This window comes from Oenanthe melanoleuca, chromosome 1A (genome assembly GCF_029582105.1).
Source record: "Oenanthe melanoleuca isolate GR-GAL-2019-014 chromosome 1A, OMel1.0, whole genome shotgun sequence".
In the NCBI taxonomy this organism is placed as follows: domain Eukaryota; kingdom Metazoa; phylum Chordata; class Aves; order Passeriformes; family Muscicapidae; genus Oenanthe; species Oenanthe melanoleuca.
The window spans coordinates 47,081,565-47,369,922 of NC_079334.1; the positions used below are offsets into that span (position 1 = coordinate 47,081,565).

At 38.4% G+C, this 288,358-nt stretch overlaps 3 protein-coding genes across 8 annotated transcripts in view; 2 read left to right on the forward strand and 1 right to left on the reverse strand.

Moving 5' to 3' along the window:
• The first annotated feature begins 6,686 nt into the window (after window positions 1–6,686).
• On the forward strand, window positions 6,687–91,482 carry CFTR (CF transmembrane conductance regulator). 3 transcript variants are annotated; one of them, XM_056481872.1, is made up of 27 exons: window positions 6,687–6,946; window positions 19,369–19,479; window positions 20,368–20,479; window positions 25,201–25,416; window positions 26,318–26,407; window positions 27,746–27,909; window positions 28,353–28,478; window positions 32,271–32,517; window positions 34,846–34,938; window positions 35,542–35,724; window positions 38,310–38,501; window positions 48,787–48,881; window positions 51,415–51,501; window positions 52,370–53,102; window positions 54,190–54,318; window positions 56,498–56,535; window positions 57,484–57,737; window positions 58,782–58,861; window positions 63,029–63,179; window positions 64,298–64,525; window positions 66,568–66,668; window positions 73,165–73,407; window positions 76,240–76,395; window positions 85,532–85,621; window positions 87,998–88,170; window positions 88,504–88,609; window positions 90,063–91,482. In XM_056481872.1, exons 1-27 carry the CDS (start codon window positions 6,894–6,896, stop codon window positions 90,267–90,269), a joined length of 4,458 nt encoding a protein of 1,485 aa, XP_056337847.1. In that variant the 5' UTR covers window positions 6,687–6,893; the 3' UTR covers window positions 90,270–91,482. The 3 variants fall into 3 exon arrangements, with proteins under 3 accessions (XP_056337847.1, XP_056337849.1, XP_056337848.1); XM_056481874.1 differs by lacking the exon at window positions 76,240–76,395; XM_056481873.1 differs by lacking the exon at window positions 34,846–34,938.
• A 4,727-nt stretch (window positions 91,483–96,209) lies between these two features.
• CTTNBP2 (cortactin binding protein 2) lies at window positions 96,210–168,019 on the reverse strand. Of its 3 annotated transcripts, XM_056481844.1 has the most exons (23): window positions 167,745–168,019; window positions 155,827–155,934; window positions 143,197–143,421; window positions 136,821–138,471; window positions 131,256–131,459; window positions 125,840–125,939; window positions 122,663–122,813; window positions 121,320–121,574; window positions 119,018–119,135; window positions 116,400–116,666; window positions 114,928–115,023; window positions 114,433–114,512; window positions 113,264–113,350; window positions 113,081–113,180; window positions 111,197–111,349; window positions 110,734–110,921; window positions 108,169–108,347; window positions 105,221–105,426; window positions 104,786–104,971; window positions 102,992–103,052; window positions 101,967–102,099; window positions 99,778–99,879; window positions 96,210–98,121 (listed from the first exon to the last, which is right to left on the reverse strand). In XM_056481844.1, the coding sequence occupies exons 1-23, from the start codon at window positions 167,811–167,813 to the stop codon at window positions 97,963–97,965; spliced, it is 4,878 nt and encodes a 1,625-aa protein (XP_056337819.1). In that variant the 5' UTR covers window positions 167,814–168,019; the 3' UTR covers window positions 96,210–97,962. The 3 variants fall into 3 exon arrangements, with proteins under 3 accessions (XP_056337819.1, XP_056337821.1, XP_056337820.1); XM_056481846.1 differs by lacking the exons at window positions 143,197–143,421; window positions 155,827–155,934; window positions 167,745–168,019 and having other exon boundaries at window positions 96,217–98,121; window positions 136,984–137,028; XM_056481845.1 differs by lacking the exons at window positions 96,210–98,121; window positions 99,778–99,879; window positions 101,967–102,099; window positions 102,992–103,052; window positions 104,786–104,971 and having other exon boundaries at window positions 105,303–105,426; window positions 108,169–108,247.
• Window positions 168,020–287,067: 119,048 nt separating this feature from the next.
• Window positions 287,068–288,358, forward strand: part of LSM8 (LSM8 homolog, U6 small nuclear RNA associated) — a 4,338-nt gene continuing 3,047 nt past the window's right edge. Inside the window, exons 1-2 of one of the 2 annotated variants that reach the window (XM_056481980.1) lie at window positions 287,068–287,183; window positions 288,038–288,078. In XM_056481980.1, the coding sequence (XP_056337955.1) occupies window positions 287,153–287,183; window positions 288,038–288,078 (72 nt within the window). In that variant the 5' untranslated portion in view covers window positions 287,068–287,152. Of the gene's footprint in view, window positions 287,184–287,210; window positions 288,079–288,358 lie in introns of those variants that run through there. The other variant, XM_056481979.1, reaches the window with a different exon arrangement.

Sequence of the window (288,358 nt, forward strand, 5' to 3'; positions counted from 1 at the left end):
AGTGGAGGAATGCATTTTATCAACCAGTTCTGTGAACAGCTTCCAGACTGATGCCTGCTTTAGCACTGATAGCACACACCACTGGGCTGTGATTGTCTAACATGATCATTTATCCTATCTAACATGATCCTTATCCTGTAATATGAATGTTTTTCTTGCAGAAAAGTCATGGGGTATTTTGTAAATAAAGGGGGGGAAAAAGTGAGTTTTATCCATAGCAGTATAATGGTGGATTTCTCCTGCTGTCATTTGTGTAAAGCACAGCTTCACATAAATCTGCACAACTTCAGTAAGTTTTGCTTTTAGCCTCAAAAATCTTAACTATTCAAAATACAGCTGTACCTGTTTGCTTAGCACAAGTAGCTTCAAGATCTTATGAAGAGAAACTTTAAACCTCATATAAATTTTCACTGTGTCCACTGTGAAAGGTTTCATATTAAACTCAGTAACTCATTATATTCTGCTGACATCTGCCATCAAAAAAAAAAAGACATCACTTCTAATTTTGGCTGGGAGAAAACCCATTGTGAAAATGTCAGTCAGTGACCCAATCCTTGTTCTTTTGTGCTTGAAAAGGCTATTGGTTTTCTGAAGCTTGACTAAATACAGGGCTTTAACCTACCAACCTGGAATTCAGTGAGGCCTCTGGAAATGGTCTGGGAGTGGGCTGAGAATGCTGAAAAAACTGCATGGAAAACAGGGGACTGTATGCTGCTCCAGGCTTCATCTGAATGTGGAGCCCTGTCTGGCCCTTTACCCACAGAGTGATCTCAAAATTCTTGGGTATCTTTAGGGGCAGAGATTACCCTGCCTTTAATTTTTTTTTTTTTTAATTTAGTTTTATTTTTTTTCTGAATATTAATTGAATTTTCTTACTGAAGAGGCAATTGCAGAGGCAATTTTAGACTATTTCAAGACTAGAAAAAAAGACCAATTCTTACAGTTCTTTTGTAACTGGAATAATAGGGTTTGCTTCCTACTTTTTCTATTAAGTTCAGAAAATATTTGGACCCACATGGAGTGTTTTAGGCAAGAGTAGCATACACCAAACTAAGCATACTTTCAAAAAGAAATGTGTTAAGGATCCATTGTGCTGCATGGATTCACATGGTGGAGTTTATACTGCATGATCCTTGCAATAACATTCCAGTAAAGACTATTCCAGTCTCAGGACTCTGACAGGAACTCAAGCTCTTTCTCTTTTAAGCAGTTGTAAATAATTAAGCAGTTTTTGTTATGCTCTAGGTAGTTCAATAATCTTTGTTGCTCAGCTGTTTAAGATTGCTGGTGTGTGCCTTTCATTGGGTCACAGAAGGTATCAATCTTGGAATTTTGCCCTTTTAACCTCAATAATACCATTGTTCTGGGATTATTACATGACAGTATGAAGAGGAAGAAGTTTAAGATATCTTTGGAAACATAAACCTTGCAAGCTTGTCTGACTTGGACTTTCTGGCTCTTAACTCCCCTCACTACTTCTAGACTGAAAGCAAACAAACCTTGAATGAGTTTTCAGAAATCTATTTTCTACAGCAGCTTCTGAGGAACTAAATATATTTTATCAAGTGTAAAGTGAAAAAATGTACTCTACAGTTGGTAGCTGTTATTTTTTTTCATTACCTTCAATATTTGTTAAAAGTTGTCTTTTTTTTTTTTTTTTTTTTTTTTTTTTCTAGTGCAGATACTCTATCTGCCCAGACAACTATTGTTTCTGATTAAGCTGTCAACAGTCTGTCACAAGTCTGGATATTATGAGGATTACTAACAGAGGGCTTTCACCATTTTAAGAAATCTGTTAGAAAAATGAGCAGTATCATTTTCTTATGTAATCGAGGCCAAAGTCTGAACTTCCTTTGTTCAGAGTCTAGATCCTTTAGGACTTTATGTGACATGAACTTAGTCAGCTAGATTTCAGTAGATTTCAGTCAGCACTTTGATAGATCATGTAGAAAGGCAGATCAAAATGACACTTCAGTAGGTCTAAATGTTTATACTTGTTTTGATGCATTGATATAAAAATACATCGTCACAGAATCACGTGCTTCTGAATGAAATAACAAATTTTTATTTCCCTTATTGTTTGTCAACAATTACAAAAGGCTTAAAAATACCTTCCAGTTTTAAAAGGTGTTATTGTACTAGCTATTAACTCCATAGACCAAATGACAACATATGAACATATGCTGTCATATGAACATATCTTAATTTTGTCTGATGGTTCCATGTACTGTGGTGTTAAAATTTTTGTTGAAAATTGTATGCAATTTGAAGAAGTTGGCCTGTAGTGCCTGAAAAACCTCCGCAAATTTAGTACGAACATCAACACACAGCTATTCTGCTATTCCTCCATCAAACCTGTGATGTTTTTTCACTGTTTCCCCTCTTGTGATTTCCATGTAAGATCTTACTAAAATGGGATCTGCCCATTTTACCTGTCCAGAATGAAAGGTCTGGTACTTTCATGGTACTTCCCCCAGCTGCATATGTTGTGCCACAGAAACACATGCCTCATGGAAGATCTCTTTAGTTTCTCTGGAAACTGTTTTACATGTTTTTTGAGACCATGCATTGAATTAACATAGTCAGATACTGGTGAAGCATACATAACTCTGCTTGCCAAAAGTATCCAGTGTGCACAGATTAAGAATGTTAATCTGAAAATACTTGAAGTATTGGCTGAATTAATTTTCGTATTAAGACAATGCACTGGAATACAGATTTTGCTTGTGGAAATGGATCCAACAGCTGTCAGTCTGGCATTTTCTGCATGTCCATCTGTATCCTAAAAGTATTATGAATCTGGACTCAAAAACTATTTGTCTGGTAAATATCTGGGAATAGTTTACTTTTTAAGTGAATGCTGCTATATCTTTTATCTTGGTTAAGATTCAGTTTTCAATAAATGTGCTGGGAGTAGAGAAGCTCTTTGGAATTCATAGTAGTATAAGCCAAAACTGTCAAACAGTATGAAAAGTAAGATGTTGCTAATTTGTCCACTGTGATGACTTCAGCAACTAGGAGTAGATATTTATAAGTCATCAGGTAGAATGCTTGTGCTGAATAATAAATTATACATATACTTCAAACTGTAGCAGACAGAGTTCTTTCGTTGTTGCTGCCTGTTTTGAGTACATTTTTGATGTGTGTAAGCAGTTCTGAGACAGAATATTCGATTTTTTGTAACTGAAAACTGTATGGTAGATTTTTCCTACCCTGTGGAAAAATGACCTGACTACTTTCCCTGCTTGTAAGAGACATAAGGAGCTATTCCTGACCCATATGAACAAATAATTTTTTCATTTTAAGCAACAACAGAAAAACAGTGACTTAAAGTGTTAGTTTTGACAGCTCTTTAGCTTATTTTCTGAGAAAATTGCATTTAATATGATCACGCTTTCTCTTTCTACTAAAATTGTCTACTCCTTTGTCCAGTGACATTAATAAAAAATCCAAATATAATTAATTTTTTAGAGTCATAGAATCATTGCAGTTGCAAAAGACCTCTAAGATCATAAAGTCCAATCTTTGAATAATCACCACCAATCAACTAAACCATCTTCTTCTCCTCTTCATGAAAACCAGCAATAACACTTTAGTTGGAGGTATTTCAGTCCCTAGAGAAGAACAGAAATATTACAATTTATTCCTACTCACAGTAATGCTAATGACAAGTTTTTCATTCAGCTTGAGTATGTTTAAGATCCCTGGGAAGATTAGTTCTCTGAAATAAGCAAGGCAATATACCAGTGGAAACTCTGTAGATACATGAGAGAAAAATGACAATAAATATGTAAAACAAAAGAAAGAGTTTAGGAGTTTTTGACTGAGGGATGTGTGTATGTGAAAGCATTGGATTTATTTGCACAACTACTGGATCACAGAGCAGGGTAGTCATCACTCCATGGATTTTGGTGAACACAGCCATAGCTGGTAGTTAAGAAAGTAGGAAAAGAAATATTCTAAGTTTAGAGAAGAAGTGCTCAAAATTAGGGAAAGTTCATGGAATTTTTCATGAAAGAAAAATTACATAACCAATGATGATTGATGGGATGTCTTTGTTAGTCCCAAATTTGCTACAAGTGCGTGCAAATCAGCTTTTATGATAATAGCCACAGGGAGATACTGTTATGAAAAATACTTCATTACCCATTGACGTTTTAACTGGTTTAGATCTGATCCACTAATGGTTTCAAATGACTGACATACCTCACTTTCTAATGTAAGGGTAAAAAAAAGAAAAAAAAAAAATCTAATCCCCTGATCAGTTTCTGCTTTATTCGCTTGTATACCAGAGATTCAAAGGCTAGGAAGGAGAAGAGCCTGGTAGCAGAAGTGTGTGTACAGTTTAGAAGAATGGGTTTCCAGTCTGACTCGTTGATCTCAAAGGTCTTTCTCAACCCAGTTGATTCTCTGAGTCTTTAAATTAACGTTTCACCATTTTTTAATGAAGTGGAAGAATTTGGTAGATCTAGGTGATCTGCATATCAAGGTCCTACCCAAACAGCTTTTCTCAGAGGCCAATGGAGCATGTGGGATCCCAGCCCGGCCCCGGCTCCCGCAGAGGGGGGATCTGAATCCTGATTCGCGTTCCTGCTTAAGCTCCCTGACCTCTGGAGGGGCTGGCGGGCTATCCCTGCCGCGGAGGCAGGGCGGGAGGTGCCTTCCAGGCTCCCGGCACCGAGCGCCCGGAGGGGATGGTCCCGCCTTCTCCTGGCTGCGGGGTGCGGTGCGGGGTGCGGTACGGGGTGCATTGGGGTTCCAGTGCAGTGCTCGGTGCGGGGTGAGGTACGGGGCGCGGTGCGGGGTGCATTGGAGTGCGCGGTGCAGTGCTCGGTGCGGGGCGCGGTGCGGGGTGCATTGGGGTGCGAGGTGCGGTGTAGTACAGGGTGCATGGAGGTGCGGTGCGCTGCAATTCGGGGCGCATTGGGGTGCGAGGTGCGGCGCAGTACAGGGTGCATGGCGGTGCGGTGCGCTGCAGTTCGGGGTGCATTGGGGTGCGCGGTGCTGTGAAGTGCAGTAGGGGGTGAATCGGGGTGTGCGATGCGGTGCGGTGCAGTACTGGGTGAATCGGGGTGCGCCGTGCGGTGCGCTGCAGTTCGGGGTGAATCGGGGTGCGCCGTGCGGTGCGGTGCGGGGTGAATTGGGGTGCGTGGTGCTGTGCAGTGCAGTAGGAGGTGAATTGGGGTGCGCGGTGCGGTGCGGTACAGTACGGGGTGCATTGGGGTGCGCGGTGCGGTGCGCTGCAGTTTGGGGTGAATCGGGGTGCGCCGTGCGGTGCGGTGCGGTGCGGTGCGGTGCGGGACGGGCTGGCGCCCCGGGCCCCGCTCCACTAGGTGGCAGGATGCCGAAGGGCTCCGCGCTGCTGTCCTGGAGCCCGGGAGGATTTAGCCCTGCCTCTACGTATTGTCTGAGGACATGATAAAATGCGGACAGTTTCCTGGAGTCCTGCCTGCCCCGCGTTTCTTACTGGTTTTGTCATTAATGAAGCAGAATCGGGAAGGATTCGAGGGAGGTCTGAGACACAAAGGAGCCCGGTGCGGTGACAGGGTAAGAGGGCACTTGTTGGCTCGGCAATCTACGAGGAAGAATTTCCAAGGCAAAGTAGAAGTTCTTTACGAAAGCACAGCGAAGTGTAGCGAGAAAAGTTGAAATAAAAACTGTCCTCAAAGTTTGCAAAGAGTAACAGCTGGTTAAATTGTAGCGCAAGCTATAAGTCCGTAGAAAAGTACGTTCGCTTCTTTACGGAGCCACTTTAGAGGGCAAACGGCTGCGTGAATAAGAAAGCATGGCCTTTGCCATCCGTATTTTTTTAAGTTACAGAAATGAAAGGACACTGGAGTGTGTAAATATCAAAACAAAGCAGCAAATAAAATTAAGTCCTGTACAGAATTAAATCACGTTATTTTTTTCTTGCTTCTTGTCATCTTTGTCTCTTTCAAGCATGCTTTCTGCTGTGCGCCATTACAGCAGTGATTTTGTTTGTATGTCACACGTATTAAGTTTCAGAAATAGCTTTAATGTTAGATCTGGGTGTTTGACGTAAACTTACTAAAGATGTAACTTCAGTTCCCATTCCTCTCGGTTCAGGTATGGGCCTGACAAAGAACTTGAAAAACTGAAGCACATGTATTTTAAAGTGGGTATGAGCGCGCTTGCCCCGCACCCTTTTCTGGGCTGACCGCCCGCTCTCCTTAAGCCCGTGTGCCGCTGTGCTCGCCCGCGGGTCCGCGCCCAGGCTGCGGGCGGGGGCTCCTGGCCCTGGGTACCACCGAGGGCAAACGCCGCTAAAGCCGGTCCCGGCTCCCGCGGCTCTCGGGGGCTGCGGGCAGGCGCCCTTGTACCGGCACGGGCTCTGCCGTGAGGAGCTGCCCCTCGGCAGGGCGAGGGGTGCCCGCCCTCCGGCGGGGCTGTCCTCGCTGCGCTGTCCCCGCTGCCCCGGACCGAGCATCTGGAGGGGTGGTTCCCCCACCTCGGCACTCGGTCAGAAGAGGGGTTTAGTGCTGCGGAGAGGCCGGGGGCCCGGGTGGGGAGTCTCGGGAAGCTGGGTCGGCAGGTGGAGGTAACGGGCTGGGCAGAGCCGTCGGGGAGCCGGGGAGGAGCGGGCGCGGGGGGAGCTCGGGGCGCGCCCGGTGCGCGGTGCCGGGCGCGGCGGGGCGGCGGGGGAGGAGCGGCGGCAGGGGCGGCAGCGCACGGGCTGGGGCCCCGGCCCGCCCGCCTTTGAACCGGGGCACAGCAGAGGCGGGGAGAGGGGCCGGGGCAGGAGGCGGACGGTGACATCAGAGCGGCCGGGCGGATAAGGTGGGAGAGCCGCAGGAGCGGAGTGGGCGAGCGAGGCGTCAGCGATTAGCGCCTGCCTCCGGTTCCCCGCTCAGCGCATCGCACCGCACCTCACCATGCAGAGGTCTCCCCTGGAGAAGGCCAACATCTTCTCCAAACTTTTCTTCAGGTGGGACCGCGGTGCGGCGGGACGCTGGGGCGGGGGCAGGGGCCGGGCTGGGCAGCGGCGGGCGGGAGCTCCGCGGGGCTCCGCGCCCCCGCCCAGCCCGCTCCGCGGAGAATGAACCCAGCACCGGAGCCTTGGCTCTGCAAAGGGCTGTGGGCACAGGGGAGAGCGGCGGGAGTCTTGCTTGTTGATGAGATCACTCTTTTCTTTTGTTGTTGCTGGGGTTTAACAACAGGAATGGGCTCTGTCAGGTGTCATAAACCTTTGCTGGACCCGGAGAGATGAATTTATGACATAATTTGAGCAACCTTTGGTAATTGCTCAACTAGTTAATCTGTTATTTCATGTAAACTTTGAGAACACAGTGGGGTGGTAGGGAGCAGAGGGGAAATGCTCTCAGAACAAGGATTCCTTCTGTTTGGCTCTTTTGAGTGTTTAGCATTTGCTCAATGTGTAAGTGTAATATATGAACTGGAAACAGTTCCTTGTAACCCTTGAAAATGTTCTCTTACAAGCAAACTTCTTAGTGCCTTTTCTTTCTAAAAACTTCAAATAAAAAGAGAAGGTGCCAATACCAGTGCCTGGGCACAGTGCACTTTGTAAGCCAATATGGAAACTGAATACGTCTTATGTGACATCGCTAGAAATGACACTGTGAACTGGAAAGAGCAAATAATCTTTTTGGCATTGGCCCACACAGCACTGGTTTTGCCAGAGTATTGGTTCCCCCTTTTGTTACTGGAGTGTCTTTTGCATGGCAAGGAAGGAAATCTTGATGGCTAAAATAAGAGCACATGGTGTAAAACTATAACATTGTCATGAGGTCTCTGCCTGAAAAACTGAGGGCTTTTAGCTCACTTTTAAATCCTTTTGGGATAGCTTTCAGTACGTTGGTCTGTGTGTTTTCTAAAAGTTTCTTAATGGAAGGGAGTCTTGTTTGTCCTGTTTGCCTGTCTTCCCCCACTTTGACTCATTTTAGCCAGATATGATAGAGGGAAATGATCCCAAATATAACTTGTTCCTAAAGTTTTACAAACATCCAGGTAAATGTCATGTTCCTATAGGTTTTCTCCAATGGTGCTGCAGTGGGAAAGAAGCCATGGTTGCTGCCAAATACTGTTAGAACCAGAGAGTATGCATGAAAGGAGTGTAAGCAATGACAAATTCTTGTCTTCAATGACAAATAAATGATGCTTCAATCAGTGCTCCTGTCAAGTTATAAGACAGAAATTCATAGAAAATAAGTATGTATATTAATTTAATTGTTTGAGGGGCCACTTGCTTTATTTAATTTTATTTACTTATGAACTTCTATAAATTTATCATCCTAGAACCTAGGGTTTTGATGGTGTGAAGAAAAAATGATTGTTTCTGATTCCTACCATAGTGAAAGTTTCCATGTCTGGAACTAGATGCAGTTCATGCTTTTTAAGTACATAATTAACCAGCCTGAGGCCTGAGCTCATCTTTTAAATCACAGTCTTTAAGTTAATTGAATGATATTTTAATCATGTTTATCATGCATGATGCATTATACTGTACCAGCTATCGATCAGGTGACTGTCACAGGGATAATAATGAAGTATATGAAGTTAAGGAGATGTTCACAAATATTAACTAGAGCACAGAAATGGAAAAAAATATGTATGGAGAGAAATTGCTATTTTTCAATGATGATGAAATAGCTGCTATCAAGTACAGCACAGTACCTGTTTCAGTGAAGTAATGTTCATTAGAGTCTGCAATGCATTTATGTGTGAAGTACCAATCTGAACATAATGTGATAAGTTGAAGATCATGTCAGCAGAAGTGATGTTAAAATATTAGCTAAGATTATTCAGGAAATCTTGCTGATAAATATATTACTATTTAATATTGTACAAGCTGTTATCAGCTGTAGGTGTGTAAACTTATTGGAAAGGTTTTATTGCTTAATAATCTATCCTGTTTTGGTGGGAGAGATAGGTTTAATATGTGTTGAAGTCAGAATGTAGCTCTCTGCTCATAACTGAATAGTTTATACGTGTTTCAATATAGTTTGGACCTTTTTTTTTAACTCTTTATGCAAAAAAAAAAAAAAGTGAGAAAATGTCTTGGTATGCAAAGAGTAGTATCTTATAGGAAGTGTTACCTTTCTGTTGTATTAGTCATAGTGATACTACTGGGAAAAAAAAAACAAAACAAAACAACATGATTGTTAGGAGTGGTCATGATAGAAAGTATTTAAAATTAGAAATTATCTTTCATCCTAAGTTTTAAACAAATTTGGTTTAAAAACTGAACTTTAGTGCTTAAGAAACAAGGTGTGAAAACAAGTGGTGTGAGATCTTCCATTAAGGAAGAAAACACTCAGAAAACACTAGATACTGAGAGTATAGGGTTTCAGAGATTATTTTGTGGTTTTTTGTATTTTCCTTATTACATTTTTCAGAGTTGACCTCTTCTCTTCCCAACCATATGCAAAACATTCTTTCTGTTCATTGTCAAATTATTACCTTGCTTAAAGAAAATAGAGTTTTATGCACAAGCAGTCAGATCTTCATATGCTTAGCTTCATATTCATTGTGAAGCTTCACTTTTGTTTTTATGACCATTGCTTATTTCTTTTGGAATTTTGTGGTTTTGTAGGGTCAAGGCCATACCTTTTGTCACAAACAATATCAGACTACTTTGCAACCACCTAGTTTTTATTGAAAATTAACTGAGATCAGGAAGTCTTGTTAATTAATCAATTTTTATCTAAGAACTGGCATGCAGAGTTATTGCTGGAGTTTCAGAAATAGCTGGAACTATGGGACAATTCTTTTACATGAAACTTTAGATATTAAAATACAAGTTTTCAAAAAGTAATCCTTGTGCTTGTGTCCAGCTCTTTAAACATATACCTTTGCTATCAAATGTGACAAATCTTGGCAAGACCCAGTACTTTAGTGCCTTATTCATTATTAAATCCATATGAGAAATACAAACTAACCCAGCTTTTGTGTCAAGTCTTCTCATGGATTCAATCAGGTCTGCTCTAGTTGCTTCTAGCTTTCCAAACCAGAGGAAAAGAAATCTATACATTTATGCAGTGGTTCCTAGAACAATTTAGCCAGCACAGGATAAAAATGTTGGATTCATTCTTCTGCCCTGTGTGTGTTGTGTGGGCTAGGAAAAGGAATCCAATTCTATACCTCACCTCTTCTAGGAAGTAGGACTGAGTGTTACCAGTGTTTGGCAGTGAAGGTATTTTAGTTCTCTATCTCTGGCTCAGCTACTTTTTAGAGCATAAATCAAGAATGACTCTGTACTCTTCTGAATATAAACTTCTTTGCAAGTCCTAGTTCCTGGTCTGAGACTGCTTATGAAGTCTGCTAGTAACCTTTAAGGTGGATAAGAGAATTCAGGACTCAAGTTTTGAAAGTACTTAGTCCATACAGAAATGGTATTCTATCACTCTTCCTAGCTTAATTCAGTCATGATTTCAAGTTTAAGAGTGCCTTGTGCAAGATAGTTTCTTGTTTGAAAGAGCATTTTTCATGAGAATTAAATTGATTCCCTTCGGAGAAAGGAACTAGTGTCAGACCTTCCCTGGGCAGTATCTGCTTTGTCCTTGAACTAGGTATTTTAAAATTCAATGCCAACAAGTTACTTAGGATTTTCATTCTTGAATTGAAAAATCTCGTGTTTTCCTTGCAAAGTCTGGGATTTAATGTGTTCATTTTTACTCAAAGTTTCTCTTGAAACTCTTGAGTTCCTAAAAGTCCCAGATTTTGTATAGGTAGCTTAAAGGCCTAATTCATGTCTACAAATTTCACTCTGGAGGACAGGTGTACATGGATTGTCATAACCAATATATATTTGGAGCCTCTCTTATCAATACCACTTTGGCCATCCTTCCTCTTTGAAGAAGGAGCCTCTGTGTACAGCAGCAGGTGAGTGGCACAGTGTTGTGCCTCAGTTTCTGGGGCAGTTGGCTTAGACACTCATATAAGGCAATTTTTCTATAATATATTCTTATGGCACTGTATGTATCTAGCACTGATGTGCTGCCTTTCACTGATCCCAGGCAGTCATAATCCTGGCTGGTAGTGACACCCAGCTCAGCTGCAGCACAGGTTATGGCACTTTGAGGCTGCCTGGTCTTTTGTCTGTTGCCACAAGTGGTCCTTGGAGACCTGCTGGTCCTTCAGACCTGTCTAAAACAAGGTGCCTGCTAACTTCTGAAAGTCAGATGATTCAAAGATGTGCATGCAAGTTTTGGATTCCTTCTGAAAATTTGATTTCTATTGCTGTTTCCAAGGTAAAATATGAAAACTTGAAGTGAACTGGAGAAAGGATGCAGAGTCTCCTACACTTCAAGTAATTTCAATCAGAGGAATACCTTCTCTAGCAACAAGGCTAAATTGTGTCCTTGGCTCAGTCTTTGGTCTAATGACCAAAAATGCAAACCTTGTGTAGCACAGGGACCTTCTCTGGCTGCTTTATAACTTTAAAGCACAGATGCCTAGATCAAGTTGCATCTGACTTCTAAAATATATTTAAAGTCTGTTTTCTTCCTGCAGGAGAAAGACTTACTATCTTGATGCTCAAGATAAATTATCAAGCATTTGAAATATTTGCAGATCTGTCTGTACCTTGTTATTTTCTATGCTTATTTGATTATAGTGAGATAGAAAGTCCATCCAAATCCTTGATTTTTTTTTTTTTTTTTAAATACTGAGAGCAATGACATGGTTAATAGATTTATTATCTGTATTATAGAGGCTTCTAAATGTACTGACAGAACTTTGAGTCCTCTGAACAAAGCAAAATACTTGATAAGGAAGTCTATTTTGAGGATTTTTAAGTCTAAGCAGATAGCACAAAGGATGGATTAGAAAGAAGTTTCCTTACTGGTTCTGTAGAGAAGAAAGTGGGGTATACAAGGACTGTGATTTTTCTTAGAGGCATGTGGTGGAATCAGTGCAATCTGCCTAAGATCTCCTGTCTAGAACTTTGATTTCAGAAGGGCATTTCTGGTGTGACAAAGTTATTTCAGAATAATCAGTGAGTAATTTCTACAGTGAACTTCTTTCACACTGAAGTCTCAGAATATCTACATTTTTGGATATGCTAAATTTCAAAGTGGTGAGAATAGTGTGACATACTGCAAGAGGTTTCTACAGGTTGCTGTTATCTTGGTTTATGTTTTTTCTCTTTACCCACCCCCCAGCTTTGCAGCATACATGTGTAGGTATAGTTGTGGAGGTAGGATGGTACCAACTTGACATCCAGGTAATAATGTGTTACATAATGTCCTCTGAAATAAGCAAGTTAAAGTGAAAATTAACTAGTATACAAGAAGACATACTGAAACACATTGCCAAATTTTACCATGTGAACTTGTAGATGCAGTTCAACTGCCCTCCATGACAGTGGAGTATGCCTGGGTGAGACAAGCTAGAACTCAGAGGCTGTTTATTTATCAGCCCCTCTCATAAGCACAAGGATCTGCATGAGCTTTTTCAGTCAGCAAGTAGCTAATCCAAGTTTCATTGTCATGAAACTCCCCAAATTAGGAGAGAATAAGTAGACATATTTTGAAACAGCATTTTATTTCAATTTAAACCAGAAGCCTCGTGGCTGTCAGATGTGGGTAGGCATCCTTCTTTCAGGGCAGGGTAGGTGGGAAGGGGGAATTGATCCTGAAGGGTAATGTTTGGGGAGGCTGTTGCAATACAAATGTCTGGATTCCATGGGCAAGGCTGTGCCTTAGGAAAGAATCCTAAGTGTCAGCTGGTAAAGGTACTTGGTTTTAGGTACATTTCCATATTTTAATGTTGGTATGTATCCTCTGTTTTTCCCCACAACTTTTAAAATAAAGGATGTGAACCTTTGTTGTATTGGAGTAATTCTGATATCTCACTTTAACTTTCACCTCAACTCATTTTAAAGTTAGTCTGTAAGTTTTGGAATGCTTTTATTTCTCTGTAGGTAATAAATACAAAAAACCCCACAAAGGTGCCTCCAATGTTACTTTGCTCAAAGCCCAAGACTGTTTTGGAAATCAAAAGATATGAGGCATTTTCTCATTAATTTGCAAGGATCATGTTGAGAAGTAGCATCATCAAATACCAGGATGTAGAGAAAATGGCAAAGAGCAGGTAGTCAGAGAAGCAGTGCCTAATTTAGGGTTGATTCCATATTACTGTAATGGTAATTTACATTTTGACACTTGGTATTAAAATTAAATAAAACATGACTGTGTTCACCTGTTTGTTTATGCCTGACCACTTAGCAGTCATTGGGGTTGGAACAAATAATGATTTTGGAAAGTGCCATTACACTGATGTGCAATGCTATCCTATTTTATTATGAAACATATATTTAAAAAATGCATGGCTAACATGGTGAAGTGCTAAATTGGGTGAAATGTGTTGCTGTCACTTAGTGACATATCTGGAAGATTTAAAAATTCTATTAAATCATGAATAGCACTGCTCTGCAAAAGTTTTGCTGATGCAAACCTTCTGTAATGTTCCTTGCTCTTTCAAAGAACTGGGAGAAAAGAAATCTTTCTCTTATTCTTGCTGAGGGGTGTATAATCTAGAAAAAGAGTGAAGATGAATGAACATCCTCTCTCAGTCAGTCTAACTGTAGATATATGCTGAAACAGCCTTGCAAAACATGTTCATAGCACATCAGCACCACTTTTATTTTGTTAGCTTTGTTAAAGAAATATTTGTATCATATCTTAGACTTTACTTTGGTACCTAAACAATTGACTGATTACAATGCAATTAATATATTCTGTCCTTCTGTCTTGAACAACCTATCCCCTGATGTGCTTTGTTTTCTCTCAAATATCTGTCAGTACTTCTGCAAACTGAAATATTTTGACTACCTTACTAATTGTAAGGAAAAAAGTATTGAATTTCTGCTAAAAAAGCATTTAGCAATTAGATAATAATTTCAGTAAGTGTCACGTTGCAAAAACTGGGCATAAAAGACAAGACTTCCCCAAGAATTGCTGTTGCATAATCCTAATTAAGATTTGCTATTGAAATCCTGGGGTTTCAGCAGAACATTGATTATTCTTAAAATGGTGCTGCTCACAGCTAGTGACAGAGTCAATAATATTGCAGCTAAATACTTTTCATGTCAAATAACACCTCATGGGGAAGAATTGTTTATTAGTGAAGAAATTGCAATCTTAATTTTTGTGATCTGGGGGAAAACAACAACAACAACAAACCAGAAATCAGTAGGGTCTGCATTTACCTTCACTATTGAAACCCTGTAATAATTATATTTGAATATTAAAATACATTGCATTTTTTTTGTTGTTTATAAAGGGGAAAGTGCTGAAGTTAACATAGTTTTCAGAATATATAACATGCTGTTTCAGTAGGTTACTATTCAAAACAATATAACTGCAAACCTACTCTGCTAAGGATAACCAAGGGGAAGGGGGCAGGAATAAGGCTGTGGTGTTCCATGTGCATGCTAGCTTGTCCCATCTATTAGCAAGGATTACAAAAAACTAGGGTCACCTTTTACAGCTGTATTATGGGATGCTTAAAGAAGACAGCTGGTAGTGCAGATACTCTTTTGGAGAAGTAGTTTTGGGTGTAGTAGAACCACTCTCAGTATAAAGTAAGCAACAATTTACAATTTGCTGCCTCTGGAGTGATGGGTATCTTTTGTGGGAGGATGGGAGTGCAGAACCTCTAGTGTAGGCTGGCCAGAGGGACTCTTTGGGAATGTCTGAGATCTACATGGTACCTCAGCCTTTTCTTGCAGTTGGTAAGGATTCATGGCTCTACAAACATCTTGTTAGGCTCCAGAGCATCATAATTATGGCTTGATTATGTTCCTTCCTCCCTGCCCTTCCCCCACCTCCCCCTTAATTGTTAGGAGGAAGGATATATTGATGCCAGAGGCACTATTCTTGCTCTCTCCATTGAGTTTTAGGTCCAGATCCTTAGGACCTGCAGTTGCTATGCTTAACTATATTTTGCCCAGGCATTAATGCTTTGTAGAGGGGAGTGAAACCCCAGTCACCTCTGTGCTGCTCAGTAGATGTTGCTGTGCTGTGCACAGAGCACCTGTGTTGAAATGGTACCAGTCTGACCAGTGAGCCTTGTGAGCCTGTTTTGCTGCTTTTGGGTAGCCCAGCACAACTGCTCTGTTACTGTCTCAGCAAACCGTGTTTCTTGATCTGAAGAGCCTGATGGAGATAGGGTGTTCCTGTGCTCAGGAAGAAGATGTGGACAGCTGGCTTAGCTACACAGATACTCCTTCTGTCTTCAGTGACATGCAAAGCAGCCTTAAGGGAGAGTCAAATCCTATTGACAAATTGTCTGGGTTAATACTCTCTGGAAAGCCAAATACATCTGCCCTATTGATACAATTTTCTTGAGTAGGATGAGTCTGAACATGCTGTAGAAAGCAATAGTTGTAATAAGAAATCTATTGCACACTGCTTAAGTAAATGACAAAGAAATGGTCATTAGAAATCTACAATGTTATGTACATGATATTTACATATCAAGTTCATAATGTATGTTTTACTACAGGCAGTAGATAATAGATGTGGAACTTGCCTTCTTTTCTTCTTTCCTGCTGTACATCCTTGAAACTTGTTCCCTGCTGGGTTTCACATGTGTGTACCCATAATAACATTCCTAGTTAGCAAAGTTTGCCTAGTTGGCAAAACTCTCACAGCACTACAGGTTTCTCTGTGAAAGGGTTCATTAAATGTCAGCCAGTAATCTGATGGCATTTGCTAACATAATGCTCTAAAGCCAATCTGTTTCCCTTCCTTCTTGCTCTCTTCCTTTCAGAATAAATTTCTCTTTCTCAACAACCTCAGGAAAAACCTCAGCATTAATGCTGACAAATTGTTTCCAATCAGCCAAAACAATAGAAGAGCCATATTCATTGACAAACTCTGACTGAGCTATGTCACCTAGTGTTATGGAAGCATGGGTAACTACTTATTGTATTGCCAGTTAAAATAAATTCATAGTCATTTTGCATTTCAAATCTTTGCAAAGAATCTAGAACATAATGGCTATAGAAATTCTATAGGAATCTGGCAAACAATTGATTTTATGAGAAATTTATGTGTTTTAGATCTAGTATATTCCTTTAAATAAAACACAAACGGTCTCCCTCAGTTCTTGACAGCACAACTCAAGCAGCTGCTGAAAATCTACCTTGAGACAAACACCACACATCAGGCCAAGTCCTCCCACAATTACCACTCCAACCTGAAGCACTTGGCACAGCACACAAATTGGCCAGATCTAGTGAGGGTGGGACTTCCAAGCAAGGTCAGGGCAGCTGGTGATGAGCATCTTTGTGCAAGCCCTGGCAGCAGCTTGCAGTAGGAGCCTGGCTGCAGACTAGGAGGTGCCCAGGGAAGGTGTCAGCTCTGCTCCTTTAGCTGGCTGGAGGAGTTTACCTAGCACAGCTGCAGTGACTGTGATGAGCAGGGAGATGAGCAGGAGAACTGCATAAGTCTGTATCAAATGCTTGGGAGAGGAGGGTAATTTAGGGACCACATAATTTTGATGGCAATGATAAATGTGCCTGGTTAACACAGAGTTAAGCACAGAGTAAAACAAGAGACATTTCTAGAAGTGCAGTAGATCTGCTAAGTGTGCTGCCTTCCCCAAATGATAATACACCACTCAGCTCTCTTTCTAAATGAAGTCACATTTTGTTAGCTCAGGCTGTGGCAAAATGCCAGGGTAGGTGGCATAATCAAAACTATAAATAAAATCAAATATGTGGAGGGAAGCAGTGTAATAAAAATGTTTTCTAAAAACATACAAAGTGAAACTGTAAAGCACTTATCTTTTGTCAGGTTGGGAATTGCTTATTGCAGTCTCAAAGTATTATTAAGGGGCTTAGGAAGGTTATTACTTAGCTACAGTGTTGTGAATTAAAGAAGTTGCCTAGGAAGCACTGTTACCTGCTTGCATTAGCTGCAGTAGTGGTTCTGTGTCCTGTAACTTGTATTCATTTTGTCATTACTGAAATGTCTATGTATATGGGACACCGGTGAGGCTGAGAACAGGAACTCATGAGAGTTTCTGTTCCTGAATGACAAGGATTAGCCAGTTCTCCACAAGATGTGCACAAGCCCAATAGCAACTGGTCCTCTCTGTCTTCAGGAGCTGGCAAAATACAAATCACTACCTGATATACCAGTTGCAGCAGCTGTGAAAGGCTTTCACATAAGTGTTATACTAAATTCAAAGGTTTTCTTCTAATCCATTTTATGCCTGAAAAATATTGGCCACTATTTCCAGTAGCTGTAAAGTTTATGGATGTTTTATCATCTGCAAATGATAAAATGAGACTCCTGTGACTCTCCAAAGTGGACTCTCTTAGCTCCCTTCCTATAATGTACCATGAATCTTTTGTTATTTTTCAGCTACAGTGGTGTGAAAGACTGAGCTAGAAGTCATATGATTCATCTGAAACCATGCTATAATAGCAGAAATGAAGGATACTCCTTTCATTTCTTAGACCGTATTTTCTTTGCAGTGGGTGTGATACAACCATACTCTTGGGAAATATCTTGGTGCTTTACTGAATAATGGGGATTACAGACTGCTGTCTCATGCAGTCCATAACTTCATTAAAGTAGAGGTTCAAGTGTGCATGTGTGTACACACGGTTGCACACAAGTAGTCTTCATCTGTTAAGGCCTTTTTGCACTTTTATAGTGTTCAATGATGCTCTTTTATCTTTGTATTAACTTCTTTGCACCTTCAGAGGCTGCAATTGAGAATGTGGATTACTCTGTGTGTATGACATATGTTCTTACAGACATACAGGTAAGCATATCCAATAAGCTGTTTGTATTTTCTCAGTGACTGTGGAAAAATTATTGCATATATTTTGTGGTTTTTTAGCTGTTGCCTACAAAAACAGTTTAAAACAAAACTTTTGAAATGTTTGAGGTTTTGCAGAATTTTATCATAATCATGAATCATGAAGGGTTTTTTAAAAAACTCTGGTTTACAAATGGAAGTATGATAGCATACAACCACAAGCTACTTCTTTTGCAGGCACTCAATTTTTTTAAGGAAATATTTTTTATTGATGACAGGAAAGCAGAAATTCAAGTAGTTTCAAAATACACCATTAGCACAAAACAGTTCTTATGTATTGATCTAGTCCTTTGCTTTCAAAAAGATTTCTGAACAGAATCTGGTGAAAAATTTTGTATAAGTTGATCCTTGGGGATTCATAGGCCTTTTTGCAGGTGTATTGTTTAATAAAATTAATAATGGTTGATAAAAGTTTTCTCCACAGGGTAGCCATTCAGAGTAGTCTTTACCTGCTTTTTTTTATTTCAACATGCCCTTTAAATTGGTATTAAAATTTTAAACACGACATTTGAAAAAACAAATGCAAAATATGTGTATATAAGGGACACAATGAAGATCTTATGAGGAGTCCTGTGCAAGATTTGTGTTTTTAAGTGGATATTGCAATGTAAGATGCCATAAAATCATAGAATGGCTTGTGTTGGAAGAGATCTTAAAGATTGCTGTGTTCCATGGGCAGGGACACTTTCCAATAGATCAGGTTTCTCCATGATGCATCCAACCTGACCCTGAACACTGCTAGGGATGGGGCATCCCGAGCTCCTCTAGGCAACCTGTTGCAGTATCTGGCTACCCTCACAGTAAGGAATTTCTTCCTAATAGCTGATCTAAACTTGCTCTCTTTCAGTTTAAAGCCATTCCCCCTCTTCCTGTCACTATATGTCCTTGTAAAAAGTTCCTCTGCAGCTCTCCCAAAGGGGCCCTTTAGGTACTGGAAGGCTGCTCTAAGATTTCCCAGAGCCATCTCTTGTCCAGGCTGAACAATTTCAATTCTCTAAGCTTTTCTTCATTGGAGAGGTGCTCCATCTTTCTAATCCTCTTGTGATCTCCTCTGGACTCCCTCCAACAGGTTCCTGTCCTTCCTGTGCTGAGAACCCCAGAGCTGGACACAGTACTCCAGGTGGGGTCTCCTCAGAGCAGAGCAGATAGAAATTAAACATACATATCCACTTTAATATAGTTCTGATTTATTATTCATGTATATGGACATAGCATATTTGGAAATACAGTACAAAGGTTTCAATCCCCTATTCATTAGTCTGCTGCTGACTCAGTAGGAAGTTTGGGGCACGATCCCACCCCAAAACTTATAAAATACAGGAGTTTTACAATTATTCTTTTAATAGTATATTTGTCAATATAATTTTGTAAATATAATGCAGGGCTGCACTTGTCATATATATCTTGTCATATATATGAGTGCACTTATAGCTGGATTCTGTGGGCAAAATATTCAGGGTGAGACAAAGTAACTCCAGAATTAATGCTAGAATTTTTTTATATTTCTAACTTTTTTTTTTTTTTTTTTTTTTTTTTTAAATATTTGCTTAGATGGACGAATCCAATTTTGAAAAAGGGTTACAGACGACGGTTGGAGCTGTCAGATATTTATCAAATTCCTTCTGCAGACTCTGCTGATAATCTTTCTGAAAAACTGGAAAGGTATGAAAGGTTAATTAAATAAATTTGTTTCAGGAATCACTCTGCAATTTTCATTGCAAAGCTTTTGGATGAAATGTTTAAATAGCATCAGGTGCAAGCTGATTGCACACAGTTGTACTTTGGACATGACTGGGATCCCTGTACATCTAGACTGTACAGCCTAGATGATCTAAATTACTATATACAGGTACCTGTGATATCTGCCATTGATCACAGAATCATAGAATATGCTGATTTTGAAGGGACAATATTGAGAACATTGGTATGCTTAATGTGTTTTGATAGTTTATAAATTAAATATTCTGGTTATCTTTTCTGTTGAAACAATGATAAAATAGTTAGTTGAGGATATTCTCTGGAGTGTTTTAATCTGTGAATTGAATTTTGCCAAAACACATGTTCTCTGTATGCAACATTGCTTCTGGTCTGCAATTGACTATTGAAAAGAAAGTCATTGCCCCAGAAAAAAAGTTTAAAATAGTGCTGTGCAGTAGAAAAGTCACATTTTTGATGCTTTGTTGGTGCTTTTTTTCTTGCAGACTGGAAGTGCTCCAAAACATTTATTTGCCTATTATTGTACTCTGGTTTTAAGTACAGCAGGTTTCTTTAAAACATACAATGTGACCTTTTCATGAAATTATTCCCTGCAGGGTGATGTATGACTGAGTATTTAAAACTACCAAATATGTGGCTGAACCAGGTTTGAACTCTTATTGATCTATCAAGTCCAGGAAAGCCAGATTCTTGGGGTCTCTGCAGAGATCTCTTTCATTAGCCACTTTAGTTAAATCTCCTTGGATATACTTGAGTGAATTGAAGTATGTCACAGCCATAGACCCATGTATTTGCTCATACAACCTAATGGTCCTGGATTTGGTTTCTTTTCAGAGAATGGGACAGAGAGCTGGCGACTTCAGAGAAGAAACCCAAACTCATTAATGCTCTTCGACGATGTTTTTTCTGGAAATTTATGTTCTATGGAATAATTTTATACTTAGGGGTAAGAATTGTTCTCCTCTTCAGTAAATTTTATTGTTCCTTAGATAGATCCAAGTTTTAGAGACTGCTAAATTAATTCAGAATACTGTGAATAGCTACAGATATTTCCTCTGTATATTGCTTACAAAGCTGATAAATACAGAGATATATTCAGGGGCTTTCATTAAAAAATAATAATCTTTTAATATCTTTAAAACATACATATTAATAGTTTTAAAATATTTCCAGTGCAGTTAGTACTCCCAAGTGTGTGATTAGGGACTTGATGTGAAAGCCTGAACTGATTATGTTTATCACCTTTCCAACATGTTAGGTAGAATTACCTTGACTTAAGCAAATGTCACCTGTTAGTTTGACAATCCTATCACTGGGGTTAAGAGCTGTGAAAATAATTGGTGAAAATGATGAGTCTCACTAGGTATGTGTAGCCAGACTGTAAATCTGAAAATTGCTGTTAACCAATATGCAGGTTAAATACCTGTGTTACTTGCAAATTTCTGTGATTTAGTAGTAAAAAAGAGAGTGAATCACCTCTGTAAGGAGGAGCAGCAGCCTGGGACTAAAAGGGTGTTGTGAGATTATGTAGGGAGAAAGGTAGAAGGGCTAAAGTCAAATTTTAATTAAATTTGACCACTGCAATTTAAGAGAGAAAAAAAAGAAGTTTCTATAAATACATTGGCAGCAAAGGAAGGCCAAGGAGAGTTTCCATTCTTTGCCAGATGCAGGGGGTGGCATAGAGTCAGGAGGATACCCTTTGGGTACTGGACCCTAAATTGTGTTTGTCCAGGTAGGGCAGCTACTGTCTAGGACAGGGCCCCTTGCAATGTAAGGAGCTGCATGACAACTGTTCTCTCTCTACTCCTTCATCACTTTTGTCAGCTCTTCTTTGGGATGACACCTTGTATTTGCAGACCCCTACACAATAGTGTCTTTTATGTGTTCCTGTGCTCTCATTACTGCCTTTAGATTTTAAACTTTTTTACTCACAAAGCCAGCAGCTCCATATTCATGATAGGTTTGTATTTAAAGAAACCCCATTGCCAACAAAAATGTAGCTTACCGTACACTGTAATATCTATTCCTGCAGAGGCTGCCAGCCCAACCTTTGCACTAATGCATTCTTATTAAAAGTTAAGCAGTGTCTGAGGGCTTTTGCAGGAATTTTGAGGATAGCACTCAAAGTCTAGGCAAGTGTGTGGGCATGCATGTTCAGGGTTGATTTTTCCTTGTGCACTTTTTTTACATGGAGTACAATTTTAGACAGGGTGAAGACAGAACAAGAATGCAGGATTTTTGAGTCATATTCTTTGGTTGTGTGTATGGGTTTTAAAAAAAATTCTTTAAGGAATCACAGATGTGTGCAATTAAACACATAGTAAACAAATCTGCATCTTCCACAATGAACATTAATGAAGATGAAATCTTAGTTTAAATTCTTGATTCTATTATCATTAGTGTTCATTTTATTTAAAGCTGCTTCATTTTATTGAAAGAGGAATTGTGAAAAAACCAAATTGCTCCTAAAGCTGCTGATGTCCTTTGCAGGAAATTAATGGGAGCTTTGCCATAAATTTGAAAGGGGACAGGATGTTGTGCCGTACTGGCATAGGTGTAACCAAGTTGTGTGTTCTTTTGAACTTCATTTTCCTTTCAGCTCTTTGCTTGTCTAATCTCTGAGCTGCTTTCATGGCATCTTTCTTGGACTGTGGTTTAAACTGTGCTGACATCCCTGCTGTTTGTGGAGTTGTCGTTTCAACTGGCATCACAGCTTTGCTCTCATTAAGTCTGGCCTTTTTTCCACCTCTCCCTTGTCCCTGGTGCGCCGTAGGTAATGATGTTATTGCAGGGTGGACACTTGTGCTCTGGCCCCCTAGAGTATTACAACTCCCCCTCATAAATTGTGTTATGTTAGGCACCTTGATTTACTGCACTTAATGTATTTGCACCCCTGCTGTTTGAGACTGTTTCCATTCTTCAGCCTGTCAGAAAATGAGCCTTGCAATTTAAAGAAAAGGTGTTATGGTGGTGAAACAGAAATCTTGCTTTTCCACTCGATACCTGCTAGCCAACTAAGTACTTTGCTGTGAGGATCAGTTTGATTCTATTTGTATTTTTGTCTTATATTTATTGCCATGAAATTTGTATTTCCACCCAGGCTAACAGCTGCTGGCGTTAGCTTAGAAGTGGTTTTAGTATCATATCCCAAAGGACCCTAATGAGGATTTCCTGAAGTTCTTGCATATGGGTCACGGGTGTGAGTGAGGAGGCAGGGAGGGAAGCACTTCTTGGCCATACTCCAAAGAAGAGGTGTGCATCATTGTCTTCAAATACAGAGTGTTTGAACATATGGGGGATACACGTAACAGAAAACTTGTTGTTGCATAAGGATAATCATGCCAGGTCAGATTAGCACAGTATGCTGTGTCATAATCTCACTTCTCTTCAGATCTTTACTCTTTTAATCAAGATTTCTGATAGGGGGACACTTATGGGTTTCTCAGTAACCTACGATGAATGCAGAGAGGACAGGCAAAGACAAAACATGATTCTTGAAAACTGAATTTTCTCTTAGGTGTGCAAATTCCATTCTTTTCTTTAGCCAGGCTTTTCTAATCAGTTTATTCATATTTGTATCAGTGGGTAATTTTGAGTTTACAAGAGGATAAATGAAAACCAGGCTGTTCTGCTTTGATTTGTATGTAGACTAGATAATATCTTTGGTAAGCAAGCTGATAAATCTCCATTGTAAACCAATGGACTTTTATGCCCCATGAGACAGTGTATGACTTGGCTTATTGCCAGCTACTATTCTAGTCTGTAGATCTTCTTTTTTTTCCAGCAAGCTCGGAATGTATGCAATGCATTTATAGTCACAACAAACACAGCAGCAGAACATGTAATTTTCACTGGAATAAAAGTAAACACACACAAAAAATTTGCTATTTTAAGCCTATATAGAAAGGCTTATCTTGGAATCTCCAAGAATACGAAAACACTATATTGTCCTTGAGAGGTGAATGTTTTGTTTTTTATGAGTTTTGGGGAGTCTTGGTTCAATGCTGTGGGATGCATATGGTCTAAGCACAGCTGTCTTGGGTCAAGTGTTTTATAATAAACACTCCTCCCTTTGCCCACTGATAACACTGAAGTCTTTGTCAAAACTGGCTCCAGATTCACAGCAGAGTGGTGTTTAGTTTGGGCAATGTAGCACATAGTACAGGTATGCTGTTTGAGGTGTAAAATTCTATCTCTTCTGTGGAAAAAGGGAATGATGGATATCAGCTCCACCAACAGTAACATTCAAAAGGGATTACAGTACAGGTTATAGAAGTACTTGCAATTGCTTTTGTACAAGAGAACCCAAAGGAGAAAAAAAATGAAAGGGGACTTTGCTAATCTATTTATCACAGTAGAACTTTAATTACAGCTGAACTTCACCAGTTCCCTTCTTTGAGACTCTAGGGTGGTCTGCATGATTTTCATCTGGAAGACAGTACTGGTAACTTTTGGGCAGAATTTAACACATCTCAGTACAAAAGAATTCAGTAATGTCTTGTTAGGTTGGAAGTATCAATGCTTTCTGCTGCAACACAACAGAAAGAAGAATAAGGAGATGCATGAAAGTTCTTAACATTATTTATTTTTAAACTGATCATAACAGTGAAGCAAAGCAGCACATACATACTTCATGTCCTCATGCAGAAGATGAAGCAAAATATTAGACCACAGCACACAGGTGATTTTTGCAGTTCTTTGGGATAGACTGGGTAAAGAAAGAGGAGGCAAGAGGCAGAGATGGAAAAAGATGAGGTTAGACGGGTGAAAGTATGAAAATGATGGGACAGGGAAGGAAATGGAAGGCAAATGAGAGGTAACACTGATGGAGTCTAATTACAATGAAAAAGGGGGCTGAGGACAAATGTAATAGACTAAAGTAATGTCAGGGCTTTGGCAAATCCTTTGGATACCTTGCAGTTTAGTGGTTTGACCTTACCTCTTTCTCCTCTCCTACCCTGGTTCTCTGTGATGTTGCTTATCTCTGGATGGGAAGTCCTGGGGCCTCGAACGTAGAAGAGACTGTTTTCTCTCTGGGACCTTTATTAACTTTGCCTCCCTTGCCATTTACTGCCTCTTCTCCTGTTTTTGTTACAAAATTGGATACAGTGTCTAGAACAGTTGCGTGGGATGATACAATTATTTATACTCTTATTCTGTTCTTATTTCCATTTATTTGTTGTTTTAGCTGTATTCTCACTGTCTTGTGAGAATGGTAGTGTTCATTTTAGGAGTTCTGAGGCTTCCCTTGTCCTGTAAGTCCAGTAAAGTGCAGTGAGAACTTTTCCCTAGGGACCAAAGCAGAGGTCCAGCCTGGTAAACTAGGATCAATCATATGATATGGCTAATCCATTACAACTCTGTAAAGTAAATGTGGAAGCTGATCTGAGCTGTGCCTTTTGTAGAAAAAGATCAAGCAAAATTTATGAGCCAGATTTGCTTTGGTGCATTTGCAGGAGCATCACAGACTTAGGCAGCAGTGTTGTCTGTTCTCCTGTGCAATTACTGCAATTTTCTGTGGTTTGCACAGCAAACAAGCCTGACTTCCTCATTTAAGATGTAAGACTTTAAATCTCATTTGGTAGGACTTTGAATTGAAATGTTAGCCATTTTGAAAAAAATGAACCAGCTACTGACCAAAATTACTTTTCTTGTTTCTCTGTACAGGAAGTCACCAAATCTGTGCAGCCCCTTCTGCTGGGGAGAATAATAGCTTCCTATGATCCAGACAACTCTGATGAAAGATCCATAGCCTACTACCTGGCCATTGGCTTGTGCCTTCTCTTTTTTGTGAGAACACTGCTTATACACCCTGCTGTATTCGGTCTTCATCACATTGGAATGCAAATGAGGATAGCTATGTTTAGCTTGATTTATAAGAAGGTAATTGTTTCATTTACCCTCTAAGCCAAACCTCTGTGTGTAGTCTGTGTAACTTCTAGGCTAGTTTGTTAAAAGATTGATAGTTTTGTTAAGGTACACATAGTACACGGAATAATAATGTGGCTAATAGTTTCTGACAGCTCTTAATTTCCCAGTTCAGAGAATTAAATACCTGTCTACAGCTGGTTTGCTGAAATCAACCTCTGTGAGTTCAGACTTGCTGCATATGTGGTGAGATGCCTTAATTGTTTCACTAGTGTGCTCCTGTTAAAAATGTGTACTGCAAAAGAAGAATAACAGGGTGGTGGCCAAATATCTTCAGGAGAGAATCAGAGGTGAAGATATAAACAATAAATGTGACATTGAGGGGATTGAGTTTGAATGCTGCTGTGTGACATCGCTATAGCATGAAGAGTCAACAGATATTGGCCAATCACCTGTTCAAAAATACAAAGATTTTAGAAGTTTCTTTGTTTTACCTATACCCAAAGACGATAATATAAACAAACATGTTAATTATTCTAGGATAAAGCTCATGGTGAAAGCATCTTTCAAAAATATTTGTCAATAGAGGCAACAGTAGGAGATTTTTGAAGGTGCACAGCAGCACACAGCATGCATGCTTAATTAAAACTCGTATTTGCATATATATCTATATCCATAAAATATTCAACAGGAAGCAAGGACTAAGTCAATACATCAATATTTTTTAAAGCAATTTAATGGCTATCTTGAATTTGAGGGACATAAACAACAAGCTTAATGAGATTTTCTTTGTAGCATAAACAGATAAGTGGATTATTACTAATACTGCTGCACCATTGTTTATAATTTTTTAAAAAATTTTATTATGTTTTATGGGGATAACTTAGTTTTTCTTTGGTTTTGTTTTCTCTTACAGATCCTAAAACTGTCAAGCAGAGTTCTGGATAAAATAAGTACTGGACAATTGGTTAGTCTCCTTTCCAACAATCTGAACAAATTTGATGAGGTGCGTCATCAGTTGTTTAATTCACTTGGTGATCCATCAAATACAAATGTCAAGCTGTTCATGACAGATATTAAGGAAGGAAGGAGCATAAATGAAGAACTGCACTGAGTGCTCTTTGTAGACTAAATAGTCATTCATTACCTCAGGAAAATGTGTTGGCACGTAATCATAGAAGTGCTCATTCTGATACTTATGAAATTCTTTATCTCCTATGCTGATTAGAAGAGGGTACCTGAAAAGCAGTTACATCATAAAAACATGTTTGTTCTTCAGTCCAGTGAGAACCTGCCAGGAAATCTCTGGGTTAAACAGTTGGTTTCATAGAAATCAGAACTTCCTGGTTCAAACCTTCCATCCTACTTCCTGATGACCATATCTTTTTACTGAGGTGACCCAGTCCATTTCTGTCATTGAACAAGTGGTGAGGTTTAGCCTCCTGTTCCTTTTATTACCCAGCCCACTTAAAAGGGATTGTTCATGTAAGACTACATTAGGAAGTTAGACAACCATTTTAGAAAATCTTAGAAAGTCTTCTGTAAAACTTCTCTTTTGTTAGGGACTACACTAAATCCCTCCTAATGCCTTTAGAAATTGGAAATTCTATTAACTTCTGTTCATGTGTGTTCAATTGGCCCTTTGGTAGTATAAGATTTCATTCTCATGAAGGGCACAAGATCAGGGAGACTGTAGAGGCTTGGGTGGGACTGCAGGGTGTGTTTACCTTAAGCACTGTATGACTGTATAGAGTAATGTCAGCTAGTGCTGCACAAGTTAAGACAAGTGGTCTGTCATTGCAGCAGTGTTGCTGCAGCAACACAGACCCCTGTGTTCCTGATCACAGGATTCACTCCAAAATCTCCTGAATGAGGACTGCATTGAACTAGTTGTGTTCATACAACAGTCATCTCTACACCAAAGTAATTTTTGCCTTCTATATAAGATTAGAACACTCTCAGAAGATTCTTACATGTATTTTTCTCATCTTACAGTGGTTAGAAAAGGCAGCATTGATGCTAAATTTGGTTTACTTTTACAATGCTGTGACTTTTCCTCATGCATATAGGTGACAAAGAGACAGTTGCAGATTGAACTTTGCCTTAGAAAAATCAAAGTTTAGGTGCAGAATGTATATGTAATGCTGCCCTGTCATCATAATTAACACCCAGAATGCTATGTGCTTAGGATCACAAGGCTTCCTTTATAAACCTGTTTTTCTACTGGAAATATTTGTACCATTCTTCACTATATTTTTCAAAGTGTCACTTGAATGACTACTTCATGTCGTTTTCAGAGCAAATCTCTAACTCTTTTTTTTTTTTCTTCTGTGGCTTTTCATAGGGTCTTGCTCTGGCTCATTTTGTATGGATTGCACCATTACAAGTGGTACTGCTGATGGGATTGCTCTGGGATATGTTAGAAGCTTCTGCATTTTCTGGACTTGCTCTTCTAATAGTCATGGTCTTAGTCCAAGCCTGGCTGGGACAAATGATGATGAAATACAGGTGACAAGAATGTTTTAAAATATTTCAACATATTTTCCTGAAACACATTGGTTAAGGGACTCTAGTTATGAGAGTGTTTCTGTGTATGGAAAGTTACAGACAAAATATCACTTATTTAGCAGCAGGTGTCTAAACTTGAAAAAAAATGAAAAGTCATGGAATAAATAGTGATAAAATTAGATTTAGCATTAAATCTATAATTTTTAGAATCAAAACCCTTATTAGTTACTTGATCCATTCTTTTTGGGGTTTTACTTTCTCCTTTAAAAACAATTATTTGATTTCCAACAATTTCTTCTACATTCTTCAGAATAATTCTGTTAAAGTAAACATTTTAAGCAGAGGCATATATGGAAGCTCTTCTCATAGGATCTAATGAGATACAAGCTAATGATACAGGATGAAAAAGGTGAAGATTGACCTACTGCCTTTTTTCTTTGTAGGAATAAGAGAGCAGGAAAGATCAATGAGAGACTTGTCATCACCTCAGAAGTAATTGAAAATATACAGTCAGTTAAAGCCTACTGTTGGGAGGATGCAATGGAAAAAATGATTGAAAACATCCGTGAGTAAGTGTACTCATTTGTTACATAAATTTTTGTATGTGCTCAGAAAAAAAAATTAGGTGGCTATGAACATCATGTCATGTTAGTTAAGAAGTAAAGCAACAATTATTAATCCTCAATAAACTAACCATGCATTCCCACACCGCTGCTTGGGGGTTTTTCCCAATTTTTTTTTTCAAGTTTACTATGGAGGTGAGATTTTTTTAATTTCTTTTATTTACTTCCTCATTTGTTATAAAGATGTTTCAATGGTTAGTTTGTGCAGGTAAAACAATTGTGGGATCTGTGTTTGCTTTCTGGCCAACCCTGTCTTCATCTTAAAACAAAAAGCCCTTTTGTGATGGTTACTTAAGGCTTAACAGACATCCCTATTCTGTGGTGAAGGAAACAATATGAATCCTGTGCAGCCATTTTCTGAGAAATGCAATAAAGCTGGTTATAAAATTTGCATGCAATCTGTAAAAGGAGTAAAGTAGCATAGATTGACATGTTTGTCCTGCACATCTACATTAACATTTATTGTCTGTAGATGGCCTTGTAGAATGCTTATCTCCTCAACTAATGCAAGGATTGAACTGTAACTCCTGTAAAGGAGAAAGGAGGTAAAAGTTAGCTGGGACCTGTGGGAAGGAAGTCCTTGTCACCAGCAAGGAGTTCAGGGGAAAGGGAGAAGTGACATTGATTGATGGGCAATGCTGCATTAAAACTCTCCCATGTGTCCCGTGTGTTTGTTTAGTCCTTTACAGAGAAATAAAATTCTGTGGCAGGTGTGTGATTGGGAAAATAAAAGAAATAAAAGTGTCATATTATCATGTAAATAACAGACATAAAATTATATTGTTCCACAAACACCTTCTTGTTCAGCTGCTTTCTGAAAGACAATCCAGGGAAAGTGAAGCGTTCTTTACCTTTACAATTTCTAATTATTTACTATAAACAATCAGAGAAACTCAGTCTGAATCCAGGTCATGAGTGCTAGCTAGAGGATGGAATAGTTTAGGATTCCTCTGATGTCACTAGTCACATGTATTGCTTTTAGGAAATTTGAGAGCACATTATGCTAGAAAATCCTCTAGAAATTAATTAAATAAATTAATATCCACAAACTGGTCTCAGAAACCTGGAAATTGGACTGTTATTTTATTATCTATATTTTCTACAATAATTTATAGTAAATTTTGTCATGCTGGAGGTAATTTTTATTGCATGATGCATGGATTTTTAAAAGACAAGAATGCTAGCAATATTCCAAGATCAGAGTACTTCTCCTATGAAGAAAGGCTGAGATAAATGAAATTATTCAGCTTAGAGAAGAAAAGGCATTGGGCAAACCTTATTGTGGCCTTTCAGTACCTGAAGGGAGTCTACAAGAAATCAGTAGAGGGACATTTTGCAAGGGTACATAATGATAGGAAAAAGGGGAGTGGCTTTGAACTGAAGGAGGGTAGATTTAGATTAGATATTAAGAAGCAGTTCTTCCCTGTGAAGGTGTTGAGGCTCTGGCAGAGGTTGCCCAGAAAAGCTGTGGATGCCTCATCCCTGGAAGTGTTCAAGGTCAGGCTGGAGGGGCTTGAAGTAGCCTGGAGGGTTGGAACTGGTTGATCTTTAAGGTCCCTTCCACCCCAAACCATCCTATAATTCTATGCTTCTTCTGTATTTTTTTTAAGTCATCCAGCAGGTCACTCAGTGAAGACATCACCAGAGCGAGTCAGCCCAGGAATATCAGAGTTTCAATCAAATTTGCCTTGTGGAATCAGCTCTGCAGGACCTCCCAGTCATTTGGCTTGCTAAGCTGCTAGGAAACAAGACCTTGTGCTTGGAGCCATGTCTGTGTTTTAGCCAGTGTGTAATAACTCAGCCATCACAGACCCATTTTTGTATGATGGCTTTTTCTGATACAAACCAGTTTATTTATCTTCAGAGACACCAATATGGGCTGTCTACTCCGCCCTCTTAAGTCTGCACTGAAAATCACACAACTTTACATAAAGCTAAGGAATTCGAGCTTATGTATTAGTACTGGTTCCTGCAGCATCACTCCAAAACCAGGCACACACTGGTCTGTGCACTCTGTATATGCACAAGGCTTCTTGGGTCCCTCATATTTTTTTCCAAGTACCCACATTGCATCAGCAAGACCTGTCCCAAGTAAGTGTGTGATCTCCAGAGCTTCTAATTCTGTATCACAGGCAGAACCACCTCGGGGAAACTTTTGCTTGAGGCTGCATCAGTCTGTAGCTGGTACTTGGGGGCATACTGAAAAAGGTGTTAGTGCTTTCATTCTCCCTCTTTGGAGTAGGGCTGTGTTTTTCAGCACTGGGGGGCTTTTTGGTAAATTCTAGCCAGAAATTTATGTGGGACTGGATGAGCACCAAGTCCCAAAATCTTTGTTATCTCTATTTGGTGCTGTCACTCACAGTTTCATACAAGATCTGGAGGGACTTACAAGACCCTTCCTCCAAGGCAGTAGCTCTATCATGGTGGTGATAGCTTGCAATGTCTGGTTAATTCATTCAGGCTTCTCTTGTGAAGTACAGACTTAACAAGAAATTCTAGGCACTGCTCTAAAACGGGCTGAACTCAAATTTTCTGTCAGGGATTTTTAAGATCTCTTTGGCTGGCAAAAGCTGGTAAGATGCTGGACACATGTACAACTGTCATGCATGTGTGATGGGGAGCTGAAGGGTGTTTCACACAGCACTGATGTGGATGAACTTTGGATGCAGACACTGGGTCACTATGAGAAGACATATAAAGGTTGTGGTGCTCAACCTTGCAACACCAGGTATTGCCATCAGCAATGTGACTGTAAACTTCTGCATGGTATTCCAGTGGTCACAGCACTCACCCAGTGAATGGGTATCTTGGGGTCTAGTACATTTCTAGCCCCAGTTAACTGCTCTTGCAGGAGAGCAACTGCTCTGGCACTGCAGCAGAGATGCTTCTGTCCAGGCAAAACTAAGCTCCAGGGCACCTGGGAGATGTAAGATGAACAGGGTCAAAATGAGAGCAGCCAAAAGAAATCTTCAGCACTGTGAGTTAGAGCTATAAACTCAGAGAATTATTTATATCCCCTGGATTATTTATCTTTTTATTTAATTGCTTGCTGTAAGATGCATGGACCTTGTGAAAACAGCTAGGAGTAATCACTGATTGCATTCCTGAGTGCACAGGAGTCAGTAAGTCAGTCTTCTCTGTAAACTGGGCTTCTATGGAGAAAGGAGGGTGGAGAGCAGACTCCCTGCCTTCCGCCTCTTCAAAGTGAGGTTAAGTGGCACCTTAATTCACAGGTGAAGCCATTAGTAAGTTGCCATGAAAAAGAAGATGATTTTATAACCAGATTGTCTATTGTAAGGTTTCTTATGGTAGCATATAACAAAAGTGGCATTTCAAAGTATCTTTTTTTTCTAGAGGAGTTATGCATCAAAATGAATATAGGATGATGCTTCTGGGAGTACATCACATATCACAGTGTTAGATGCTTGAGGTTGATTGTACCAGGAATTGTAGAGGTTGTGGCTTATTCAGTATGTAAATCATGACAGGTTATTGTTACCTTGTCTAACATCTCTGAACATTGATATCAAAATTTGACTCTGATATTTTAGGCCCAAAAATGGTTTTAAGTCTTACTTTTTAAGCTGCAATTCTATAAAATAAGAAGCATCAGTGAGCCTCTGAGTTAATTGTTCTGCCAACAGTTCCATCCAAAATATTTGTAAGTTGTAAACTGAAGTCCTACACTATTTTTTTACTTTTTAAATTTTTTAAAAACAATTATTATTTTTTTAACAGAACTGAACTGAAGCTTACCCGAAAAGCTGCTTATGTGAGATATTTCAACAGCTCAGCCTTCTTCTTCTCGGGCTTTTTTGTGGTGTTCTTAGCTGTGCTTCCGTATGCTGTGACGAAAGGAATTATTCTCCGAAAAATATTTACCACCATTTCCTTCTGCATTGTTCTTCGAATGACAGTGACCAGGCAGTTTCCCGGCTCTGTACAGACCTGGTATGACTCTATTGGAGCAATAAACAAAATACAGGTAGGGTACACAGACCAAAATCTTCCCAAGTACGTAAGCTAATTCTTTATATCATGTTATCTTGTCAGCTGATCAGCAAAAGCACACAGCACTTATGCAGACTTTTTGAATATATGTTGCTTTGACTAAACACCATGAAGTGTTATTATAAATCTTGATATTGTTCCCCAGGCAGCATAACCACACAAGTCTCATGCTGCCTACTTGCTGGTTTTTGTTTGTTTTTTTTTTTTAACAGTGGCATTTATTTAGTTATCCTCATTGCAGAACAAGAAACTTATAAAAATCATGACTTGTGGTGCTTAAGAGATGTTTTTCCTTCAGAAAAGGAAGTTCAAAATTAGTACATGTTTTATATAGCATGGCTTCCAGGAGCTGCAGTCACAGATCTATTTTTTTGGATATTAGTGGCAACAACAGCAGGAGACTGTGCATTTTATTCAAATGTGCATCTCATTCATTATGAGTAGAAAACATAATTACCAGTCAAATAATTATTACTCACCTTACCTACTGAGATCAATTGCTCATGTACCAGCATGAGAGGCTTATCTGCAGAGTAAAATCAGGGTGGATTCTCATTAACTCTGTCTTTTTTATCCGCTGTTCTGAAATTACTCCCTAGGAAGAGAATCCTTACACTGTTTTGGGGTGAAATTTTAGACCTTTTTCATTGTGTATTTATAGATGTGGGGTTTTTTTGTAGAACATAGATTTTATTATTTTTAGTTTGATAAATATAGCTAATACAGAACCTAATGATCTTAATCAGTCTAGAATAAGAAGTAGGTGTAGGATTTTTATGATTTTCAACTGGGCAGGAAATTCAAGAAATCTGGCCATAAACTGTTCTAATTGATATTCAGAAGGCTGCTTTGTTAGGTCCCATTATGGGCTTTCCTTATGCTCTCAGATTCCCGAGGCATTAGTGGAAGTATCCTGCCTCTCCTGTTTCCTGGAAGAGTGTGTTCTATGCCCTGGACACAGTCACAGAGCTGGCAAACCCAGTTGTCACAACATTGCCCTCATTTCACTGAATGCTTGTCTTTGGAGTTATTAGCAAATGGTTGCTCCAGAATCCATACATAATCATCTGTTTGTGGCAAGTTCAGTATAGTCCCCACAGACAGACAGGACAGAATCCCAGAACAACAAAGCCTTTTACTAGTCTTATGACTAGTAAATATAAATAAATAAGAATAATAAGCATAAATAAGAATACATAAATAAAAATGTAATAAGAATAATAAAGCACTCGTGCATCTCTGGTTTAATTTCCACATCAGTTTCAAGAGCTGACTGGGCCAGGTATATCCCCTGGGTTATTTTCACATGTTTCAGAATCAGTGTGCTCTCTGACTATCACTGCTCCAGGAACTCCACTGGATGACTCCTTTGTTATGAAATCATAGCTATAATTTCCTTTTTTTTTCCTTTTTTTTTTTTTCATAAACCATGTGTGTGATGCCTTCAAGTTTTTCAGTTCCTGCTCCTTCAATCAGCTGCTTAATTGTTATGCCAACAGAACCCTTTTCTTGTTCTACTTGGAAAATTTGCAAGTGTACTATTGAGAACAGATTACCCCATGAGTCTACTTAGTTTTTCCATTGTATTACCCATATAGATCTACTTACTTCCACATATGATTTCAAAAAGTAGAATTTGGAAGAGATGATATCTACAGACATATAATCTTAATAAAATAATGGAATAGAGAAGCTGTCTTTCCTACATTAGCATAGGCTTATTCTTATTTCCCAATGCTATCCCAGAAGGCAACATGAGCACTGGGCTGCTGACTTGTGTCATTTGAAATTACATCAGTGCTACACTTGCCAGGATCATTATCTGCCTTTTGTTTTTGTTGGTAGAGAGATCATTCCAACTCTTTTAAACTCTTGCAGTTTTGGAAAAGGGAGATACCAGCATGGAGCTGCTTTGTTTCACTGTTTAGCAGAGTACAACCTTCTACATCTTACTCCAAAATCCAAGGTTTATTTGAAAAGGGTTAAAATCAGAGGGGTGATCTTGCCATACACAAGTCCTGAAAGACAAACAAGTGCCAAGTTTTGATATTCTTTCGAAATCAGAACCAAATACCTTTATGGCTTTGTTTTCACTAGCAATTAAATAATTGGTGGTTTCAAAAACATTTCCTTCTGCATCCAAAAATGTTGTATAATTCATATTTATGCCTCTTGCTGAAAGTGCTGTAATGCAAAAGTGCCACCAGAAATATTAGTGCTCCATGTAGGCAAATATGAACTGTTTTGTGTGATATGATGTTGTCCCTTTCATCTGTTTCATCTGCTTTCATGGTATTTCTAGGATTTCTTGCTGAAAAAAGAATATAAAGCTTTGGAATATAATCTAACAACTACTGGGGTTGAGCTGGACAAAGTAACAGCTTTTTGGGATGAGGTTGGTACTTTTACCCAAACTATATTAAAACACAGAATGTTGCTTGTTTTTTTTTTTTTGTTGTGGTTTTGGTTTTTTTTGTTTGTTTGTTTGTTTTTTGTTTTGGTTTGGTTTTTTTCCTTTTTTTTAAAGTATTTGCCATGATGCTCTCTAAAAAGAGCATCTTACATTTTAACTAAGTTTAGCTCTCAGCAGGTTAGGAATACTTAGCAGGTAATTAATGCATGATATCAAATTATCCACAGTTGAGAAACTTTGGAAGAAACCTTTTATCTGTTAAGGCCTGTAATTAGTAGTTACTACTGACTTAGGTAAGCATGTAAACAGGATCAGCCTATGGCATGTATAAAGTTGGAAAACTTTATACATAAATTCTGTAATAAGCAATTTTTGTTAGTGTCCACAAATTTTGGCACAAGTCCAATACATACATTTTAAAAAGGTACATTTGAAAATATAATGAGTATTTTATTGATAGTCAAAGTACCATGAGAAAAGTAAGTTCATATGTTTTCATAAATCCATAACACTATCTACATCTCTGCATATGAAAGTTTTATTTATTTTTAATGTACATCAAATATATATCCATGTATGTTGCAGGGAATTGGAGAGCTGTTTGTAAAAGCAAACCAGGAAAACAACAACAGCAAAGCTCCTAGCACTGACAGCAATCTCTTCTTCAGTAATTTTCCCCTCCATGCCTCTCCTGTTCTTCAGGATATAAATTTCAAGATTGAGAAGGGGCAGCTATTAGCTGTTTCTGGATCTACTGGAGCAGGCAAGGTATTTCTGTTTCTGCTGGTTCAACAAGAGTCCTAATGACTACAAGGAATAATATTGTGTTATTACCTGTATTGTTACCTGTATTTTTACTGTATTCTTGCTATCCTGGGCTTGCTGCAGAAATGATGGCTGAAGGAAAAAGTATGGATAATCTGCAAGTTTTACTAAAACAGTTATTTTAAGTTTTATACCATGGCCAATATGAGATAGAGTTTGCTGGATATTTTTTTTAATTAGAAGGTTGCAGAATTATAAGGAAATAGCAATTTAATGACAAAATGTTTTCCTATTGGAAGTAAAAGGAAATTTTACAGGAGTAATGCAGACTGAAACCTAAAGTTAAGGCTCATGGTGAGACTCTCCCTGCCTTAAAAAAAAAGAAGAATATAGAATAGATATTCTGACAGCTCAGTGTATTAGAAAGCATTTTTCCCTGCCTTGCCAACATTTTAAGGAAAAAGCTAGACACAAGATGGTTTGTAACCTGACAAGGCTGACAGGAATATAGCCAGGTATGTGTGCCCTGGACATGTGATGTACCTGATCACTTAGCTCTGGCTCCTATAGAGCCACTCTTGGGCTTCCTGAGACCTAAGTGAAAGCCTGGGGAGATGCTGCTGAAACTGGTGGTTTCCTTTGAAAAGTTGTGGTTTAGATTATTCATCATTTTTCTACCCCAAAATATTATCAGTGCATTTAGTTTGCAGATGACACATCTAATTAACATCATTAATATAAAATGAGTTGAACTGTGATACTTTTATTCACTTTGAACAGCAAGTAATTACCTGAGTCTTGTTGAGTCTTTCATCTTCACTGGTTTGTTTGAGGAGATGTGTAAGTTAAAACAAATGTTCATTATGCTTTTCCTGTTTAATAATTATAGGTGAAAATATTACGATTTCTTTTACTTGCATGGGGCAAAATCTTTGGCCTGTTGGAGTCAATGAAAAAGAACCCATTAATTTCAGTATGATCAAGGCTTCTTATTTTTCACTAATGATCCCCACAAGAGAAAGCAAGGGACTCAGAACATGAGATTGTCCTCAAGATGATGTGTTAAGGAGCATTTTTCTGTGATACTTTTGAATTAACAGAATAGTTCATCTACTGCTATTGCTAATGCTGGAAATTGTAACATAGGAATGTGAACTAGAAAATGCTGAAGGATGTATGTATATCTCCTTTATTCTGGTACCTAGGAAATTGAGGAAAATTCAGATTACACTGAACATACTATGTGAGTTTATACATACAAAAAAAATTAATTTTTAAAGGCAATAAAAATAAAAGCCTTATAATATTAACTCAAAAAGTTAATATTACAGAAGTCAAAAAATAAGGTTTGCCTCCCACCCACCACCCCCCCTGCCATTCCTTTACACCTTCTTAATTTAAGAGTTCCTTCATGGTGCTTGAGGCTGTTTCTGTATATTCCAGGAATTGCCAGGTCTGTGAAACAGACTGCACAATTTTATCTATATTAACTATTTAATCTGTAACAGGTATGGAGCATGACGTCAGCTCTTCAACATTGCTCAGTATGAGATAGGATTTGTTTCGGTTTTGTTTTTTAATTTGTGTTACGTGGCACAAGATGCAGTGGTTCATCATCCAGTGTACAAAACATACCAACCAGCAAGGCTGGGAACTTCTTACTCAGCATCTGGGAAAAGTCAGATTCTGGTATAAGGGAAGGAATCTCATCAGACTCCCCCAGTATATTGCATAACTCACAAAAGGATCTCTGGGCTTGACAGCACAAAACTGTGACTTAGACAGATTTTTTAGATCTTTGGCTGTTACGTCCCGACTTTGTTGACTGTTTATTAGCACTAAGAACACCACTGCAATGGCTCTGTAACATATTTTTCCGTGTATTTCTCAATTCTATTCTTTGATCTAGTAGCCAATGATGTGTGACAAGGTTACTACAAGCTACTGATTAACTTTGAAATTATAACATGTCAGTACTGAAATGGCAATCAATTCTTTTATGAAGGGAAATAGTAAATATACTTAGGTCATGCATTCACGTAAATGAGTTAACAGTTACAGAGGAAAATTCAGATCATACTGAGCAGTTGTATATACTTATACAAAGAAATTGCATTTTTTAAGGCAATACAGATAAAATACAAGCACTAGCAAAATTATAAACATGAATTATGTTGTACAAAGAACAAACAAAATAGTCAGTGATAACGTGAGAAATCAAATAGAATTCTCTATAAATACTAGTACCTTATGTCTACATATGTTTCACAGATAGATTTTTACCTTGCAAAATTATTGATAGCTTCATTAAATTGACATTTGCAGCAGCATGCCTTTTTTACAAGATATCTTGCACAATTTTTATCATTTATTAAATTAAGTCTCTCTTATATTAGACCTATCAGAATCACACATATCATGAAAATCTCCACTAAGTGCAGTTTGCACTAAATCAGTACTTACAGTGACATTCTTGATGAGACAGATATGCCATTTAAGCAGCTTAGCAGAGACTCTCACTTTGTTCATCATTTCTTGTTGTTGTACAGATCTCTGATATATTAATCCACCTGTTAATGTTTTTTCAGACTTCTCTTCTGATGTTGATAATGGGAGAATTGGAGCCTTCACAGGGTAAAATTAAACACAGTGGAAGGATATCCTTTTCACCTCAAGTCTCCTGGATCATGCCTGGAACAATAAAAGAAAACATAATTTTTGGTGTATCCTATGATGAATATCGGTACAAGAGCGTCATCAAAGCCTGCCAACTAGAAGAGGTTAGTCATCTAGGGCTTTTAACACCTGTGACCCAACCCAAGTGAAAAACCCCAAAGAAAAGATATAGGAGAGGGGCTTAAAGCAAGTTAGAAATTTCTGAGATTTATGGAACTCAGCCTGACATCCCAATTTTGTGGAATTGCAAGTCATCTTGTTGCCAGCTGCTTGGGAGATACACTGGCATTGACAGAAGCTAAGTAAGCTGGCTCAGATTTTATATGGTGTGTGCCTTCTCAGCCTTACCTGCTAGTTAAAAACTCGAGTAAATACACTGATGTCGAAGAAATTATGTACAAACATATTATTCCTAAAATTTTTTGTCATATTTCTTCCACATAAAAAAGCTTTTCCTAGCAGTTTTGGACATAAACCTGTTTTTCTCCTTTTTTTTGCACTTCAAAAATGGCTCCAGGGATAACTGGAACTCCGTGGCATGTAGCCCACAATGAGTACAGGACATGTTAAATTGTCCTTGTATGTGTTTGATGCTGACAGAGGGTAGTATAGAGAAATATATTTTGCACATGGCAAGATACAAAAGCAGCTAGCATTTGAGACATTTGGAAAATTTGCTATGCTTTAAGATTTTGTCTGTAATATACAGATAAAAACAGTAAATATTTAACTGTGCTGAATAGGATTTTTCTTTTGGCCACATAGTGAAACATTTTTCCTTAGCACCAGTCAAGCAAGAAACCATAGTCAGTCTGCTTAAAAAATATAAGGTTACTACTGCATTTTATCTCAGAGCAGGGTATAGTTAAGCAATAAAGTAATATTTCCCTATATGTTTCTGGCCATTTCAGCTGAGACTTGGATTTTTGATTTGGTTTGCTGGAAATCTCTTTGAAAGCTCCTGAAGACAGGAGAATTAACAACTTCTGTGTCAGGCTTCCTGTAGAGTTATCCTTAACCCCAGATGGGAAAGTTGCAGTTAATGCCAAAGCTCCAAGAAACTGGCTTCAGCAGTTCAAAAGTGCCCTTGCTCCAGGAGGCTCCCCAAACCAGGTCCTTGCTGGAGCAGCAGGTGGCTGCTGGAGGCTCAGTGTCCCAAAGCTTGGTGTCTCAGTGGCTGTGGGATGGCTCAGTGTCTCAGCAGGCTGCAGCTCCTTTGTTCTCCAAGCAGGCTCAATCAAGCCAGCTTTGATCTGTTGGTGCAGCTCTGTGCACAATGATATGCTTCACCTCCTTGCAGGGCTTATTATTTGAGATCAGGGTTGATACTTATACATTTTTTTTCTCTCCTGGACTGAATAAATTGGGCCTGAAGAGAAGGCAGAATAGTCTGGAAGGAAGCCAAATGCATTACCTTGTTGCTATTATTATGCTTTCTTGTCTTGTTAGCTTTCATGTATTAGTTACCAAACAAGACTCACTATGGCAGATTGAAGGATGGATTTCAAATATTAATTCCCTGTTTATTCCCCAGTGCAACCTTGTAGGGGTTTGTTATATTAGTGCTTTGCATTGGAGTTTGTGTGTGTGTTTGTTCTTGCTCCTCAGAAAGGAGAAACCAGAGGAGTTTTTGCCTGGGTTCACTCTGCTCCCTTCTCTGTAACCTTCCTAGGTAGTTATATATTCCACCTGAAAACAGACCTGCTGAGTCCAGTTCTTATGTGGAGCCCCCAAGAAACCAAGCACTGGTGATACAAGAGAGTTTATTTCCTTATTGAGCACATGCTCCAAGTCAGAGCTCTTAACGATGGATAAGCCAGATTTATTTCCAAGCTCCATACTCACCAAAATGCTTTTGGAATACAAAGACACCTTTCATCCAGTGGGAAAATAGATGAGTTAGTAGGATAAAAAGTAATATACCTGTGAAGTGCCCTTTTTACTTTGTCATTTCTACCATCAATCTATAGAGGAAGCAAACTGAAAATCTAGTTCAAGTTGTAAATTTGATATCTTTTCCCCTTCTTCTTTATTAGTGCCAATAAAATACTGCAGGTCACACTATGTGGGTCACATCATAGCATTTATGTGGGTTTGAGGCTTCCAGACACTGTGTGTTCTTGTCTGCAGCAGAACAGGATGCTGAAGCCAGGTGATGTCAAACAAGGTGCCCTCCAATTTGCTTTAGGTCTGTAGAGATATGGAAATGATATTACAGAAGTGTAAATTAAATAATTTGGGGTGCATGAGAATTTTCACAAAAATCAGTGCTACATGCTCCTGCCTGATTTTTTTATTTGGTATGTAGTTAATTTACTAAGGAGGTATCACTTAGAGCCTCTTTAGAGTTGCTAAGTAGGCAAAGTAAATTTATCTCAAAGTAACTATGAAAGATGGAAAGTACAAGTAAATATTTCCCAGAACTTTCCATATTTTTAGGTGTCCAAGAATAGAATTTTCCCTGTATGGGAAGTCAGATCTTTATTCAGAGGTTAGAATATGTTTTATGTCAGATTCTGTAAAGTTGTAGAGAATGGCAAATCTGGTTATGTTAGCCATTACCTAAACAACAGGTTGCTTTGGTAGGTTTTTCTTGAATGGAAGAATTTTTTATGTTGTTCTAAAATATATTCTCAGAGCTTTGTATTTTGTTCTATTTGTGTATGGAACCATTAAAAGGGAGGTTAAAAAGATGATTTCTTGTCCAGGTAATTTTGATTAATCACAAAGAATATTACTGAAAAGCAGTGAAACTAGAGGAACAAAAGGATTTTATTTTATTATTTTATGAGCTTATGTAAGTTTCTAAGAATTTAGAGCACTGAAATGGGACAAGTAGTTCAGGTAACTACATTTGTACTTCCTTAACTCTCATAAGAGATTTCTCACTTTGGCTACTTAATCTTATTGCCTTGATGCAACTCACCTACCCTCCATGATACACTGTGAAACAGAAGACAAAGATTAGAAAGAAAATTGTTATGCCATATTGGAGATTTGCATATCTCATACATGCTATGACAAGATAGTTTGACAGGGCAAGGGACACCACAGGGCAACCCAGTCTGAGTGTCTGAGATCTGAGGTGTTGAAATGATCCAGAATGAAGAGTCCTGTGCTGAAGGCTCAGAAAGGGAAGTTTGTCAGATCTAAGTACCACTGCTTCTCATAATTTCAGGATGCCACTGTACAGGTATATGATACTGAAGGGTCATGAGAAGGGCTCTCAATTGCATCTCCATGCATCAGTGAAAGTATGCCTAGGATGCTTCTTAAACTTATCTTTTTAGGTATATTTTTTATGGCAGTGTAGCATGTTTTATATGTGTAAAATGATTCAGAACTTTGATAGCAATTACATTTCTTGGTTATATTTTTCCTTTGAGAGTAAGTAGGGCATCAGAGGAGTTAAAATCATGTTTTACAATGTTGTTCTTATTACTGCAGTTTGTAAATGGGAAGATGTTAAGAGAAAAGCAGGAAAAGGTGAAAGAACGAGTGCTTTGGATTTGAGATAAAGGCACTGAAATTAAGAGTTTCATTAGTGCTCTTGATATCCAAAAGAAACAGCCTTGCTGGCAAAAATTATTTCTGAAAGCCTGGCACACACTGAATATGACTGCAATGAGATGTAAATTGTGTGTAAACATTGCCCATATTTTTGTGTGATGCTGAGCTCAAGGGAATGTCACAACATTTAAATTACATGACACATTCGGCAAAGCATCATGGTAAAAAATTTTCAAGAAGCATAGGAAAAGGGCTGCCTGTTAATTCTCCACTACTTTCTTGCTCTCTTTTCCTTTTCTTGAGAAAAAGTGATTATTTTAGCAAGAAAGGAAGCAGGATGAGTGCCTAATTTAACATGCTCTCTAAAATTTAGTCCCAGTGAACAAATAAGAAAGTGAAGGTTTTAACCTCCTAGATTAAACCATTCCAGCACAGATCAGTGGTCCTTACCATTTGTCCTTTTTTTATAAGCTTTTTCAAAATTAATTATTTTAATAAGAGTACTTTTGAGTTGATGGAGATTACCTCAAACCTATTACCTCTGAAGTCTTATACTGGTATGCTATAATAGAGAGAAGACCAGATGTAATTGCTGTGGATTCTGAGCTCATTTTCTAAAGGCTGTCCCCATAGGCAAGTTTAAAGGTACTCAAAGAGTAAGATAAGATGAATTGGTGCTGCCTCAGTAGCACTTTTGACAAAGTGGTTTACCCTTTTTGTCAAGTACCTTTCATCACATTCATAACAAAAAAATTGTAGGAAGAGAGTCCAAACTTTTGCCTAACACTTCAAGTTAAGGACCAAATATATTGTAAAAGCCACGGAGAGATTTGAGTTTCCTGAGTTTGTAGGTCTGTGGAAACTTGCCACTAAATTTGAAGTAATTCTACAAATTTGACTTCCCTAAGGATTGCATTAATTGGAGCTTGTATTAATGTAATGACAGGGATATCATGAATATAAATGGAAATTTGCAGGATTTAATTTGAAGGTGGTATGTGGGTTTACAAAATCCTTTTTACTCATATTATGAAAAATGGAAAGGGAATGTGACTTGATTTTCAGATATTTAGACTAAAAACTAGTATTATTAGCCTGCTATATGCAGGGTATGAGATTTTTGTTTGATTTTTTTCACTTGATAAATTAAACAGGTAAAGCCTCTGGGCAGTTGAAACAGGAATTTTTGTGTTTAAATGCTGTTAACATTGAACAAACTTATCCTAAGAGAAGGCATTCCTCCAGTCAAGACTACAAAAGCAGGCCTGTTATAGTTATTTGTATTTAAAAATAAACAAACATCCTATCACATTTGAGAGAGTCCAGTAATTCATAAGTTTTGAAGATGTACTTCCATAACTTCCAGTTTTACCTTTTTGTTATGTGAGATAGATATTTTTCCACCTAGTTAATTCATTTGATCCTTCAACAGTTACCTAAGAGTCCATAAACACATAATGGCAAACTACCTTTGAGAGATTTACACGCTCTGAGTAAACACATGCTCTGATTTGAGACACCAGCTGCTCATGAATGTAATGTTTAACATGGCATGCAAATAGAGGAAGTGTTTCCGTGTGAAATTGAATTTTATAATAGTACTACAGAAGGTTGTGGCCAGTTTCTGTAGGGTTTTGTGCTGGGTTTACTGGGAGTGCAGGAGATTAATTTTCATCTAATAACTAGATTATGGAATTATTAACTATAGAAAGAGACAGTCAATAGGCCAAGCCCAGGTTTGTGTTCCTGTGTGTTCAATATCTTCTTGCAAAGGATGGTATCCACCTTGGGGGGAGAAGTTCACTGCAGTGTCAAGAATGTTCCAAAACAGAAAGACATCCTTGCATCCTTATTATGTCAGTGAGCAAAATACTTTGTACTTTGTGCCATGGTTTTGAGCCTTGTTTTCACAAGGGAGATGGGCAGATTACAAAGTGTGTGGAAGGGAGGAACAATAAAAGTTTCAGGTGTGGAACAGAGTGCTTTGTGGTATGTAATTCTCTACAAGAGGGTACTAAATGCTAGCTTGGTTATCTAATCAGGTGCATGTCCATGGTGTAAATTATGTGAGAGCAAGTGACTTAAACAATCTTCACAGCTGGGGAGAGCCACTGGCATGTCAAGGTGAAGTTTATCACATCCTAATATAAACAGCTAAAAGAGTATGAATGCCTTTTTCAGGCAGAAAGTCCATGTAATATGTCACAGACTCACAGAATATCCTGAGTTGGAAGGGACCCACAATGATCATCAAGTCCAACTCTAAAGCCCATCTGGGGACTGAACCAACAACCTTGGTGCTCTTAGCAGCACATCAAACCTCCCACTACCACTGCTGCATCTCAGACAGGTGTGCCCCAAAGCTTTGACCTTTGTTTTTTCCATCCCACACTGGTGTGATCCACTGGCCTACACAGACTCCTCTAACTGAAATTCTTATCTGTGGCCAAAAATCCCTGGCAGATCAGCTGAGAAGCTGCAGACTGAGTTTTCTGGGTGAACTGGAGGTTAAGAGGCTAGCACAGTTTCCTTATAGCAGGGGAACATCTTAATTAGAGACAAACTCCCAAAGGCACTGACTTCAAGAAGTTTATCAGTGCTCACATAAATATGCACAACAGATCCCCCCTGCAATGTTCTCTGTTGATTTAATTTAGTTTAAAAACTGTTTCAGTCAGGACAGCTCTCCCCACCCCTTTCCCTGTCTTAGGTACAGGGCTTTGGACTGATTGCCTTGGATGTTGTCCTAACTTCTGTGTCTTTTCTGGAATCATATTTAATTCTCTTACCCTGCATATAACCTACCCCCATGCAGTGCACTGACTACTTCACATTTCAAAAACCTATTCCACAGAAATACTTTGCCATAGAGAAAGCAAGTTTTGCCAGCATTTGTGTGAGTTTTGGGTGAGCCTGACACTCTGTTCAAGGTCACAAACTGTTGCAAAAACAAAGCTTATACTTTTGGATCATGAATCCTTCATAAATGGTTCTAACAAATTCCTTCGACTGCAGAATCACAGGAGAGAGAAGAGAGTTATGTAAATAAAATAATTAAAAAAAAATCTTATTTGAAATACTTAAATCTGTTTTCCTGGCTTAATTCTTAGGAAAATGAAGATTCAAGTATGTTCAGGCTAATTAACTAAAAGCCAAGATACAAGAAATCATTGAAAATTCTTCATATTTTAAAAATTCATAGAAATATTCTGTAGTAGGTAGGAGTCTGAAACAGAAGTCTCAATTTCAAACTTTTAAAAATTCAAAATAATGATGATAATGATGAAAAAGGGGTACTTTGGTAGCAATGAGGGTAGGGGAATTTTCTTGGAACTGTGAAAACAAGTATAGGGAATATTACGGGCAATGAAGAAAAGGAAGGGGATAGAGATGACTGTAGAGGTGACTATAATAAAAACAGAAGATGTATAGAGAACTGAAATAGAATGAAGATGAAATGCAGAGGGTCAAGACTGCTGCCCTGTTCCATCAGTTTCATCTTTTATGTGGGAAGTCAGAAGAGAGACAATCAAATCCCACCTAATTAAGGACAAATTTAAGGAAGAAAAAGAAGTCAAATAAAATACTTAAGTTCTATCATTAGAACTGCTCGAGTAATTTGAGTAACCTTGGACATATTAAGCAACTCTTGGTTCTTAGAGACTGTTTTCTGTCATGCTTTATTATCTTCATTGTTGCTAATGATTTATCAAATTATTCTGGTAACAATTGATCTACAGAAAAGACTTGGAGTGTGAAGTCCATTCTGAGGTTTTCTTTTTTAATAACAAGATCATATTTCCTGTTCACCCTGAAGCTATCCTGGCTATATTCTTCCTTACCAAGCCCAAAGGTATTATGAGGGCCATTCCTTGGCTCCTGAGGTAGATGAATATGGCATTTTCACAGCAAAAAATGCAAATAACTATTTAAATGGGTGCCTTCTCCTTGAGTGTGCAACGTGGGATTTTTTAGCTCCTGATATTAGAAGCATCCACAAAAGTAATTAATGTCTGTGGGAGCTGTAGGGGTTTTCATGTATGAATAGTTACAACCGGTTTCCCAATTTAAGCATTTAGAAATAAATATGTTAAAGAAAATTCAGTGGCTATTTCATATTTCATTAATATGCTGAGTCTTGTGCAGTTCAGCATCATTACATTAGGTTTGTCCCTGGCTTGATTTCACTTCCTGCATAAAATGACAGCAAGGATGTATTTGGACCAGCCCTATGTACTTTTGTACAATAGGTCATGTGTGTTCCAACAAATAGCATTGTGTGTCTATTGGACTTCATTACTTTGTTTACGCCTTTGAAAGAAATTACTAAACATTTTTTAATTAATATAATTACAGCCTGAAAAGTTCTTTGTCTGTTTGATGCCATATATTATCTTGAGGTGAAGGGTAGAGGAGAGCAGAAGGGGAACTCATTAAAAGTCTGATTGAAATTCCATGTTGACACACCTGCAAAGAAGTATATCTGATTAAATCCCTCAGCCTTTAAAGCAATGGGAACCCTGGAATGAATTTCAGTAGAGCTGGGATTTTACCCTGTTTGCAGGAGAAGACATGCTGGGCCCAGTTCTTCACCTGGGTGTTTTTGGGAAGAAGTGGAATCAGGAAGCAGCAAAGGCACCAGCACCATTACAGGCTGCAGTACTGATGGAAATGGGAAACAGCTTAAATCAGCTTAGAGATCTGCATGCTTAATCATGCAAACCTCTATGTTAATGCTGAAGTTACAGATGAGTAACATCACTCCTGCATACATAATGAGACCACAAGTGATCTGACCAGGTTGTCTCAAAGAAATGCCAAAAAAAAATTTATATCAGAATTTCACGTGTTCTCTCTAATTGCTTCATGGCTTATAGGAAGGTGATTTTTGTCACATTCAGAAAATTTTTCTTTAAACTGTTGCTGGCACTGTTTTTCACATTTCTCTTTCTTCAAATACTTGAACTGTTATGTTAATACCAAGCATTTGCTTGTGTGACTCCATTTATGAGAGGGGAAAAAACTAGTTAATGTGAGAATAATTTAAAAATCACCTGCAATAGGTTTTACATACATAAGAGCATCTTGATTTTAAGGTCAGAATCCTCTAAGTCAGGAAGTGAATGCTGTTATCAAATTAAAGAGTTGTGAGGATCTCCCATTTCCTGACAGATCAGGCAGTCACTTTCTAGCTCTGGAGTGGCTGGACCCTTTGTCTGTCACTGTTCCAAGTCTGAACAGCATTGTTCACTCTGTTCCTGAGGTCAGGGCAATTTGCAGGGGAGGAAGAAGGAAACATTTTCTGAAAGATACATTTATTTATTTATTTATTTATTTATTTATTTATTCATTCTGCAAAACTTCAGAGTCCTGGAATGCCAATAGGCTGCCCAACAGAGAATGATAAGCCCTAAAAATCACAGCAGGGACCATCAAAGTTGGATTGCAGATGACTTTGTATGAAATACAAACTTCCAGAGGCCTGCTCTGTTTAGAATCCCAGGTAGTACTGCCCTGAAAGTGCTTCATGTGTCTCCCAGTCTGGAAGCCGTAGGATTTCTGAGAGTTCTGCAGGAGCATGCACACAGCTGAGCTCCTGCCTCTGGCTGCCTGCAGGAGGAGACCCCAGAGCAGACACCCCTGCCAGAGCACAGGCTGAAGATTGCTCTCAGAAGCCCAGGTTCTGAGGGATAATGCATGCCACCTTATTTTCCCCCAGAAGCTGCACTGAAAGGAAAATGTGTGTGGTGCATGAGAACACTGGAGCTGATTTTGTCTGGGGCTGGATGCCTCAGTCAGGTTCCTTGGCTGGGGGGATCCCTGCCTTGGGAGCAGGAAGGTGTGCACAGGCAGTATGGTGCTGCTGAGCAGTGAGCACAGGCACTGGGAGCCCCTGGCACAGTCAGGGATTCTCTGCATGGCAAACTGCCCTGAAATTGTATCCCCTGCAAGCCCAGGTGCCATGAGGCACAGGAAGCTCATCCAGCCTGTGTTTCTGGGAAAAGTCCTCTGAAAGGACACCCACCACAGTGATGGTGGTGTCACTGTATTGGCTTACAGATGTAGGTTAGGCAAGGCTTGAAGGCAGAGTTAATATGTTTTGTTAGAGCACCTCTAAAAGCAGCAAATCTAGACAGGAACATCAACCATTCTCCTTGTCTCCACTTCCATGAATTTCTGTGGTTTACATGGATCATCTATTTCAGTGCTAAATACTCCTCTCAAGAAAATTTCTGGCTACCCTTGCCAGTGGGACACAGTTGAGTCCTTTTCTCCTTTTTGTGCCTCATATGAGAGAGAAATGGTATTTTCTGCTTTTATCCCTGGCTAAAGATTTGTTTTTAACATAGTCATGAGTTCTAAATAACTTACAGCCCAAGCAGTGGAACTTGATTCCCAAACATTTTGCAAACCATGTGCATTCCTGGCTAGGAATGCTTGTCAAGCCTATTTCATGAACCTGCCTGAAGTACATATTTCTCTGTATTTTGAAGAGCTCAGAAACAGAGTTTGCTTTTTGCTTTCCCTAAATTCAGCAGCAAGTGCATTTATCATCACTTGACAGAGCAGTTGAGCAGTTGATGTCTTGGACTGACATCATACATTCTAGTTTTATGGAGATTAACTATTCAGACAAATATTTGTTCTTGTGATTTGTAGTTTGTGATTGCTTTCTGCCATAGAATGTTTTCTCTTATCACCATTTGTGATCACATAAACAAATGAAATAAATAAACCCCCGTGGGACTTTTTTTTTTAACAACTGCTGTCCAATCTGTCTGTAGATAATTGTACACTATGCTTCCATCAAGTCTGTAACTTGAGTTTCTTGGACATTGAAAATACTGATTCTTAAAAAAAAACATAATTTGTTAACAGGATATTTCCAAGTTTCCAGACAAAGACTATACACTGCTGGGTGAAGGTGGAATCATTCTGAGTGGAGGTCAACGGGCACGAATCTCACTGGCAAGGTGAGTATTTTGCTCTTCTACAATACGTGCACTGTTTCACATATATGGAATGTATTATGACTAAGCATTTAAATACATGTGGACTATGTCCTGCTGAATAAATATCCTCCAGGTTTATCAGGAACTTGATTTTACTATCAGAAATCTGAGTTCTGTTATGCAATTTTCTTTATGATATACCTGCATATTAATTTACTGAATTTTAAAGGTTTGATGTCAGAAAAATGCTATAGCTTAGCATAAGATGCCCTCTCTGATGCAAGATGTCTTTGGAAATTCAGACCTTTAAGTAGCTTTTTATGTACTGAAAAAACCCATAGAAAGGTACAAATAAATATCCCAGGATCTTTCCCTGCTATGACATTTCTTTGAAGTGGTTTACATGTTGATCAATGACATATTGCCTGTCTTCAGGTATATAAATGGAGGAAAAAAACAAACCAGCCATGTTCCAGAACATTTTATGCTAACACTTCAGGCTTCTCTCTGTAATAAGGAAAAGAAAAGGTAGAAAGCAGTGACTAGTCAGCATGTATGAATAACTGCCTTGTCTGTTTGACCTTCTGATGTTAGTAAGTAATTCTGAAGGTCTATAGTACAATAACATAGGTGTTTGTCTTATAAATTAGCTGTGTGTTTCAGCAGAATCACTTAGCTATTGTCAGAAATTCACTAATGACAGCTCTGATGTGTAAATGGCCCCATTTATTTCTATGCCAAGTGCAAATTGTGCTGATTCCCATGCCCAGAATGACTGTGTAGAAGTAAAATCACATTATAGTGATCCACACTGGCATCCCATGAAAGATGGGCATGTCTATTGAGGCTAAAGGATGTGATCATTAAAATAGAGAATCTTTCAGTGTGGGTTTATGAGACTGAAGAGGCATATGCATGGTTCTGGTTTATACAGTAAGAGGAAAGAGGAAGGGAAGATCAGGCAAAGCTTTCAAAGCATGTAATCTCAAAACTACAAAACCCACTTAGAGTTTCATTTAAAATGCAACATTTACATGGACTATTTCCTAGATGCTGTGGATAATCATGTCTGTCACTTTTCAGATGGTTATAGCTCGTTTCCTGGAGAAACAGAATTTATGTAATTATTGTCAGCTGTAGAAGTGTAATTTTTAAAACAATTATATGTCATAAAGACAGTGCCTGTCAAGTTTTGTTTGGGCTCCAGTCCAAGCTCAGTGGGCTACAAGGTGTGCAGGTGTGGGTTGCAGATGAAACTCTGAAAAGTTAGGGGTCTAAATTTAGGATTACAGCCCTGGGTTGTACCTAGGCAATAAACTGGACATTATATTCTTTCATTAATTCATAGTTCTATATATTATGGCTGCTTAAACTTATGTGGTGTAGTCTGTGCAAGGCCAAGTGAAATGAGAGTCTGTCATGGAAGTGCCATCAACCAGCTGTCATGAGGAGCAGGTGGAGATTGTGTGAATCTGTCTTTCTTAGAGAGCACTGTCACTGCCTGCAGCTGCAGCTGGGGAAAAGAAAGGACCAAGGAAAAAACACAGTGCATGTCCTGACATGAGTCAGCTTGCTGGCCTGGTACCCCAAAGCCAGTAGCAACACACAAATTGTAGCAATAAACCCCTGTAAGCTTATTGCTTATTAATGCACTCAACAGTGTGAATTTTTGTTGTTGTGCAGCCACTACCTCATAGTGTATGGTTAGTGAAATCTGTTGTTAGAGGATTTTTCAATAAAATTGCTAGCTTTATTAACATAATGAGCTAATGTTGAGGGCTTTTTTTCTTGATCCCAAAATATTTTCAGAATGATTGCCATACTTTAAAAAATACAGAAATGCAGCTGTCTGGATTACTTTACTAATTATTCTCTGATTGATATCGCATAATGATTTTCATTCTCACAGAGGGAGGCAGGGATCTTTTTGAACTTCTATTAAAACTTTTTTTTTTTTTTTTAAACTCTCTTAACCAGAGCTTTAGGTCTCAGTGAGCCATATCCAGGTACATATCCAGCTTAAGGTCCTTCTTGATGTCTTCAACTCAAAATATTGTGCAGTCCTGTTGCGGATACTGTTTGCAAGACCATGCCTCATTAATACACTTGTTTTTCTCACAATTTTTAAAAGTACCTTTGAAATTAAATGCTGAGACCTAAGTCTTTTCACATATTTATTTACATATATGCAATATTCCCTCAGGCATCAGTAGATATTACAGTAGACATTAAATACCCATTGAAATGGTATTGATGGGGACTGTCAGATTCAGGCCATAAAGAGATCTCTTTTATGCAGGGTAACCTGTAGAAAAGATAGCTTTGTTTCATTGCACAGAAATTAATGGAAAACTGAGTTAGTTTGTAGTGTGACCTGCAGCAAGAACAGACTTTATTGAAAGATGTCATATGAGTTCATTTAATGTTAAACTCCATATTGATGCTGTAGAAAGTCTATCAATTGAAAGATTTAAGGCATTCTTCTTAAATTATATTCATTTAAATTTATAAGAGATGTAAAAGTTAATGTCATTTCCTTTTTTTTTCTGTTCAGGGCAGTGTACAAGGATGCTGATTTGTATCTCCTGGATTCTCCTTTTGGACACTTAGACATTTTTACAGAAAAAGAGATATTTGAAAGGTATTGTATGTTTTGATGGATTATTTTTAAGGATCTCACCAAGTGGTACAAAGGGGTTTTAACAACAGTACAAAAATATTGAAGTCATCAAAATGATACCTGTTGGGATGTTCATTTCATTTGTCATCATTCATCAGTTCATTCATCATTAGGGTTTCTAATAGTATTATGTTGTAGTATTATGTATATATTTTGAGTATTTTGTGTTAGTGGTAGGACAATGCACTATGTGGGAACAAGCCTGGGCCAGGTGTGAGCATTAATTCTCCCTCTTCCATCTCAACATATTAAGCCTGCTGTAAGCTCACATTCTCAATGTGTGTGACTTTTTATTTGACATGTCTTTTTAACAGAAAGGCTTTCACTTTAAAACAAAAACCTGCTAAGTATATTCTTTTACAAAAAGCTATATTTTGACCTGTTTTTCTAATCACTGAACGTTGAATCACCTGTCTGCTGAAATTGGTAGCAGGTTGGCCCAAGTCAGAGAATTTTTCCTTGTCCTTTTGTTGAGAACAGTAAAGACACACAATGCCATCCATGAGCTTTTCAGCCATTGTAATTTTGAAGTTTTGAAATTGGAGTAATGCTCTTAAGTCTCAGATCAGCAGACCTGAGTAACCCTAAGATGCAAACAAATACTTCATGATGAACTGTGCTCTCTGGATTGACTGAAAATGATTAAATTTTACCCCTTTTTTGATCCCTGTGATAAAGTACTGACCCTTTACATATCTCAGCTTAACCACCTCCTTTGTAGTTTGAGGGAGCACCCAAGTCTGCTCGTATTGGGAGCAGGGCAGGTGAAAAATTGAAAGTGAAAGGGAGAACAAAAAAGTCTAAATGTTCACACTTCCATCTTTTACAGCTGTGTGTGCAAGCTGATGGCGAACAAAACTAGGATCTTAGTTACTTCAAAACTGGAACACTTAAAGATTGCTGACAAAATATTAATCTTACATGAAGGGAGCTGCTATTTCTATGGAACATTTTCTGAACTTCAGGGTCAACGGCCAGACTTCAGCTCAGAGCTGATGGGATTCGATTCTTTTGATCAATTCAGTGCAGAGAGAAGAAATTCAATCCTTACTGAGACTCTCCGGCGATTTTCCATTGAAGGAGAAGGCACGGGGTCACGCAATGAAATAAAGAAGCAGTCTTTTAAACAAAAATCAGAATTTAATGACAAAAGGAAGAACTCCATAGTCGTTAACCCCCTTAACGCAGGCAGGAAGTTCTCGGTGGTGCCCAAGAACGGGCTGCAGGTCAATGGGATCGACGACGGCCACGGCGACCCGGCGGAGCGGAGGCTGTCGCTGGTGCCTGACCTGGAGCAGGGGGACGTGGCTGTGCTGAGGACTGGCATGCTCCAGGCTGACCACCTGCTGCAGGGGCGGAGGAGGCAGTCGGTGCTGACCCTGATGACCAGCACCCCCGCCAGCTACGGCCCAAACTTCTCCAAGAAGGGAAGCACGACCTTTCGGAAAATGTCCGTGGTGCCCCAGACTGGCCTGGCCTCGGAGATGGACATCTACACCCGGCGTGTGTCTCGAGACAGCGTCCTGGACATCACTGATGAAATCAACGAAGAGGATTTGAAGGTGTGTGTTGGTTTGAATTCATCTTCATGGTTTAGTGTAATATATTCCTCCTCTGTTTTTCCACTTGACTATTTCCTTCCATTTCTCTGTGGAATATGTTTTTTGCATACCTGTTAAAAATGTTAAACTCAAGTATCATCTCGAAATCATTGTAATCCTTTGAAATTTTGCCTTATTTTTTGTCCATTTTTCAGTGCTATCTGTAGGGAATTTCAATACAAAATTTCCATGTCCTGCACTTTACCTTTCAGATTACTTATGATAAAATAGAATTCGAAACCATAACTTGGAAAAACATTGTTTTAAAGCATTTATGTAAAATTCACCTTTGAAACATACAGACTCATGGAAAAAATAAAATACGTCTGAAGTACTAGCACAGTTTTTAAAACTGGAATTTAATCAAATTTGACAAATTTGTCAGACTTCTTAGTTCCTGTGTCCTGATGCAGATAATGAATGGATAATGATTTTACTCTGGTTCTACGGATATGCAGAAAAAAACAGAGGGTTGAATTTTATATCAAAAACTGGACCAAAATTTCTTTTCTTTTAATAGTTTCAATTGGTCATGATGGACTACTTTAATTTTCAAAACTGACAGCTGATTTTCTCAGGATAGGAAAATTTCTGGGGGCATTTCCTAGGTGTAAACAGATGTCCAAGAAAAATTTAAATTAATTATTTGCTGAAGCACTGCCCCTTATTCTTTCGAGCTCAACAGAAAAAAAAAAAGCTTAAAGTGCTTACAAATTTACTCTAAAATCACAATAATAATTCTCCATTGAAAGAAAATAGCTATTGATTAATAATTTTTGATTCTGGTAGTGCTGGACAAATCTCAGCTTCTTTCATTGTTGTCTGAAAATTTGAAATAATCTCTAGATTGTATTTTTATAGCAAAGATGACTCAACCAGTCAGTACCTTCCTCTCTAGCCTTTTACAGCCAATTTAATGCTTCAGCTCAATTATTTGCAGTGAGTTAGCAGAAATAATTATGGTGTTCTTGTGTCAGAAATTCTCATACAGAGGTATTATTGGGATTCTTACTACTTACTTACTACTATTTTACTGTTTTTTTGACAGGAGTGCTTCAGTGATGATACTGAAAGCATGGGTACTGTTACTACATGGAATACCTATTTCAGATACGTTACAATCCACAAAAACTTGATTTTTGTTCTGATTTTGTGTTTCACTGTCTTCTTAATTGAGGTAAGAAAATCTGTGCTTGGTGTCATGTTTCAACAAATGATGTTTGTTCAAACTGTTCTTTATGAAAATGGATAAAGCATCAAGACATAAGCTCTTGCATGCATCACTTATTGACAACTGCTGCTAAATTAAATTGCAATGATCTTTCTACTGCTTAGATTAGCACTTCTTACCCAAAGTTAGTGGTTAGTGCACAGCAGCAGAAGACCCATCTTCTTAAATTGTCCACATTATTTTCTGCTAAGTGGTACCATAAGTAAGAATTATTGCTCTTGTGAACAAGTCTCTTGTTCACAGGTGAATAATCTTCCATTTTTCATTAAAGATTATCTTTGCAGAGCTTTAGGGAGTTAACAACAATAATTGCCATAATTTTGTTTTTTATGAGCACATACATAAATCCTGAAAAATTGCTTTGGAAAAATGAACTTTCCTCCTAGAGAAAGAATAATGGTAAGGCAGAGTGCTGAATGCCTGTGATGGCAGCTAAAGATGGAAGGGGTGTTACTGCAGGGAAGACTTTTTCCAAGGACAACATAAAACACCAGAACAAGAACTGAAGAACATCTGGCTGTTTGTGGATGTTTGACTGTTTTTCATAAATCATAAATTGCCTGCTTTTTATCTTTTCTCTCAATTTAGGAAAGTCTTAGCATATAGAACCTCTTAAGGTTCTTTCCTATAGTAAATATCCTAAACCAATATTTTTCAAAGGGAAGGAACATGTTTCATAGTGGGAAATCAATGAGATGGATAGAAGATATCCAGCCATAGCCCAGTCTTGAGCAAACCTCTGTGTGTGAGCTGAAATACCATGCCAAGTGTTTATGTGTCCTGTGCTAACAGTTTGTACCCTTCCAATCTGGGAAAAATGAAGAGAGGCTAGTGATGAACATCCAAATAAATTGAAAGTGGTGTTTTTACACCCTTCAGATCTGGGTGGGACTACTGTGGAAATTCTAGAGATGCTCTTTTAGATTTTGAATGGATTGCTTTGTATTGCAGGTTTCAAGGTGAGTCCACACAGGTCACCATAAATAAATTGTACACATTTCCTAGGTTTCCAAGGTGTATATTGTGTAGCTCACTTCAGCAGCTCAAAACTATGTCTCATGGATGTAATACTCAGAGACTGGGGCTGCTGAACTGCAAGAAGAGCAGTTTTGGAAGGAGACACAGAGAAAGGCTTTGTGAAACTATTCTGTGACAGTATTAACTACTATCATCTTCAAGATTGAAAAAACTCCTCTGTTGTGAGGAGTCAAGATGAGAACAGAATTCTGCTGGGAAATGTAAAAATATTATTGTGAAAGAAGCCATCATGGTCAATCTTGAGTTATTTAATATATGACATGCAAAAGCTGGTGGCTCCCAAAGAGAAGACTTCAGTTGTGGGTTGAGGTATTACCAAAATACATTTCTGTACCAGTGACACAAAAATATAAGGGAAGAAAATGCAAAAACTTTTTCAACTCTAAGAAAAATTATCACAGTCAGGAACAGAGCAAACTAATATGTGATAGACTAGATGAAGATCCCCAGTATCTTGGTGGACAGACAAGAATATATTACAGACTAAATTCTTGTTGAATTCTAACCCCTCTCACAATAAAAAGGGTTTAATTCTATATTTAAAAAATATTATAATAGATTATGTGGAAAATTATGTAAAACTAACCAGCAAAGCAATATCAGTCAAATGAATATACCAAATATAGACATCAGCTAGCAAGAACATCAATGCAAAAATAATAATGTTAAAGGTTTGACATTCATATTTTAATAGATGCCTTTGAAGATACTGAGAGACTTACTCTTCTAGGGTCATTAAAAATACTAATCTTTAAAACTTAAAATTTGTTAAAGCACGCAGTTATCATTAGAAAGGCATTAGCAAGCCTTTGTTAATAGTATGGTAATAAAAATACAAGAATATTTAGGGACTTGAGAGCCTGATTGTAATACAAGTCTAAATGTAGCTTTCCTGGTGGGATGCACTGAATTGTTTCCGAGGAGAGAGAAGCAGATATTACAAGTTTTTTGCTTCAAGTAAGTTTGACTTCCACCCGTTTGTTATGCTCCCTCTAAAAACAGGTATAAAGTAGATGAAAAAAAGATAAGAGAGAAAAATTACATAAAGTGATTAGACAAGATCTGACTCTGTTTTCTTTGGTCACAGGTAGCTGCTTCTCTTGGTGGAGTATGGTTTCTTCAAAAGTAAGTAGTGGTGAGAATTTATTGAGAAACTGGGGTATACCTTATATTATTTTTTTCTGTAAATAATTAATAAATTCTGCCAGAATTCTATGTGGATAGTCACTATCTTATAGTCAACAAAATGGTTCATTGATGGTTGATCTAAATATCTTGTGTAGGTGGTATCTGGTACTTCTGTAAGTGCTAACAGTTGAGTGGTTTATGCCTTGTTATTGAGTATACAACAGTGTAAGCAAGATTTTCCTGGGTCAGCTCACTCTAGGACCTGATCATGGACCTGATTATCTTCAACATACCATGATTCAGAGCTGCTGGCCAAGGCTTAGTTAGGAACATTTTAAGGGATTATTTTGTAAAATTTCCTCTGCTCATCTAGAAAGAATTCCCAGAAGTTACAGGGTCAGCAGTTGAAGGTTAAAACATAGTGAGCAGTGGAAAAGCTGGTGGTTTTTCCTGGGTTAATGCCTTTAATCCCTCTTTTTGTCCTGTAGCAATGAGTCTGTGTGTTTGAGTATAGAAACATATGGTGACATAGGTCTGACTGGAGGTGGGGTGATTTCTGTTGATTTCCATCTACATTAAGTCACTAAGAGCTTTGATTTTTATAGAATACCTAAAGAATTTAACTTCCATAGTAATTCAGTGTTTTCAAGACTTGAACTATTTTTTCTGTTTAAGAGAACTGGGTGTATTTTCCTGGATTATGTTAGGTTTGTCAGTTAGTAAATAGGCAGTAGATTTGCAAGAGACTACCAGAGCAACTAATGATTTATACTTCATACATACATGAAAATATTTTACAAAATTACTGGAAATATCTACAACTAACCATTAGTATAGTTTTCAAACAAAGGGACACTGGAGTGCTGTTTGGTTTTGTTTAGTAAATAAAAGAGAAAAAGCACACAATTTCCAGTAATGCATTTATTTTTAATTTCCATCACACAGGGCAGCTATGAAGGCAAATTCAACACAGTCAGAAAACAGCACCTCTGACAAACCTCCTGTGATTGTGACTGATACTAGCAGCTACTACATCATTTACATCTATGTGGGTGTGGCAGATACCCTGCTTGCCATGGGAGTCTTCAGAGGTTTGCCCCTTGTGCATACACTTATAACAGTGTCTAAAACTCTTCATCAAAAGATGGTGCATGCAGTTCTTCATGCACCTATGTCAGCCTTCAACTCTCTGAAAGCAGGTAACTGAGATGGGAGGTGACTCATCTATGCATTTAATTTCAATTAAATGGTTTTCATTCTGCTAAAGGACAGTGCTGCTTTCCATTTATGTTTTCAGTCAAGTGGAATGTTAGAAGTTTGCCACATAAGGTAATTTGTGAATCTTTTAATGAAACTTGATTGCACTTAAGTGTGACATATTTCAGTTGTCAATTCTGATTCTGAAATATCATCCTGTAAGAAAGATATTTGGAGAAAATAAACCGTTAACTATTCTAGGCAATAAAAGCAGAATAACTTCTAAAGAATAGACTTTGTCAAAAACTGCAGTAGGAAAGATACTGTCAGCTATGTCATGAGTGACAAGGAATCAGATGTGGATGATAAATAGTGCTTTTTTTATGAATAGTCCTACTAAAATGGCATAAAACATCAGTTAATGTGAATGGTGGTATGTATATTCAAATTTGGGAGTTGATGTAAAGCTCATTATATAACTGGTGCAACAAGTTCCATCTCCCATTGTACATTAAATTCTTATCTCATATGCTTCTTACTGATAAGTACTAGATTATAGGAGACACAGCTGAATGATGATACAGCAATGGGTTTCTCCTTCATTTTCCCTTATGTTCTTAACTTTGTTGTTACATGATGTTTAACACAGAAATTCTACTCAGAAAGTAAGAAACTGATTACAAACCCATGCAAAAATTGATGTGCAAATTACCTGTGTATCAGCAGGGCCTGCAGAATAAGGGGTACTGACTTATGCTTTGTGCCTCTGGTTCTACCCCTTTTAGTGGCTTCTTTTTTAAATTACATTTTCCTGGCTTTTTTTTTTCACCCAAAATCTGAAACAGAAGTTGTATAGCCGAATTCCTCCAGGGGGACAGAAACTGTAGCTCCACTAAACTTCACTGGAATTGCTTGTACTTGAAAAAATCCTGTACTTAATATTTTGTATTCAGAAAATGTTGTGCCTTTTGTTAAAGTAATAAATGTGGGATTTGGGGGGGTATTAAAATGTCTGACTTTTTTTTTTTTTTTTTCCTTATCCATAGGTGGTATGCTTAACAGGTTCTCAAAAGATACAGCAGTACTGGATGACTTACTTCCACTTACAGTATTTGACTTCATTCAGGTTCGTAGAATAAAAGTTGTAACTTTTGCTTTCTTATAGATATGTGATATTTCAGCTGTATATTTTGCCAAAGAAATCATATGAATTTTTTTTCAATCTGTCTATTTATGTAGCTGTTTGTCCTGTAGGTCAACTTTACTGCTTCATTTCATTTTTGCCTCTCTGTGTACTTACCTCCACTGTTTATGAAACCACTCTTACTACTCAGGCTCAGAAATATTTTTGCCCTGCAGACCCCACAGGACAAGTATCCCTGCTGCTGCCCAAATTCAGCTGTAAATCATAAAGGGCATTCCTTGGTTTCTTTCTGTTATCATGGGTCAAGTTGACTGGTTTTTTAATGCTTTCTTTGATTGCATTCAGTCACTTTGATAACTTCCCCTCCTTAAGCTCTTCTGTTCCCAGTTTGCTAGCATCACCCTTAGTTTACTTCTCGTCTGATGAATATATTCTGGACTTTGCTGTTCATATGGGAATGCCAGCTCTTCCTTAGACAAAACTGGTTCCCAGAACACTTTAAAAATAGGAGCAAATCTACTCTGGTGCTCCTGTTCCTCTCTACATTATTAAGGTGATATACAGGCCCAACTTAATCAGCCCAAACACTCTGCTGTACAGATCTCCTGTCTCCATCTGTGGGTTTGCCTGCTTTACAGTCCCTACTTGTTGATCTGATAGACAGAATTTCCCTATATCTTTGTGAGTAATTGATAAGTTCTGCTCATGACTTCAGAGGGGCCAGTGCAGCTTGATATGAAGAGGTTCAAGTATATTGCTTCATGTCCTTCATGTCTTCTGATGTCCTTCATCCTTCATGTCCTACTGATGTCATGAGGACTTGCTGAATGAATAAACATGGACATCAGGACTCTCTGAATCTACAGTATTATCTTCAGGGGGAACAGGAGTCACTGCTGTCTTTTCTGATATGACCATTTTGTGTCAGATATTTTGGATCTACTGTGGGGATATTATTCCAGAAGCATGTTAATCAGTCTGCCTCTACATTTTAAACTTTCTACAAGAAACTGACTAGTTTTTCCCATTTTCAAGAATAAGGAAAATCCCAGCATTTGGCTTTTCTATCTGATGCCTTTCAGAGGTGTAGCTATACCCTATTGTCCTATAGATCCACCTCTCTCCTCAGTCCCAACTGCAGAGGCTTCTAGACATGTATGATAAGCTGCCCTGTCTTTCCAGGTTCTTCTGCTGAAGATCATTAAACCTACCCATTGTCTTAAATACATTCCTTCACAGTCAGTTTCTTCTGGTCCTCCATAGATTCAGACTTCCATGGACTCTGCTAATGAACAAAGACAGATGCCTCTGAAAGATACAGAGAAGTTACAGACAGGAATTTTTCCTTCTAATGATTGTTGAAGAGTCACAGAATGTGGAAGGGATGTGTGGACCTAGGACCTGGAACCCCTCCAGCCCCTGTTCAAAGCAGGTTCAGCTAGGGGAGGTTGCTCATGACCAAGCTGGGTTTTGGATATCTCCAGGTTCTCTGAGTAATGTGTTCCATTGTTTGACCTTCCCCATGCTAAAAGTAATTTTTCTTATGTTTAAAAGGAATTTTGTGCATTTCAGCTTGTGCCCATTGCCTCTTATCTTCCCAGTGTGTGCCATTTAAAAGAATTTGGCTCAAGTACATATCGTCCACAAGAAATACCTGCTAGTATTTATATGAACAGAATATATTTTCCATTATATAAATAATGACAAAGTGCATATACATAAACATTTATAATTTCTATAATAACATTAACAATTTATACTTATTATAAATATAATAAATACCAGTAGAGAGTTATACAAAGTGATGAGATTCCCCCTAAGCCTTATCTTAAGGCTAAACCCAGTTCTATCAATCAGTCCTTGTTTCTTGGAGATGCTTTATATGAGATGCTGCTGATGCATGCTGCTTGTCCCTAAGGTTTAATATAGTCTCACTCAAAAGTTCATAGTGAACTCACTGAACATTTCTGCCTGTGATAGCACCTTGTTTCCCCTAAAGGATAAACTCCTGTTGGTTAATCAAACTGGCTGTTGCAGTCATTGCCACCCTGAACCCTTGCTGAGTTGCTTTGTCTACTACCACCTGCATTTCTCCTCATCTGGCCTCTGTCCCAGGGCTGAAAGATCAGCATCTGGGACACTGAACTGGGCTGCATGAGCCCTCTGCTGCCATTCCTCAACTATATGCCAATACCATAGGCTTGTGGTTTAGATTTTGTTTCTGCCTATTTAGAGAAAATATCATCTTCTGTCTGACTTTAGCCTTACTTCGGCGTTTGTGAGATAACACAGATTTTCATATTCAACTTTTTAGTGAAATAACTGTGGGACCAGCAGTTAGAACAATATGGCATCATGGCCTTTACAAAATTTGAGTAAATGACAGAAATGGGAATTATAATAGTCACTGAGTGACTGTAATCTCAAGTAATATGAGAACTCTACAACTTGGCTCAATATCACTTGAAGACCTCATTTGCTTTTTAACAGTTAGAGAGATATACAAGTGTTACTAATTTCTGCAGTTTGAAGTAATGAGTAAACACAAAGCCATTCTTGCATTGCTGCAGACCAGTGCTAAACAGCCTGCACAAGCATAACCCACACATATTGCCATTCCTTTAAGAGAAATGAGGAAAATAGTGAAAGAGCTCGTAGGATCATAAAATTATTTGGGCTGGAGGGACATTAAAGATCATCTAGTTCCAACCCTCCTGCACAGGCAAGGACACTTTCCATTAGGCCAGGTTTCTCAGAGCCTCTTTCAATCTGGCCTTGAACACTTTCAGGAGTGGGGCATCCACAACTTCTCTGGGCAACCTGTTCCAATGCCTCACCACTCTCCTAGTATAGAATTTCTTCCTCATATCTAATCTAAACCTGCTCTATTTTAGTTCAAAGCCATTCCTCTTTTGGCTAGTTCATCTGTAATGTCATTTTTTTTCATAAAATTTGATGCTGCTATTGCATTGCTCAGATTTCTGATAAAAAAAGTTGGTAGGAAACTTAGAACGTGCTTACCTGCTCATGAAAGGCCTCTAACTTGGAATACTGGGAACTTAAATCCTTACTTGAGTTTATGTGGATGTAGTAACAGAAGCATCCACTGCAGGTTTCTTCCTAATGTGAAATTAGTTTTGCTTTCTATCTGTTTCTTTGCTGACTGGTCATTTGCAGTGTGTCTCAATGCAATGTTCATAATTTTGCCCAAATTGTCCATTTGCAGTTGGTTTATGCTGGTAAGTTTGCAGCTTGAAGTAGTTGCTCAGTGTTAAAAGTAATACCCTGATACAAAGCAGAACTTTACTATTCTATGTACACTGGTATACTTAATTTTCTTTAGATTTAGACATGAAACAAAAACAGTCTACCTGCTTAAGTCTCTTTTAGAGTAAAGATCAAGACCAGATTTAGTTAAATCTGTCTGGAGCTACTGAGGATGAGGTCTTAAAATGGTAGTAGTCTCTATAGGTTAAAATAGATTAACTGTGAAACAATTTTGCTCCTTCTATCAACTGACACATTTAAACACCTTTTTATTTCTCCTGAAACTGCTAATTTGTCATATCACAAGTTCTCGTACAATTTATTTGTTGTCTTCTGGTCAGGACAAGCAGTAGTATTAGTTTAATATATGAGTTACAGTCCCTTGAGCAAGCAAAGACGTACAACTTCCCACTTTTTCTGATCCTCTGCTTTGCCCAGAACCTGCAGGAGGCTGTCATCAGCTCCTGACAGTTTTGCACTCCTAGCCCAGACAAGACAGGGACAGCGCTGGTGGGTTTGGTACGTGGCTGCAGATATTGCAAGTTCTATTCTTACAATTTTAAGTGGAGAGTGAGTGCCTAGCTGCTACTGTTTTTGTGTGGCTTCATATTTTAGAAGCCTGCAATACTGATTGTACTACAGAAAACACTTCTTCCATCTATTAGAAAAGATGGCAGCTTACTGCAACAGGTTATGGATCTGGTCCAAGTTATTCATTACCTTTTCATGGAGTTTTGTTCTCAGCTGCAAATCTTCTTAGGTTAGCACTTTATGTTTGTTGAAACAATACATAGTTGCCATAGGAAGGAGATTCATCACCAATCTCTAGTCTATAAAATGACAAGTTTACTATATCAATAGTATTTTTCTTTCATTCTACAGTTAATACTGATTGTGATTGGCGCTATAACAGTAGTCTCAATATTACAACCCTACATCTTCCTGGCATCAGTGCCTGTGATAGCAACCTTTATTCTGTTAAGGGCATACTTCCTCCACACTTCTCAGCAGCTGAAACAACTGGAATCTGAAGGTAGGAGCAGCAAAATTGGTGGACTTTTAAATCCACAAAAAATCAATTGAGAAGTGATTCACCCTTTCTCCTCTTTTTGCCTCTTCTTTTGCAAGATGACATTGTCTTTGGGAGCAGAGCACATGTCCTTAAGGTCAGGGTTATTACTAATCCTGCCAGTGCTGAATGCTCTGCTGCCAAAGACCAATAAAAAAGGCCTTTTAAAAGATGGGTTTATCACCACTGCAGCTGAAAACAAATAAAGTCAATAAAGTCCTGACGTACAGTTTTCTTGAGAGTAAATGTAAACTTGAAAAATTGTGGTCAGACATGGTATGTACCTTTTGAGTTTGCTTCTTTGTAAGAAAAATTTTCAATGGCTATATCTTGATCACAAAGAGTTCATATTTCTGAATAAGCAATTTGATTAAACTTCCTCCTCTCCCCCCACTATGTGACTAAAATATTCCAAATAAAATTGAAAACCTCATTCAGAAGCGTGGGTTTGCAGACCATGCACTGTTGCCTGGCTTTGCAGCAAATTGGCAGATCCTAAGCAAATCAGTCCTGCATCTTAAACAGTGGTGATCCTCTTCCCTTTTACATAAATGTAATTCTGGAGATCCTCAGACCTAAATTTAAATTTCTTTGATGTTCACAGGGATACAGCACTGGCTCACCACTTTTTATGTAATGCAAGATGTGCTTAATATTACTATGTCAGTGCAGTTGAATCTACAGCATTAAAGTACTCTGCTTATGCTAAGGAAGCTTCATATAATGGAGTTATCAAAATTGCAGGAATTAATTTTGGCTGGGGAGGAGCAGCCTTTCTTTTGTGACATCCTACAGAAGGCCAGGAGCTTCCCCAAGTAGATATGAGACAAGTAGTCATGTGCTGACTATGAGGAATTATTGAGACCCCTTCCTGCCAATGCACTGAGTGCAATTTCAACCTGTTCTTGCAAAGCCTGTGGCTGTAAATCCTTCGTTAGGATCACTGCAGTCATGCAGTTTGGACAACGATGTGAACTCCACGCTGGCAGTAGTCATGCTGCTGTGAGGTGGGGGGTGTTTGCATTATATCAAAGGCATTTGCTCATGCATGTTTATGTTGTTCTAATTTGAACACTTTACAGCTCGGAGTCCCATTTTCACCCACCTTGTCACAAGCTTAAAGGGGCTGTGGACGCTGAGAGCTTTTGGGCGGCAGCCGTACTTTGAGACCTTATTTCACAAAGCTCTGAACCTACACACGGCAAACTGGTTCCTCTACCTGTCAACACTGCGCTGGTTCCAGATGAGGATAGAAATTATTTTTGTTGTCTTTTTTGTTGCTGTGGCGTTTATCTCTATCCTAACTACAGGTATGGTAACTTTACCTGAAAACTGAAATGGAGGTCAGCTGCTTCTTTTCAACAGCTCAGCTTTAGAAAATTCAGAGAGAAATAAACTGTTGCAGAATTTAGCATTGATTTAAATATGTCATAATAGTAAACACAATTTAATTAAAATAGAAATAACAGCATTATTACCTGCAGTCTAATATTGTGGAGAACTCATTAAAGGGATTAATCTGAAAATAATAACTGAAGGGACAAAACTTTCATTTCCTTGATAGTAATTGCTGTAAAATGTATCTCATGAGTTTGAAACCACATTATTGTTCCGAGAAGATTGGATGTTGATCACAGCTGTATAGCTCAAAGGTTTTTAGTAAATAGAAGTTAATGTTCCTCTCACTTGCAAATGGCTAAAACAGGAAAAATTTTAATAATCTTTTAAAGTCCACACCAATAGGAGAAATTGTTGTCCAGTTCTTTAATTCCCAACCCACTGATCCATTTTTCTATGTGAAGTTTTGCAAATTCTATTCAAAATCTTCTGAAAAATGACTCTACTCCAAGTAAACACAGTATATGAATGAGAATCACACTGTATCTTGCATTTGAAGTGGTGCCCATGACTTGGCAGGTGTAGCCAGCCTCCAACAAGCAAAAATTAGGAGTATGATGTCCCAAAAACGTTAATAGCTCATTTCTGTGGAAAAATTCACCTAGAGTTTACTTCAAACACAGGTTTTTATTCACTATGCTTTTGTTATGTTTGACATGGTTCTACCTCTCTGAGTTTTACCCTGAACTTTGTGTGCAGGATCTGTATGCTGTTTCAGTACTATGGCCACTGATGAACAAGAGTTTGATGATTTTATGGAGGAGGTTTTTAAATCTAATGATATTAAAATTTCTTTCAGTCGTACTTCAGTGTTGAAAAGGAATTAAGAGCTTACAATTTATCAAATATTGTATAATTTATGAAATGCTATCCTCTATTTCTTGTAGGAGGAGCTCTATGTCTCCTTACAAAAGGAGACACCACACAAATACTTCTGTATGAAAATAGGCACTTACAGTACTTTTGTTACTAAGGAGACTTCTAGTTCCCTACCATTCATGGGAAAAATGTTCCCTGCTGTCCTTCTCATTTCTCACTCTGTGTCATTAGTAGTTCGGAGTTTTTAGGAAAATCATTTCTTGAGTTAATTGTCCTGGATGTTTTACTTGAGAAAAGGAGTTAGAAATGCTTTTAAAAAATATTAAAATTTTTCATCTTGCCACCATTTCCTGTTATAAATAATAGGCCCTTGGAGCAACACTGAATTCGTTTTCTTAATCTATCAGTTTTCATGAGTAATATTTTGCTTTTATTGCTTACTTTAATAATTACTTATATAACAAGATGTCTATAAGAAAAACAGGTGGAGGTTTATTGAAGAAAACTATATAAGAAATGGAGAAATCACAGAAAGGCATTTGATTAAATTTTAATTCCATTTGACACATAGTGAGATTTAAAATAAACAATGTGGTAGATTAAATGCTTATATTGTATTGTATGAAGTCATAAAGGAAAATCCCTGGGAAATCCCATACTTGTTACAGCCAACAATTAAAGCTAAAAAATTTACATTTGCATCTTTGTGAAACACTAAAAAAAATGTCCTCTATCTGTCAAAGAAAAGAAGATATAAGCCAGTTTTAATTTTAAAATTGTTAGTTGTCTCTGGTGTTTTAGTCAGATAAGAGCAATTTACCAGATTCATGCATGTTGGAAAAAGGAAAATCAAATCAAGATTGCAAAGACCTGATTCTGTTTACAGGTTCAGTACCAAGATTTAATTTTTTCTTCTGCCAAGCAAGATTAGGGTTTCTAGTGAATTCAGCGCCAGAGCCAGGTGTTTAAATATGATTTAGCTCTTAGCCCTTTTTATGATTAACAAATCCATGTTTTCTCTATGAAATAAAAGAGGAGAGAGTATGAATATGCATTTTAAGATATACATGCTAATTTCCTGTTTTCTAATGGCTTTTTATTTGCATAGAAATTGAATGTGTTTTTCCCTCCACAGGAGATGGACCAGGTACAGCTGGAATTATTCTTACTTTAGCTATGAACATCATGGGAACATTGCAGTGGGCTGTAAACTCAAGCATAGATGTTGATAGTTTGGTAAGCAAGAAATGCACAGTGCTGTGCTTTTTTTTGAGGAATTGCCTTATTTTATTGATTATGGTTGTAAAGTGAATTATCTTCAGAGTTGAATATTATGCAGATGTGTCAGAAAAGTTTCCCTCCTACCTTCGGTAGGAAACTACTGGATTTGGAATGGCACAGACTGAGTTTTTCCATGATCAGAAGTTTTTCTGGCCAGGAATATGCAACACCAAATACTTGCATTTGAGGATTCAGGTTGCAGATGTAGCAGTGATAGGAAAACCTCAAAAAGGCTTGAGGTTTGATTATATTTCCTATATTTATATATGCATTATATCTTCCTTGGTCTACTTAACAGCTTTGCATAGAAGATCACGATGGATGTTTCTGAGTTCCTTTTACCTATTATCAACAGTGATTTAAAAATCTGTCCTTGACTTCCCTGGCAGTCGTTTTCTGATTTTATGTAAAATGCCCTCTGACATAAAAACTTTGCAGTCATATGTAATTTTATTAGGTAGGACTGGCTTTAAAACAGAGTATGTCACAAGGTTACCTTCTCATCACTTATTGCCTGAGATATGTGAAGCAGACAGGAAACTCATAAAATAATATCTTTGTTTTTACACTTTCCATCAAACATTAGCTTAAATGTATGAAAATTAAAGTTTTTATTTTAAAATGTAATAGCTACTGATCTCTTTCCACTTCATTCGTTCTAGGATTTTTTTTAGACAGAATTTGTGTAACAAAATACAGTGGTCTTATAAATCAAAAAACATTTCTGAGGAAATGTTCCATAACATGTCTTACCAGCTCTGAACCCTAAATTAGCTTCTTGAGCCAACCGTTTCAGTATTGGAAATCAAAAAATTTACAGCAGATTTCAGAGTCCTTAAATCTTGATAAATTGAGATTGATTGTCATATTAAAAATATATAATTGGGGCAGATGATGAAGAAATATTTGTAAGTCTAACATTAATTTTAAAAAAATATATTATTCAACTAGATTAATCCTGAGGGAAATCACGAAGAGCCTCAAAACAAGGAATTAACCACTTACAGCATCTAGTATCTTGTTTGCACATGTGACTGCTGATAGTCCAGAAAGCTGATGGCTATTCAGCAGTGTTTCCTACCCACCAAACATTTTATGCTAGCTCCTTCTTTGCTTTGTTATGAGCAACCTGCCTTGAAGGGCAAGCATTTTGTGACAGGGCTTCATTGCTATAACTGCAAGACCTGCTGAACAGTAGTTACATGACTAAAAATGAAGCAAAATATGATGTTGGTAAATCACAGAATTGCCAGGCTATGGAGGCACCTCTGGAGATGATCTAGCCCAACTGCCCTGCCGAGGCAGGGTCACCCAGAGCAGGTGACACAGGAGCTCCCCACAGCTGGGGTTTGAATGTCTCCAGAGAGACTCTACCACCTCCCTGGGCAGCCTGTTCAGTGCTCTGCCATCCTCAATGAGAAAAGGTTCTTCCTTACATTGAGGTGAAATGTTTTGTGTTTTAGCTTATAGCCAGTGCTCCTCGTTCTGTCACTGGGAGGAGAGCCCGGCAGCATCCAAGTGACACCCGCCTTTGAGATATTTGTGTGCATTAAAGTGACCCCGTCCGTGCTCTCTAGATAAACGGGCCCAGCTGCTGCAGTTTGTCCTCATAAAGAGATGCTCCAGACCCCAAATGATCTTTTTGGCCCTCCATGGACCCTCTCCAGTAGCTCTTTGCCTCAGAGCTGAGCACAGCGCTCCAGATGTCCCTCACCAGGGCCGGGTAGAGGGGCAGGATCACTTCCTTTGACCTGCTGGCCGTATTCTTCCCGATGCACCCCAGGTTACCATTGGCCCTCCCGGCCTCAAGGGCACAGTGCCAGCTCATAGTCACTTTGTCATCCACCAAGACCCCCAGATCCTTCTCTGCAAAGCTGCTTCTGTCCCCCAAAACCACAGCACAAACCACCATGTTCATTCACTAGGCTCTCATTCGTAAACTCCATCCCCTGTAAGGCAGAATGTGATCACTTTGAGTATAAAAATCTGTATACAAATCATGTGTGCATATTACACAGCTTAATACAAACTGAAGGTGTTTCACAAGACCAACAGGAAATCTTACTGCAGGATTCAGAGGGTTCTGGACACAATAGTGCTTTAATAAAGAAGAACTTCCCCTTTTAAAAAGTACAGTCATGTTAAAATGTCACCTATTAGTAGCAATAAGAAAGTAACTCCCCTTCTCTTGAGAGTCCCAAGTTGCTCTAGACTTTTCTGAGTACTTTGCTCTGTATCAAGACAAAGGACTGTGCTGGAGCACTGGTTATGTTATGTATTATATTATTGATAGCCCATCAGGTTAAAGGTGGATCCTCTGGACATCTTTTACCAGTGGATAACTGCCCACCCTCATAACATGAATTTTTTAGGTATCCCAGATGAGAAACTAGTAGATATTGCTGGCAGGATGGTTTCCTTGACATTCAAAAACTATTCCTGTGCACAAGCAGATAAAAATAGCTTAATGGTGTAAAGATAATAAAACTGCTTCACTGGGTAATACAGATGTATTAATTCCCACTCTGTAGTCTGCATTTAGCACTTCTCTCTTGAAAGTATTTTACAGTTATTTGGCTAAAGATGTTTTGCAAAGGGTTGCCTGACTTAGTAGTCTGTTTAGTTATATTCTATTTTTCTCTCTAGAGGTAGTTTGAAGCTCCCCACAGAACCAGATTGACTAGAATTGACACATCTCCACATGTCTCCAGTTACAGATATGCACACACCACTCTAGCTGACATCAATCTTGCCCTTCCTTCCTTGATTAGCTGTGATATCTGTGTTTACAAGCCTGCAGACTAGAGTGCCTGAGTGAATAGCACATTTGTAGGTAGCAGTCTTTGGTTGTCATATAAGCTGGAGTTTTCTGCAAACAGTTGAAAGCCATGTCCAAAGGAGTAGCTGGCCAAACAGATGGGTAGGTGGCAAATTTGACTTTTTTCTACACAATCTCCTTCTTGATCTTTCCATGACAGTAGCCCACAGGTTGAAGAAATCTGAGTTCCTAGGTTGGTTTTTACTTCTACATACACAGACATTGTCTTTGAAGCAATTTTTGTTGAACAAGTTTGGCTTTAAATTAAATATCTCTATTGTCTCTTAATACCTCATAATGTTTTAATGATTTTGGCATTTCATTTTCTACAGCCCTGATACTTTGTCTACTCTGCCTTCACTTAAAAATACCTCCCCCCACAAGCCCCCCAAGCCCCCCTCCCAAACATATGTGGTCACTCTGACAGCTATCTGTTGTTTCATTTAAAGACATGAATTAGGCTAGATTTATTGTTTCACTATGATAATTTCTGCTAATTTTCCAGTCTTTCCTTATCCTTCTAGGCAGTCTTGTAGTGTTTAGAATTTTTTTTTCCTTCATAAGGAAATAGAAAATAATTTTTTCGGTAAGTGCTGCTTTCACAGATAAGCATTAGCTAGTCCCCATGGACTATTTTAATGCTTTCTAACCCCTTCTTTCACTGATGTATATCCTGCAGTAGCAGTGCTTTAACTGTGAAGGACAATTCCTTTTATCAGGGAAAGAGAAAATGCTGTGCTTTTACTGTTGCCAAGATTACTTATATAAGGAGATATAAAAAGAATCCCCCAAAGAGATATTAAAACCCAACTTACTAAATGTCACAGTGCCCCACCCTGTACATCAGGGATGCTGAAGAATTAAAGTAATACAGGGTAGAGAAAAGGACCAAATTTAAAAGTACAGCTGTGAAAAATAATGATGCTTTTACAGATGATTTTTAATGCTTTTATATTCCAATACTATTTCTCCCTTAACCTGTTCAATTGCCTTTTTTTTTCTTTAAATCTAGGACATCTTAGGGAACTTAATATGGTTTTACTACTGTTGGCAGAAAACCTGAGAACGCTTTTAATTTCCAAAGTTTAAATTTAAATAGAGTAAATACTTGACTGTAAAATCTACATTATAATGCCAGTCCTCAAATTGAGGTATTGGTCTTCTGGAAGGAACATAATGAAGAAAAAAATCTTTAGAACATTCTCTTTCCTGCCTGCCCACACAATAGTGGGAAAAAGAGAAGAAATTCAGTAAAAGTTTTAAATGAACTAAGTATTTCATTTTTTGCAGTTCAGAAGAGAAGAATACACCCAACATGTAAGAGCAGATGATGTGGAACATTTGTAAAACCATATGTTCTGCCTACAGAGCCAGTTTTGGCAGTGACTTAATGCATGGGATTTTTTTATAACATGAACCACTGGGCCAATCTCCCACAGGACCTCCCAGTTTGTTAGTGTGATAGCAGCAGTCTTTAGAAAATATTTTTAAGAATTAATTAAAAATGTGATGCTTATAGATTAGAGTCAGGTTTGCTAACCTTAGGGTTGCATCACACTGCCCTCATAACTGTGTCTGATTACTTATTTTCCAGACAAAAGTAATGTAATAGATCTTATTTGCCTTCAGGAAAGCATTGATTGACTCTGTTTCAGGAATTATATAAATAAAAGATATCAGGATTATTACAAGAACTGTAAACTAGTTAATGAGTTGGTCAGAAAGGAAGTGGCATTAAGCTGTAAGTATTAACCATAGGGAGGCTACTTAGCAAGGATTAGATTGCTGACTGAGCTAATTTTAATCTTTTTAAAATGCTCTCAGTAAAACAAAGAAGTGTGTTGAAGAAATCCACCAATAGCACAGAGCTGAAAGGCAGTGTTGGCATAAAGGATCCTGGAAGTTTAAATGTATTAGGTGACTTCAAATGGCAGATATTAAATAGATTATAGTAACAAAAATGCAAAGGCTTGGATTTAGGGACTGCTAAGAATAACCTCAGTTGTAAGTGAGGATCTTGGTTGGAAATGGCTAAAATGGAGGAAAGCTTGGCTAACACCCCTCAGGCATAGGCTGACTATAAGATGTGACTGTGCAGAAAACAGTGTATGACACTAGCATGTGTTAATGCAGATATTCCTCACAGAGATAGGGAAATAACAATGCATTTGTACAATGTCCTGGTAAAACATCATCCAAAACGCTGTGTACATTCTGGTTAGAAAGAAAAACTTGATTTGAACTGGGGAGTTTGGAGCAGAACATATATTAAGAAAGATGTTTAAACCTGGATTTTATTTAGTCCTGGAGAACAAAGGGTGATTGGATCTAAGGCGTCCCTCCATAAATGAATGGGGAAAGCAGATAGTAAAAGAAGCTTTTTAGAATTTAAACAAAGTTGTCCATAAAGTAAAAAATATGTTTTCTGACCACCTGAGCAGTGAAGTTGTAGTGAAGGAGATTAATTATTTATTGACCCTTGACCCATTTAATAAAAAAAAAATCAAGAGGATCATTTCTAGTCCCATGTTCCTTTGAAAACGTGCCAAGACAGCAGACTAGCAACTTCTGTCTGAAATTTATGAACTACAAGCTTTTATTATTTTGCCTAATATATGTAATTACTGTTACAAAATTCATTATCATGGAACTTTCTACTATTTTTTTTAAAACCATAATTTCTCATAAATACTCAAATTATTAATGATTAATTAATGAGAGTACCTTTTTTACTTAATGCTATTGCTTTGCATTTTTCAAATCCCATGCAGTCTACTGATCTTTGGAGATCAGTCATAATGCAAAGAACTTCAGGTTTTGGGCAACCCCATACCTTCCTGAAGGAGAGTTTAAGTGGCCCAAGGTTTTTTTATGAATATATTTTGTTTTCCTAAATAAAAGTCATCACTTTTCAAAATACTATTTTTAAGAGAGAAAGAGCTACTATGTCAATTTAGAAAGGAAGCAAGAGGAATCACAGGTTGGACCAATGTCAGTAGTACAAGTGCAATGGAATCTAGAGCTCTAGATGAGCAGTAGCCTACCTCTGGAGATTATATCATAATGTAGATGTCTTGGTTTAAAAAAGGTGGATACTTTAAAATGAGTTACCTCCCTTAGTTTCAATCAATCTCTTTCCACCAATAAGGAATGAATAAGTAGATTTAAGTGAAAATCTGGGGCTGGTGTGCTCTGAGCTGTAGGGGGTTGGTTCAGGGGACTCTGCTCTGCTGGGGCAATAGCATCTGCAAAATCAGTTTCCAATCAGTTTCTAATTGGGAAATGCAGTTCTTCCGAGTTGCTACAGCTGGAAGCCCACCAGAAGTGGAGCCTCTGCCTTCAGAAATGCTGCTGGGAGCAAGAGGGACTCGGCTCAGGTGCCCTGACCTTTCCTAGGGAGTGACACCTCGCAGCTTCCCTGTAATTCCAGTTCCAGCTGCACTAAGACTTAGAGACATTAAGAGTTTTTGGGCACAGATAGGTATGGAATGCAATAAAGTTTTGGTTTACTCATGACAGTAGCTTACACAGAAAAAAGACTCACTGTTCTGGCTAGGAAGCAGGAACAATTTTATTTCATTTGTTATAATAGTTTTGTATTAATTACAATTAGAATACTGTTTTGATTTGTAGATGCGGTCTGTCGGACGAATATTTAAATTCATTGACATGCCAACAGAAGAGACAAAGAGCATTAAGCCAAAGAAGAATAATCAGTTTTCAGATGCCCTTGTAATTGCAAACAGGCATGTGAAGGAAGAGAAGAATTGGCCATCTGGGGGCCAAATGACTGTGAAAGACCTTACAGCCAAATACGGAGAAGGAGGAGCTGCTATACTAGAAAACATTTCCTTTTCAATAAGTTCAGGGCAGAGGGTAAGACACTGTTTTGTTGTTTTTTCTGACTTCTATTAAGCTTTAGTATAGAATTGCCATAAAACTATTCAATGAACAAAGAGGATTTTGAGTCCAGTAAGTTTTTTTAAATAAAAAAAAAAAGAATCTTCTAAACTCACTGAGGAACAGAAATTACTTTGGATAAAATACATTTGCAACAGTTTTCCAAGCTGTATCCCTGTGCCTGAAATCCTGCTGCTGTGGAGAGGGAAGCTTGCTGGTGGAGGCAGGTGCTGGGGACAGCCTGACCTGATGGGGCAGGGCACAGAAGAATACTGGCTGCTGTCCCAAGGGTAATGCACCGCTGGCTCTGGTGGCTGCAGGGTGGAGGTGCCATCTCACCATTCCATCAGGGCTCTGTGCCACCTGAATTATGGTACTACAGACTGTAAACAGCTCTGCTCTTTAGAGCATTGACAAACCTCTCATTAATCTTCACGCGTGTTTGGGGCTGTGTGTAAGCAAGGGCTTTTGTTTCAGGACAGCACTTAGGTAGAAGTTTAACACTTTGCTTCAAGTTCATGCTAATGGCCCATCCTTGGTGGAAAGGGCAAAAAGGCTTGTGATTTCCTGAGCTGAAGCCATGCAGAAGGAGAGGAGATTTTAACTGTCCCACGTATATGAGAAAGCAGATTCAGTGACAGCTCCCTGGCCTTGACAGGAGGCACATATTCACTCCAAATTTGGACAGCACCAGTCTCTGCCAGGTTTGGTAGATTTGTCTTGGTTTACATGAACTGAATGCTTCATCTACTAAGATTGAGAGCACCAAAATTTTGAACCCATAGTTCCTGTAGCACCATCCTGAAACCACTCTGCCTTTGAAAGAGAGAAACCTGTGATTCCTGCAACATGGTGCTGCTGTAGGCTGGTGGATTTACTTCCTGGAAAATCCCTTGAAGCAGTGAAGTAGGAAAAATGAAAGACAGTTCTGTACTGTACAGAGAGGGGGTAGAGCAGTAAAAACAAAAATCCTTTTCTCAAGGGCTGCAGTTCAAGTTTGGTGATGAGCCCTGGACTCAGAGGCTCCTTAAACTGGAAAGAATTTGTCTCTACTGCATAGGTAGTACACCAAGCAGGAAACAGAGGAGTTCTCTGCTGAGGGATGGAATGGAATTGAATGATCATCTAGTCCCATTGCCTTACCACTTAATGGCTATCCAGAAGTTAAAGCATATTATCAAGGGCCTCTTAAAGACTTAGAGACTTGGGGCATCAATCACCTCTCTAGGAAACCTGTTCCAGTGTTTGATCACCATCTTAGGAAAGAAATGCTTCCTAAAATCCAGTCTGAACTTCCCCTGTGCAGCTTTAAATCATTTCCACATGCCCCCTCACTGGGTCACTGGGATAAGGGCTCAGTTGCCCCTCAGCCTCTTCTCCAAACCAGACAAGCCTAAGTTTCTGTCCACTCATCACAGAATATTCCTTTCAGTCCTTTCACCATCTTTGTTGTCCTCCTGTGGATGCATTCACTCACCTTCACATCCTTCTTAAACTGTGGAGCCCAGAACTGCACCCAGCCCTCCCAGTGAGGTGCTGCAGAGCTCAATAGAGTGGGATCATCACCCCTTTTGCCCAGCTGCTGCTGCTGCTGTGTTTGATCAGCCCAGGATGGGCTCTGCCCTCTTGGCTGCCTGGGCACACACAGCTGACTGACATTGATCCTGATGCCAGCCAGCACCCCCAGATCCCTCTCTGCAGGGCTGCTCTCCAGCCACTCCTCTCCCAGTTTATACTTGTGCCTGGCATTGCTCCATCCCAGGTGCAGAATCTGACATTTGGACTTGTTAAATTGCAATTAAACTACCCAGTGTTCCAGACTATCTGGATTTCTCTGCAAGGCCTTGTGTCCTCAAGGGAGTCAACAGCATTTTCCAGTTTGGTATCATCAGCAGCTTTGTTAATGGTGCATTTGACTCCTGTATGCAGCTCATTGATGAGTATGTGGAAGAGAGCTGTCCCTGGGAGTGAGCCCTGAGCAATCCTGCTAATGACCAACAGCAGCCAGATGTAGCTCCATTCACTGGAAGCCTTCAGACAGTTTTTCAGTATGGTCAGGCTACAAAAACATTCCACACTCAGACAGGACATTGTTAGCCATGCAAACCCAGGTATTGGAAGAGGCAGCATCTTGAAGTTTGTTGGTGGTTACTGCAGATATTTGCTTGCTTTTGCAATAGGTTGGTTCACCTACAAGGGAAACACAGCTTAAAAGAAAAACTCAAACACTTATTATTATGTTTCTTCATACCTTAGAGTTAAGGAAAATCAGCACCAGCAGGGCAGGTTGAGGACTTGCACAGGTGCTTAGGGGTGTCCAAGGACATGATGTCGGCTCTAACCACTGCCTCTGCCTCAAGCTACCCCACTAATCAGAGTTAGGCCCTTTATTTTCAATGATATGAAAATGGAGTAGCTTACTAGGGTGATCCAAATGCACTCCCTACTTAGTTTTTGGTTTCTGGGTGTGATTTTGCTCATGAGGGCTTCATAGCAAATTGAGAGGAAAAGGCACAAATCAGCACCAACTAGGCTTATCAGTGCAAGATAATAGACAAGCAAATTTCTATCCTTCATCTAAGGGTAGGCTATCAGATTTTTCATTTCAACAACACAAAGAAAAGTGTGCCCAGTGTTTGATTCAGCCCTTGCTGTAGGCTTTTATCATTCCCACATGAATGGCATTTGCTGTTCCACTGAGATCCATCTGAACTGTTTCTCACTGTTGAGAACTCTAAGGCTTTTGCCTTAGTTTGTGATTAATATGTGAAGAGTATTAAATGTTTGTTCGTATGGTTTGCACTGCAGGTGGGCCTTTTAGGAAGAACAGGTTCAGGAAAAAGCACTTTACTTTTTGCATTTTTAAGACTGCTGGATACAGAAGGGGATATCCAGATTGATGGAGTCTCCTGGAACACTGTCAGTGTGCAGCAGTGGAGAAAAGCATTTGGAGTGATTCCTCAGGTAAAGAGATTATTGAATATTTTTGTGCCTTCATTTTCATTGGTTCTGCATCTGTACATACATAGTTGCTTTTAAGTTGCTTGTTATTGTATGCTGAGAAACAAACAAAACACAGATTTTGTGAAAAAGAGAGTAGCATGGATGGGTGGAAAGATGCAAAGATGCACAGCAAGCTTTGCTTTTTTAGGGTTTCTCTGCCACTCCCACAAGAACTCTTCTAGAAATGAGAAGGTACAGCATGCTCAACAGAAGTGTGTCTAGCCTGCTTATCCCTGCCTCTCTGAGGCAGTTTGTGTTTTGGTTCAGGATAAGACAGTGCTATCTGAAGAAAATAATACAATCAGTTCTCAGCTACTGTTTTCTGAAGCTCTACATGACATGTTGTGGTTAACATGTGGATACTGAACACTGTGTGTTTTTTCTGGCAGACTGATAGCAAACATGTAAACCTAGAGCTTCTGAGGCTCTTGTGAATGCTCCTGCCGCTGGACAGTGTCTTATATCAGTTACAGCCATGGATTATCTGTCTGAAAAATGAACATTATTGTCTGCATACAGTAACACTAAAAGGTGATTGCTCACTGTAAGGGTAGGAATGAAAACTGATGGAATGAACTGCAGAATTTTAACTCTTTTGTACTTTTTTTGTCTATCTTTACCAACAACACTGATACATGGTAACACAAATTGACCATCTCCTCTTTGACAGTTATACATCCAATAGTTCTTCAGTTTCAAAACATACACAATCTCCTCTATAACAGTTTGGGAATCCTGTGACTGTGGCAGGCTAATTCAGTAACTCCTGATGGTGATCTGACCAACGAGTCACTCATGGTGGCAGGTGGCAGTGGGAGATGGATTGCAGATCAGCCTGTCCTGCCTCTACCCATCCTGGAGGGTGGCTGCTAGCCCCAAAAAAATATGGTTTGATCCAGGGTCACCCTGGATGACCTACTCCTTGACACACCCACAAAGAAGTGGGCTGACCAAGGTGGCCAAACAACCCCTTTTAACTGTCAGATGTCAAACCATAATTGTGCTATTTTCCTCATCCTGTCCCCACAGTAAAGCTGTTTCCATCTTGTTTCTGTGAAGATTTGGTTTGTTCCCTGATAGTCTCCCACCTGAGAAAGGTGGTTACTGTCTTAGAAAGCTGGTGAGTGTATGTGTAGTATAAAGCTGTTACTGCAGTGACTACATGAGGCACTTTAAAATAGCTGGGGAGACTTTGGGATAGCCAGACAGTTTAACAGAAAAATGCTCTAAGTTTTACAGATTGGGTGACTGTTAAAAGACACTGAAATGTTCATGCTGGAAGAAAAATGGCCTTGATTTTGAAAACACCAGGAGGACTCGGAATTTAATTTTGCTATGTGATGATCAGTTTTGAGCTGTGATAGCTCCCCTTTCAAATATGCTCCATAGTAGCCCAAGTCCCATTTTTTTAGAGTAGGAATGCAAAGCAGGCACAAGTCTCTTTTCTCTGTGCATTTCATGCTCTGAAATTTCTTAGAGGCAGCAATTTTTTAGCACTTTGACCTTGTCAGAATAGATCCTTTCTTCCCTGCCATGTTACACCCTCAACAAACCAAGGCTAACAGAGCAGTGTTGAGTCCATGGGTTAGATTAATTTCTTACCTGAGCTCTCCCAGTCACACACTGCCTGCAGAGCTCAGGCTTGCTTGGCAGGATGCCATTTGATAACTGAGCTCTTGTCACCACTTCTGTCCTTTCTTCAGCCTTTTCATACCTATCTCTTCCTTTAAACTTTTATTTCTTTATTACAGCTGGTTCAGTCCTGCAGAGTGATTGTTGCTTGTGAGTATGAGAAAATGTCCCCTATTCAGATCAAGGCATCTGTGCAGTGAATTGCATGAGCAGCTGCTTGTATTTAGTTTGGAGGACAGGTATGTTGTACAGCTGTCTTCTGAAGCATAGCTGTGTAGGATGAAGGATGCTTTTAACAGTAAGGTATGTCTGCACTGGAAAATTTTCCCATACAACCAAGTATAAATTTCTATATTGGAAGGGACTTCCTTATCTCTCTCATAGTCAGCCTTTTGCCCTTTGGGATGTCCCCACCAGAATTTCTGTTTTCCATCTCCAGCTGTCCTTGGGAATGCATGGACTGAGAAGAAATCTGAATCCTTGGTAACAAGTAGTCTCATTGTCCCAGTGAAAATATGAGGAATAATTCTCATAGCTGAGCATTAACTATAGAGTCACTAATGGTATAGGAAACATCATTCTGCAGCCATCAGCAAAGTGCAAGAGACATTTATTACATAAGCAATGTAACTTGCCCTTCTGCTAGTGAGGTGCATAGTTAGTTCATTGTTAAAATTACACATTTAGTTCACATTTGGAAGTCCCTGATACATGGATCAATGCCAAATAATCCCAGCCCTCCATTCTCTGGAAGGTCATGAGAGTTGCCAGCCTGTTTGCATGCTTCAGCTCGCAGCACTTGTCCCAAAGTCTTGGCAAAGAACTGCACATTATGCCTCAAAAGTTCCCACATTCAGAACAAAATGAAGTTTTCAGCAGCACTTTCCCAGCAGGAAAGAGAAATTGCATTATGCCACCCTGCCTTTCCCAGCAGAACAAAGGGAGCCTTTTGTTCTTTGCCATTCACCTACAGCTTTAGAATGGAAAAAAAAGTTGCCTTTTTTTTCCTGGGAGGCTCTCCGACAGGAACACCTGGATATTACTGTATCCAGGAGAGTGCCAGCAAAAGGAGAACGGAGCTCCACCTGAGGCATGCTTCCTCCTGAAAACTTTCCAACACTCTCCTTTTCCTTAACCCTAAGTTTCCCAATTTAGTAGAAAAGAAGTGCTTTTCTGCTGTGGTGACATCACTAATGCACAACCACGTAGCACAGACAGAGTCCTGAGACACAGCTGGCTGCTCCAGGCTGGAATGACCTGCAGGGTGGTCAGGGATCACACTGAGCAGAAGCAAAGGTAAAGCCCTTGTTTCTTTCAGTATCTCAAATCTGGCTCTCAGTGCCTTGTAGAGGTGTGAAGGGTTAAATGGTATAAAACATGTTTCCTGAAGCACCCACAAGGAAGTTCCTTGCTGCAGCTTCTCCCAGGGCTGTCTGCTGAAGCACAGCCTGCCCAGCACTGCTCCTACAGGCTGTTTGTCATTCCTCCACAAAACAATTGCTCCACTGACACCAGGCTGTACCTTTGCACCCATTATCCCTTTTCTCTGGACAGGCCTTTCTGATAATTCTTCTGCAGGTATTTGCCCACCACATTCCCAGAGTGAAGATGTCCAGCTGCATTTGATGTCAACACACTAAGGCTTTCTTGCATGGGTCCTCAAGCAGATTGCATCCTGAAGTATTTAATGGAGTCAGATTGAGAACATGCCTTCAGAAATTTCTCTTTGAATGGAGAACAGGAGACCTGCAGTTGATTTCCAGTTAAAACAAGTGATGAGAAACCTGAGAGCCATGAGGTGCTGCTAGCTGCAAGGAAGGGGATGACTTCTCATGTTTTCTTGAGTATTATTCCTAGTGGAGTGAGTCCTGGTGGATCTCACACTGCTTTCAACATGCAAATACTCCATATAGAGTTAAAATCAAGCTTAACATGGAGAACAAGTTTTCTACAATTTGCCAGCTGACAAAAAATAAAATTTTTTTTTTTTGCTCCTTTACTTTACTGAAGAAGTGAAGTTTTGCAACTTCTATTTTTGTAGTTCCAGTTTTTCAGCAGCTGTCACATTCTGGTCGTTGTATCTGTCTGTCTCTGTCTGTCTTTTTGTCTCCAGCACTATTTCTCATACCATTCAGACCTGCTTACTATTGGAGGTCCTGGCTGCTTTGTGGTGTGCCAGCACACTCCTGCCTGGTGCAGTGCTGAGCAGAGCCACTTCCCAAGGTGCTCCCACAGAGGGTCCTGCAGAGCCTGGGTTCCTGCAGAGCTTTGGGATGAGTCAGCATCACCATAGTGGGGAGAATCCACTGCATCAGACCTGTACACAGAGCAGCTGGGGGTGTTAATTAACAGCCCCACGTGCTCATGCTCATTTTGGGCAGGATATAGATTGTTTTCTACATCGTGTGTTCCGTGCTGCCAGGAGCACAGCACTTATATTTACCAGTAAGCTCTGTGGGAAGCAGATGTTATGGCACCTTCAAGGGAGAATGTTACAGAACTGGTCCCAGAAACCTCTCAGGTTTTTATTGTTTCTGTGTTCTTATTCTTATGTCAATGTGAAGTCCCTGAAGGACAATTATGAAAACAGATCCTCTAACTTTGCACCTAGTGCTAAAGCATTCCCATAGTACCTTGATTTTATTTTATATGTTGATATTGCTGCTATACACAGAGACAGCAGAGGAGGCTACATGGAGGTCATGCTGTTGTCACTCATAACTTCTGTGTGCATGGAGCTGCTGCCTGGTTCCAGCTGACGTTACATTTGTTCTCCAGCCCTAGGGCATGTAGGTAGAACGGTCCATGGGTCTTGCTGAGGACCTGCACACAGGTTGCAACAGCAGCTACTTGCAGCCAGGATACTCTCACTCCTTAGCAGCCTCTTGTCAGCTGATCCTTAACTCTTCTGTAAGCATTCCTTAGGTACTCTGGGGTCTTGATGCTCCTCACAACACATAAATTGCTTAGGAAGCTTATTGCCACAGACACCAACACACAGAGGCTGTAGCCACTGATGGGATTAATGCCCTTCAGAAGGGTTGATTTGCAATATTTGGGGTGGTCAGAACATAAACATGACCATATTTATGTTTCCAAATGTTTTGCTTGTGGGTGGATGTCGGGTCTAAGAAACTATTTGTTGTATAATCACACCCACCATCATCCTGTGGGAATTTGAACAAGTGACTGAGAAGGAAATGATTCCGGATTTGCTGCCAGTCAACCCAGCCATCCATTCACCCTTCCAATGCTCTCCTTTTTTCTACTTCTTACATATTTATGAACAATGTAAGTCCTTCATATTCACTTTTGGGTGTTTCTGTTTCACTTTAGACTTCTAGTTTTTAAGAATGTGGAGAGATTTGTTTCTGCTTCTCTTCAAGTAGACTCTAAAATGCCCAGGTGACTCATATGGTATTTGTTTAAGTGAACCCTACAGGGTTTCTAATGAGCTGGGAGGAAGGAGGAGTTGAAATGGAGAGAGAAGTACCAGAATTCGAGACAATGAAATACTTACTTTGGGGGGATGAAAAACTAACCTTGCTTTTGGAAATAGCTTGCTTTTAGTGCCCTGCTTGTTGAAAGCACAATTATTAGAAATAGCAGCAGCTTCAGAAGAAAGTTGTGACTTTATTGCTTTGCCTGGTGCACTTCAGCAGGAATGTTATTCAGCCCTATCTTTAAAACTGGTTTGTTCAGTTAACTGTTCTTTACCACTGAGAAGTGAAAACACGTATTCCATTAGTTAAATGTATGAGGCTCACAGTGTGAACAAACCCACGTCTGACACTGTTTCCACAGCATTGTTGTTTCCACCGCACCCACTACTTGGAAGAATCTAATCCTGCTGCAAATATGTCACCCCACTCGCCACCTCAGCAGTGCAGGGCATGGGAAAAGGGCTGTGCTGTACTTCACCCAGGCTTTCACTGTTATTAACAATAACAATTAAAAGGGAAAGAGTCTCCTTTTCCTCCATTGTCTCTACAAAAAGTACTTCAGTGATTAATTTTTAGCTGAGTGTGGCTCTGCAGCTCTGTCAGTGTGCTGTTTGCCATGTGTTGAAGGTATCATTGCACTGAAATCCACCCCACTGAGTGCACAGCACTCAGTGCAGCTGCTTTTCTCCTCTGGTTTCTTGAATTAGTTATTTCTTTCTCTTTTACACCAAATGAGTTGGCAATGGCATGCATATCTTAATCTAGCAAATTAATTAATGTAATTTATTTTCTTCTGCAATGTTTACGCTTCTAATGAATCATAATTAAATTATTAATGTAAATGTGTATATAAATCACTTTGATGAAAGAATGCCAAGTTCCCGGGTTGGGTTAGATGGAGACTGTGGTAGACAGGCCAAACTCTGAGAGAGCACTTGCTAAATGTATTCTCCCAGTTATTTTCTGCTGGTACAGCTAGTCCTTCACTGCTTTTGGTAGTGTTTGACTACCAAGACTCCAGGAACTTACGTGGCTGTGAATCACTGGCATTTCAACACATTTTCCCTAAATAAATACTTTGTTTAGAAAGACAGAAGAAAATAATTGTCTCAAATTTTTCCTCTTGGTATTTGTTGCGTATGTACATGGAAAGAGAAGCAAATGGTAATATTTCTCAACAAGGCACTTAAATTCTTTGGGAGTAAGTTCTCCCCACTACAAACAACAGGAGTACCTCACAGCATAGAAAAATATAGTTTCTTAAGAAATGTTGTACAGCCTCAGCGTCCCTTGAAGAATCTTATTTTCATCAGAATCTGCCCCATGTAAAAAGAGATTAAACAAATATTTAATTTTGTCTGAGTCACTGCTTCTTGGGCTACAAAACGTGTATCTGAGGTATGATTGCCTAAATCTGCTTGCTTGAAATGGTGGGGAAAGCAGAATGGGCTGGTAAACTTCATTTGGAGAAGGGCATTGCTGTCAGGGCCAGGAGATATCCTCCTCATCTCCTGCAGGGAAGGTGGGAGCGAGACAGAGCTGGGAGCGAGCCCAGCCCGCAGCTCCATCCTGAAAACTCCGACACAGCAGGCTGCTCCTGCTGCTCCTGCTGCTGCTCCTGCTGCTCCTGCTGCTGCTCCTGCTGCTGCTGCTGCTCCTGCTGCTGCCCCTGCTGCTCCTGCTGCTGCTCCTGCTGCTCCTGCTGCTCCTGCTGCTGCTGCTGCCCCTGCTGCTCCTGCTGCTCCTGCTGCTGCTGCTGCTGCTCCTGCTTGCTGCTCCTGCTGCTCCTGCTGCTCCTGCTGCTGCTCCTGCTGCTCCTGCTGCTGCTCCTGCTACTCCTGCTGCTGCTCCTGCTGCTCCTGCTGCTCCTGCTGCTCCTGCTGCTGCTCCTGCTGCTCCTGCTGCTCCTGCTGCTCCTGCTGCTGCTCCTGCTGCTGCTCCTGCTGCCAGCAGCTCCTGCTGCTCCTGCTGCTGCTCCTGCTGCTCCTGCTGCTGCTCCTGCTGCTGCTGCTGCTGCTGCTCCTGCTGCTCCTGCTGCTCCTGCTTCTGCTGCTGCTCCTGCTGCTCCTGCTGCTGCTGCTGCTGCTGCTGCTGCTGCTCCTGCTGCTCCTGCTGCTCCTGCTGCTGCTGCTGCTGCTGCTGCTGCTGCTGCTCCTGCTGCTCCTGCTGCTGCTGCTCCTGCTGCTCCTGCTGCTCCTGCTGCTACTCCTGCTGCTGCCCCTGCTGCTCCTGCTGCTCCTGCTGCTCCTGCTGCTGCTGCTGCTGCCCCTGCTGCTCCTGCTTCTGCTGCTGCTCCTGCTGCTCCTGCTGCTGCTGCTGCTCCTGCTGCTCCTGCTGCTGCTCCTGCTGCCCCTGCTGCTCCTGCTGCTGCTCCTGCTGCTCCTGCTGCTGCTCCTGCTGCTGCTGCTGCTGCTGCTCCTGCTGCTCCTGCTGCTCCTGCTTCTGCTGCTGCTCCTGCTGCTCCTGCTGCTGCTGCTGCTGCTGCTGCTGCTGCTCCTGCTGCTCCTGCTGCTCCTGCTGCTGCTGCTGCTGCTGCTGCTGCTGCTGCTCCTGCTGCTACTCCTGCTGCTGCTCCTGCTGCTCCTGCTGCTCCTGCTGCTGCTCCTGCTGCTGCTCCTGCTGCTGCTGCTGCTGCTGCTCCTGCTGCTCCTGCTGCTGCTGCTCCTGCTGCTCCTGCTGCTCCTGCTGCTACTCCTGCTGCTGCCCCTGCTGCTCCTGCTGCTCCTGCTGCTCCTGCTGCTGCTGCTGCTGCCCCTGCTGCTCCTGCTTCTGCTGCTGCTCCTGCTGCTCCTGCTGCTGCTGCTGCTCCTGCTGCTCCTGCTGCTGCCCCTGCTGCTCCTGCTGCTGCTGCTGCTGCTCCTGCTGCTCCTGCTGCTGCTGCTGCTGCTCCTGCTGCTCCTGCTGCTCCTGCTGCTGCTGCTCCTGCTGCTCCTGCTGCTCCTGCTGCTGCTCCTGCTGCTGCTCCTGCTGCTGCTGCTGCTGCTGCTCCTGCTGCTCCTGCTGCTCCTGCTGCTACTCCTGCTGCTGCCCCTGCTGCTCCTGCTGCTGCTGCTGCTGCTCCTGCTGCTCCTGCTGCTGCTGCTGCTGCTCCTGCTGCTCCTGCTGCTCCTGCTGCTGCTGCTCCTGCTGCTGCTGCTGCTGCTGCTCCTGCTGCTCCTGCTGCTGCCCCTGCTGCTCCTGCTTCTGCTGCTCCTGCTGCTCCTGCTGCTGCCCCTGCTGCTCCTGCTCCTGCTGCTCCTGCTGCTGCTCCTGCTGCTCCTGCTGCTCCTGCTGCTGCTGCTGCTCCTGCTGCTGCTCCTGCTGCTCCTGCTGCTGCCCCTGCTGCTCCTGCTGCTGCTCCTGCTGCTCCTGCTGCTCCTGCTGCTCCTGCTGCTGCTCCTGCTGCTGCTGCTGCTCCTGCTGCTGCTGCTGCTCCTGCTGCTGCTGCTCCTGCTCGGGACAGTGAGAGAGGGAAGGAACATCTCTAGAGATAGGGCTGCCACATGCTGAAATGCCAGGCAACAGAATAATACTGAGATGTGTATTTGGATACAATTTATTACAAAAAGAATTTCAATGATGAAAAAAAACTTGGGACAATGTGCCTGAATTTTTACAAATAAGCAATTGGTTTTTTTTTTCCCCTCTCCAAACAAAATGGTGGAAGCACACACTTTAGTTTGAGAAATTTTTTCTGTATGTTTCAATGCCAGAATCACAGATAGTTTAAAAACATTTATTTCAAAATGACCATACAGGCAATGTTTTATTCTGAAAACTGCTGAAATCTGGGGTTTGCTGGTTTTCAGACAAATTTGATGAAGATTTCATTAAGATAATTGCCAAAATCTAAATGTATAAGTGTTTTCAAAATCACTTTCTTTCTAGAAAAATATTCTATTGAAAATTAATTTCCTGCAGTTAGCTTCATCTTGTAATTGCAGAAGGTTATTCTTTTGTCTGTATGCTTCACTATTTCTGAAGCCTTATGCAATGTTTCAAATTATATATCTACCTGTGTCCCTACATCTTTTTCCTTGCAGAAAGTGTTCATATTTTCTGGAACTTTTCGGATGAATTTGGATCCTTATGGGCAGTGGAATGATGAAGAAATATGGAAAGTTGCAGAGGAGGTAAAGCTGTTCAGTGTTATTTGTCTCCCTCTGGTGATGTGGTTACAGCAGGGTGCAGTGTAGGTCAAATGATTGTAATATTTTACATTTATGTAGAATCTTAGGAAACAAGTGCAGGGGAAAGGTCATGCTGTGTCATATCTATTATGTTTTATATAAATAGTTATTTCAATCCTCAGGGCAATGTGAAGCCAGCTGAGAGGAGCTCTCTCTGACAAAGGATTCAGGCTTTTGTTCTACTTGTGTCATGGAGCTTCCTCTGCCACAGAAAATAAGGGTCATGGAATGTTAGAATTTTGAAACCGAAGGTTGTCTTCTAATATTTTGTTGAGGTTTCAACAACATTTTTTTTCCCAAATCCCAAGCTCAGGGGCCAGATTCTGTTTCCATGTTGCACTGGTCCCACAAATTGCAGCTGTCAGGTGCCACCTCTTGGCTCTGACAGTGCTTCATGGGCTGCACAGGCAACCATAACAGCCAGGAAAAGCCAGGTGAGCATCACAGGAGGGAAAGGGCTGCAGCCTGGAAAGTGGATACCTTTTTCTAAGGTACAGATTACCTAATTAATACAGACCTAGCCATGAATGGGTGCTATTTTCCCTGTTTATTGTAAGTCTCACATGTCAAAAAATACTCACAGGTGTGGGACTTAATCTGAAAGCTTCCTCCTTTCCCATTCAGGAGGTAATTCTGTCTCTGCTTGCTTTCCTGTTTTGTTTTTTTTTAATTTCTTCCCTACATTTGAAAAAGAGGAAAATAGACATATTTTGTGACTAATTTATTGTCAAATAAAAATATAATGAAATTTTTGTTTAGATGGTGTGCTAGCAGCTTTTCAGACAGCCCTAGCAGAGGCAATAGCATGCTCAGTGCTGTTTCTCTGCTTCTCTGAGACTCAGGAAAAATTGAGTGTGGATCAATATCCCATTTCTTGAGCAAGATAAGCTCTCCTGCTTTGGGGGGATTGTTACCAGTGTGTATTTGAATTGAGTTTGGGATTTTAAAGAGCTAAGGCTCTTTTACAATGGCATTTTAAAAAAAAATTGTTTTGAAATGTTTATTATTAAGGAGTTTGGCAAAGCTGTATGTGATACTGAGGTTTTGATTGCACAGGCAAGAATGCAAAGTAAATAGAAGAATGAAAGAGCTGTAATGCTTTTTACTAGGAGTGATTGGATTGTTTACCAAGTTCATGCTCTTGAAGTCTGGCTTGGCAGTGGCAGTGAGTCAGCATAACTTTGGGAGCACAGCACAGAAATGAACTGTCAGCTTATTCCAGACCCATGTTGACTGCTGAGGATTTAGAGGATCCTCCTGAGATCAGCATAAGCTTTTTACACTCCTTGCAATCAACTGCAAAGAACAAGGCCTTGTCTGATTTTTATTGCCCCCATATTTCAGCACCTGAATCTGTCAGACTTGTGTCAACTTGTGAGCTTAAGTCTTACTTCTGCAGTCAGCTGTCTGAACCCTATGGGTACATGGAGAGACCTTGTGCAGTTTAAAGAAGAAAGCACCTTTTCCATCCATTGAATGCAAAATTTCATTAAGGACACAATGTGTGTTCAAAAGAGAGCAAAAAACATTTGCCTTAATTTGCTTACAGATTAAAGCACAAGCTCTTCAGAAGTACAACACATATACCCATACACCACAGTTTAATATGGTTTCCATGCAAAGTGAAAACACTTTGTGGGAATTCCAATTTTTTGTTTTTCCTGGAATGCAAATTAGTTGCAGATCAGTAATATTTTAAAAATCCAAGGGAGGAGACATTTATAAATTGCTGGAGCTTAATTACATTTTTTTCTAATGTATTATTGTGCCATGCAACTCACATATATTTCCTAGTTTTCATAATTTGTAAAAATGTCTCTCTAAACATTGTTGATAAGGCCAAGGACCACAGTTGGTTTGGATCTGTGGAAGATGAAAAGTTTTTCTTTGAGGTGTAAATCTCCCAAGGAGAGTAAACAGGAGCACTGGAAGAAACAGTCAGAAAACATCTCCTGGCAAAGGCAGCAGCTTTTCTTGGCATGGGCACCCCTCTAAACGCTTTGTCACCAGTGCCAGAGGGATGCCCCTTGTACCTCTAGTACACCCAAAGTGTGCATACCCTTTGGGGCAGCAGAAGGAGCAGCTGGAAACACTGTCAGAACTGTAGAGACAGCAGCCATGATGAACAGGGTTATTTTCTCTCTTGCTATAATGTAGCATATACATTTTGGTCATTTATTTTTAAACTCTTAGTAACTAGAGAGGCCTGTTTTCTTTTCAAAAATCACTTTCTGTAGCATTTAAAATTATGTAAATGATTGCCACAGTCAGCAGTAATTATATCTTGCCATTTTTTTGTGTCCTTTATTTCTCTGGCAGGTTGGGCTGAAGTCTGTAATAGAGCAATTTCCAGGCAAGCTTGATTTTGTTCTTTTGGATGGAGGCTGTGTCCTCAGTCATGGCCACAAACAGCTGATGTGCCTCGCTCGCTCAGTCCTCAGCAAAGCTAAAATCTTGCTGCTCGATGAACCAAGTGCTCACCTGGACCCTGTGTATGTTTTGTTCATTTGTTCTGTTTTCTAATCTGCAATAAGAAAACTCGTGAGGCAGCACCATCTAAAGAGATCTTTAGTAACTTGTGTGGCCTATAACTAAACCTGATTTCAGTAATGTATGTTGGTATTTCTGTGCAGGGGATCAGAGAGGCTGGGGTACAGCTTTACTCTGAGGCTGGTGGGTGCTTTGGGCAGAGGTGCAGCTGAGGCACTGCAGAGCTGTGTCCCTGCTTGGCAGCTCTACAGCCCACAGCCAGGCTGCTGCACACGTCAGAGCAGCCATGGGCATGCACACTGCAGCCTGAATGACAGTGCTTGTTTGCCTTGCAGAACTTCCCAAGTGATCAGGAAGACCCTGAAGCACGCGTTTGCCAACTGCACGGTGATACTCTCCGAGCACAGGCTGGAGGCCATGCTGGAGTGCCAGAGATTTTTGGTGAGCATTCCTCATAGGCTCATTTGCTGTTGTCTCACTGCATTTGATAAACATGCAAAATACATCAAGAGGAAATGAGGATGTTTTCTGGATTGATGGGGGTCATTCAGGGCAGTTGAGCAACCTACCCACGGCAGAACTGCAGCAGGCTCCTGTTTTCTCTTTCACCTGATCTCTCCCAGATACCTGTGATCAGATGAGCTGGGTCATGCTCTGGAGGAGCAAGAAGGAAAGTTTCAACTAGAAGGAAAGTTGTATAGGTTATTCAGCTGCTGATCCAGATGCTTTTTTGATTGGCTCAGGAGATTCAGAAAAATCTCAGCATCTCACAGAGTTTCACAATTGCAAATGCAGAATCAGCTGCACTTGAGCAATAGGAGGCTGCTGGTGAAGAGGGGTTTCCTAATATGTGATGATCAGAATTGCTGATTTCTTTCAACAAGCTATGTAAATATTCCTTTCATGTGTAATCAAGGAGACAAATTACTGGAGTCCTGGGGTATTTCCTTTGTTGCATAAAAATGGTTAGTAAAGAAAAGGCAATTTATTTAAATTGTTCTTAAAAATTATGTTCCTCTCTCTATATTTTTTTCACTCTTCTCTGAGAGGGCATCTAAATTTTATTAGCAGAGTGAAACACAGTTTTTGATGTCTATTTGATTGGGTGCATTAGCACAACAGGAGGAACAGTGCCTGTTAAAGCAGACTAGTCAGTAGGCAAGCTGTACATCCTTTTGGATGTGCTGCTTCTCTGTGTGTGCTGGACTCAGCCTCACTCCAGCTGCTGTGGCAGCAGAGCCCTAGCAGGCAGGCAGCCTCTGCTCTGAAAAGGCTTTCCAGCCTCCAGACCACTTTTTAGAAGCAGAGATGCTGAAAGTTCTCTCCTGCCAGACCTATGCCCTCACCAGAGATGTGCTGACACTGCAGTGGCAGTGAAGGAGCCTGATTTTTCCTTGGCTCCTGTCTGACAGGGGAGTCTGGCACAACCTTACAGGGCAAACTTCCTGTCTCCTTCAAACAGAGGTGAGCAGAGCTTCCTTGTTTGGCGAGAAGAAAGCAAAGAAAGCCTGGCACCTTACTGGCAGACTTGTGTTTGTGATAAAAAAATTAACGCTTTCTTAACTGGGTGGTCTAGCAATGCCAGGAAAATGCCAAGATACTGGGAGACTTCAACAAAGGGACTCAGAGGTAAAACCAAGTCATAAGGAGAAACCAGCCAGGCCAGCAGCACTTTGTAATTTGGGCAATAGGCACCTTTTCCACATGTTCAAATTTTAATGTATGTTTTCGTGGTTGTAATTAGCAACTGCAAACTAGAAATTAGAAATTGTAAATTGGGCTTTTTCTGTTAGATCTTTGCCATGTCTTCCCGTCTCCTCCCTGCTCCATTAGTTGCATTAGCTGAATTCTGTCAGCACCACACTGCTCATCTAACAGGGTGATGTTTCTGCAGGTAATCGAGGACAATAAATTGAGGCAGTACGAGTCCATTCAGAAGCTGCTGAACGAGAAGAGCTCCTTCAGGCAGGCCATCAGTCACGCCGAGCGCCTCAAGCTGCTCCCAGCACACCACAGAAACTCCAGCAAACGTAAACCCCGGCCCCAAATCACTGCCTTGCAGGAGGAGACGGAGGAAGAAGTGCAGGAGACAAGACTGTGAGATGCTGTGTAGAGACTCTCTGTGGTGTGAATGGTCAGCAGTGCTCCATGATGACAGGACCAGCACTTCTGAACCTGCCTCAGCCACGCACAAATTCAGCCTTCCAGGAGGTGTTTACTGCATGAGCATGTGGGAATTGCTTCCCTTCTGTGGTTAATCATGTGCAAATTAGTACATTCTTTGAGGTTTTGCCACTTGTAGTGGTGAAACCGATTTCCTCTGGAAAGCTGCTCTGATTGGATACAAACGAGAGGGCAAGCAGAAGTAACCTGCCTAGCCTGACATAATTGCTTCAGAAAACTTTTAGAAATGCTCCTGCTGGGGTCAGAGGACTAGACAGCAGGAAGAATGTGAAAAAAAATAATCAAATCTGGGTGGAAGATAGAAAAATCAGTATGTAAAAAACTTCTGCGGATTCACTTCCTGAAAATGAATTAAGGAACAATATCAGCAAGGCTCACAAAAAACTTCCTCCTCTTTGTTCTCCATGCAGCAACTGTAATTTCAGCTTAGCAGGAAAGGCCAAATGCCACGTGCATAGGTGACAATGAAGGAAGAGAGGATATTGTCTTGGAAGCCAATCAAAATCTGTCATTCCTCCACAGTTAAGGAAGATTTGGTATTTCCTCATAAAACCTAGGAGACTGTTAACCTGACCCTGCACACACTCACAATGGGATGAGTGCAGGCTGACATCAGTATCTAGGTAAAGGTAGGACTCCTGGCAGTGGACCTGTAATAGTTTGCACAGGTTTGGCGTCTTTATATACTTTTTACTTTGGCCCAACAAAAAAAAAAAAAAAAAAAAAAAAAAAAAAAAAAAAAGAAAAAAAAAGAAAAAAAAAGGGAAGAAACCTTTCAGAAGTAGACTTTAATAATGAAATTAATTTTTATACTCTTCTGGTTTGCAGTTTTATTATGGAACTGAATATTCTCCAGGATATTTTATTTATTTTAATATTGTTGCAAACTTTTGCTAAGGAAATTATGTATATTAAGAGTGATTACGTATTATAAAGAAAAATATATTTGTACAAAACGTTTTATATTTGGGTTGTTGCAGGGATATTTTGCTATTAAACTTTGATGTCTCATTACGCTAGAGCTGTTGAAAACGAGGGCAGCCCCAAGAGTTTGGCCAGGTACTGTCCAATGCTGTCTTTGTGCACTAAAGTATTCTAGTGAAATACAGGTGGTTTAGATTATTTTTTTTCTTTAAATAAATTTTTAAAAAGAAAAACTGCCTCTATGACACATTATAAACTGCTCCTGCCTCCCCAAATGAGACAGGTGCTGTGGACTAACTCTGCTTGCACTCCAGTCATCGCTGCCTATCCAAAGCATGGACACGATGCTCAGGCATTGCTGCCTATCCAAAATATGGGTACGATGTTCAGTCATTGCTGCCTATCTCCAAAGCACGGGCACGATGTTCAGCCATTGCTGCCTATCTGAAAGGCGGGCAGGATGTTCAGTCATTGCTGCCTATCCAAAGGATGGGCACTATGTGCAGGCACTGCCGCCTATCCGAAGCGCAGGCACGATGCTCAGCGTGCAGGCGGAGGTGCGGCGGTGCCGGGGCTCTCGGGCCGGCTCGGGCGGCACTAGGTGGTGCTGCGGGCCCCGAACGCTGCAGCGCGGGCTGCGCTCAGCCCGGGGTCCCGCTCCCCAACCGAGCCCTGCAGCTCCTTGCCACGAACAAGGCTTGGACTGAACTCTTTGGGGCTGTGCCGCTGGCCTGGGCTGCTCAGGTGCCGCTGGGTCCGGCTGAGCCCGCAGGCACTGGAGCTCACGCCGGAGCTGCCCACCCTGTGTCACCCTGCTTTCTCTCCAGCTCTGTCTCCCATCGAATACTTTCTGGCCTTCATTGCACATTTCCTCTGCAAATATTTCTCGGCGGTTTTTTTCCTGTCCTGTCTCTCATACTATGCTTTTATGCTTGTCTATCCTCTAGCACTTACCTGGGTCTCTTTCTTTCTCCTCCTTGAGGCACCTGATTTTCTCCACAAAGCAATGTCTCTTGTTCACAAAGCATTTTGTACCCTTGGGTCTCAACTTTGCCATGTCACCGTTTCTTTGCCACTAAACTCTTGATTTATAACAATGGAAAACCAACTGTGTATTGAAGTAGCATCACTTTTGAATCCCATCTCCAACCCCCTTATCCCCTCAAACTGTTCACGTCACAGTTTGTCCCCTTTCTCACATAATCAGCTCTGCGTTCGTATTTTACAGTGTGGCCAAGCCTGGCTGGGAGGCCAGGGCTGCTGCAGCACAGCCAAGTCCAAGGAGGCGTGCCAAGGGTCACTCTTTTTCAGGATGTTACTCAGAGTTAGAGCAGACACACCAAGTGAGGGAGTTTATTATCTAAATAAACAAGATGATCAGAAAGATCAGCAGAAAAGAACCACGGTGTCATTAGAACCAGCGCATGCTTCAGACCTTGCGCAACTGACTGTTCAAGTTTTGTGTCATTGTCAGAGTTACAAGGTGGTAGGTAAGCTGGATTCAGCAGACAAGGACACATTTCAGGAAAGAAAAACATAAATACAACAGAAGCATGTAGTAGATGGGACATATGGAAGCTGCTGATACAAACACTCAGAAGGAGGACTTTGAGGGAAAAAGTAAACCAGTTGACTGATTGCCCCCACCCTGGGCCACAACAGTCACCGAAACACCTTCTGCTATCAGTGCCCAGCTACCACCATCACACTGCCAGTCCCGAAGAGCACAGGTGAGAAGCAGCCCTCTCAGGGCAACTCAGAGAAGAATGTGCTATTTCTTTCAGTCCCAAACCACTGCTTCAGGTCCTCTGGAGTTAAGGCTGTAACAGGAGGTAAGTTAGTACCAGTCTCCACGAAGAGGATGACACAGCCTCCTTCCCAACAAAGGTTGAGAAGAGCACATTACCTTCCAGAGTAAGTGTTCTTGTACTTGCTGTCAGGGGGTGACAGCTCCCAGGGATGTTCGCCTGAAACAAATCTGGGAAGTTGCAAATGCTGTTCATGATGGAAAATGGAGCACAAGAGGAAAAGGGGAAAATAAAAAAAGAAGTAAATGAGGCCATAAACAGTGGAAGAACAAACAATGACCTTCATAAACACATGCTGAGCATTACTTAAGGGAATTTTTCTTCTCATGTGCTTTGCTTTGCACGCATTTGATCAAACAAAACAGATATAAAAAATATTCCTACTGGAGCACTTTGTCATTAAGTCCACCTATACAGAAATGTGGGTATGTACAACACTCAGCCCAAGAAAACTGCACGCTGACTTTAATACTACATGTGGAGATTTAATTTTGCAGCCTGCAAAGAAGAAACCAAAAGACAAAGTTGAAAAGAGATTCTGTAGCTGTCCTTAAGTACAGTGGAGAAGGGTAGTCACACTGCTAGTACAGCTCTAAGAAGCTCTTGGGAGAGCAAAGGCTAAGCAAGAATAGCCTAAACAAGTTTGAACTATGCACACTTACCCATTTTCATAAATCTTATATACAAACTAACTACACAAAGTAGCTTGATAATCGTCATTAGCGGGAACTGCTCAGTATCTCACTGTAGTTAAACAAGCCTGCTGTTCCAACGAACAACTTTGCTTTCACAGTTGCTTAACTGGTGTCTTACCAGCTATGCTTTATTCATTAAATACCCATTTCCAAAGTACTTCTTAAAATCCACCTCTTCCAGTTCCACAAACATCAAATCTCTCAGGATGTTACAATCAGAGTTGCTAAATACCTGATGGCCTCTATGCTTTTTGAATTCTCTCCACCCTGTTTAAGCAACATGCTTATTTCTTATTAACTTAAGGCCTTTTAAAGCATTTTCCTATATTAATTCTAAATTGGTGTTAATTGGTGTTATTTACCTAAAAAGTGTTTTGGTGATTATTTTTTCCTCATTTTTCTATTATAGATTTGGTATTTTAGGTCTATAATTACTTGGCTATGATTTAACATTTGGAAAAAACCCACGCCGCTTTAGAAATTATGTACAATTGTTCATTAATGGACCATTAGTTGCTACCTAAAAGCATCTTGCAAATTAAGTAATGCAATGTAATACACTAACACATTTCCTTTACAAACCCCCATGTTCTCTAAACCAATTTCCTGTTCCTAGGATAAACAATATTTATACTAAGTTCATTCCCCAGGGCTCACTTCAACCTCAAAATACAACCCTTGTAAAACACAGCCAGAGGTTTCTGAGTGATGCTATAGCCCAGTACCACCATAACTTGTGCTCCCTTAAAGTCACTGCTTCAAGTTTCTTAAAGAACAGCCCACTCAGTAATTGTCAAGTCTCTTAGCTATGGTTTGACCATCATAAACATCACTTTAGCCAGAGTGACCAATAAAATGATCCTTCATCCTTCGAGCATTTTCCATCACCAGAGGCTGTTTTGCCTTTCCCAGTTCTACTAGAAAGCCGGAGGGTTTTTGATGTATTTTGTAAATCACTTGAGCTGTATTACAGGAAGAGATGTGCCTCAGGCCTGCTGGTTTTGCTGTTGAATGTTGCTGTCTTTGTTGAATGATGGAGTGGGTTTTTTCATGCTTTTAATTTTAGCGTTCATGCTCAGCAACCCAAGAACAAAGACAAATACTGTCTGATGGATTCAGATGTTCACTTAAGGAACATAGTCCACGGTCTTGTCAAGAAATAAGAACCATAGGAGAGATGCTGAAAGCTTTTTGTTTCAGGACTGGCTTGAAGTGGAGAGCTGGAATGTTTAGTACTTTCCAGAGATGATGGATGTGAAGTGTCTTTCATTTTTCTCTGGCTGAAGACATTGAGATGTATATACAGAATGTAGCATAGTCAGAGGAGGGCTAAAAGTCTTTCACTGCCACAGTGGCCTGTCAGATGGATTCAACAGTAGAAGGTTCCCTATACTTTCAGAGATACTCCCCCACAGAGACTAGGTCTCTCTCTCTACACTTACGCCTTTTAAAGTTATGTGCTAATAACTGCAGCATGAATGGCTGTGGCCCACCACAGCACACTCTAATCCTCTCTGCTTGAGACACAGGAAGCAAGGAAGAGAAAGGATTTTGCCCATTACAAACCCAGAGTGAGAGTAGCTGGTATGACAAGTCACTCATGAGGAGTGCTGTTTGCAGCATCACAGGAAGAACCTGAAGACACAGTGAAACCCTGAGCTCATGAACAGAGCCTGGCCAGGCTTCAGCACAACCTATCACAAACCAAGTGATAAGCCAGCAGAGAAGTCAGCACGTCCACAGGCAAACTGTTATGGTTATGAGGTGTTCACTCTTTGAGAGCAGGAACTGAGAGAGATTAGCACTTAGTGAAGAAGAGAAGAACCAGTTAGGAAATCTGCAAGATACTGCGAGATTAAAGCTGCATGGAGATTATAGACTGTGTTGAACTGACAGACAGACAAACAAAATGAGAGCAGACAGAATTCAAACACGTAAAAGATGCAGATGGAGAATTTAGCACAGTAGGCTGAAAAGGAAGGATAATGAGGGCATTGAAAAGCAATGCTAAATTTAGCAAGAGACCTAACTTTCACACCATGATCAAAGTTATTCTGTCCTCCACAGACTTTTGTGCACAGTACAGTACTGATTAGTTTTCACTCTCACAAACAGCATGTAGTTTTAAAATATGCCTCAAAACATGCTTTAGGACACTGCCCAGTATCTTCCCACCCAGAAGCACAATTAACTCTTGGTCTAAATAAGGTCTGACATTTCCAAGGTGTATTTTAAATGCAGAACAAACCTAATTTAGAAGCATGTCAGGATTTTTCTTTTCTTATAGCTCTTAAAAAAAATTTACAAATTCTGATGTTGAAAGTTATGTGATCCTTACAAACGGTGTCTTCCCCTTGTGTTCCTCCTTGGCCACGAAATCCATACCTGAGCTTCTCACAAAGCTACCACACTGCTGCTCACTGCTTCAGCACATCAGGGATCCTACTTGCTGAGACTCACTGGTCCAACCTGCAGTGCTTCACAGCTGACTCATTCTGCTAAGAACCACCAGCAGAACCAGCATCCATTTTTCAGCACAAAAATGAATAAAAAAGTAAAAGTAAAAATCAATCTCTAGAGAAATGATTTGTATTTGGTTACACATTACTATCACACAGCAAACTGACGTCTTAGTGAAACAGCAATTGTCCAAAACCAAGGTACTTTCTAAATACATCATGCAGGAAATGATTTCAGAAATAAGCTTCTAATATTCAATATATATAGAACCAACACACACACACAAACTAAAAGAAAGACAATATGCCATACAAAGATTTTATTGACATGAGTCTGGGATGACTGTTTTACATACAAAGGCAAAGCGTTAGGAAACAGTTAATCCTTTCCTCCTCTGGTCTTAATTTGAGAAAAATGCTCTTTTGGATATTAGAGGCATATCACTGTCCAAGTTCTCCAAACCATCTCTCACTAACCCAGCAGAAGGCATCTAAATCTGATCTCAAGAAAAAGCTGCACTTTCCCTGTCTAACAGGTGAGCTATCTTGACAGCACACATTGCCCCCTTCCTACAATTCACAAGGATTTACTGCAGTAATGCAACTACTGTAGAAAGAGGCTGGGGAAATATGCCCTGCATAGAAACTGTCCCTCCTGGGAACATGATCTACCTCAGTGGTGAAGAGAAAAATGACAAAAAGTTAATTTTAACTGGAACTCAAGTATCATTTTACAGCAATTACATCTTAAATCCACAACAGAAATTGATAATTACATAGTAACTCATTGCTACTACATTATTTTGGATAATACTGTAGTTGAGCTTTTGCTCAAATTCCTGTTCAGTTAAATCTGTTTCTGTAAAACACTGTTATTTCTCAGATGCTTTTAAAACACTAATGAAGCATATAAAAGTTTTTACAGTATACAAGAAAGCCTAAGTTAATAAATGATCACATTTTCTTCAATTCTATCAAAGAGTCTGAGAAAAATAACTTTTGCTGCATTTTAATTTCTCAATCTCTTTCCTTTTTTAAGAGATGAAAGTTATAAAGGAAATTCATTACATTTTAGATGAAAAGAAGCTTGAGAAAAACAAAATCACGATTCAGCAGGCAAATGATGATGATGAAATCAAAGTATTTAATATGGCTTGTAGCTGAAAGTAATCAATCTGCAATTCCAAACAATTCAGTTATTGCCACATTCACTAATTTTTCATTAAGTGAAGATAAAACATCTTTAAAATGCATGAACAATAGCTTTAAGCCATTGTATATATTGTGCAACTCATCTGAATGTAGGTTAACGTGAACTTAATTGAATATATTTATGTACAATATATACACAAACAGAATCCTGTGGTAGGTACCCCTGAATATTATAATTTAAATAAGTAATTTTCATAATAAAAGAAGAAAAAACCCAACTATTTATGGAGGAGGCAAAATACCCCTTTCTGAACTTTAAATCAATATAATTTCTACCTGATGTACATAGAAATAAAACTGTGGTCCTGTACAAACTTTATATTACAGGGTAACAGTTTGTTTTTAAAAAATATTTACATATTTAAGTACTTGGTTCTTTGCAATAGAGATTATATGAACACAAAAAATTGTAAGATAGGCAGGTTTATTTATTGGATTTTTCTATTTGTTCTTTTTTGTGCAAATTCCAAATCACTCTTTTTGTGTTATTATCTGCCTCTATTTGCCTTGTATTACTGCTGCTGCTTTTTTTTAGTATTCTGAGAAGGCTGGGTGACTTTGCTTCTAGGAACAGGAAGAAAAGATTTAACTCTTGAAACACCCAACTCTGTTTTTGATTTACTGTTGCTGCTTTCCACAGTTCGACTGCTGCTGACAGGACGCATTCCATCCTAGAAATAAATAAAGAAAAGCATTTTGTGTATAAATAAAAATCACTATTTGACATGGCTGGGTTTTGTTTCCTTCATTTCGGCCAACATTTCTCCAGAAAAATATTTTTTTTATTTTGTATGAAATCTTTTGACCAAGTTTTTCACAAATCTCCCAAGTAGCTAAGCTTGTCCACTTGCAAGTCGATATAGTAATGCCTTCTGTTGTTAGCAGGAATTCGTAAAGAAAAAAAAAACACTAAGAAAAAGGTACAGTAAGTCAGGTCAGCTGACTTAGCTAATTATCCAGGATTCACTACTATGTGAAACTCTGATTTGGGATGCCTGAAAATGTGGTTAGAGAAATACTCAAAAGGAGTACACTTACTTGTGGATCTGCAAGGTTAAAATTATTTCTTTTAGTGGAGACTGTTCTATGGCTTTTAAGTAAAATTACAGAAATTATTCTAACTTTCTGAATATTTGGATATGAAGAAATATGATTGCAAGGCTGGTAACTTATCCGACCCTGAGACTGGCTCAGCTGGTCAGCATGGTGCTGATAACATCAAGGTTGAGGGTTCAGTCTTTGTATGGGTCATTCTCTTAAAAGCAGGACATGAAGATCCTTGTGGGTCCCTTCCAATTCAGAATAATTGGTGGTCTGTCAACGTCAGCTCTTTTAATGCTAAGGTGTGCAATATTTCATTGTATCTGCAGAGGATGGTGTCTCCAGAAAACATTTTATTGCAGTCAGATACAACATCAGGATGGGCCTCTAAAAGACCCATATCAAAGGAACACAGAAGGCCTGGTAAGGGAACATAGACCACAGATTATGCCCTGGCTAAGGTAATTGAGCTCAGAATTTCTCTTGATGTTCAAAACCACAAAGAGCAAAAAAGAAAAGGGAACAAAATATAACAACAGAGAAAACACAATTTTCCAAAGAATGAAAACTAAGCAGTATATAATCTCACCTTTGTATTTAGTAGGGATGGTAGCACCCACGAACAATAATATAAATTTGTGAAAAGAAGATGATAGTAGACTTATTGTATCTTCCAATAATATTAAACATCTTCCTGCTCTGAAACCACTCTGTAGTTACTGAAGTTTATTTACATATATAGCATAGCAAGATGACTGTATATTTCAACATATAGTTAGGTCAAAGATAAGAACTGAATATCCCTAAAAAATGCTAAACTTCACAAACTTTGGTAATATCATGTCTTTTCAGTATTTTTGCCCGAGAGCTTTGACATAAAAGCAACCAGCAATTTTACATCAAGAATTTTAAAAGTGGTGCTTTTGCAAACTTACTGAATGACATTAATTGAGAGGAAACCACAAACTTGTTTTTTATTTCTCTTTATAGATGATGGAAATAACTTGTAATGTCAATGTAATGTCAAAAGTACTTGGCATAGGGAGATGGCTTTATGTAAAAAGCTAAAACTGAAAGCAAATAGATCCATTGTTTTAATAAATCTTTAGCTTCCATTAAAACACATGAAAGGAACTTGGCATGGTAGTCTAGCAAGTTTCCTAAGAATCATAAGAGTTTTTTCTTGTAACAAACAGGGCACTAATTCTTAGGATCCAATTAGAAATTCAGATTTGGAGAAACTCAAGACACCTTTCCTATTCTACTGCAAAACTCATTTCACCTACCTTTTGTGCTGTTGTTTTAGTTGGGTTAGTACCACTTGCTGAAAATACAGGAATGTTTTGGGAGTTACTGAACATCAGTAACTCATCCTTAGAATCTGCAATCTAAAGAAAGATAAAGAAATGGTGATTTTTTTAGTTATTCATAGAGATTATGTTTCAATTTGCCAATTTTTGGAGACTTGATTTTATTTTCATGGTTTCTGTACAATGCAATGCATACATATCCAAAGAACAATTAAAATATCTCTTCTTTACTCTTGAGTGCATTTTTAGAAGATGAGAGATGGAGATTTCATATCAACTATAATCAGAGGAAGATTAAACATGCATTTCCAGAGTAATACTTTTCAGTGCAGCTTAAGGGCAGTTTCCCATCCAATTTTACTCAGACCCCAGGAACATCAGAGAAAGGAATGATCGTTTCCTCTTTTTCCTGCCATGTTTCTTACCTACTATTTTTCCTTCCCTTTTTCCTATTTCTCTTGATCAGAAAATAACAGATAGAGCCTGGTCAAGATGCTGTCCTCACTGAACACTAGGTATTTGATCCTGGGACAAGATGATCCAATTCAATTCTGCAACTGCAAAAGTACTCAGTCCCAACCCAGTGAAGGCAGCAGGAACATATTCAAGTGAAAGGGCAAATTAAAGAGCAGAAGTACTTATTCAGTACTTGTTCTGTAATAATATACTTATTACATCACACAAAGAAAGCATGCAACAGCACCCTTACTTGTGCAAGGCTCTACTAGGCAGCTGGGGAATTAACAACAGAAATTCCAGCCAAGGATGGTTCCACCCATGGTGAGGAAACTGAACAAAAGACTTGACATCTATCTCCTTCCTTATCTAACCCGTATTTCCTTGAATTGTCATCAACAAGCAATTACACTTTGCATGTTATTAAACACAATTTTAAGTTGGTTACCATTTCTTAAGCACATCCCATTCTTTTAAGGATAGCTACAGTAAATCCCTGCTAACTGACTAGTGATTAGCTTGCCAGCTTGGTGCATGTGACTCATGCATGTACTGTAAGTACTTTAAGAAAAACAACCCAAACCAAAACACTATAATACAGGGTTTCAATAAATAGGTTGAAAAATCTTCCCAAAAACAATATTTCTTTTTTTTTTTGTCTTCTAAGAATAAACAGAATACTTAATAAAGCAAAACTAATGTAACTGCTGTTCAGGGATATCCTAGAGGATGTCATGCACAGTCTAACTGGACAATAACCTAAGACTGACTCTATCTGTGTTTCAAAAGATATGAAACAGCTGTTCCAGTGTGAAAACAGCCTGCTGTCACAGCCATCCAGTTCAGCTGTGCTAGGGGGAAAGGTGAAAAAGAATAAATAGCTTCAGCCACAGGGAAAGCTGCATGTATTGGTATAAAAGGAAAAATGAGAGAGATCCACAACTCCACATTCTGCCTCAACAGGCCTCCCATAACCACCCACAACCCATTCCAACACAGAATTTAGCCCGAGACTATGAGCCCTGCAAGCAGCCTTCACTTTCTTTTGCTAATGTTAAAGAACTAGGCCAATCCATCCTCTGCTGCTTGGGGCAGTAAACTGCATCTTGTCTACAGTGCAGGGGAGCTTTGAGCCAGTTCTGTGAAGGATGATGGGATCGTATCAAACAAACCAAATGTTCAACGAATATTAGGGAAAACTTTCTATGTTTTTAAGACTACAGAACAGTTTGCCACTGGGAGCAATGAGAGCATGAAACATAACAAGGGAACAGTAATGCAGGGATGGCTGTTCTCAGAGAAGTGGTCACAGCACAAGCCTGACAGAGTTCAAGAAGGGTTTGGACAATGCTCTCAGGCACATGGTGTGATCTCTTGGTGTGATCCTGTGCAGAGCCAGGTGTCGGATTAAATGATCCTTGTGTGTCCCTTCCAACTCAGGCTGTTCTATGATTCCACAAAAATTTCATCCTCCACTGGAAAAATATCCACAAGAAAAATTGGGGAAGGTGTAATTTAAAATGGTGTATGTTAAAACAGAATACTTACCCTCAAATGTCTCATATATTAGTTGACTTTGGCTTATTCCCAAATAATTCAATAATTATATTCAGTTCAAGTGGGGCTTGTAAACCAAAAAATTATTTAAAATACATAATAAACAACTGAATATGGTAATGCAGTAAATTATTTAAAAGCCTTGTGTTTACCTTGCTTATATCAGGCTCAGATTTGCTGGAACACATACTTTGAAGTTCCTGCACAAGATCTACTTCATCATCAGAACCAACAGACAGCCTTTGCTCCAGATTTAATGTTCTCAAATGATCCTTCTCTGAAGATCTGGTTAAAAACCCAAACAAACAATCAGAGAGAACATTTAAATTAAGCTATTATACAGAATTTAAAAATAAATATTATAGACACCTCAAAAATAGTATTTTTTTCTCAGATGACCTTCACTACTACAAACAAACACAAAATAACATCTAATGAACTGACAGCAGTAATTGTCAATAATTATCTCATAATAGATCTTTATATACAAATTATTATCTCTATTCTGAAAATCTAAAAAAGCATTCCTCTGTCTAGTATTTTCAAAGAATCCCTTCTTTTTAAGATGCAGCAATCAATTTCATTCCACCCTGCTTTTTGGAAATAATTCCAAACACTTAAAAAAAAAAACTTCTGGCATAATGGAAGCATAAATATTCTATTTTCTCTGTGCCTGTGAATAAGAAAGAACCAAGGATTGAGACTGAAGTGAAGTCTCAAATGCAGTTCCCTCTAGCTAGTTCATACACTTCCTCAGGGAAACTCTGTATCAGTGGGACTAAAGTGCATGTACTGTACTATCTTAAATTACCATTCAGCTAGCTGAAATAGCCTGAGGAGTTGTTAAAATATAATGCCAGTTGATAAAAGCATATGGTCAACTTTTTGAGGCAGAGTTAAGTCTTACATAATATTCTTAAGTCGTAGACTATTCTGTTACATAAAAAGACACATAGTGCTGCAAGGCTTGAAATAAAGAAATAGACTCTAAAATTATTCCAAAGTATATAAATTTTATTTCCTCTCATAAATGAAATACTTCCTTTCCTTCAGATACAGGACCAAAACATTACCAAAAAAACTACTGATCTATTCAGTATAGTGTACTGCCTCACAACAGAATGCTATCACCTTTGTTTTTTGCTAAGTGCCACAAATACCAGAAATTAAAACTCACTTTGTGGTGAGAGAAGCTCTCTTCTTACAGTTTGGTTGCAACACAGTTTTAGATTTCATACCTGCACAAAAGGGAGATTGACTTGTTAGTGTGTTACCATGTCTGTTAATTTCTTTATTCTCAAATCTATGATAAACAGGGAAAATATGTTCCCATTTACTGTGTCAACAGAGTCTATCAAAGATCAGAATATATCCCTTGAAAATGTTCAGGGTAGCACAAGCAACTGCTAATATGGTGAACAGGGGATATGAGCTGCGTAAGCTTTTGTGAAAGAGAGGACATGAGGTTTCTCATGAGGTTTTTCATGAGGACATAGGCATTTGAACCACCCTTACTGGTTTGACCAAAGAGAAATTTCTTGTCAACAAGAAAATATTTAAATTTGCTTCATAGACATAAATGAATACATTTACCTTTACTGGAAACAGCAACAGCATTTGAAATAAACTACTAAAATTAATTGACGATTCAATTTTTAACTTATATTCACAGGTATTAACTGAATTCCAAGAACATTCTCAGGTATAAGATACAACATCAACCATCCCACTTCAGGTTATGTTCATTATTTCTTAAATCCTGTTAGTGAGATTAGATAAGTTCACAATTCAAACAGAGAACTGGTAATCAGGACGCTAGAGTTGCAGTCAGAGAAAACAGATTTCTTTCTGAACAAGGCCTGAAGAAATGAATAATTCATTTTAGTGCTGCAAAGTAGTAAGCATCAAGTATTTTAGTCTTTTGTATATGAGGTAAGGCTAGAATCTCACTGTTCCTAAAAAGTGTGTGTGTGTAAGTTGCCTTCTCTCTCTTCCTAAATCTTTCCTCTGAAGTAGTTACCTTCATTTTCAGAAAGCAAGTGCTTTGATTTTTTTTCCCTGGAAGTTTTTCTGTTTAATACTGTGTTTAGTTACAATAATACTATGTTTTCCTTCTAGAAATATGTGTCCTTTAGAAGAATTGTACTGCTTCTGAATATACCCATACATTATCTCTGTGTAATAAATTACTTGTTATATGACTTATGATCTTGAGATGAAAAGAATTTTCAAAAGTGTCAGCCACTAATATAACTTCCATATTTATAGACATGCACAGTCATATAAAGCCCTCTTTATCAAGCCACATACTGAAGATGATTGAAAACCTTACAGTATCTGTGACTACACAAAATTCTTCACATTTATTTTTGCAATTAAAGTGAAAAGCAAATAAAAATCTTCAATTTAAACCCAAAGATCTCGTTCTTCCACTGCAGGGCTTCTAGATCATTCTACTCAGTTTTTCTAGTTAGGCTGAACAAGGGATGCATGATCTGGGGAGGAATGTATTAATTTATGTTTACATGGATACACTCAGTAGTAATTATTGTAGTGAAGTTATAAAATAAGTATAAGGAAACTCAAAAAAGTATGTATACTGTAAATTTAGAGCAAATCTAAGGAGTACCAATAAAGTAATGAAGTTTTCTCTCATCTGGTATTGGAGAAGAGACTGATACAATGTCGTTCCATCCACACAGAGGTGGAAGCACAGCTTATAATTCTACCATCCTACCCAATGCCTGCCTCATTATCAGGCAACAGAAAGTGCATTAGAACCCAGCTTAGTTAGGACACCTCACAGTCACAAAAAAGTAATTTTTGGGTGAAAAAAAATAAACAGTGCTTTACTGGTGAACATAAATGTCAGTGTAATTTAACAGAAAAATTTCAATTCATGATGCAGGAGAAACAAATGCTTGATTTGCATCTGCAACTTTCAGAACTGAAAATAAAAAGCTTTATTTACCTTCAGTATCTGTCTCCTGCTTATTCCATGGCTGGGAGGACAAATGGCCTGACTTTTTGCGAGGACTTGTGCTCACTTTTCTCCAAGAAGCATTCTCACCTCTCTTCTTACTACAATTTTTGTAGCTCGAAGCCACAGATAAAGGAAAATTTCCTCCCTTAAAATCTGCTATATAATTATCTAGCTCTGAAACAAAAGTAAATAAGTAAATAAAGTAAATAAGTAAATAAGTAAATAAGAACTGACTGTTGCAAGTGATTCTTCTTGGAGTAACTTATACAACTACTTAGCTTAATGACTATAAATGCTTTTAACCCCACCACCTCCCTTCAGAACTTGAGTTATGTTTTGTAGAAATTTTAAAAACAGAAGGAAGCCGTTAAGAGTCCCAGTTTAGCAATGTACAACTACTTGGCTTTCAGACAGTTCAGTTACCTGGTCTGGGTAGAGGACAGCCATGTAAAACAGCTTTATTTAGCAGGATACTGAGAGCAGCTTTAACAACAGCCTGCTGCCCTTGGCTAGGATTTTTTTTGGCTATTGCTTGTCCTGGTACAGACGGTCTTTTCACAGAGGCTCTGGAGAGTATGGCTTCTTGTACTCTGGGAGCTATCACAGCATTCCATAGCTTGGACATCCACCTGTGGTACAAAACCAATCCTTTAACTTCAAAAGCAATTATCAAAATCTGCAATTTTATACTTTGGTAACATATCAGATTTTGTATTTTAAAGAAGCACCCCATTTCAGAGAGGGACTGATTTTATTTAAGGAAGGGTTTACTTGTTTGTTTTATATTAAACTATTTGATCTAAATTTCTTTAGCCTGCCTTGACAAACTGATCACCTGATGCTTTTTTCCTTCAGATAAAGAGTATAAAACATCCTTTCCATTTTAAGGCTAAAAAAATGTCCCAGAAAGATGCGTGTTCATGTATACACAAAAAGCCTTTTTTTTAAAATTGCATGGAGAAATTTCCACATTTGCAGGTGTTCATTCCTAGCCTATTTGCTGCCAGCATGGAAAAAAAAGAGGTATTCACTTATGGTTGTACCCCTTCCAGTATTCTTCCATTTCCAAACTTGTGCAGCTTACAAGACATTTCTATTCATACAGCTGCCTTGCTCTTACTCCTATTTTTGTTTATTTGATCTATGGTGAACTGTGTTTCCAGGATGTTGTGGATATTCCAGATTGTCTGGTTTAGAGACTGGGTCTGATTTTGATTCAAAAATTAGATTAAAAAGGACATGGGTCTTTTGAGACTTTTGCTTTTCTGAGAACCATTATGTTGTATTAGCAAAGAAGTGAAAAATGTGTGTTAGGGAAAAATAAATGCTATTTCTTACAACTTAAGAGTTCTCCGGGGATAAAGGTGAGAAATTTCAGACTTAGGGCTCAGCTCACAACAGACACTGGGACAGTCTGTTTTAGATCAACTACAACACTTTTTGTTTATTCTTTACCCTCTTAGAGGAGGAAGATGGCAAGATTGGATCACATGGTTTATATTAAAGGTCTGTAAGAAATTGTAGGCTATCATGCTGTGTTCAGCTTTGCAGAAATCCAGCCAGAAAACATGAAGGCTAAAATATCTGATTTAAATGGATGATTTTGCTGGATACATTGATAAACTGAAGCCATCCTATTACCTAAAATATCACAATAATTTTTTGGTGGTTTTTTTTCCATTTTTTTTAAGTTAGAATGCATGAGTTATTTGAAAAATATATTTTTGGTCAGTTGTGAAGCATAAGATTGAACTTTTATGATACATAAATGCACTTTGAGTCATAAAGAACTCTCTCTTTTCAAATTTTGCCTATGTAAGCTTTCAACATTCAACACTTTGCAATACTGCCAGTATAAATGGTCAGAAATGAACACTGCAAAGATAAAATTAATTGAGGCCACTCTAATCTAACAGTTAACAATTGGTTGGGCATGCTCTCTAAATAAAATTCCAATCCGGTATTTAAATCAGTTTTAAGTTTGTGCTCATCTTGATCAAGTCCCCTATTCTTTGATTTTGCTGATACTTAGGAAAGGTATAACACATGTCTGTCTGCCCCTTAAAGGGGGCTGCAAAGTGAAAATTGTTCCTTTTGGAACATCATCTTCAGTTTTCTAAATCTAAACCAAGAAAAAACGTAGTTAACATTTTCTTCATTTACTCACTCTATTCACCAAAAGAGGTGAAGCTATATGAAACACACAGCAGGAAACAATTTCCTGTAACACATTCTCTTTGCCTGCCATGCTGCTGCTTTTTCCTCTTCTCATGCTAATACTGAGCCCAGAGTGAACCCAATTTGTAGACAGCTGTCTGCTGTCCTAATGAGTTGGACTGACTCAGAGAAGCTTTACTAAGTGCAAAAAGCAGCAGATAGCACAGTGGAAAGAGGAGGGGCAAGAGGAAAGGAGTGGTTAATTAGATTGAAGTAACAGCAACCAGTGAGCTGATAATGAAAAGCTATTTATTACATGACCACACTGTTAGCCATCATGTTGCTAAACCAAAAGTGTCCAGTAAGAGCTCACTGGAGCAGTGCTTTTTAGTTGTTTATTAGTGGACAAAAACTACATTAAAATGAGAAGTCAAATGACCTAAATCTACAACAAAGGACATTTTAGGGCTGTACTCAAAATAAAGCATTGTGAAACCAATTTGAGTTACACTGAGGAGAAATCCAGACTCAGATATATATAACTAATATATCTAAAGAATAGTTTTTCCGTCCTCTATTAATGTCACTGCAATAAATAAATAAGTAAAATTTTTCAGAAGACATGATTCAAAAAGAAGATAGGAGATAGATGCATGGTATGCTTTATTCTTATTTTATTTCCCAGCACCCATAAAATTTCAAGTCAATGTTATGTCCACATTTAGACTTTGATAATTACTGTGAAGATTAGTATCTAATCCACACTTTTAGAGAATAAAAAGGAAAATAAACAAGCAAAACCTGCCCTACTTCCTAAGATAATATATCTCTAAACTGTATGTATATTTTAAAATTATACCACATATTTAAAAGAGTGAGAAATCATTCTCCAAACTTCCTTTTAACCAACTGTAAAAGGAGAGTTTACCAAATTTTCTTAATCTTTTAACCTCTGTGTCAGAAAAAAAAAGAAAGATCACAAGAAGATTGAGTTTGGTGCAGTATTAGACTCCCACTTCCCACTTGTGTCCTTCAGAATTGCCCTTCTAGTAATTAAATAGCCAACAGAAGTTTAAAACTTTCAGCAATTTCAATTAAAATGCTTTTTTTAAGGTTGCTGAGTCAGCAGGGTTCTGGGAGAAACACAGCTACTACATTTGTGGTAAGTATCTAGTTGGCACTGAACAGCATCAAACAGGAAACAGAAATCTTACTTGACTGTTGCTTGGCTGTGCCCCGGAACCACAGGACAGGAGAAGAAATGCTTTGGCCCCATAAGTGCTTCATGTGCTCCTAGACGGGATAAGCAAGAGTTCAGCTGGTGCCAAACAGCAAGAACCCAGTCTATGATCTTACACACAGGATCACGTGGAGGAGGTACTTTGCCTCTGAACTGCAGGGAAAAAAGACATTTGACATGGCATAAGCCCAGAGCTGCAAATACTTTCCTTCAAACCCCAGGAAGGCTTGGGTTTTTTTATTGCATGCGTTGCTTTTAAAAGATCAGGAACAGTCAAAAACAGGTAAAACTTTTTTACAGAATATATTGACATCTTGCTATATTAAAACTTACTTTGCCAACTACACTTCAAAAGATATATCCTTATCAATAAACTGACATTCCTTTACTTTCTTGTGGGAAACTGAGGCAGAGATTGTGGTAGCAGTGGTTTCTCTACAGTGTTTAAGATTAGGATTACAAGAGATACCGGCCATACATAATGCAATGTATATGGTTCAAATAAGGCATATGAAAAAATGCCCAATCACACTTAACAGGAATATCTGAGCCAGACATATGCCTAGTGGATTTCCATACTGATTTTAGATCTAGTACTAGTAAAGGAAAGATGGCTTCCTCTAAGACTTGTGATTGTAGCATGCCTTGTTAAGGGCAATTTATTTAGTGCCAGAAAAATCTCCTGATTTCAAATTACAGTCTACATCATCCTAATCTGAGGATTATCCGCTGTAACAGTTTAAATTAAAGGAAGCATTAAAAGATGCACCAGGGTTAGTAACTGACAGCACTGAAGCCACAGCTTCTTGATGGTGTCTATAGGTTAACTTAAAATAGAAAAACATTTAAGCTGTTCACATGTAACCTAATGGTTCAAACTAAGTGGAAAAAAGCTTTTCACCTGAACACATGAATATTACAGCACAAACAAAGTATCATAATACAGAGCAATGATCTTTGAAATAATCTATGGTTCTAACAATAGATGTGCTTCTACTTTGCTTTAGAGTTTACAAGAGATTAATCTTTCTTCTATTTTTGACTTTGCAATCCTCTGTTTTAAGTCCCATACCAACTGGCATTTGAGTTTACATATGGCACATGTATGTATTTCAAAAAATGTACCACCACACTGGGCATGTCAATATTTAATTAGGGAAGGTACAAGAAGACACATAGCTTTTTTCTCCAAATCCATCTGCATATATGCTCGAGAGAAATTAAACTTAATGAGATTACTACCCAAATTCTGTTCAACCTTTCTGTCAGAGGTAGGAGCCCATTACATTGTCAAATTCTAAGCTATTAGACTAAGGATTTCTTTCAAGCCCCAAAAAAATAGCCTGAAAATGACATCTGTTATGGGATGCTGCAAGTTCCTGTAGCCGAACCAGTTTGGCAGAGTAAGTCTGATGCAGCCTTTGACTGTGAACAAGTCATAACTTATAAAACATGATCTAAGAAAAATATACTATTGAGAGTTTCATAGATTTCCCACGATTCTTTTTTTCTATTCTGTATTCCGGTTCTTGCAATTAAAGATTATTTAGGAATGTTTCTAAATTTCCTCATTATCCTGTCTGAAATGTTCAATTACCACACATTTCCTCTTCAAGATCTCTGTGAATCAGGAAGCCTTTATAGAAGAGAACTGTGGCAAAGGGTACAGGAGATGATATCTCCAAGGATAACCAAGACACATCCAGCTGAACACTAAAAACTGACAGTAGATCTGCTGTCCCACAACAGGACTCTTTATTACTGAAATTTTTTCTATTCCTAGAACAATCTCCCTTTTAAAGCCTGTTCAAAACTGCTGCCAAGATTATTTTCCTTTGCAGCTGTTTTGATTAACTCCCTCTGCCGATGTCTAACAGTGCCTGACTGTTGGTAGTAGCTGCTATCATACTCAAACGGTATTCCAAATAACTTTCCCAAGCCCACAATTCTTCTTTTGCCTACATCTTTCTTCCCATTTCCCATCTTTGTTTATTTATTATTATTAAAACAGACTTCCCATCTTTATTCTCTTTTGGACTTTTGTTCAGCTTCAGCAGACCTATTAGCTAAAAAAAACCTTTTCTAATTACATAATTTGCCACCCTTTTAATCAGAAAATCATGGGAAATATTTTTCTGCTTAAAACCTAAACACATATATGACTATCTTATTTTAGATATTGAGATTAAATTATTGGAAAAAGAGATTGTATGTTTGTTGAACTGATTTTTACTATCATTCTCAGAAGAATGAAAGAAGAAGTTGAAAAAATTATTGAAGGATGTTTCATGCAGTGGACAGGCAAGTAGCCACAGCATGATTATTTGCAACCAATTTTATGCCAATTTAGCCATGGCTACACACACCTTTCTATGAGGCCAAGCACAACATTTCCAGATACACAGCCTGTATCTTCCCAGAAATGAATTTTTTTTCCTGAAACAACTCAATTTATCTGCTATGCTTTTGGCATTACCATCGTACACATTTCACAGACCTGGTGATGAAGGTAACTGCTGAAGCCAACTCGAGTTCTTACCTTGTTTATTACTTTTCTCCTTAAAATCCTCTGAAGCAAGCCTCGCATTGGCTCCCCATCCCACCTGAGTTGAACCCAACGGAAATGCTGCTGAACCAGCAGGTCAGAGCCATGAAGATGGCACTTTGAGATGGTCCCCAGCAAAAAGCAGTTCTCGTGAAAGTAAAAAGCACCAGAAACTCCATTTGCTAAAAAGGAACCATAAAACACTTAACTGAAATACTCATATATTTGACATGATTTCATATAAAAGCAAGAATCAGTGACATAATTAGAAAGGAAAAACAATCCACAAAACATCATAAATTAGCTAAAAAATATGCTATCTTTGTTAAGGACGATTGTTTACAATACAATATAAGAACTGAACAAATTACATTTTCCTCCTATTCCCTGTTTGTCATACATTATAATAAAACTGTACTGTAGTAAAACATTTCTGCAACCTAAATTCTTTAAATACCTCTTTGAATAGTGCAGGGATTTTCTGAACTTCGATTCTCAAGAGGTGCTAGAAAATCTCCAAGTAATTCAGATAAAGAAACTCTCTCCAGATTTTCTAAAATCACAATTGTTGTCTTGTTTACAGGAGGCTGTTTCACTGGGATCAGACAAGCTGAAATAGAAAAATCCCATTAATGTATACTTAGGAAAATCTACTTATGTATACAGATTTTACTGCTACTACTGCAACAAAGGATTTAATATTATTTTTTCCTTTTTAACTTGTTTATAGGAGCAGACAAACTGGATAATAAGTTTAAAACTGAAAGCATAAAATCAAACAATGGAAAGAATATGATACTGTATATGAAGAAAAAAATTTGAAAGCTATGGTTAAAATAAATTCCTGAAATGGCTATAATAGGATCTTCATAGATAGGAAAGATTTCAGTATACTGAATATAAATGCAACAGAAAGGATAGCAAAGACCTCTTTAATAATTTCTTTCATTTGCTATACTACAACATAAACTTTTAACATGCACACTTTACACCATGTAGTGATAAAAGGCTTAAGAATAGTCCACAGTTGTAAGAAAGTTTAACATTCTATGAGATAGTAGCAAACTTCTATGAGAAGTAGGCAATCTTCCCTTCAAAACTTCCTTCGATATGTTTAAGATCACTCAAAAAATTGGAGCTCGTATGAGGCAAACCCAGTAGCACCTGAACCTAATAGGCATTAAAATGGTATCTATATATTTTTTAACATTTAAAATATTTTCCTTTAATTTTCATGATTTTAATCTTGTTGCTTAAAAAAGAAAGTTTTGCAAGTGTTCTTGCAGCACTAAATCCCAGGCGAATGCTTCTGTAGTCTTGACTATATTGTGCACTGCATTGTTTCACAACGTTTTGAAGGTGGTACTGACAATGGTCATTCAGGAAATTGACTTGTAAGAAGGCAAAACTTACAGCAAGTGACTAAATCTGATCATTGCTGTTTAGTTGCAGTTTCCTGATTATTAATATCCTGTTTTCCTAAGAGGCTACAGCTTGAGAGGAGGGAGGACAGGTACCCACCCTGTGTCTGATGGACTCATATAGAGGAGAAATGCTCTCTTAGGAAAGGAGATGCAGCAGAACAGTGGGGCAAGAAGCCGGAAAGAAAAATAAGAGACTCAACCAGCAGCACCATGCTGAAATGCAAAGCCAGACTATAAAAAATAATGTGTTGCTCACACAGAGTAAAGCATCCAAAAGAAGCAGCTTTCCCAAGAGACAGTGGCCAGTAAACAAACTAAACTACGAGTGACGTTCTTGCCTCCAGGATGAGCACCAAAGCCTGGCTGACTTCTGACTAAATGGTCTCGTCTCCCACCAATGTGATGGCACTGAAAGTGACATGTGGGAATAATCACTGGTACAAACTATCTTGGGCACTGTGACCAGGATTTCCTTAGAGAAAAAGCTGCCATAGACTGAAGTCACGCCAGGCAGTACAAGAACAAACAGAACGACATTGTAAACCTGACAGAATGGCTCTGTTCATTAGCACAGACAGTACCTTCAGTTCTGATCCAGTAGATCTGAACCAGAGAAATCAACTTTTAAAGGATCACAAACAAAGGGAAAAAAAGAGTGAAACAGAATTAAGTATTTAAAACTAATAATTTTGCTTAAATGGAAGCAACTTTTGACAGAGCTCCTTAATGGGAGCTCTGTCACCCTCAGCTGTCCCTCAGTTTAGACACGTACACTTGTCCTCAAGCACCTGAAAAACTATGAGTTCAATTAAAACATGCCATCCACTATGCAAAATGGTTTTATGTATTTCTTTACTTTGCACCATTAAAAATTTTTCTACAAATCACCAAAATTAGTCTTGCTGAAATAACCTTACCGTTACTGATGAACAGTTCTGCAAGTTGCTCCTTGGAGAAAGCAGCATCCACTTCAACTTTAACAATCTCACATGTATTTCCTGCAGCCACTTGCTTTTGCTGTGTTGAAAATTTATATATTTGGTTAAATAGTGAAAACTCTGGTTTATGGACTAATTTACTTGATTTGTTTGTGCAAATACCTTCATGCAGGCAGCTATCTGATATGCTATATAATCTTGCAAACTTCCTTCTGGACCATGGAAAATGACATTACGGTACTGTTCAACCTACAGACAGATAGATATAAATTTATTTCATAAACAAATTGTTCTTGGAAGTTCAGACTTGGATTTTTTTCTAATCTAGATGACACAATCAGCACCTAAAAGACAAAATTTTTTGATTTGCACTATTGGAGGTGATAAGGCTTACTATACTAGTTTCAAAGTAGACAATAATTGCATACATCTTGAAATATATTTATAAATTTATATCCTAATCTGTAAAACTACACAGCAAGGTATTTTGTTACAACAGACTTTAAAATCTAAAACATTCATCTGGGAAGAATAAGTTTAGTAATCACAAATATTTTCTTGATCTTAAATTAAAATATATACATCAAAATGATGCCAAAATCATCAGTTTAAGTCAGTGCTAAGTTAAGGATTAAGACTAAGGACTTTATTTGCAGTAGAAATGGGATCATGTTATCAGTATGGTAGAACAGGGTTTTTTTAATATTAACTCTCTTTTACCTCTAAAATGTCATTAAAGTAATACACACGTATCTCTACGCAATATGGCCGAATACAGAGGAAACCTGTGGCATGTTCTCCTGACAACATAAAAAACTATCCAAGGACACAGCAGAAAGTAAGCAGGTTCTAAACTAATTCTGATTTGATGCAACGTTAAAAGAAATGATCTATGAAAGTGATATTATTCAATTATCCTTACATTTTGAGGTCTTAAGCTGTGTTACAGATATCTACATAGGCATGTAATAAAATTGAAGTCTCAAATAATTGCTCACATGAATGTTATTCTAATTTACTTTCTACTCAAAAAGCGGAGTAAAATAACTTTGGAAAGCAGTAAGATATCAGAGAGCTTTTAATATACTTTTAAGCAGTCCAGTTAATCAGAGAGCAGCTATTTAAAGAAAAAAGTTAATACCCTCACAAGACTAAAGTTAAGGGTAAATTTAGGGGCAACTGTATTTTAAAACAGCTTTCATCCCATTTCAATTTTTTTAGAAATCTTGATGTTTTTTCACAGAGCAAAAAACCCTGACATTAGTCAACACTATCATAGAAGTATTTTGACAAACAATTAGCATGCAGAGAGCAACAAGCTTTATACTGACCAGGCGGAGATAATTCTGAAGTATCTGAAGATGGATCATGGATGCATAAGTCACACTGTTTAGACAGCCTTCTTGAGGTCCTTAAAATGAGACACATAACTTATGTAAATCTCCCATGTTTAGATGCATGTATGACTGATGCATAAGATTTTCATGCAGTATTCTACAGCAATCTTTTAAAATTAGAGCCTATGCAAATTAAAATGCTGAATAAATGAAAGGCATTTATCTAGCACCAGAGATTCACAGGTATCCATGATAAGCAATATATATACTACTATATGGCTGAAAAATGCAGTAGGACTTTTATGTGCCAGCACATTTTCTAAATGTTGTAGACACTTTAAAATTTAGTTAAATAAACAAATGGATATGATGTCTCCGAGAATCAAGCAACACTGAAGAACAAAATACGTAGCAAATGACTCTCAAATTATTTACTTCATATGGAGTGTCTTAACATTCAAACCTGAAAAATTATGACTTGAAAATTACCAGACAAAAACACTGTGATATGCTCAGCTCCATTGTTCTTCAAGAAGTCCCATGGTGGCTGGGAAAAAATCTGACCTGTTGACCATGAAACGTTTCCTGTTAAAAAGAAAAAGTGAGAGATATTCCTTGTATGCATATAAAGTGTCTTACACTCCAGCATATTCGCTTGCTTAACAAAGATTATGTGCATACGCTGACAAAATTGACAAACAGTCCCATGTATGAGATGTACTAAATCACACTATTATTTGATATAGGACTGAAGTTACTAGTGTTTTCTACCAGTTGAGACACAAGTTAAATAGCTAGCCTGTCATTTTATCTATACACATAAAATAGAGTAAAATAGAATAATTTGCCCAATCTAATGTGATTAGGCTTCAGTTTTCAGTTTTTTTCAGCTGATGGGAAGTGAAGTAAGGAAGGAGATTTAAGATGAAGTACATGGATTTTCAGAATCTGTTATGACCAACCTATACAACTGTAAGACCCCACATTTTTGGGCCAATTTCTCATAATTTTAAAGATTTCTCTTTTGTACCCTGCTAAGCAAAGTTATGCAAAACAGCAGTTCTGTTTACCTATGCCAATGATTTGCAGTCTGTATTTACTGAATATTCTGGATGTACTACAAAAAAACAATACATGCTTTGAATAGTTTTTGTAGAACCACAGAATATCCTTAGTTGGAAGGAACCCACAAGGATCATGAAAGTGAAACTCCTGGCTCTGCACAGGACATCCCAAGAGACACACCGTGAGCCTGAGAGCATTCTTGATTCAAATGCTTCTTGAACTCTGTCAGGCTGGTGCTGTGACGATTCCTCGGGGAGCCCGTTCAGTGCCCAAACACCCTCTGGGTGGAAGAATCTATTTCTAATACACAATCTAAACCTCCATGACACAACTTCAGGCCATTCCCTCAAGTCCTGTCAGTGGTCATTACAGAGAAGAAACCAATGTCTGTCCTTCCTCTTTCTCCCATGAGGAAGTTGCACTGCAATGAGGTCTCCTCTTTATTTCCTCCAGGCTGAACAGACCAAGTGACCTCAGCCAGTCCCCATACAGCTTCACTTTTCACCATCCTCATGCCTCTCCTTTGGAGACTCTAATTGCTTTTTCTTATACTGTGGCATCCAAAGCTGCACACAGCACTCAGGGTGAGAATTTAGATTCACCTGAGATACTGATTTCTCCTCTGGAGTACTGAAAGTATTAAAAGACTAACATAGGGTCTCACAATCTCCAATATTATATTAAAGTGCCCAATTAATTGTGACATACACACAGCTAAAGGTAAGGAATTCTTTCCTGCCAGCACTGTTCAAAGTATCATATTCAGTATTCGTCTTTCTTAGTCTAAGCTTTAAAAGATGCAGTAATTCAAAGATATTTTTATCTTACTTAGAAGATTTCAAAAATTCAAGAACACCCCGAAGTTTTACTTTTTTCATTAACACCAATATCGATACCTAGTTTGATGGAGAATATACTGCTTGCAGTGAGGCCAATGTTGGATTCTGCAGCACTATTAAATGACAGATCTTCTAGGCTCCTCCATCCATCAGAAGCGATTGCTTGGAAATGGTTTGTCACTGCCTGACTCACTGCTTTTGAAAAATCATCCCATGACATCTGCTTGCGGATATTTAAAGCACATATTGTATCAAATTCCTCTGTACCACAATGGACTGGTTCAATGCCACTGACTGAAATCCTTACAGGTACATTAAGAGCATCTGTTGAAAAACAAAACACCAACTATGAGAAAAACTGTAAAACTCAATTTAATATAATACTGCTATTATAAACCAATAACATCTAATATTACAAAGGAAAGCTACAAAATAACTCCTGCTACAAAGAACCAAATAGTTAAGTACAGCACAGATCACCACCACAAAATCACAGCAGTGATGAAAATACCAAGATATCTATAATTTTTTTACAAAAAAAGTTCAGTATTCTTATGCTTTAATAACAGGAAAAAAGACAAAATTTACTTAATCTTTTATCTCCTCTTTATAGACTAATTATTTATAAATTAAAACAGATAGCAGGTAATGCTGTAATTTTTCAATTCATTGTGTTTGCGCACATTTTTTATTATCAATGCAGAAAATAATTTTCTGGCACTAGTGCACAAGTGGAAAACACTTGTTGAGCCAAACATCTTCAAATAAAATGCTAAGAGCTAAGACAGAAAATGCACTTGAAAGGGGACATTTGATTTGCAATAGGATATATTGACAAAAAGGAAATTTACATGCACATTCTAGAAACTACGAAGTATTTTAACTCTTGGTCTTTGGAATACATCTCAACAGAAGCAGAAGTTTCTGGAGATCATTGAGATGACTGAAAATGAAAAGGAAACTATCTTCTTATTTTCATGGCAAACAATATCTTTCAGAAATTCTTAAATTAAAACTGAATTTTAAACGTACACCATAAAAAACAACCCATATCAGCTTATTATATAAGAAGTCTTGCAACAAGATCTTTTTTTCCCTTTTGTGTGCAGAAGCCAGATCTTCAGCTGATACAAACCAATGAAATTTTCCCCATGTCAGAAAAGCTCTGATTTAAACCCACCAGCCTACCATAGGGAAAAGATTACTCAGAGGCATTCTTCAGATGTGGAACTGTGAGAAATGCATCAAAGGCTTGCCCTTCTGATGGCTGGACCTCAGGGAAATGAGCACAGATTGTAAGGAGTACAGAGGATTCTCCACAAGGAAACAGGCCTCTAGGACTGAGGTACAGTATATGCCTAAATTTCAATGCATGTGACCTCTAAGGCATAGCTGGCAATCCTGGCCCCCAGACCTTCAGATCTGTCACAGCACATCCTCCTGTCTTACTGTGGAAACCTTACCGGAGTGTGAGGAAAGTAGAGGATGGTACATAGACACCTTACCCAAAAATACATTCTTGGCTTAAGGTATATAGGAGAAGGCAAGGCCAAAGGTTCTGACCTGATAACAGCTGTTGGATTCATGACAAGCATGACCAGAGACACAGGGTACTAAGACTGATGGAAATAATACAAGCATTAATTTAACAGGCTGCAGATTCAGCCATCAGAAATTTGCTTCAGTCTGATAAAGAAGATGACCATGGAGTATCTAGCTGTGTTCCCCCCTGAATCTGCAGTAAAATGGTAAGAAGTGGGATTTAAAGTAGCTGAAGAGGAAAATCAGAAGCAGCAGACAGAAAACTTACTTAATTTGTTGATTATCAGTGGACTTAACCACCCATGTCTCTATATCTCACAAGACAAACATAAAAAAAGTGAAAAAATAGAGAGCATACAAATCTACCAGTGCCATCATTCTAACCATACAGAGAAATATAGATATCTTTCTCTGTATATATAGATACAGCTATATCTTGATTTATATAGTGATATAAAATACACAAAACTAGTGAGAGAAAGAATTAAGTTTTGCCTCAAGAAATACACAGATGAGCCTGCTCTACTGAATTTTGAGAAAGCTTACAGAGAAGGAAGAAGATGACAGGTTTCAACAGAAGAGCAATCTTCTTACATAAGTTACTGATGCTGGAAAAAATAAGTTATTTGATGTTGTCTCTAAGATATATCTGAAGAATCAAACAAACAATCCCCTCACCGATAAACAAGTGACAAAATAAACTACGCTCTAAAAAGAGATTCAGATATGACTAGATGATCATCTTAGCCTGAAGAAATTTGACGGCTACCCACCACAAAGTGACTATCTCTGCAAGAATCTGAAGAAAAGATAAGAGGAGAGCAACAGCTTTTGAGAAAGTAACTACTAATATTAAATTCGGAAATTTTAAGAGAATATGGATATTTGCAAATGTACAGTATGTACCATCTTTATCTATGGTTCAGAAACAAAGACATGAGAAATTCAATAACTTCCAACAAAATTGTATCATATGCTTTTGCAAAACTTGGAGAATAGAAACTTGTTAGATCAAGGTAATTTAACACTGTGGTGCCAAAAAAGTGACAACTACCCTTTTCATATTTCTCATTTTTGCCCCACCAGTTCTTTACTAAAAACACTTTTATGTAGTGCTGATAGCATTTACTTACTTAAGTTTTCTAGGAGATGTTTGCAATCATCAGTAGCAACATCATGCAATGTTCGATTACACTTATCTTTTCTCTCAGCCTCTAGTCCACCATGGCTACAAAGGATTTCTAGACAGTTCTGCAAAGGTAGGAACTGTATTATTTACTTGTCCATTTGTTGCACTAAAGCATTCTATCAATATGCAGTTAAATTTCTAACTAAAATTCTTACACATGAATTTCCAAAGACAATCAGCTACAGGTTCTGTAGATAAAATGATGTTTCTCACAGAGTTGAAAACCAGGAGTAAAAATATTTTATAGCAGACTTGAAAGTCTCAAATAATGACTATAAAGAAGCAGAACACACAGAGCCAGGGTTCTACAGCCTCTAAGCATCAAGTATGACAACCTGAGACCTCGCATAAATAAGCAGTCATTCAAGGTATATCTGCCTGTGAGGTGAAATTTTACCAGGCTGTAGTTACAGCACCTATAAGTACTTTAAAAAAAATTATTAGCTCACTAAGCTTGCCAGAAGGCTATCAAGCAGAAAAAAAGCACATATTTTCTTGCCAGGTTAGTTTGTTAACACTATCTCTCAAATAGGAACAATAAATAGCAGAACAGCAGAAGGCCGAGGACTGAACTGTGAGGTTGAAAATGGGAAGTAATGCAGGAAGAAGTGGGACAGAACAAAGAAACCAAGCTTATTTCCTCAGTAAAACTAGGATTTTTGTTATCTCTGCTCTCTATGAAATAAGAGCTAAGATGTCCTAGCAGAATTAACCTGTAAAGAAAGGCCCCTACCTATCTCCAAACAAGAGGATGCAAGTGTCAGCACTGCTTATATGGAGCTATCATGCACTGGAATTAATGACATGCAGTGTGCATTATGGAATAGAGAATGAGTCAAAGTGTTAACAGCATTCAGAGAAGGCTATTAAGCTTTTTTTAGCTTTTTAGTATCCCAAACATGCCTCAAGTCAATAAATGCAGTAAATCAAATACAATTTTATAGTTTCTGCAACATCAAAACCAGGAATCTGATTGCCAGCTGTATATTGCCTTCATCACCTAACAGACTTCCCTCAATCCCAAATGGAGATCTTATTAAACAGATGACTTGGAATGTGCTTAGAAACTCAAACCCTTGGGTTATTCATGAAAAACACATGAAGATATCCAGTGTCAGAACTTTCAGAGAGATCATCTAGTCAAAGTAGTTTTAGACAGCAAATGAAACCTAAATTTAAAGTTCCTGAGGATTACATTATTGCAGAAAGAGCCAACATAGTGCACATTATTTAGGTATTTGCAGACTACAGCAAAAACCTTAAACTCCATCTAAATTCATATGAGTGGAAACTGGAATGAGAGTCTGCACCTGCCTTACAGACATTGGTAATGGAACTCTGACTCTTTGTAATGCAAAATGCTGAGTAAGCAGAGGCTGTCCCTAAAACACTCCCTAACTTAAACTGAATCTTAAATCTGCATTGATTTTGAACGTAAATTTATCAGGAAAAAAGTAAAAATAATGACAGGTATTGAACTAGGCATGTAAACACAATCTGATTTTTTAAGTCTTGGACTAAATTTTCTTAAAATTCACTCTTCTGTGTTTAGCATTCTTTGTTTTCTTCCTGGGTAAAAATTTTACAGTGGGATCTGACTGATAGCAACCATATAAAAAGAAGTTCTTTAAATGGTCAGTGATAGAAGTTCATAGCTTGTGTTATCAAGAAATAATATTAAATTTACAGAAATCTTCCTGTTTGTCATCAGTTGGACCTGCCAGGTCATCCTCCACGTCATCAGTTATCTCAACCTCACAAAAATGTTTCACAGCCTGCTAAAAAGGCTGCTCAAAATAATTAATTAAACAACATATGTCTGCACAAATCTGGTTCTCAAATTTCTTCTCCCTTCCTTCACACAGGAAAAATTCTTCATAATGAAATCATTCGTACCTGTAATTGGAAATTATGTCCAGCTAATATCTATAAGCACATGACATCCAATGAATTGGCATTCAGGGTGGGATTCATCTCACCTTAAATTTGAAAATCTCAAGCAATGATGTTTCCTCTCTTTATTATTGTCCCATAAGACACAGACATTTAAATATGATAATTCACTCCATTTGACACCTGGATTCTGGGACAAATTGTCCGCTGGAGGTCTATATCTGTCAAATCAATTTGGCCTATAAACCAAACTTAGACTTGACATCTAAGTTGTAATTATTTAAAGATAAAAGAAAAGGATTAATTTTGCCTAAATTATACCAGGTTACTGTAGCTTGTTCACACGGACTAACCTTAAAGCCTTTTGATGCTGCTATATGGGCAGCAGTCCAACCCTCTTTGTCAGCATGGTTGATGAGATCTGCAGAAACAACAGGCTTTACTCTACTGCTATACTCATCTTCTCTCTTCTCCAAATCAAAGTAGTCTAAATTAGGCTCTGCATCCATCAAACAGTTCCCATTGTTCGGCTCTCCACAGTACATAAGGAGCTTGAGACTTTCAACATTACCAGAATCCACTGCTGCATGAATTGGTGACCAGCCATCCTAAAAAAACCCAAATAAATCAAAAAGCACATTGCCACCAAACACATAGAAAAACGTTTGCAGATTTGTAGCAGCAAGAAACTGAATGGAAGGCTCTGTCTAAAAATGAAGAAGACAAGCAAGAGTGACATAACAATCCTTTGGGAAAATAGAGTTCTTTGTATGTGTTTTGGGTGGAAGAGAGGGAAGAAAATGTAATAGAAAAAAATAGTAAAGCTTTCTCCAAGGAGAGCCAACAGATAAAGTCTTCAAAAATTTTAAAAGAACCTAAGTGATACAGGGCTCACATGCTGTTAGTAAACTACTTCCTTCCTTCAAACAACAATTATTCCAAATATCAATATTCATGTTGCATTAATCCATTTATTATTCAGTTTTGCAGTTTTGACATCACAACTTTCTCTCATTCCAAGTCAAATATATTTACTTTCCAGTTGCAAAATAAATGAATTATAAAAAAAATTTAGTGTAATAATGATAGGAGGAGTAGAATATTCTTTGAAGCTACTACTCTTTCTGCTATATTTTGGAACAGCCTATAACCCACATTTATTGTCATAAGAATCTATTGAAAATATTGAAAAATATAATTATGTAGGCACTAATTTTGAGACAGTCCTCCTCTCCTTCTCCTCCAGATACACCTTTCTTTGGCCATATTCTGCCATTTGTGATACATGAGACTTTACAATAATGGCAAGAAAGTTTTGGGGTGCTGTTCCTTCAAGGACAACAATAAAGCACTCTTAACATAAAAAGTGGAAGCAAAATCCCTATCTCCACTTCTCCACCTTAAAAATAAGCCAAACCAGAAAAGTTTCATTTTACAAATCCAGCGCTGGAGAAAAGTTGCAGCAAATTGCCAATGGAATCTGAAATATGTAAAATGGTATGAAATTCACATAATTTAGGAGATTTTAGACAATATAAAGTTTACAAAAACCCAGAAAGTATGATGAAAACAACAAAATACTAATTTCAAATTATATGGTTTATTCCAGCTTTAAAGAAAAGTTTCAAGAAATATTTTAATGTCAATATTCAGTACTATACAAGGTACTGTAACTTTACAAACTATTTTAACTTACACTGGTTTTTATTGTTCGATCCGCTCCACTTTCCAACAATAGTTTAATACAATCATTATTTCCATTTTTACAGGCCAGGTACAAAGGTGTTTGTCCTCTTTCAGCAGCATGGTTAATATCAGCCTGATACATAATTAATAATTCTGCACATCTACAGCAAACAATAAAGCAATAAGATTGTTTTATGTTAGACATCCGACACCTCTTTATAACTTAGGACATTTAAATATTTTAAATAAAGTATTGATTTTACAGATATAGATCTACCTGTGATCAGCTCATATACACAACTATAATTTTGTACATACGTATAAAGACAGGCTACTTTAAACATGTAAATATTAAATTACTGCAGCTGCATTTAAAAATTGTGAATGTATAACACTGAATTTCACAAGACTGATAAAAACTTGATGACAGCTGCTTAAGAAAAACATTCAGCTGCAGAAGAAAAGGAACATTTCTGACTACTGATATTTAAAATAGAATTAAAAAGAAAAGCGAAAAAATAAAATGAAGGACTAGGACTAGCTTTACCAGCAAAAGGGACACTCATCTAGGGAAGTAACCTGGTGGGGGCAGCAAAACAGCTATGGCACTACCTACCATTCAGATCCCTGAATAAAGACTACTCCAGAAGGATGGCTTGGGTGCACTGCTAGCAGCTATTGGGTTATGGAGGATGGAAGGTTAGATGGAGTGCTGAAGAGCCATTCACTTGGGGCTGGCATTCAGATCCAAGCTCCTGTACTTCCTCACAACCCTGTAGCAATAGGTTCATTTTTTTCCCCCAGTTCGTATGCCATCGCTGGTTATCTTTCCCTTCTCCAACTTAGCTTTTCAACAACACTTAAGACTTTGCAAAAATCTTAATGCCAGTCAATTCACTCAGCAGTTCAAACAAGCACTGTTAACAAAGATAAGTTCCCATCTCTCCAACTCAATACTTATCCATAAAAATAATTAAAAATAGAAAGCATATAAAAAATAAAGCCTCAAAGCAGTTAGTGCAATGCCAAATAACTACTGATTAGGAGCCTGTATTCTAAAAATACATACTGTGACAAAATATTTAAACCAATGTAAGGTATACATAAGAATATAAGTATATAAGAAACTACATACTAAAAAAAATCACAAGTATTAAAGAATATTGTTTTTGTTATGTTTTTATCCAGTCAGAAAATCATGAAAGTTCAAAGTAAAATGCACAATTTTAGGGAAGAGTAAAACTGATAGCATTGATATGAATTACTATGCTTACCAAAAATGCTCAACTGAACAGAAAAAAAACACAAACAAAAATAATGTTCTGCCTTAACAAATGTTAGACATACATCCTAACCATACAGTAATAAAAGTCATCTTAAGAAGGGCTCACAACGAGACACTTCTATCCAGCAATTCAAGACTGAATTTTAAGTCTGCTAGGTTAGAAATATCTGGTTTGATAATTTACATTGCATTTGGTAAATCTTGAAAAGCTACATCGACTTCCATCTCAAGATCAGGGAAAGTCATCCCGGCCTGGACCACATGGGAAATGATTCTTAAAGCTTCTCCTAAAATCAGTTTCTGATCCGGTGATATTACTGGACTAGCCTCAAAAAACTAGAATTTTTTTTTCTGGCTACATAACTAGGATAAGAACAACAGTATTGTCTTGGCGCAGGAGCAAGGTTAATGAAGATGTCACAGGGGATTGGTTAGCAAATCTATGACAGACACCTACTGTGCAACTGAGAGCACTTTAGTGCTGTCATTAGCCCCACATTAGGAGACAGACAATACTGCTACCCCAAATTCTACCCATTACAGATTTCTTTTCTGTGCCTGAACTTTGAAGCGACCAACAAATCAATCAGCCTGAACCATTTGTAGTCTCTCAGACATTTTTGGCTAGACCTGTCCTTCCATGCTCCATTTTACAATTCAGTTCATGTTCAGTATCTAAAAAAGTAAAAGCAAAAAATGTGTTTAGGGATATCATATTACGTAAGTGTCTCTAAGGCAAAAAACACAGCAGATGATACATAGCAAAGTGTTGTGAGGGTAAGTCAGGGAAATAAATAGCTTCCTATCTAAACAAAGTGTTAAGACATTTATTTTAGTGAGAGAATATGAAGAGTGTATTTTGGTCTTGTCAAGTCACACGAATTTTTTACAGATTTTATACAAAATACTGAAACATTTACCTAGACACATATTTCTGTGCTCAAAACATCTAGTGGGAATCTGCTACTTCTGGAGTAAGACTTCCAGTAAAAAATGACCATTAGCTGATGAGCTTGACGTCTCTAAGAAGTGTCAAGGATCTCTGAAGATTCTAATACACTTATGGAAATGAGAAAAAAAGAGATGCCAGTCTTTCTCACTGTTGGGTCAGGGCCTATAATAGTGCAACACTCAAAGGCTGGTGCCTATGTGTTACTGTATCAGAGTCACATCCTTAAAAATAACAAAATATAAACATGAAAAGAATCAGAAAGATAAAAAAAAGAGCAAAGATATGTAAAACAAAGTTAAATTCTGTAATAAGAACTCTTAAAAACTCCTTTTGAATTTGTAAAAGAATTTTCTCTGGAAAAGGATGCTCTGGAAATGGTTATTTAATAGTTGTTTCCAACTTGCAGTTCTATTTCCTATGATTCTATGATATAAATTATTCTAATGACATTTTGAAGAATGTTTTTAGTAATCTTATTTGACTTGTACATAATTTTCTGTTTTTCAAAGTTACTGATACAAAAAGACTTCAGCCTTCAAAAACCCTTGTTTTGTTGTTGAAGGTATTTGATTATATGTTGCTCAGGAGAAAACAGATGTTCTTTTGCCTCTGAATATGATATTCTGAATATGATTTTCTATGCTTGAAAAAAGTAATTTCAAAAATAATTTCCTTCTTCCTTTCTATTAATCCTATACTATGGCTGATAACTCAAAGAAAATTAAGAAATTCAGAGGTAGGATGCCCATGTGCACCAGCACCACATTGCAATTGCTAGGAATACATGCTCAGCAATCTTAAGAGCTGAAACTGGAAACAAAACAAACAGAAAATATTAAAATCAGAATGGCATAAGAATGCAACAGTAATGTAATGAAAATGTATATAATGTAAAGAGAATATAAAACAGAGTAACAGCTGACAGGTAAAATCTTAAAGGCTTCACTTACTTGACATGTCCCTGAGCAACTGCTGAACACAAGGGTGTAAAGCCATTTTTATCAGCAGCGTCAACTTGTGCTTCTGCAGCCAGCAGCAATCTCACACAATCTATAAATAGAGCAAAACCATAGCATGAGTCAACAAGATCAAGCAGCTAAAACTACCAGAGGCTAAAGTCTGCTCAAGGGGCAACAATCAGCCAGTCTTTTGGATTACCCATCACATCTTAGGGGACTGAAATAAAAGCTCAGAAAGAAGTTTGCAGGAGAGACATGAGAATTGCCTCCCGGGGGCATCACCACCCTTTTGCAAAAAGGGCTTGGGTTGGGTTCTGCTAAGATTTAAATTCATGCCCACTGTAGGCAACTCCCACAGTATTAGCTATTTTACCTTCCAAGTGGGGTATCTGACTTATCCAGGAGTCCCTAAAGGCATCACTGCCTACTGGCAGTCGTGACAAATATGACAGCCACAGGGGAGATGTTCACAAGCCACACAGACCTCAAGCAACACACCGACCAGTCTATTTTAGGACACTGTGACTTGTGATTGCAATGACAAATAAAATAAGCTGAAAAATTCAAACCTCCCCAAACCCTTCCCATTCATACATTTCCAAAACCACATGTAAAAATAGTACCAGCCTGATTCCATCATCCCTACAGCTAATTTAAGATAATTAATTACACAGTAATTAGACTGCTTTTCATCCACAAATTGGAATATCATTTGATGCAATTAACTTTGAAGAAAACAGTTGATCTGTTCCTCATTCTTGAAATTGGCTCCAGACAAAAATAAAACAAGTTTTTTGTAATTGAAACTACTACTTGGAAAATAAGCTCAGCTACAACATAAATTACAAACTCCTGACCTGATTTCTGAGCAAGCTTAATGCATGCTGTTCCAGCACTCAGTAAAATCCTGAAGCCAAGTTTTGTTAGTGAAGTTTAACTCTAGATATCAGAACCAAACATGCATGAAGAACTACTTGGATATCAAAAAAATATATGAAGAACTACTTAGAAATCTGACTTGTCTAAACCATTCTTCAATGTACTTATTCCTGTTAAAATTTTTTTCAAATACTAATACAGATGTTGTGGAGTTGATTGAATACATAATTTAACATTAAGAAACAAGATTTTAAAACACTATAAGTTATTATTTTATAAATTAGTATTCTTTAATTTTGAAGTAAGTAATCTGATGTGAAATTATTTTTTGTTGTTGGTTGTCATGATAAGTTACCAGGACTTGACCTGTAATTTTTTTATATCATAAAGAAGCTCTCTGTTAACTAACTTACCAAGGCCTTCCAATTGCAAGAGAATACAATTTAAAATAAAATTATATTTTCATTCACTTTTTAACACAGAAATACTCTGCTAAGAATGACCTTTTTTTCTTCTTTCCATTGTCAATCCTGGTCCTATATTAAATTATTAACTCGAAAATACAGATTCTTGCTTGACATCCTAAAATAATTCTAAAGTTTATGAGGGACGTTGAAAAAATTTTTATCTATAAGTTTCAAATATTTGGTAGAATACTCTGCTGTTTGTTCATAAAGCATATGTTAGCCATGCAAAAGCCATGTACACACAGGACAAGACTACCTGACTAGAAAGGCATGGTCAATTCACAGTTATTGATTGGCAGATCATTCAGGTGGTAGTTATGTCTGTATAAATACTGTTTCTGATAAAGCTTATCTCTGTGAAAATACTGCTTCTGAAAAGAGCTTTTTACTCTTAGGGATAAGTGTGACCATGAGGACATGCAAGCAAGCAGCTACTTGCACAACGTGGAACATGTAAGCTAGTAGCTCTACGTGACCTGTTCTGGTGGCTTGTCAAGTAAAAGAGCAATTATCTCCAAGATGCCTGGGTCTTGGACTTTTTACTGGGATTTGGATAAAACTAATTTGGGTCAGTCTAGGCTCATTCACTCCAGCTCAGTCTGGTCTGTCATAAAAGTAATCTGCAGTGGGGAATACTGGGTGGAAGGGCAGGGACTAGACAGACATTGGTGCCACTAAGTTTTGATCATAGCAAAAGCAAAACATGAAAGCAAATTAAGATAAACACCTGCAGATTTTACAGCTCTCCACCACAGCTGGGTAGTTAGTTCTTCCAGAGTGATGGCAAACATCATGCAGATACATCCGGTGGCTTGACAAAGCTGACTCCATGTAGCTGTATGTCTCTGCACCTCACTCCTTTCTACTTCCCATACATTCCAGTTTTTTCCTATCAATCAGGGTGCCACAGCCTCCAAATACTCAGGATAGAAGAGAATCAGTTACACTGTAAATGCATATGAATAGCTGATTCCAAAGGATATTATTTTCTCCACATCTCTCAGATTCAGGAATACTGTTTCATTCTGTCCTTCTCCACCTCTTTGTGGCACAGAATGGTCACGATTTGCAACATCATCCATCATCTGCTAGCTAAGAGAACTATTGTTATTTGGAGTACAAAGACCTGAAGTTGCTCCTTCTTTGCTAATGGTAAAACCAAGACAACCTGACAAGACAACCTGTTCAGCTATCCCAATCTAGTGCTTATATCGTGAAATTAACAGTTTCCTCATGTCCAATCAAATACAAAGAAAGGGTGAATTCCTCCCTCTTAGACCTACAGAATTAGGGACAGTGTGTGTTGGAAACAAGTTATCTGCTATTTACTTCATGTGCTGGAAAAACCCTCTGCTGCAGCTCTCAAAAGGCACTGTTTCCAAACAGGAAAGCTACACATTTTCCAATCAGGATAGATTAGGACAGAATGTTCCAGTGCTCTTTTCTAGCGTAACTAATTTTTTTCTACAGTATGGGCTGTGAGCATAAAACAGCTGCTGCCACCATGCTGGTTAGAATGTGCTCTACCACTCTAGTTATCTAAACATCTCAAATACTGTATTTCTTCATTGAAAATGTGTGGAGATCATTCAGATTCCACTCTTCCCAGAATCTCCAAAACATGGTATTTCTGAAGGGGGATATTAATTATGCTTGCTTTTATGAGCTCTAAAGGTACATGTTTCTTCTAGCAAAATCTTCTCCAGGAGAGATAGGAAAATCTGGTTAGTTGACTCAGAAATCTCAAAATCCATTCAGTCACTGAGTCTACTTTAAAAATAATTTCAATAAATTAAATCACGGTATGATCACCCACCAGTGTAGGCTTGTGTTAAGTCTTTATGGTTAGACTGAATGATCATAAAGGTCTTTTTCAACCTATGTGATTGTATGAGTCTATGGAAAAAAACCTCAAAACAACAGAAACTTACCATAGACAACACAACCCAACACATTGAAAGATTTGAACAATAAATTATTTTATCCTTAAAATGACACCAGTGTCATTTCTTTCCACCTGGCTAGTTAAGAGGAGGTATTAGAAAGGACTTTAAAAATATTTATTTCTATACATCTTTTCTTAAGCCTATATAATTTAAGAAAACTTCTAAAACTTTAAAGTCTCCACTTTGAATTGCTACATATATCTATTCACTTAAGAATAAACTACAAGTAATGAAAAAGTACCATATAATAAAGTTAAGCACAAAAATCTTTCACCATAGATTTTATAAATCTGTAACTTTCAATTTTCATATAATTTATTAAGGAGACCAACACTGCTGCCGTGGGATTCTCTCAATCCTTTTAGCTGCTGAAATGTCATGAATTTGTACAACAAAGTATTTTTCACATCCTGTCAACTATCAATAGAAGAGCAACACTATAACCTCTGTAATACAGTTTTTATCTCAAAAAAAAACCCCATACAAACAATTACAGGGTGCATATCTTTGTTTTTTTACTATGTTGTCACAATTTTGTCAAGCGTCTTTCTTATTTGAAATTTTGACAATGAAACAAGGAACCAAATTGCCATTGCTGTCAGTAGGAGCTGCTCAGTAATTGTAATTGAAAATCATTTGCTGTGAAGCAATTTTAGAATACAAGATGAATAAAGAAGAATTGGGTCAATTATGGTCTCCCACAAATATTAGCAACAATAACTGGATGTAAGCCTAGAAGAATACACCAAACATCCATTCAGTAAGGGGAGAATAATAAATTCACAGAATATAATTAACTAGGATTTTTAATACTGCAGATAAAGAGTTGAAAAAATGAAAAAAAATCACCCAAGGGAAAAAAAAAGTACTATTTCACTATTTTAAAGGTCTTGGTAACAGGAAAGAAACTCAGGCGAAAAGACCCAGATGGTTCTACAAAAAAACCCCACAGCACCTAGGAAGCAAAGACAAAACATACCATTTTGAGCAAAATTAAAATTATTCCCTCCCTATGCCTGGTAGCAAAATTAACCCTGAGGATGTCAGAAAAATGTACACTATCTGCCTAGCTGCAGATTTTGTACCCTAACTTTAGTTTTATTTTTAAAATGCTTGAAAATAATTACGAAATAGTCTCTCTCTGTGCTATCAGGAACACTGGATCAGGGACTATGTTCACCTTCTGATCTGAAATAAATTTTTGACTTTACTAAAAATTAATGGAATATTTGCCATTGGTATTGCTAGATTTCATCTTTAGTGCCCAAAATACCACAATGATACCACTTGAAATATAAGAATCTGGAGATTTATATGTAGGTAGAAAAAGCTATAGTAATGTACTATGTACACTGGACTTTTAAAACAAACTGCTGTTTGAGAGCCTTGTGTTAAAAGTCTGAAAACTATTGCTAGGAGTTTGTATCCCTGAAATTTATATCTATTAGTAACATATTTGTTGCATTTCCTAAATATATTAAAAAAATATGAAGACTGTTGAAAGGCTCAGAAATGCTACTTCCTCAGTACAGAGGAGGACTGGGGTCATGGGGAAAGGAAAAAAAACCAAAACTTTTAATTTTCTCAGGAGAGCCTAGGTAACAAATGAGGGCTATTTCATTTAGTTCAAATATACAGACAGTTCATTTTCTATCCCAAGTAACACACTATTCTGACACTATCTTCCATCATTTTCACTGTTGCTGCAGAAGATCAAAACCCTGATGACCACCTATTCTTTGCTGCTTACTCCCTGTAGAGGAAAGTTCTTTTTTTCAAGCTCTTACTGCTACAAAAGATTTTTAGTTTTTCACAGAATATGGAGTGATAATATCTGGTAGCTTTTTGTACAAAGGGAGAGAAGAACTAGAATGGATGTTCCTGAAGAATACTACTAATTTTTGTGCTTCAAATGCTTTCTGGGTTTCAAAATTCTTCTTCAAGAAGCACTCCTTATATATATATATGCTATATTATGACTTTGATATATAATCTGTATATCCCACTTTCAGATTTTTAAGAAGAATGCATTTGACCTAATTGAATATTAAAAACTTATGAAGTAAGCTTTCACTAGTTTACATGGATGCCATACTAGATCTTAGGATCATTTACCTGTATGTCCATTCGTAGCAGCAGAATACAAGGCAGAATAGCCATCTTCACAAGAGTAATTAATGTCCAGTCCTTCTTCATTAAGCAGCATTGATAATAAAGTGACATTTCCCTGGGCAGCAGCTTGGTGAAGAAGGGTGGGCCTGCCACCCAGGGGGACAGGACCACCACTTGTTAACAAAGGGGTTAGGGAGGAAGACCAGCCTGTGAGTTAAAGCAACAGAAGTTAGAGACACATAAATAAAGCCCTGCATTTTCTGTGTTCTTTTAAGTACTAAAAAGTATCTTCAAAATTACTGCATTTGTCAGTTTAGCAAAAGTTTTGTGATGGTGCTTTGTCTAAACATTAGAAGGTATTTTGAAGAATAAAAACTGCATTCAGGGGTGACGCTTGGTAATACAAACAAACGACTTCACTACAAAAGGTCTGTGCAAAACTTGTGAACTGTTGTAGCATCTGCATGTCTGAAAAAATCTATATTATCAAAACTAGCAGAAGTTCAAGACAAGTTTTAATTTATTCACAATATGCAATGAAGACATTTTAAAGAATCTACAGAAAAGTTTTCTAAACAAAGTACTTATTTTCATATGTAGTTTTATCCTCCTTAGCACAAATTTTAGTATTTATCTATTTAGTATTTACATAACTCATGCAGTTAGAAAGATAAATTGCAGAGAGCCCTTAATGACTTCAGGTGCCTTTCAGTAAGTTTGGAAAAACATGTAACAATAATTTACACAATTGCTAGAGAAAAAATATATTTATTATTTAACTCTCCATTAAGATAATGTTCCTTTTACTCAGTGATACTTAAACAATATATTATAAAATGTTTCAGTGGGAATGGATAACAGGTTACATAAAATTAATGTATAAAAGCTTTCAAGTCACTCCATTAACAAAGAAAATTCAATCCAAAATTCTGAAAGCTTAGGACTGGCTAAATGTTCTGTTGACTGCTTATCAGCTTTAATAGGGACTTTGTTAAGAATATGAAGTTTGCTGCATAAGGCATGGAATATTTTGTGCATTCTTCCTTGAGCAAAGACTGCAAGACAAAATAGGAGAAAGGTTGGTTGTTTTTTTTTTTTTCATGTTTTCACTATCATTTTTAGAAAATACACATTATATTTATCTTTTAAATAACTAACTTTGTCTTCCGTGGCCACAAATAGGCTACTATATGAGGCTGAAATCTGATACAAAGCAAGTTAAGGCAGCTTTAATGCAGTTTTACAATGCCTGAGACTGAAGAAGAGCTGCAGGGCATTAACTTCAGTTCCATTCAAGCTGGTAAGTGCTATCCAACACCTTGAACTAGAAAAAAAAATGTGAAGTAGCAGTACTATGCTGGGATGATCTGTCCACATTTTGGAAAACAAAATGAAATACAGAAATTCTGAACAGAATTCCACAGAAACAATAAACTGGGTACCTTGTAAGATCTTGATATGTTTTAATTAACATCAAGACTTACACAAGAATTCATCATCTGAGAAATACCAATGAAGAATACACAGTTCGATCCCAGTTAAAAAAAAACAACAAAAAATGCTTGGAGTATTTTTTTGCATATTTGTTTCCAAAGTAAGCTAAATTTTTCAATTTAAACTGTTTACTAGTTAAGTATCTAAAGGAAACATATTTTCAGTATTTTCCCAATATTATTAGCTTATTGTTAAACTTACATTTTTTATATTGACTGTAAGAAGTCATCACTGAAGCTATGAAGTTACCTTATAAATCCAAATTTAAACCAAAGACAAATTGCAAAATTAACTCCATACTTCTTATAACTTCAATTCTGAAGCTACCTTCTGCCTATTAATACTCCTAGTAATTCTTACTTCTCCAATACTTGTAATAAGAGGATTTTGAGGGTTTCTGAAGTTTACTGAAAAAACCAGTAAGCAATATATAAACTGTATCCTTTAAGTGGCAAGAAAATACATTGCCTTCAACTTTCAGCATTTGAGAACAGTTAACTCTTATGAAATTCCTTAAGGTCCAAAGAAAACCTTATGGTATTCCTTTCCATTGTGAAAGTGGTTTTATTTTTCCAGCGTTTTGTTATTCTTTGAAACTAACTGTGCTGCAGCTGTTGTTACACATATATGCATGTTTTTAAAATAGCACTTGTGTAGTTTTTAACTGTCTTCTTGTGGTAGTTACCTGATAGTGGGTATAGCAAAGGTGGCACTACAGTATGAATAGCATTTTGGGTCTCCTTTTTTTTTTTTAAAAAAAAGTGCAATTTTTAAAATGTAGTTTATTTGTTTGTTGTTTGCTTGTTCTTGGGGCATCCTTAAGAGAAATACCAACATGAGAGAATTTTTTTAATGTCACATCTTAATTTTCATTTTAGCTCCTTGAAAAGAAAAATATGTTGTTGCAATTCAGTGATGAATTTCACTATATTAGGTTACCACTAAATGAAAACCTTCTACTGATAAAGACAGAAAAATAAGCAATAACATAAATATAACTTTACATTCTATGATCAATGTGAAGCAGCATAATAAAATTCAATTCATCCAACAAAATGCACCAAAATTAGAAGATACCAATAGATATGGGACACCATTAAAGACACAAAAAGTTAGGAAATGTGTGAAAGCTTGTAGGGCATGCAGTGATGAAGGGCAGAGGGACAGACAAAAACAGCTTCTGGCATCAGCTTCAGAATGTGAGATGGTTAATTTCAGAGCCTAGATCAGTCCTTCATCCCTCCCCTCCTTTTATCTTCAAAGCCAATTGCAAAGAGAGAATAAATCAATCATTATAGAAATGAGAGAAATAAAAAATATATTTCATTGACACAGAAAGCACAAAAGCAAGAGGAAAGTGAAAGCAGAAATCCCAGGGGTATGATAATCCAAACGCCTACATTTGTTTCCATTTTGAAGTCTTACAGCCATTGAACTGTAGAAATCCAAACAGAGCAGAAGCATTTTGGCACTGATTCAAAGGCTGCTGAAGTTAATGAAAACACTGTCACAGATTTTGAATCAGGCCATAAATGTTCATTGTAATGTCTCTATGTGTAGCCTGCTTAATGTTAGTGATGAAGGCCCATGTCTTTCCCTACCAGAGATGAAAAGAGCAACATGTGGTACAATAGCCCATCTATTGTGCTACAATAGCCAAAAGAAGATACGATCACATTACTTTAGCAGCATGCTAAGTGACAAGATCAGAGCTCCCATTTTAAGTCTGCCCTTAATAGTTCCTCTTCCTAGAACCAAGACACTTCCTTACTGAAAATCACTCTTGATATGTTCCTAAAGCAATCTGAGCTAACTAGGAAACTCTTAAAATTAATAACTATAATACTTTAGTGATTAGGTTACTATGAATTCTTCTGACTCCACAGTAAGAAGAAACATGAATTTATTGACAAACAAAAAAATATAAAAATTAAGGATTCTGTCAATGTCCTTTAATATGTTAAAATTGTTTGGCACTGTTTAAAAAAATATTTTAAAATTCTGGTTGAATCTTGCTACTTACTATACAACAAAATATGGGTAAGATTTAACCATGCTCTGCTTTAACTGAATGTAAATTGAAATTCTAAACATTTTCTGAAAAAAGCAAACAAAACATGTTAAAATCAACCAGATCATTAATAAAACTGATTCTACACCTAGAGGACATGAAAATGCAGATATAGGAAGGAGGTTTCAGCAGTATTTGTAGTTTGTTAGATGTTTCTCACCTCAAAAAACGTCATACTTAGAAGCTGAAAAAAGGAATAAGTGGCATGAATTCAGGATTACTGAATTACTCACCACATTATCTTAATAAAACCAGTGTTATTAAATTTTGTTTATCTTTCTATTTCCATATATATATGTATAAAATCTATTTTTTTCTTAGCATAAAATTTTGAAGGAAATGTTTTCTATGCTTGCATAATATCTGTTGCTCTAAATTTATTTAGTTCTGCAGTTTGCCAGAACACTTGGCCAAAATAGATTAAATTTCCTAAAACACATAAGGAAAATGAGATTGAAGAGTAAGTGCAATAAAATATAAGCATTATTTTTGGCAAAACACAAAGAACTTCCTGGATATTTATGTGAACATTACACATAAAGTTATTAAGGTTCTTTGAGCCTGTATGTAGCCTGTAAAGGAGATACTAAAATAGTATCTCTCTGTTAATAAAATAAAATAGCATACAGTTAAGTAGAATTTAAGCAATTTTTCTTAGCAAACTTTAGATCATGGGATATGTTTCCCATCTGCAATTGCAAATAGTCCTGAAAAACAGTGTCACTTACAAAGTACTAAGATCAAATGTTCAGAGCAAGGATTAAAATGGAATTAAATCAACAAATATTTCCATGCCTCCTCAGAAAAAGTGAAGGGAGTTAGAGAGAGAAAGCAATCTTAAAAATAAAAAAACCTAACAATTTCTGACAAAAAGTCCTCTCTTTGAGAATTTCCTCTGAAAATGGTCACAAATTTCATAAGAAATGCAAATTAAAGATTTGGGGGCAGAGTCCAACTGAAAAGAATGATTATTCTCCAAAGGAAAAAGTTAATACCTCAAAGCACCAACTAAAGCAAAAACAATACATGGAGTTATGAAGAAAAGCACTGATTATTTCATTTTTAAGGTATAAGATTTATTCTTCTGAAGAATAATCAATAGTGATCTTAAATTATTACCAAAGATCAGATAATTAATGTAATATTAACCGTTACATACACCTAATTCATGCTGATAGGATTTGTGGAAGACAGTCTCTTGCTTAACAAGACTATTCACTTTGAAGCTGACTTTTCCAGTATTTTGTTCTATGTTCATAAAATCTTAAGACTTTTTTTTAAAGAATTTTAAACTTCTGTTATAGAGCCTAACAGCACTTGAAGGCAAATTCAGTTTGGAAAATATTTGAAATACTGGGAGACTAATGATCTATCTGACATGGCAATCAGACTCATCTGGGAACATGAATTTAAGATGAAAATTCAGGACGCTCATATGAAAAACAGCAAACCAACAGGCTATTTGATAACTAACAGTCATCAAATCCCAGCGTTTTTGACTCTGAAGAGCAGTAGACAAACAGGATTTCTGAGCTGATACTTTTGTTGCAGAGTTCAGAAAGGAGAGAGGATTCTGACAGTTTGATGTGACAATCAAATGTTAAAAGGATGACTAGGCTACTCCTGATCCATGTAGAAAGTCTTCAATGAAGTGGAATGGGAATAAAAATTGCTTAATAAGAGGAAACCTGGACTCTCCTATTTTATAAACTATAGAGTTTAATACACTCTAATCTGCAGCTCACTTAAACATTAATCCTCTTTATCTTTAAAAAAGCCTTCAATATGGAGACTTCCTTGAGGAAGCAAACTTATTTATAACATTACTAAATCAGCAAAAGAATTCTCATACCCCTGGAATGTGGAAAAAACATAAACTAAAATTTTAGCTTTTAGAAAGTAAGAAAGAGAAAGTTACAAGATAAACAAAGCAAACAAGACATATAAGAAAACCAAAATGTTATTTTTGAGGGAGACAGTTTGTAGCATATCAATCCCTTTACCTGATGCTGTTACCAGGAGGCTGTCTGAATCACATGGTCTACAGGATGAAGCACTAACAGGGTTTATGGAGGAGCTACAGGCAATGGTGGTGGGAATGACAAAGGAATTTTCTGAACATGCAGGTTGGTTCAGTCGAGGAAAGTGGGGAGGCCAGGCACCCACCTGAGATGAGGCTATGGCTGGTATGGCACAGCCTGCAGGTGCCACAGATAAATCTATAGCAGGTTTTGGTGGCAGCTGAGGTGAGGACTTAGAAATAATTTCCTCATTTATTACCCTGATTCCTTGTGGTGAACTTGAAAGAGGTGAGGTCATAGTTTTGTTGTCAGTTTTTGCACTTGTATTTGGGGATCGATTACTATCCATTAAAACTTTAAGCTGTGGGTGTGGTGGAGAAGGAGCTTGTGAAAGCCCTGGTTTTTTAGGAGGAATGGGTGGAGGGTTTCCTCTGTCAATTCTTGACACACTTGGAGTTTTTAAAGTCATTTTACCAACTGGAGGGTAAGTGCCAACATCCACTGAATGTGATGTCCCTAGCCGCGATGGAGTGCTACTCTGAGGGCCTGTAAATCGTGAAAGAACTTGGGTAACAGTATTCCGAGCAGCCTGTTTGGCAACAAGGTTGTCACGACTAGTAGGGGATACATCCCTTGAGGGAGGGCTTTGGGTTGTGTTTCCATTTTGGTCTTGATCATTTGTATTTGCCTGAAATCTAAACCTAGCTGCTTGGACTCGTGGATTTAGGCCTGGATGGCCAGTAGTGTTGGCAGATGGTGAATGCAAATTGTGTATAGATGAAGAGACTGAGGAATTCTGAGCTGTGGCAGTTGGTGTGGTTGGGGTGCAAAGGGAATTACTATTTGAAAAAGGGGAAGTGCTACTTGATAAATCAGGGGATGAGCCTGTACTTGGCCCATTTTCTTCAATTCTGTTTTGATTCTGTGCAAAACCAGGAGTCGTGGGAGGGATAAGTTCACTAGATGAAGACTGCCTATCAATGACAGGCTTCACAAATGCTGCATTGGCACAGACATTCATTTTTGAATTGCCAGACACTAGTGGGCTCACTGTAGAAGACTTTACAGATGCAGTCAAAGGCAACTTCTTAGCATTTTCTATGCTACTGTCCATCATTACAGTCTCTGTTTGACAAGCAACAGTTCTTGAACTTGGCTCTTCTGTTTCAACTGAAACAGAAACAAGACTCCTATCTCTATTATTCTGAGAAAGATTAGCTTTACTTTCATTCTCCTTTTTTAATTGCTCAATCATTTTGATCATTTTATCTCTTTCTTCTCTGAGGTCACTGGTGTGTGTTTCCTCTTTGTGAAGTTTGGCACGCAACTGCTCTCTCTCTGTGTCAAACTCAGACAGCTGCTTTTCCATTTGAGCTTCCATTTGTGTACTCCTTTGTTTCTCAGCTGCAAGAGACTCCTCCAATTCAGTAGCCTTTTTCTTTTCCTCTTCAAATTTTGACATCACTTCTTCCAGTTTCTGGGCTTCTTCTACAATTCTGCTGGACAACTGCTTGCACTCTTTCACTAGCATCAATACTACATGCTTATTCTTTCCACGTTCTTCTTCAAGACGAGCAGATAGCCTTTTGTGCTCCAACTCAAGACTCTGTAACTGAGATTTTTCCATTTCCAACTGTAAGAAAACACAGAAAATAATTCTCATTAAAAATTCTCATTTCATAATAACCTAGTATTAACCTGACACGGATATTTTAATCTTTGAGAGCATGACTAAAATGAATCCAGGAAGGTGATCTGTGATATCTAAAACAAGTGCATATAGTCATATACAGGCAAAATAAAGAGAGAGCCATCTCAGTAGAGCAATTTAGAAACTAAATAAAATCTTTTCATTTCCTTCACTGACAACAGAAAGACTCCCCCAAGTAGTTAAATGCTTGTGATTCCTGAGTGATGGAGCTACCTGTTCTCCAAAAATAAGGCATAACATGATGCCAGTAAAGCAAGCAAACACAAGTAAGAGATGAGCTTTGCAAAAAGTCTTTGAGGCAGAAATGAAGGGGTTATGTTTTATCTCTTCCTCCAACTGAAGGAGATTAAGTTCATCATGAACATAACTGGTATCCTGTATCTTGTTTTAACATTCTTAAGTAACACAACTTTTTGGCACAGGACAAATATTTCCTGTACTTACTAATAGTGAAAAGTCTGATTGACATCAATGATGTATAAGCTAGAATCAAAGAACTACTAAAATGCAGATAATGAATAAGAATAATTTTCCCCCTTATTTATATAGCCATTGCTTCGAATTCATTTTGCCTACTGTTTATGTTTTTATTCACAGACCCTCTTCTAGAAAAGGAATGCAAAAATAAGGCAATACATCATTTTATAAAACATCTATAAGGAAGAAATCATTGTGATAAATGATACCTACATTTTAAACATCATCTTGGTTTCAAATAATTCAAAACCTGCTTAGCAGCACAAGGGCTGCGCTGGGGTTTTAGAGCTTTATCCCAGGTTGACACTCTGCATAATGCTTTTCCCAAAACCACACCCCCCTTTCTTAAAAATAGTATTTTAGACTCATAGAATGGTTTAGTTTGGAAGTGGACCTTGAAGTCCAGCCCCTCTGCCATGGGCAGGCACACTTTCCGTTAGACCAGGCTGCTCAGAGCCCCAAAAACCAGTGCTAAGCATATGAAAAATAAGATATGGCATTATCAGTCATTGTTAAGCAAACTGTATCAGCAGCAATATGTCTTCCTCTGTTAATGGAAGTACAGCTGTAAATTAAAAAATATTATAATGACACTGTATTTAGGAATGGTCCCAATCACAGTTTACAAGTGGGAAAAAACTCCTTATTTTTCCTCAATGATTTCATTGCATTTTCAAAGGATACAACAGCATTTGCAAGGTTCACTAGAATTTCAAAAAAGTGAAGCATCCAACCTGTTTTTTTTTCTTTGTTGAAATAGGTATAAAAATCATGAGAAATATATACAATTTCTAAAGCTTGGAGATGTTTAAAGATTATAGTGAAAATATTTTTTGTCAAAACTTTCTATAGTTTATTATTCTGCTATTTTGTTCTCAGATGAGGTTCTCATTCTATAAAATTAAGTGTTGTGAAATTATATTACTTCCAAATAATTGCAAACAGATTTCAATATTTACCTGGCATGAAATCAGTGTACCATAGTATTATAATACCTTATTTGTAAGCATTGCATCTAAATGAAGGCTCCCTAATATAAATGTAAATCCTTTATTTGATTTCATTATACAAAAGCAGCATTATTTTCTCATTTTACATTGTCTCCTATGTTTCTCTCTCTCTCCCTCTTGTTCTTCTTTTGGCTGCATCATCCTGAATAGGAAAAACCTCTGAATATTTACATGGTATTTTTTCCTTCAGATGACAGATTTGGAACTAGCTGCAATTATTTATGAGCTTACAAACTAACCAGAACCTGATTTTTGCAAAATGTACTATATGCTTACACTGTATCATACCAGTAATATAAACATCTGGAGATGAGTACAAGGAGTATTTGAAAAGGAGTAGAAAAGGATACTAAGAAAAAACAGTGCCCTACAAACAATTAACTAGCAAAGGCCCTTCAGAGGTGAGACACCATGCCTTGTAAGAAAATATTGAGGAAGTTTGGCTTGCATAGTTTAGTGAAAAACAGAGAGATAATCTAACAGCAACATCCTTTTGAAGGTCCCTTACACTGATGACAAGAGTCAAATTTATCTTGATCATGGTAGGTGGGACTCCATAATAAAAGGTTACAGAAAAGAAAACTTGTCCTTTGAGAGGCTCAGTCTCAGAAAAAAAGTTTTTCATAAGGACACCAGTGCAGAAAAGATGCAGTATTACCATTCCTGGGGGCTTTCATGACTAAGCAAGAAAAATTCACAGATGACCAGATGTACAGATGATGATAATCTGCTTTAAGCACAAGGTTAGAATAAATTACACCAACAGGCCCTTTCCAACCCACACTTGCCTTTATTTGAGCATGCATCCCAATACTAACTCCTCTGCAAACTCTCAACAAATCAAGAACTGTCATTTTGATGATCTGTTTTGTTCTCCCAGGAAAATTCAAAATTAATTTTCACAGCAGCTCCAAGAAAAGCATTCAAAGAGATGGAAGAGAATGGAGACTTAACATAAAGCAGATGACATCTGAGAATGTTTATATATGGTAAGCCTATGACTTACAGTCCTTTGTGCACCTTTGTGATTTTACCACGTGCTGATATATTTTTATGCCTTGTTTTTTTGTGATCAAATTAAAATTTTATTCATAGAATACTTCCAAGGTGATTATATTCACCGATATTAAGTCTACCCTGGAAGAGGAGTTTACTCTGAGTTCGTTTAAAGTTCAGTAATATCCAGAGAAAATAAACACAGCTGTACACAGACCTCATTATTTACAGTGGAACAGTGAAGCAATTCCAAACATGAAGAGAGAGGCATCACACATTTAGAGAAGGAGGGATGGGGTGCAGCTGGCTTGTATATAGGCCACATTTGCCTAGGCTGATCTTTTTTTCTCACACTGTGCCACCCTACCTTGTTGAAAATTTTTTTAAGTCCCTCAAAACACCTTCATTAACTTCTTCAACAGAAGGACTTGAGAGATGAAGAACAGACATAAAAATGTGGAAGAGAGGGAAGGCAAAACGCTGAATGAACAGCTTGTGAATGAATGGAGATGGTTGACAGATACATAGTCTGTTGCCACAAACAAACAGCATTTCCAATGGAGCTTAAAACAGGAAGATGTAATTCAGTAGACAGTCATGCACACAGCTGCTCAACAACATGCAGTTTGTTTTCAAATCCTTAAAATTAAGATTTAACAAAAAACAAGGCTCGTGTATTCCTCTAGGAAGCAAAAGACAAAAGCATCCTTTCCTGTACAAACAGACTTACAGATACAGACTTTGGGAATAAAAGACAAAATTTGAATTTACATATTAATATACTGACATATTCTTATGTGAGCCCACCTTAGGTACATGAATCTTTTCATATAATAAAAGCCAGAGATAGATAAAGAATTTAGATACAATAAGAGACTTGTGGCCACACACTGAAACAAGAAACAAATCAACTGTCCTAGAAGACATGTAAGGGTTTCTCCCAATATTCTTTTTCAGTCAGAACAAGTAAGCTGGCTTCTACTTTTCTATTTTTCTGTCTACTGAAAAAGCTTATGAGAAAGAAAATTAATACTTAAGAGTTCTAAGAAAGAAGTGTGAGGTACGTACTAGTAATAGCTCACTCTGCATTAAACTGTTTGAAGACTTACATATAATATATAAAGTCTAGTAATATCCTCTTTTTTTTGTTCTGTTTTCCTTAAGTCTTAATAGATCAATGATGCTTATACTAAACTAAACAACAGAGCTAAAGTAACAACACAATTTTAATTTAAGCATGTATTTCCAGCAACTTCCAGCACTTTGGCATGCAAGCTTTTTCCCAAAGAGCAATCATAACCAAAATCAATTTAATGTCAATTGTCTTAGACTGTTTCTTGTTTGGGGGTTCTTAAGTCAAAGTAAAACTGTCACCAAAAAGCTGCATCACAGCAGTAGAAGACATTGTATCCATCTTATACCCGGTGAAGATGATTAAACACATAGAGAGCACTTTTTTCTTATTTATTCAAATATACCTTGTCTCGATTAGTCTTTTATATGATTGTTTCCTCTCTTTCCTCTCAAAAACCCCTCCCCAACATATTAATATTTAGCTATGTTTTAGAAATTTATGGCTTACATATTGGTGAAATATGTAAGACCACTAGCCAATCACTCACTTTAAAAATGACATTGTTTTATCTTCAATCTGGCAGTTTTTCTGCAATGTAATTTTTCCAAAATTAGGGTTTTTTTACAGTAAATGTTCTAAATATGCATAAAAATATTTTTAGAGTTATAAAACATTTTTACTGATTTATGAAATAGAGCCACCTGACATAAAATTAAAATAATTTACTTTATTCAGGTTAGAACAAAAATAACAGTAGGCACTCAAGGCTCCAACAGCATTGGTTTAAAATATATATTGTGATGATGCTATCTCAGTTCACACGGAGCTATCTACTTATATATCCACTTTATCAACTTGTACCAGTTATATTCAGTTTTTTCCATAAATAGAGCTAAATTCACAGAACAAATGAAGTGTGCATACAAAATATCACCAGAAAACCAACACCTCCCCCGATATGAAAATTAAATGTCAACATTTAAACACTCATCATGTTAATCAAGGCAAAGATGCAAATTTTAAAAGTGGCATGAAAGAACAAATCATTGTTCATTGAGAGGGAAAAGGAAAAAGTCAATAGCAGGATACCTTCTTTTGTCTGTTTTCAGCAGCAGCCAATTGAGCTGACATTCTTTCTTGCATTTTCCTGCAGTGAGCCATTACAGCTTCTAAAATGGACAAAGGGTTCATGCATATTGGCTTCTTTTCTTTGTCACCAGCACCTGTCTCAAAGTCTCTTTGAAGAGCCAGAAATGGGTCACTCAGATTAAATCTTCCATATCGCTCCTGGATAAAAACCTCTTTGCGTCGGGCCTAAGAGGAAAAAAGAAAAAAGCAGCAAACTAAAAACAGAGAAATAAAACTAAATGCACATCCACACATAGAAGAAACTCAGACAACAGGGAAAGCAGTAGATGTCATTTAAGGTATTAAAATATTTTCTTTAGGTATTCATTTACAACCTCTGAAAGAAAAATACTCCTCAGAAAATCAGAAAAACACCCCCAGTCCAGAGAAACACTATCAAGAAAGAGAAATCATCCAAAACCAGAGAAAAACATTTTTCTGCAACTTGGTTAAAATTTTATTTTGAAGAATAAGCAAAAAAAAAAAAGAAGAATAAACCAATCCTAAGATACAAAAGAGGCAAAAGAGACCAAATGCTTACTCAATGAGTCAGCAAATCATTTGGAAAGCTTGAAACTAAAATTTTAACGTATGAAAAGTTCATTAATGGTAACATGCATTTTGGGGCATGAGAAAACAAAGAAGAACATAAGAACTATGTTAGAAATCTCTTCAAAGACTAACTACAAATTACACACATTAGTGAATGCCCAACTTTTTTCTATATACATTGTTGACAAAATTGAAATGTTGTAAATGAGAATTTGTCTGGAAAATAAAAAAGGGTGCCTACACATTCTGATGCTTGAAATATTTCTAGTTGTTTTTCAATTTGATAGTATAAATAGAAATCAAAAATCTTTATTAAAAATACCAGGTCTTTGGAACATAACTTCAGAAAAAGTTGATTTCACTCAGACATAAAGTCTAGTTTGGCTTACAAAGTCAGGTAGTGACTGGTTGAAGAAATAAAAATAATAGATAGAGCCTGGCTATTTTTTATAAAGTGCCTTGCAAGTAACCCCAAATTAGTCTAATTAGTCTAATATTTTATTCCCTTAATTTATAACTTATAACATAAAACAGCTAGTTTTATTTCAGGTAATATTACAAGACTTGGGGGAGGGGCTGTATTTGTAATTTGTGTAAGATGAAGTTATAGGACAGTATGTAGCTTAGGAATTCAACCTTCATAGAAAGGAAACCATCAAAAGCAAAAGCCCTACCATAAATGGATTAAATTGCTAATCAGCCAAGCAAGATGATAAATCCAAGCAGGTTAAGAATTTAAACACAGAGGGATGCACAGTCCATATATAAATTATCAACAACTTAAAAACCACTTAGTTTATATGAAGTAAGACATCAAAGTAAAGGAAAGAACAGATGTAGTGGGTCTGCTGTAAGTATAAAAAAGACCACCAAGTGCCCTCATTGTTAAATCCAAAGAAAAAGACAAGATGATTAACTGATCTTAGAGGCAAAGGCAATCACCTGCACCTCTATGGAAACAGATCCCAAACAGTGAAATAATGTGTATTTTCCATTTTTTTTCCTACGACCCATGACCAGCGGTCCTCTTGGCACATACTAAGTGCATGTAATATGAATATTTTCTTTAAATTGTTTTTTAACATGCACAGCAATTAATAGCAAAAAGACTCAGCATGCATCTGCCAAAATAGCAAGACAACCAGGGGGTCAGATTAATTCAAGAAAATGATGAAACTACATAGTAGAGCTCCATCTGAAGGAAAACCAAAATTAAAGTGGCTATAGCAAAATATGGAAGGTAAACCCTGTGGAAAAACCAATAGGTCTCAAACAGCACATGGTTTGGGATGACAGTGGCTGAAGCCATAACTGTATAACCTCAAGCACAGGGGAAAACAGACTGGCAGCTATCAAACCATAGACAGCAAAGTCATCTCAAGATAACTCCAACTCAAAGGGGAACTAAATGTAAAATACTAAAACAAATGCTTCCATGTCTTTATACAAGGACTATAAATATAAAACTCAATCACTGTATGATTTCATGGGATGAAAATACATGATTTAAAAAGAAGGTACCAGAATAAAAGACAAAGCAGAAACTTGGTAGAAGGGAGATGATGAGTATTTAGACACAAAGTGACAGAAAGACAAACTAGGCTTGAGGTTTTTTATACGATTCCTCCAGCCTCTAAATAATACTTCTGCCCTTTTGCAATTCGCTAAAGTACATCAGAGGGGAGAAACAGAAATGTTGGAATCATAAATTTTTTCTCTTATATTGTCTTTCTTTACCGAATTTCAAGTCATAAGAGTTAGTAGCAATATCATGATATCTGTTTTTCAGGGCACACATTATCTGTGGAATATATGGTCTAAATTCATACTCCTTTAAAAGAGTGTCTTTATAATTTGGTGGTTGCATTAAGGCAGCATTAGCAGTGTCTCATATATAACTTCAATTGCAAGCAATATGTAGAGAAAATAACATTTCAACTATTTGTGAATTGACTGAATTAATTTTCAAACAACATTTTCCAAAATAGACAGAATATGCACCCGCTATAGGAGGTCATCAGGCCTACTGTATTGTGAAAGGTGCTATATGAATTTATAAACCATCAGGTTTAGTTTTCTGCTCATACTCATTTGCTCAGCAATGAACCTTTTAATGGAAGGACTGAGTTGGAAGTATTTAGAAGTGTGAAAAGATGTCCATGGGAAATGATACTTTTTTCAGCCTATGTCAGTGGTACACAAAATCATGACTTAAGATTTGAGCTAAACACTCCAGCAGGTAACTGCTAATGAAAAGTGACAGTAGGCACACACAAATCAAGACAAAATATACAAAAACAAAGACAAAATCCCTTTAAACAGTTAATACATGAAATTCACTACAGCAGTAGAGCAAAAGATTAAACTAACTTACAACAGCTTTTTAAATTAGTCAGTAAGAACATCACATTTATATAGAACTTTTATAACCTTACACAAGACGTGAAAAATTAAACAAGGAGACTAAAATAAAGCTACTACTTAAAAAAAAAACTAAATTTCAAAGTTTTTTTATGGTTGATCTGTAACATTATGTTAGATCAAGGATGGACTACCAAAAAAATAGATCTGAAAAATATCTTCAATGTTTTCATTTTGATCATTTAAAAAATGATCAAAAGATGCAACACAGCTTCTCTTCAAGGAAGAGCTAAGTAGGACTTTTCAGTATGAAACAGAGACAATCATGGAGAAAGACGGTTGAGGTCTGCAAGCTAACAGGACAAGTAACAAGTGCTACTTGTCCCTCGGACCAATGAGGGAAATTTGAGCTGGACACAATTTTTTTTTTCCACTGAGAGCAGATAAGCACCAGAACATGTTGCTCAGGGAAAACAGGTAACTTGTATCATTGGAAGATTTCCCGACATAGACTGGATAAAGCCAACTGCAACTCACTCCATGTTTGAACTTAGACCTGCTTTAAGAAGATTGGACTGAACAGATTGATCTCTCAAGGTGCCTCTATACCTACATTACTGCAAAATTAGTGATTTCTTCTGGGATTGTAATATATTTTTTCTTTTTTAGCTTATAGATGCTGGTAATCTTGTCAAGTAACAAATTATAAAAATGAGTTCTCAGAGGAAGGACAAAAATCAAATACTGGTAGAACAAGTTTTACTACATCTTGCTTTGGATTATGAAAATAATTTTTATGACCTGGGAAACAAAACTTTTATTCTGGGATATTCTCAAGAATAAAAAATCAGTACTAAACAATCCCCAGGGCTTATGCAGCTGTACAATACAAGGGAGAGGTTTGTTCTCAAGTTTTCTCTCCTAAGTCTGTAGCTAACAAGAATCTGAAGGATTGGGCTGTAAAGATAAACCGCTTCTTTTATGACTCTCTCAGAGAGCCTGTCTCCTACTGCATACAGTAGGACACCTCAATCATCCTACACCAACTTTTTTCAACTTACCTCAAGTTATCTGCAAGCTACTTCATGGAAATTTTCCCTTCTTAACCTGACCTTTTTGCAGTCATTGACCCCATTTATCAACTGGCAGATGAAGATGGGCAGTGGGGTGTGCATGGAGAGGAACAAAATGAATGAGTCTATCTGGAAAACGGCCTGTGGGTAAAGCTGCAAATCCAGTAGAAAAACCGGTCTGTAACTATTTTTTCTTGCATTCCACTTCAGAAGAAAACAAAAATTTATTAGCAGTAACCAAACTGAGAATTATGAAGTCTAATTAGACTTTTTCTGCTGATACTGAAACAAGAATATAAGGGGAAAAGAAGGTCTTCAAATAGTATAACTCTTACTGTGGACTTACAGCTAAAAGCATAAATCTAGGAAAAAGAAATGTAATCAACTAATGTGTTTAAGAAATAAGCCAAATAATGAAAAAAATCAATCACATAAGCTATATTACTAGTTTTATATCCTTCATAATTTATGTTGATATTAGTTGCATACATCTGTTGAAATAGGTTTTCATAATTAGCAACATAATACACATAAGCAACAGAGCTTTTAAGGTTAATACTGTAATTTTCCCCCAATGTATCTCAGAGTTTCCTCTTCATTTATCTGCCAAGTTAAGAGAGTTCAGCAGGTCCAAATCTCCAATGCAGCAACCGATGATAAACATCAAAAATAGGACTGCATGTCCTACACTGCTGGGGAACAACGGAACTGAATTAATGCTGCCCCAGAACCCTTACACAAAATTTCCTTCCTTTCAAGAGTATTTGTTGCTCTGATTAATTTCCTTTTCTACATTTACAATAATTGTTTCAACAGATGTTGACAGGTTCTTATTAATATTTTCTTCTGACATATGAATTAGGGAGTGGTAAGAAGTTTTCTAAAACAAACCAGTACAGAAGAGGAGGCAGTAAAAGCTTATTTTATGTATTATGTTAAAGATGAGGGTGAGCACTTCATTCTAAATAAAACTAAAAGGGTAATTAATTTTTTTAAAAAGGAAGATGTCTGAAAGAGAACACGTTTATAAATCTTCTTCAGTGAAACGATATAGTTTCTTTAAGTGATTTGTTGTAGCTATTCAATTAAGCAAAAGAGAATTATCAATGAGTATATAGTCAGAATAAAAACAGTACTTTCAGATACACCAGTAAAATACCAGATGGGAGGATATCATCCCTTACTACAATTAGTTAAGAATGATTCTTTAAAGAATGCTAGCAATTTTCATATGCAGTTGAGTTTGGGGTCTTTGTTAGTTTTTTTTTTAGTTGCCTTTTTTATAATGCAGATGTAAATGAGTATTTTCAAAGTATCACAAGATGCTACTTTCATATAAAGTTGTATAGGAAAAACTAAAAATGGAAATGTAAACATCAATGACTGAGGAAATATTACCTTGCAGCATGAACATGTCAATGAACATGTGATGCTTAATTTCTCCTTACAATTTTAACTGCAGTCTAAATTCCTTACTTCAACACAGTGATTATTATAACCACAATATCAATAAGTAGCAGAGCCTCCTTGTTTTTTTCCCTGTGACTTGACAAAAACCTCCATGAAAGGAAGAAGTACAGACAGACTGGACAGACAGACATATGCTTCCAATTCTTCATTATTAATTTTCTCCCTTAAGAGTAATGAAAACTCACTATTTTGAGGCTGCAGATTTTAAAAGCAAAATGCTGTATTACAAGGCTAAGATCAGTTACTAACAGATCAGCCCCAACAAGAAAAAAAACAGCACAGTGAATATAAAATATTCTTCATTTAGCATAATGTAAAAGGTGAAATTCAGGCCTTGCACTAAGTTTCTAAATGAGGAAGAAGAAAAAGTTCAAGTCATGAAACAAAATGTGTTTTTGATTGGGAAGAGCCTTCTAGATGTTCCATATAAAGATTACATTAGACCTATTTTATGACAGCTTTGTTGTCTGGTGCTTAAACATTTGAAAATGATAGGCCAATATTTTGTCAGGAAATATCACTGTTTGATGCTCTGATTATCTAACCGCCCAGACATTTATTTCTGAAAATAATACAGATCTTCATACTGGTAATGAGTGTCAGCTGATAGAAGAGACTTGAGCTCTCTGGTTACTTTAAATAACCATTTGTCATCTACTCTTTTTTTGCATGTTCAAATTTATAGTTGAAATTCATGCAAATAAATTCACAATTCTTTGCATGGAAATCTGTCAGCCATTCTTCTGAAGTGCTGAAGGAAATCTGACTTCATCTCTAACCAAAATAGAGCACTTTAACCTTCATGCTTAGCAGTTAAAAAAAAAAAGCTTCTTCAGCTCAATAACAAAACATACCAAAGATACAACAGTAAAACTTAAACTAAATCAATCCATGTTTCTGTTTGAGTACTTAGAAGTTCATATTTTCAAGCTATCAAAATCTCAGTTAAGATCCAATCCCACAGTAGTGCATGGCAATTAAATTATTACAAAGCTTTACGTATTTTAATGAAAAAGTATGCAAATTATGTATTTACAATGTCATCATCAGGCAGAGTCATCATGGGTTCACAAAGGGAAAGGGCTATTTAACTATTTCCATATCCTTCTGTGTAAAGTCAACCACCATGTGGATGAAGGGAAGGCAGTGGATGTAGTTTTCCTGGATTTTAGTAAGGCTTTTGATGCTGTCCCTCAGAGCATCCTTCTGGACAAGTTCTCCAGAACTCAGTAGAATGAGCAGGTTCAGAGTGCATTGGGTGAAGAGCTGGATGAAGGCTTGCAGTGAATGGGGCTACTACATCTGGCTGCTGTTGGTCATTAGCAGGATTGCTCAGGGCTCACTCCCAGGGACAGCTCTCTTCCACATACTCATCAATGAGCTGCATACAGGAGTCAAATGCACCATTAACAAAGCTGCTGATGATACCAAACTGGAAAATGCTGTTGACTCCCTTGAGGACACAAGGCCTTGCAGAGAAATCCAGATATATTTTGGAACACAAGTATAAACTGGGAGAGGAGTGGCTGGAGAGCAGCCCTGCAGAGAGGGATCTGGGGGTGCTGGCTGGCATCAGGATCAATGTCAGTCAGCTGTGTGTGCCCAGGCAGCCAAGAGGGCAGAGCCCATCCTGGGCTGATCAAACACAGCAGCAGCAGCAGCTGGGCAAAAGGGGTGATGATCCCACTCTATTGAGCTCTGCAGCACCTCACTGGGAGGGCTGGGTGCAGTTGTGGGCTCCACAGTTTAAGAAGGATGTGAAGGTGAGTGAATGCATCCACAGGAGGACAACAAAGATGGTGAAAGAGCTCGAGGGAATGTCCTTTTGGGGGGCGCAAGGACTCTGGGCTTATCAGATTTGGAGAAAAGGAGACTGAGGCGTGACCTCATTGCTCTGTACAGCTTCCTGAAGATGCAAAGGGGAGATGGAAGAGGTACTCTCTCTCTCTGAGATGGTTAGAGGATACACAGGAATGGGTCAAAGCTGCATTAGAAAGCATTTTATGCAATTTTAAATTTTTTATGTAACAGCTTGTGTCTCCACAATTTGTAGCTAAAATTTTACTTTGAATTAGCACTTTCAGTGCTAATTCACTATAATCACTGTGGCTTCTATTTTCTCAAACTTTTCATCGACTAAAACTGGAACTCTGGCTTTAGTAAGAGACCTAGTGCTAAGTATTTTTACTACATTGCCAGAACTTCTAAGACAGATGCCTCTCTCTGTGAGAGCAGCAGGTGGAAGGACTGTCCACCAGTCAGAATAGCATCAAAATGGAGTAGGAGGGAGAAATGACTGGGAGCATATACACCCAAGCAGAACAAAAGTAATCAAAGTTGTGTATCTTTAAAGGTATTCCAAAGGACACCAATCAAATCTCTTGTCTTATTCACCATTATTTTTTACAGATTATTATAATATTTTTTTCTGGAAGAACCAAGAACAAACCTTATTCATTTCTTCTTCAGCAACACTTACATTAAGAGACACACAAACCAAGAAAAAAAGTTATGTATTCAGTTGCACTTCAGCATTGCTATCAGCTAAATTACTTGTACCGTTTATTGGCATAGGGGAAATATGTTCCCTGAACTAAAAAATGAAAAATTTCAGGTAACATAACAGATAACCCAGTTACATTTCTCATTGTCAGCAATGTGGGTAATTATGGCAAACGGATAAAACATTTTAAATAAGTCACATCTGTATAATTCACAAAGATCACAGAAATGAAGATACAGTTACATTAACATGATGTTGTAATATTTTTTTATTATTATTACAAATAATGTGTGCATATAACTCTACCCACTAGCTTATGCTGGATTATGCAGAAAGATGAAACAAGGGTAGGAGAAATCAAGTGAGAAAGGCAAAGCAATTATCCAAAAAAAAAAAATCAGCAGAATACTTTCAGGTAAATTGGTAGTATCATGCCTGCCAATGATAAAGATATACAGATTTTATGTGAAAAACAAAAGGAGACATGATCAGTTAAACAGTCACTGCTAGAATGAAGAGTGAAAAGGTTGTTTGCAATGCAAGGTCGTAGAGTTTTCATACTAGAAAACAAGATTCATAGTTCATACTTGTGTTCTCCAGTTTTAGGAGAGCCTGGAATAAAGGTATTCACCGACTAGTGATGCTTAAGCTTAGTGAAGCAATACAGATATAGGACTGATGTGATATGGTCTAGGAAAAATTTCACATTGTTCAGTGCTTAATGTCCCCCGCTTTGGTAAACAGCAAATATCACAAGAAGTGATGTAACATGACTGAAAACTTATTTTGCCAACAAATTCTAGAAGTGACCTTTATATGCATCAAAATAGCAGGATCACTCAGATCATCAGAGTTAATTAGTCCAGGGATTATAGCTGCCACAAGCCAAACATCTTTTGGAAAATGTGAGACTAGGTTCCATTCATAATAAAGTGTACACTTACAAAATTACTACAACAAAATAATGAGTATAAGAAAAGTAACTACAACGCAATAAAAACTAACAGAATATAATACACCATGATTAAAGAAGGGCAAATCAAAATCCGAACATTAATGCTGTAATAAACAACATCTTCTCAATTTGTTTAGAAGAGCAAGTTTCGTTACTCTAGAACTTGAAATGAACAGACACAGAAACTATTTCAAACTAAATAATATAAAAAATTTAATTTACTAACTTGTTTGAGGTTTATCACTATTCCATAATTTCCTTGAAATAAATTTTAAATAGCAGGCAATAGTGAAATCCTAGTTGTTGACTGACCTGTCCAGAAAAGTACACCAAACTTATACTAGGAAAGTAAAAGTTCTAAGTATAACCAGACACACTGGACAGGTAAAGACAAACTATATTTAAGAGAAGAGAAAATGTATGTATACACAACCATCCTTAAATTCAATAAATCAAAAGTAGTGATCAGATGAGCAATGACATAATATGCAGAGATGAGCAAGGATGAGCTAATAATCTGCAGATTATTATGTCCCAAAAATATAGTAAAATTAATTTTCATGCGAAGAAATTGCAATATGAAAAATGACAATGCAAATAAGGCATTATCTGACTTCTATTTCATGGTTCATTTCTGCCACCAAGACTAACAACTGCCATCATACTGTTTACAAAAATAAAACTTCTGTTACACACTGTTTAACATCTTCTGCTCCTCCTTCTACAGAGTTATCATTTTTCCTGACTACAAAAGATACCTTCTGTGTGGGGTTATTCCATTCTGGATTCACAGGATTCATATGTATAGGAGAAATTTGAATTCACATTTCAGAACAATTACTGCAGGTAAGGGTCTATAATTTATAGTATGTTTAGCTCCCTTTGACAGATTACACTTAATATATGCATAATTTTTCTCCCTATCAGTCAATTTGAGAACAACTAAATTACAAGGATTCATTTACTTTTTCCTAATAACTCCCAGATTTCTTCCCTTCTAACCCCTAAATTAATTCTAGAAGTCCTAAATCTTATACTATAATTCTTGCTGGCTTTGTGCAGTAGTTCAGGATTTAAAAAAAAAAATTCAGTTATTGTATTGGTAATTGACAGTTATTGTATTGGTAATAACTCTATTTTAATGTGTAACTTTTAGAGTACAGGCAAAACCAAGTGTCACTCCATGACAAGATGCAAAATACAGCAAATAACATTAAAAGGATATAGAAACTCTAACTGATTTTTTTTAACCCAAAATCTCAGTCTACAGTAGGCAAAAGTCTGTCTCGGCCAACTGAAGGAAGCCCTTTAACTAGACAGAACTCACTGGTAAGCAGACAGGTCAAAGTAGACAAGTATAGCTGGCAAGTATCTAGAGCTCTCCTTCAATTATTTTTTTTCCCAAGGAACGGCCTATTCATTACTAAAAACGCAGAGCATTGAGATTGCCATTGAAAGGCCATGCAATTTGCAAAGAAATTCCAGTATCATTCCCAATACAAAAATCTAACATAATTACACAGTATACTATTGCGATAAACTATGATAGACTTAAATACTGTTTGATCTATACATATGCTTACTGAATTGCAAAAATGGTACATAAATATATATTGCCAGTTATCATCAAAACAGTTAATGTTTCCATGATTAAAATAAAACTATACCTTTCAGTGTTTAATCATTGTGGTCAAAATTTAAAAACAAGTTTACTAATAAAAGCCTTCCACAATGCACAGCTCAGGACTTGAAAGCAAAACTAGCTTAAGCAAAAATGCAATCCATCGTTTGGGAAGGAAAAGACTCCATGTGCCTATGGTCCTGCTTTTTGGAAGTAGGTCTTACTCGGGTCTAGTGCTTGTTTATTTTTGTGTGTTGCTTGAAGAATCCAGTTGCTAATACTGCTGAATTGTGGCTTCCATCTAAGAAGCCAGAAGATCCAAAGGTATCATACTACAACATACCAGCCTACAGTTCTTCAGCAGGTATGGCTTCCAAGTTTCCCAGTACTAGTACAGCTAACCAGGCAAGCTGTCAGGAAGATTTGAGTTACAGAGTTTAGAGAAACTAGATATTGAGATGCAGGAGAAAACTACCCAAAAAACAACCAAATAAAAATATCCATCCCCCAACTTTCAACATTTAAATACCTTATGTGAAATTGAGCTACTTTTTATATTTATCTGTGTTAATCATCAAAACCCATATACATACATGTATACATACTACCCATTTCAGCAGGTGCATTTGAATTTGATATAGACTTTTTTCTTCTGGGACTGCATTACACTGAATATTTAATATTTACCATCATTAAATGCTTACTGAATTTTTAGTTTTTTTGCCTTTTTCCCCCTATTTTTTTCAATTTCAGCATATACATTTTTTTACATTTAGTGTAGTAGTCCTGAATATTTACTAGAAAAAATTGAATGAATATTCTATTTTCATTCCTTCAAAGTTAGAAGAGTCAAAAAAGAGATTCTGGATGTGTGGTGCACACTATTTTCACTTTTACAAAACTTTAACTGGCAGACAAGGAAAATACAATTCCTAGTCCAGGAAAAATGAGCCATGAAATTGTGAAACAGCTAGATGAAAAGGCAGTACACTTCAACATACGCCTATAACTGAAGGCCAAACACAAAATAACTTCAAAGTGCAGTAATACTCCAGAAAAATATTGCCCCTAGAGTCTTATTGTCATTACAAAATGAAAATTACATTTTACAAGAGAGATTTATACCTATAAAGCCTTCAGTTACTAATTCACATACATTAATGACAGCTCCTTTAAAGCTCCATTTGCAACAGGTGATCTGAAACCATCACAAGACAAGTTAAAACTGAATAAAAATGCATTTACCATTGTTACTGTGACATTTCAAGTGGAAAATGTTCCCACATTACTTGATAATCATTATACATACTACTAAAAATTAGCACTGGATGTATTTTATTACATTAAGGTTTTGCTTTACAATACTTTCAATACCTTCAATAGCACAATTCCCCCTTATTCAACCACGAAGTTATAAATATTTTGAATCATAGAATACTGTTCTTCCCCATCATAAAAAAGTTTTGCCTTTCAGACTGCAATTTTCTGAAGTAGAAAACTAACCCTCCCATGTGCCTAACAGTTAAAACCTAACCAAATACTTGGAAGTGCTGTTAAAAGCATGTATCTTATATTTTTTATTTAAAAAAGGCAAGCAAAACAAAAAAGCCACAAAAAATATTTCTTTAAGTGGATATGACCACCAGATTTTTGTCCCTTCTTTCATCTCACTGAAAATAAAAGCACTGAATAAAGTGTATGGCTGAATATAGCCCATTAGAACAAATTACAAATGGACTGAATTTTTCTTTAAAGTTATTCCTTCCTTTCACAAACAATAGACTTGAGAATATAAAAGAATTTAAAGAGGAAGCAATTTCACAGGTTTTTTCACTTATTTCTTTGAAATTTTGTTGGTGTTTTAGACAAAAATTACATAGAATTACCAAATGGCTACAACAAAACAAGAACATATTTCATGATTACTTAGTCAACCTAAAACTCTAAAAATCACAATTTACTCTTCCACTAACAATATTCTGCATACAGTATTAAGGAAGTGGCAAAAGAGGATTTAGAAAGAAGCCAAAAAGCAAATCACAACTGAGTAACTTACCCTCAATGCTTCGATCACAAGGTCTCGTGCTTCTAGTTCTCCCTCCATTACACTCAAAAGCATTCGCAGTTCTGGCTTGCTCAGGTTATCCACATCAAACTCTCTTGTCTGTAAGGAACAAAACACCGATAAACACACTGACTACAACAGTTACTGTAATTTTGAAACACGGATGTGTCAGCATCATCTATAGCTGTCAAGAGCTGGTGTCTTTATTTGTACTATACAAAGTCAAAATTAATAGCAAATAATCTGATTATTTTTATTTAAAGTGAAGAAATTAAAGCCCTCCCATATCATATTGTTTTGAATTGTTGCAAGGGATCAGTCCCACCAAGTCTTGTGAACGATACAGGTGAAACGGTAAAGCAGCTAACTTTGTGACTTTGTTCCCTTGTGCAGCTTCACAGAGGCTGAAACAGTTCAACAGATGTGAAACAGCACTACAGGGAGGAAGGCAAGAGAGGGGGAAAGGATCTTAACCACGGCACACCTAAGGCACCTGTGCAAACAGCTGCCAAGTTACCACCACACACTGGGCTGAATGTGAACTTTTGAAGAACAATTTGTGAAAAGACATGGAATCTTATGTGTATGCTTTATTTGCAGCCTCATTTGTTTGGCTGGAGGGAACAGTTCAGATCCAAGAGGCAATAACAAACAGTTCATAGCAACAGTATCTTTCTACTCCACAGTTACTAAGAACGGTGTAGGCCTGACTGCCACCCTGAGCAAGACAGGGTGTTTACCGATGAATAAAATCATTGAGCACATACTCAGTGTACACTGGGAGTATCAGCACGGCTTCTGAAAAACCAAATCCACCTCACAAACTGCTACAGCTCTGTAACAATGTCAACAAACACACGGTAAAGTGGATCCACTGGACACTAACGTATTTGAATTTTCCAGAAGTTTTGGACAAGGTTCTGTATGCAATATTATACAGAAACTCCTATCCAAAAGTACAGGAATAAAACAAACTTCCTGGATAGGAAACAAACATCATAGGTAAGAACCACTCTCCAAAATGGAAACAGGTAAGCAGGGGGCACCTCTGGGACCAGCCTTATTCAAGTTCTTCATCAATAACCTGGAAAAAGGATAGAGAAGGGGCAGAGACAGCTACTTCATGTGGAAGCTGGCACATAATTCTTCACTTACAGGTGAACAACCTCCTTTTACTGCTATATAAACCCCTGGTAAACCCCCATCTCAAGTACTGCATAAAGTCTTCATCTAAAAAGTGCATAATTGGCTAGCTAAAAGAATGAAAAGGAGTAAGTACTATATGAGGAAACACTAACAGGAAGACTTGATTTTGGATGTGTGGGGAGGGAAACATTCTAATATTCACAAAATCACAAAGGTAGATAAGATTAATACAAATCTGTTGTTCACCATCCACAACACTAACACAAATAGGCACTTAAAAAATTTAGAAGTGAATTTCTTTCAGAGAGAGAAAACATTTTTATTCCATTATTTTATTCCATGTGCTAGATGCAGCTGCCCAGATTGATTTTCAATATACTATTATTCTCTGTAAGGTAAACACTAGACTCCTAGCTATGATGAGCTAGATGTGTTTACTAGAAAGCCCTGCAAAGCAAACACTCATCTACGTTCAGTATGAAGTAATCTGTTGCCAATTTAGGTGAGCGATGTATCTGGATATGCTGTCTATTTTCCCCAAAGCACATAAAATCTAAACATTCAGCTACTCAGGAGCTTAACTTCAGTACAGAAAAATCCAATAAAAATTAAGGCAAGTACCATTTCTACTTTTTAAAGGCTAGAGAATGTAAGAACAGTTGTTCCTCCCTCAGGCTAGAAGGCCATAGATCTAAAATACCCAAAAGTCTGGGTCTGTGTTAGTATTACTGTGTTACACTTCTCCTTTGCAGTTAAAACACAAAGAGGTGCCCAAATGGCTAGTGAGAACTGTGTGCCAGAACTTCAGCTATTTACATTCAATATATATTGGATGATAAATGAGCTTCCTCATTTAGGTGAGTAACATGGATCAACCTCACTATACAAACAGGACCATCCCAGAGCACAGAGCTCAGAATTGTGTCCAGACAGATTCTGAATATCTCATGTGAGGAAGACTCTCTAGGCAACCTGTCCCAGTGCTCAGTCACTGCACAATAAAGAAGTTCTTCCTAATATAGAGGTCGCACTTCTTGTGCATCGGGTTCTGCCCATTGCCTCTTCTACTACTGCTTGGCACCACTCAGCACAGCCTGAGCTCCATTCCTTGGCACCCTCCCTTCAGATACTGATAGACATGATGAGGTCCCCTTTCAGTCACCTCTTCTGGAGGCTGAAAAATTCCCTCAGTTTGTCCTCATAAGAAATACTCCAGTCACCCTATTTCTATTAAGCATAACTGTTTTGAAGACGAGACCAGTCATTCTAACCAGAACTTTAGCCTGAACAACTGCTATCTTCTATTTTTGATGCCTGGTTCAACTATTCCTCTAATCCAAAAAATAGCTCTTGCTCTCCATGCCAATGAATCAAGAGAAACAACCAGTTTCTCTGAAGGCTTTTTTCCAATATCTGCTGCAGCAGCCCCTTGCAGTGCTCCTCACAATTCTATATAATGCTCACTGATTTAAGGACACATACAAAATGAAAAATCACTAAACTTATACAGCTTCTCATGTAATCTAGTGTCAGTAGAGTAGATTTTACCTTACAAGCTGCAGCAGTTTCCACTCTTGGCACTTCTAATTATTAAATTTAATTCATTCAGATACAAGGACACACTTATCCACCATCCCTCTTCTGTGAACCACTCCACAACCTAATACCTCAAGGATACAAATTGGTTTCTTCATACAATTTCTTTTATAATAGAGAATAAAGCCTCAATTTTTCAGATGGAAAACTAATGCAAGGATTTTTTTTTCCTCCAAAAATAGAAATCAAGTAGTATGAAACATAATATTCGGCAGTGGTCTTTTAAGTTGCCATTCAACGGTCTATCCACTACATTATCTTCCCATTCTAAAATATGCTTGTCTCTTCTAAGAGGGAAAAAAAAAAAAAAAAAAAAGGCACTCAAGATGTCAAGGTGTCTGATAGTGGACAAATTAAGAGGGGCATCACAAAAGTACAGTACATATGAAACGTGATCCTACTCTTTTGCCCATGTCAGTCATTTCAGTCTGTCAGGAGCTGTAACACAAAGCAGATCTTTTTCAAAAGACTGTCCATCAGAGGTGAAACACCTAGTATCTGCAGTCTTTCCTGAGACATAAATAAAAATATTCTTCCATTCTTAACAAACCAAAAACATTCTTCAACATATGTGATGCAGTGATGAGATTTTTAACTAAGCATCTGGTTAAGGAATTACATAAATTTTGTTCAACTGTACACCTTGAACTAAAATATAAGAAAAGACAGCAAAAACTAGCAGTTAAGTGTGTTCTCTGGTAATTTATGGCTAGATAAAAATAAACACAAAGAAACTTTAACAGAAAGACATTCCAACAAGATATTCAAATTAGTTTTTACATTTTTAAAAACATGCAAACTAGCAAAATATGTCCTACCAATTCTAGCATATGAGGCTAAAAACCCACTTACCCGAGCATCCTGTCTCCAAAAGCAGCCAATAAGGGATGCCTTGAAATAAGGACTAGAACAAAACAAGCTTATAATGATACTTCCCAGAAATACTCTCCCAACCTCCAGCAATTTTCAGCTTGTACCCCTTCTGAGCCAGAAACTGTCATTTTGTATGTAGCAGCCCTCAGCTGACATGTCTGTTGGGAACCTGCCCCCTTGCTTTTTGAATCTTTATGTAACTTCAGCATCCACAGCATTCTACAGCACAACTACACATTTTGTGTAGAATCACCAACTTTGTTGTCTGATCCATTCTCATTTTAAAGTATGAAACTTCCCACAATCAATTAGAAGAGACACATGAACAGAAAAAGTGCTTTTTAGGATGAAAGAGAATACCATCATTTTTCTGGTTCTTGTTTATGAATAATTTTATGCTCACTGAGGCTTTTTTCCCCCAACTTTATCTGACAAATTCTGAAATTGGAATGACTACTTTTTTCCAGTACTTTAATGTCATCTTCAACTTGTTCACAATGGATAAGCAACATTGAATCCATTCACACAGGATAAGAGGGTGCATGGCAGTCACTGAAAACACTATCACGTCTTCTCCCCATACGAATCTCTGATTCAGCACTCACGGAGCTGCAACACAGCATACCCTAACTGGACCAAAATACATAGTGTAATCATCTGAAATATTCTCAAGCACAGCTGTAAAAATGTCTTAAAGATTTGAACAGATAAAGCATATGATGAAATAAAACTATTCTCTCTCTTAAACACTCTGTGACATCTTCTGGGGATCAAGATGTCAGTCACAGCAGGATTGCCCCAATTTCTTATTTAGATGGAACACTGTTTGGCCAAGTTATAGAAAAAACTGCGGGCTAGATCTAGAAAAGTAATCTTCCTAATATCTTCCAGTGGAGCAGTAAGTCTTAGATCTCCAGAAAATAAAGACTGCATTAGTAGCTCATGACTTATGTGTCATCTGGGGTTTTGCTAGAATACCTGTGGCAGAGTGCCAAGTTGTAAAAATTTAACTATCAACTTAACAACTATGTAACCAAGCCAGCCATTGTATTGGTTTTATAACAGAGATATGGGAATATGTTTCCCTAGAAGATATTTGGTATATACAACCAAAAAACACAGGAGAACTTTTTCTTCTACCTCCTTCAGATTTTAAAATATTTGGTTTATTTGATCTATATGAATAAAGTACCTGAAAAACACTACTTCAGTCCTCTGTGTCTCTAAAATTCCACATTATTTTTCCAGATCAGTTTTGTAATGGGTGTATGCTGCCTGGCAGCAAGTGCAGCGACAATAGAGCAAACTGCTAATTAGCTAAAACTCATCCAACTACCTGCATGTGCATCACAAAAAACATACAAAATGATACCAGCATTGCTAAAGACTACAATTAGCTCTGCCAAGCCAAAAGGAAGAAAAATCCATCAATTCTGAACAAGAGAAGGACTACTCAGAACAGCAGTGATCAAACTGGAGAGGCATTTTCCAACCTCCATTGCCTTTGGAAAAGATAGAAGGTGAAACTGGAAAGTCACCATGAGGCACAGGAAAAGAGGAGTCTTTCTCACATGCAAAGCAATTTAGAGTAGAAATGGTAAAAGCCTTCACAGTCAATATTATGAGAAGCTGGTAGTGCCAGTGGTTTGGTATTGTTGACATAGCCCTGTGGATAGTATTGGCAACCTCAGGAATTAAAAGTGCTTTTCATTGTGCTATCGCAGCAATTGTTAAAAACTCTGCTGCCTTCAGCAGAAGCTGGGAAAGATAGGTAAAGTATAAAAGCCACAACTTTGTCCTTTCCCTAAACATAACAGAGGTAAAATAACAAGTTAGCTGTAAATTAATCATAGATGACCACAGGAAACAAGCTTTTTCTTGCTCAGAAAGCTTTCGAAAAGATGGAGCTGGGTAGTAATCCAGGACTTGAGGAAGAAACCTGTGGAGCATAATTGAGGGCTGGAAGGGTGGGAATGGAGTGGGGAGAAGTATAAAAATTATGTATACAAAGACACAAGGAAAAGCTGTCAAAAGTAAAAAAAAAAAAAGTATTTTCAGAAGGGAGGGAAAGGTACATTTCTACATTTATTACATATTTTAACTTGAGTTCTCATCAATAGACAGCAGAGTCCTCTTGAGGATTCACAAAGCAGACTTCCCAGATAAGGTTCTAAAATTTAAAAAGATTACTTATTAGGCTATACAATATAAATTGTATGCTTCTAGTATACTGATGGCCTCACATCTGCCAGACCCATGAAACAACCGCACCAGAGAAACACAACCATGATTTGTACGTTTTACAAAACCAAGTACATGTCCCAGGTACACCTCATCTGATCAAGTATAAATATCTATTTTCACTAACTCTCTTTAGTTTCCTATAGAAAACTACTTAGTATGAATGGAAATGTCCCAGGAATCAGAGGTAGCTTTTCTGGAGCAGAGTCAATACAGAATTTAGGAAAATCATCAATGCCAACTGGACTAGAAGCAGAAGCTGGGATACCCCAAAGTACCACATATGGGCCACTAAAGGAGAAAACCTAAAGTTGTGTGCCTTGTATGTATGTATGTGAGGTACTTAATGGTACCAGCTATGCAAGCCAGGTACCCTATGTCCCTTTATTTTCAATGGAGAACTAATCAGCCCAGTCAAACAAACACTATTCAGTTAACCACCATCAGAACTATTTACTCATGGCTCCACTGACTGTAATAGGATATTAAATATTGTGCATACATATGGACACCGAAATTTAAGTGTCTTGAACCCCATTCATACCTCTACCCATACTTTCAAGAGCCAGCTACCCAAGTTACTTCGCTCAAAACCAGTGAAGCTCACAAACCTGCATCTAAAACAGGTTATTCCTTCTAGCCACTTACTTCACCCCACCAACTATAAAAGGAAGTGGATATGTGGTCAAATGAGTCATAGCCCTTTCATAATAAAGCAAACTGCAAACAGAGAGACTGCTAAAAGAAGTGGTTATAATATCCACATAGTGTTCATGAATACTTCAGGGAAAACCACAGTTTCTTGCTCTGCCTGTGGAAGGCTTGTTCTTCAGTCTGAAACTAGGGTAAGAATCTGTGATCCCATGCTTTACCAGAATTATCTGATGCAAAAATACATGCCCATTTTCCACCACATCCAAGACAAACTTCAGAAGATATAACCTCTAGGAATGTTCTTAAAACAGGTATGAAAGCTGAGGAATGTCTTTCAAGGAAAAGCAATGTCAATGAATTTGCTCCCCAACTAATATGGAATTTTTTGCTGAAGAGAATATCATCTGATGTTAAAATTCAAGACTCATAAAATTTCATAGTCATACCTAAGGGATCATGAGGATACTATATATGCATTTAATTATAACATCCATTAGCTCAATGACTTTTATTGGATTATTCACCACAAGAAGTTAACCCACTTATTCTGCCTTCCTCAAGCACACCACCCCAGCTTTCTGGGTTTTTCAGAAGGTTTTCTTTAAATGGTGTGGGGGAGGTTTTGGTTAGATATCGTGGGCTCTCTTGGCCTCAGCTAACAGCAAAATTTTTAACAGTTTCAACATTAACCATAAATATACCTCAGAGCTGGGAAATTTGTTTTGGAAACAACAACAAAAAAACCCCGAACAACCAGCCCCAAACCCCTCCAAAATTACTAAGACCTTTATACACACCCAGATATTGTCAGAGCTGCTAAAACATTTCTGCAATCCGTTAAAAGCCACAAAAATACTTCATCATTTTTTAATACAGTGCAAGTTAGGCTTCTACATAGATTGAGGCCCCCAAATCTATCATCATGTTTAAATTCTTACATTTAATGGGCAATTTCTGTTCAGCAAGTTGCTTTTAAATACGTCACTTCTAAGGTAAGTATTATATGATTACATGCAGGTACACACTGTTGAAGCTCTGTTTTCCATAATTTTACACCTTACTTTGTGCTATAAGAGAACAAAAACACAATGCCCAGGAAAGCTTTAACTTATATATCATTTATACATACCAGTACATGTTCCCTAAGCCTACTTGACAGCTTCTGGTTTACATGCTCAAGGATTATACAGGTGTTTTAAATCAATTGTTCCTTTTCTTGAGTAGGAGTAGGTGCACAACCAGACTGCAAACTGCTGTCTTCCTGAGATTTTTCCTTCCTGCCCAAATTTCCATCTCTATTCCTATCTTGGTATATCCCCTCTGAGGCCAAAGCAATGCTTATACAAATGAAGACAATGCAGCTGGGGAAAAAACCAGAACTTACTGCATCCATCAGCTTTACACCTCCCATGCCACTTTCACATACCTGACTCAGAATTTTCAGCTCTGCACTTCACCTCTAATGACAGTCTACATTTGGAATAAAAAGAAAATTTACAAAGTGGACTGCATTCAGTGGCTTCCTTTTCTCATCCTCAAAGATCTTCACAACACAAGAAGAGAGGATGTGCTGCAGGTTGTGCAGTAGAAGACAGAAAAGGCAGTGCTGTAGTTTGGAGAGGGGAAAGGAAAGGAAGAGAGGTGGTTTGAAATGTCACTGCAAGATGGATCAAGACCAATCTCTCACCACAGAGAGGCAGGAGACCAAGAACAGACAGAACTGTGCTGTCTCTGCATGTCACCTACAGGCTGAAACACAATGGCATCACACATCTGACTAGAAGAAAATAACTTCTCTGAATGATAATGCTACACCAAAAACTTGTATTCAGATGAAAACAGGGTTGCTAATGGTCCTTTTGTAAGTGGCCATTTCCTAGGATGTAATCTCTTGTAAGAGATAGAGTCTTTGCTTTTCAAGGCTATGTTCTCATTTTCTGCTACTTGCAGTAGTTTTCAGATAAGAATCTTTCCAACTGATCTAAATCAGACTATATAATTGATATGATTAATCCATAATTTAGCATTTCACTATATTGACCAGAATGGCAGTTCTACTATGAATATTCTTGCAGATCAATAGATTGTGAATACACCAAGACAGGCATAAAATATCCCACAATGTCACCACAATGTATCACGGAATTTCTCTCAGTTTATATATATATTTTTTAATATTGATAGTTTTTCCATGTAGTGCAACTTTTTTGTACTGTTACATGACACACAGCAATCCAGAGTGATCCTCTGGGTAGGCACACATTCTCAATGCAATTTTGTAGCAACATCTTTACTCACTTTAGTGGAGTCGAGATTCCACTCTATCAATATCTGCTATATGTATAGCTTTACAGACAGCAGAAGGCACTGTCTTTGAGAGGAAAATAACATTTATGCTTTTGATCACTGGTCAAGTAAAACCAAACCCAAAATTTTACTGAATAATTTCAACAGACTTCATGTTTGATATAAAGGCTTTTCATAGGCTTTGTTAAATCTACACTGAAGTTAAAGTGTGTGACAAGCCAACCCTCTCTGCACAGCAGGCTGATGTTCAATATTTCAACAAAAAGACTGTCAAAATGGATTATTTTTTGCTATTATATAATCATTATTGGTAGACATTAGGCAGATGGAAGTCATTCAGAGATGTTTTAAAACACACACATATGTTTTCTCTCAATTCTAGTCCAAGTTGCACCAACACAATTTCAGGGACTTCAGTGCAATCATGTTGAGCAGGTATGAAAAAGGACCAGAACCACTCCCCTGTCATTTTTCCCTGCCATCCTTACCACCATGAAAGGACCAGTAATTTGTTGGAAAGAAGGGATGGGTTCATCAGATGCTGTGCTTTATCCAAGGAAGCTCAGAATAACGAGATTATCAGCTTTGTTCCTAAATGTAACACACTGTAGAACAGTCTAGGCTTTTTCACTGAAATTCCCTGGTGAATGTAAAAAAAGGGAGAGAAATACTTCCTTTTCTACAGTGCTTCTAAAAAGAGCAGAAAAAGTCTTTATTTTCCAGTGATGTTATTGATAGTGTATCAAGACACAAGAACAGTATTAAAGATCAAGAAAACCTAGTCTACTGTCCTGTGTCACACACCTTCTGCTTATAGCATAAAACTTATACATTAACACATTACTAATACAAATAGTGTTCTCACAGCTTTTTTTTCTGCACCATTTTTGCGATCAGGATTCTGAGAACTAAAAAAAAAAAAAAAAAAAAAAAAAAAAAAAAAAAAAAAAAAAAAAAAAAAATTAAAAAACAGGACAAAACTAGAACCCCCAAAAACCCTAACATAAGAATGTACTGAAAACAATATGTTTTTGTTATAACTTGAAGTTTAGAGTGACTCAAAAGATATTCATCTGAATGATTACGGTCACCCAAAAAGTAAGCAAGATGATCCAATTCATAATTCTGTATCTCCAGATTAGAAGCAGAAAATAAAAGCTATTCATACTAACCCTTCAAATTAATTATTTAAGTATCATAAACTTATTTTTAAAAATAATATTTTCTTTGCATAGAGGTTTTCTTTTTATTTTCCTGTACAAGAGATAAAATTAATCAACAATAAAATGTTTATATTGGTAAGGAAAATAACATAAAAGGAAAATAATGACTGAAGGCAAATTAAAAAGAAAAGCATTAATTTTAAAATATTATTTTTTAATGCTAAAATTCAGTTCTTATTTTTGCTAGGGAGAAACACAGTTTACATCCTAGCATCTCTTCACTTTTAAAAACAAAGTGGAGAGCTAGCCCTCCTACCTTTCACAATGAGAACACCAAATTGCATGAGTGGCTTATACTTCACTGCCTAACAGTGCAATATTGAAGTGCTACTTGATTACAGGCTACTTGTTGGATATTTTAAAACTGAAAATTAAGGTAATATTAATACAAATATACTAAAGAATTTAGTATAAATCATTTTGGTCAAAGCCTGGGCTTTAAAGTATTTAAGCTTGCTTCTATTAATTCTTTCTTCATATTCATTTATGCCATGGTTGTATCGTTGTTTTAAAAGACAGTGATGTTATAAATATGCACTGAGTAAGGTTTGCTTTTTTAAAGGAAAGCTGAATTTCCACAACACTGCAGATTTTAAGACACACAAGGACAATTAGGCACACAGTTGGAACAAGGTTTCAGATAGGAACTAGTGCCTGTTTGGAAGTAAACAAGATAATAAAAAACAAAATAACCTAAATTTCAGAGAAACTAGTGCCCCTCCCTTCGGGAGTCATCGCCTTCAGGAACGATCCCAACCATTACGGGCACCGCCGCGGTTTTACTGCCCTGAACTTCGCATGGGGCTACGAGCCCGAGCAGCTGCAGCCTGACTCTGACCTGCGGCTGCCGGACGGGTACCCAGGGCTGGCTCGCCGCGGGAAGCCCCAGACAGGCTGGACACGCCAGGTGCGGGATGCACCGGGAGAGGGAGAGCCGCAGGGCTGCCAGAGATCTGCCAGAGCAGGGGCGAGGAGCCGCGGCCCAGGCGAGGCGCAGACCGCCCGGGAAGACGAGCCTTGCAGCCTTGCCTGGGGCGGTGTGGAGCGGGAGAGGAGCCCAGCCTGGCCCAGGGGAGCGAGCCTGCCTCGACACCGCTTTGACCATCGGCTGGCACCGCACCGCATCCCTCCGCCTCCCTCCAGCCGCCTCACCCACCCGCAGAGAGGACGCGCCGGCAGGGAGCGGGTTCTGCTCCGCTTTTGAGGATATTTTAAGCGGGAGCCAGATCCTGCCCCTGGGGCGCGGGCCCCGGGAGCCGAGACGCCTCCACACACCCGGTGCTCGGGACGGGGACTTGGGGCGGGGGAAAGGACGGTGCCTCTGCGCCGAAAACGCCTCACGAGAGGCAGCCGAAAGCCAAGCGCCTTGGGGCCTGGCAAAGGGTTAAAGAGCAACATTTCCCCCGCCCCGGTCTGACAGGTCCCGCCGCCCCAGCCGCTGTCAGCACCTCAGCCCTCCCGGAAAGCGGGGCGCAGCCCCCTGGCCGTGCGAAGCAGCGGGAGAAAGGGGGTGTGGGTGCGGGAGAGGCGAGACGGGAGCGGAGCCCCTCCGTGCCCCTCACGGCGCCGCACGCCGCTCCCCGCGCCGGAGCAGCGGGAAGGAACAATGGGGGCGAGAACCCGCGGCCCCCGCTGAGGGAGGAGGGAGAGCCGCAGGGACCGACCCCGCGCCTCTCTCTGCTCTCGGCCGGGGCGGGACGGGGCTCGGCGGCGGCTCCCACAGCGAACCCCGTCCCGCCCCGGGGGAGAAGGAGGGCGGAGGGACGGAGCGGCGGAGGCAGGTCTCCGGGCTCCGCTCCGTCCCGAGCCCATGGGGGAGCCCTCCTCGCCGCCGCTGGGTCGCACCCCCTCTCCCGCCAGGCCGATTACCGCTGCCGTGGCCGCCGAGTCCTCCCGCCCTCCGGAGCCGGGCTCGCCGCTCGCTCCCTCCGTCGCCATCTTCCCGCTGTATGGGCTCCGGCGCGGAGCGCGGTGCGGAGCCGAGTGGCGGAGCCGCCGCCAGGCGCTTAACCCGCTCCCCGCCGGCAGCGATCCCGCCGGCAGCGGGGGCGCTTAACCCCTGCGGCGCCGCGCAGCCGGGGCTGCCGAGCCGAGCCGAGCCGAGCCGAGCCGCCCCCCGCGCCGGCAGAGCCGAGCGACTCCCGCCGCCGGGCGCTCGGGCTTCCCCTCCCACCCGCTCCCCGTCTCCATACGGCGGCCCGGAGACGGGCGGAGGGGGAGCGGGACTCGCCGCGGGCGGCCGGCGCGCAATGGTGGCGGAGGGGAGTGTCCCCGCTACCGCGCTACCCGGGCCCCACGCACGCATCGCTCTCCTCCCTACCCACCCCCGTGCTTTAGCAGCAGGAGAAGGAAAGGAAAGGTTGTGGATGGGACGAAAAAATAGCGAGTTGAAGTGGGTTGGGTTACCTGATACGTGAGACCATTAAACCAACTGAAGTCTTTGAGGGAAGGGCAGCTGTGCCTCTTCTTGCTGGGGGTGCTGACTATAGGAGTCACCTCTCCCTCCCCTGTGGAGTGGTTTGGGGGAACATTCTGCTGCCAGCCATTGCTTGACTGGCTTATTTTCAAGGCATGTTTTCAGAGCCTGTGTGAGGGTGGACACTCAGTCAGGCCCAGTGTTCTGGCACCTCTCCGACCCGATACCGGAGCCCATCCTGACCTGGGGCTGCCCTTGGCCATTCAACGTGGGTCCTGAAGCCAAATCCTGTTCAGGATTCCTTCCAGAGGAAGGTTTTGGCAGCTGAGATGAACCCACTACCACAAAGGCTCAGTGTTCTCCACCCAGGAGCACTCCGCACTGCCCCTCTCCAGGGGACGTTCCTCTCCATCAAGCTTCATCCCTGGCAATGGGGACCTGCACAAAACCAAATCTAAACGTACTGCTTTGTGGAACCAAGTTCTCTATTATAAGCTGAATTTGCAACACTGTTTACTCTGCAGCCACGTAGAACTTCCACCAACAGCAGGCTTGAGCCTTGCCAGGCTTCTGCTTCTACAGGGCTGCCTCAAATCTGCTGAACTAAATCCCTTGACACCAGGACCAGAAATGGGCCGATGCCTTGATCAAAGGCAGCAAATATTCTTCTTAGCATGCTGTTCTTAAAGATGGAAGTAAACCTATACATGAACTGTTTCCCCTTTAACATTACCAGAAGAGGAATTGTGATTAGTAGAATAAACTCCAATTGTAAGGTAAACGCAAACTGAAAAGAGCAAGAAGCAGGCATTGTATAGAATCCATTACAGGGCACATAAAATCCAGTTAAACAGATGTTTTCTGGTTTGGGTTTGTTTTTTCTTTCTCCTGAAAAAATGAGCTTTCCTCCTACTTAAGTTTTACATTTTTTATAACTATAATGTGTGCTCACATCCCTTCTACCACTGAAGCTAAGAAACTACATTGATGACACATAGCCTAAAACAACTTGTTTTTCTCAGTCCTCAGCACTCGAATACCATTTAACTTGTTTAGAAGAAATTGTTGCTTGCCTTCTTTATTGACAGCAAAGCAACATACATTACTCATAATTATTATTTATATACATTTGGAAGAGTATTTGGTGCTTTGCCTTCAAGAAACACAACATAAGTGATTTGTTTCCTATGAACTCTGTCATACTCCTCTCTAAAATGGATTAAAATACTGAAATTTTTAAAATTGCTGGAGATATCTTTTCTCTTACTGATTCCTATCTACCACTATCATTGCCAGTATTTTCCTATGGTATTAGAATCATCTGCTGTCCCTCACAGTTGGTTATGTGTCTCTCTGAGTTGGTGCAAAGCGTGAACACGATATATTGTGTAAATACGGTTTTTAAACAACATATATGTCAGGGCAATGATGCAGCAAAGACTGCACCATTTATCTCTTGCTCTGCTGGGATCATAAACTGGTTTAGCTGATATTTTATCAATTACCAAGTGTACATTTATCAAAATAACAATGAATATTATATTAGTCATAGCTTGCCATTTCAGACTTGAGAACTGATCTCTCTTTCCTCATCTGAAGATAAATTTAGAATGATTTCTGAGAGAGATGGGAGTGCTCAATCTCAGCCAACAAAAAATTAATAGAATAGAGGGACCAGCAACACTTCAGTTAAAAGCCTACCTCCAGATAACAAATATCCAGCATATCATCCGAGTGCTGGAAGTAGTTTGACCTGCTGTTACAGTCAAAAAGATGACAGACATGCTTTTGAAGGAAGAGTGATCTGTATTTCTTCTTTATGTCATGAAACGAATCGTCACAACATTTTGAAAATATTCCTGGTGTTTGTAATTGTATGAGATTACACTGCATGTTTGTGTTTCTTCACTCTTTCCCCTAACGGCAGCAACAGGCTTATGGTTGGCATGAGAGCACTAAAATCCAAATTAGATATTGCCACTCGCTACTGGGAGTAGATTCTGGTGCTGCACAGCAACCACTGCGTCATCAGTGATGGTGGTATGGTCCAAATGTCTTTGGGGTTTTGCTGCATGAAGAACACCTTCACACTGGGGATCATCTTCAAAGTAGAAGATGTTTTTTTCCTTGATTGTTACTACTGCATCACTGGACAAGGCCTTAGTTACTCTCTGGTTATTTGTCTTATGCTGCTGACATCCTCTCTCAGCTCTGGCTCTAAACCCACAGTAATACAGATCTGAATCCGAAGCATTATGAATGACTTCAAAGTGAGGGGCAGCATGACTTCGTGACTGCTGTCATAGTGCACAGTCGTTTCTATGCCTTCATTATACAGGGCCAAACAGCTCTTTAATGCATGTCTAAGTCAGAGCCCTTCTAAATTCTAAATAAATTGCTTTTGCTTTTACAGATAATTTTATCACTACAGTAAAGCAAAGTTGCTTCTCTCAGAGGAAGGTGCTCACTGCTTTACTATTAGCATGTAGCTGGAAAACTGAATGCAACTAACTATTTTTCTGCTGTTTCAGTTTTATTTGGTCTGAATAACATAAAGAAAAGCCCAAGCCTAGGAGCAGGCCTTAAGTGTATTTCTTTCCTATGATTAGACAGCTGGCACAAAGCAGTGGAATGTGTCCACACCTTATAGGATGCAGCTGCTGGACTGAATGGTGCTTATTCCCTCCATTAGCACACAACTGCAGTGACAGAAAATGCCTCCCTTGGTTTTATATGGACAGAGAAGTAAATTGTATATCTCAATTGTACAATATATTGTGGCTTTCCTGCCTTGCAACTAACCATTTGCATGGGAAAACAAACAAACAAGTGTAAAATAGTATTTTATTTGCCTTTAAAAACAAGCAAACAAAAAGCCTGTGTCTGAATTTAAAGTAAGGAGGAGATGTTGAAGTCCCTAAATAAATTTTTGCAGAATATTAGATTTCTGAGAAAAATAATTAATCACTGTGTCATTAAAATCTTTCCAAAGGTCATCCCAGTGACAACTTAAGACATTTCTTCCATCACCCTCATCTAGGACTAGGACTGACTCATCAAGCCAAGCCAAACAACACAATTACCTCTTCAGGAAACTTTGATTTTGGAGACCTATATGCAATACAGAGCACACTGGTAATTCTGAACCATTGACTTGGGTTTTGTGAAGAAGGAGTTGTTTACTCTGGAAGATAGCACTCCACTGGCCATGTGAAATTCAATTGCAAAAGAGAAAATATTCTCGAGGGCATGTTGGCTACTTCTGGGGATCTTAAAGTAATATTAAAAACAAAGGTGAAAAGAAGGCAAAGTCAAAGCATTGAAAACAAAATAGAATCTCCAGTCAGCATTCAAAGAAGAAATGCTTTAATTGACCATGCAGAAGGAGCACAATGAATAAAGAAAGTGCTGAAGTGGTTGATTTGTGAGCATAAATTCAACAGTATTGAATATTACTATAAGCTAGTGATGTGATTCACATGACTGGAGTGTTGAAAACTGTCTATAATCTGCTTTAGAAAGGGGCAAGTGCACAAAAAAAGGGAAAAAACTATCAAAATAGAATGTTCTGTGTGTCAGCGTTCTTGACATCTCAGGAAAGGTTATTTGAATGTTTATGTGCTGTTTTTTAATGTTTAAAACATAAAATGAAGTATTTGTTCCCTACTGCAAACCTCACATCATACTAAAGAACAAAATGGCAATATCTTCAAATATCTTTTACAAAGAAAGAGACAGCTGCTATCACTGAGGTTTTGCTTTGAGTGACATCATTTTGCCAATACTGTAACATCCTGTAAATGTATAAAAATTATGGGTGACAATTCAAAAAGTTAGCCTTTAGCAGGAGGATTCTAAATAAGACATCTTTTTAACACAAGGAGAAGCTTGCTCCAACTGGAATCTAAAATTTGGGTGTTTGCTCTGCCTAAGTTTGAGAAATCTGAGCCCAGAATGGAATCTGGAAACTAAAAATGGGTACAGCTTATGAATTTGAAACATTTATTTTAGACAAGACTTGAAGTCTGTGTTATGCAAAAAGATCATACACCAATCTTCTTGAAGTTGAAATACATAAGCTTTCTTATGAGGAATAAAAAACCTGATAACTCTGCTGTCAAGACAAAAAAAGGAGTGTGTAGAGCTTCTAAATGGCAGAAAGGTATAGAACAGTTAAAATTATCAAACTGAAAATGTATAAAATACTCAGAAAAGGTAAAATCTGTATCCTTTTTCTCTCTTTCATTCATCTTCTCTTACTGGTGAGTACCAGTAAGGAATATGAAGTAAATCCAGAAAAGTTTTCTAACTGAAGCAATAAAGGTGCAGGAATCAAGAATTCTCAGAACCAGTTTCCCTAAGCAGGCATGATGTACTTCTACAGGCATCAGCACATCCAAGCAAAAACCCACATTCTTTTCCTGGACATGAGAGAATTGCTTGCCACTGTGATCATATTGGCTGTAGTGGCAGGAGGCAGGAGAATTCATGCTGTAACTGCCAGACATGGAAGAGTCTGTTCCTTTACTGGCAGGATTTATGCAGCAATCTGCAGTGCAGGGAAGTGCACTACCTAATTTTGGAATTTAACTCTTTGCCCACAAATCACCATACCATGAAATTGATTTTTTTCAGTGACTATTAAATCCCTTTATTGCAGAATTTTTTCTCTTTTTAAATTTTTTTCTCTACTTTTTTTTTTTTTTTAAATAATCAATTGATTGCTAAGCCTACTGTTATAGCTTTTACTCATTTTCATTACACAAAAGGTTAATTTTGAAATTGCCTTATGCTGCTGACATCCTATGAACAAAATTGGATCACTAAATGCCCCCCTGTAGAGATGAAGCTGTACCACTGCAAAATGGACCACTGTATCCTTGAAAAGACTCACCTGGAATTGGAAGAGGCTGTCCTCCCTGCCAAACCCTACTGTTGTTCTGAGATCTCACTGTGAATGCAGCACCGTGTAGAGGATTTCAGCATATGAAACAGCTTCAAGACGACTTTTACTCTTAATTGTAGAAATAAAACCACAAGGGAGGTTAATCAACTCATTGCCAAGAAGGATGGGTCTCAGGAAGGTGGTAACTACCTTAGCACTTAGATAGAACATCTATATAGGGGCTTGGTAATGAAATGTTTTTCGCATTGAAATGCTCCACTAGGGAAAAATTCCCTTGCTAATGAAGCACTCCACTAGGGAAAAATTCCCTTGCTAATGAAATAAAACTGCTTCAATAGGTTTTTAGCTCCATCACTGAACTGTAGAACCACAGCCCAGGAGAACTGTCTCCTGTGCTGATGACACAGGACGGAAATTATTGTACTGAGGAGTTAACTCCCACCTGGAAAACAAGCTTTTGCTAGAATAAAGAAACAAATTTGTTTGCCTGTAGCAAAGTGATGCAATTACTCGCTGATGTATCCTCAATCTTTGCAATGTAACTTTATTTATACTCTCAAAGTTTTAAAAAAAATCTTATGGAAAGACAAGAGATATATCTCTCTCTCCCTCTGTGTGTGTGTGTGTGTGTGTGTGTGTGTGATTGTGTTCCATAAACTGAACAAATGTGATTGTATTGCCAAGATTCAGTGATCTGAACTAAAGGTAGGCAACTCATGTGCAACTCATGCCTGTGTTTCAAGCTTATGGGTAACAGAAGACCTGATGAATGTTTTAATTGGGGAAAAAAAATCAGTAAGACAGACTGACTGTGAAATCATAAGTAAAAAAGACAAAATTAAAATTCATGTGGCACCCTAAATGTGTGCAAAATTAACTTATTTACATGTAAATAAGTGAAGGCAGACAGAGGAAAAGCAATGAGCAGGAGAGAGATAACCCTGACTAGTATTTCCTGTCAAGCACAAGCATCTTTCAATGTGCAACTGCACTGAAATCTTAAAGTCAGGGATTTGGGATTCAGCCTTTGCTCTAATGTTGAAATTCTAGATATCCGTAATTTTGTCTTCCATTAGAATTTTGCACAGCATGTCCCTCAATATTGAGATGTCACTCAGATTGTGTGGGATTGATCCCCAGTGTGTTGTTTGCCTACCTTACCGGGAGTTAAGCAGGAAAGAAATTTATAAAATGAGTATGAACTAGCTTTGTTGCAAAAATAAAGAGTTTTTAGGCTTCTGAGCTTCATCAGCTCCCAAGTTTCATCAATAGATGATGGGGACTCTCTTGCCTTCTGTGCCTTGACAATTTCCTCTGAGATTTCAAGACTGAGCATGAATTCAAAGCCAAAGCTGTACAGAAGATCTATTGCAGCCAGAAATCTGTATGATTATGACCTTACAAAATATCTTGGGAGGCTGAATAATCTTGCTCCAGGACAAAGGCAGGAAAAAAAAAAGAAAGTCAGTGGATTTGGAATGAGGAATATTTACATAATATTTGATCTTTGTTATTTTAAAACAGCTACAAAATATGATTCATAGAAACCTAGGATTGGATTGCCAATCAGTTAATCTAACATCTTCCAGATTCTAGAACACATATTATACTGTCCTGTGAATAAAATTATCACTTTACCATCAGAATTTTGCTCCACTTTTTTCCTATTCAAATAATGCTGAATGTGTTAGGATTAAACTATATAAATTCTGCCAAATTTATGAAGACATTAAATATGTCCTGATGCTATTGATTTTTTCTTTCAGGGCTCTCAAATAACCACAATATTTTTCTGAGTCTGATTATATTTGGGCTGTTATTTTAATGCAAAAACAAAGATAAAGGGAAGATCAGTGACTTGGTAAGGGCCATAGAAGAGTTTGGAAGCTGTAGCTGAGAAGGGAAATCTTGGAACATTGGTTTCCAGTCTTCTTCTCTTATTGAAGTGAATATCTGAGTAAATATTTACATTTAATGAAATGAGATTTAGATGTCCCTGTGCCAAGATAAAGAGATTGAACTGGAACTGGTACTTTAAAAAATTGCACTGTCAAAAAAGAATGCTTTTACAGCTGAGGAAGTCTTCATTTCAGTGAAGTTTGTGCTACCCTATACTGTAGATATCCTTGAGATACAACAATATTTGTGTAAAAACACAACATAAATCCTTTTTAAAATGTAATGGATAGTTTGTCCAAAAAACATTTGATTGTGAAAAACATCAGCACAACATCCTGTCACAGATGGAAAACTATTCCAATTAGAAGTAAAAATGAACCTACAGAAACACTTCTTCTAAAATTAAACTGTCATTGGCAGATAACAAGAGGATATTGGTAGTATTTCTGAAGGTAAAAAGGTATCCCAGAGTATGGAAAAAAAGAGCACGTGCATTTAGCTTCTATTTATTCTTTGAAAAGGCTTTTCAGAAACATGACCTCTTAAGGGAGTTTTGTTTTGCAGAGATGACTCTAGAAACAACCAGAACAGAGCAGCAGCCTAGAACAGGGCTGCTCCTCGCTCATGGCAGTGTGAAAGGATTGCTCCCCTCTCCCTATTTGAGGCCCCTTAGGAAGCCTACAGGATGCTGGTTGCTAGGCAACACCCAAAGCTGTGGTGTATATAGCATTAGGTATTAATTATTGTCACGGGCCTTTTCCATGGTAGATCCTGAAAATATGCAATTAGACACGTCATAGGATAAGTAATTTCTCATTCTGATGGACAAGCATTATTAATCTGCAGAAAATTCAGGATCTGATAAATTGTTCAAAGGTGACTGACTGTGCCAACTCTAATATTTGCTTTTGGTTGTGATGCTGTTTTGTAATTGCAGCAAAGGGATTTGAACAGCAATATGGTTACAGTAAGTTGTTTGAAGGTTCTGAACTAGAATATAATATTAATTCATTTATTTCCCTAATTAAAGTGCCTAGCTTTTAACTGATCTTTACTAGCACTTTATTTTGAGTAGTTCAGGTCAGTAGTTGAGCAGAAAAAGAAAGCCTTAGAACATAAAAGCAGTAAAATAAAATATTTAATAGCAGCTGTATGTAGCAACAGAGAAATAGAAACAAACAACTCAAGAAATTAAATCTTGTGAGAGAGGCAGGTTTTAGTCTCTGTCTACCATGAGATGAATTTCTGTATATCATTGGTGATGCTGGATTGTATTTTTGGGAAAAGAGAGCTGCTCTTCCTTCTCTAGCATTGCCTATCTAGCTAGTCATCACAAACATAATTTATTCGTGGTACACTCCACTTTTAAGGGGATGGATCCTGAGAATGGGTATACCCCATGAAATTAAACAGGGTTGCCTAGAAATTACTCTAGTTACTGCAAAGAAAAATGGAAGTCACACTAAGGCAAGTCATTACTGAAGGTGAAAACGTAAACAGCAGCATATTGGAAATTCCTGTGCTGTGACAGTGACAAACTGTAACCAGTGTCCAAGAAAATAAATTACAGTCTCAGGACATGAACTAAGTAATAAGAAAATTAGAGAAAGAAATTATTGAACTTTTATCAATTAGTGCAAGTAAAAAGACTGCTAGTTTTTTTTCCAGTTGAAGAAAGAAAATGAGACTGTGGGTGGAGAGGCTCAAAGAAACATTAATAAGAGGTTGTGTGACTGAAAATCTTTGTACAGACAAGGATGCCTTCTCCCACATCTTGGATACACTGATATTTGTGCAGAAGGAGCATGAAATGTAACAAAGGGGAACAGAAACACTTTGACTTATGTGACCTGTAGATGCAGCACATGTCACAGGATAAAAACTCCCACTCTGTTTCCTGAGCTGTGTCCTTTTAGATGGATATGTGACAGAAAACTGACATGAATATTGAAGTTGGAAAATTTGCTATGGGATGCTTCAGAAATTGGAACTCTAGTCAGACTGGTGTGCTGCTTCAAATGCCCATAGATCATGCTAGCCAGCAAACTTATCAGGTAGGCAACAAAAATGATGAAATTGGAAAATTACTGAACCTGTTTTCTGGTGAAGAAAACTGGACATTCAGTTTCAGTCAAATGAGGGCAGAAGACATGAAAATTTCACAGCTACCTCCATAACTGTTCTCAGCTCCAAAACATTACTGCCCACTTGTTGAGGCCACTGCCTGTTTTTCTTTTCACTGCTTCCAACTGGAAAGGTATGAGGAGAAGTAATTTCATTCACAATGTTGATAGATACATAACTGAGATGAAATTACTATCCTTTGGCCATTCACAGTGATAAATGTTCTTCTTTGAAACATATTTTTTAATTTCAATATTTTTTGAACCCTGTTTTTCAAGCATTGCATCTTACTAATAGTATGTATACTTTTTAATGAAGTGCTACGGTAGGGAAATCTGTTATTTTTAAAATGAAAAGATTGTTCTAGAAAGACATACTGAAGGCAGAGAAATGAAGAAATTAAAATAGTGTTCCTAAAAGAGAAAACTAGCATACTGTAATTTTATAATGAATGTGAATCCATATGTTGCTAACATCCTATTGTTCAAACAGATTTAGGATTCTTTTTTTTTTTTCATCAGAGATTTTCTTTTGGTAGCCTTTCCAAGGCAGGTGGAATTGCTGTCACTACCAAGTTCTGAGGAGACAAGATGTACTGCATGATAGCAAACACAAATTTCAAGTGGGGTCAGGATATGTGCCTGTACTAGGGCCCAACCAGTGCAATTTGTTTATATGATAGAGTTCACACTGCAACCTACAAATAAGTGTGACTCACATCCTCTCTTATTTGGAATACTGATTTTTGAGTATAAGTTGCAATCTTATGAATCTTCATAAAAACCTCCTCCCCTTTCCTGAAATGTGTTTGATCAATGAGCTTGCTTTTTCTCTCGCTCTTCTGATTTGAAATATTAGATATATGAGCATGGTATTTAAATGTATTGATTTTCTCTATCTTTCTTACATTTTAGTGTATTACTTTGAATTACTTTGCACCATTTCTAGTCATTTGATACAGTGAAATCGGCCAGAAGTTATTTCTTTCCTGTTGTATATGTTGTTTACTTCCTTCATTTTTTGTTAGAGATAGCTTGTATTTGTTTTATGATTCTTTAATTGTAACTTTTCATTATTCAGCTATTGTATTTAGTTACATATTCTAACTAAAATCGTCATCTCATTTCCACTTCAGTATCTGTGATATCATTATGCTTAATACAGTTGTCTTCAGCAATGTTTTCTCTCAGACCCAGATCTGTAAAGAAACTTCCTGCCTGATTGCCCAGCAGGCCAGAAGCTGACTTTGGAGGTGCCCAATTCCAGCAGCAAAATCACCTTGGGTTAGGAATTTACACTTATGAGCTTGGTTATTTTGTGAAAGGGAGAGCAGAGGCAGGGCTTTTTAAGATTTGCTGCCTCAGTCCCATTTTGTTGAAATGAAGTTCAGAGAACCTGAACACATACTTTTCTAAATGTAGAGAGATATCACCTTGTTTTGTATCCTTGAAGTTTGTCAGAGTTGTTGTAATAAAATCTTGTATTCAGTGGAGACCAGACTCTTGGGTGTTGTACAAAATAAACAACCAAAAGAATGAACTGCTAATGCATGCCAGCTGTATGCCTGCTGACCCTGACCTGCAATTTGCTTAAACCCAGAACATTATTTTTCAGTGACCTATCAGAAAACAAAGCAAAACAAAAACAAAACAGAAACTTTAGTGAAGGTTAAACTGTTTAACAAAAAGAAACATTCTTGCATAGCAATAGCACAACAGGAAAGATATCATTTGTTCCAAGAGCTGAGAGGATGCAAATGATAATTCCTACCTGCCCTGAAAATCCTGAAATAAATATTTTTCTTCTCATCAAAAATGATGCTTTGAGATGAGGCCTTGTACAGTCCTTAAGTGTGTTTCTAATGGATGTGTCTTTAATGAAACAGCCAGGAACATTGGTGGCAGGGGTAGAGACGGGCTCAGGTTCAAAATTAAATAACCTTCTGTGAGATTTCAAGTTTATTTCAGGTTTATATTAACTGAAGTGATAGAATCATGACATTCAGTAGCTGTACCTCAATTTCTGTGCCTGAAAACTCATTAGCCTCCCCCCCACCCTCCCCATTCATGGTACTGAAAAACAGAGCACAGTGCCCATTGAGAAGTTCACTCACATTCATATTTACCCACCATCATTACAAAACTTTACATTTTTCTAGCTGTCTTCCATTGACATGGAAGCATTTTCTACTTGCTCTAATTTCCTTTGCAAAGGCTTAACTCAAGATAATGTAAAATTCCAATACTTTTATTGAAAACATGATTTAAAAGTGGAGGAAGTCACACCTAATTAAATATACTGTCTGAACAACATCCGTGTTTTCATACTCAGTCACAGCTAAGCTACATCAGTGCGTTTTGAATTATTCGTACTGGAAGAACTAAATAATTTCTGGGAAAAGTTTTGTTTTCATTTGCTAGCTGTCCCATTCAGTGACAAATTCTTCTTGAATTCCCTCCTTGTTTGGAAACAGAGGCCTCCTTCATTATATACACTCATAATCCAAGATCCAAGAGAACAAAAAAATCATTATAGTGCCTACTGAATGCTAAAAAGACAGATTGGTGTAGACAATTGTGAAGTGTTTGCAGTACATAGAATTAGAAAAGCTCATTTGTCTGATTTACAGCTGCCTACTTAAAAGGTAGATCAGAACAAGAGATCAGTACTGTGCTACACAAGTGTTAGGGTAAATAATACCCAGGACCTCAAATAAAGACAAACAGCAATAATGGATTTTCTGAAGACTTTCTTAGCCTTATTTTTTTCTCCTTCTTTTTGAGCCTCTGGTTTAGTTTTTAGGATCCTAGACTTGTGTTTCTGTAAAACCAGCAAGCTGACTTTTCAACTTCTGTATCACCTACATTTTTGTTTCTGAGTGCTGTACTGAAATTGTCTTGCTTTTCCACCTATTTTTCTAATTAGTGTTTACTTATGCTCTGTTTTCCCAATATAATGGCACATTAATAAGCAGGAACATAGTACAGTTTGTCAGACTGTCCTAAATATTCTGACCATTTTAGAAAGTTGTTGGTCTCATTGGCTGCATATAAATATAACGACCTACATGATGCAGGAATGAAAGAAATGCAGTTGAAAATAGTTGGCTCACTGACGTAAGCAAACCATGACTGACAGGAAATGAACCTACACTAGTAGTGCCCAGATCTCTATAGAAACAGGATAATCTTATGGCAAAATTCAAAATGCTAATCAGCTGAAGAGAGGCACAAAGTCTGGAGTGCACCAGAGAAGGAAAGCAGCTACCAATACCCCTGCTAATATGGTAGTAAGGAATCCCATCACTTATAATGCCATACCAATGTTTGTGATTCCAATTACTACACATGGGTGCAACTGAAGAATATAAAGCTTTTCATGATGGAATTACAGTCACTCACCCTTCTATATTTGTTTTAGCTCAACTGTCACAAAGCAAGTATTGTAAACCTCATGTGATTCTCCGGAGATGTTTGTGTGGTTCCTCTGTGTATGTCTGCGTTAAACCCTAAATCCACTTTGAATGTGGGACTACTCAGCCTCCTGTGCTTCCCTGCCACATGACATAATGGGAAAAGTCCTGCATCCTGTATGGAAATGAAAAGATCTGCTCTCTAAACTTCTGTGGTGATCCATTCAAATGTGGTACCATTGAGTGAGAGATGGTCACTTGTCAAGACAGATTTTTCAAATCTGAAAAGGACAATGGATATTTTTCCCAAGAGTTTTGATCATTTCATCTTGCTGATCATAAAATCACCAGAAATACAAGATAGCTATTCAAGAGGTTGCTTCAGATGAAGCTCAGTCAGAACAATGTAGAAGAAAGTGAATGGACTGAATAGAGGTGAAGCTACATTTTAGAAAAAGAAGAGGGATCTAAGCTTAAGAAGTTCTTACTCTGAGGAAAAACTGAAGAACAAAAATACCTGCTAATATTTTGTTGTTTTAAGTGATAAATAAAGATTAATTGTAAAACAGGGTTCCAATAAGAATGAACTCCTAGAAAGGGAGAGCAACTGGAAAGTCAGAGATCGCCACCAATAGCTTTGGAGCCCTAGGGCATGTGTGCTAAAATGTCTTTATGAGAAGGTGTAGCAGTCACAAAGGAATTGTTTCAGAGTAGTTAAAGACAGACACTTGTGGACACTGCTGAAGGCCTAGGCACATTTCAGCCAGGCCTTTTTCTCAGGTTTTGAGTCCTTTTCTCAGGCCGTGAAACTTTCTCAGCTCCAGCCAAGAGTTTTCCCAGGGTAGAGGCTTTTGTCTACTGTAAACACACACCAAAAATCATAACAAGAGATAAACACCTGCTGGATCCATGGGAAAGCCAGAGACAAGAGGTGTCTCTTTCTCTGACCAATAAACTGTCTGTATTGTGTTTTTCATAAACTGTCTTATTTAAAGCCATGTCCTCCTTCAAGAAGCTGCTCTTTCTTGCACCAAGTAAGGGAGTGACTTGTTGCTGTGTTCTCTCACTGCTCTGTAACCCTTCGCACAGCAACAGACACTGTGTTGGACCATACTTGCTCTGAGTTAACTTGGATATTTTCCACTTAAATTTCTAGTGCAAGCACCTTGACTTTTTCAGAAATGGAAGACTATGAAATTAAGAATTAATTCTAGAAAATCATCATTAATTTCCATTGAAATAAAGTTTTTCAATATGTTGAAGGACACATCTCCACCCTCTCCTAATAATAACAACTTCCAGTGATGAGTAAAATTACATATTTAAATAAAAAGAAGAGCTATTTATTTGTTAGATGCACTGGAGACAGTGAAGGGGCCATTATCAGCTACTACACAAACAGCCTGTCAATACACAGACTGGTATATGAAGTAGAATGTTGCTCATGCTTTCATCTTATTCTTCCATCCTCTCCTATGTTCATCTGGGTTCCAAATTTAATGACAGTTAGATCTTTTCAAGGGGAGAGAACACTGATGTGGCTGAGCTGTCTAGGTGGCCAGAAGGTGTTCACAGAGGTTTGAGCAAACAACTGGAGACATAACTACTCTTCTTTCACTGTGCAATAAAGGTGGATCTCAGCCAAGTTTTGGCCAAATGTGAAGAGAATACAGGTAGGGAAAAAGGTTCCCTTTATATAATCTAATTTGGTATAATAACAGTATTATTTCTAGGGCATAGAATATTATAATTTTGGAGATAAAGTCTTATTATTTCATTATGGTCTGAATTGTCTTCAAAAAAATGATGTGGTAATCTTTTATATAAGTAGTCTCTACAATTAGTCTTTTTATTCCTACTGTAGAAAAGCCATAACAGTGTATTTGCCTGATGACATTACCAAGGAAGTGAGCAATGTCCACTCAACTGCTTTGTCACCTTATTGATCTATTTACTTTTTAAATGAATTGTTGGGAGGGCGTGTTGAAGAGCAGGTAGCACAAAGGCTTCCCAGCACTGTCATTTATGCGCAGTGCTTGGGGAAGATATTTCAGTGTGGATAACAATAATGGTTAGTGGTACTATGACTTGACTTCCAATTACACAGCATGAAGCTCATCAATCGAACTGAATCAGAAAAGATGCTGCCTGCCCACATCATCCTGTGATACTGTTAAATCTAATAAGAATAATTGCAAGTCTAGGAATGCTTCCAAGTAATTTTGCTTAATGATCTTAAACTCTATGGAAGAGATGTTCACCTATTGCTTAATTGTTTAATCTTTTAAAGGACATGTGCATAATGCAGCAGCTTATCTGCCCATCAGTACAACTCAGCAGGAATATAACTCTCTAATTGTTCTGTGCTGCTTTCCCTTTTGGCTTATGAATCCAGACAAGGGCTATTACAGCCTGCTAGGACACTGGACCTGTTGAGAGAGGGAATCACAATCACATTCTATAATTCATCTGCCCTTGCAGATCATCTTCACTAGCAAAACAGAACAGTACACAAAAAGTAAAGCATGTGGCTAGACTTGTTCCAGTCCTGTGGCTTCACTGATGGCTGAGGTGAACAGATGTCCAACCTCACTGCACAGAGAGCTGCATGCAGAAGCTCTGATTTTGACCTAGCTGTTTTGTAATCATGCTTGCAAGCCTAATATTATCAAATTTTTGTATGTGCACATATCTGTATTTCTGCATCTACATACAAACTTGCAGGTTCTACATGTATGCCTCAAAAATATGAAAATCAACAAAGCTTGCTCTTCATGACAGGGAAGGCAGGTTTTTCTGATTTTTTTTTTTTTTGTATCACACATCAAACAGACAAGTGATCCAGGTGTATATCTTTTTGTATTTTGTATGTTTATATAAACATACTATATATTAAAAATCAAACATTCATAAACTGCTATAGGCTTAGAAATGAATCCCTCTAAATTCACTCTTTTGGATGTCCAGGTGGTGATGCAGATTCTGTGTGAATGACAACATTATGGGGCTATTCCAGCATGACAGGATGTCTTTTGTCTTGTTTCCTCTGATGTTTTTGGAAAACTTCAATTTCAGTCAGATAAGGTGTGGGGCAAGGCTGAGACTTCTGCAAACTGGAAAATAATTTCCTGTTGTGTTCTTCCATACTCTTGATTCCGATGCATGGAAATTAGGAAGCAATGTAGTTACACAAATTAAGACAACAGAGAATCAACCCATTAAATCAAAACGGAAATGCAGTGAGCCAGGTAAAATTTAGTCACACAACATAAAAGGTATGCAATGTAGTCCCAGTTTGACTTGTCTGAATAGGGAAAATGAAAAGTGTTTCATTTGACATTTCTAGGATCCTTTTGAGTCAGCATTGTTGGAGTTGTTCCTGAAGTTGTTACTGGGCTTTCTCAGTCCTGCCTGCTTAACAGCAGGAAGGCCATACTGCAAGCTCAGTTGTCTGAATTCTGTCAGGATTTCCAAACCATGGACTCTTTCTCACTTCTGAAGTTCTGGAAAGTATGGTAATGCAGATAATCCACAGCCAGTGGAACTGGTGAAGCTGGGTTTCTTATGGGTCTGTGTAGTATATGTGAATTAAGCATATCCTTTAGAGTACTCTCACCTCAACACACTCAGCACAGCCTTATGTCCCTTTGCCTCACTGCTGGGATACCTGTCATCCTCCTAGCTCCCCCTGGACTACACACTGCCTCCTCCCAAAGCCCTGTGTCCTCTTCTCACACCACAGCAGCTCCCCAGCCTGCTGGAGCTAACATAGCTCTTCCCACACCACCACTTCACATATGTCCAAGCTACTTTTTCTGCTTTTAGCTGTATAAAATAGCTGCATTTAGCCTGGTAAAGTGTGGATGCTAACTGGCCAGTCAGGACATGCCTGCTGATCACCCAGCTGGATGCTGCTAAAGGGATCATGTTGAGTTCTCTCTGCCCTTACCTCAAAGGAAGCACCAGTAAGGTCTCTCATCTTTAATCAACATCTATATTTCAGTGTAGACATTTTTTGTATTTGAGATTTCTAACCATCTGCTTTATGGGGCTGAAATTGGTCAGGGAGTACCAAAAATAATGAGAAATGGCTGGGACAGGGTGGAAGGGAAATGCCTGCCAGACTGCTAAAAGAAGAAACAAAGGGTGTAATTTTGTAAACCTCACATCATTGGAAAGATAAGCTCAACAATAAAGTGAGTATGCCTCAAAGCAAACAAAACAAAGTCTACTGTATCTTCACAGTTCTTTAGGAATGATTCTTTGGCTTTGCTGCAGGAGCCCTGCAACAGAGAGCAAAAATTTAGGGAGCCAAAAGCTTATTTGCAAGTGAAAATGAGGGCTGAGGGCAGATCCCTTCTGCATTTTTCTGTATTTATGAAGGATAGTAAAGTGAACCTGCTGCCAACATTGCTATTCACCACTACGTGGTATTATTTGAAACGCCTTATTAAAGCAACTGATTTTTTTTTTCTGTAAGCTTGAAAAGAGAAAGGTTGTTTGTTTTTTTTTATTTTTTGCTACAGGAGCCACAAAAACCAAAGACTAGGCTGTGTCTTCAGCTCAGGGTAAAGTGTACTGGATAATCTTCTCCTTCCAGGAGCATCCCTTGGAGGTGGTCGGTCTCTGACACACTGTGCTCTTCTTCTTCCCCTTGAATACAGTACAGGAAAAATTATCACAAACATCTGAATCTGGTTGTTCTGGTCTTACACACATGGGAAGGCAAAAAGGTGACCTTGCTGTTGCATAGCAGCTGGAAGCAAAGCTAAGAAGTGCTTCTAAGGTCAGGAAGAAGTCTTTTCTTGTGGTGTGGGTGAGAGCTAGGACAAGTTATGACAAAACAATATGATATATGCTAATAAAGGTGCTCTATAACTTTTCAAGTTACATTCATATTTTCATTTGAAACTAAAAAATATAATTTTCCATTATAAGTGAACCCCAAGCATAATTTCACCCAAGGATAATTTGCATCTCCCTTTTCCTTTAGTATTTATTTTCCTTCTTTGTGTATTTTACTTCCTGCTGTCTGTTCATGATCTGAGCAGAACTCTGACGTGAATTTAAGGGATGATTTTTCTGTTCCTTATTCTTCTATCTTCTTTTAGAGCTGGGAGACCATATTAAAGTATTTGCATTTGGAAACTAGAACATCCCTTTGACTATGAATGCATAGCATAAACCCAGCACTCCTGCTTTTATTTCTACTGGGACTGAAGAAAATTTCGGCACTTGCTGTGATTCTCGAGGATGTTAAGGGAGTTCTTTAGTGCTCTTTTTAAAAAAGGGCTGCTGTAACAAGTGGAAATAGTCAAATGGTCATCAAAATATTAGTCTAAGATTTATTGCCATATACAAAAGGAAGAAAACATTTCAAAAATACGAACTATCACTTGGCTTGCAGAGAAACAGATGGGCATGAATTGCACAACTAACTAGAATGAAAAATAGACCCCAAAGTGAATTAAATGCTGGTGGGATGAAAATGCAGCTTTTTTTTTTTTCCCCCTGAAGTGAGAAAACAGTCCTACTTATAATGGAAAATTATTCACTCTGTACTACATTGTAAGACAAAATCTATCACACTGGAAGAAGAAATTACTAGACTGCAAAAATACATGATCTCCTCAGTAGAATGGACTGTCTCACTGAAGAGAGAGCTACAAATAAAATTTAAACTTCAGCAGTTTTGGACAAAAACAGAATGCTTTCAGTATTTACATATTTAAAACTTTGCTGAACACAGAGACCAAGTAAAACAAATTCTTTCAGTTTGTGCTGCAGTTAGAAATTATTATTTTTTATTGTAAACTTGCTGAGATTTCATTACTTTTTTGTCTCAATAGATCTTTCTGTTACCATTAACTACAGCTGAGTTTTCAAAGTGTCAAATGTTCCTATGGAATCTTTCACTTCATCTTTGGCTTTAAAAGGGCAAGTGCTGTAATAAAATTGAAATTGCTAAATATCAGTTAATTCCCACAGTAATTATTTGAGTATAATTTATATCACTGTAACCCAGAGAGATCTCAGATGAGACTGAGGTAGATATAGTGCTAGATATTGTCTAAGTTTAATATTCTAAACATAATATTCTATTCTATTCTTAATATTAACCTAGCTCAGTAGAGAATGGGCTATTTTATAAACCATCTGCTATGCTGCAGTAATCAGACTTTTTGTAAGAGTATAGAGAAAGGTCTAATTGTTTGGTGTGCTTGGGGCAGAGGAGCTGCTCTAAGTTTCCAGTGACCTGCAGGAAAATGTCTTTATCCTTTCTGGGCAGGCAGCTGGTGTAGTGCTGACTAGCAAATTGTCAGCTGTACTTTTCTACCCATTGGTGAACACACTTGATTTTTAGAAACCTACAGGACTGATGTTTGGGCTCTCATACATTGATGTTGCTTGACTTGGGGATGACACAGATTATTACTGACATTAATTTTAAAGAACAGCACAAATTAACAAGAGTCTTTGTCCAAAGGGGTTATATAGTCTAAATAAAGATAAACAGATGTACTTGGAGAAATTAAATATCTTCTTTATTTGCCAGATGAAGAACATGAAGATTAAGAATTAAAATCTTTTTCTATGCAGGTCAGTGGGAATTTTGCCAGTAACAGCAACTGGATTAGGCTTTTACCCACATGGACAATACTGCAATGGAACAGTAGAGACAGGAACTAAGTGCAGGTTTGCTGAATTCTGCAACGGCAAAGGCACTGTGGGAACACTTGTTTTGATTGGAGTTTGGTAGGCATGTGAGCTCTGTTCTCTACTCTACACCATGGAATTACATTTATACATCAGTGTATACAACTGTTTCCATCCCAGAACTGGTATCTAAAACTTTGAGAAGTGCTTTGGGGAAGGTGTGTTTGTTTCAGAAGGACCAGACTACCATTTTAATGATCACTCCAGCAATTTCATCAGGGTACACTTCAGTGTGTTTTTTGCCATCTGATTCTAATCAGTATTTGTGTGGCACCATGCCTACCATACACAGGTTCCCTGCAATAAAATGACATGTTACTGCACAGTCATTATTCCAGTCACTGTGTCCTCACAATGTCATGCAGTGCCTGGGGGAGCCTTCTAAATGCATGTGCAATTGGGAGGAGCATGGTGTTTGTAATGGTCTTCATTACAGCTGGCTGTGGTGGATTTGTACATTTTGACATCATTTAAGCACCACAGAAGCCATTTTTTAGCAGAAGAATGACAACCACCCTGTGGCACACAGCTTAGGATGGAGAATGAAGAGCAGCAGGACACAGTACTGATAGAGGGAGGGGTCATGCCAGTGGAGTCACACTGGTTTTCTGGACAGACTTTTTATTTTTACAGGGGACCATATTGTTAATGCTGAAAAGTTAAACAAAAGAAGTTCACTATACATTGTGTTTGTCTATGGGTGCTAGAAGAATTACAGAGGTCAGACTTGTATCTTAGAGCCTCTTAGTCAAGATTCCAATAAGATCATCACCCAACTCAAATATGCAAAATCTAATCTTTGTTGAATTTCAAATACTGCAGACTGAGAAATTGAAAGAGAAACCTCAAAATTGTAGAGCAGTCACCTACATGTCAGACAAAAGGCTAAATGCAATGCCTGTTCTTGTGAGAAGGGGAAGCATAAATAGGAACAACACATAATATTCAGAGAACTATCCTTTTTTGCTAGTAGAGTTGTACATCTAATCAGTTTATAAATAGTGAATCTCATAAATATTTGAAACTCTTGGCACAGTGGTTTCAAACTTTCATTACCACAAAGGCTTTATGGCCCCTTATACACAACATTTAAAAGGTGTATAAAAACTATGCTCTGAATATACCCACTAAAAAAAATTTATCCCAAAAGATGAAAAATCCCCTCCAAGATCATGATGCTTGAAGTTTCTTGTATGTGAACCACTCTGGCCTCGGGTGTCATGCAAAATAACTGAAAATAACTGGGAATAGGGTAATATGAAACAGAGGTAAGTGAAATTGTATGAAAAGCAATACTAGAGGTTCATACACTGAATTTCAGGTGCAGGAAATGTTCACAGATTATTATCCCTCTCCAGATAAAATTATTTAATAAGATAAATTAACCAAGCACTGGTTATACATAGACCTTTTAGGGCCCTGCACAAAGCTGTTTATTGTATTCAGAAAAGAGCATGATATTTTGGTAGGCCAGACATGTTTGCTTTATTCCCCCCAGTACCCTTTTCTCTGGAGCTCTTTCCCCCATGGTCTCACTGTGCCCTTTGTTCATCTCAGCTGCCAGTTGCTTCCTGCAGAGCCTGCCCTGGGCCCACGGAGCACCCTGAGGTGGTGGCCCCACATCTGTCACCATCTGGTGCCTCTCTTCTCCACTGTGGCCATGACTCTGATTGTAGCACACATCCCACGTGCTTGTAGCTTACAATTCATGTGAATGTGGGGGTTCTGGACAAAAGTTCTCCTGTCTTCAAGTCATGTTTGTCTTAACCTTTTAGGATACTTTATCAACATAATGTCACAGTGCAGATCAGGTTTAATCTGGGGTAAATACATAGAAAAGATTTCACAAAATCAGTTCTTGCTAATGGCCCTACAGAGGAGTGCTATGGAATACATTTTCTATTTTACTTTCAGCAAAGTGATCAGCTCCAAGGGAGATATTTTCCTTTGTGTTCTGGCTTTCTTTTCCAGTAAGAGCAGATCTTGCTCAGAAGAAGAAGAAGCCTTTTGTTTCAATACTTTAAAATATCTTCCATAGTTACAATAGTTATAATTTACAAAGGCTGCAGATAGTTTTAATTTGTATTCCAAATATAGTGTTGGCTCAGATATAAATCAAAGACTTCTGAGCTAGTTATTGAATTCCAGGAGAAACCACCCTCATCCTGGAGTATTTAGGTCATTTGACTACATGATACTGATGCAGTTGCTGCTTGGAATGGCACACCTTATTCTGAAAAGGACCAAAGCCAGCAACACCCTTTGACCCACTGCAGGGCTTCTTGCAGAAAAAAAGTGCCTAGAAATGTATGGTTGTCTGAATAAATTTCTTAAGATTATGAAATTACCTTGTAGATGTCAAACACTATGTAATTATTGGAACAAAAAATATAAATCCCTAGAAAGATTTAGCACATGTAGAAGTAGGCAATGACAGTTCATGGTGGGAACAGTTAAATCCTTCCCATTTAGAAAGTAGAGCTATTGGGAACATCTGAGCAGGGAATCTGTGCAGTCAGTGAAACACAGCCTGTCTGGTCTGTAATTTGAAATGCGCTGTTTTGTAATCTTGTGAAAATGAAACTCCAGGGAAATTAAGTACATAGCACCCACTTCACAGGCTTCCTAAGCGTTTTCACATTCAACAAAGCCACTTTTGTTTCTTCCAGGGTTCTTGACTTAGAGCAGCCTTTCCCTAAGCATCTAAAGTATTGTGGGAAGAGCAGAACTCAGGCAGAGGTCATGTCCAGCTGGAGGAACAGAGGAGGAGGGAATGCATTGTTATGCAGGCACCCCTCAGGGACTAGTCTATTAACAAGAGCCTGACATTCAAATTTCCAATTAGCATTCCAGAAAAATTTGAATATGAAAGATGTATATCAGCTGAATAAATGACATTTCTACCCTTATTGTTTCACAATGTTAAATTTCAGGTAGCCAGGTTAATGAAAGAAAATCTGCTACCAGCCATTCAATAATTCTTGCAGAAAATACAGTTACATTTGCTGTTTACACTATATATGCATGCAAAAATGCATTTCTCACATTTTGTGTTGTTGTTTCTTTGATATACTTTGCTTTTCCATTATGTACTTACATCCCAAAATATTTCAAATGTGTGAGTTTGTAAATGTAAATAAAATAAAAGGTATATGCCTATTATATTTGCAGTGCATATGGAAAATTCAATTTTAAAGCACTAAACAGGAAAAGACCCCCTGGCACAGACTGGTAACCACAGGTGTTGTGCAAATACATGAAGGCTAAACCTCAAAAATTAAAAGCTTTCCCTTCCCTCATAAACTTTCCCTGGTAAAGATCTAGTTGCAATTTTCTAGTGTTTGTAGCATTTGACTGGGCATTTGATCAGGCCTGTCACTGAAGGTGACAGGCAAAATGCACTAGCTTGTAAAACCAGGCAGATGTCATCTGCAGTCAAGGATGCCTCCCAGTGCTTACCACTCTCCTTCTGGCTTCACATCTCCCGTGGTTGTTGAGGTTTCAAAAGCCAGAGCAGTGGCAATTTTAGAGCAGACTTTGTCACCCTGAGTTCACATGTGAAGGCACCAAACAGCCAGCATTGTTTGAGAGCTGGACCTTTTGTCTGCCACCAGTGCCAGTGCAGAAGTGGCTCTGGTCAGTGTTCACCAATAGTGTTTTCAAGAGAAAGAAACTCAACATTCCTGTCCTGCTTTCTCTTAATCAGGGAGGGAAAACCTAACCAAACCAACCAGCAAATGCAGAAATAGAAAGAGCAGAAGTTCTTTAAAGCAGACTACCATGAATGTTAATTAGCAGTTTTGTTCAGAAATGGCACTAATTAAGTACATACATCCTGACTTCTTATTTACTCTTCTGAGCACAGGGAAGACAACCCCAAATATATTCTCTGCTGACAATTGTGAATGTATAATAAGGCTTTTACTATCTCTTTTTTTCTTAGAGAACTTAGTGCAGAAATCTGGAATTAATTAAAAACCACAGTAAGATGCCATTGTCTTCCATTTGTCTTCAGCAGTCAGCAGGTGGTGTGTTGTACACCCAGCACTATGGCACAAAGACAAACCCAAAACTGGCCTCCAGATCTTAAGGTGCCACAGCAACGTTCCTCAGGTGCAAATCAAGAGTTGCACAAAGAAGACCCCTGACTTAAGTGTGTCTGAGTCCATAGAGAGCATAGGAATCACAGTCCATTAAAATAATTTTTTCTGAAGATAACGTTACAAGTGTTCATTCATAAGTTTTGGGTCTTCTTCCTTGCTGCCAGTGCCCAGGACAGCTCATGGTTTGTGTTTTGTGGCAGGGCAGGAGCACCTGCATTGCTCCCCACACAGCCCACAGCAGCTGTGTCCCTGCCTGCACAGATTCATCAGGGCTTTTCCTGGCTCTGAGATGTGGTGAATGTTGTTCATATTCTATTCAGGTTCTTATAACTTGTCCATCATATTGCTGTCTGTGAGCCCATTACAGCAAAGCTTATATTACAGCCTGTCAGATGCTGGTTTTTTTGCACATGTATAGAAATGTATTTTTTGGTTTGCTCAGTTTGTATGTGAATGATCCCATGTGCAATAAAAAGATTCCTAGTGCATGCTCTACTTGTAGCCACATTAAAGAAACACATGTTTGCAGCAGTCAGGATGTGTTGTGGTTATTCTGTCATCTGAGGTTTTTGTGGTTTAGGTTTCAGTGAAATCCTTAAGGTTTTGCTCTGGGGTTTAGGAGGATTTTGTTGTTTGCTATTTTGCATATGAAGGAAATTTTAACTAGTGAAATCTTTTGTCCATAGAGACTTTCTGTGGAATAAAATTGTATTGCACTGACCAAAAATTTCCCTGCTGGATGCAAGAAGATAGATAAGATGGTTTCTTGAGATCCTTGCAACATTTCATTTCTGCAGCTCTGTGTTTTTAACTGGTGTTGGGGTGTGGGAGCCATACGGGAGGTGTTGATCTGTGCTGAATGATTGCCTGTGAATTATAGTTTGTGTTTTGCCATCTGGCTGCCTGATAATTAGTCCATCTTTTTATCAAATGAATGGCACATGTCTTCCTTTCCTAAATACATATGCAAAACTATATATTTTGGAAAAGATAGTTTACAACTTAAAAAAAATAGCCAGAAAGCAGTGTCTTTCTGTAACCACACGTGTGTCCTCAGGCAAACCCCACCCACGTATGGACCCAGACTACCCCCTGCACCACTCTGGGGTGTTATGCAATCCAAGCATTGGATTTCTGGTTACATGATATTCTGAATTTGCTACATACCCATATAAGCTGAGGTCTGGATGATAAACTATTTTACTATATGGCTGCAATATGCAGCTATATTTTCCTACAATTAAGACGTAAAAGACATATGCAGTTTGACAGAATGTTCATTCTGCAATATCCTCATCACTGCTCCAAGTATATTTCCATGACATCTGTTCCTGGTGGGACTCAATGGGCTGGGACTATCAGAAGAAGAAGGCTGAGCAGTAAAACAGCCTAAAGAGGACAAGGGGAGCATCAGGTACCCAATCTCAGTTCCTGTGGTACTAATGCTAGAGAAATCCGTGGTTCCTTATAGTGTGTGAAATCAGGAAATCAAGAATTCAATGCAAATCTGCCCCAAACCCCTGGGGGGAAAGAATACCATTTATGAAACCTTTTACTTTCCTTTAATCAGGAAGCCCTGTGAAAAGGTTGTTCAGAGGAGAGGGAAGGCATTTTCTCACCCTGTGGGATGTCAGCTATCAAATTTGGTACTTCAGAGCTATAATGAGTCACTAGGTATGTATTAAATGCACAGGGAAAATCTTATTTGTATATATTTGGAGAAAGATTTTTTTGATTTACAATATTGAAGAAGGTGTATCATTTTAGAAGTTACAATTTTATTCTTTCTAGTTTTTCAAGAATGCAATATATTCAAAATTAAAAGTGTGCTTTAGCTTGTAAATTATTTTTTCCTACCAAGAAAGAATTTCTATGATAAGATGTATTCATTTATGCAACTTTCTATGGTTGGTAATGCCAAACTGCCTAAAAATGGAACCTGAGGGACTACTTCTGCTCAGTTATTGTGATTTTGGTAGTGTAAAAATTATCTGCTAGAAATTGGTCTGATGCAACAATATCTGCCATTAAAAGGAATTAAATAAAGATGTACCATAAAGTCTCTGACACATCTTAGACACTGAATCATACTTTTAGCTGGAAACAATCTAAGCAGTATTCAAGTTGATGGTATTAATTGTATATATAGAAAATTGCCATTTTCCTGTATTATCTAATCCTATCTAGTGGAAGTGAACTTATATAAATTTGCTTATAAATCTGACTGTACATCCTCCTTCCTTTAGAAAACCTTTGCCTTTCTATTGCCATTTTCATTACCGTGTTTTGAAATTCAAAATATTATTTGCATAAGACTCAATTTTATTTCCTTTTAATGATCATGATCATGTGGATCAATGCAAACCCTTTCTTTGTTGTATGTATGTACTAAATTAGTAATAGTCTTCCTTTTGTCATTGAAATCACTGGCAAGAAATGATGGCCAGGAAGGGGAATGACCTTTCTAAAGGGTTTTCCTTCTATTCAGTGCAAAACAAGGGTGCATGTAGATCACAGAACACTTTGCTTTGAGTAAGCACTGTAAGATCAGTCTTTGGCTCGTTTCAGGTTCATGCCTGTTATGCCTGATTAAACTGTGTCTCTGTTTCTTCATTTTGCTACAGCCTATTGTATCCACTGCTATCTCCCATTAACTGTGCAGATGGTAAGGTTTTGAGATCAGACACACTTTTTGTTACAGATAGATGTGTACAAAGCATGCCAAATAGGCATGGAAACCATCTCCAGCTGGAATTTTAGGACTACTGCAACAAACAAACAATATTCTTTGGAACAAATTTACCTCTAATAAAAATAATGGATATTTTCTTCCCAAGTTAGAAGAAATAAAAATAATTAGTTATTTTCTTTCTGTTCAGAAATGCATACACAGAGACACACACACAGACAAATAAAATAGTCTAAATGAGGGCAATATGTTCATCTTGCATGGATTTTATATTTGATTAGCCTATGTAATCAAATAGGAAATGGATAACTTAGTAAAAGCAAAGTAGATACACCAGAAAAAATGAGCTTAGGGTGCTACAGAAATAAACTAGAACTCTTACATCCCCAAATATTTATATCCCTATGATCCCCACTGCCTTCACCGCAACTTTATTTCTTTCTACTTATGTAATAAGCCTCTTGTGACAGAATTTAAGTGCTGTGCCTAGAACATGAATAAAAACTTCCCAGAAATCCAGTCAAGTACCCAATCCTACTAATACAGGTTCTTGTGCTCTGGACTTCTGAGTAATGAACCTCAGTATGTGCTATGGAACCAGAACAGCATGGACCTTCTGTTCAAGGCTTTCACAGGGCACTCTCTATGCTGCTCTGAAGCCTTTGCTCATAGTTTCTTTGCATGCACATCTGCTCTTCACCTACATTTCCAAGATGACCAGCTACCAGTAGGTTCTGGGCATGGAGTACTTATTTTGTTGACTTCAGGCTTTGAAATGTGGCTTTAGAACAGTATTTATTTATTTATTCTACAGAGATAAAAGCTTCTCTTTTTTTCCCAGAGTGAGAAGTTACACTTGCAAAAGACTGTTTTGATGGCTATGCCTTCAATATAAAACACAAGGTTGGACAGATGTAAGTAAATCTTTCGGTCCAAGTCTCCAAAAAGTTTTGAAGGGAAATTTGATCACTGCTTGCTTGTGAAATATATTATATTAATTCTCTGCCTCAGGGCATTCACTTGCTGCCTTTGGGCCAAGAAGGATAATTTTTTCTTTTTCTCTCTTGATGTATAAATTGCTTAATAGAGCTTTTTTTTTTTTTTTTTTTTTTTTTTTTTTTTTGTTTTTTTTGTTTTTTTTGTTTTTTGTTTTTTGTTTTTTCTGTTTCTTTAATGACCAGCCAACTGGAAATAGACCACATGTCTAGACAGGATGCAAAGGCACAGTGCTGAAACATTCCTGGTGCCATTTGAATTAAGCTTGTAGTGAAACTGATAGCCAGATTTAGGACCCAGAAGAACTTCTCCCCTAATCCAAGTGGAACTGTTACAGGGTTTTTTGCTTGTTTTATTGTGTTTCTCTGTATTGAAGGGCACAGTCTTTGTCCTAGGTACCTTATACAAATTAAAAATAAAATAATCCTACTATATCGGAATCTACAGTATTAGCAATATCTTTTATTCATGCTGCTTGCTTTCTATAGGTAATTATATATTTTAAAAAAAATAATTTGTTGTATTTGTTGTTTGTTCCAAATAAAACTTGGGGACTATTACAGCAGGAAGCAGGGGTTTAGGCCATTCAGGACTCCACAGATACCCATTACTACAGGGAGATGGATTTGTTGACCTGGGCTGCCATTTCAAACTGATCTTCATACAGAAATTGAATCCTGCTTGCAGCACCATCATCAAGATTCATCTTAGATCAATTTGCAGAACTGTGCAGCAGAGCAGAATTTGGGCTCTTCATACAGAGATGCAAAATGGCAGTCAGTTTTTCAAGGCAGGGAAATAAAACTCCAGTAGCTCCACATTTCTGTCACCTTATTACTTAGGGTCACTGAAGAACATTTCTCTAAATGATAATCCAAAAGCAGTATGTCAGGTAACACATTCAAGTAGCTAAGAAAGAAATATTTGAAGGCATGTTCAGGTTTTTTGAAACCTTACATTTAATCCAGGCAATTCTTCTAAAATATGTTTTCTGAATTTTGCAGGGTTTGCATAGCAATAGAGTAGCCTTCAATAATTTGCTGAGACAAAAAGTGTACAAAATGTGAGATCCTTGTCCTATTCAAAATAAGCTTATCTGGTTTGTAATCCTCTTGTGCATACACTTATAGCTCTGTACTGTGTTTTTTCACCTTAAGGAAGATTTCCCCCTCGGAAATACAGTACAACAGAAGTGCTCAAAATGTGTTTAATATGAGTGGATTTTTGACATGAGAAGACTCCAATTTTGAATACATAATATAACCACTAGGACCAGCCTGAAAATCTATTCCATTTTTGCTTTGTAAACATATCTATTTTTCATTCACAATACTGTTCTGCATTTTTTTCAGGTGTGGAAATGAATTCAGCTAAACAAAGAAATAACTGTTATTTTGAACAGAGATTTCTGCTAATTTCAACTCCAATTCCATGCAGACTCTAGCTGGCACACCCCTCATTGTGTCCATTTTCTACTGCTAAGGCACATACAAACTCCTGGCACTGGATAAAGGTATTGTATTTTAAAATACTTTTGAAGAGGATTAGAATAATTAAGACTTTACACTTCAAAATACAAATTTTGTGTTATATTATTGGAGTTGCAGATTATCTCAAACATAAATCCGCACACTAAGTAGTCAGCCACGTTTAGTAAAAGCTAGAAGTACATGGCAATTCTGAACTTCATGAAAATATGAATTTTGTACCATCCAGATTTTGGCTGCTTTTATTCTAATTTGTTTATAAATACTGTAAAAATATGAGGTTCCTTTGTATTTAAAAAATGAGTGAATCTCTTATTATGAAAAATTATGTATGCCACAAATAGCACTATCTTAGTTTTGTGTCAGCCATGATATAGGATATAAAAGCACTGTCACTTTGTCTTTTAATACTAGAGTGCAAAATGAGATGTTAGATCAGGGAGCTGAACCTTTGACTCTAGTGCCTTGCTTGACATCAGAAATTGTTGGCAGTAACAGCAATGAGCCATGTGCTTTTAGAAATATGCTTTAGATTAGAAACCATAGAAGATTTCCATTGGAGCCTATAATCTATGGCAAGAACCAGTAGGCCAGCCTGGCAGAAAATAGGAACGTCTACCCCCTTTCTCATGAGATCAATGCAGTGTGAGATCTGGAGACATTTTTGCTCCTTTAGGTGCTGTGACATTCCCATCCCCAGCTCTGCCATGGCAGAAGTCTGCTTTTCGGAATACCATTGCCACTACCTGTCATCATCTTTCAGTAAACCACCACTGCCTGCAGTGTAGCTCCTTTCCAGTTCCTGATTTTTCTGAAATGGATGGCAACCATGGAACTGTCTCTTCCACAATGTGTAACAGCTTTTGGTGCTTCACACTGTGCTAACACAGTGCTATAAATCTGTATTTGCCCTGTAAATGCCTGGCTGATGGTAGATATCACCCACAGACATCACCCACAATATTTTAGGATGCCTCTTACCATGACTAGTTTCTTGCTTCATGATGGCTGCAAGGAATATTATTTATGGAAATATATAATTAACCCTGAAAGCATTTCTTTGAAGGGATCAATTGGAATAATTCCCTGTTAGTTAAATAAGAGTTTACCTTGGCTTATGAACTGATTTTTAATGATTCATAACTCCTGCACATTCAGACACAAAGCCAGAGATAAGACTAATTTTGTAGTAACAATAACTTTTACACATTTTGTGATGTTCTAATTTAATTGAGGAAAAAAATATCCAGCAGGTGCACCCTTCCTTACTTCCTTGCTTCTCCCTGAACCAGGTCATAGAGCTGCAAAAGCAGCACAGTGAGGCTGAGCAGGTCTGTGACCTGCTTCAGGCTGTAAACTGAAATACTGTTTTTGGCACACACAGTCTCAGATGACCTGCTTTGCTCCTAGACCAGGATTGCTCAGAAACTGGAGACCCATGAGCCTAGGTAGTACAGACAGAAACTTGGGCCTGATGCTGCCCACCCCTTGTCTTGCTGAATCCTTTCACAGCTCCTTTTCTAGACATGGATATATCAAGCTGGAGATATATATGGATATATATGGATATATCCCTGCTTGGAGACTGTCTTCATGACCTTCATACCTGAGTTCAGCCTTCCAGTGAACACACCACATGAATAAATGAATGAATAAGCCTGGCCTTCCACTGTAAACAGTGCCCAGTACAAGGCTAATTTGCATTTAATACCAGGGCATCTAGAGTTCACATATATAAAATACTAATACTTTTCCCTTTAAAAAAATCACTTGCTATCCAGACTAGGGACAAGAAGGAACAAGATTTAATATACTGTCCAACTTTTTATTGTGATTTTGCTTTTGTTTAAATTTAAGAGACCTGAAGATAAATCTTCAGGTTGCAACAGCTTCGTCCCACAAAAAATTAACATCTAGCTAAAGGAAATTAAAAACCTCAACCTAAATTCTTTATTTGTCTCCACACTTCCTAAGATGTCATTTAAAAACTGCCTAGGGCAAACCTAAGAAAAGCAGACAGCAAATGACCAGGGTTTCTTTTTGTTCTGATTAAAGTCAAATTTGAAAAAAAGGTTTCATTCGCTGTGTTAAAAGCAGGAACTGAACATTAGAGTGTGTATTCATCAGGAGCACCTATTTGTCTGAATTGCTGCCCAGCAACATTAAAGGAAATCTATTCTCATCCCTGTGATGCAACACTTGGGCTTTCTGACACTCTGTATTTATGATGATCATGTTATTCATCACATAAAGCAGGGAAAACAAAGAGTCATTCTGATTTCCCTGGCAGTGACATATATCCACAAAGGCTAATGGAATTATTGCAGATTTATGCTCTGGTGAGTGCAGGATTTGTTCTAGCAGCTCTATAAATTCTCTAACATTCAGATAGCAACACATCCATACACCATGTAAGTCCTGAACCATCTGGCTTCTCCGAGAGTGCAGGAGCTTTTTAGGGAGTTCTTTTTGGCTCTAATCAGGTTAGTTATTTCTTTCCCCATTCCTGCCATTGACCACAATTATATCTTTCTTACAAATTTTAATTACTTCATGACTTGTACATCACTAGACTGGTTGCCACTTCAATAAACTGAAGAGACTATATAAATGGTGAACTCATTGCAGTTCATGAAGAAAAGGAAGCAAAGCTGTAAGATCTTCCTGCAGCAGGACAGGAGAAAGATTTGTGGCAGTCAGGGACTGCTAACAAATGAAGGTCTTCGGAAGTAAAGGCGAAACACAAGGTGACATTGAAATTCTTGACTGTAAACCAGAGGAGCAATACAGTACAACAATAATTGCTGATAAGAGACACTGTTTTTTAGGGAAAATATAGATCACACACGGCCTAAATTACAAATGCTATTTCATTCAATTCAAATGTATAACCAAGACTGCACAGCTGGCAGGATTAGGAGGAAAATAAAACAAAAACAACCAACCAACTAACCAAAAAAAACATAAAAGGAAGATTTTTTGCAACTGTTGTTATTTCAAAGACACACAGGCACAGTCACTACATGACTTTCTGGTGGTTCTTTGGGAAACCAAAGAGACTTTTTTCCAAGCAGTTTACTAGACTTAGAAAATTGAGGAAGGGCTTAGATTTAAAAATACGAATCAGTATTTCAGAAATATTTGCCCTGTTTCCAGTTAGAACTGCAGCAGAGCTCCTGATGAGTGTTCTTTGATGGCTACAGTAATACAGCAGAGGCAGAAGGGATCAACAAGTTCTGGACAGTCAGTAGACTCCCATAACACGATAGCCAGTGATAAGTCAATCAAACTCTCAGCCTGTCAGTATTCTTTTTCCAGGATAAATTATTTGGTGACTCTGAACAGATTTGACCTTATTTTGCCTTTAGGATAACTTTAAACTTCCACTGTTTGTCTTCTAAAAAAGAAATGTGCTTTTCAGAAAGGACACTAGGTTTTTAAAATAATAGCCTGGCAGAACATTTCTCAGCATGTTCAGGAGAGTGCCTAATGTTTCACAGGAGATCAATTTGGATGACAAAACTAACGCAGCAAACAGATCATCCTTCACAAAGGAAAATTCTTTATGTCAAATGAAGTATTTATATGATCACTGCAATATTTACAATATATGAAATAAACCATTAGCTTTCTAATATGATAATTTCCCATAGCATGAAGCAAAGAAACTGCACATTGATCTTGGTTACCCTTGTGAAACATTACAGTCTTTTATGGTATAAAAATATGAGTAGCAATTAGCCCAAAGACCTTGGCATAACTTGTACATCAGTTTTCCTTTATACAACAACTTTCACCAGTCTTTTATAACATCTGTACAATACATATACTACAGAATGGCAAATACAAGTTAAAGCATCCATAAGAACCCACCTTATTGAGGAGAAGAGTAACATAGAGCAGTTCAGAGCTTCTGTTTCTTCCCTTAATCATTTGTTGCTACATTATTCTAAATCTCACAAATATAAACCTTGATTTTAAGGCATACTTCAGTGAATTCCAGCAGCACTACCTGTCCCAGCAAGTGTGTGCTGGACCTTTTTTTCAGGCCATCCAAACTGCTTGAAAGCCCAGCTGTCGAGACATCTGGAAACTTGCAGCCCGAGTGTGAGACTCCCTTGTGTCCTCCCTGCCATGTGTCCTTCCAACAGTCCTCATCAGTCAACAGCACTGCCATCATCCAACTAATGTTGGCTTTGTCCCTTAATTTTATTTTGCAACAGAACTGTGTTGGTAGCAAGTTACTGAAGATTTTATACATTTGTTTAACTTAATGTGCATGAGAAAGTTTGAAAGAAATCCACTCTTCCAGTACACTAAATTAGACCAGAGTATATGAATGTTTTCCACAGTGGCATGCATTGGTAGTCTAGATACATTCAACAGAGATTGGACTGGATTATACCAGGAAGTATGTTAATTAGATGGAATTGTAACTTTGTCTTTGATGTTGAACACATGAAGTCACACAGTCTGCCCACTACTGCTTAAATCTTCATCTCTTGTCGTTAGAGACCTACCTATCCATTTTTCAAAGTAAATACACTGCATATGCTGCTACAGCTGCATTTGTGCTTCTAGAGGATCTGTGCCTTTGCTGAATAAAGGTTTCCTCCTCTACCTCTCCTTTACACCATTGATACACAATTGATAGATAAGCAGCACTCAATTGTACTACAATAGGTACTATTTGTGTATATGTATATGTATGTGTATATGTATATGTATACGTATACGTATGTGTATGTGTATGTGTATGTGTATGTATATGTGTATATGTATATGTATGTGTATATGTATACATGGACTGTGTGCTTATGTCTCAGTGTGCAGTATCCCCCTGAGAAGCAAATGGGATTATACTGGATCAACATAAAGAGAGAGACTACAGCAACCTGATGTTCTTTCATTCAGACGCACTTCCCATAAGTCCCATCTCTCTCATCTCTGGAAAGTTGTAGCACAGATTAGCCATCACATATAGGAGAGAGCAGTTTCATGGTTGTATATTTCTATACATTTGGTTTGTGTAAATGGTATAGGTTGGGCAATGTTAGAGGGCTGTTTGAAAGCACTCCAAAAAGGTGCTGACAAATGATGAGCTATGCTTTTTATTGCTTAGCTGTTTTGAAGTACTTTAGGTTTGTTGCCTTGGCTTTTCCAAAACACCTTTATCTTACTTTTGCTAGAATTTAAAATTTTATAGCTTTGTTTATATACTGTATTTCTGCCTTTGAATGTAAATCTTATTCTGTCCCTCCCAAGATACTACCAAATCAGATTTTATGCAAAACAATTTTCATCCTCTCTTTTACTTTGGAGACATGATGAGCCCAGAAAAGTTGGAAATATTATGAAAACAGAACAGAAAGCTTTTCGTTTGCTAGGACTGTGGTATGATGTGTTGTGCTGACTGCAGTTGACCAAGGACTTCAGAAGATCCCTTCTCTAACATACTCACAGATTCTCACCTCTGATCTGTTGGCATAACATCACAAACAGTTGCACCCTAAGCTGTTTCCCCTAACCCCATCAGTATGATTTTGGTTAGGGGAAACACTGCATTTAAACACTTTTTTTTTTTTTTTTTAAACCTGCATCATCCAGATAAGACTGCATCAAAGAGCAAGGAAGCAACTAGGTGCATAATTGTAACATTAACAGGTTAGTTCAAATTTGCTAGAGAAGAAATGATTCAAGCAACTGAAATTTTTGAGACAATGTGAGTTGCTCTAGTCCCTGCAATATGAAATCTAGCAGAGGCAAGAAGAACATATAAATCAGAGAAAGCTGAAGTGCTCAGCTCTGATCTGGATTGGGTTAGAAGTAATTTTGCTTCACAGGAAAATACCAGGAGCACACCTGATCTCATAGTGCTAAATGTGTTTTTTGCAGGTTTTTTCCTCTAAATTTCAGTATGAATGAATAACTGAATTACCTTCACAAAAATTGATATAAAGAAATCTGAATATGCCACCAACACACCCCTCAATGATCCTGTATTTTAACAGAATTTAGCTTTTAATATGGAAGGATTACTCCTGTTTCTTAAAAGGCACATTATATGTGCCTTGAATAACATTACCTGCATCAACAAATTCATTCAGACCAAGATTTTATGACCAGTGTTTTCTATGTAAGACTTAAAGGGGGTTTTATGACTATGTCAATGTGTTTTCCATTTGGAAAAGTGGTCTCTAAAGAACAAACTAATAGAAAACAAATTTCAAAGATCCTAGTATCCTGAAGCTTATTGCTTTGCTAATTAAATATTTAGTCTGTTCTCTGTGCTTTTTGCTAAACCCCTCTTTATTTAACCCCTCTTTACATAAATGCTCATCATATTAAGTAATTATAAATAGTGCAGTTGGCTGGTCTGTAATTAGGATAGGAAAACATTAAGTGATGCATGAACTACAGGATAATGTAGAGCACTCTGTAAATCTGCCCAGGATTCAGCAGATTGTATTACAGTCCTCAGGCAACAGCTTTAGATAGCCTGTGTAACAATGATATCAACCAGTGCATCATTACATACACACTTGTAATTAATAAGAACAAAACAAGCATTCACTGAACAAATCAGCAAGGTTATGTTCTCCTAAAACACTAAATGCAGGAGGTTGTAAGTATTTTACAATATTGAATATTTAGTATGTAAAATGAATGTGCAAGAGCTGAAAACAGTAAAGAAATAAGATATTTCTTGCATTGGTAACTCCCATTGTATTAAGACAAGTTAATGTAAGTTACATAACAATTATTGGGGAATAACTATTTCATGATCTCACCAATTAATTGAATCTTATCAAGGAAGAAATAATTGCACGTTAAAAGAAACTAGCAGAGGTTGCACATTTATGTTACATCTTAAATGAGGAAATGCCTCATTTCACTTCTACTCTCCAAAAGGCTAAAACCAGAACCCTAAGGCCATACTTTGGGGTGGAAATTAATATAAAACATTTGTGTTTCATTACTGGAATCCAGTAATGAAAACAGTAGTGTTCAGTAGTTTCTCATACAAGTGAATTTTGTTCACCAGGCTGCCAGCAGTTGAAACAGGTAATGGGCAGTAGGCTTTAATTCTTCTTTCAGGATTATGATTTTTATAGAATCATAGAATGTTTTAGGTTGGAAAAGATCTCAAAGGTCATTAAGTCCAACCATTAATCCTGTACTGCTAAGACCCCTGTAGTTTAGTTCTAGGCTATTTTATGGGTATTGCTCTCCACATGTGTTTTCCTGAGTCCTTCCCTTTACAAACCAATGAATTTCTTTGGCACCTCAGTTTCATTTTCCTTAATAACTTTCTTCATTTTGAGATTCGCAGACAGAGCTGGATATTGTAACCAAGGACCCAATTCCCATTCCTGGGTTACATAGATGGGGCTTGTCCAGCCAGATGAGGCAGCCAATGAACTCTTAGCAGCTGGGGGAATTTACTTATAACTTTTAAAAAGAAGCCTTGTTGGTCCTGCTAATTCCTTACTCAGTCTTCCCATCTGTGATGTGATGTGCCTTGATTATTACAATTGTTGATGTTTTCATCATTCATTTACTGTAAGATTAATCTTTTTCTTTATTTTTTTTTTTTGTCTTGACTTTAATGATGACTGGTAGTGATGAGTTCCACAAGTGACTGTGGTGCTGATGACCCAGTTTTGAACCCTTCTTCTTCCTGTTTATAGCTCTAATAAGACAAGCTGAGCAGAACTGAAAGCAACATTCCAGGAAAGATTGATTTACACAATATTAGATTACTTTCAGTTGTGTTTTCTGCTCTGTTCCCCCAGTATTCTTAGGACCTCACACTGGATTACAATTACTCCACTGACCTGTCATCCATGGTGCCAAATACTTTTTCGAGTGCTGATACAATTAATTAAACATTCAGCCACACTGTGAGAATACTTAAGTTCCTTTTTTTACACATATATTGCATTTCACTTCTTAACATTTAAAAAACATTATGGCTCTTAACTGTGGGGTTTTTTCCTAATATTACCTAACATTGGAACACAAGTTTTACTATCTCATTTTACCATCTGAAAAAAAACCATTGCTAACTGTTTCATCTTATGCCTCTTATCTGATATTTGATTCAGAATAATACTCTTTCTCTTGCTTCAAACTATAGTGTTATGACCATATGGCTTATTTAGCAGGGATTTCATTAGAGAATATGTGAATCCCCATGCTGATTATAAAAACAGGGGCTTTAGTTATTAATTCAGAGTCTGCATGCAGAGAATTCTACTGTATTAGAAAGTTAAGGGGTTTGTATGCATCACTTTTTCAATTACAGAACATTTATAATGCCACTACTGAAACATGTTACATACATTCAGTATTTTGCAGCTTGAAATATTTTATTCAGCTCACCTGGCATGGAAGCAGAGCCTATCCACAGATAATTTATTATGCTTTCTTTCAAATGTTTCCTACACCCCAGCCCTCCATATAATTGAAGTGCCACAGCAGCTGATTCTGCTGTAAAGTTCAACAATAATTTTAAATTCCTGGCACTACTCCCAGTGGAGTTATGTTAATTTGCAGCAGCTAAAAATATGGCCCAATAGGGCTGTTTTGCTGCATTTCCCCTCCTTCCCAAACAAAACAAAGCATTTAAATTCTTAGAGAACACATTTGTCATATATATGATGCTATTTAATAACATAGTGACAGAGAATAATATGATGTCTAGAATACTGTGATGATTGCCTTTAATATGTTTCAATAATAGCTTACAGTGAAGTGAAATAGTAGTTTGACATAAAGCATATTAATAATACTTCCCAAACTAAATTTAAAAGTGTTGGATTACTCCTGGCTCTTTTTCTCTGGTTTCAGAGCTAAAAGTAGAAAGCTTCAGGTATACCATTTTAGCACATACTAATTATCAGTTTTTCAAAGTCAAAATAATTCCAATAAATTGGAGATCACTTTGTTATGAATGGTTAATCATTATGTTAGGAGCAAAGCAGCATCCTAGTCTATCATACAGAAAGGAAGCTTGGGTGAGGAAGCAGGAGGAGTCCTCATCTCTTCATTACCCATCTCTATATAGGTCAGTCCACACCTGACTCAGTGATGTCACTGTGTTGAACAGATGCTGCCCATGTGTGGGACCTGCCTAGTCAGAGGATGCATATTTAATTAAAGAAAATAATTTAATTGAATCTATAAAAACAAGCATAAAACTCACAAACAGAAATAAAAAATATTGAGAACCAGGAGAAAAATTAGGGCTAAAAAACGTTAATTAAGAGAGATATACACATTTTTGGATTTGAAAAATAGACAAGAATAAATAGAATTAATTGAGTTATTTTGGGAATTAAACTATTCCCAATGCAGGCCATTCCTATTCATTAGTTAAATCTGCGTATATTCTTCCCACTGCTGATCTTGTTATTTATGCAGATCCCTGAGTTCCCTCCTGAAGAGGACAGTCTTCATGAACCGGGACTGGGTAAATGTCATGTTGGTATAAAATGATCATGGACAAGATAAAGCAGTATTCAGCTTAAAAAATATTGAATTTTGAAGTGGGATGAATGTTAAATACCAGAAAGTATACCATAAAGAAAAAAATAACACAAATATAAAAAAATATACTCTGTGTGGATTGTTGGCACCTGATTCAAAATAATCCTGAACTTCACTTTACCTAGGTCTTGGTGATAAAGCACAGGAAATTCCCAAAGCTGAGTGAAAAGCAGAAGGCCTGAATGCCTTTATGTAACTGTTTTGCAGTTGGAAGCAGCGTCATGGAACAAAATGAATCATTCATCCTACATGGAGAAAGCAGCAGAGGTGAATTCAGGTTTTCAGGCTAAGAACTTTAGGAGTCTGTGTCATTAGAGGTAGAGGAGGAAAATGCGTCATGGGCTTCTGAGTTGGTGATAAATCTGTACTAAAGGGAGGAAAAGCTAATTTCCACATCCCTGGTTGCAAAGTCCCTGCCTCAGGGACAACATTATGTTTAAATCCTGCTCTCAGGTCAATCAGTGTAGCACAAAGTACTAGAAAGAGAGGAAGGATTTATCCTATGTAGTGCATACCAAGAACTGCCACAACCACACATTACAAAACAGACTGAAGAGGCACTCCACCAACCATTCCATTCAAGTTAGGTTAGATCCTTGCTCACCTGTTTTTTCTTGTACCATTCATCAAGCACCTGTTTCCTCTGGCTGGTGAATATGTCAGTGCCATTTCTCACAGCAGTACTTTGCAGTCTTCACCTCCTGAGAGATTTTGCCTGATTACTGGTAAAACCTGCAACATGAAGAATCAACTTCCTGAGAAAACAGCATTAATCTAAATCTGATTGATTGTTGCACAGCTATTGGTAACACATTCATGTTGACACAGCAAGGGTCTGAAGCTCAATAGTAGTGTGCTCCAAAAAATCACAGTGATCTTTGTATCTTTTTGACTTTCCCACAGGATTGTGGGATAAGTACTGGCCTAATTAGGCAACCTCAGCACCCTGCCCACACTCACAGCAGTCAGCAACAACCTCTGTTTGTACTCAGAAACTGTCCTTACTCACTACTTTTTCATGCAGATTTTACAAAACATCCCAACAAACCGAATTCTCTATTCTTAGAGTTTTCAGCTGCTCTTATAGTTTCATCCTCTTCCTCTACCATTGTGTATGATGGTTTGTGAAAATGCCTTGCCCAGATCTTGTGTTTCTTCATGGTATCACAGACAAAGTACGCCCATCTGCATTTTGATCACATTGTGCGGCCACTAACGGGCTCTTTCAGGTTCTGGAGAAGTTTAACCACCACTGATTTTAAGGGGTTTCTCTTTTATTGTTTAAAAAACTTCTACAAATGCTGACAAGAATGAAAAAAAAGTACAGTGAAAGCCAATGGAGAGGTGAAAAGCTAATCTCCACTCAGGAATGCATATTAAGATCTTAATGAAATTATTATATTAAAGAGTTTCACTTCATACTTAGTCCTAGATCGAGCATCCACAGTGTCTCCTGAAATCTCCTAGAAGAGTTTGTTCCAATGTTATAGGATGTTTTTATCAAGGACCCATAGAAGTTGTAGTTCAATTGTAGAAAAAAGATGCCACCAAGATGGGTGAGAAAATAAATTATGAGATTGGAGACAAAACCACTGTCTAGCAAAATGTACTCCAATTCAAGCAAGTGTTGTGTGGTGCTTGGATACAAAGAAGAACAGCTGTTCTCACAGGTGAGAGACGTGTTAAAGTATTCACTAGAAAAACCCAAGTGTCCTTGACTAACCTGTTTCAATGTTCTGGCCATAGCACTTAGTAAGATGGTTGCATATGCTCCAAGGGTAATGCAAGAATAAGCTGGAGAGGCACCTTGTCTCTGAACACAGCAGTACTAAAACCATTGCTAGAATCCTGTTTCTGACTCTTGACAGTACCTTTTAAGGAATAGTGTGCTTAAAACAGGAGAATGCAGAGTGTACAAAGGAGGTCACAAATAACTCAGGTCACAAAAGATACAACTTGTACACTGAGGAGTACTGCTGGATTATTTTTAAGATCTGACCCATGAACAAAGCTTTTGTTCACATAATATCTCACAGGCAAAGGCATTGAAACAATCAGTAGCTGATCCTGAAGATAAAGGGGAGAAAAAACAACTTTGAGCCCTAAAATGACACATGATTTTTCTTAGCTGTGAAGGTAGGTAAAAATTGTATCAGCTTATCAGGAGGCTGTAAATTCATCACAACTTTAGGTGTACAAGAAATGATTACATGTATTCCTATAAAATGTGCTTTAATCCAGTTCCTTAGCAAATGTCTACAGACAGAGGTCAGACCAACTGATTATAGTTGTCCCTACTGTCCATCACCTCCATGAAAGATATCTGTGAAGGACAGAGCAGAGATTTAATTAATAAGATTTTAAACTAAAAGCTTTTATTCATGTTGAGTCTTATCTCTTTTTCTTCTTCATGAGAGTGATTACCAATTCCACAAAGAAGAGTTTACAGTAACATTGACTAAGGGCTCAGAAATCATAGTTAAAACTGAAGTATCATTTTACCAAAAATACTGTGTGGAGTCTGTGGTGAAATTATGTCATTTGGAACAAGTAATGCCTATGATGAACTTACTCCCTTCATTTTTTTGTTTCTTTTAGTATTAATTCAAATTTTAATAGTATTGGAAAAATATAGCTGCTTCTTGTAGGAAAGATAGTTATTTTCTCTATATTTACAGGATTAATTGATTCAGTTGGTTGTAATCCATAAATCTAGCTTTTAAAAATTAAATTATATCATGAACCATGTTTTTCCGTGCTGTTTTCAGGGAAGTTTTTTTTTTTCTCATCCTATGAATGATTTTGTTTATGAATGTGTTTAAGACTACTCTTAAGACTTAGATGAATATTAATCCTCATACACATTGTTCAGTTCCATTATGGAAGTTTTCCACATTATGCTCTGTGTGATCTGGAGCAGAACTTTTACTGACAGATGCTCACGCCGTGATTATCAAGGGACAAAATTAAAGCCTAAAACAAGAGAGGAAACACATGCATATATATATATATATATATATATATATTTATACAACTCAGTTGTTGGTTTTTTTAAAGTTATTAAGGGTTTTGTAGTTCAATATAAAATTACTGATGACATGTGAAAGTACTATCATCAGGATTTTGGATAGTTATCTACATGTAGGCGGCAAACTATGAATCAGTTAAATAATTGAGAGAAAAATTATGTATGCAAAATTCTCACACCCCCAGCAGAACATATGTTGCTGAGAGATGTCACATATATTATGGGGTGGGGAAAGCACAATATTTAAGGGGATTTTTAGAAATGCTACTGGAGCTACTTTCCATATCCTTCTTATAAATTGATATTATTTATCTGTAACAGTATCTGAAAATACCTGAAAATAACCTACATTATGCCTTCTGACCACATTATCATGAGACCTAGGGAGACAACTAGCTATGGGTTCCATTGGTAGCTTGCAGATTTCTTGTACTCAAAAGTTATTTCTGGCCTATGAAGTCATGATATACTTAATTCATGAAAAATGTTTTCTGATTTTATGTATAAAAAAATCTGCCAGCAAGATCATGAAGTTTGCTAAATATATTTTTTTTCTGTATATTTGTACAAAAACACATTTTTTCTGGAAAGAGATGCTGTTGGCTAATACTGCAAACAAACTAAAATATGTGTGATTTTATGATTGTCTTGTTTCCTAAAGTGCAATGTACGCTGATATAATTTATTTTTACAGGTGCGCATCTTTGGAATGACACCTTGAAAGATTTTTACAATTATCTACACATCCACTCTAAACAAAACCAACCCAAACAAGATGAATCTGTTTTGGTGGCACCTACTGGGAGTTTGCAACTTAGTTCCACTAGAGAGTAGAATCAAATGAAGATATTTCCATGAGATTCATTAAAACATAATTCAGTGAAAAATATTGACAATTCTATTGAAAAGATGGATGTCTAAATGGTGAGGACCTTTCCCAGGATATCATAGAATCATAGCATAGTTTGGGTTGGAAGGGACCTTTAAAGGCGTAAATATCTTCAAGAAGACCAGTTGCTCAGGGCCCCATCCAGCCTGACCTTGAATGTTTCCAAGGATGGGACATCCACCACCTCTTTGGGCAACATGTTCCAGTACTTTACTACCCTTGTCAAAAACTTCTTCTTTATATCAAAGATAAAACCATTTAGTATGGTACCATTTTAGTATGAAACCATTACCCTTTCCCTATCACAACAGACCCTGATAAAAGTTTGTCCCCATCTATCTTAGAGGCACCTTTCAGGTACTGGAAGGCTGCAATAAGGTCTTCCCAGAGCTTTCTCTTCTCCAGAATGAACAACCCCAGCTCTCTCAGTTTCAGCGTGTAGCAGAGGTGCTTCATCCCTCTAACCATTGTGGTGGCCTCCCTGCTCCAACAGGTCCCTGTTCTTCCTGTGGTGGGGCCCCAGAGCTGGATGCAGCACTCCAGGTGGGTCTCACCAAAGTGGAGCAGTGGGGCAGAATCCCCTCCCCTGGCCATGATGCCCTTGATGCAGCCCAGGGTACAATTGGCTTTCTGGGTTGGGAGGGCACTTTGCCTGCTCATGTCCAGCCTCTCATGCACCCCAAGACCTTCTTGGCAGGGCTGCTTTGGATCTGTTCATGCCAGAATCTGTGTTGATACAGACACAGCACCTTGTACCTGGTGTTATTAAATCTAGTAAGGATCCAATGGGACAATTTGTTGAGCTTGCCCAAGTCCCTCTGGATAGCATCCCTTGCTTCATGTGTGTCAACTGTATTACTTATCTTGGTGTGGTCTGCAAATGTGCTACAGGTGCACTCGATCCCTTCATCTATGTAAATGATAAATATATTAAACTATCCCTCCCATGAGAGACTGCTGACTCCTGGAAGTTCTCTCCGCTACCCTAAAGTCGCCCTTCACCAGTAAAAGCCTCTGATTAATCTTTCTAAAACATTTACATTTGAAAAATTGCCATTTATGCAGAAATGTTGCAGTCCTTTCTAATACAAACTTGATTCATAGCCTTTACCAAAAGCAATACAGAAATTCCTTTATACTGCATTAAGCATCTCCCATCTACACATATCCTACATACAAGTCCTGTTCCAAGACCTCCACTAACATCTTGATACTTGCCCAGGTGAATGAAGATTTTGCTGTGCCCATCCTCTTTGAAGACAGAACAGTCATTTCACCTCTTGTTGCAAAAAATGCAGGGAACCAAAATAATTGACGATTGTAAGATTAAAAAGAAAAAGAAAAAGAGAGGAAAAAAAAAAAGAGAAGGGTTCAGAGAAAGAAAACAACACCTTCCTTGCTATTATTTTTACAAATTATATCACAGCAGTACTTTAAAAAAATCTCATATATAGGATATCCAAATAATGATTGAAAACTATTTATATCCCAGCTTTCCCATCACATGGGACTGCTATGTGAAAACACCATGATCAATATTAATTAGTACAACCTCACTGCAGACAAAAGCAAACAAAGCACAACAGTGTAAGAAAAAATTCGTACAAAAAGCCTCTGGTGGCAAAATGAAAAAAACTGTAAAATCTGAGGCAGTCTAATTCAATAGCTGATTTTGCTCCTCTGCACATGTTTTGGAGGAAGGTTCTAGCATGTAGGCTCTTCTGGTGAGGGCACCTTTCCCCCCTCCATGCCTCCCAGGTGTCTCACTGTGCTCTCCACAATCACAGCCACAGTGCTGGGGATTTGGGAAACTGGTACAAGCAAGAGCAGCCTAAGGCAGCTCTGCTGAAAGTGGAAAGTAGATCACCATACAGCTGGTCTAGGACCAACCAGCACTGACATGGCTTGCAGCCACTACTGCAAACTGTTCCTCAATTATACTTTTGCCCTTCAGGTACCAGAAGAGGATTTATGCCATTAACTTCTATTCCAAGATAATCAAGCTGCTTCATACTTCCCAGCATCAAATATTAGGATTATTAAAAATATTGTTTTATGATTAGAGACATTTGTAAAATGTCTAAAACCAAAAGTTTCTACATAAACTATATGCATGATCCTCTTTCCTTCAGATATTTAAAACATCATTTTAAAGCACCTTTTCATATCCTTTAAAGCTATGAAAATTATCTGTTAATAATATTAAATACTATCCAAAGTATTTACTGCTGTAAATAAAACTATTACAATATGATAAGATCCCTCCACTTTAAGCAGCCTTCTTTGCATCTTTATGGTACTTTAGCTCCCACTGTTTTTCTAATAGCAAGTATATTAGATCTGGTTAAATGGCACAAATAAGGCTTCTGTGGAGAAGACAGTATAATCTCACATTGCCTAAGGGATGAACAGCTTATGCAAGTGGGGTATCACTTTGCCCTTGAGTAAATCATTCCATTTTTCAGTGGCCTACATATATATAGATGCATAGTCATGTCTGGAAAGTGTTGTAAAATAACCTCTCTTAAACTTCAAACACTGCAAAAGCTGCAACCAGATCATTTTCCCTTTTAGGAAAGTCTCTTTTGCTAGGTGTGCTAATTTATAGATCCTGGATCACCACCTTCTCCATTCTCTTTCAACTTCCATCTAACTTGAAAAGAAAGATGCTGGCAGGTGCGGGAGACTCCTGGCATCTTCTCCAACAGGCAGGGTCCAGGACTTTGTTATCCAATTTCTGTATGGAGTCAATTCTGACAGATCTTTAACTTAAAGTTCCTCAGAAAAGAATAAGATCTGTCCACTGTCAAATGAGTAGTTCTAGCATTTGCTGTGGCTAATGTATGGACTACACTGGACCAGATTTTGATGTAGTACTGTAGAAATTAATGATATCCAACTCACATTAGCCTATCTAAAAGTGAAGATCCAGTTGGAAATAATACTGCAATCTCCCTAAGAAATCACTGCAGAGAGACAGGCAGCTGCAGAGGACACTAAAACTGGCATCTGAGATAGATGAGAACTGATCCCTGGAGGAATCATATGCCATAACTGCACACAGAGTTTAAATCATTAGTCAGGACTGAGCATCTATCTTCCAGATGGTTTAATGTGGGTGAGATGAATCCAACCCTTGCCTTCCAATTCAGATGCTGAAACTATTAAAAAACAAACACATCAATGCAACAAAAAGAAAGGTCCCTCAGATTGTTCCTTTACCTCCTTTTTCTAACTCTGTTGGGTGCTGAGGAACTTGCAATATGAATGATCCTGGATGTTGTCCAGGGAGATGGCAAGGACTAACCCACAGGAAACCTCAGGCACAGGCTGTGTCTGAACAGGCTCTGCTCTGATCCCTTGGGGGAACAGGTGCCAAACTAGGAAAAAATTACAGGATAGGAGGCAGCAGTCACTCAGACTGGTAGGATAAATATTTGGTTCCTCAACCTAAATAGCTTCCTATCTACCTCCTGGCAGTGGGTGGTGGCTCTGATGACATGATTCTGATGGGGCTGTTTTCCAGCTCCATTTTTCAGCTGGGCCACTGTGCAGACAGGAATCCAAGATGTTAAGGGGTAAAAAGAGCCTAAATAAGAGGAACGCTGACTTAAGTCTCTGTCCTGGTGACTAAGACCCAATTCCAACCCTGCTCCCAGGAGTCTCATGCCCTGCCAATGAGGATGTTTGCAAAAGAAACTGAGAGGAAGCATAGTTGAGACAGATGGTCCCAAATGACCAAAGGTATATTCCAATAGAATATCATGCTCAGTCTGTAAATAGGGGGTACTGGGATGGGGGGCCAATCTGGGTTTAGGAAGAGGGGGTCCAACACTTGTTAGTTATTAGTGACTAATTATATCACTTTTAATTACCATCATTTATCATTATTAGTGTATTTTATTTTCAATTATTAAACTGTTCTTATCTCAACCAGCAAGTTTTACTTTGATTCCCTTCCTCATTCCCCCAGGGTGGAGTGGGATCAACAACTTTCCAGTGTTGTGATGACTGTGTGGTATTTAATTTTCAGCTGGGCTTAAACTATGGCAAACATAAATAATTTTTGCCATTTTCTTCCCCCTGTGAGCTTCACCTTCCCCTTATAACAGAATGATAGAATCACAAAATATCCTGAGTTGGAAGGGACACAAAATGATCATCGAAACTCAGCTCCTGGCTCTACACAGAGCAATCCCAAAAATCACACTCTGTGTTTGAGAGAGTTATTTAAACACTTCTTTAGCTCTGGTAGCCTTGGTGCCTCTTCCCTGGGGAGCTGTTCCAGTGTTCAACCACCCTCTGGTTGCCTAGTATCTACCCTAAACCTTCCCTGACACAACTTCAGGCCATTGCCTCAAGTCCTGTTACTGTCACCTAAAAGAGATGAGTGTCTGTCCCTCCTCTTCCTCTCATGAGGAACTGCAGTGAGGTCTCCCCTCAGTCTCCTCCAGGCTGAACAGACCAAGTGACCTCAGCCACTCCTCACACAGCTTCCCCTCAAGTCCTTCCCCATCTTTCTGGCCCTCCTTTAGACATTCTCTCCATATACTGTGGCACCCAGAGCTGCCCCCAGCACTGGAGGTGAGGCTGCCCCAGCTCAGAGCAGAGCAGGACAATCCCCTCCCTTGCCCAGCTGTGATGCTGTGCCTGATGCATCCAGGACAGGGCTGGCCCTCCTGGCTGCCAGGGCACTGCTGGCTCATGTTCAAATTTCCATTGATCAGGACCCCCAGTGCTGCTGTTTTTCACTATTTGGTTCCTCAGTCAGTCCATGCATTCAGGGCTGCCCCATGCCAGGTGCAGAAACTTTTGTGCTGAACTCATATGGCTGGCAATTTCCCAGCCCTCTAATCTGTCAAGGTCTCTCTGCAGATCCTGAGGTAACTCTATTTGCCATAACTCTATTATTATTATTGTTGTTGTTATTCTGTTATAAAGTATCTAACCTTTCCAGATTCTGTCCTCTTCTCTTGATGGATTGCAGAGCTTGTACCCAGGGTCCCACTATGAACCAACTCATTCAAGGTAATGTGACCTATTGAACCCATCTTACTAAACACTATAGATTTGGTTGACAAAGCAGCTCAGATGGAATTATATTTTCAAGACCTAAATACCACTTGTTTTACCCTCTGCCAGCAGAACCAACAGAGATTTGCTCTGACTCTATAGCCCTTTGAGAAGCTAATTTGTAGAGTAAGCCACAATGTTTCTTTCACCTCATATCACCTTATTCAAAATAGGAAGTACTCTTTGGTCTGAAGGATAGAGGTTCCTAGGCTCAGAGAGGAAACAACTGAAATGGAACAGTGGCCTTTTAAGTCATATTGTGCTTGAGCAGGATTATAATGCTCTCAGGGCTGTTGCCTGAATCCCCCCTTCAAACACTTCAGTATAATCAGCTTTTTAGGCCTTTCAGCTCCATGGCAAATGGCCATAATGCCAACGCTGCCCACATGAGCCAAATCACCTCCAATTAAGACATAACAATTTTGTCATCACACCACTCCAACAACACCGTGTCAATAAGGAAATCTGGTTTCTTCATCCTGCATTGGAAGAGAGTCTATCATCAATCTCCTGTTAGAGGCAACATTACTAAAGCGACAAGGTGAAAAAAATAAAAATGAGAAAACAAGCTTTTCATATTACCAAAGACAAACAGCCTTGTCTCATGAGACCCTGGTTTTTCTGGATACAGCAGTATTACCAGAAGTTTACCACGTGGCATTATGATACCCTGGAACATACTGCTCTTGCTGGGAGGGTGTAAGGGGAATGACTTTATCCTAAAGACCTCAGCACAGAGATAACCTAGAAAGCTTCTCTGGGATTGTTTCCTGAGATGAGGTAATTGATTATGTTGACAGTGTTTCACAGTTCAGTGAACACTTGGGTGGTATAAGCTGAGTTGGTAGACTTTCCCCAGAGTATTCACAAGTAACAAAGAGGTGAAGAGATAAGGAAAGAGTTTCTCAGTTACAACTGGGAAAAATTCTGGTCTTGAATCTTGAATCTTCTCTGCCAGCACAGTCAGTTAGATGCTGATCTTGTCTAGGAGGCAACTAGGAAAAAAATCAGTGAATTCTGGTGCTGCCTAGCTGGGGCTGGTGACAGCCCCACTGCTCTCTTCTACTACACTCCTCTGCTGGGCTGTGTCCACTGACAGCTTACACTTGCGGGCCACAGACAGCAATGCTTCACACTGCCAGCTCTAAGCTGGCAATCAGCTACTGAAATGGAGTAGAGATGAGAAGCCTGAACCCAGCTGTCACTGGGACTTTAGCCATGATCATTTCAGCTGCCAGAAGCCATGAATGATTCCATATGTACAGTAAATTTAAGCTGTCAAAGGCTCTATGGAGGCAAGAATGGACCACCTGGGCACCACTGATACACTATCATACCATGGCTACTTCAGTAATTATCATGGGCATTGACAGCTCATTGTGAGATGGCAGCCCCCTTTTCAAGGTGTTTGTTGAAGAGGTTTGGACTACAGAGCTTCATCTTTGCATCTTGGGCAAACATGAGGAAAATATTTGGTTGCAACTATGAGAACAGGCTTTCTGTAGCTTGTTAGTCACAGATGAAATGTTGGCATGTAAACAGGCACACTCTGATCAAGCCTGAATTAGAGCTCAACCTTTTAAGCTGTAGAACTACATACATATATTTAGGAAATCAATACAGATTGATTCTTGATTTCATTTAGATAACTGTAAACTGACCAGCACAGTTATGCAGGCTACAGATGCTGTTAAGGAAAACAAACCAGTCATTACATGATTCTTTGGTGAATTTCTAATGAAAGAACCATGACAAAGTTACTGTCAGACAACATTTCAGTAAGTTTTTTTCCAAATCCAGAATGAAATTCCTTTTCAAAACAGGGTAAACCACAGAATTTCCTCACTACTGTAGCAGTACTAGGCCTTTGGGGACAGGTTGGCAGTAAAGTCCACCTTCTGCACAAAGAATAGGTCTTGAGCATTCGGTTTTGTTGAAAGGGTTGATTTTACTTACACAAAATATCTTTCAAGAGATTTGGGGTTGTTTTGATACAGAATAAAAATATTTTTTAAATGTAGAAGAATTCTGCAGAATGAAAGAACAACTGTCAGCCAGCTTTACTCCTGCAATTCAGGTCAATAATTTGTTCACCAAAGCACTGCCTCAATAAAAAATACTAGAAAATAGAGATCTAATTGACCCTCTCTGAAGAGTTCCTGACAATGTGAGCTGAATCTTCGTGCAGTATCTTTATCACAATACCATCTTTCCTCTCTGAAACTGTCACTGTCACTATAGTAACTGCCACATTAAAAAAAAAATCTCCTGCTAATCTTGAAATTTGAACATATACCTAAAATAACCATGCTTACTTTACCAGTATTATCACCCAAGGATTTTGCAGAGCTTTCAGAGAGGTCATAAACATAAATGCTATAATGAAGCAGCATATTGTATTTGATAGAATAAGTATGGTGGTAGTAGTTGTAGATGAAGTTACGTGGTTTCATCTAATTCACAAGTTAAGGTGTTGATACAGAATAAATTATGAAGAGAGAGGAAAGATTAAAATTACTTTAGAAAAAAGATATGGCTAGGTTGCAAAAGACGAGGTAGAAATTATTTGCCACTTTACAGGTATTACAAGAGCAAGTTGTAGTCATGATATTATGCAATCTTTTCATATTGCTGGAAGATAGCATAACTGCATTGACATGAACAGGCACAACTCACCATGTCCTGCATGCCATTGCTCTCCATACTGAATTGCTCCTGGATTCTGAAAATCACTGGGAAGTACTATGAGAAATTGCATGTCACATAGAGACAGTCAAGGGATAAGGCATATCCCTACTGCACAGTATATAAGGATCAGCATAAATTAGAGCTAGCACATGATCTGTCCTTCTGTGTGCAAAGAAGGATTTTCTCCCAAAGTAATTAGGCTTTATGTGCAAAAAGCCTTTTTTTACATTACTTGTTTATAGATGCCTGATCAGATACTAATCCTTTATCATCTTCCTTAACCTAAATTTTGTGGTTGTTGTCTAGGATTTCCAGCATTGTAACAGACACACAGAAATTGATAGATAAATGCAATCAAATCCATTCTTTTTATTTCTTCCTTTAATTGTTTCATTACAATGAACTTCATTACAAGTTATGATGTAATAATTACAGTCAGTTATCCTTATTCAGAATACAAACACTTAAAAAGGGTCAAAACTTTGATATATGAAGTATCAAGCTCTGTCTTAAATGTCACTGAACTTCCCTTTGTTGACTTATATGCCTATAAAAAGTATCCTACAGGCAGTTCTGGACATGAAATAAGATTTCTTAGCAATATAAAAAAGACAAATGAAGACACAGAACTAACTTTCCACACTGTTCTTCCAAATTACTCTAAATGACAAATGTTGTACACTACGGAGGCAAGGATGTAGGCAGAGACTTGTAGGGATGAAATGGAAGTTGTTTAACTATATACCCAGTCATGTCCTTCTCAGCTGAGAAGATCAAACAAAGGAAACACCTGTGATTGCTTTACAGTAAAAATAAGTGGATGGAAATGGAAATATTTATTAGATGGCAATGGCCTTCCCACTGTAACTGTACTGAAAATTAGCTAGAGTGAGCAATCTGCTCTTTGGGTCCCACCTGGATATGCTGAGCCATGCTGCAGAATTTCCAGGCAGCCAGGAGTCCTTGCAGTATGCCCTACCAGTCTTTGTCTTGGCCTGAGCTGTTTGGTGCTTCCTTCCTGATGAGCTACAGAAAAGTCCTGTTTCTTCTTCTGCCTTATGGAGTGAATAATGGGGAGCTGCTGGCCAGATCATGTGTGTCATTGTGCACATCTGTCTTTGCTATGAATGATCGATCCAAGTGAATTCCCAGTCGAGATTTTAGCCCAATCTTCAGCTGTCAGTTGGAAGGACCACTGAGATGTCAAACAGTAAGGATTGTGTGTGGATAGAAAGGGCATGAGCAAGATCCATACCCATATTGTGATGTCCTTAGTGATTTTAGGCTCCCCCTATTTTCTGTACATGATCTGCCCCATTGTCTGCAGGTATCTGTGGTCCAGTTTCAGTCTATTTGTGCAGAGGTCCACTGCAGAATTTCTATTGACTTAAATGATGATGGGAACAAAGATTTTGGAAAGTGTCACAAGAAGAATAAACTGTATCCCCAGCATAATGGGATGCTAAAGAGGAGAAATGAAAATATGAAATGATCTTGGAAACAAAACAGACATTCAATGTATTTGCAGATTCATTCTCAATTTCAGATCTCTGCTCAGAGTTCTGACATAAAGCTAACTAAAAAACCCAGAGCTTTATGCTTCTGTTACAGGCAATGAAATTCAGAAAAGTTGAGAAAAAGAAAGATTTTGCAGGATTATGAAACCAAGAGGAGGAGAGAAGCTTCCAAAATTTCAGGCATTTGTTCAAGAACAGAACTTTAAGAGGGCTTTGTCCATCTGTTTCAAAACCAAAATACAAATTTGTCTTCTCCCCAAAGAAAGAATTCTCAAATCTATTCCATATCTTTACTGCACAATTTATTGCACACTTTAACACCAGCACATACACTTAATTAAAAGTACTAAAATGTCAGAACTCCATCAGGAAGCTGGGAGATGTTGGCCTGTGTCCCAATTAGTTCTTTTATTAGCTACTCTGGTACAATAATTTTTAATGAACTGGGTATGAATTTGATCAGGAACTGATTTAAAAGAGCATGTTATAAACAGTAAATTGTTGCAGGGTAGGAGATCAGGTTATGCCCCAATAGAATTAGCTGTGCTAGACTAAGACACACTTGTACCTCATTCATGTTAGAAAGAATTCCATTTTTTATGCAGATTTTTGAATTGTTGAGGTTGTTTTCTATGACAGAAGGATACATTTTTAAGAATTTAAGATTTTTTATATACTTTGAGGCTTGCAGGGGAAGGAGTAATGCCCTGGAACAAAGACTCTGTAGGTTTACCTGAAAAGTTTACTGTTACAGATGTTACACAGAAGATCTTAGAAAATTTGGACTAAATGGGAAAATTTCCTCAACTTAAAAAAAAAAAAAAAAAAAGACATTTATTCTGTCAATATCTGTTGCAATCTCCCACAAGGATGGCATAGCTGTAAGATGCTGATAATGGATGGGATGATGGGCAAACCCTGCTCCGCAGGATTTGGTGGGAGGGGAGGATGTTGCTGAATTTACCAGAGCGCCTCTGCACTTGAGGAGAGGTCCCCTTGCTTGTGCTCACTTTATTTCCTATGAAAAGGGTCATGGTGACATAAATATCAGCATAGTACATAGGCCATGTACAACCTCAAGGTACATCAAGGCCTTACCTCAAAAGAACCGAAAACACACTTAAAAACAGATAAAAGTTTCAGATTATTTCTGTCTGAGGGGACAAACTATCTTTGGTCTTGCTAACTGTAAGCCAGGTTCCATAAATCCAATCAGGGATCAGAAGTCTTATTAGATTTCTGTCACAGAAAGAAGGGAAATAATAATTTTATAACTGAGTTTCTGATTGTGATTCATTTTTAGTGATCCATGAACCAGGACAATGTACCCCCACAGAGATATTCTGTTTCTCCAGTGCTTACAGGTATGAAGAGAGAATGTGAAAAATTGCTCCATTTTTTTTACTGCATTAGCCCTTTTACTGACCACTTTAAATAAGATTACCCCATTTAAACTGAGTGAATACTGTACTTATTCTGTCAAACTTCAATGATCTCCCGTGCTTTGAAAATAGCTTTGAAACCTCTTTAGGTTTATTTTAAAATTTTCCTTTCCAGAATAGTCCTTGTAGATTTGACATTTCTTTGAGAGCTTGGAGAGAAATTGATCAGGCAGTGTTTCTGGTAAAGTATTTTGAGACCAAATCCATATAAATCCTGTAATTCCTTTGTGTTTGAGATGGAGTTTATCTTAGTATTTTATATCACTACAGTAAAGGTCTGCTTTTCAGTTGACTTAGATGATTTAATAATATAATGTTGTGGTAAAGAAGAAGGTTTATTTGCAGCAAATACATCCACTCCTCACAAAAATCAGTAGGGCAGCAGAAACAACTTCTTTGCTTATTGAAATCAGAACAATTATACTTTTTTGGAAGAACAATCATGTCAGTCAATAAAGTCTAATTTGAGGGCAAGTATTTATTTTGTCCTCCTTTTGGTGTGAGATTGATAAGGTTTTGGCAGAGTTATGCATGTCAGTCAGCCTTAGCTTAATTGGTTATTGTTCTACCTACATAATACAGTCCAGTAGCTCCCAATCTTATAAAGCCCAGAAGGAATAATCAAATCATGCTTCTAAAATGTCACGTGCAGATTTCGAATTAATCCTTATCTTCTCTCAGAATGAAATGAGATAAAATACCTGTTTCACTGAGCTGGGTCTAATAGATTCACTTTACGAAGGAAGCTAACGCTAACTCCATTTCCATGGAAACGGAGCTCGCAGAGGCATCTCGCATGCAGTGTTTGGGGTTAAGCAGAGCCGAGTTTGGGTCCCACATTCCACGCAATCTAAACTGATTACACGCCGCAGATATGCAGTGCCAATCTCCACGCTATGCACTCCTTTTCCTTTGGGGACTGGGTACCCTCCAAGAGGAGCACTCCCACCGACTCACGCCTCTGCGCTTCCCGCGGGCTCTGCCGCACCCGTGCTCGCTGCAGCGCCAGCTTCTGCCTGCCTGCTCATCAATGGATTTATTTTTAGCGGCTTTGAAAGGGAGAGATGCCGAGCGGCGCTCTGCCCCTCCTGCTCTGCCTCTGCACTCCCTGGGAGAACGGGGCGAGGGAGGACGCGGAGGCAGGGCAGCGTTTCAGCCTTTTCAGCTGCAATTCAGCGCTGCCAGCCGGATCACACAGCCCCGATCAGCCCAGCCGAGCCCAGCACTACGGGTTTTGTGAGCAAAGAATGCCTATGCTCTGCATCTGATCCAGTTTATATTTTGCAGGTTTCTTCAGGTACAGAGCACTGCATAAGTGAAACCATCCTGTAGGCAGCTGCCTAGAAATCTGCTGTTACTTTAAGAGAAAATAAGATAAAAATATCTGAATTCTGATATTTTGTTGTGTCTAAGTTAGCCAACAAGGATCTTGTGAAAATCTTGTTATTCTTCAAATAGAAAACAGATTACATTCCTTATCTTTGGGGAAAAAACAACAAAAAAAGGCAGCCAGCAGGATATGCTTCCTGAGTTTCTTTCTCTTTTCTTTTTCTGTCTGATTTAATTTTGTTTAACTCCTTCAGGATCTACTGTTCATTTCTCATCCTTTTAAAGTGTATTATTATGAATTCACTTTTCATTTATTATTATTTTTTTGCATTATCTTAATGCATAAGGACCAACATTCTTCATCTGAAGAGCTGTACAAATCACGAAACAAAGCAAAACAAAAAAAAAATCATGAAGCAGAAGACCAGAGATAGCAGACTAATCCAGACAGGCAGAGAAATCCTAAGGAACATGGCAGAGTATTTGTCAGGATGACAGGAAGGGCACCATCAGCCTAAATATTAAAGTTCCTGTTAAACAGAATTGCAGAGGAGACTGTGACAGGTTATTTTGCAGGAAAGACCTGTGTGACAGATTAACATCAAAAAAAATTTGAAATGGTTTTATATTTGCAAAGGACTGACATCAGGACAGACAATCTCTGCCTCAAATGATGTCTTTATGTAAGTGAGTTTGGGAAAAGGAGAAAAGCTGGACTACAGATAACATCATTAGAGGGTGGGGTTGGATTTTCTCTTCTGGGTGGTAACAAGCTATATAATGTACATATGCAAGATTGCATACATGGAAAAAGAAGACTGCATACGTGTACATATGCAAATAAATATAGTCCAGGGAATATTTTATTACTACAATAACATGGATGGTTATTCTGGATGGTTCAGCTCTTCATCTTTCCTCACTACTCTGCTATACAGGAAATCCAGATTCACCTAAAAATGCCATCAGCATTGCTTTCCTAAACTGCATTCCACTTCACAAAGGCAAATATTTTGTAGGCTGAAAGCAAGCATGGTAGAATTTTCCCTGCAGTAATTTGTTGGAGGAGGGAGCTTCCCATTTTAGAGCTCTCAGGCACTTGCTGTTGCAGAATACTAAGCAAGGCTTCCCCCATGCACTGTTTCCATGGGGTATCACATAGAAAGAGAAGGGGCATGGACTGACAGAAGAAATATATTTATGAACTTCAAGGTCAATTTATTCTGTCTTTACAAGCACACTTAAGAAAAAAAAAAGTCAAAAATACCTCAGCATGAGAAATTGCACTGTAGTTAGTTCCTTTACTTAATGTATCAGAAAAAGATGCATTTCAAGCTGATCCCACCATGAACTCTCCACCTATGGCACATCATTTATTCCAGTAGTGTATAAACTGCATTCAGTAATACAATATTCTCCCAGGTTCATCATAAATGTGCATTACAGGTATGAATCCAGGGCCATGTTTTAATGTAAACCTGGATTGCTAGTATACTATTCTACGTTTCATAAAATAGCACATGACATGGGCGTTTTTCAGATTGTCAGGCTGGCACAAGTGCACATAGGCTACACAAGCTTGAATTTTCCATATGGTTATGTTTTAATCAACACGAATTTATTATTCCTGATCTTTCTCACACCCAACTACAGAATGAATTTTTATTTATAGTATTTCCTATCTGTGTGATGGCGTCCAGGCCTGAGAGGGGCTTCTGTAACAGGAGGCAAAATGTTAAACTGACCTAACACACAGAATCTCCTTCAAATAATTTTACAAGGTTTTAACTGTCTTTCTAAAGAAAAGTGTATCATACCATGCCAACACTGATAACTTGCATCTGTGTTCCATGAAGCCACCTATAACAACTGGCCATTTAATTTCAAGAATTAAGAAAAATCGATGATTGCCCCAGTAACCAGTCAGTTTTATTAGGATCTGGCTATGCATCCTCCTTTTCTTTACCATGGGGAATGTGCATTTCCCATTGCTAATAAGCAGTCTGGGTGGTTGGTGCATCTACAACAGCTGCCAAAGCAGACTTGGTGCACTCAACCCTCAGCCCCTGTCTGCACTGAGAAATTTCCCAGTGAGTATCCAAGTTCTGCTAGTGCTACCCTCCTCTTACAGCCTGCCATGAGGGAAGACTGTACAAGGGAGCAAAACAAGCTGATTTTGGTAGGGATATGCTGCAATGGTGGGCCTGCTGCCTGGAGAAGCCTCAGCAACCCCCAAGAAGAGAGGAAGGAGGACAGGGAAGGGCAGGTTCCTTGGCATGCCCAGCCTGGTGACTCGGTGCACGTGTGCATGCAGAGGACTCGCTGCACCCACTGCACCATGCTCTGTGCAACCACAAATCTCCTCCATTCTCTTCTCCTGCCTAACCCTTCTCTTTCCCTCACAAACTTGTACATCCATGTCTCCACAGCCACACCTCTTCTTTTCCTCTCCTGCCCTTTTCTACCCAATACAACACTTTTTGTTTCCATTTACTTGTTGCTCTGCTGTGCAATTGACTTGAAGGAGAGTGCTTAAAGAGAACTTAATGACATTCAATGAATTAATGACATTGCCTCGTTGATGTTTATATTATGCCTTTTCCCTACATTTATTTTACTTTACGTATTGAAAGGTAAGACCCTTCAATATGGATCCTGTGTATTGTTCTGTGCCCAAATGGGCTCTCAAGTTAGTCTCTAGGTACAGCTGTGACAAACGTAACAAATAAATAGCAGCATTTTTGAAGGACTGAAGACAACTAAGGCTTAGGATTTTAGACAAAGATATTCCACTGATGATTTTCAGACTATATGTATGTCATTATAGAAATCTTCTCAGCTCTGTGGAAGCCTTTGATGCCCACTGCTCCCGGTTTTTCAAGTTTTATCTTTGAGTATCTACACAACTGCTTGTTCTGACTTCAAACTACTCTAAAGTTATAAATACTTCTACTTAGCCTCTAGAACAAATTACATCCATTATGATGATGGTTTGCAAAGTTCTCAAGAGCTTTGAATGACTACTTTGTTGTCATTTTATCCTATTTCCTACTTTATTATGCAAAAGATTGTTTTTAAACACAGCTAAATAGAAAGCACTGAGATATTTTCAAAGAGCTAATAAATGGTAATTGAGAGCTTCATATAATTAAAATCCCATACAGTAAGGGTTATGTCGAATCATTGAGGATATGAAAAAGTGGTTCTAATTTCTCAAAACAGTGAGAAGTATTATTTAACATGTATTTTAATGCAAGAAAAAATTATGGGCAATGGAATGAAAGGAATTATATTGTCAGAGGGAATGGCTATGGCTTATATGGTATTCTCAAAATATTAGATCTTTGCTGGATATATCTCAGGTTTGTAATAACATATAGAAACCTCTGTCACACATGTCAGAAATCAGAGAACTTGAGCTTGACACTGACCTCAGACCAGGTTGGTCTTCCAGTCTCTAAGGACTGACTAGAAACTGGCTGCCAATTTCATCCAGATATGGATGCAAACAAAAGCATACAAGAACAGATAACTTCAGTCTTCCTTTTCTTCACCCACACACCCAGAAAGACAGGCAATTTTCTTTGTAATTCACGAAGGAAATAGTCCCAGATCACCTTAACCCACTACAGCACATTAACTGTGAGCTCTGCTCCCAGAGAGCTGGGGCAGGGGCAGACTCCTAATCCTCTCACCCTTACTATTAGAAAGGGGGTTATTCTAAGAAAAAAGAAATATTTTTTTCAGAAGTTTTCTCTAGAATACAGCCTGGAAACTCTCCAAAGTCAAGTGGGAAAGTATTTTGTCTTTCATAAATTAGGGTGCTTGGAGCCCCTAAAGTCTCTGAGAGAAGCTCTGGTTTCTAGAGCAGCTGGGGCTTGAATTTCAAACTGTGAATATTTTTCTGACAAAGCCTTCTCCTCATTATTCCTTTTGCTACTCTCAACCATTTACTGTCTTAGCAATCACAAAACTTAATCTCAAACTACAGTGCCCATAAGAAATCATATTTAAGCATTACTTGATGCAAACAGTGAAGTTTATTATGTTAACTATGTCTTAATGGAGACTTTCTCAAAATGTTTTTCTTTTTCCTTTTAAGCATTCTTACTTTCTCCATAGCCTATTCTATTAACTCACTTCTCAAAAAAGAAAAAGAAATAGACTCCAGAACTCCTTGCAAACCAAACATTTAACGCATAAGGTAGTCTATGGTAATGTGTGGAGATCCCAATTAAATATTTCATCACTTGGGGCTGAAAGATTTAGCAACCCTATCGTTTGACCCTACCCAAAACAGTGTACAGTCTGTATTAGCAAAATCATTAAAAATCTTTCTTAACTTTCAAGATTTTCTCCCATTTTGATCTGAAACAAAGGAGAGAGGGGAACTAACCACTGTGAGAAGATCAGTTATAGCAGAAAAAGAATGAAGAATAGATCTGATTCATTCTGGTTTTAAGGCATTAGAAAATTGCTGGAGTTTAGAGAATGTTATTGAATAAAGAGTGCCAGGCCAAAATACAGAACTGTATTGACACTAAACACACTTAAAAGGCCTCCTAAATCTACATTTTGGAGAGCAAAAAAGCATATTTCTAGTGACTCTCATACTTCTGCCTCCTCACATTGATTAAAGGACATGGCTCTTTTTCCCATAAGGATTTGGATTGCATTAATTGTATCTGAGGAAAAGTGTTTATATCCAGTATCAGTGGATTTATAGAAGTGGACATTATTCTGAAATAGAAATAGAATAGACCTTATTCCTAAAAACATTTTCATACCAATATTCTTCTTTTTAACTCAGGAATTTTACAAAAGTAATTATTTCAGTATACAAAAACCAAAAAATCCCCAACAAAACCCTTGAAATACAAAGGCATTGTTTGTCTAATGACTGGTTTGTTAAAGACTTAGGGAAAACTTTGAGGTATATATAATTCAGACACCAACAGAAAAGGTCTTTGGTCTTCTATGAAAAATACTCTATCAGAATACTTGTTATATCCTGGCTTTTTCACTAAACTGAAACTAATTGCATCTTGAGCCTTAATCTTCCTCCAGAGATAATAACATGGGACTAAATTCTGCCCTAAGCTATAGCAGTATTAATCTGAGCAAGGCCTTTGAAGTGGGATTCATTTTTATGCAACACACTTTTCAATAGATTCACTGTTTGCGGGTTTTATTTGGAAATCCCACTTTCGTCAGGTTAAAGCATCACACTAACAATTAATATACTAAGAAATAATAGCAATACCTAGCAGCATAACAGCACACTGCTCCCTGAGGATCTAACTGCTCCTTGAAAAGGTGAAGGAGAAGAAGGAGACTGCAATGCACAAGACTGATATGAATTAAAGAGTAAAAACTGTCTCCATAAAATCATCATAAAATGCCCCCAGGGCACCACAGCTCCCACAGGGCTTAGGAAGGGCAGCAGCCTTGTTCTGATGATGGCCAGTGGTTTTTCTGCCTCCAGCTTTCCCCAGGACAACACAGAAGCTGCTGGCACCTACGCCAGCCTTGAGCTCCACAGTATGTGCAGCCATGCCAGCACTTTGGGAAGCAGCCGAGGGTGCTGGTGTGTGGCAGCAGCGTGGGGAGAAGCGCAGGCGGCGCATGGCTGCACTTCTGCCCAGGGGCAAGGCTGGACTGCACCAACACCCGTGCTGGTCTTCACCCTTCCAACACCAGCTGCACAAAGCCCACTTTCACAGGAGCCCCAGACTTTTGGTTTTGCTCCTGCATTGGCAGCTGACCTGAGAGAACAGGGAGCCAGCATAACAAGCTGTCAGGTGAGGTGGTTTATCATTATCACTGGGGAATTACACACTGTCTGATAAAAGCCTACAAGGATTAATGTGGTGCAAGATCCTGCTTGAAGGAGTTGATATGGGTATATTAGTGTATATTTTGCCTCCTTCTCCCCCCAGCTCATCTTTCACATATTTGCTTCTTTAATTTGCTTATTAACCTGTGATTTTTCTGCTTTTACATTTTACTTCCTTTTTCTGTTCTAGCATTTGAGGTCTGAAGCAAACACTGATTAATAAAAATCCCATCACTGCAGACAATATCAGTTTCTTCACCTCTTAAGAACACCTTCACACTTTTTGACATTCTAAATCTGCTGTGGATTGTGAAAGCAGCTACAGACTCAGGAAAGGCATGTGCTGCTGCTGACTGGCCTCTGAAAAGCCTTCAAGCTGGTCACTTGCTGGCACATCAACAAGCCACCACGTACACAAGCATTTAGGGTTTGTCCTTGCAGAGGAAGCTATCTTCAAGGGAAGGGGTATGAATATGGTGCCATTCTCCAGTTGCCAGCTGGGGCATGAAAGATCTTGAATCAGTCCCTGAAACCCCAAGCACACAGCTAAGGTGCCTGCTGTCCTTCACTGAACATACAGGGAAGGCAGGGGGGCAAACCTCTCAGAAGAGGCATCTCCACTGAATGTTTTAATTCAGGTTCTGTGAAATTCCCACAGGCATGGGAGTATTTTCTCCATCACTGTGCACACCTGGTCCCCCCCAGGTGCCACCACAGAGAGCATAGGCTGCTCTCAAGCATGTGGTGGTAGCAGCTTCAAGTGGCCTTGAGGCCATCTTGGTGACAGCAGAGCTCACAGCCACAGTTTCAACCTGCAACCTGGATTTGAGGCAGAGGGGACTGCTGTCTGCTGAACACAGGTCTCTGGTTTGGAAACGTATTGCTCAGTGTGCAAGAGTGGTTAGTGTTGGTGCTGTGAGAAAGGAAAATGGAGTGATGGCACAACTCAAAAAGTGATCAAGATGTTGGTATCCACAGAGTGCTTAGGCAGCTGGGAGACTGGAGACCTGCCAAGCAGGTTGTAATTAGAGACACAGAATAATTTAGTTCAGAAGTGACCTCAGAGATCATCTAGTCAAAACCACTCCTCAAAGCAGAGCTAACCTCAAGGTACAGAAGGTGCTTAAGGTCTTCTTCACCTACATACTGAAAATCTTCAAGAACAGATGTTTCACTTTTGAAGCAACGTTACCTAGTACTTCCCTGTTCTCAGTTTGAAAATGTTTTTCATGTGTAGAGATAATCAGAACAGCCCATCCTCCAGCATGAGACTGTGGCTTACCTTCCTCTGCTGTGCATCTCTGAGGCTCTGTCTTTTCTACAACCTCCTTTTAGCTGAAAAAAGCAGTAAGGGCTTTCTCCTTAATCTTTTCTTGTCCACATCAAGCAAGCCCTCTTCCCTCAGCCTCTTTCCACCATATTGGGCTACAGTGATTAACTCATTCCAGCTTGTGAACATATTTCCTCTGTGTGGTAGACTGAAACTGGAAAAAGTACTCAGAGTAGCAAATAGAAGGGAATGATCTGTTTTATCAGTTTTATTCTCAAAACCACTTACTTGCCAACTACTGTGCAAATATACTCAGCCTATTTATAAACAAGTTTGTCCTGGATTTTATCACAGTATTAAAAGTACCAGCAAAAGCCAGGGTCAGGAGGGAAGCAGAGCTGATTATAGGTTTCACAGACTAGTTCTTTGTCCTGTTTGTGATTCCAGGGTGATGTTGCTAAAGCTGTAAAGAGTTTTGTACTCTCAGGGTTATTTCATAATCCTCAGGCTGATATTTTCTAGCTCTTCTGTCCCTTTTCTCTCAGCTAGGCTTGCTTGGCAGTCCACATCGTCTTTGCAGTCCACATAGTCTTTCAGTCAGCTAGCCTTGCTCCATTCCAAGATAATTTCAACTCAAAAGAGTTTAAAAATGAGATCCAATGTTGGTTGTCTGAAAGCCCAACTGCTAATTTAAACCCCATATGGTTGCAGGTAAAAGTCTTCTTTCAGAAGATGCCACTTTAGAACTTTCCCACAAAGTTTCACCAGAGGACTTGGAGAGAGAGGAGATAAGTAGTCAAAGAAATGCAGGGTGCATAAAATGTACAGATTGCCAGCAAAAGCAGATGTCAAGGTGGCTCAGGAATGGACTGTGGAGTGATGTTGGGAGCTCTGCATACAGGTCAGGCAAACAGCTGGCATTATGGCAAGGGAGGGAAAAGATGACATGAAGAGAGTTGCCAACTGAGGTAATCCTCTGTTTCACCTCTGTCCTGGCAGAACAACTTGTTTGGGAAGCTGCTGGCAAGAACTGCAGCCAGAAGAGCCTCCACATAGCCAAGCTTTGCTCTGTTTCCCATGTGAAACCTGCAGAGCTGGGGGTAGCAGTTGTGCAGTTTGTGCTCTGTATCAAGGCATGTTGGTTTTGCACATTTCTTGACCCTGTATCTTTTGATGAAAGCAAATTTTCAACTCTTTAGTTGGGCAGCTAGGCAGCTGGGATGACCACAGAGGTCTCTGCCCTTCAGCAAGTTTCAGGTGTGATTTCACAATGCAGACTGCCCCACAGCCATACCATCTCCAGCACCCTTGTCCTGCTTGTGGTTCAGCTCCTGCTGTGCTGTGCTATCTTCCAACAGCAGGAACACCCAGCCAACAGCTTGCTCCAAGGACAATGAGCTTTAAAACATCCCCAAATTTTTACAAAAGTGCTGTATCATGAAACCACAGCCTCACTCCTCTATTTAGGGCAGCAGCAGCCTTCAGTCTGTCACTTTTCATGCCATTGTCAGAGCCTTTTTACAAACCTCAGTAGTATTTACTACCATGCTATGGTGTGAACATGACACCTTCCTGTAATATCTGGCAAGTTTCTTAAAAGTGACTCATCAGTCCACCTTGTGGGAGCACAGCTGTGATGGCTGTGTGGTTGCTTGCTGATTAGATGTGCTCAACCTTGGTGGCTGGTAATCACATGTTTATGAAAGGACAGGATATTGGAGATTTTGCATCTCTCATTTTGTACTTGAAATAGTCCTCTGAAAAAATTCAGTGCATAATAGGGATCCAGATTTGGTGTTAAGAACTAAACACCTCACATCAATCACTTGTGCTCTCCCTCCCTGGTCTTAGATGGGTGAACATGTATTAGTAGATAGAAACAGGAATATGGTCATTCGCCTTCAGATATCTCCTTTGCCACAGAATTTCTGCTGCATCAATAAAGGAGGTGAACCCAGAGCTCTGGATGACCATGTTGACAATTCTTTAGAGCAGTTGCTTGCATAGGTTGGTCTGTGTAAACTATAGCTGACAAACATTTCAATGATTTCAATACCCTCCCAGGTGTGGTTTGGGAACCAGAATAAGGCAGGAATTACCTGCAACTGACAATATGCATATTGCCATCCTGTTCTGAGAGGAAGAGTTTATTAATATTAATGGAGGCTCTTCTGTGCTCTTTGGCCTCAGAGAAAGGCCCTGAGGATTTTTAAAATAGTTATAGTCTCCATTTCTGTCACTGAGATTCAATCCTGCTGCTCCCTCCTATGGTTTGCCCTTCCCAATTTCCTCTGCCCCCAGTTTTGCTTCTGTTGTTATCTTGGTACTCCTGCCTTCCTTACTGTCACTAATAGCACGGCTGCCTGCTACTATTTTGTTGAGTTTCACAGCTGTAGATATCTTTATAGAAATATCAGATGCTTAAACTAAGACACTGCATACCTTTCTCATTTAAGAATGAAAAAAAAGAAGAAACAAAAAGAAAAAAAACAGGTAAGAACAACAAAGCCACAACAAAAAGAAATCTAGATCTAAATGCTCCCTTCCAGCAAAACATCACACTTTGAAAATATGAGAGAGATGTAACCTACAACCTGAGAAATCTAGAGATAGGAAAAAAGGGTTCATTAAAACTGATCATTATTTAACCCAAAGTTTGGAAGATGTTAGATTCCAGTTTTAACATCAGAGGTGAAGGAACAATTCTGATCCACAAAACTCTCACCTGAACAGAGTTTTGCTCTTTCTTCAGTTTTACCACTTCTATACTGAAGGAAAACAAGTTGTATTGAAGATTGAAGTGAGCTAGTGAACTGATACATGCTAATGTCACTGGAGGGAGAATGAGGGCTAAATTGAGGGCCTGTATTTAAGTGAAAGTGACAGGCATATATCTCCATATATATATATATATGCACACACATCCACACACCCCTATATATATTTCTTTTTTATTTCATAAAACTAAACAAATAAACAATGTTTGAGACAAAGGAAAAGTTGGCATCTCAAGACCAGATGACCACGAAAGTTAACAGTCCAGAGACATGCTTGTCTTCCAGAAATAAGAGAGAAACAGATTCTTTTTGACAGCTATAAAGTGAAGTGATGGCACATGGCAAAGTTTTAAGGTTTGAAAGTTTAATCCTCACTTGGAAATAGTTTCTGGCTGTTGTCTGGGCTCATATAAGCATTACCCAGTAATACAGCAGCTTCTTCCATGTCTTGGGTTGGAGACTGAACCTCTGAATTTGCCCAGTTCTCTCAAGAACAAGTCTGTGAATGCTACCTGCCCTGTAAACATGTTAGTGCTTTTTTAAAATCCAGTTTCTGGAAGCCAGGCACAATTTTCTGTTTGTTTTTTGGGGTTTTTTTGGGTTTTTTGGGGGGTTTTGGTAGGTTTTTTTTTGTTTTTCTTTTTGGGTTTTTTTTTGGTTGTTTTCTTTTCCCCCCACAGTAATGCTTTTTATGAGCTTTAATGAAAGTTAGCCATCCGGTTATTTCATGGTTTTATGTGGCTAGAATGACTTGGGACCATTTGCTTACCTGACTGATATAGATGTATATTAGTAAATAAGAATGATAACCTGTTTGGTGATTTCCCACAGAAGACTGCAACAGAGCCAGTACATTACTTTTCAAAGTGATTTACAAATAAATTGTTTGTTCTATGAAATGTTTGCTGTTCTGGTAAAAATTTTAGATGAGGACATTTCTTTAAAAATGGCTACAGAACTACTGTCTACTTTATTATTTTATTGCTGCTGAGAAACAACCTCAGATTCTCATGGGACAATAATGCCTTCTCATACCACATTTCTTGGAAGATGCATCATTAAACTTAACCCAACAGTTTGCAGAAATCTGATATTTAAGTGTTGAATACTGTGGATATCATCTTATTGTTACCTTCTTCCCTCTACATTAAAGCAAATAAGTAGGTCTGTTTGGCTTTCAGAAGGCATAAAGGAAGTGACTGACTGGCACTGTGCTTGCTGACAATGCACAGGAATCACAGAAGGTCAGTTAATTTTGCTGCCAGATACTCTACAAATGGAGAGGAAAGTACACATACTCTGTTTGTGCTTAGTCTACTAATGCAGTCATTAATTGAATCCTCCTGCTCAGACACCATCTTGAACATAAAATAAATTAAGTGTTATTTAAGGGGTTGTTCTTAGTCCAACCTGATTTTTGGATGAAGGAATGGAGATATCTAGTCCATATTTGATAATCATAAAAATAGACATATATTGAGACGATGCCACTGTGTGTGGCACCTAGACAGAGACAAAATGAGGATCTGAATCCTCATTTTTTTCTGAGATTACCTTTCTACCCTAGAGCTACTGTAAATGCAAAACTTCCCAGTAAAAAGCTTCATCAGGCTCACACTTCAATATAAGTGTAGTGCATTTGGTAGCTCAGGTAAGTTTTTCCTTGTTTAAGATGGCATTGTCTTATGGGACTTAAAAATATTGGCTTGGATATAGTGCTTTGCTATATAGTACTTGGCACAAGGAAATCAAACATAACTTTATCACTGTGATTCTTAAAGGAATCTAGGATCTAGTCTGCAATGCAAGACATATGCACTGCTCAGGCTGCTGCACTTTATGGATGCTGTCATTCATGCCATTCTCCGTCCTTAGGATTATCTTTGTACTGACAGTCATGGCAGGTTGCTTGAAGATCTGCTTTGTGAGATGTGGCTAATCAGGCAATTACTGCAAAGATGAACCTCTTGATAGCTAGTGAAGCAAAGTCAGGCCAGTGATCTTTGTTGAATATCAAGCAGCTACATCAGAAAGGAGCTATCTTGTGGATCCTGTTCCATTTAAGTGCACATTTGTGCTTCACATCTGAGATACATGTTCTAGCAAGACTACAAAGCCTGAGACATGAAGAAAACTGAAATTCTGAAAATTTTACTTATTTCTGAATTAAAAACACTTCCTCCCTTCAAAAAGTTTGAAATCCTTCCTGGAGGAAATTTATGCAAAACATTAATCATCTCAGTGGAACACTGTTCTGCTTCAATTTCAGCTTCTCAGTATTCATAGCTTGGTAAGTAAATCCAACAGTCTGCAGGAACTGCATGTTAATGTTTGTGTATTTTTGAAATTATCATTTAGGTTGGAAAAGACTTTTAAAATCACTGAGTTCAACTGTTAACCCAGTACTGCCAAGTCCACCACTAAACCATGTCCTGAAGTGCCACATCTTTTAAATTTCCCCAGGGATGGTGACTATGTCACTTCCCTGGGCAGACTGTGGTTGACAACCCTTTCTATGGAAAACTTTTTCCTAATTTTCAATCTAAACCTCCCCTGGTGCAGCTTGAGGCCATTTCCTCTTGTCCTACTGCTTGTTATTTGGGAGAAAAGACTGACCCCCAACTGGCCACAACCTCCTTTCTGATAATTATAGAGAGTGATAATGTCTCCCCTCAGTCTCCTCTTTTCCAGGCTAAACACTCACAGCTCCCTCAGCTGCTCCTCATCAGGCCTGTGCTCTAGACCCTTCCACAGCTTCCTTCCCACTCTCTGGACCTGTTCCAGAACCTCAATGTCTTTCTTGCAGTGAGGGGTCCAGAAATGAACACAGGATTTGAGGTGCAGCCTCACCAACGCCAGGTACAGAGGGATGATCATCTGTCTAACCCTGCTGGCCACACTCTTTCTGATCCAAGTCAGGATGCCTTTGGCCTTTTTGGCCACTTGGGCACACACTGGGTCATGTTCTCCTGCCATTGACCAGCACCCCTAGGACCCTTTCCACTGGGTCACTTTCCAGTCACTCATTTCCAAGCCTATAGCAATTCATGGGGTTGCTGTCACCCAAGAGCAGGATCCATCACTTTGCCTCATTGAACCTCATACAATTATCCTCAGCCCATCTGATAATCCCATATTGAATACTGTGAATATCACCTGGGTGAATACCACCTGTTCAGATCTCTCTGCAGAGCCTTTCTACCCTTCAGTAGATGAATGTTCCTGCCCAGTTTGGGGCAATCTGCAGACTAAGTGTGCCATCACTCCCCTCTTCCAGATAATTGAAAGAGCTGAGCCCAATACTGAGCCACAGGGAGAAGCACCAGAGTGGATTTCACTGCATTCCCCACCACTCTCTGGGCCCAAACATCCATCAGTTTTTTAACCAGTGAACAATACACCCATACATCCAAGCCATGAGCAAAATGGCATCGAAGGCTTTAGTTATGCTCAGAAAAATGACCTTACATACATACATACATACATACATACATATATATATATATATAATATATCTGAAAGATAATTTTGAAATAATGAATTGGAATGGTTTATAATGAGGAATAACACAGGGGATTTTTCCTTTAAAATTGACAGTTTCAGAATGTGTTTGTTTCTAATGAAATTGAATTCTGCAAGGGGAAGCAAGTCAATTGGAGTCTCAGTTTAGTGCGAACTTGCTGATTCTGGGTACAGATGCAGGCAAATTAGTGTAATTGCAGACTATTTGCTTTAGCCAAAATCCTACAAAATGTCTGTGGAAGAAGCCATGTAACAAGTAGTATCTGTCATAATTATCAGGAGAGTCATACTTCTTACTCCTCTAATGTTTTCAAAAACAGGCCAATCCTTACTTAGCCCCAGTTCCAATAAATCTCTACCCCATCTGGACATCGGCCTTTTTCCAAGATGAGTTCCACAACACCAGGGAAGGAGGAGAAGGAGGGACTTGTTTCCATAATTGTTAGTGCAGATTAAGCTTCATCACTCCCCACAATCTGGAAGTACCACAGATGACTGTGGTTGTCAAATGCTCATGGAAGTTTCATAGGCTGATAATGCACAGTGGAGTGACTCTGAGGTCTTCCTAGAAAGGCCTTATGTTGTCCATCTCAGCACACTCAAGCTCCTTTCCATTCCAAGTAGCAAGAATAAGCCACCTTTTGTTGATGTAGCATCGTAGTGGTACAAAGTGTGCAGCTAGACATGGGCTAGAGGTAACTTTTGACAGTCCTGAAGCTCAACATTTCCTACCCTGACTTCAATGCTGTTACTTGAGTGACTACTGATGTCACCTAATGCAGTGACAGATGTGTAGGGTGCTCAAGGTGCAGAAGTCCTCCTGACATGCTGACTTTTTGCCATGCCTTAGTCCTGGCATGTAAAGACAAACTAGGACCAGCCTCTTTCAGTTCTGGAAATTGAATTGCACGGGTTCATGCTGCTCTGATAGGGACATCCCTATGGTCCAGCCTACCCTGCAGATATTACAGACTCACCTCTGAGTATGACTCTCATCAGATCTCATCCCTCTCACCACCACACACCTCCACACAGTCACCTGATTAACTAACCCACAGAGCAGCACTAACAGTGATTACCTTGGCAGGGCTGAGTTATTTTCAGTGCCTGCAATTCTCTTCCCTCCAGGTGTAATTACAAGAGCAATTAAAACCAGCCAACTGTCTCCAAGTATTATTTCTTGCGAAAACAGGTCTCAAAATAGGTTATATATGTTCTGCTATCTCAGCTGTTGCTCAGGATGGCCTCCAAGCACTCTTGTACAGTCTCCTTGTGTTTCTTTCCCTAAGCCAGCCAACCTGGCCCCTCCTTTTTTGTGTTATTACTGATTGTTATTGTTAAAGTGATTTTCTGAACTTTTAATTTCCAGGCCTACAAGTTCTTTGGCTTAGGGCAGGACCTCCAGTAGGTGTGATAAACTCCCTCCTCACTCTTTACTCCAAGGTTTGCTCTCAACAGCTTGTCTAATGCTTCACTGGTTTCCCACCAACCATAACATCTACTTAGATCAGGACTAAAAAATTCATAAAGGAAAGTTTTACAGTATAAAAATTAGTTTTTGCTGACTAGGTTATACATAATTTGTATGGGTTTGCTTCTCTGTACCCTTATTCTGCTATGCAAAATTGCCAACCGATCAAAATTGCACAGCAAATAGTCTGCTGTGGGCAAATAAAGAAGCAGATGTTTTTTATTTAGCCAAAAATAAGATAAAAAGAAAAACCAGATGAACTAGTTCAACAGGTGTTGAAGAGTTGGAGTGTCCAATAATGTAAGTCAGTCAGAAATAAAGGTTTAGTGTTAACTGAAGCTGAGCACTTTGTTAAGCAGCCTGTAAGAAATATTTTCCAAATTGCATTGTCAATATGCTTTCTGCAGTATCAGAAAAGTGAAAAAGTAGGTTTCAGCTAATATAGTAATTATTCACACTTTCAAAAATAAACATTAATGGGGAATCAGTCTCTGGGTACTGAAGGAATTTCTGATTGATAAATTTGTGTCTTGGAAGAGACATCCATTAACCTACAAAGCAGAGATCCCAAATAAGCAAACACAAAAACATGCAACTCCTTGCTGCTTTCACCTGTGTAGTTGTGAACTGAAATGCAAATCCTAGCTGCTTCATATGTCAGGGTGTGATGTCTCTGATAAAAACACATTAACTGTATTGAAAATTCAGACCAGCAAAGCTGTGAAGAAAGACCACTTAAAATAGTTTTGTCTACTGCACAGTGCCTGATAAAGCAATTTTTTCCATACATGTACACTATGACTGTAGGTAACAAGAAACACTTCCTACTTCCAAGCACTTGCATCTGCTTTATACCTGTGGCTCTAGAGGTGCTTTCTGTTCTTTGCAAGTTTCAATCCAAACTTTTTTGTGGAAGGTTTTATGAAAATTTTATTGTAGTGTGCTTAATTTTTGTGGTTGTAAAATATAATATAAATTTCCCTTGAACATAAAACTCACTTTAAGGTTAAAATATAAATGCCTAGAACTGTAAGTGCCTTCTTTGTCTGTGGAGAGATTAAAATGCATTTGCAAAGGAAGAATGAGCAAAACAGTAATTTTTGTGTTTAATTTCTGTAACAACCCTGTTGTTTGCCTTTTCGTCATTTGAAATACTGGCCATAAAATACAACTGTGGAATAGGAAAATGGAGAAGGAAAATGGAGGCAAGACAAAAAAATGAATGAAAACATTTCATTCATGACAATGATAGTGCTCAAAATATCTAGACTATGACTGGCATAACTGATGAAACTTCAGGAGAAAGCTGATTAAAAATAGAAAGTAGAGGGCCATAGATCTGGGGGTTGAAATGAAAATGACACAGCCTGAAGTTCTTAATAGTACACATGACTACATTATTGCAATACAGTGGAAGTACTGTGTCATCAGGCAGTTATTTTGACGTAGAGTTCCAGTGCAAAAGCAGGAACATTTTGAGTTTCTGTTATATATGCTCTCACCCAAGGCACCATGCTGTCTGTTTGCTACATTGGGCCTCTGTTTGCAGATGTGCAAAGCAAAAATTATGCATGTTACATAAGTTTGAAAACAATCTGCTGTCTAACAAAGGTCTCAAGACAATATCTTTTCAGTTTTATCATCTAGGTGCTGATTGGGACTAGGATTATAGAAATACAGAATATCCTGGAGCTGGAAAGCACCCACAAGTATCATCAAGTCCAACTCCTGGTCTTGTACATGACAGCCCAAATTGAATATGCCCTGTCTAAAACATGTTTGAGGAAAGCACACATTTTATAATGCAAATATCATAACTTATATATCCCACAGTCATACCCCTACGAATCTTTTTCAACACTGAAGAATACTTCAGTAGGACCTTGTTATACTTCTAGTATGACAATCTCCTTTTAACCCTGTCACCATCACCATAACAGAGATTGATAATAATCTTTTGTTATGAATGAGTTTTTAATGGTCCTGCTTTACAAAACTCAAATTCATCAGACTTTTTGTGAATCAGACTCTCCCCTGTTCCAAATCACTTAATCTGTGTCAGCAAAGGCACAGCTGTTGAGCGACAGCTAACTCAGTGGCAAGCTGCCTCTCAACATCTTAGGGAATGTGTATGTGCAAACAGCCCCTGGGGTGGGAACAACTGCATGCACTGCAAATGCAAAATACCCTTTTAATGATATATCCAAGGTGTTGAATCCTTCTTAATTTTTACTTTTTCATCTTTGTGCTTTCCAGGAAAGCTTAAAAATTAATTTTCTGATTTATTTGTCCTTGGGCCTTTTTCTTATTTACAGAGATATTATTTATAACATATGCTGGCCACTTCTGTTCTTAGTATCAGGTGCCCACATGTGAGGTTATTGACACTAAGCAGCATTCTGTTTGCTTGCAGGGGTATAGCTTGTTTGGTTTGATTTTCAGAGACACTGAGCCAAGAAAGAGCAGCCATGGGACAGGTTTCCTTACCCTAATGTTCAGGCTTCTAAGAATGATGCCACACCTAGAGTTAAGCATCCTCTTCTGTTTTCCATCCTAAGATCTTATAGTTATATATATTATAGAAAAATAACTTTTCACCAAATTTGCATCTTATTTAGCTTTTTGCTACTCACTGTTGCTGCTTTGAAGAATAATGAATGTGGCAATGGAAAGTGCATGGAATTTATTTCACCAGAATCTTTCTTCCAGCCCAGGAGCAGAGAAATCCAGATGTCAGACGTGGCAAGTAGTGTAACAGATGGCACCATGGCCTCAAAGGCAGTGGAAGTTGGGCAGAGGGATTGCAGCTGTATGAGAGCAAGCTGGGGGAGATCTTAAACAGCTATAAAGTCAGTAGTATGGATGGCTTGGAGAAGAGGAAAAAGCTTGACTGGAGAAGGAATGTAGTGTCAGGAGAGAGAGAGAGCATAAAAGCAGCTGAGGTGTTTAGTGGAAAGTGATCTTCACAGCAGGAAGGTCAGAGGGTGACAGGACAGTAAAGGGAAGGCTAACTGGGGAGCTGCTTTGGAAGAGAGCAGAAGGCAAAAAAAAAAAAAAGAAAGCATAAGAAAAAGTGTGAGACAAAAATAGTGAGCACTTCTCTGGTTTTACAAAAATCAGGTACACTGATTTGGTGGACTCATATTCAAAGAGTTCTGGAAAAGCCACCTCTATTGCCATTGATTTTGTTTGCCTTTATATACCCATTGAAAAAGAAAAAAACCCACAGATTTATTTTTTACCCTACCTCACCCTATTTCAATATTTTTGATGTTAAAATCAACATCAAAAGCATTAGTAGCTCAAAGTACCATAATCTAAGGCAGAAAAAAGCTGAACATCAGTTTGTTTGTTTGATTTTCTCTCCTGACACATATATGACATTCAAGGTCACAGTGTATTCTGCAAGTCTTTGTGACTCCTATGCCAAGTTCTCCAAGTTAGTTGTGAGTATTACTCTTCGTGGTAGTCAGCCCTTCTATTACATTCTGCAGTTTAAAGATACCATTTAATAGCTCATCATGGACAGCAGATGTACATCAAAAAAGTAATTGTTGGGAAGTGGGAAAACACCATATTGAGAATGATAATGGCACAGAAGCTGCAAAAAGCAAGGAATAATATTCTTTTTTGCTTTGAAAAGTTCTGAATTGGGTAGTTCAACTCCCTCAACAGGTCCCACTCTTCAAGTAGTTTCACTCAAGGCCATCAACGATATTAAAGTAGATAGAAAGTTTGATGTGTGAGATAAAAGGAAGAAAATTATGTTCAGCTGTAGAAATACATAATAAAAATTGCAAAGATGGACATGTAAACTGACCTCTGTGCTAGAAATTATGAAGCTGAAATTGATCATTCACTTTACACTTTGAGGCAAAAAAGGAATCTGAGGGGCTGTGGAGCCTGGAAAAATACTGTCTTGTAAATACTGTCTTGTAAATACTGTCTGAGCAGTGTCTCTTGAAGAATAGTTGAAGAATAGTTCAGACATCAGACATCTCCTATACAAATACATTTGATCTTCTTATGTTGCACAGATATGCAAAATCCCCACTGATATATAGATATACTCCTGGCCCAGGTTTCAGGAGTAATAAATGAAGTATATTGTGCTGTACAAATTATGCACTGACATGACACACTAGGAAAAGAAAACCCCTACATCTACTATTGAGTACATGCAGATAATTTATTCTCTTTTCATACACTATCTATCAATGAAAAACTGGGAGAAATAAATAGAGGAGATCAAATGCAATCTTGGTACAAGGCAGCTCTTCCTCTTACAGCAATTGCATCTGGGATTTTTCTGAGCTGTACAAAGCAGAATGTCACTTACCAACATTGTTTGATGGGTGAGAAATCTGGATTATATTAGTAAATGATTTTGTAAATTAGAAACTCAAAGGATTGTCTGCCTGTTCCTGATGATTTCCACTCTTTGTATATTCACCTCTTTTCTCTTGCCCAATAGATAATTTTCTTAACTTTTTTTCGCCAAGGTTTTAAAAAATATCTTCCTAGATTACCTATTTCTTCTGTAGGTCAATGCCATAGCTGTCAAATTTCCTGTGAATGTCTTGCCACTTTGTAAGCTTTATATCCGAAGTAAAACAGAGAAGCTAAAAAGCCTAAATCTCTTAAACCAGTGATATATCATATGGTTTTTTCCCTGGTTGCTTGGCAATAAAAAACAGACATATGACTCCCTCCTCCATCTTCCTGACACCACCTGAAGATATTTTGTCTTGGCCTTTCTTCTTTTGTTCTTGCCTTTCTGTGGGAGTGTTAGTTACAAAAGGGTTTTCAGCCTGATTTCTTTTTTCTCACAGTCTGTATGTCACTGTTTTGTTACAGAATCACGATATATGTGTAAAGATATGACTAATGGCAGCTGAGGATTAAAAGGGACAGAGCAGTGGGAGATCAATGTCACCCAAGTTTGGGCACCAACTGTGGCACCTAAGACACCTGCTTGGTGTCCCTGTGTCAGTGAGATGAAGATGTCACCAGAAGACAATCTGGTACCCAGAGTCACGAACTGGAGATATCTGCATATCAGTCACTGGGCTCTGGAGACCAGGGAAGAAGGGCAGGACACTTCTCACTAAGGCAGCTTGCCTAGGTGTCAGCAGTCTCCCCTGCTCAGAAAGGGCAATCCCCAAAGGCACTTACCACAGCCCCTTCTGCACAGAGAGGAAGGCCTTCAGGCAGATAATGCCCATGTTCAGGGGTATCTGCACTGCCTGGTCAAGAGGCCATCCAGTTCTGAGCTCTGGGTTACACCCGTGTCATTGGGATCATTTCCACATCTCAGACCCTGTGCCCTCTCCAAGAAGGCAGTTCTTGGTAGCACTTGGACTGGTCTGCTCCTCCTTCTACAGCCATAAAGAGAGCTTTTGCTTCATGCCACTTTCCAGTGAACTTGCCTGCCTTTTTGGGTTAAGGAGATTTGTGGGAAGGCAGGCAGGGGGTTATCAGCACCTCTCTGCCTCAGTCCGCAACTGCAAGATGGGAGAATAATCAGTCCATGGAAAAGCAATTCTTGGCCTCAAGGTCACACATACATCGTGCCACCTAGTGAAAACCCCTCCTTGGTGGGTGAGTGGAAGAGCAGGGGCAAGAGCTGAGAAAGAAAAGGGCCCCAGTTGTACTTGAGGCAGCAGGGTCAATTCAAAGCACTTTACTCTCATTTATCCCTCTCTCATGGCCATTGCTGTTCCCCAGGCAGGAGCTTCCCATCTGTTGCTGTTTTGAGCAATGAAGGTAAACATGTACTTATTTTTTTTTATTCTCATGCACAGTTCAGGAAGCTTTATCAGTTCAAGAGCTGATTCAGAAAGCAGATTACACATGCCTGCCTTAAGGACAGGAAAAACGGCTCAAATTCTATCACAAGCATATCAGGGCACAAAGTCAGCAGTAGAAACCTACCTAAGAGTTTACAGACATATGCATCAACAGGCAGGTTAAACCCTAACACTTCCCTTGTTAATCCATCATGGATAAATAGCTGCCTTTCACTTCTTCCTCTGTTTGAGAAATATGTGCAGGCAGATTTCAACATCTTCAAATATGCTCACTATTCAAAATTATTTTCAAATTAGTTTGCAGAAAAAGTGCAGAGCCTCTGAGTGTTTTATAAAAAAGCAGTGGTTATCTGGACATTTTTGGCTGAGTAACTCATGCATTGCTGGGTTTGCCTCAGGGTTAAAGAGCACAGTAGAGGCAAATGGCAAGCACTCATTGCCATCATCAAATATACCAATGGAAATTTAATGTCAAACGTCCCTGTAGACCAAATTTAATAGTCTATCTTCATTTAGATGTGAATGTCAGAGTGTAATGAACTCTTAACTTGGTTTTCAGATAATTATTTATAGAGATGTGTTTAGACTCTTCACTCAGCTCTGGTGATGCTTCTGTGCACTCGTTTAGTTAGGTGACAATGCATGTGGCAATGTGGCAGCTCTGCAGTCTTAATTTATTCATCACAAGGTGCATTGGTTTCTTGATCTAGTTTCTGTAGAAATATTTAAAACTCCAGCTGGCACAATGTTAAGTAACATTCTAAAATAAGAAGGTGGCATTTGCAACCTTTCAGTACTGAAAGGGAGCCCATAAGAAAGATGGGGACAAACTTAAAGGGGGCCTATAAGAAAAATAGGGGCAAAATTTGAGGTTTGATTTATACTACATGTAAGGAAGAATGAGAATATTTCACAATGAGAGTGGTAATACACTGGAATATGTTGTCCAAATAGGTGGTGGATGTCCAATGCCTGGAAACATTCAAGGCCAGGCTGGACTGGCCTAGTTGAAGATGTCCCTGCTCATTGCAGGAGAGTTGGACTGGAGGACCTTTAGAGGTCCCTTCCAAATGAAACTATTGTATCATTCTAATGGAAAAAGTAATGAGTGGTCTGGAGTGGAGCTGACTGCACAGAAAATCTTGGCATAATGCAGAATAAAGAGCCTCTTAGACCCTGTGTTCCTGAATCTGGGAAAGACACGTGCAGGAGCGATTACCATCTAAGACATGATGTTTCAGTGCAAGATGCTGAAGCCCTCTCTGAGTTACCTTTGCTAAGTGCTGGTAGAAGAGAAGATCAGATTTCAGCTTACCTCTCTGTAAACTGAAATTTTAAAAATTAAACTGAATTGTCATTTTCCACATTAGTGGGTGTGAGCACATGCATGCAGTCCATGGTGATAGATGTACCAAGAGTCTCTCATGATTGCCAGGAGCTAGGCCAAGCACAGCCTTAGCACAAACTGTTGTGCAGTCAAAAGCTATTTCCTTCATAGTCAGAGGACACTCAGAGATCCACAAACACTGGCCATACACTTTTATAATGTCCCTTGGTCAAGTTGTGGTTGGGGTTATGAAAAAAAACCTTGAAATCGCTTATACATATTAAAGAGTTAGAGCCTAAATTGTATAAAATTAAGTTAGAATACATTAAATAAGTTCTGTAATGATGATATTTAAAATGCAAATATAGGCCATAGAATCATAGAAATTGAGCATGATTTGAGTTGGAAGGGACATCAAAGATCATCTAGTTGAAGCTCCTATATTGTGGGCAGGGACATATGTCCAAGATAAACAGTTTATAGTGAAGCAAAAATCTCAAAATATTAAATTCTGTGGTGCTTCTTAAGAAGAAAGCTTACTCACAGTTTAGTTGTTTAGTGTTTTAAGAACCATTTTTGTCAGTGTCTCTAACCTGACTTCTATTGAGTCACTAAAACACTCAGTTTTGAAATTATTGCCAAAAGATCTTTTGAAAATCTGTTCTGGTTTACAGGCTCCATCTATTGCTTGGAAGACCTGACATTGCTTGGAATGGTAAGACCATTGTCACTTCTGTCTCACAAATTTCTGACTAATAATTTGCTTTCATATCCCAGTTATTCCACATTATCATGGAAAAAAACCATTCTGCCAGTATGATATTTTCGCATTCACAGAAGTTTTTACTGCAGCTTGGTATAGAGACAAATATAGTAGTTGTACCCAAACAGAAGAGATTTGTCTAAGAATGCATATAACTGCTTCTGCCTCAAGAAAGATAGCAGTGCTTTTCCATTCTTACATCATCCCTACAGTTTTCTGAGGGTAGCTTGGGACTTGACATCTTGCTAAGCCCATCAGAGTAGCATTACTACTATGGCCTTCTAGCTTTAAGCTACAGAAGATGGCCTCCAAGCAGTACAGTCCCATTTGTCCATCCTGAGTGTTGTCTGCTTGGTCTCCTGGCCTGCCTTTCAGGAAGGTGATCAAGACCCTGGCTTCACCCCCAGGATCTCCCATCAGCATGTGTAAAATGTATGAGATGGCTAATAATTTGAAAACAGAAAAGGAGACCTAATTATTTTTTTCAATGAGACAACAGCAGATATTTAATTGGCATAATATTTTGATCCAATTTGGAATTTGGGTTGGAGATGTCCTCTAACACGAGTTTGTCCCAGGACTCCCTAGGACAATTACACTGTTGTCACATTATAAGCACACAGTCTTTTTCACCCCATACTGCTGCTCCAGAGGATAATCCCTCAGGAGTATAATATTCCCCAGTACTGTACTTGGGCATAATATCAAAAGGGATTTTAAAAGAAGACCAGCATTCTCAGGTTCTGCATATCTTCCTACAGCACAAAGGGATTGCTATCACCTTCACATCCGGTTCATAATCAGACACTCCAGGCCTTTCTGGCACAGAGAGAATATAGTTGTTAGTCATGCAATTAAAGGCTAATCACCAGAATCACAAAGGCAAAGAGCAGATGAACAGTGAAGCAGAGAAGTCCTAGAAAAGCAATAATGGCACGTGATGAAATGGCTGCTCCGAAAACTATCCAAGGAGAAGCATTCACCCTTGGTGGGTGTGAAACCCACCAAGACAATTTACCTGAAGAAGCTATCTCTCCAGAAGGCCTTGCAGACTGCCAGGGGTTATCACCTACTTGTGGACTTCAATCCTAATCAGCTGGGGAGAAGGAACAGCACTGGGCAGCCTGTGCTTTTTGTGAGTGCTGTGTGTTTATATGGGTGCTGGCAAGGCAATATTTCTATGTGTGAAGCTGGCTCATACGTGCGTGTGAGCATGTGTTCACTGGCTGGACTTCAATATCAAAATGCTTTTCTGACTTCACAGTTCAAAGACAAGTGAGATTTAGTAAATGTTTATAGATAACTGAATACAAGTAATGCATACATAAGCTTTGAGAGACCACGGTTAAAGCGGGACACAATGCAGACACACGTGGTTGGTGCATAATACCAGTGTGCATACTGCTTTATAGCAGCAGTTCTCACCATTTTCTGTGCCATTTAATAACATTTTGAAGAGCTTCCTCACTATAAGGAGAACCCTATAAACCTTTGGTAGAGTTGAGCTGGAGTTCTGGAAGTGCACACTAGCAAATTACAAGCAGAGGATGCTAAGAAGCAGCTCTTCAAAATGTTATCTTCATTCTGCTGCAGAACTATGAAAACCACCTCAACTGCTCATGCTCTATTAACTCTATACCTGAGTAATATTCCTCTGTGTGTTAAAAGAGAAAGTGAAAGTTACAAGACATTTTTTTAACTTTTGCTGAGAGAAGGGCTTCTTTTTTTGACCAGGAGCTTATGCCTGGTTTCGTGGATGGAGGTGGAGCTCTGACGTGATTGTTAACACTTTATATTCATCAGGTATTATCTCACAAGAAAAGTATCACTTTTCCATTATAATCTTTCCAAGCCTGGCAGCTTTGTGCTGTGATTTCTTATTACAGTGAATTCTTTTGAAGTAAGGATAAGGATTCTCCCCTCTCTGTTCACTCTCTCCATGCTAGTTTTATATTTTTGAATAGCTTGCCAAAAAGGTATTGTAGGTAGTAAGGCTGCTACTGGAGTTTCTCTGAGAGGCGGTTTTGAAGATATATTTTTGAAATACTGTCCTTTTTTCATTAATAATGGAAGCTGTCCAGGAGTAAATCAAAACTTGAGCAACAAGTATGAAAAACACAATTGTTTTTTCCCCTGGAAAAAAAATGCAAGCCTTCTGGTCCCACACTTGCTTTTCTACAAGCCATCAGGTTCTGCTGTTGTACTGTCTCATCCTTTCAAACTCTCAAAGCCAACAAGAAAAATCACATTTCATTTCCAAAAAGAATTTCAGCTCAAATCCAGCTCCTAAGATTAGTCTCTATCAATCCTTTCTGAGCATTAGTGGCACCAGCCTGTGTAACCTTTCCCAGTATTCATTTCACACGTATGAAAGTACACAGATGGCCAATTATGCCAGTGACGGCACTGAATTATTATGTCTAATTAGAGATGGGAGCAAGATTCTAAGATGAGAAAAAGAGGTCTGATTCTATCAACTTGTGGATTTATAGGCTTGGAGAAGGCAGCTGTTTTTTCTCTTCTCTGTACATGTAGTGCTTCAGCATAGACATTTTACAAGCCATTCATGTCATGAATATAAGCAGGGGCTAAGGAGGTGATGTGAGGCACAGGGCAGGAGGTGATGAACTGCTGCCAGGAGCCCAAAGATTGGTGGTGGGCATCCTCCAAGGAGCAGAAAAGGAGAGCTCAGCACGTGGCTGGAGCCTTCACACCACAGACAGCAAGATGCACAGGGCACTTTTTTCACTCTTCATACCTCTTCTTGCCTGCAAGGTGTAGATTGCTCAGCTTCTTGCCAAATAATTCAATTGAGAAGAAAAAAAAAGCACCATGAGAAAAATGAGGCAGCATTATAATTTATATAAATAAGATGGCGGAGGAATAAGCCCACTTCTCCTCCTACGCGATCTTGGGATGAATTAGTGGCATTCATTGCCACACTGCTAGGTTCTGTGAGGAGCACAAGATTACACTTTTCATTTTAGGGTTGAGTGGAAAGACTTGACTGTGAAAAGTCAAAGCTTTTCAAAAAACTGCAAAGTCTGATTTAATGCTAAAAAAATTACATGCTGACTGGTATTTTGTTCTCTCAAGTTTACTCAAGTAGAAAAGTAATTAATTCTTCATGCATAGTTGAACCTTGCCTATTTTACACTAAAAATTGGGTGACTCACTGGAACCTGCTAAGTTTTTGGAACTTATGAGCATGAAATCAATGAAAGTAGAAATTAATGCTTCACAAACCATACTTATTTTCGTTTGATAACTTTTGCTTAATGTCAATTCAAATACTTTGGAGTTGCTAATCAGTCATCAAAACACAATTAGGGTATATTTTATAAGAAATGACACCTCAATAGGCGGCCCACAAAAGACATCCAGTGTGATTCTCTACTGAAATGCCGGAGAGACTGTTGATTTTATGAACCATCTAGAAAGTGGATAGAAGGTGCTTGACAACTACTTTTTAAATCAAACGAGCTACTTCTTCTTCTGTGTTTTGCTATATTGTCACATATATATAATGCAAAAAAATATTTGACAAAGCGCACTGAAGATTGTTTGCTTGGTATATTTTTTAAATTTCTATAGCAAGAATTTAAATATATTGTTCTCTGCATTTTTTTTAACCAATTTTCAGCCAATGAACTTATCAAAACACTTCCTTAAACTTCCTTTCCATTTCTGACGTCTGATCTTTGAAGAGTCATTACAAATATTATAATGCTGTATTTATGAAAAATACTTACTATGAAAAAAAATGTAAGGAATGCATTCATCACAATTTTAAGGTGATCAATTTTAAAAAATCATAATGATAGAAGTGCAAACCTCAGAAAAAAGCAGTACATGTGATACATGTGTCATGTAATATTTTCTAGTCAATCTTGCTAATTTGCAACAATATGTACTTAATTCTTTCTGCCATGACATATCTAAAACAAGCAATCTTAAACATTTAACATTCAAGCATTTCTTTACGATACACATAATGTAATAATCCCCACAGATAAATAATATATCCAAACCCAAAAGCAATGACCAAAAAAAACCCAAATTCCAAAACTCTACAGTGTCAGCATGACTTTTATATGTGTCTAAACTTGTTAGATGCTTTCTGAATTGCTACTGTTGCTGAGTATTATCAGTGAGCTCCACTTACACAGGTCCTGCCTGCATACTGACAATAACCAGTTAAAGCTCTGCTATTTAAGTGTCTCATTGTTTCTCATTCTCTCCCTTCCTCTCTGAGTGTAAGAGCATGAAATACCTATTCTCATAACAATAGCTGAAGTAATTATCTATTCCAAACATCATTAGATTAGCTAAAAGAGTGTGTGGCCAAAAGAGCTTTATGCTACATCTCAAGTATTGCCCAGCTTAGCCTTCTCCTTTCATGTAGAGCCATAGAGCCACTAGTCCAAGCTTTCACTGTGATCCAGAGGTTATTTTAATGCTCAGTGGGTTGGCTTTTCATCCAGAGATGGAAATCTCAGCCCTAGTTTCCATGGGAGCCTATTGCTTCTGGCTCTCCAGTCAGGGTATCCTGGTGAGCATCCAGGTATGGCCCAAAAAGGGAAATAAAAAAACCAGAGCTGGTCAGAAAACTGTCTTTTGTTTCAAATTGCTTTATTTTTGAAAGAAAAGCAAAGCTGTGCTGAGCTGGGACACAAAAGCTAACAATCAGAACATTTTTGTGGGAGGGAAAAGCCTGGGAAGGATGTGGGCATTTTGTCAGCTTGTTTCCTGGGCTGCCCAGCTCCTCTGGCTGCTTGCTATGTAGGTGGGCTCCCAAACAGCTGAAAGTCTCCTCTGCAGAGAGGGATGGGCAGAGAGCATGAGGGACAAACCCTGAAACATGCTGACTACCAAGAGAGACTGACCGAGGGACCGCTGCTCTGTCCTTCACTGGGCTGATATGGAGACCCTGTGCAGCAGATACTAAGCTAATCAGCAATCTACTCTCCTTGACCAAGAGGCTGCTGCCACCAGGAAGGCCAGCATTCGGGATGAGATTTGCAGAGAGAGCCAGCCAAGAGAGACCAGGAACCTTAACTTGGGTGACAACTTGAGTTATGTATTGCTCAGTGACCAGTTATCGTTTCCCTGCAACCACCAGCTGGGGGACTTGGAAATCCCAGCCTATCTCCAGGTCACCAGAAACAAGCAAAGAATTTGAATAAAATCAAAGAGTAAGCTGAACTGGCAGAAGAACTGGCTTAAGGAATTATTTTCCAACAAACTCATTTCTCAATGGAAATTAATTTCATGAGGAAGCTCTTGATCACCCCCATAACCTGAGGGGTTAAATACACTGAGCCTGAGTGATAGGCTTAACACATGTACTTTTAAGGGAAAAATGAGCTTTGATTAGTTTCAGGGAGCATCGCTGTGCCAGAACCCACCAGCTGTTTAGTGGCCAAGAACCTTCCACGGAAAGCAGATGTGGGCGTGTAAGCAACTGCCTGTGCTCTCTTACTAGTCAAAGTGCCATGGTTTAAAAAACTGGAGTGAACAGTTTTGTTCATTAGGAACCTGATATGCTCTGGAAGAGTTATCACACAGCTGGTAGTAGTCTCTGAAAATTTCAATGAAAGAGTTGTTTGCTGAAGAAAAAGGAGATGACTATGTGTCTGGTCATGTAGTTCCTGTTTAAATTACATCAGCTGCACCTGGACATTTCACGATTTAAGGTGAATTTTTCCTGATACTATTAACTGCCCAAATGTGGCCCAAGACAAAAAATAAGACTAAAGCTTTAGAATCATTAGATTTGCTTCCTGAAAAGAAATTGTCATATATCTAGCAATGGAGATACATTTAGCAGAGCCTGACATCCTTCTGCTATACTTTACACTAGGTAACAAGAGCTCTAATACCCCATATTTCTTGTTTCCACTATTTTATATCTATTTTTATATTTTTTGTTACTTTCTTTTTTTCTCTCAAAGGGCTAAGATAAGCATATTGAACAAATGTATTTTTAGTTTAGGCCTCTCATCACATTCTTTCAGGGCAAAGGAATTGTAGATCTGCTTGCAAATATTATGTTACTTCTTTTAGTTGTCTTTATGCAATTTTGGATTAGCCTTTCAGTATCTACCTGCAGGGAATTCGTGCTGAGCCATAAAAGCCTATTAAAGGACTGACTGGTGAGGCACTAAAAATACCTTAGTCTGAAATAGCTTGTTTCAGCTCTTTATCAGGCACTAAGAAAAGTGTGCTGCCTAATATCTTACAGGAGAAGAATGATTTCCAGAGGACAAACACAATACCGCTGGAAGTGATAGAAGGAGAAAAAAGAGAGTGTGACAAGCTAAGCACTGCATGTCCCCCTTCAAAAAAGCAGAAAATCTTCACAGCGCCACTTTTATATAGCCAAGAGAAGGTCCCCTGGAAAAGGTAGTCCCAGTTCAATGTTCTTGTTCACATACTTGGCCTGCAGTGGCTGTTCTCTTATTCCTTTCTCTAGTTCAACTTCATATTTCCTCTTCCTCCCTCTGTGCTTCATCATTTCATCTCCCTATAATTTCTTAGACATTATTTTTAATGATTTCTCACCTGTTCTCTCTCACCTTCCGATCATCTCTCTGACTAACATGCTGATAAATCAGTTATTAATTAAGCTTCAGTCATCAGCTTTGGTTCACTTGTCTTCTCTCATCCTAAGACCTTCCTTTCAACTCTGATACCTATTTCCCTTACTTCTGCTCCCATCCTGCAGAGTGGACTATCTTTCCTCACAAGCATTTCAATTGACATGCTTTGTTTTTACTATCTCCTATAGAAACTGTTTATTATTCTCCTGTTAAAAGCTGAACTAAATGTGATCATTTGGGAGACAGAATCTTGAAAGCTGTAATTGATTACCTTCAAGTTACAGGTAACTAAAGATGTAGATCCCTGACTGTAGAGCAAGTTAACAAGGAAACATACTGTAAAGCACACTGCATCAAAGTAATGCAAACTACTATTCTGAAGAAGGGAGAAGAGAAGAGAAGCTGAGAAGACCTATGCTGGTACTTGCCCAAGTGACCTGTACACATTATTTTAGAAAAAAGTAATTTCAGAATACTGCAGGAACCCTGTGGTAAAAATTAGGGCACTGAAAATGCAAGATTAGAATGAATAGTGTGTCAAGGAATAATTTTTGTGTGTGGTTAAATAAAACAGCCTGGAAAGATCATGTTGGGCTGAAATCTCTTCAAGGTTGATGCACTCCAGATCCTATGACTCCAACAGAGAAAAGAAGAAGACGTTTCTTCCAACTTGAGGAATGACCTTGTATCAAACCATTTGCTTTTTTTGTTCCCTGAGCTCTTAATAAAGAGGTAGGATTTCCAATTAGTAAATATAAGACAAAAAACCTTGTCTATACTGGTCTCATCTTACGGCAGAAGTCTCATAAAGATTCCAGTACTGTATTCAGGACATAGAACTACATCTTTGGCAAAACAGACATGGCAATTAGTCTCATAATTCCTTAAGGACAAGTTCCAAACATCACATTTCGCCATCTAAAGCACTGCTGAAGCAGAAGATATGAAGGTTCAAGACAGTGATTCAAAACCAAAAAATCCTGACCCCTCCTCTGATGCCTGAAAGTCTGTCTGTAACTAAGCCTTATCCAAAGAAAACTTACTGGGGTGCCAAATTCTGTGCTTGCAGAAATGGCCAGAGATACTGTTTTCTTACTTGACCTGAATATATGATATAATCCCATCTCCCACCTAAGATTCCATCTCCATCCTAACATTCACGGAATAAGTATGCCTCTTAGGAGACCCATCTGGAGGCCTGATCTGCACATACTGCACACACACTGAATTTAATGAAATGGCAACAGCAAGTGCTGTTAATGGCAATGGCAGCAGTGACTGATCACTGTTTATTCAATACCTTAGCCATCAGGGCAGTTGCCAAGTAAAGAGGAGACTGAAGATACTTTTAATCACTCAAATGTTCTCAACGAGATGGAAGACAGCCCAGTTTGTCTTTTCACAGGATTGAGCCATTTGGTATATCTGAAAAGGTGGACATCCAAAAGCATAGTCTGAGCTAAGCACAGGCAGGAATCTTCTCACCCAGTGCCTGGCTACTGTGACTTTTGTTTTGAGCTGCCTAGTGGTGCTCAGGCAGCCTCTGGGGTCTCTGATCTCCCCCAGAAGCAGAGACATTCACTTTGGGTGCATGGGTGACATAGCCTTCAGCTCCAGTTTGGGAGCTCCCTCCAAGACCTCCATGAGGAATTTCTCCATTGCATCCTGCCAGTCAGTTATGGGGAAAAGGCACCCTGAGGCAGAGGTGGCTTGCGTGGAAATGTCACTGGTGAAAGCTGCAGACTACAGCATTTTTTTGCCTGTTAAAATGAGACCAAACATGTCATTGAAATAATCTCAATGGTGGAAGTGGTGGATGACCCAACACTGGACACTCTTAAGATTCAGCTGACACAGTTCTGGGCCATCTTGTCTAGACTGTGCCTTTGACAAGAAAGGTTGGACCAGACAACTCTTGAGGTCCTTTCAAGGATGCTCCTCTATGATTCTGCGATTCTATGATAATCTCTTATTTTTTTCTTCTTACAAAGTTGTCTTGTTCATATAAGAAGCTCTGGTTTCACAGCCCTTTGGGCACAGAGTGCTGAAAATGACCATGCTTGGGTGCTGCGATGCCTCCAAGGACAACACTGCATTGGCAGGGGGTGTGAAACAGGCCTTGGGGCTTCCCAAGTTGGCTGAACTGTGCTGCCACAAACAAGATGCCTGCAAAATCCCTGGTGGAATTAGTGTGTCAGAAACCCTGGCATTTTCAGTATTTCTGATAAGAAAGCATACTCGAAGGAAATAATAGAACATTGAAATATTTAAGGTCAAGCCATGTTTCCATAAGAGTCAGTGGGACATTTGACACAGACATTTAAAAAACAAGGATTACACTCTAGTCTATTTATGAGGAACAAGTGATATTTTAATGTACCAGTACTTTTCCAAACTGTTTCAGGAAAATTATTAATAACTGAAGAAATCCGAAAAAACCCAAAATGTTGAAAAATGCTTAATTGCCATAGCAACGTGTTATACCATTGAATATCATAACTCCAGAGAGATGCAGAGCTGCCATGATCAGATGGCTTCTTTTAAAATTTCCTGATTGCTAAAATAAAAGATTTTTACTGCATAATCCTCTTTAAATACAATAACAAAACCAGCTTCCCTCAGCATTAGTCACAGTATGGCAAATGGTATTCCACACCTTCCCATACACAAACAGAGATCAGCTTCACTTAAAGCTATTAAAAACCATTTTTGTTATAAAACAGAATATAGAACTGTATTAAATAACAAATAATACTGCATGATCTGAAAGGAACCTTTTCTTTTCATGGCTCAGTACAACTGAAGTAGGCAAAGAGTCTGAGTTGTCTCTATATCCTACACACATGCAATGTGACATTGAGTTATGCATGCAGAGTAGACAAACATTAGGAGCACCCGAAAAGCAAAAAACAAAATAAATTTGTCATTACCAATTAACTTATCTTGGTTATAGATTCAGAAGTTGATTATTTGCCTCTGAAATATACTGAGCAAAATATGTGATAATTTTAAGTACACAAAAATATTACTGATGTGCTAAAACATATCATTCCATCCCTCAAGAAAATGGACTACCTCTGACATCAGCAGGCTTTCAATCAGACTTTAGAATTTCTGAGCTGGAGAATTTGTGGCCAATGGCAGGCAGACTGAGAGAAATAATGCTGGGCAGCATACGCCACTGCTCCTGAGAAAGTGTCCTGTTCCCCCACTGCTCCCTCTGGCCTATGGTTCCTTGGAAAAGAGATGCAGCAGCAGGTACCTATGTGGTATTACCAAAATCTGTTATGATTGTTCTGTCCTAAGATCTATTACAGATTACAAGATCCACACATTCTTAGCACTGACCTCTTATGACAAATTTTTTAAGCCATTTAAATTTTGCCAACTCAGAGCAATTTTGGCACACCTGATGAAACCTTTGAGAAGTAAGCTCATGGAAAAGCCTGACATGCATGTATCTGTTTGCCATCATGAGTTGTGACAAAGCTGAGGATATCTGTGCTGGAGGTGACAATAGAGGGTAGAGGTGGAGGGCTGGCTCAGTGGGAGCACTGCAGTTGTGACATGGCAGGGTCATGTTTGCCCAGCACAGTCTTCAAACCCAATTCTTCCCTGCTATTTTTGACTGATGAGGAACAGAGACCTTATTATAACCAATCTCCTGCTATGCATGAAGTACCATAGGGAAAAATAATACAACTTTGTGGAGGCAGCAAGCTGTTTTACCTTATTTCTGGCTATTTATAGCTCAATTGAACATTTTGACAATTGCAAACAATTATGTAGATTAGCTATTTAGACACCCTGCTGAATGTATCCCAACAAAAACTTGAGATGTTTAGTAATTTTCTAGCCAGAGAGAATTAAACTTGTGATTCATTGAAGAATGTTACAAATAAAGTCGACACTGAATTTTTAAACTTTCACATTTTGTAAATTATCTTTTAATTAAATTACTACCCCAATTTACCCCTTCACCCTCAAGTGTAAATCAATTCTTTTATATGCAAATAAACACCTCACTTAACATTTCAGTGTAAGAAATTGCACTAGTACTCAATTTAAAATCTTGAGCACTGGGTTAAAAGGAAAGCCTTTTTGCAAGGCTGCACCACAGCACCAGCTTTACCACTCTATAGAAAAACTTTCATTCAGTCATTACTGTCACCAAGGAAATTGAAGTTAATTCTAGCTTCCACCTTCTTGGATACAGACTTCTGGTAAAGATGCATAGCCTAATTTTGAAACCTCTGTAAATATCTCTAATGACTTTTGCTGCTGCCTAGATCAATTTCCTGACTAGCAGACTCCAAATAGACTGAGTTAAAATACGTTTGATATTATATGTCATTAGTAAGTGAGCACTCTTACCTTTTCAAATAGAAGACATCTTTACAACATTTGCATTTGAAAAGGATGAGTAATTTTCAGCTTTGAGAGAATGTAACTCATGCGTTTTCTGCATAATTTTGCATTCCACTTAAAAATTCTCTCTTTCCTGCCATATCTTTCATACTCCTTTATGCTTAGGTTTCCCAGAATCTCTTGCCCTGCCAGTTTGTCCATAACTCTCATGAGTACTGCTTGGGTACTCCCAGAAGAAAGATGAAAGCTCAGTCTTGCTCTGTTTTTCTTCAAATTATCTTATCAATGTCTGCTGGGGATTATCCATGGAAAACAATTTACAAAAATAATTTATTTGCTACATAAAAGGCAAAATAAAAATAAGGTTTATCTTCCACCTAATTAAAATTTGTGCAAACTCAGCATCAGATATCTTTATTTAAGCAAATACTCATTCTCCATCTTTATGGAATGCCAGACAAAACAGTTTCTACATAGAGAAAACTAAAGAAAAAGTGTCCTGGACCTTCTCCTGCACATTTTAGCTTTTGTTAGTGGAGTCACTGCCTGTTTCTTCTTCACCAATGGAAATCAACATTAAAAAAATATAGAAGTAAGACATCTTTTCTGTTTGGGTAAACAAAAGCTACTCTTCAAGAAGGATCACAGATCATCTTACAAACCGTTTAACAGCGGTGCCAATGAAAGGATCTAAAAGATACATTTTGCTACTGAAAGTTCTGCCCCAACTCCTTTTAGTCTGTATGTAATGACCTATGGGGAAACAAAGCAATGCCCACGATGTGATGGTGAGCCCCTCATCCCTTTGTCATGATTCACAGCCTAATCCTTATAATTATTTGCAATAGTAACTTTCTGTTATTTGTGTAAATGATGTATTTGTCCTTTTTTCCCCCCAAATTTTCCAGCTGCAATTCTGACTTCTTCATTCTCAGAAAATGGTTATAGTGTAGCCTACTGTCTGTGTTTTAGCCAGTCTATAATAACACTAAGTATTGCAGGTCTGAAGAGCAAGACCCCTATCCTAAAGAGATTTGACTCCTATTCTTGCAGGCCCCACTGGTAGCTAATATTGCTGCAGCAGAAGCCTAGCCTTTCTTTCATAAAGTCACACTGTGAAAGCTTCAGCTACATAGTCCTGCTCAGCTATATGTCAAGAGAAGCAACACAAATTATTTACCAAAGTTATACAAACATTCCCAAAAACTTGCTACAGCACTTTTTGTGATCCACAAATTAAAATAAACACTATTCCTAAACACTAGACTGGGTAGCTCAGAGCCCCATCCAATCTGGTCTTGACTTTTCATGACTTCTCTCTGCATAATATAGTGTAATCATCAGAAGTCATTAGTTTTGGAACAACACTTGTGCATTTTCACTTAGCTGCTGTACCAGCAGCATCTTCTTACTCTGCACTGGTGGGTTAGTTGCACTAGAAACAAGGACAAGAGGCTTAGCTGCACTTCAGTTGGTGTTGCAGGAATCACTACTTTCAAGGAATGACATTGAAGTAAAAGAACCAGCAGAAGCAACTCTGTTTTCAGCACTTCTACTGAAACTATTTTCTGCTGCTTCTATTTTGGTAGGCTCAGGACCAGCCTGTGATATATAAAATCACCACACGATTCCCCTACTTATTGAGTAGTATCTGTAAAGATGATTTATTCCAACATTAATTTTCCTTGGTCAAAGTTTGATTTAGTCAAGTTGCCAGTGAAACCATACTGACTCACAAAGATCTAAAACTAGCTTTTATTAAGTCTAGGCATATGTAATAATCTCAACAGGTCTAATAAAATTATTGTTATAAATAATAAAAAACAATTAATAAAATTATTATTACAAATCTTCTAGAAACTATGCTATCCAATTTAAATTTAAATACCTTACACTAGACAGGGTAGTTTCTTAAAAGTCATGAAGCTGAAGCAGAATGTAAATTCCAACCAAATTTTATGATTTTGATAATAAATTTCCATTAATATTGTTGTTTACTTCCTGATAGAAGAGAGGGGGATAGGCCTAAATAGAAAAAAAACCCCCAGAAATAATCAGAATCACAGAAAAAACCCATATTACTTTAATTCAGAGATTTATCTTTTGACACCTCTGCTTCCCCTACTGCTTTCAGGTGATATCTTTCCAAGGCATTTGCAAGGCTGTTTCAGACCTGAAGTCCATTTCGACTTTGCTGTTTCTTTGGTCAAATAATTATGAAATATTCAAATAAAAGTCAATCTTACTTTATTTAACAAAACAAAAAGAGGAGAAAAAACCCCAATGTAATTTTGCTTTGCCAGCCATAGAATAAACAAATGTAGAAGTTTTCCTGCCTCAGTGTCTCAGAAGGTCTCAGGCTTTGCTTCTCTGGGTCATATTTATAGGTACTTTCCTGATATTGCCTTCTACTCAATGTGCACATGGATGTTGTGTATACACACATACACACACAGGCTCCTCTGGACAAGCCATTCTAGTTCCATTAAATTTACTATCAACTTTAACCCCAGGTTACCATGAGACCACTACTGAAGGTAATAACAGTCACAGTTCAGTGTCTCTCAACATCTACTTGCTCTTCTCATTAAGCCTAAAGTAAGCTTTAGTGTGAGTCTTTGTATTATTTTCCTATTCAAATCTCCTGTAAGTTAACCTCTCACACCTCCCAGAAAAGAATAAAAAAACTTTCAAATTAATTCATTTTATAATTGCTTCACTTTAAAAGGCTTAGGCTACATAAACTAATCTGTGGCCAGGCTCATCTGTCAGATCCCCTAAACCTTTATAAACCAAACTACATTACCAGACCAGTTGATAAGCCAACATTTGTTCTGTAACCACAGCTCCCTTTGCCCATACTGACTGGAAACACCAGCACAAGAAAGAACACAGAAGATGGGCTGCTCTTGGACTACTACTGCTTTTCAATAGTATTTTGATTTTATAGAAAATGTTACAATGAAGTCTTTATTTCAATGATCATATACTATTTATTTTCACAGGCATTCCGACACATTCAGTGCACGAGGTCTGCGCTGTCCTATGTCAAATGAAGGGTATGAACCAGAGGAAAATACTGCCCCCCCACAACACCTGTCTCTTTCATTCCAAATCTGAGTATATTAGCATCCAGAGCTGGGACTGTGTCCCTGCATCTCTCCTCAAGCTCTGCGTGGCGCTGAGAAGGTCACCCAAACCACTGTTTTCAAAAAGTGGCCACAAGTTATGTTTTCTTCATTTTCTGGGTATCTAATATGAAACAGCTGTGGATGAATTTGCAGGCATAGTGAATACTCACAACTCCAGATGGGGGTGGTTCTCACTGCATAAAACTTCATGAAAAGGTCTCTTCACTAAAAAGTGCTCTGAAACGTGACTTTCTAAACGTGGCTTTCTAAAAGCAGCATCTCTGACAATGGGATTTTAGCACAAACCATTTCTACAGAAATGCAGTGAAGTTCACTAACAGTTGTGAATCACTGCAAGTCTGCAGAGATTCTGGCAGTGGAATGGATAGCCATCATAGCATATAAAGGATCCACAACTCTGAGTTAGTAGTCTCCAAGAAATCAAAAGGTTTTGCATAAAACCAGTGCCAAAACTGAACCACATCTTCCCTTAAATGTATATATAGTGTTACATGCACAAGCACACAAGCAAGGAGAGCTGAAGAAAGCAAAAGGAATAAACAAACATTACAGGCTAAACTATTTGTAGACATTTATAAATTAGAACAGTTGTGGCAACACTGCAAGACAGACCTCTTTCCAAGAGTTAGCTGTTTCTCCTGTAAACATCTCTTTAAAAAGCTTGTGAAGCTCTGACTTCCATACAGCATGAGCAAAGAGAGGCATCTCCCAGAGATTCCAGTATGTCAGGTTATTCAATGACAGCATCCAGACCATTTAAAAGTGACCACTCTTACATTTCTCAGTCTGAGTACATATCTATTCTGCTCAGGTAGGGCTGGGGTCTCAGATGTATGCACGCTGTTTCCATAAAAAGGAAGCCCAGCCGTGCATCACAGAAGCAGTCATACTTATTTCATAAATGACCAATACTATTTAAGGAATCAAGTTACATGTAGACACAAGATAAACCAAGTAAACCAGAAAGATATAGCATAGAAAAGCTTGGATGATAACACCCACCTGTCCTAGCAAGGCTATGGGAGGCTTGGGTTAAATTTCTTTTGCTGCCTGAGGGATCTGACCTGGTATCTCCCCCTCAGAGGTGAGTATGCTAATCACAAAGGGTCAGCTATTTTAAGGCACAAGGGTGAGGCATCCCATTATTTCTGTTCAAGCTGTTCCACTTAGCATGGAATGAATATTCATCAGGTTCCTGAGAGAATGAAAGTGCAGAAATGTGTCTATAACTGGGCTGTTAGGGTGCCTAGTGGGGAAGGTGGGTGAAAGAAACATTCTTTTGAAATATGCAAGCATACCTAGCTAAGCAGCAGCACAGACATGGTGTTAATGATCTTGGGATTGAAATGTTCAAAGTGGAGATAAGATGGAATTTGAATGTTCAAATCTAATTGTGGAAGCAGCCCTCAGACACGCTACTGAAAAGGCTACCTGGAAATTAATAGTTGTCTATTTAGTGCTGTATAATGTGCAGAAAATACAGTGTGAAACTACTCACAGAATGATGAAAAGGCCTCTCCTAGAGCTGCAGGAATAAAATTTCTCCTTCTAAACTAGTCTTATATAGAGATCTAGGAGTACAAATGATCCTGGCAGAGAAGTAATTAAGTAGAACGACTGCAAAGACCTGATAATAGAATGTCCTATATTCTGCAAAAAGTCATTCATCTAGATATTCTAAAAAGCAGATTAAATAACTGTTCACATGAACTCTTCTATGAAGGTATTTTCCCCTTTAGACTGTTGCTTTAATGACTGTATAATTATTGGAATTCATTTGGTTTGAAGGAACACTAGTATTTTTAACATAGGTTTTATCAGGTAGTATCAGTGGCAGTATTTTTGTCTTATGATAAGTTTGCATTTTCACTCTCAGATGCCTTACTATTGGATCAAACTTTCCAACTGTGGAGTTGATGATAAATTTATCTGTGGTAAAAAGGGTGCTCATATAAGTCTGTTTATACTGACTTCTACTGGCTTTCCTCAGGAATGAATCTGCTCCACAAAGCCTATTATGAAATTATTTAGAGAGATGTTGATGAAATCACACTATATGGGTAAAGAAATTTCTGTATATTGCCCTGAAATGACCTTGATATAGAGAAAGGCACTTAGGGACGGCTTCTTTTAGGGCCAAAATCTATAGAATTTAACAAAAGGTTCAGCAACAAAAATGCATTAGGGGATCTGCATGCACTATCTATTAGGCCGTTTGAAATTATACTTTAAAAAATTAAGAAAACATTATATTCCTAGATTGTTTTAGTTCTAGTGAGGAATGACACAGCATGCACAAGAATGAGTGGCCAGTTCACACTGACTGAAATCAGTGACTGCTGCACTAAGGAGAAGGATATTCCTGCTCTGAGTGCAGCCCATCCAGCTGGAAAGAAAGCAAGGTTTTAGCTAAGGAACACCCAGGGGTGCCTGTGTCTTTTCAGTTTAGTCAAAGTTCATTTCAGAACTTCGGGCTGACAAAAAGCAGCAGGTTTGCTTCTGTTTGCATGTATGCAGCTGGTTTGGCACTGGAACTGCATTTTCTATGGGAGAGCAGTAGCAGCCATTGCCTTCACAAGAGCTTTGCTGTGTAATTAAGTTTTACTAATAAAGACTGAATGTACCAGATTAATAACCTTGTCTTTACACTGCAGACTGGTAAATTAGAGTTGGATTTCTGTCCCTCTAAGAACTGTTGCTAGATTCAGAATACTGCTTTGATACCTTTAATTTAATTACCTACAAAAATTTTATGTCATTCAGCTTCCACAAAGTGCACATTCTAGCCAATGGAGACACACTGATTTACACCAGGTCTGGGGTCTGTGTAGGAAAAATTTAGGTTATATTTTTTCAGGACACTTGAGAAAAAATATCTGGGGTATTTGTTCCTGCTTATAAAGCCTCATCCTATTTGATAGACTGTGGCAAATTTGAACCTTTCCCCTCCAAGGTGTGTTCTATGTCGGAGCCAGAATTTACATTTTCCTGTTAACTAACTTTGAGACTCGTCCTAAAACCACAGAAATGCAGATCTGCAAAGGACACCGGGATGCTGCCCTAGCCCTCCCTGCACTGTCCCAACAGGTGCTGGTATGAACTGTTCTTAAACACATCCAAAAAAACACATTCATACATATTCTTAAATACTTCAATATTAAATAATTAAACAGTCAAAATATTCCTTCTTAAAAGACTGCACTAATAATGCAATTTAGAAATTACAATATTTAGTTGCAATTGTTTCTTTTTGTCCTTCCTTTTTGGTCTTAAGTAACAAGTGACCATTATTCTATTTATAATGATCTTTTTTTTTCATAGTAGAAGATTTAAACATCCCCTTTTAATGTTCCCTTTTGTGACCTAAAGGAATGGGATTACCTTTCTTTATGGATTATATTTGCTAAATCCTTCTGCATTCCTTACACCATACTGTGGATTTTTTTCCAAGTCGTCTTTTTAAAAATTTGGTGTCTCAAAGTGGACACCTGGTCTGAGATCCAGTTGGCTCCCAAGCAGAGCAAAACAGTTACTTCCCAAGGATTGCATACAGTATTCCTAGGAATGTATTTCTGACCAACACTTTTTCTTGGAAAAAAAGTGTTGTTACTCATAGTGAATTTATGATTCACCACAACCCTCAGATCCTTCTCTGAGTAAAGTCACTTCTGTTACATGTCTATTCTCATGTCTTTGTTGAAGTACATCTGCTTTTAATTTCAGAGGGTGTCTGATTTTTTTAGACTTATCATTTTCCAGTTTTGATACTGTCATCAAAGTCAGAGCAACTTTGTTCATATTGACTGTGGATTTTGTAAACATATTAATTAAATTTCATCATTCAATAAAACTACTTAGAAGAAATGAGAGGGTTCACACTCTTAATGTGAATCACTGAAGGTTATTCTTGGCAGTCACTCCATAAGCAAGAAGAGGGGGTTCAGCTCAATTTACTTGAGTATGGGTAAACCATGACCATGGCTGGGGAAGTGCCTAGCATTATAGTTTATTATGACACCTTCTTCCAATGTCCACCTTTCCAGAAAAGTTATGAACTGGGAGAAGGTAATGAAGATGGATCCAGACCTTTCTCAGTCATCTGACAGGCTGAGGTAATGATAACAAGCCAAAATGTAGGAAATTACACCCAAACACACATAAATTTTATTCTTTTTTCCCCTGAGTGTGGCCGAACACTTTAAAAAGTTTCCCAAGAAAAGTTTGTGAAGTCTTCAGCTTGATGACACTCAAAACCTGAATGGGCATGGACCTAAGCAACTTGCTGTAGCTGACTCTGCTTGAGCTGGGGCTCCTGAGGTCTCTTCTGGCCTCAAACATTCCACAATTCTATGAATTTATACAATAGTGCTATTTGTTTTGCATGTCCTTCCTTGAATTCAGAGAGTGTTTAGCAAGCAGTTTTAGCTTTTCATAACAACGTTAAACAACTTGAACTCATGGTCTGATCTACAGATGAAGGTCAGTCTGGAAACTGGATTAGACATTTTGCTAGTCTCTGCAATATGATGTGAATGACATCTAACATTTCAAACAGTGTTTGAAACTCTGTAGTGGACTCCTCTGGATAATGAGCACATCTTTTTAACCCTAGATCAAAGTCGTTCTCCCAGCTTGAGCACTGGTATTAAACAGTTTCCCTGTCAGAGTACCCCTCTTCCCACCATTCCACCTTTAAAAAGCAGCATGTTATTTTTAAGGAAGTTGAAGCCCAGAGCTGACATGATTAGTAAGGATCTGCATCCAAATTCATGACTCATATGACCCAGGGTAGGCCTCTGCAGTCGAATGGGAGTATTGGCAAGCATCACTTGTGACCTGGACTCCATCCCCTGTGTTCCCAGAACCTCACAGTCACTTCATTAGTGCCCACATGGATGAGTAACATGAATAGCATGAGTCACAGTCAGAGACTGGATATGCCTCAACAGTCTTTCCACTGTGCCTAAGGTTTTTGAATTAGTCAAGAAGCCCATGTCCCAGCAGGATGGTCAGACAGGCAGATGGATGTCTCTGGCCCCAAGACAGAGTCTCTAATCACAGTCATCCACTGAGAAGTTTGTCACTGGAGCAGCACAGCAAATAATAGGATTGTACCTTACTGAACATCTTAGCCAAAATGTATTTGTCTTGAAGCAGGAAATTTTCAACACTTATGTCTCCTAAAAGAGTTTACCTTTCTTTTCTGCTGCAATGGGGAATCTCTGGTATCTGAAGTCACTAGGCATGGGACCTGACTCTTAAAAGAACCTACAGCTTTTACAAATTATTGACTTGGAAACTGATGGGGTGGACAAAATAGTCTCAGTTAGCCTCATAACCTGATTTTGATACTTGGCAGGAATTTTTAAAGTATTCATGCTCCTTTTTGTTCTCTTATTTAACAGATTGTTTTTCAGCTCTTTTTGACTTTCATGACAGTTTCTGGTTGTGAAATAATGTAAAATACACTTGAATATAATGGAAGGTTTCAAACTATCTGTTCAGACAGATAGTACAAGCACATGTCCTGAACAAGAGTGCAAAAGAGTGTGAGGAAAAAACCCCTAATATTTAACACAACTCTCTCTATGCATATTTCTTAATTATATAGTTGAAATCCACACTATGTCAGGTGTGATATAATTATGTAATAGTGACTCTTCTTTTTCTTATTTATGTTATGAACACTAGTGTTTTTTCAATTATTGGTAAACCTGCTGATAATTTCTTTAAAAGGCTAAAGGGAACAATTCTGTTAAATATTCCCTTGGAATTAGGTGTCCATAAAGGCATCTCTTCTACTGACAATTTCCTTCACATTTCCTTGTTCTAAATGGGTGATTCTCCCCAGAAAATAATTATACATAAAGACATGAGCACTTTTGTCCTATATATGAGGTAAGGCCTCATTTGCAAGTCTTGCCAGAGCAGGAGGTATGAGGTGAACACTGGGTAGTGGAGCAGTTTCTGCAGATATGTAAGAATTTGGAGCAACTTACCACTGGAAACTGAGGTGCCAAGGGATTGTAGATACAAACTACCTCAAGAGGGGTTTGTAAAACTCTTAATAATATGTGATTTAGGCACTCTGAAAGACAGTTAGGTAACAAGCCCTCCAGCAAATCTGGTCTCTTGACCTCAGTATTTTATTATCTTAACCAGTCTTGAGCTAGATGGGGAAATGGTGAAGCATTACATTCAGACTGCTGAGGGGAAATAGTAACCACACATTATTCAAACCTGCCATTGTTTGTACCTTCTAAGAATTAATTTTGATCCCATGACCTCACACTTCTAAAACTCCTGTGTTCCCCACCAAAGGTTGCACAAATGGGCTGCCTAGAGCTTGTTTTACCAGCAGCATGACTCTCTAGTGAAGCTAATTCACATGATTTTTACCTGACTTGAGGACATATCGATTCACATTATTAGTTAATACCATCCACATATCTAGTTTAGGAGCTTGAAAATTCAAACTCACAAGAGAAACACAAAAGCATGCCTGTTTTCTCCCCTTTACCTGACAAAGCTCACAGTAACTGTAAAGATACATGGGTGTGTGTGGACTGGCAAAAAAAAATTAAATAAAACTCTAAGACTAATTCCTGTGAATATTTTTTGCTTAGATCCTTCTGTCCTACTGCAATAATCTCTACAGCTAACTCCTTCCCAGTTCCAAAAAAAGAGCAAGAAATCTTGCACATTTCTCTCTGCAAGTCAAGATTTCCATGAGGCATGTCTTTAAGTGCTCACACACCATTGGTTTCTTGTAAGTTATATTGGGCCAAGGCAATTGCACATTTCTAAGATAAATCTACTGCAATAGCATTGAAGGCACAGCCCCACTACCACATAGACTTCACTTGTTTCAGGCATCAAGAGTTTTTAAGAGCTCCCCAAGGTTAAATACAGCATCCCGTGTGCAAGCCAAGTTGCTATGGTGACACTGCTTTATACTTGCATTACTTGTTAATATAGGCCTTTGGCCTTCTGTTTTCTAACTGCTGATGGATGAACTATCGAACTGTCTTACATTAACAGTACAAAGGTGATGTGAATCATATTTCAAACCACTAAACTAAACATGGTGCAACTAAACCTGAGAAAAATGCATAATCTCAAATAAAATTCTGTTAAGAGAGATTTTAGATTTAAGCATCACCTTTTAATTTAAAGCAATATTATTTCAACCTGTGAGACTCAAAATGTGTTCCAGGAGGTAAAGATGGAGGAAGGAGTTACAGTCAGAAAAGCAAGACATTAAATGTCAGGAAAGTATATTGTTTTCATCCAAAAACAACAGCAGGAGAAATGAAATATTTCTAAGGTTCTGGTCTTGGTCCTGTGTGTAGTCTTGGTCTCCATTCACTGGGAGTTGAACCTCACTGCCTAATACTTGTAGGCATAAACAAAAATAATATATTCCCCCAGATACATAAAATAATAATATTTTTCATTTGCACATTGTTTCTTTATGTCTTAATTTACAATTTGAACAGTATGATGCTGTTGCAGAAAGCTTTCTAAAAATGCAATATATTCCTTGTCTATGGCTCTAATAATGATGTTGTGAGAGACAGCAACCTTCTTTTGGCATTAAATAAGTATAAAACTTCTGGATAGGGATCTTAACAGAGATCACAGCTCTTTTCACAGAGGTGGTTTGGGGTTTTTAATTTCTACTAGAAACAATCAAAGATATGTGAAAAGTTAGTATGTTCAAAAACCATTAGGCCTTTTGTTTTAGAATTCATGTATAGGCAGATGGAGCAATTAAGTAGTCCTAGTGAATTGTTAAGAAGTAAAATATAACCAGAGTAGATGCTTCTCAAAGATCCTTTTATCCACAGTGAAGAAAGGCTCTGATTGCATTTTTACAAGCTCCAGAACATGCTGCCACTGAAGATTTCTATTCTTCCTCTTTTCAGCATTTGGGCTTTTCCCTTAAGATTCTGTGTCACTCAGCATCTTTTGCTAGCCAGTGACTTCTGACTAAATGTACACCAAAAGAGAAACTCTGAGATACATATTTCATTCCCTATAATTTGACAAAAATTATCCTGAGGCAACACTTTTTTTGCTTTTTTTCTGACATTCAGCATGTTGTGGTGTCACACAACCATTTTGCAAAACCATTTTTTGTACAACTGCATTTCACCTGATTAGGTGTATCCAGGCATATTTTTCATTTGTAACAACATGCATAATGTTCTAAATATTTTCCAAAGACTTTATAATTACCTTTCTTCTGAGGAAGCCAGAATTTAGCCCAGAACAGTAAGTGCTAATCCTTAGAAGAGGAACAAAAGGAGATAATTTTACAAAAAAACCTTGACTATTCTGCCAAGCTCATTAAGGTGAAAAGTGGCCTTAATTGCTGATGAGGTCAATATATTCTTATACTCAAAATGCTGTTCATTACTTTTGATGGGAATACTAAGCTGAAGGTAAGTTTTTTTCTTAATTTCAAAGTTTCTGTAGTTAATGGTTATAAGAGAATAAGTTAATACTGTCCACTCTGTTGTGCTGTTGAAGAAGTCTCTAATACATTTGAAATATTTTGTGGGTTTTTATTCATGGTATAACTAGGGAGTGGATAGACTGAGATAGCTGATTCACAATAGATCAACAGACATATTTTTAGGAACTAAATCTTTCAAATACTGCAGATTTCAGCTTTCACAAGAACATTTTGTTTCATCCTTTAATGTATGTTCCTATGGAGATCTGAGGAATCTGCAGTTCAAAGAGCAGCAAAACATTTTCTGTGAAACATGTGAGTACATAGATCCTAAACAAGAGTAAATATTTCTTACTCGAGAAAAGAAAAGTAATCATGATAGTTATTACTTTCAGCTTTTGGTCTTGAGTGATGCTTGCATGTCACGTGCTTCAATCTCACAGTCTTACAGACTTCTGAAAGCTTCATAACCTTGGCTGCATGCACCTTGTAGTAGCAAATTGAAAGGGATGCTTAAAAAAGTTGAGGCTAGTTAACTAAGAAAAATGTCAGACAGTGAATGGGCTATTAGATGGGCAGGGAAGGAGCATGTGTATGCAGTTGCAGTAATACCACTGTACCAGCTAAGGACAAGATTTGGAAATCAGCCATCCCAAACTGATCATCAAACCCTCTAGTCTCTAGAGCCATAGTAATGAGATGATGTTTGAATCCCATGTTGATACATGTCCACAGTAAATTAAAGTGCCCTGTACCGAATAGCTTCAGGACAAATTCTACAGAATGCCAGGGTAGGAAGAGCATTTTACCTCTCACTACAGTAAAGATTTGCCAGCAGATTAGACAAGCCATGATCAACAAGCTATGTTTATACTAAGAAAGGAGATGACAAAGGGGACATTAACATTTCCATAGAAAGAAAAGCAGTCTATGAGGATCAACCTCCATCCTGAAAAAGTTTAGGAGCAGTAGGCACAAAGGAGGTAGAAATCTGAGTGGAAAACCCAGTCTCAGTACCTTCCCGCTCCCTTGTAGGCATCATCAAAAAAATTAAAAAGAAATGCACTCACTCTTCTACAGTCCAACATTAATATACCCAAGAATGCAATATTTGCAGATACTGTGTGCAAATTCTACTTCATATGGATCATATGGACTAGGCAACTATAGTATTTATGGCTTCTGAACTGATTCCTTCCATATACAAGTTTAGGATCAACTGATGGTTTTCTTCATCATTTGTAGCTAGGCTGTTATTAAATATTTACAATAGTAAATAATATTTATTTGGGCATTTTTTAATTGAGTACTTTTGTTTGCTTGAAATTTAATCTCTCTTGTATTACAAACTCAGAATATCTAGGTAAAATTAAAACATATCAGTCTTATAAGAATATGTGACTCATTAGTATCAGTGTCCTGGGCAATACTCAGAGAAATGCAAATACAATTACTCCAGAATATTATAAAAGTACCAATGCATTTCTCTCTTGAAGTATTTTGGGAACTGGATATGAAAAAGTGCATTCCCAAGACCAATATTATCCATATAACTTTTATCTTGTACAGTGTTTCCTGGGGAAAGAACTGAAACCTTGTGGGTTAGAATCATGGATACACAGAATCACTTACTTGGAAAAGACCTTTAAGATCTTTAAGAATCCAACCATTACTGTAACATTTTAAAGTTCCACTAAACCATGTCCCTAATCACCACATCCGTTTTACAGGAAGGACACAGATCTGTTGGGATGAGTCCTGAGAAAGGCCACCAAGATGATAGAGGGATGGAGCAGCTTTCCTATGAGATGAGGCTGAGAAACTTGGGATGGTTCAGCCTGGAGAAGAGAAGGTTTTGGGGAGACCTTATTGTAGCCTTCCAGTACTTGAAGTGGACCTACAACAAAGGTGGGAAAAAACTTTTTAGGTTTTCAACTAAAAGAGGGTTGATTTCTATTAGATGTAAGGAAGACTTTTTCAAAATGAGGTGGTAAAACAAAGGTGGTAGATGACCCACCCCAGCAAACATTCAGTCAAATTGGATGGAGCTCTGGGCAACCTGATCTTGAAAAGATGTCCTGCTCAGGCAAAGGGGGTGGACTAAATGACCTTTAAAGGTCATCCCTTCCAAATCAATCTATTCAATGGTTTTAAATACCCCCAGGAATGGTGACTCAATCACTTCCTTGGGCAGCCCATTCCAGTGCTGGCCATGGAATCTTTTCATTGCTTCTAGTGAATTTTTTCCCAGTATCTAATCTAAACCTCCTCTAGTCTGAGGCCATTTCCTCTTATTCTCTCAACTGTTTATTGGGTAAAAAGACCAACTCCCATCTCAGTACAACCTCCTTTCAGGTAGTTTAGGAGAAAGCCTAAAGGTAATCACTTTCAGGGCTTGTAAAGAGACTGGTGGGTTGAGCTATAAGTCTGTTGTAGGGATATTCAACCTTTTGCAATTTGATGGTGAGTATGGAATGACATTAGAGATTTGCTAATCCTAAATTTAGGCTCCTGTATTTACTATACAATTGACCTCTGTATTGACTATACAAAAAATAGGGAGAAAATTTCTTATTTCAATTGGCTTAATTATCTTGACTGGTACCAGTCAAGACAGATGTAAATAAACATGGTGGTGTGTCATTCCAACAGAAGATTATAGTATTTAGAATCCCTGCAGAACTGTTACTGTTTTTCAATATGAAGTCAGGAAGGTTTTCTCTCTCCTTTTTATGGGTGGACCTTCTGCATCTGCCTGGAGTAGATGGCAACAGAACAATGCAGGACAGCTTGAGCAGTCACTGCCAGTGTTGTACCCATCCAACAGATAAAAACAGGATGCCAGCCTCCAGAGTTGTCAGCTTGGTAGCTTTCAAAAACATTTCAACTCCTGGCAAAAATAAAACAGACTTTTTCAGATTAATACCAGAAATCTTGCACTGTGGTGAACAGGTAGTACTAAAATAAGACTCCCTGCTGCCTCCTAATGTAAAAATAACTCAGTATGTCTGAGTATGCTACAGAAGACAAAGCACCTGAACAGTTTTTTGGCATTAACTAGGTAATTACTGGATTCTAGATAAAGATGTGTTTTTAACAGTGCACTTAGAGGAAAAGTCATGGGATGGATGTGTATCTGTTCTACATTTTATCTCCCAAAACAACTATTTTTAAATATTACATGGACATAATTGATATTCGTGTAAGTTCTTTTTCAGTCTCATTAACTAGACAGATGCATCTTAAAACAAATGAAAATGCCATTTAAAAGCTACAATTAAATAATCACAATTATATTGCATTAAAATTTTATAGAGGAGAATTTATTACCATGGACTTGGAAAGATTTTTCCATGCTTTCAACTTTCTTACTTGCAAGACCTTAAGTAACAGAGGACCCTTCTAACCTGGTTATGTTAGGGAAAGCTCCCAAGACCTATTACTGACTTAAAGGCAACGTTACACATATTTGAACAACACTATCAGGACAGCAGCACTTTGAAGCCATTCTCATGTACAGTGGAAGTCCTTGATTGAAATATTTCTTCTCTAGATAAAACAGACACAAGAAAAGAAAATAAGAGTATTTACACAGATTTTCTAAGGTCACCAAGGAAGACTGGTAAAAACCTTGGAAAAAGACTTCATTAGTCATTAGCCCATCCTTCCTCTCTGCTTATGACTTTCTGCTGATAAAGTCCTGCCTTAAATTGAATCATGAGTTAATTAGCTCTCAGAAGGCTGACTGAGAAGACTCAGAAGCTGCATCCTACCAATTTGAAACAGAGCTCTTAAACATAGCATATTAACAAAAGAAAGAAAGGAAGAAAGGTAGACTTGAAAAAACCAACTAAACAGCCAAGAGTCCTTTAAATTTCTTTTTTTTTTTTTTTTTTTTAAGACTACCAATTTACAAATGAAGACAGGTAACTAGCATCCAAAGCAATAGGAAATAAGAGAGACCAGTCATAGTTTTTGTTTGTTGTTTGACAGCAGGGTTAATAAAGAGAAGCATGAAATACTTTATCCAAACCCATAGCAGGATTGTCATGATTGATAATTAACTATTTTATACTATGAAAGGAATTGCAAGAATATAATTAACATAAAAAATGTTTGATGCAAACCACTGCTCAATTCAAGCAAGTGCTACAAAAAGTTTATGTACCCTTTGTTGCTGATATAAATGGTGAAGTTGAGGATCAATTATAGTTTAATATTGACAGGAGCATCTTGGTCATGAAGTGCAAATAGCTTCTTATTAACTCAGAAAGAGATCAGGCAGAAAGAGAGTTAAGAGCTGGAAGCAAATCTCCTGGAAGTAAGAATTTTCAGTGGAGTTCAAGGACCTGACATCTTCCATGAAGACAAATTTCTGGTGGAACCTGAATTGTGTCTTTAGGATGTATGCGAATGTCTAAGAATCCACACTCATTTTTCCAATTCAGATCAGAGTATTATATCGGCAGGGGAGCTTTTAACAGCTTGATGAAAATATTTCTACTGAAGCAGACTTTTTGCTGAAAATCAGGGCTTTAGTTAATTTTCCAAGTTCTGTTTTTCATGCTCCATTGATTTTAGGGTGTTCCCTAGGAGGAAGCCTCCAAAAGTTTTGTTGAAAGTCTTATTTTTTCCAAGGCTTCATGCATAATTCTTGCTATATCAATTCTTTACTATATCAACATGCTGTATGCCTCATGAAGTCTGTTTAGGGACTTGAAAAACAAAGAGTACTGTGTAAGTGTAACAAAAAGGTGTTATTGCAGCTATGCACACTTGTGGGACAAAATTAGAGGGAAAAGGATCCAGGTTGAGGGCACAGTAACTTGGTAATTGCAGAATCCTCTAAATAATGAGCCAAAACCTAAAGACTTTATTATAAACACTGCCTATTGAACATTCCCTTTGAAGCCTTATGCATGTAGGATTTGGAATAAAATACCAGCTGGTAATGTAGGTTTTTTCCAACTGTATACAATTTTCTTTTTGAAATGTAAGGAGAAAAGGAAACAAAGGTTTCATGATGAGAACAAACTGAAATACAAGAGCTTCTGTGGGAAACTGAAGGAGTAGCAGGATTAAAAGCAAAAAAATACATGCACCCCACAGACTCCTTTCTTGCCTCTGAGGTCTCTCATTCAAGTACTGACCAGGACCACTGTGGCTTTGTTTATGGCATCTAACAAGCTCTAAGCCTCTGGCTGTAGGACTGCATTAGGTACTTTTAAAAGCACTTTTTGAATCTCTAGGGAACAATAAAACAGTACAAGGAATCAAATTCAGCTTTTTCATGTTTGTCAGCACTCCATCTCTATTGTTAACGCAGACATTTGTAGACATGAATAGATGTGTGTGTATATATATATATATATATGTATGTGGAAATACCTTATTGAACTATAACAGAATTGCTAAAATCTTCCATTTATTTACATTATAAAACTCCAGACAATTTCAGGAAGGACATGTGATGTGATATATGATACTTGTATATTTTTATTTTATAAAACTGATCAACAAGATAATTTTAAAAATTACATTTAACAGCCATTCATAGCATCTTATCTTAAATGAAATAGCTTCTTTTCCATATTTAAGGACTTTGGGAGAGTTTTTAAGAATTTGAGGAAGTAAATGGATTTTTAAGGTTTATTTTAGCACCACTGGAGCTAATAATCTCCCATCAATCTCAACATCTGGAGGACTGAAGTCCCAAAATTCAGATGGCTTACAGCTGTCAGCTTGCCCTCTAGTGGTATTTCTTTAAAGCCACCACTGATGAAGAAAACAGATGGATGACAGTATTTTAAATTTATGAAACACATAAATTCACTTACGTTGCTGCTGGAGAAGCAAACAGCTATAAAAATGCCTAAATATTCTAATTTCCCCCAGCACAGCAGGCAAAATAAAGCTGCAACACAAACTCTGAAAACTTCACAAGGAAGTTTGAAATTGTAGGTTGGGCAACTCAGGTAGCTTGATTTATTTCGTTGTTGCACAATACCACCATTTTTTTCAACTTCTTCTCCAGTATTTCATTGTCCTTCATCCCTGATAAGAATATACTACCATTTTATTTCCTAGGCAGAGGCTATGGACTTGTTGGATCACTAAATATCATGTCATTTTGCAAGGACTGGGAGCAAAAGTTAAAAAAACCATCTTGACTGCAGGGATTTCTGCCTTTGGTTATCTGCAGGTAATTCTCTGGCTTGCTTACAGTATGTATAGAGACAATGCTGAGATTCAAAACCTCCAGCAGAGTGGAGAAGACAATTTGGAGAGCTGATCTAATTGCAGCCCAACCCAGCACAAGAGCAGATGACTTTTTTATAACTAAATCAAGTCTTCAATTGGTTTAAGAGAGGGAAAAGCTTCCCTGAAAATCTGGACGTTGAAGAGCTTCTTCTGCAAAGCTGACTGCAAAATCTAGCAGGTCTGTGAAAACTAAACTTGCAAGTGTCTACTGGCATAAGGTATTCTCACTTCTATACATTGAACTTAAGATAATTAGTCTGATCTCTACAGTGTACTAAGCATGCATGCTTAGCAATTCTCAAGGCTGGCAACTTAAATCCATTGAACCATTCCTTAAAATACTTTTACAGTTTTGTCTGGATGACAATTAAAGTATGTTCCTGTTGGAGGCAATGCCAATGTATGCACTTTATATATATGTGGATGCACATGCATACCTATTTTATGCATAAGGTATACATGTAGATATTATATATGATATAGCTATATATATATATATATATAGAGAGAGAGAGAGAGAGAGAGAGAGAAAGAGAGAGAGAGAGAGAGAGAGAGAGAGAGAGAGAGATAGACAGATGAAAAATTTGTCACAGTGAAAGACATTTCAGTTGTTAGAAAGTTCAGATTCACCTTTTATTTCTAAGTAATGGTAGGATAGTTAAAATACTTTCAAAGACCAATCCAAATACCACAAAGAAGATGGGACTAGTAATATAAACGGAGAAAAATAGTTCCCAGCATAAGCATTTGCCACCTGGCACTCTAGCCACTGACTTGATCACGAAGTTTCTTTCTCAAACTCTGATGTAACCTGAGCAGCACCAGTACTACTTAAGAGACAGGAAACTATCATGCAGTTATCTACAGGCTCTGAATAACAAATATTCTTGAACAAACAAATGTGACATAGTCATGTATTAACAAAGAGAGAAAAGGAAGGAATGGAAATACTATGCCTAACATGTGAGAAGTAAAAAGGAGATCAACAAAAGTCTGCGGTTATGCACAGCTGACCTTAGAAGGAACCCTACTGATGGATGTGTCTTCTCTGCAATGAGCTGAATTTCACTGAAAGTGCTTAATATGCATCCTTTTACCTGAATTGGTACTGTAGGACTACCTCAATTCCAGTAGGACACTAGCAGAGTCACTCTAGTCAGACGGAGCTCAAAGCTCCATGAGTTCTGTGACTCTGAAGGTGAAAGCCTACACAAAATGGAACAATAGTCTTGCTTGGTCTTTGCTGTAGAACAGAAAGGAAAGCAGATTTTATTGCTTATCAGCTTGCCTTTGGCTTGGTTTAAAGCTGAGAAGACATCACCAGTCAGTCTCTCATGTCCTGGTCTAAGAGGTGTAGACAGATCTAACCTGTGGCAAAGTGAAGCCTTTAGTGACCTTTGTTTCAGTTTTGAGGGCTGTGTTTCTATGAGCAGAGGTAGCCATTATATAGCACAGAAACACAGAACATTTGATTAATGTGTGTCAGACCTGTGGAGAGAGGGTGTGAAGCATTCTACTGTAAGAGTTGATTAAACACAGTAAGTTGCCTTCAAAATTTGCATAATGAAAAGTCAACATTTCATTTTCTCCTCTTCATTCAAGAGAGACAGAGAACACCAAATATATCTCAGCAGTCATCATCTTCAAGGTTTCTGTTCACTACAGGGGAAGTACCTGGTAACACTTCAGTGGGGCTAGGCTTTTGCCAGGTCCTTAATTCCAGAAATAAAAAAAAATGTTACTAAACTAGAAGAAAATTTCCTTCAAGACTTTATGCAACAAATCTTCACCACCACCTTTGTTCTATGTAACTTAGGTACTTGAACAGTCGTGCAAGAGAAAATATTAGAAATTCAAAATTGCTGTGAAAAATAAATTCAATTGTCAAGAAGCAGGATTTCATTAACAGCATCATACAATAAAGCTTTGCCATCTAGTTTGGGTGATCTCAGGTTACCTGTCATTTAACATTTGAACTATGTTAGGAAACGGACAGTCATTCATATTTTCACTAAGTTACTTCCTCCAAGACAAATCTTTAAATGATTTGCCTTCTCCTCCATGTATTTGCAGTATATAATTATATTAAACCAGAAAGAATATAATGTGCATCCAGTAATCTTGGATTTCAGTGAAAATTACTCAGATTGAAAGGGATGTGTTATTGTAACTCACTCCTGTTTATATGCCCCAAAATATCACCCACTGTGGGTGGCAGGGGAACCTCCACCATCATGCTGATTTTGTTCTGTTACTACATGTTCTTTGAGATTATCAACAGCCTGCAAAAAATGAATTTGCCATATGTCTATACTCAGCCATTCTCCATTTGGTTGAATGGACAATTCCTATTTTATAGATTTGGATTTTACTCTCTTGAATCATGCTGAATGGAGATACTTAGTACCTAAGTAAATCCAAGGACAATTACGATCATCTGTCTGACCTTCTGCACTCCATAAAATTCTATGTAGCCACAGCTCAGTCAATTTGTGTTTGAGTCAGTCTGTTTTGGGTAGCCATTTGCCCTTTTAGTCAGCTGCAGAGAGCCTGAAAGTGAGGGGCAGAGCATCAAACATTTTTCTAAAGGAAATGGAACAAGCAGAAGACATAGCTATGCAGTCTCATCCATAGAAAATTACACTTTCAAGAATGCTGAGATAAGTCAGAGTTTATGCAATAGTGCATCAGGTTTAGAATATATCCTTAGCTACTGTGCAATGCTGCTGAAGAATTTCAAGTTCTCTGTGTATCCTCTTTTCTCTCTCCTCCAGTCACTCGAAGACATAACATTTTCTATACAGTAAAGGAAATGACAAGCACAGAAGAAAGGATCCACCAGAGAGGAGCAATGGCACCTGGAAGTCAGGAAACTTGTGGGAGGAGGACTGTGGGTGCAAGGAGTTGGTTAAGGAGGGATAATAAATATGCAAGGAAAAGCCAGGTACAGGATTCTGAAGATCTGGCACAGGCCAAAGCAGATGTCCATCTGAACCATCACAGCAAGCAAACTTGGGAACTGCTAGTTTAGTGAAATGACCAAAGAGTAAAAATGACCTCTAATCTTAGTTTAAATATTGATTCAATGTATTGCCTTGGGCAAGGAATTGGTTAGATGGAATTAATTACATCTATCTACCTATTTCTAAGCACTGCTGCAAGGATTAACTAGTCATTATTTGCAGATTTCTTTGAAGATGAAAATGTAGAACTGTATAATTAAATGAAATCATTAGTCATAAGGTTATGTGACTTTGATGTTTTCCAAAAATACATAAATTAATACCGCAACATCTACTTCCATTCCATTCTTAGGCATATTTGTAATCCTGGATAAGAATTAACAGTGCCTGTAAAACATTACTACACAGTGGTAACATGAATGAATTCCATTTTAGAAATAATGCTACATTAAAATTATAAAGTTTAAAGCCATTAAACCTAGGCTTATATATAAAGTTTCCTGTCGATATTCAAAGACTTAGTGAATATGCCGGTTTAACCTACTGTTCCATTTATAGAAACAAAATTTCTGGTTGCTTTCCAACAGTCAGGAATTGTAGCTGATGTTCCTCAACAGCAGTGAAACTCCACTGAGAAAGGAATTACTGATGTACATGTGATAAAGATTATAGCCTAGCCTTGGAGTTGTGCCTCCTGGGGTGACATGATAGCCAATGTGCACATGTTTCACTGTCTTCTCCAGGACAAGCTTGGGCCACAGCATATGAAAAGGGTGACAGGTCTTCCCCATCTGCCACTTCAAATGAACTGAAAGACAGTGATACTCTGTTTGGCACACACATTCAGAAAGCATCATCTATGAAAGACCTACTAAGTCAAAAGATGATGCACAATTTTACCTCATCTCAGGCCAGATGGGCTAATACCTCTGACAGAATCACATCTTTGACATTCAGGGAGGTTTTTTTGTTCTGCACATCTATTCACACAAGTGCAACAGAAGTTCCTGTGTGCTTTTTCACCATGGAATCACAGCACTATACGTATGATATCCTGCTGAATCACTTTATACCTATGGAAGTCACAGTTTCTGCTGATATTTGAATTTGTCAACATAAATTACTCTGAAACCATCACAGGAATCTGGTGTGCTAACAGCTAGACTTGTTACCAAAGACTTTTTACCTTTTTTTCTTAATGGAACTCTATGAAATGTTACTGAAAGGACACAACAGCTTCTCCAGTTTGCTTCATTGTAGGTATTGCTTAGTATTCATATAACTACAATGGCACAAATAAAGTTTTGTTTTGAATTGGCTGTTTTCCAAACAGCTTTTGTGCACTTTGTTGAAGTTGGTGGGCAGGGAGAAGTGAAAGGGAGTGTTAAGATTCTTTCAGGGTATAATCATCCTACCTAACTTTTCACATCTCCTGATATCCACACCACCCTCCCAGAGGATCCATCTGCTGGTAGGAAATTTACCTAGGACACTATGATTCTCACTTGAAATTGCTGAATAGAAATAGAAGCTACCAAAATGGCTGAACAGAAACAAAAGATGACTGTTTTTACTTACCTATGTTTAGATCACATGCAGAGAGCTTTCTTTACTCTGGTATGTCAAACAAGTGTCTTGACCGCGGAACTCAGAATTAGGTTCTAATGCAATTCCATCATATCATATGGAAGCAAATCTAAAGAAGATCTCAGCCAGAGAGCAACTACTTCCTCCTTGCCTTAGCATCTGTTTGGATTAATTCTCACCTCTACAGACTCTTTTGTTTTGTCCTTCTCACTTTCAACTTGACTCTTGCTCTCCATGAAGAAACTTATTGATTCTTAACTTATTCAGGAGATAACATCAATACTCACTCACCTCAAATCTTCATTGCTTTCACCTCATCAAACACATCACCATAACATACTCATGTCATGCTTGTATTTCAAGATTTTCAGAAAGTCTTGAATTGCGTTTTAAAAATCACTACCAGGCAAATTCTTTGAAAGGAATTTTTCTTAACCAAAGGCAATGTGCTGTTTCACCATACCAAATGCATTTTGGATATTAACAACATGATGAAGTTTTAGAAAAGGATCCCCATTATTTATGGAAGTTGCTATTCAAGTGACATTGCTCATTTAATCTAAGTAATCACAGCTCCTAGAGTGAAACTGGGAAGTAATATTATACAACATTTGAAACAGATGAGGCTATATACATGTAAGAACTTTGCAATTTAATAGCACACTTGCATTTCTAACACAGTGATAATGCTTCCTAGGTATGGAATAGAAATCAGATTCAAATCATCATGAGTTTTTACATGAACATAATGAACACTGAGTATGTTCTTTGAGAAATAAACATAACATCCTCTTGCCAAAAAATAGCAATGCTTTTAAAAATTATTTCCTCTTTAACACAGCCCCTTTTCCATGTGCAGAACAGATCATCTCCTGTTTAAATACCACAATCGTGACTACAAAATACCAGAGTCAGCCAATACTAAAAACACTTACATGCTGTATATGTTCATAATAAAGAACAAAAATATGAAAGCACTTGCAAAAACAGATTGTGCACATTAGCTTCAGGGCAGCAGAGACTTGCACAGTGACAGCCTTATCTTAATACTGTGATTTAATCTGCAGTGGCCTTTTTTGCCTAACAGTCATACCTGCCCCATCACTTATTTGACATAAAAGAATCACAAACCATTTCTGAAAGATGTATAAACACCCTAATATGTCACATCAGTATCACCAGGAATGGCAATGAATATTATTTCCATTCTACTTATTTCTTTCAGATGCCTGTAATTATCTTTTTGTTTGTTTGTTTGTTAAATTATTTAAAATCAGACAAGTAGGGAGATGATAACAGTTACTTGCATCACATGTAGCATCCATATTCCACTCTGGAACTTCTCTTTCGGAGGCTGAAAGAGAATGAAGGTGATAAGCAAAGTCCCGAAGTCTCTGGAAAGGACATAAGGAGGGACAAGATGGGGAATGATCTTACACATTCTGTGTCAAATTACATGCTGAGGGGGTAGCAGGGGAGCCTTCTTCAAAAGGGTGATATAAAATAAACTATTAGAAATTGCCTACAACATAGTTCAGAAATCTGATTCTTTTTTTCTACTGGTGGAACACAGCAGCCCTAGGCAAATTACTTTTCTTTGCATTCTGTCTGTAAAATACTATAGAATAAAACAGAATAGATAATTTTCATGTGGGAGGGAGCTTTAATGATCATGTAGTCAGAAGTCAACCACTTCTGGGCTGAATGAAAGTTAAGGCATGTTATTAAGGGCTTCAAAATGGAGGCATAAATACCTTCTTCCCTCTGCACTTTTTCTTGACTATTCATTATGCAAAGTACTTGTAGCCAGAACTTTTTCTCTCTCTTCACATGCCTGTGTAGAGGGTATACCATAATGAGGCCCTAATATTGACTGATGTCTTCTGGAGTCATTGCAATACTAATATTTAAAAATTAGCTAATTTCTATGTATAGTTCCACCACTGAATTAAAAAGAAATTCTGCCATTTTGGTGAACATCTATGTATTTCAAATTGCAGATTTAGTACATTATTAGAATAATATTTACCAATCATTCTGAGACATAGTAATGCTTAACTAAATGGAAAGAATACTTTTAGTCTCTACAATAAATGAAGCATGGGACTCTCCAGAACATTAATAGCAGCACCATACCCAACAGAAATTGAGTAAAATATAAAAAAACAGCATTATATTTGGAAATTTTATGCCTTCAGGGTAGGTTCAGTGTTCAGTGACAAATATATTTTTGTCAAGAACTATAAAGGCAGTGCTTATGAATGGTATTTCACTCCTTCCTCTTGCTATTCAATTAGATGTGGCTGATATATTAAGTGTTTTTCAGTAAGGACATAAGACAACAGCATGGATGGCTTTCAACAGCATTAATCAATAATGCAATAACACAGTGGATGAGAATGAAAAGGCAGAATTTACCAGTGGTTAGCACTGTGCTCTCTGAGACACTGCTCTTCTCTCATGTGAGATACTGTGCAGTGATGGTAACCCTTCTACACCAGAGCCAGGTAAGCAGGTAAGACTCCCACAGAAGGATACTTCTCAAGGCCTTTTATCACTGCCACCCTCAGCTATTACAGCACTATAGGGCTGCTAAACTAACTAGTACTTTCAGATCAGGCATTAGATGTACCAATTAAAATAGCCCAGACATTTCACAGAGTTCATCTGTGCCATCCATCACTCCAGAATCACAATTAGGCCTTGGACATGTGATCATGGTAATCTAAGAACATTTTTTTTTCTGCAATTAAAAGGGGGAAAACCCCTGAGCACTGTGGAACTTGCTATGAAGCTGATTTGCCTCCAACAAAAAGCTTTACCCATTACAGTATTTCATCAAACAACAAAATTCCATCTCATCATGATCCAAAACCCTGTTTTTGTTTTTCTTTTTTTATTTACAAATATGTTTTCCAATTTAGACCAACTGGACAAACAGAAAGCCAACCAAAAGGCTTTCTCCTGCTGTCACTTGCTCTTACATGTAATTTCTGTAATCAGAGTTCCTCCTTCTCCTCCAGATACCTCGGTGCTGGCTGCAGCACAGATTCCAGGGTGCAGCATATAGAGTTATCTTCACACCAAAGGCGTCAGTGCTGGACTGCCATTGGCATCAGCAGCCCACCTGAGTGAATCATGAGCTACCACTGCTGGGACAAGCAAGGTCCTCAGAAAAGCTCAAAATATCTCACTGAAGCTCTTTTCTCTCCCCATACATTAACCAACCTCAGTATCTGAACAATAGCAGCTAAAAAGACTCATCACTAGAAGGTATCTGAAGTGCCACCAGAAACATGAACCAGAGGACATGAAGAGTGCCTAAAAGTACAAGCATGTACTCTGGCAATGAACAAGAAGCTGTGACTATCAAGGAGATCCTGGAAATAAGAGAAAATACCCCGTTGAAGCAGTAGCTTGCAAAATCCTAGGCTAGAAATAATGACATGACAGACAGCCTGCTTCAAGGCTCTGAAGAAAGAATAGCATCTGCCATACTCATGTGCCACCTCTCTTCATTCTGTTGGTGCAATTCTGTTTCTTGTGCTCCAAGTTTTGCTTTACACTGCATAGCCTACTGATAAGAAAAATAGCCTCCTGCTGCCTTTAGGCTTACACCTTTTATCAGAAAAAACACAGTGCCTATTAAAGGAAAGCAGGTAGGCCTATTTATCTTCTTCTGATGATAATTTTTCTTGATGTTTCCAACAAGGATTCCAACACCACTTCTGGGCAGGACAAAATCTGCAGTATAGTCTTTCTCCACTTCCATAACTGGTTTTAAAAGTGCTGGTGTCAAAAGACTGCTCCATGGCAAAATGGATAACCCACTTCAAAAAATAATGATGCTATATAAATTACAAAGCAGAAATATATTGATTTTTTTAGTGCAATCTACATTATATCTGGCAGCAGGCAATATGTAAGTCACCTCAAACAGAGGCCTTTGACCATGTGCTGTTCCGTTTACACGGTGATTATGTGCCACAGAACATATGAAACAAGAAGTGGAATGAGGTCAAATGGGCATCTCTGCAGAGTATTAAGATAAAGGAGTTTATAATTAAAACTGGAAGATCTAGTCATCTTAACGCAGACTAAAGATTAGGATCAGTGCTGTTACAGGAAGATGAATTATACCTTGAGAAGTAGGGAATCTATCAGAAGGAAAAGCCTGCTTTATGAAAGCAATTTAGAAAATGCAATTTCAGGCTTGACTGTTAAAATGATTCTATGATACACTAGTAAATGTCAGTTACTTGAAGATTATTATTTATTCTATGTTCAACAGAATTGTCTCTATGCTTAGAGCAACTGAAAACAAGAATCCATTTGCTCTGTTATTTTGTACATGACCCATTACCAATGGTATTTTTCCTTCCAATAGTTCTTAACATCCCCTAAAATTATTAGTTAAGAGGATAATGGTACTGAACTTCTACAGCTGTTATCAGTTTCTTCAGTAAAAAAAAAAAAATGAGGAAAATGGAAAAGAGTATGCTTTCCTGCCAACAGAAACATGCAAAGTGTTTTTTATGCTAATACATTAAGTAGGGATATTCTCATTAAGATTGCTATGGTATTTTGCATATTTTAGCAAAAAATAGCTGGGGAAGAAATGCACTTTCTCATATAAAGGAGCACTTTGAGCATAATATTTTAATGTTTCCCATAGCAGCAGTTGCTATCATAACAAAATTTAGATCAGGTGTTTGTTAATGAATTTCTAAAGATAAACAAAAATTACTTTGAGACCTCATGCTACAGATTTGTTTCTAATCCATTGTAACACATTCATAGTCTACCAACCCTTTCCAGACTGGTAACTTTCTATTATATTTTCCAGTTGTTTCATTGCAAACCCCTGTTATTTGATACAATAATACACATGAAAAACATCTCAGCTTAGACTGCAGCTAGTCATGCATGAGATGAGCGAGATATTGCTACTTTTCTCCAGCTACCAGAAAAAAAAAAAGCTATGTCCTTGCTTTGCTGATAATGGGCCCTAAAGTCTCTATAGATTCAGAGGAATTAAGCAGAGGTGAAGGGATGTTTCTGTTTTTCCTGAACACATCATCAATCATGTTTAGCCAGCTTGGATGTGTATAAACTAAAGACAAGCTAAAGGGCTAAGCTCTTTCTATGAAGAGCTCTTCTATGAAGTGATATCCTCGGCATGTAGGTGGAAATCTGAGAGATTTAAAACTTTGAGTCCCAGAAAGTATTAGAAAGGCTAGCAGATTAAGTAAATTAAATGTGTGGGATCTGGGGATGCTTAGTTTTCTTATGGAGTACATACTGCCTGATTCTTCTCCTTCAGTATGTACCACTTCATTATTCCCTACTTTAGGAGCTATTTTTTCCTTGAGAAGCAACCAAGGGATGTAATTCACGTTGAGAGGCTGACAGATGTTACTAATTCAGAGAGTTTTGTTATATTAAATTCTTTAAAGCTCCTATTCCAACAGTCAATAGGTGATTATACTAGATTTCCAGCTTCCAAGGAAGCTAGAAAAGTCTTGTACCTTTCTTGATCTGATAGGGGCACAGCTTGACATGCCATGGCTCAGCAGGAGTCAGGGCTCTCTTCTCACAAGAGCATTTCACCCTTCAGCATGGCTGGTGCTACAAAACGTGGCTGCTTCTGAGTAACTAAGGAAAGCACAGCCACCAGCAGCTAGCATGGTTAGGTGTAAAACTGATAAGCAATACACAGTGACTAGCAAAAAAGCATTTACTCAGCCATTCTACCAGCCTTAGGCTAGACAACAGTTTTGCACACAACTGCTTGCACACACACAACCACCACTGCAGGGTTTCCTTCCTGCCCTGGCAGACTTTAGGGAAGCTGGAAAGTGTGCAGACACTACAGGGCATGATTACTGGCCACATATTCTGCAGAAAGCACAGAGCAATCACTTGCCATAGCAACCTTAACCTATGGAGAATCAATTGCAGAAATGAACTGATTTTAATTACAGCAGCAAATGTAATTAGCAACTAAGCTATATCTAAGCAATGTAGGAGAAAAGGAAGATTTTTTTAAAAGGGTATTTTGTTTCTTCAACTAAGAGCTTAATGGGCATTATTATCACTTATCATGTCCCCAAGGGCAGCTCTGCAGCAACTGAAGGGAAGGAACAGGCAAAGGATTGCTAGCTACAGTTTTCTGATCCCAAACGTTGCCAACGATCACCAGAAATAAAACGTGTCTGGTCTAACACAAGTGTGAACCCGTGAAAGGTCCGTGTCTGAGTTAGTCACAGTGGGCTCGCTTTGTAAGCACCGGAGGAACACAGGCATCCTTAGCGGGAAACGCGCCTCCCTCTCCGGTAGCAGCGTTTGTGTGTGACGAGGCCGAGGCGCGGGCCGCCCCCTGCTGGCCGCGCGGCCGAACCGCAGCCCGGGCCTTCCCTCACGGATCCTCCCCGCACCGCCACAGCTCCCACCAAATCACACAAACTGTGCCCCCAGGCTGGAACTTAGCCTGCCAAACCTTGCTCCTGAAGGGGAGAGGCCGGCGGTACGTGGGGTTTTTTTCCGCCAAAAACATACGAGTTCTCCATTTCCTCTGTCAGTGTGGGTTTTTTTGTAAGACGAGAGTAAGAGCAGTGCTGGCTTCAAACAGAAGACAGAACCTCAGTTATAGCTGTGAGAAGGGCCGAGCCACCTGCCTTCAGAAGGAACCTAAGAGAAGATGAAGCCAGGAATTCTCTTTTCAGAGTTCCTTTATACCGAGGTTGCTAATTGTTTTTAAGCTCCTGGTTTTGCCCAGTCCAAGCCTGGGCACTGGACTTCAAGAGTCTGGCCTTACTCTTTGGGTTTTAATCCTCCTTTATAAAATAAAAATAATTTTTTAGAAAGTCCTTCTCTGGTTTTCAGGGACACTTTTAATACAGACAGATGGATCAGAGATCCTTGGCATTGGGCATTGTGGCAACGTCTTTCAAGTATTTTAAGATTTCATTCTACATCCTTGTATCCCAATGATCTCATGTACTTGGCCATTAAGAATGTCTCTTTACAAAGAGAAAGAAGAGTATGAAAAGGAAAATGTCAAACCCCCCCACCCCAAAAAAACCCTTTAGCCTCTTACATGAAATATGGAATAATTATTGGAGTCCTGGTGTAAACCTTTAGTGAAAGTGGTTAAGCTTCTTACAATAAAAGCTTAAGAGGATGAGAATTATGTAAAGCCCAATTCCAAAAGTATTTTGTTCTCTGACATTTCTTGTCCTGTTTCTGTTAAAGGCTGAGCCATTAGGTAAATTCTTTAGAGACTGCTTTGGTGTAGGTCCCTTCAAAGGTGCCAAAGAACACCTGGGGTGTTTTGGTTTTTTTTTTTTTTTTTTTCCTTCCTGGCTAATTTGCCTTAAAAATTTTAATTTTGCTTTCCCGGGGTTGAGATTGCTATAGTGGCATGCTAGGAGAATAAACAATAGCATTCTCCTTTCCAGAAACTATATTCCTTGCAGGAATTCAACCATGGGCAGGACACCAAGTCCTAGTTAGGACCTCTTGCCAATTTGTCTCTTTTATTGAAATAAAAGGAAGTTGGATGAGTACTCACAGGGAGGCTTGGAGGAGACAGCCAGGACAGGTGACCCAAACTGACCAAAGGTATATTCTATAGCACATGACATCATGCTCTGTCCATGAAGTGGGGGGAAGGAGAAGGGGAGGATGTTTGGAGTGATGGCATTTGACATCCTAAGTCAGCAGTGCATGCAATGGGGTTCTGCTTTCCTGGAGATGGCGGAACACCTGCTTGCCCACAGAAAGCAGGGACTTAATTCCTTGGTTTGCTTTGCTTGTGTGCAAAGCTTTTGCTTTGCTTATTAAACTGTCTTTATCTTAACCCAAGAGTTTTCCAGCTTTTATCATTCCAATTCCCTCCCCCATGCCACTGACTGGAAAATGAGCAAGCAGCTGTGTGGGACTTGGTGGCTGTGTGGAAGGGCAGCAGTCAGGCCTCCTTCCTGCCCACCTCACACCAGCAGCCCACAGGAAACCAAGGGAGGATTACATGACCCCCATACTAGCAAGACTCATATGAATTTACAGGTTGGAAGGGATCTTAAAGATCATCTAATCCCACCATCTCCTGCAATGGGCAGGGACACCTTCCACTGGATGCAGCCCAGGGTATGGTTGGCTTTCTGGGCACACTGCTGGCTCACGTTGAGTTTTTCATCAAGCATTCCCCCAAGTCTTTCTCTGCAGGGCTGCTCTCAATCACCTCTCCACTCAGCCTGTAGGTGTGTCCGGGATTGCCCTGAACCAGGTGTGGGACCTTGCCCTTGGCCTTACTGAACTTCAACGAGATTCACATGGACCATCTCTCGAGCCTGTCCAGATCCCTCCGGATGGCATCCCTTCCTCCAGCGTGTTGATGGCACCACACAGCTTGGTGTCATCAGCAATTCTGATGAGAGTGAACTCAACCCCACTGTGGTCTATAGAGATGAACAGTACAGGTCTCCGGAGGGACACCACTACTGCAGAGACCATCCCTGGTCTCCATGTGGACACTGACCCCTTGGCCTCAGCTCTCTGCGAGCCTCTGTGAGGATGCAGCAAACCCCGAGCCCTGGGCTGCACGGAGTGACCCTCCCGTGCGGGCGGCGCCATGTGCCCGGAGGGGCCGCCAGAGCCCCCGCCCCCCCCCGCGCTCTTGGTACGGCCCTCTCGCACCTCCTCGCCGCTTCCCGCCCCCGGCGCATGCGCGCTCTCCGCGCTCGCAGCCCGGCCCGTCCCCGTGCTGTGCGCCTGCGCGCCGGCCCTCACGTCATCGGCGCGCGCCGGCCGCGGCGGCCCCGCGCTGAGACCCGGCCGCCATGACCTCCGCTCTGGAGAACTACATCAACCGTATCCTCCATCCTCCGCGGCACTCCGCACGGCGCGGCGGCACCGCCTCCCCTCCTGAGCGCCGCTCTCACCCTGGGCCTGGTGCGGCAGCGCGGTTCTGGTGCTTTGCTCGTCCCTGTTGGCGGTGTCGGCGTCTCTTTACAGGAGTTTGGCCTGGCAGGCCGGAGGTTACCCGGAGGATAGGGTCCCTACAGCACCCAGTGCTGCCGAGCTGAGCTTTGCCCGTGAGGAGCCAGATTCGCGGTGTGCTGCTCCCTTAAAGGGCTGTTAACATGCGCTTAGAGAGCGGCTTTGCATCACTTGCTCAAAACCCGTCAGTTGGGGTTCTTGGAGCGCTTTTGGTGCTCGTTTTTTGTGCTTCTTGTAACCCATGGACATCTTCAGTTTTGTTCATAAACAGTAAGCTAATAATCCAGAATTAGTCAGGATGATGACTATATCATTGAGTTGGGATAATCAGATCTTCAGAAAGAAGGAATGCAGGATGCTAGCCTCGAGATCACCTGCAGACCTGTTTTTAAAGGACTTAAAGTGTTTATGAAACTTGTTTCAATTTTGAGGCAGTGCAGTTAGTCATGGGAAGACACGTGAGCTCAAATCTTTATTCTGTTTTTAAGCTTTTCATGTTTGTGTATGACTGTCAATGAATGGTTCGGTGAAGAGAAACTTACAAGGAAATATTAATGAAAAATGTATTGTCAAATGTTATCGTCAACCATGGTGCTTTAAAAATGTGTTGATAGGCTTTTTAAGCTCTAAAAGGCTCATAAAACCTGTATTACATATGAATGTTTCAGAAAATGTTAATGGTTCTATTTCAGATATGACTAAATGTTTCCTTAATGAAATATCAGGTACTGTTGCAGTAATTACTTCTGATGGAAGAATGATTGTGGTAAGACATATTTTTTAGCATTTTATTTTCTCCCATAAAGACTTTCCATCATGGCACTAAAGAAGCTCTGTTAGGATAGTCTCAAATATTCACACTGCTAAATTATATAGTATAGAATAATTGCCATAAGGTTAAAAGAAGAATTTTATGAACACTTACTGTTTCATGCATGTCATGTCAGTTTTTTCCATTGATAAATTTGTGTGTGCAGATGGTCTGGACTTTTTCTCAAATGGTTTTTTCTGTGGGAATGCACCAAAAAATGCACTTCTGTTCAGTA

Bases quoted from the DNA above. Each gene is read 5' to 3' on its own strand.
- CFTR (XM_056481872.1), top strand. From the start codon at position 6,894: ATGCAGAGGTCTCCCCTGGAGAAGGCCAACATCTTCTCCAAACTTTTC. The intron at 76,396-85,531 runs GTAAAGAGATTA...TTTTCCTTGCAG, and splicing joins CATTTGGAGTGATTCCTCAG to AAAGTGTTCATATTTTCTGG. The intron at 88,171-88,503 runs GTATGTTTTGTT...TTTGCCTTGCAG, and splicing joins AGTGCTCACCTGGACCCTGT to AACTTCCCAAGTGATCAGGA.
- CTTNBP2 (XM_056481844.1), bottom strand. From the start codon at position 167,813: ATGGCGACGGAGGGAGCGAGCGGCGAGCCCGGCTCCGGAGGGCGGGAG. The intron at 113,351-114,432 runs GTCAGTATAAAG...ATCTGTCTGTAG, and splicing joins TTCAGAATTATCTCCGCCTG to GTTGAACAGTACCGTAATGT. The intron at 110,922-111,196 runs GTATTTAAAGAA...GTTCCTTTTTAG, and splicing joins TCCCTGCACTATTCAAAGAG to CAAATGGAGTTTCTGGTGCT.